At 38.9% G+C, this 288,358-nt stretch overlaps 2 protein-coding genes across 3 annotated transcripts; both read right to left on the bottom strand.

The window, feature by feature from the left end:
* Positions 1-13,522: 13,522 nt before the first annotated feature.
* On the bottom strand, positions 13,523-86,438 carry NXPH4 (neurexophilin 4). Its single transcript, XM_053455718.1, has 2 exons — positions 86,208-86,438; positions 13,523-14,429 (listed from the first exon to the last, which is right to left on the bottom strand). Exons 1-2 carry the CDS (start codon positions 86,259-86,261, stop codon positions 13,701-13,703), a joined length of 783 nt encoding a protein of 260 aa, XP_053311693.1. The 5' UTR covers positions 86,262-86,438; the 3' UTR covers positions 13,523-13,700.
* Positions 86,439-120,300: 33,862 nt separating this feature from the next.
* On the bottom strand, positions 120,301-252,692 carry LRP1 (LDL receptor related protein 1). 2 transcript variants are annotated; one of them, XM_053455716.1, is made up of 89 exons: positions 252,559-252,692; positions 220,091-220,213; positions 207,731-207,868; positions 202,077-202,202; positions 201,190-201,318; positions 198,690-198,953; positions 189,651-189,813; positions 186,530-186,752; positions 185,622-185,811; positions 180,876-181,019; positions 180,124-180,360; positions 179,254-179,434; positions 178,386-178,608; positions 176,392-176,581; positions 176,020-176,145; positions 175,545-175,685; positions 173,176-173,301; positions 172,822-172,938; positions 172,412-172,492; positions 168,947-169,114; positions 168,465-168,647; positions 167,991-168,191; positions 167,400-167,645; positions 164,583-164,780; positions 163,618-163,822; positions 162,405-162,569; positions 161,688-161,932; positions 161,356-161,487; positions 160,681-160,908; positions 160,384-160,558; positions 157,824-157,918; positions 157,217-157,366; positions 156,899-157,039; positions 156,458-156,583; positions 156,007-156,138; positions 155,555-155,689; positions 155,037-155,166; positions 154,732-154,858; positions 153,566-153,717; positions 152,608-152,732; positions 151,711-152,082; positions 151,160-151,349; positions 150,657-150,861; positions 150,147-150,339; positions 149,867-149,989; positions 148,950-149,078; positions 148,547-148,666; positions 147,238-147,351; positions 146,700-146,849; positions 146,155-146,277; positions 145,686-145,802; positions 145,419-145,547; positions 144,408-144,530; positions 144,009-144,149; positions 142,610-142,797; positions 142,097-142,289; positions 141,817-141,902; positions 141,109-141,228; positions 140,389-140,576; positions 140,023-140,228; positions 139,565-139,753; positions 139,047-139,195; positions 138,778-138,871; positions 138,517-138,633; positions 138,014-138,133; positions 136,946-137,068; positions 136,489-136,614; positions 136,176-136,292; positions 134,752-134,858; positions 134,286-134,418; positions 133,987-134,109; positions 133,701-133,823; positions 132,873-133,013; positions 131,961-132,095; positions 131,615-131,734; positions 131,229-131,500; positions 130,768-130,946; positions 130,470-130,576; positions 130,155-130,271; positions 129,619-129,795; positions 127,830-127,970; positions 127,474-127,647; positions 126,450-126,614; positions 125,878-126,046; positions 125,082-125,186; positions 124,657-124,721; positions 123,726-123,819; positions 123,364-123,508; positions 120,301-122,748 (listed from the first exon to the last, which is right to left on the bottom strand). In XM_053455716.1, exons 1-89 carry the CDS (start codon positions 252,647-252,649, stop codon positions 122,608-122,610), a joined length of 13,650 nt encoding a protein of 4,549 aa, XP_053311691.1. In that variant the 5' UTR covers positions 252,650-252,692; the 3' UTR covers positions 120,301-122,607. The 2 variants fall into 2 exon arrangements, with proteins under 2 accessions (XP_053311691.1, XP_053311692.1); XM_053455717.1 differs by having other exon boundaries at positions 133,987-134,106.
* Between the last annotated feature and the right edge of the window lie 35,666 nt (positions 252,693-288,358).

The raw sequence follows: 288,358 nt of genomic DNA, 5'->3' as shown, positions 1-288,358 counted from the left end.
TGTTCTCTAGGTGAGCATATGCTGTGGCCGTGCATCTCTTTGGCTTGTTATTTTGTTAATTGTGTCTTTTCCGGTGTTGTGACCCTTTCATGTCTCCAATTACTAGTAGAGTTCCTACTTCCATCTTAAAGTATCTTTTTATTGTATTTTAAGTAGCATATCCTGGCAAAGGGAGGCTGATATACTTGTTGTACTCTTAAAACATTGTTGGGATTCTCCTGGTATTCAACTTTCAAAATGTTGGTGTCCTCAACACAGTTTGGTCAAGACTGACATGATTGAAAACTATTGAGAGCGTAAGTAAACATGGGAGGTTTTTCCCTAAATCATTTTTCTCTGTGATAATATTTTCAGCACAACAGGTGGAATTGTACTTTTCAGGTCAAAGATACCAACATGTTGGCTTCCTTTCCTGTGATGGAATTAGGAGCACCAAAAGAACTGAAACACGCGTGGGATCTTTGCCAGCAGCCATTAATCAACATCAGGGAGTTACATCCCAACTCTACAGCAGCTGTCTATCTGGCAGGATTCCTCTTCCATTTGGCACAGAAATCTTTTTAAAATCTGGATAATAAATCCAGATTACAATTTATAAAATTAAGATGGCTCTGCATTAAATATAATAACCAGGTGAAATATTAACGCGCCTCACAAATAGTGAAACTTTAGACTGAAGCACAAGGAAGATGAAATGATTTTGATCAGGGTAGTTTTTGAGTAAGATACATGTAGGCCAGGCCGAGCTTCAGCTGAGGGGGAACGTTGTGGAACTGAAGCCTAGCCAAGAGTATGCTAATTAGCGTAGGGCCAGTGAAGGCCCGTCTGACTGAGTCCAGCTCATGATATTTTACGTGAGCGACGAGCCTGAACAGAGACAGACAAAGCCTGCCATATGTTGTTGGTAATCACTGGGCCATCGCATTTGTTTCACAGTCTGTCACTGTGGCTGAGCTGGAGGTGACAAATCATAAAACCGTTTTAAAATGTTTTTCCTTTTACCATTTCAGTTTGTCTCCGGCTCTGCTCTCCCTACTAGAATATTTTAAAGTATTAAAAACTTATAGCCGCTAAGGTAAGAAGTATGATAAAATAAAAGTCTTTCGCTCCGTATAACATTTCCAATATAAAATATTGGTCCAATCTACTAGACAAGCACACCAAGCCCTTGTCATACAGCCTTTTTTGTACTGTAAACAGTAGAATATCTCAGCATTTATCACCTAGAGGAACCCTCTGACTTTGTATGTCTATGCTAGAAATGACTTACTTAGATAAGCAAGACTTCATTAGCACTGGCATAAACTATTAGCTCAGAGAAGATCTCCCATATATGACATGATGACCAGTAATGGCAACATTCATGGCTGACTTTAAATATATATATATATATATATATATATATATATATATATATATATATATATATATATACAAATAAATTGTCCTAGGGCCGAACCAGGGCAGCACCCCCAGCCAACCCCTCCGCAGTTGGCATAATGAATGAATTACCGTAATATGACTTCATATCCCAAGATCAGATCAAAGAGCTCCCCTGTAATTGGCCCATTGTGCAGCAGGGCTGCCCCTTCTTCCCTAAACCTGGATACGTCACTGGTGGTGGGTAAATATTACTCGATAAACAGAATCAATCAGTTGTGATGCTTTTGATGGTTTGAGGCCATTGTGATTACTGCAATGAACAAAAAAACTTGATATAGAAAAAAATGAGTTTTGAAACATTTACTAATTGACTTTACTTAAAGCAGGCATACATACTAGAAAGTGAGCTTTTTTTAAATGTCCCATAGGCACCAATGAGTTAGGTAACAATTTTATAAACAGCTTACACTTTACCTGTAGAAAACGATATACTTTTTCAAGACAAATTAATATATTCATAGATATTTACTTTAGGGCAAATGATGCACTGCAAAGTTACCATTTTACCAGAAAGGGCAGGATCACTCATGGTCAGCAGAGGAGATGATTGGTAGCCTCCAATCCACTACAGAAGAGATTTTCCTGGGATCACTTTAAGCCCTTGAAGGGTTAAAAAGCAGGTCACTTTTCACTAATAGTATATTTTATATTTCAGGGGTTTTGAGAATAAACTAAGCCATGTATGTGTATTAGAAACCATCCTTATTCCTTCGTGCAGCCATCTAAACTTCTTGTTCTCAAGTCTGCTGCAATTTCTTCCCATTAGGTTATTGCTCTCCTGACACTAAGCTGTGCATTTGTGTTACTTGATCCCAGTAGGACTGGGAATTTGTTGAATATGCTGTTTTTGCTTGTATTAATACCTAAAGATATTGTATTTACCTTTCTCTTCGAGACCCCTTAGTAGGTTCCTTGATTGCTGTTTGCGGAGCCTTTAGTTGAAATTGATATCTTTCATTTGGCCGACATAAAAAAGCTGTAAAGTTACAAAGCAAGCTTTCAGGATCTCGGGGGACTGTTCTTCAGATCCTGTTTAACAAATAATGATTATCTTCATAGCATTTTTTTAACAAGGTTATGTTCAATTCATTTTGGCGAGTTTGAGCTGAAACTAATAGTGATCTGCTATTCCTACAGATGTCCCAAACAGCAGTTTGTTGAATATCTGGACAAACACCATCGTCCAAAATACTAGAGCTAAAAAAGTCATAATATATTTCAGAACTGTTGAATAATTTAGAAACAATGCCAAGACTTCAAAGTAAGTAATCAAAATGAAGATTTCAGATGGGTCTGAGATACATTTTTGGTTTCTTTGTGTTGAACATTTTGTTTTTCATATCCACGAGAAAGTAATTATATTTTTTCTTTACATTTGCTTCAGTGTGATTTATGAGATTGTTTTGTACTGTCTTACTGACAGTGAAGTGAAGTATTTGAAATATTATTTATATTACTTGGAATTACAGCTTTGTTTACTTTTAAGGAAGAGTTTTATCCCTAGAGGACCTGCTACAGCCATTACCGGGACTGGGGCGAATCCATTTTTTTATTATTACATTTTAGAATAAGAACAAATATGCCCATACATAATTCTATAGACCAACAAAGAATGTCAAAGAATTAAGTAACTTACAATAAAGATATATGTTTGATAATAATAATGTTGGGCTTTAAAGAAAGTTGGGAAGCAATCAAACCTACCAAGTCACAGCCTCAATCGGTTTAATAAAAACCGATTATCAGTGATAAATGTAAGAAGAAGTTGTATATTATATATATATATATATATATATATATATATATATATATTCAGTGTGATTTATCAGGGAAGGATTTGTGTTAGGTATCTTTCTAGTGTTTCCATTTATGTATTCCACGAAATGTGGAAGAAAGAACCAGGTGCAGAAAGTAGCTTCTAAAGCAGAAGACGAGTGAGAGAAATACTGAATATTTCCATGTTCTCTTTTAAAAAAACAATCTGTTAATTATTTGAAAGCATTGTTGTTGCAAGGTTGTAAAAAGTAGATACCGGGTTGCTTTAAAAGACAAGGGAAATCAAAAGAAAAAAAATAAATAATAAGAAGAATAAAAACAAGACCCCATCCATATTAAAATATGGGATGTAATTTATTAAAAGTAAGGGTGAGAATTGGCAACAGTGGTTAGACTTGGGCACTGCCAACTGTTCATGTTCGTCTTCGTGGGGGGAAAAATCTTCGTATTCCACGAAGATTCATGTGTTCAATTCGAATATTCGTGTATATTCTTCGTGTTTTTTGTAAAAGGGGTTAATAAGGGGTTAATGCGGTACACACTACGCAGCAGCTTTGGCGCCAGGATTTTAAATGTCCGTACGAGCAACTCTATTGGTCGCCGGCAGGGGCCTCCTCTGCCATCAACCAATGAAGTTCGGATGTTCAGTATTCAGGCTGAACAGCGAAAACGCACCCTTCGTGTTCGTTGTCATCTTCGCCCGAATACAAATGCACAAGTCTATATAATAAATGCATCATCTACAACCTGAGCCTCTCTTAACGCATAACCTATATATAATATTTTGGCTCTATTTCTAGGCTATTTCTACAAACTTATAATGGTGACATTCATGGTTTTACTTTTTTAAAAAACAAATGAGTGCACTGTGTGCTTTTGTTCCTAAGATAAGTTTAAGAAGGTACATAACAAGCGATATTGTTATACGTCTCTTGTGTTTGCTATTATAAGGTACTCACCACCAGTTGTTCATGTACAATTCCTAATAAAAATTCAGACATAATTAATTTTGATGTTTTTTTTAAATTTTTTTTAATTAACAGCAGAACTGTACATGTTGATTGGCATAAACCTACCAGAAGGTTATTATTCCTCTAATTAACAGGTAATTAACCACACAATTATATTTTGTGCATCCCTGTGCCATATGTTAATTGCTGCTTTGAAAACAAGTATTTCCTTCAAGTTCTGCAGAGGTAAAGCTTACTGTGACAGCATGTACGTTTTCTTTCTAATTGAGACAATAACTTATTATGTATTGTTTTATATAGCGCTGTCATGTTCCACAGCACTGTACAATGGGAAAATATCAACGTCTCAAAGTATCTGTTAGAGTCTGTATCTCATTAGCAATGTTTTTAATAATAATTAATTTTTTTTAGCACATCATTTCTGTATCTTCTAGTTTCTTCTGAAGACTGACATAACATAACACTAGCTAGAGGGTCAAAAGCTTGATAGTAATCTACATACCTGGAAACTTCTCCACTTCTGGTCAACACAGAATCCTCCAGGTCGCAGGAGCAAGGTCCTGACACGCCCCACTCCCTGCCCATTTTTTAAATGGGGTGTTTCCCGCAATGTCAGTTGCCCATGGACGTCGGCAGGAACACCCATTGTCGGCAGCAGGAATGCTCACTGACGTCTTTAGGACCGCCCCTGATGTCAGCAGCCCCGCCCCCAAGGTCAGTGGGTGGTCCTGGCAGCATCACGCAAGGGTAGGCTCTGGGTAGCTGTGTCCAGAATACTCCTGGTTCCAATATCTCCCCTTCATCTTTCTTTTGTGATTCAAAATAAAACCCTTGAGCTTTAGCTTTGAGTTTACTGTCATATATTGGATAAACAAAAAAAGGTGTTTTGTTGAATCAGAGATGTATAGGCACTCATACTTTGTTTTACAAAAGCATCTTTACCATATATATGTGTGTGTGTAGGTTATCATAACTGACTTCACTACTTCATTCAGATAAATGTACAAAGAATTGTGTGACACATTGTGTGAACCAGTCTTCTAACTACATATATTGTGGGTCGTTATGTAGTTTAGGAGAAGAAAACTCAAAGGAATGGCTTTAAATGCTTGTGAAAGAGTGCATTCAAGGTGGAGCTCCTTAGCAACATTTGTTTAGTGGCTCAGTAAATCCCAATTCTTTCTCTAACCAAGCTTCCTGATAGCAAGTACTCAGGAATATTATACATTCTGCCACAAATTCAACTATAAATAATCACAAATAAATAATCAGCAGTGGTAGGATGGTCCACGGATGTATATATACAATAGTCAAACGCATTCCGCACACAACATGCTTTGTCAAACGCTGCCCAGATGACAAAGCCCATACTGGGACTTATCTGAAAAAGTTGTTTTTTTGAGTCAAAAGACTTACAACGTATACAAGCTTACCTAAAATTTTGGGGTCTGGTGTTTTGAGAGGGAGAACAATATGCAGAGTAGTCATATCCGTAAACATTCAGTACAAAAAAAAAACCTAAGTGCATGCAATACTTACAGGATCTGTATTCAGGCCTGGTCTGATGGTACAGGTGCCTATGATATCTGGGGAGCAGAGTGGTATATTTAGGGGAGCATAAAGCATATCAGGAGGCAGAGTGGCATAACCGGGAGCAGCTTGGCATATCAGGGGAGCAGAGTGGCATATCTAGGGGAGCAGAGTGGCATATCAGGGGAGCAGAGTGGCATATCTAGGGGGGCATAAAGCATATCAGGAGGCAGAGTTGTATATCAGGAGGCAAAGTGGCATATCTGGGGAGCAGATAGGCATATCTGGGGAGCAGAGTGGCATATCTAGGGGCAGAGTGGCATATCAGGGGGGCATAAAGCATATCAGAAGGCAGAGTGGCATATTTATTAATTTTATTAATTAATGGTAATTAAAAGTATGCACTGGTGCTTTTTAGATTGATTGTGATTTTTTGTTACGTGACTCTTTTTTGCTTATGTTTTTTTCTTTATTATTAACAAAATAAACATTTATTATTAATATTAAATGTATAAATTGTATTTATTGTAAATATATAATATTTGTTATTAATACAATGGTAATTAGCATTAATTAATGGTAATTAAAAGTATGCATTTTAGATTATTGATTGAGATTTTTTTATATGACATGCAATTGATAAAACATCAAAAGAGGCATCATAGATTTGTACAAAAATATATATACTTTTTGGAAAAATGTGAAAATGGCATTTACTAATTTGAGTCAAATTGTTTCTTGATGTACATGCCGTTTTCAAAAAAAATGTTTAGTCGCTCTGTAAATATTTTATTAATAGCATTTGTCACATGAAAAAATCTCAATCAATTATCCAAAAAGCACCAGTGCATACTTTTTCCAGACTTATATTGAACACTTTGATTAATTGCTTTTCATATATATGTATGCTAAACAGCTTGAAATTGTTCAAAGTTCCTTTTTACAGTAAAGGTTACTTATTTTTGTGTGACTGCCTGGGTCTGTGTGTGTGAGAGACTGCCTGAGTCTGTGTGTGTGAGAGACTGCCTGAGTCTGTGTGTGTGAGAGACTGCCTGAGTCTGTGTGTGTGTAAGAGACTGCCTGAGTCTGTGTGTGTGTAAGAGACTGCCTGAGTCTGTGTGTGTGTAAGAGACTGCCTGAGTCTGTGTGTGTGTGAGAGACTGCCTGAGTCTGTGTGTGTGTAAGAGACTGCCTGAGTCTGTGTGTGTGTAAGAGACTGCCTGAGTCTATGTGTGAGGTTTTTATTTTTTTGTAAGAAAGCTCGGAAGTGGTTACTAAAAAATGTGAATCCCACTACTGTGCTTGGAAGCCCTCAGGCAGGGCATACGGCTTGGAAACGGCTTGACAGGTAGGTAAGTCTGGGACACGCCAGGGTCTGGTACACAAATCTGTATCGTAAACTTAGCCAAGGTCATACACGGGAGATCAGTACAAAGTACAAAGAGCTATAGCTGCAAGCAGACTAACAGGGACCCAGGCCAAACAATGCAAAGGCCCAGTCTGAAGGACAGAGAAGGTATAAAAGGGAGGGTTGCACCCAGGTAAGCTGATGCAGCTGGCCAGACCATTAGTATACACAGTGCTGTGATCTGACAGGTAACCTCTAGAGGCTACAACGTATATGACACTTATTAAAGGAATACAGAGTCCGGGCTGACAGGGTGGCATCCTAACAGTATGAAATAAAACAAAGAAGAGGAACATACAGACCAGCCCTTAGAAATTCTAATGCAAAACATGTGAAGATTTTGTTTATCGTATGGCCATAAAATGTAACCTCATGGTACATCACATTAGGCAAGTCCTAACACTTACCCTAAACTAAAAAAAAACAGAACACCAAACCTAAAACTGGGGAAACAGAACCAATGTGCTTACCTGTGGCAGGTAGGAAAGGAACAGTAGAACAGGAAACCAAGTGCATGCTACTTCAGCAGCACACAAAACATGGAGCCTCCATGAGAAATGATGGGTTAACACTCCATGATGGATTATTGCTCTCTTTCTGATGGTGGCCCTGGCAATCTTCATTGATACCAAAGTACTTAAATGATATCAATAACAAAAAAATTACATTTTGTTTAACTCACATCTCCAAAGTCCACTATTAGAAAAGTCTAAGGGGAACAATGAAGAATGAAGCCCACAAGCGCCTGCAGAATAGCAGTGGGACAAAGCCATAGTAAAATATCTTTCCTTTTCCCTCTTTCCTTTTCCCTCTTTCCTTAATTTTCCCTCTCCTTTACCGTCCTTACCCTCAGTCTTTGATACTTCAGTCCTACTTTTTTCTTAACCTTTAATGAAGCCATTGATTGCTTTAAATGGCGTTTTAAGTGAATTGTTGCAAAACTCTAGAGCAATTGCTTTCTTGCGCCTGCATGGATGCACATGAACGCTTACCTCAAGCAAGAACGTTAGTTCAGTGTACGGTTGGGTCAAATTATTTTGACCCTAACAGGGCGGCTGCGTTATAAATGAGGCAAAGCTACAAGTTACTAGTGGTCCCCTAGTTGTATTGTAAAAAATCATTATCATGTTCACTAAACGTTAAAGAATTCAATCAAAGCACAGGTAGCCTCTTAATTTCCTGGTACTCTGACCTTGTGAAACAGACCTGAGATATAACGCATTTACAGTGGCAAACAGCAAGTAATTATGGATTATGTGTTAATCTATTTATAGACACATTGCCTAAGGATATTGATGTTTCTTTGGCACACGGTAATGAATTATGACCAGAAATGTGTCTCAAATATCTAGAACAGGTTTACATGCAGGAACTCTTCTCTCTGTTCGAAAAAAAATAATAATAAATCAATTAATTCAATTCACAAAGGAGCCATTTGGCATTGTTTATGCTTCTAATCAATACAGTATTTTATATTCATTGGTTTAGGAAATATAAGAATGTATCTGAAAGCGCATAATACCAGAAAACACATAATATGTGCATGTAAAGAAGGCAGTTAAGCAATACTTAAAATGCCTTCATAATGAAAGAGTGGGATCAATGGTTGGGTTCGGGATAAGTTTGCAGTGAGAAACATGCATCCAAGAAGAGACTTCCTTCTACCTAAGCAGTATCCTACCTACGTCGTAAGCCCTGAGCACAACTTAATGTTAGTTACAAATCATAAATATAACCGTTACGGCAATTGGGTTATTCCATACTAGCACTGCCCTATCACTCTACATACTCTCTTACACCAACATAAACTTTCAACTACAGCCTTCATATGGTAGCCATAACGTAACATTCTTTTTATTGTTTAATTTATTTCTTTTAGAGATGTCTTTTTTATTTTTAAATGTATCATGTTGTAAATGTATTATGTTGTACATCAGAACATAAAATAATAGTCAAAAACAAAATGATGTACCAGTATCCTATTTAATTACCATAAAGAAAACCTGATGTCTGAGAACAACAAGCAAAAAGAAAGTACATATATATTTTGGAAAATGGTGCATATTTAAAAATGTCTATTATATTACCTTCTTGTTTTTAAAAGGCTTACGTCATTTTGTTTTTACGATAATAAAAACGAGTTATAGAGTTATTCACGCCTTGTATCTTAGGAAGATATACATTAATTTTAGGTGCTTTTTCTTAGGCTTTTGCTTTAATACTTAGATGTTACACCTCTTAGCCACTCAGCAATTGTTCAAATCAGTTAACTTGCCGGTATTTAAACAAAAGTTATCCTTTACTGCTGCTCAAAATACATATGTGGTAGTTGACTGTGTGGCCACCAACTGGATAAATGGAGGTGAACACTGCAAGAGTATAAATATCTGTGGTCATACAAATGTCATTTATCAGCCACTGGCTTTAAAGTGCCAGAGCCTCTTTTATTCTCCAGTCCAGCCTTGTCACTGTATTCCACGGAATAATGCTGATCCACTCCAACTCACCCTGATCCCAGGCCACATATAATGTGTGTAATCTACTTTCCAGATTAGTGGATGTTCGGTAGCATGGTACTATGTATAAATTACTTTTCTTATAAGTGAACCAAACCTGCCTTCTCATGAAATGAAACTCAACCAAAACTCAAATAAGCACTTGTCTCCCTCTCTATTTTCTTTATCATCATCAGTAGAAGACTACTTCCATCACAACAGATTAGTGATCGGTTCAAATAAATGTCTGGCAAACCTAAAGGCCCCATGGAAAGAGGAGCTCTATGCTTAATTGGCACAGGGCCCTGATGGTTAAGAAGTCATGCTAAATTTATGATGGCCACACAGGTGCAGAAGAAGAATTTGGAAACAAACTGTGTCTATGTACCGTAACACTTATAATAATAGTGTAAATGTTATGTTAGGAGGTTTTAAATGGGTGATGGATAAGGGGAACAGCCTCCCATCATGTTAATGCTGATTAAGCTTAGAGTCTTAACAGTACAAGCTTCGAAATTCTATGTCCAGAGAAGGTAGCATTGAGTCCCACAGTGACGATATGGAATTATTACTTACTGTTCTTAGAAGCTGTAGTAGTATTTTGCAGCTTACACTAGGAGTCACATGTATACCTTAGACTTCTCAAATCACTGATATTGTACAGTTCTCATTTATGTTTTTTAACCCTTTGGGACACGTAAATGTTTCCTAGTGCTAGTTGTTGATACATTCCCTTGCTTTGTGATTCTGTTTTGCAGGCTTCCATAAGCATCATTAAATGAGCTCTCCGTTATGCTTTTTTAATTACTCCTTGCACTATGGAGGTACTGGTGTTTTTTTCATTAACCTTCCCAAAGGATACACAAAACAAAAACCCCACAATTACGCAAACTCTTGTTTGACGCGATTGCAAAGTTTTTCGTTTATAATTGACAAATGTGGGTTTACTGCCAAATTTTCTCTGTTGTTATCTAATACGTTTTCTGATCTCCTCTCCCTTTTATTTCTTCAGTGGTAAATGTTCTTTAATATCAGTTGCAACAATGAGATATTATGGATATAGTACTGATTAGAAAACCCTTAACCTTAGTCTAAAGTACTAGGTAGAAGTAGGCTGCTGCTAGAACTCGGATATGATCATCCCTGTTACTTTATAAATATTACATGACTAATATAATTTTCCATACCATAAGGACAAGGCTTTAACTTCCGCGAAAATAATGCAATTATTAACTCAAAAAATAGGCAACACAGGCCACTGTACGTCTGTATTTTTATTATTTTTGGTTTCTCATAAAAAAATAGGATGGGTGTATAACACAATCTGTACAAGGAGGAACAGGCAAACCATACAGCTTTAATATCAATGCCAAGTTTCGCTGTCCCAACATTAAGCATAACAGATAAAGGTTTGCAATATGCAAATCAGCGAAGCCCAGTATGCCTTATCATTTTGAACTTCAGAGGTTATGCGATACAGTAAGAAGGATTGCCATCCACTGGTAAATTTATACATAGTCCATAAGAAGTTGAGAATATTGGACAAGCCGATGACGTTTGTAAAGTCGATTCGCCGGGTCTGCCAACACATAAATAAATTATGTTTACCCTCCTTTTTGTATTTTCCAAGAAGTCTATGGTATATGTATGGAAACATGGCCTTCACAAGCCCAGAGATGTGGCAACTCAGAGGCACAATCACAGAGTTCGGTGTTACCTACCCATTTTAACATCGGAAATGTATTTATATATTTTTAAAGTCAGTTATATGAACTGTAAACCCTGTGTATTTTATGCCTTCTCCGGCAGTTGAAGGGTTCAAACTTTGGCGTCACTATGTATACTGAATATGGAGAGTACAGACCTTTTAGACTTCAAAGGAATGGTGATTATGTTAGTACTTTTAACACAAGAACTTTGTTGAAAGCTTGTGGCATACTGATTATTTATAGCTGGTATAAAACACACGTTCAAAGTTCTTAGTGAGTAATCCATCTTTCATGGTTGATGAGGAAAATAGTTCTTTACTATATTATTTATGCCAAAATATCTTCTGAAAGCCACATTTAATGTCCACCCTAACTGTAGTAATGTGTCTACATGAGCTACCCATAGCCTTAATTCACCAAATTACCAAATTTGACACGTTGAGAAGACAAAGTTAATTGATATACAAAAAAATGGATTACACATCAAAGGCTGCCAAGGTATAACACCCCTTTTTATAACAAAGTAATAAAAATATGATTAGACAAAACGCCCTTCAGTTATCATATCCTATTCAACATCACATAATCCAGTTTCTGTTGATCCATAATTTCTGCTTCCTAATCTATTATGGGTAAACAGCTTCCATCGCAAATTAATTTATTTAAATTCAGAAAAAAAATAATTCTGTGATCACTCTTAAAATCATAGTAGAGAATGTTGAATAACAAGACTTTAAACCATGTATTTACATACTACCTAAAAATCATAATGACTTTTGGTGTGTTTTATATAAATATATTGAGTTTTATACTCTTTATATTCATATAATCGGTGATCTCAAAGTGTTTTCATTTTCTTAATAGTATCTAACTGGTAAGTGCTCACCACATCCATAGACCAGGAGACGTTTCCATCTTAAAAAGCGATAAATTATAATGACTTATTCTACTGAATCCCAGCTCACTCATTGTGTCTAGCTTTTCCTTTTTTTAGATCAGCAAGCAGTGTGTAGGATCAATGAGTCCAAAAATGGCCCCATGTAATAAGCACACCAGACCAAAGCTAGTGTGTTGCTCGATGTAACCGAAAACTCCCTGGTGATTTGGCCGGTGTGCCCTAGGGCTGGTCCAGACCCATTCATCACGTCTTTAAAAGATCTGCATTTTTATTACATGTCTTCAAATATCAGATTTACATAAAATCAAATTAACATTGTTATGAAGTCAGACCCATGTTGAAACTATGCGACAAAGTATAAGAAATAAAAGACAGAATCAACAGAACCCTGAGAAATGTATACGTAATAAATCCTGGACTTGAGGTGGACGAGCCAGCTGGTGGCACGGCATGAATTTAGTCCAGCTTGGCTCCTCGCATGTGAGCCCATTTGGACAAGGAAAATCCTCACATATGTTAATACAGCCATACATGAAGTTCAAAACAATGAAAAAGGGGAAAAGTTTTAGCCGGGTTTTGCTGGGTTGCACAGGTATATAGGGGAATGTACAGAGGTATTTAAATTTGCACCAAATATGTATACAATTGTCCTTTGAATGAGCAATTTGTTTCGTCATAATTTACGTATGCAAACAGACAAGGAGTGGCAAGCCTTGGCATCATGTGATGAGCATCAGAACAATGTTTCAAATAGACAGATCCCCTTAAATCCTTGTGTATTGATCACAACGCAAGACAACTGCATCACTGCTTTGTCAGGTCATACCGTGAGATTATTATTATCATAAACCCCAAAATTAATTAAAAGTGTAATATTTCAGGTTTCAATTTAATCCATATGAGCAGTACAGAGCAGGGCGCTTCAAATGTGAACTATGAAATGAAAAGGAAGTGGTATTACTGTGTACAGGAGCAAAAGGTTTGTATGGTCTGTGTAATTCTAGAAATATAGAGTGATAACTTTTTTGTTAAAATTAGGTTTGTTATGGCACATTTTTCAAAACATAGTTTGTGGTTTCAGGTACTGTAAGGAATAATACTATACATGCCATTGTTTTCCGAAATATTTGCTAAAAACAGATTGGCAGAAAGTTCCTTTGGCAATGAGGTGTTCATTTCAGTATTGTTGAGTGTATTCAGAGAGTGTAAAGCTTTTATTTTGCATGTTTGTTATTCAGTGGTAAAGATGGTCTTCATAAGACAAAGGACAGACAAGCAGCTTTTACTCTTACTTTTTTTTTCCAGAAAGTCTAATTTATTGATATGTAGTATAACTTAGTCCCAGATGCACCTGGTCATATAAAGTAAAGTGGTCAACGTAGTATACCCTGGACCTCATGCCTAATGGACCAACTGCATCACCCCCTTCACACGTGAAACCGTTTGCTGACCTCCCTGCCAGTGTGTCCATCAACCAAAGTAGGGATTCTCGTTCTGGAAGTTGTAATCTGGGCACACCTTTTGCACCAACTTGTAGTCAATGCTGTAGAAAGAGATGAAGATGCAGATAACTTTAAAAGGTTTGGCACAAAGCCAAGCAGCGTGACTTTGAGTATGTTCCATATAACATGATTTGGCCGGGTCATAAAGACAAGGCTTATTCTTAAAGGCGCTATTGGTCTTTTCGTATTCCACCCTACAATTAAAAATCTTGGTTTCTCTGGTATCCAAAGTAGACTGCTGAAGGAGGTCGAACTCTACCACCTTTGTAGGAGGTACAATGCTGACAGATACATTGCCTAGACTTGAGGAGTTATACCGGAAATAAACACTGAAAGTCCCATTAATATGGTCCACGATTTTACCAGTAACCAGCAGACTAAACTTGACTGTCTTGATGTTGAAGTAGAAATCTCCCCAACCAAAGATCTTCTTGGTCCTCCCAATCTTCAGAGAAGGTTTACGCTTTGCTCTTTGGCCAACTCCCCCACTCAGCAGTGTCTGGTTTTTGCTCCATTCCCATGGACTAAGAGGATTCTGGATTGGGTGTTTTGCTTTGAATGGATCACTAGAGAGGACCTTATAAGGGTGGATAGAATGAGGCTTTGTTGTGCCATATGGATTACTCTTTACCATTCCAGTTGCCCCCAGGTCAACGTATCCTAACGTTTTTGATATGTGGCCTTCTAAGCAGAGTACCTAGAGAACAAAAAAAATAAGGTTGTTAGTAGTATACAATGAGGACCTCTGATTAATACCTTGATCCATTTACCCTTTTATAATCTAAGTACATACTGTATGTGATAACAAGCAAGTGTGATCTAGTAGGTTACTGCTATTCAAAAACAGTTACCCACCAAAGGTGGAAGTACATCATTCACACAGAACTTAATTGGGACATAATGTGGGAATATTCTGTGTATTGTGAGAACTGAGCCTTCTCATTCTGTACCAGTGTGTCCTATGCATGTTCATGTTATTGTTATTTTGTTTATCTTCATAGAAACATAGAATTTGACAGCAAATAAGAACCATTCAGGCCATCTATAATATGCCTGTTTTTGCTGCTGTAGAGACGTAAACCTTAATCAGTCCTTGGTTCTTTACTTATTGACAAGTGGGAATCAAGACCATATGGGACCCAGGGTCAACAGTGTTGCAAGGAACAACCACTCCCGGCAGCTCAGCAAGACCAACGTCATATCCTTTCTACAGTTCTGGAGCAATATTCACACAAAATATTTTCAAAGCTCAACTCAGCCTTGGACTAGAAACCACATATTAGTTTTATTTCCTGAAATAATATTTAATGACGGCATGGAAGAGATGAGAGACAAAGTTAGGGGGATAATCATACAAAACAAATTTTTGTTCCCACAAAGCTGCATGGAAGTTAGAACAACCAACTAAATATGCAGTTCACATATAACCAAGCATCCATCAGACAAGACATACAAAGATAAGTATAAAGAAAATCTTTGCATGTCATGGTTGTGGAAGCAGAGATGTTGTTTCCTTCCTTGTGCTGCTATACTAATAGCTAGATACACAATGTGCATGCCAACTGCTGATGGGCACCGGGATGTGATGTCATATTCAACTATTCCACATGAGCAAATGATGTGATGGAGAAGTATTTGTGAAGAGGTCTGTGCTAGTTTTTGCACAGGCCTCCTGCCTAAGATGGCTGTTAACGGGCCTGTGTACGAGGTCCATGGCCCTACATATGCCCTGTGTAGGGGACCCATGGCCCTGCATATGCCAAGACAATATAACGACTCTAAACACTTCAACAAACTTATTGTACACTGGCCAGTCTTGTCCAATACATAATGTCACTAACATAAGCAGCAATGTGTAGCACACAATCCTATTGATTAGTCTATTATTGTACATTGAATTATTGTGCATTTAATATTTTTTAGCTGTTTATAATGTCCTTTTAGTCTAGAAATCAATGAAGTAATAGGTGACTAGGGGGTGACAAAGGGATATAGAGAATGGAAACTGAAGCTTTATGTTTACATTCACTGTTATTTAGCGTTAATGCTCACATTCTTAGCGATCGACCTAATGACACTCTGTCTGGTTATGCAAAATGAACGGTTCCTTTATATTTGTGATAGATATGCTTTCAAATTCTTATCCGTCTACACTCACTTTTATAAACTGCCTGTACTTTCTGTTGTTGTTTTGACAGTGTCATTATTTATGGCTAATAGCAGTATTAAGGGTTCTTTTGCCGCTAGAGCCATATCCGATCCTTGTTATGAATTTTGTAGCATACTACATAATTGTTCACTCCGTCCTCGGCTAACCCTCCTTCTTCCCATCTCCTCCTTCCAAAAACCTAATGGGTGGAATAAATTAACGAGGAGTAGTTATAACGCTAAGCAGGTCAGAATGAATGTCTCCATTAAGGTGAGCTTTTGAGAACGTAACAGGTTAACCTTTAGATTAAAAGCTAGCATGTACTAAAGAAATGTTTAATAACTGCACGAGTAAATTGAAGAAAGTTATTGTTTCTCGAGTCAGACTTTGGCTCACGGCAGTGATTCTTGGCAGTGAAAAATGTAAAATTCCTTTTTTTATCTCTCCCCCATGAAATCCCACAGTCCCCAGCAGGCAAATACAGCAACAACTGGCATCTCTCTATATGCCCATAGACAACAATTTGTGCAAATCATGAAGACAGAATGAAGGGATTGGGTTTTCATCTTTTTTTCTTTACCATTTTACGGTTTATTTATGATTATAGCAAACTGTCATAACTGCGCTTCTTCATAAATAAGGACCGAATTCAACAAACAATACTGTTTCGTCCATTTGATTGAAACCAAGGAGTAAAACACGGAACACAGTTGACAGTCAGCCTAGCAAAATCCAGAAAAACAAAAAAGACCCACAAAAATTGCTTTGAAGTGGATTGTTCGGTATAGCGTTCACATAGGCTTGGACATCTAATATTATAGGATTTTCATATACACTATTTATATTGCTACAAATTATAAAGCTGGCATTGAAGTGTTAAATCTGAAATCATATAAGCATTATGTTATTGCTTAACCATCTGAAGAAGAGACCTCCGAGGTCATATACGCTTATGTGATTCTACATTTTTTACTCTATTCCTCTAGTTTATATGGGGTCTTTATTCACTTATTTATACTTTTTCATCTCAATATTTATTGTTAATTTTTTCACATTATTTCACTTAACTGTATAAATTTTATTAACTTTATTTTTAGTTAGTATTTATAGTATATATATATATATATATATATATATATAAAATTGTTGTTGTTTTTCTTTTTTGTTTTTTACTTCATTACATCTTTTTTAAGATATTTTTTTTCTCGTCATAATTTATTCACACACAATAGTGATAATAAATTTCATTTTTATACTTATGTGACTTTTCTTAGTCACCTTTTTAACTATTTATTATTATCTTATACTAAGTCACATAATGTATTATCACACTGATGATTTTTAGCTGTGTAAACTGCTCCCCAATTGTACATACATTTTGTTGATTTAATTACTGGGTTATTTATATGTGTTTAGTGGATCAGACAATTAAGCTTATGATTAAGCACTTTATGCGAAAAAGCGTTAAACGTGTCTGGCTGTTGTCATTTTAAATACTTGATATGGAATAAAGAGATTTATACTACTTTAATTGAGTTTATGTAATACTTTCTTACAGAATTTGAGTGCCGTCTACCCTTTGTGGATTTTCTCGTCTGTTGGCCCAATAAAAGGTATCAGGTGTAAGACCCCATCTTCTATAAGTTTTCCTTATACAGTTATAGAAAGGAGACATGGAATTTGCAAATGAGAATTTATAAAAGTCCACTTTGAAATGCAGATCCCTCAGCTGTGTTTGCATGATTTATTCTACTTAAATGTGATGATAATGTTTTTTTTCTGGCAATCATTATAGATATCCCAAGACAATTTGTTTTACTAGGTCTTTCTTAGCTGTCTCTTTCCATAAATGTTCCAGTGTTCCTGATATCTATGACTATTTTCATAAAATAGTGCTTTCAAGTATAGTGACTGAATATTCAGTGTTCTTATTTATGGAAGAAAAGGTATAAAATACTTGAGGTGCTTTTGCTTCATTGCTCATACAAAGTAGGTTACTAAGTGGAACGACACCTTTAAATACCAAATGAGTTGCTTTTTTTTCCTCTGCTTGTGCCTCTGATCATCTTCCTCTCACACACTGCTAGCGCTGCGAAAATGAAATGACAAGGAAGGAAAATAGACGGCATGAGGGAAAAGGTTACAAGCGCACCTGTCTGATCTGCCTGGGAGACGGCGAGATGTAACGAGGGGACCTGAACGGCGGGTCAGCCGCTCATGAATTTCATGATTCCTGTGCATGGCTCATTATGAGCGATTGATCTGAAAGCTCTTAAATAGTCTCTAGAGAACAATAATAGGACTTGGAGTAATCTTGGGTTAACCCTATATTTGATAGGAGTGGATTAACCTGATAATAGATCTTCCCAATTATTAGCTACACCACTTCTGGTTTTTCATACCCCAAGGCCTTCTAAGTAGCAAAAAGAGTAAGAAGTCATAATTAATGAAATAGCCATTTCGCTGTTGTAGGGGGAAGCAATACACTGCAATATGTTTCACAACTCAATTAACGCTTTCAGTTCCGAATGTTGAACATTGCATTCCCATGGACCAGCTTTGGATCAATGGGCCTACTGCCCTTTCTGGAGTTTGCCACCAAAATGCCCAGCTGACATATTTTTTTATTGACATATGTATGCCCTAGTTGCCACACCGCTGTTATATGCCAATACTATAATAATAGCAATAAAGAAAAAAACAAAAAAAACATTTACACGTCATTACACATTATATTTTAAGCTCACTTAAATGAGGCCCTCATCCAATTTATAGAAATTTAGTTGCTATGTGAAGTGCTCTTTGTTAGGTACCATTTGCTGCAGAATATGTTGGTGCCACATAAGTAGTAATATTTTTGTAATCTGTTAAATATTAATATTTAACTCTTAGCTCAGATAATCATAGGAAGGAACACCAGGTCTGTGTATCCATTTGCACAAACCTGTCACCGACCTGTGAACGTGCATGTCTTAGGTAACCACCATTACAGCACGGAAGAAGAAGAAGGGGGTGCAATACTCCAAAATACTGGACTGCCTGTTTCTAAAATAACTGGTTTATCTAGTGTCATTGATTAGATTTGAAAAGCTGGAATCCAATTGCTATATATAAAGGAATATTTCTAAAGCATAGATCCATACGTCTAAAACCCAGTAATTCATGAAAAGGCTATGTTAATTGGACATTGACAAATCGTTCTGTAGAAGGGTCTTCAGAAACCCTGAAAATGCAAATCCTTCAAGTTTTTTCAGTTACACAAAAACGAACAAAAACCATAGCGAGCTGACATTATGATAAATCTGTGTCACAGTTGCACTGGTCCCTGTCTCCTCACGGCATCCTACAGGGGCCTTTAGGGCCAATGGAGGCCCCAATCAGCTGCTTAATCTGGTTACATTGTACTGGCAGTTCTTTATCTTACAATAAGTAATTTTGTATTCAGTATCTCAGGGTATATAACCTCATGCTCCAGTCGCAGGGAATAGCACGATAAAACATATTTAATGAAGATCTCTAAACATGTTTTGTAGGTCTGTGCACACTTTATTTGTGGATAGCAAGCATATCTGGTGTTATACACCAAGGAACAGTAACCAAGGACCAACACCGTAAAACACAATTGTGCGTTGGGGCATATTTCTTAGTTGGAAATCTTTGTTATTACCGGTTTATATTACCCAGTGTTTCCATAACACTTACCATGTGCTTATGCTAGGCTGCAGCTGTTGTTTGTCCACCATAAAGCATCTGCCACAAAAGGTACTAGACGTTTATATCATCCCAGTGGATGGAAATTAACATTGTATCCATAATATTGACCCAGTAATCCTTTCACTGATTAACATACCGGGAATTTTGTTTGCAAAGCTAAACTTAAGTTTCAAGTTCATTCCACTACAAGCAGGCAGTCCAACTTTTATGGTTTTATTCTTTTATTTTGAACTTGCTAAGGTTCCTTCACATTATGGCCTAGGGAAATCTCCAGGTCCTCTGTTCCTCCTATGCTACTGATCTACCACCTGCCCAACAGTCTGTGTGATTGAGAGAAGCTTGAGAGTCAACCGAGGGTTTTGGCAAGAGCCACACAAACACACAAGTGTTTTTTTTCAAGTGAGCTGGTTGCTAACCTTTTTAAGGGCTTCATCAGAACAATGAGCTTTGCATCAGTACAAAAAGTGAAGATAAACATAGTATTTATTTATCACAACATATATATGTATGTATATTTATATAGGTATCATCTCATGTATTTAAGAAATCAGAAATAATAGATTATAATACATTTCCTTTACTCTGCTGAAGGACAGTGTCTTAAATCAATAAACTATGTAAAAAGTCGCTTTTAAATAAAAGTTTCAAAGAACACTTAGTGGCTTCTGTATTCAAACACTTGCTTGAATGCTTGTTTCTTTCCAAACGGGATGATAATGTATAACTGCTGTTGAGACGTCTGGCTCAAACACCCATCTATGGGGTTTTTGTATGCAAGAGTATTACTTCTAAATGTGCAACTGAGGCAAAGACACAGGTACTTCATTAATCACATTTTTTAGTCAACCCTACTTCCAACAAGAGGCGCGCATGCATATGTGGATATTTGGAAAACACAAGGCAGAGGGACCAATTAATTTTCCGTTATGAGCAGCTGCCAGCAATTTCAGACTTCACCATGATCTCTATCTTAAGCCTATTAACTCTTCTGTGATTGCTGCAAAAGCAATGAATTCTCAGTGTCCATTCATAACACGAGTAGAGTGAATTTAAAGTGACAAAGAAAGCACACGAAACACATTTTGTTCAGTTGTCTCCAGGCAACACACTAGATTTTTTGGCCATCATAACTTATTCCCCCCCCATACTACATATGTCCATCTTTGTTTTTTTCTGAGGTGTGTAGATGCAGTGTATGTTCTTTGGTGAATGCCATGTTGTGTGCCTTTAAGGGCTAGCACCGGGCTGTCCAGAGTTCCTTGAGCCTTTTGGCTTATTTTTGTGTCCCATTTGTGCCCAGGGAGTAATTTAAGTTCTAGATTTGCATTGAGTATCGACTATATGAGGTTCCATATGGTTACTTAAGGTAACTTACTCAAACACACACACACACAAGCTGTGTCTTTGATACAGTCCAACAGCAGGAACAATCTGCAAAAGCAGCCAGTCAGGCTGTGTACTGTGTTTCCCCTCCTTTACCCTGGCATTCCTTACTGTAAATGTAAATTGCAGTACATGATGAAAAAGAATTGAGCAGATTGATTACAGAAATTAGTAAAAGGTAATGTAAAGGCTATATCCATTTTTTTTAAATTAAATAAATAGACCATTAACAAATTTTGGCCTAGTTTCATTGCCCCAATGTGTAAAGGAACCAAGGATAGGAATGGTTTGTGAAGGTCATCATGAAATTGTCCATAGACTCCAGTAAACGTCCACCATGAGCAATCCATAACCACACAACTGCATAGACAGGCAGGGGTTCACAGGTTTGAGGAAACATAGATGACACTTTCACTCAATGGATGAAATCATGCATATAGTTTATTAACCAAATCAAAATACATGCATAACAACTGGCTGGAAGAAGAATGAAGGCTTCAGGGCTAAACGCCAGGCACCATATACCGATCGTTGCTGAAAGGGTCCCACTTTTGTATCTTTAAGTAATAAACAAAAGCCCATGTAATGATGTGTCTACATGATCATAAATCTTGTATATAGCTTAAAAAACATTATGCTCACACTGTTCTCCACATGATGTCAACATTCCAACATTCTAGGTTCAAGGACATGTTTAACTGTGTTCAGTTGGACTAGAACATTCTACAAGAGATCATTTAGATTTAGAGTTCCTGTTATATAGAGAAAAAAAGCTTATTAACCATTTCTGTAACCATGTGCCATTCACCCTTACACCAACGTGCATTCATCACACTATCAACCCTTTTGCGTGGCAATTCTCTCCCCGGCACTACAATATTCCTGAAATTACACAAATACCGTATTGGCTCGAATATAGGCTGCACCCTTAAAGTTTGGTGCTATTTTAAAGAAAAAAATATTTTTTTAGTGGAATGGTAAAATAATATTTTATCTAATGAACAGGAATACATATATTTTAACATTTTTGGTATCTATCAGTTTGTCAGCATATGTTATATACAAACAGAAAACCAATAGCCATTTTAAGGTCTCCCCCCTTATTTATAATGCACCTTATTTATAGATATGCCCACTGATATACCACTGTGCCCCCCAGATATGCTTTATAACCCCTGATATGCCACTCTGCCCCTAATATGCTTTATAACCCCTGATATGCCACTCTGCCCCCTGATATGCTTTATGCCCCCAGATGTGCTACTCTGACCCCCAGATATGCTTTATGCCCTCTAGAAATTCCCAGCTACCCCCCAGAAATGCTTTATGCCCCCTAGAAGTGCCACTCTGCCCCCCCAGATATCCCACTCTGCTTCCTAGAAGTGCCCCCCCGACTTAACAATGCACCCCCAGACTCCCTGGTGTCTAGCAGGGCCGGCCAGTGGATGTCTGTGCGATGCGTGCAAACAGCCTCCGCTGCCCATTTGAGGCTTCTCACCAAAACACTCAGCCGCCTTTGCCCACCCCTAGCGATGCCCCTGCTTTTAGGTTAAAAGATAGAGTTACTGACAAGGCCAAACAATGTGTGGTGGGTGCTAGATGCTGTGTATATATATCATCTTCAGTTATTTTCAGGCAGCAGAACATCCTGTCCTGCAAACAAAATAATTCTCTTGAGACCCTGTCTTCTGCTTCTGGTTTATTTCTATTCTAAAACGCAGAAAATGCTCACGACAGTCTTCTAGCCACTGGCAAGAAAGCTGTTATATCCAGTTTGTTTCACGACAACAGTTTTTATATCAAGGCTTGGAAAAAGCACAATCGATGTAGCACAAAGAAGAGGGATGCAGTGTGTCGTAACACAAGCCATTTTGCAAGACATGGCTGCTCATTTTAATTGAGTGCATCGGAATTAATATGGACTATCAATTAAAGTACATATTAGAAATATGTAATGTTGGTGCTTATTTGGATGAAAACAGGCATATATTTAGCATGCTCCTGATTTCAGATTATGAAATGGGAGGATTAATACCCATTTGGGAACAAATTCTCAAATTGCATTTCAACTTCATGAAGTTACTTTCTTCTTCTGCTGTCACCAAATGTAAAAACCCCTCCAACATTTGCCATATGACCCACTAACCAGAATTTTATTCCTGTAAAAATCATAAAAACTCAGTTTCTGCTTACAACTGCGTGTTTCGTGTATTACAAGGACTTTAACTTTTTTTTCCAAAAAAACCCAAAACTTTCATCATTGGGCTAGGCATTAAAATGTATAAAGCTGGTCACGCAGTCTTTTTACTAGAAAAGGCGGAGGCGAGAGTAGAGTGTACCAGATGAGCCAGCGTCCTTCTGCCGGTGAAACTTCATTTTGTTGCAAAACTGGAAAGCAGCAGATGAGAAGCGAGACAGAGAGCGCCGTGTTCTAGGCAGTCCCTTCCCCCATATCATTGCTGTTTTAACCCCTTTATAAATGTCATGTCGTTGCCATTGATAGCTAGAATTAGGATATTTGCTAGCAAGACATAATGAGACTTGTAGAGAGGTCCAAAAGTTAGCCTATATAAGCTACTTGGCTAAACATGGAATTTTATAGGATAATAATAAAACTATAACTTCCAAGAGTCATGTTAGCACCCCTGCATTGCCTGCACCCACACTTCAGGATTCACGATTTAACAGGCACGTGAACATGGCATGCACAGTCATATGTAATATGTATGTACAACCAATAGATCATTCGTTTCTTCACATTCCTGAGCATAGATTTCCTTTGATTCTGGATTGACTATACGGCAAACAGGCCAAGTGGTCACTGGTCCATAGCCTCTATTCAATGGCAGAGAGCTTGTAGACTTAAGATGTAGGACCTAGCGTGGTTCCTGGACCTTGTCTGTGTGCACACGCGAACAGTCCATGGGTTCTGGAGAGGATATTATACCATCTATATCATTGCTGGAAATCTGGCTGTTGATTAAATTTAATTTTATAGAGAAGAGGAATTTAATAGATGGCAGATGCACTTTAAAAACAGTGCCTGATTTGGGGGAGGATTTAAAGAAAGACAAAAATGTTATCTAAACTCTCAGAACACATTTCAATTCCGATGTACAAACACAATGTGACGAATGTGGGACAATGTGACAAAACACAGATTCTTCACATTTAAGCTAAAGTGGCATTATTTTTTTTTACTCAAGAAAATGATTAAGTAAACCTTACGTTAATATTCATTATGAAGAGCAAGTAAAATGGTTTCCTTTAGATAACCCTATTATATTACTCATTGGTGCTCAGTTTTATCTGTCACACGATCCCTGGTATTAAATGCACAAGACAGTTTGTGACATTACGGGGACCTGCTGTGTCCAAAAAGCTAGCTCAACTTCTTAATGTATCAGGCAGACTGAACTCCCCAAAGCAAGGCTGATGGTAGCAGAACTGTTAATTCAGTGGATACTAATGTATACTTTGACTGGTTATTCAAGTTATTTTCCGCAAGGACCAGCATTACCCCCACCACACAGAATATCAAGTCTACCATCAGGGCTAATATACAGCAAGATCATGCCATGTTGTCCTCTTGGTTTATTTTATGGCAAAACTGGCATGGACTACCATTGAAGAGAATCACTGTCTTTCTCTGCAGCTCACGTAGAGATGTATGTGCTTCCTTAGCATGCATCAGACCTTACTGCCAGTGGGAAATGCGTGAACAAACTAGGAACCTAATTGTGTAATGTGGCCCAAAATGCTTTGTCAGCAATCAGCAATGAACCCCTTCGTAGTTGAAGCATAACATCTGAACCCTTAAGAGATACCCACAAATTACTTGAGCCATGACTGGTGTGATCTCATGGTGGAGGGGTCAAACACAAGGTATGTAATTTTGCTACTTGGTAAATGATTTATCGCAATAGATTTATGGTTAATTTACACATCCATGATTGCAGTCTAAAGGTACATTACTGAAGGGTTTATTGTGGTAGGGCAATGTGATACAATTATACACAACATACATTTTCAATATGGGGAAGGAGAATATCGTAGACGCTGATAAGCAGTCGCTGCTAATAAGAAAACGATTTCCAAGCAATTGTTCCCATCTAGATTGTGAGCTTGCAAGCAGGGCAATCTATACCTAATGTATTAGTTTATCTTAGACTGTTAGTTCTAGCTTTGTCACCTTTGTATGAATGCGTGTATTGTACGAAGTGCTAAGTAAATGGTTGGCGTTATATAAATAAAATATAATACTATTGTTCTAGTATAAATAATAGTCCAGGAAACTAAAGGAAAATCTACTGCCCTCCTCAAAGATACAGCACTGGATGGTGGCCACATGGATCAGGTGCTGGATGGTGATCTACCATATATATAGATATATTAACACAAAAAAGCATGCTAAGAAACATAGGAAGGCAGTAGGAGATCCTCCATATACTAGGTATTTGCCCAGAGTGCCAATTTTTTAGGGTAAACAGTTAGAGGAGGAGATTAACACCAGTCATACCCACTCTCATGATCCACATAGTTTATACTCCACACATTTATTACCACTTTCTTTCAAGTTCTGTCCTACATTAAGTACCCTATTTCTATGTAGTAGCATGGATGGGCCACACTTTAATATCTCACCCTGCAAGCTCAGTGATGCACAGAGTACAGAGGCTCCCCCCTCTTTATCTCTCTGTAAATTGAATGCTGTAAAAATAGTCGGAATACCTTTAAGAAATCAAATCAGGAACAAACAATCAGACACATCCTGCAAAGGACATCATCCTTACCTCTTGGGACTTTATTTTCTGTTAAGTTTATTCCGCTTTCGGAAACCACGCTAAGCATAATGTATTGTAGCCGATGGCAATGAAACTGTTATATTCAGTTTTGTGTTTGTTTTTTTTAGCTTTATATTTTTTGTAACAATACTAGGAATCACTTGGAAAAAAGAGAAAATGAAAGTTATATATTGCAAGTACTTAATATGCAAACTTTTGAAAAAGAAGCTATTTTGCTGACAAGTTCACACTTTGATATCATATTTAGCACCATCACAATTACAGAGTTATTAATGGCCAGTCTAGCAATGTTATAATTATTCCACACGTGTACGATACTATTTGGTATATGCCATCCTGCCTATTCCCAGCAGACCAATAAACATACTATTTAGAGTTAATATTAGTAATAGACGCTTTACTGCATGTATTGCTTTGTGACGGGTAGGATATGCTCTCCTTGATGATCAGTAAGCCCCAGATAGCTAGCTGACTTAGGTGAATATTCTGCTACAGCAAGTGCAGCTCTCCAAACATGATTAAACATGGCTATCCCTAATAAACTCATAGTCTAAGGAATGGTGTGTAGGAAGGGAGTCTAGTCTGCAGCTGGTGAAGCTATTAGAACTCTGTAGTAACTGGCGATGGAGGGTCTGGTCCTCAACAGACTTGGCACTCATCAGGGAACAAGTTAGGTTCCCAATAAAAGGCATTACACATGCAATGTTATAAGGGGTCCTCGGCCACCAACCTTTGTATTTGTGTTGTTATTATGTGGGATATATTTATATAGATATGTATGTGTATGTTACAAATCTGTAATCTGAATATGCTGCAAGTGAAGTGTTGAGTAAACAGCAACCTAAATGAGATTTACTGTACTGTAGCAATTACACAGATAGATACATATTAATACCTCTCTCTCTCTCTTAAATTACCAGCTTTCAAATTGAACCTCCACACTTCTGTATGTATTGGGGAGGGGATCTGTCTTTGCTGCAATCAAACTACCTGGGTCAATCCCACATACACAAAACTTTACGTCTCACAATTTTAGTTTAAATATAATTTTCCTTTAGGAAAACATATATTCGTTGCTTGCATTACCCAATATGGGTGCATATGTCACAATGTCAAACAGAGCATATTTAGGGATGCACAACTCCAGGCCTGCAAACAGGCTAGAGGAATTGTGTGTACTTATTCATTTTTATTTGAAATGCCTATATTTAAACTGAAAAATACAATACTTGTGGCCTGTTTGTGACTCTTAAAGACTGTAGTTTTGCACCCCCTATATATATCTAAAGATCAAAAGCCCATTTAAATATTACTCTGAAATGTACCACTATGACTAGATAGGTATTATTACTAATATTACTCTATCCGATCAATGGCTTTCAGTAATCCAGCACCAAAAGGCTCAATATCGGGTTCCTGTGTAATGCTTTGCTACTGCTCTGATGTCCGAATGGTTAATACACGAAGCTGAAGCATCACAATACTCCATTATTGGAGTCTTTTACAGAGTATAGTTTCTGGGCCCCAGCCTGAGTTGAACAGGTTGTGAGGCTCCTGACAATGTCACAGGACACAGGGCCTGTTTGTTAAACAGCGGTAACGCTGTCTGGTTTGATGTATGAGCTGCTCAACAGATACTTCTACTCACTAGGCCCACCAATAAATCACACATAATGTGTTCCGCTCCTCTCTTCTGCAATCTCCTCTTCCAACTTTATCTGTTTTGCATTGTGCGCCCTTTGTTCTCCCATTTCATGTTTTCCTGTCTCCAAATATCCTTCATCCTTTTCTAGTTTACATTGGTATTCATTATTATACTTTAATTCCCCTCATTATTTTACATCTTCTATTCTCTTGACCTCACTTGTTTGGTCTCTTACATTTACATTTTTTTTTTCTTTCTCTATTTTCAAAACTGCTGAATTTATGCTATTCTTTCCAAGGATATCTTATTCCCTCTGAGTCTAATACTTGCCACGTTCCCTCCTCTGAAATATCTCTTTCATCTAAAAAAAATGGCTCTTTCTATTTAGAACGGATTCAGAGCTAAGCTCTGCTGCCACCTTTCTTACTGCTTTTACGTCTGTCTCTACAATCCATTCTTATTTGAGCTTTTTTATGTGAAAACAATTTCGCATGTCGACAACCGTAACCGCCAAAAACACGCAAGGAACTTGTGTATACCTAAATAGAACTTACCATCATTTGAATTTAATTTATTAATTTTTAGAGTAGTTTTCCTTAGTATCCCTTATGAATCGTCAAACCAGGTTGGATGTTTAACCCCTTAAGGACAATGGGGGGTCCCTAAACCTATTGAAAACAATGCATTTTGAGCCTGTACATGTACGGGCTTTGTCATTAAGGGGTTAAGATTATCAAAAATACCCTAGATAAGTGTTAGTCAGATTCCAACATCTTCTGGATACCCTTCCCTGGACCAATATGGCCACTGCTGCAATGAATTAATGTTACCATAAATTAGTTATTAAATAGTTTAAGCAAAATATTGTTTTGATGAATCAATGGCTAAGTAGTCACTTTATTATTCTGATCAATATATGGTTTGGTGTTAGATGTAGCACTGGCAATACTTGAATAGTTCTAAAACTAGAATTGCCTAGATTGGTAACAATATTTATATAGCCGACAACTGAAGTTTTTCCTAGTAGCATGTACAGAAGATTGTATATTTTATATTATCAAAGACAAGTTTAGCTACGTATTATTTAACTGCCATTTATTCTGTAAATTCACATACAGTATTTCGTTTTCACAATTTAGGGTTTTGGGGTATTTTGTTTATCGATCTTCAGATTGATTTTTCGTAGACATAAGCCACACAGCCATTCCGTTTTGTCCCAAGTAATTCAGAATTCTTGTGGTCATCCAGTCTCATTCTATTTACCTGCCACATTTGTTCTGCCCTTTGTTAAACCATCTGCCTTCTAGTTTTGCTGGTTAAGGTTGCCAGAACCTCTCTTCCCTCTTCTGTTGGCCCTCTGATCTGGGTATACCAGCAGGAGACCGGAGGGCCAGCTGTCGGTCTGCAGACTATGTACAATCACGCTGACCATTACGTGCTGGCAATGAAAACACTGTAAAAAAGGTCTGCCGACAGCACAGCTGCTACCAAAGAAGGACAGTGTTATTTACAGATATATTTTAGTATAATTGACATAATTAATTTATGATGCCAATGTTACAATTACATACCTTTCTAATTTGACATCTTTATAATAGCACTTCTGGGATTTCAATCCTGTCTTGAAGAGCAGATTTAGAAGTCAGTTGTGATTTTCTGATTTGAAGATTTTGAGACACTACTAGAGATTTTTTTTTATTTTAATTTTTTTTGTATTGTACATAAAATTCTACTTTTGAGGACAAGGTGCCTAGAGTAATGAGAACATAGGGCAATATTTCCACATTCACTGGATTTATTATATCCCAATTTTTATAGTGTACACTTATGTTAATAAGTGGTGGACCTTAATCTTTGCTATGTGTAATTCCATTCACTTAAGACTGATATGTTGATCACATCGCATTTTATTTTATAAATTTTTACCTAAAATTCTAATTTGCAAACAAACCATCCAATGTATAGCAGACGTAGTAAATAAAATAATATAAATTTATCCATTTTGATTGGCCTGCATATAATATAGAAGCACACCCATGTATTCTTCGTCTGGCCAGGCTGTGGCTGAAATACAGGGAATGTATCTTGCAGAGACAAATAGGTTGCCAAAGAGAGCCATAAATCTGCTTTGGGAACCAAGCCTTATGACACTTTGCAAGGAGTAGTTCTGTAAGAAATGCTGCAGCCTAGGGAGTTGAAAGTTTCTAGGGGTATTTACGACCTCGTAAACTTCAATGTGTTTCCTTCTCTTCTTAAGGATTAGAGAAATAAAAATAACAACAACAACAGTAAAGGAAATAAAAAGTACTAAGTTGCTTACAACATGATATGCTGACACCACTGCAAGCCTCGCCAGGAGGCATCGTGGGTATCGTTATGCAGAGATATATGCACAGGTGCAAGTTTCCTCTATAGGTCTAATGCAAATGGAAAAAGAGCGTCTTATCTTCCGAACAGCACAGGCTGAGATCCCATGAAATACTTTTAGGCAGAACATGTCAGCTTTGGACCACAAGGGTTAATATGCTCACAGACGTTTTTGGGTTAAACCCTGGAAAAAAGATTTAGAGGAGGCCCTCTCCAATATAAGAGATGAATTCAAATATGCAAGATAAGTAATTCAATACATATAGTTTCTATTTTTAAAATAATTCCATATAGTAGTTATAATTTGGATGCTTGACCCCAAATCTCAGGGCAGATTCTCAGGGTCACATACAGGAGACGTAATTATTATTCTTATTATTATCTTTTATTTATTAAGTGCCGACAAATTATGCAGTATTTTACAAGTGGGGGAGTTAACACATGCATAACAAATATACATTAGTACATATAGACACATCAGGAGATGAGAACCCTGCCCTTGAGCTTGCCATCTAACCTTTGGTATTTTATACAAAGTTCCAGGCAGGAAAGGTGGGCTTTTGAGGGCCCTGCTCGTGAGCTTACAATCTAAAGGTATAGTAAATACATACATGTACGCAGCCCATTATAGGATACTTGTGTTTCCTTCAAGTACTATATATATATAATCTAGAAATAAGACCGTCTAGGCTGGTGACCTCACAAGGGAAATGCTGGTATGGATCAAATGTCAATCTTGGTAAAGTAATCCTGTCTGTATGGCAGGTTTGCTTTAAATCTGATGGTATTTTATAGTCACATGTCACCTAACACTATAATCCAGTATGCACTTGCCACCACTATCTGGCCTTGGGTTGGCCTCGCTGGTCTCATCGTTCATGCTCCCCTAAATACAAATGCAGTGAACTATTCTGTCTACTAAAATGCAACTCAAATAGCGCAATTTTGATATATGGCAATGTAATGGTTAATAGCCCATTACCAAAGTCGGTGTAGTATCAAAAAAAGTTTCTCTAATACGAGTTCACAACCACACTGAATAGAATTCACCTTTTTCTTTTCACCCCATCTGCGAAGAATTTCGATCTCAGCATGTGGGTATCAAACATCTCAGTTTCTAGATGGCTACATCTGCAAAGGGGAAACACGAAAGCGGGGCAATTGAGGATCGACCTGACATTTACTGCCTGGCAGACTCCGCTTAATAAAAACCTGTGCGGGGAAAGTGAACGCAACGACTATACATTCATCCCACACTTGGCATCTGGCCGCACTGTAAGGTTTCAAGAAAAGGCTAATAACAATGCATCTCTTACAACATTAACCTTTTTGCTGCCAAAATGAAAGTGCATTATAGGCATTTATTATAATAAAGACTTTAACTTTTTTGTCCTAGCTGACAAGTCTGAAGTAAAGGCTGCCATATTCCCTGTATCGGTTGCTAATGATGTAGTCAAGGGTTGCCTTTTAATTAATATTTCAAACTCAATCAGCAGTAGGCGAGTTCAGTCTGCAATATCTTATATCTCTTTTATGTCTTTCCTTTTTTTTCTCCCAGTTCATTGCTGTATTTATATGGGTAAAGTTACTAAGGTAAATGTCATTTAACCCTTTTCTGCCCCCAAAACATTGCTTTGCAGGCTTCTGATCTTGTGTATCACAGAAAATGTGCGACATAGGCCATGCTGCTTGGTACTCCAAGTGTTAAAGTGGTATTGATTTTTTAATCAAACTTTAACACATAGACACAGTAGCTGTGGAAAATATTGAAAGTGGCTTCTAGTGGAGCTACCATGAGAACCTGGCCTTTTTCACCTGCTTCAGCTTTTGTGGTGATAAGTAAAAAAATGGTTTTAAAGCATGTGGCAAGCTGTCGAGTAACAGAAATGCTGTTGTTTTTCAGAGATCTTTTCACCCATTTCCTTTTACCCATGTAACAAGTCATGCAGGGGGAGGGATATCGGTCTTAAAGTCAGGGTAGAAGAGCTCCGGAAAGTGGTGGCTTTGGAGCTACATAATTGATACTGGGCAGGGCTGGTCTAGGGATTTAAATCCCACTTTAAGGACAATAGCAATAGATGACGTGCGGGTATGAAGCCAGTGGCAGTACACCAACAAAGCAGTGAAAGTATCAGACCAGTGCTCACCAAACTCTGAATTAAGGACATTTTCTTTTTATGTAGTAAATCATCTTAGTGCCCAAGACAGCTGCCTTGTTTGCCTGTATGGTAGGGTGAGCCCTGGCCATATCCATGGTAAATTCTGAGATTATCTCAGGCATATATACTCGATTATGTGATTAGCCATTGTTTCTCATTCTCTATTGTGTTTTCATAAATGATGATATTATTGATGGACAGTATTATTCTAAGTACCATTATAGGACTAGCATGAATAATTACTTTCTTAATGACCCCAATGAGTTCTTTGATAATGGATTTGGTTTGATATCCTTTCAAAACTTACTTTGTGACACACAATAACAATTGAAAAAGACAACATAAGAATTAATTGCCAAACACATAAATTAATATCTGAAAGCACTATTTGGTCTTTTCCATGCAAATGCCATATGCCAATACTCTTTCAGCTGTCTTTATTATTTGAATGGCAAGTTATGAATAGGCCCTGTGTAGTAAGTAGGGTTCTTTCTGCAAGTGGGCTGTGTATTCAGTGTATTCTTATTACATAACTGGTTGTTCTGCCTTTAAAAAAAGGGAAATGTCAACTTACCTTCTCTACAGAGAATAGAAAAAATAAAATATGCAAAGGAGAGTAAGAATCAAACAGAACAAAAACTAAGAAGAGAGTCAGGAGGCCAGACACGAGTAAATATCAAAAACGAAAAGACAAATCTGAATGTGAATATGGGAAATATGTCATGGGGATGTGCTTCGGAACCCTAGTGCTGTAAGGAAAATTAGAATTATTGAACCAACAAACAAGTGTAAGGATCAGCAAAAATGACAATCTCTACACTTTGTGGAGATGATACAGATGCTGATGCTGTGTCAGTGCAATGACCAATCTCAATCTGAACGAAAAGTTAAAAAAAGAAACACTACAGTAAATCTTGAATTACAAGCAGGAACAACTTCATGTTCTTGATTAACATGCTTTGAAGCTATATCGTATAAAAGAAGATTATATTTTACACAGAAGGATTATTGTTAGTTAAAGCTATATCAGACATTCAAAGCCACCAAAACTGTGAGAGAGTGTGAGTGATATCAGGGCCACCATCAGAAATGTTGAAACCCCTTACAGAACAAATGTCTGGGTCCCCTTACTTTCACAGATGATACCCCCCACCATTTTTTTCAACTCATTTTTTTTGGTAGCAAAGATGACATAGGCAGGCTTTTTAGAGGTGAATATGGCACATGCAGGCTGTTGGGGGGCACTGACAAGCTATTTGGACACAAAGATGGCACAGGCAAGCTGCCTGGGACAAAGATGGTACAAACAAGCTGTTTGTGGGCACAAATGGCACAGACAAGCTGTTTGGTGACACTGACTATCTGTCACGGACACAACGGCAAAGGGGTTCCCCCTTTTTGGAGCACAGGAGGCGCAGGCAAGCTGTATGGGGGAACCAATAGCACAGAGAAGCTGTTTGGTGGCACAGACAAGCTGCTTGGGAATAAAGATTGGACAGACAAGCTGTTTGGGGGCACTGATGGGACAGACAAGCTGTCTGGGGGCACAGATGGGACAGACACGCTGTTTGGGGCAAATATGACACAGACAAGCTATTTGGGGGCCAAGTGGTACAGGCAAGCTGTTTGGGGCACAGATGATACATGCTAGCTGTTTGGGGGCACTGACAAGCTGTTTGGGGCAAGATGGCACAGACAAGCTCAGGGCGAAGATGGTATAGACAAGATGTTTGAGGACAAAGACAATCTGGTTGGGTGCACTCCCAAGCTGTTTGGGGGCAAAGATGGCATGGGCAAACTGGGTACACAAATGGCACAAACAATCTATTTGGGGACAAAGATGGCACTGAAGTCTCATTAGAATTTGTAATACATTGTTTTCATAATGCACATTTTCATTCACCTTGCTGCCACTCTTGGATCACTTCCGGTCCCAACATGGAGATGTCATTGAGGCATTGTATGAGACTAGTGACGCCTCTACCAGTAAGGTCTCCTCCTCCTTCTGCCCCCTCTAATTGGTGGTCCAGTAGTATGGCTGCTGAGATTATAATTATTTTTTTTTAGAATGAGCGGGCACCCCACATCAAGGCCTCTTAAAACTGCACTGAGTGAGAGTTAATTTAATAATCATCATAACATAACGGATGTGTGCGTGGTTTTGGTTGAGATGGGGCAGCATTTCATCCAGGCAGCACATTGCCTGCATATGGGAAAAGGATATTCGGGGCAACTTCCAAGTGTCCAGTACCACAACAAATATCAACTAAACAAGGAATCTTGGAAAAGGTGGGTTTAAGTAAGTTCTAAATTATTGATAAAATAAAAAGTTTGTAGAGTGGATAGGACAAGGGAGAGAGAAGAACACACAAATGAATGAGATAATATTCTAGCATAAGGCTGTGGCCTGCTGTACTGGGTACTGGTGTTAAACTCCATTGAGGTGTATACAGAATCATGACTGCACCAATTCTTCAATGCAATCAGCAACCCCTATTGAGATTAAGAAATATACTTGTCAGATCCCATAATGCAGCTAATGTAAGCCGAAACTTTTGTGCGGCTGGAAGTTTTCCTAGCTCCATTGATGTAATAAGAGCACCTCAATAGGGCATGGGAAGATCGCAGCGTTCCTAACTCTTAGCACCGCTATGGTTAAATCTTTAAACCTTTGAACATAGAAATCCATAAACATTGCAGCTTGCAGAACAGCGTGCCCTATATCTCTGAAAATCAGTAAATCTGAAGTTAAAACACATAGAAACTATCAAATTCCCCTTATTCATTTCTGTATATTTTAATAATTTTTTACTGCAGAAAAAATCAATCATAGCAATCAAAAATAAACAAGTGACAAAGAGACTTAGTGTATCTGAGAGAAGAAAATAGAAATTTACTGTTAGACCCATATTACCTCTGAACATTGATAAAATATATTGCGACATCTCCCAGTGATCTGGCAAACTAGTTTATGTAGCTGTATACAATCATTCAGACATTAGATGCTATAACATAAACTATGCCTTTCTCTAATATAGATATTTTATATCTTTACAATTGTCTCCCTAATTTTCTTTTATGTTCCCAAGGAATTGAGAAGTGACAACTGCAGAGTAAAATTAGATTGACACAGAACTCTGTTAGTTATGCTGGGATGAAATACAAAAAGGCTGACGCTTAAAGAGGCTCATGTTGGGGTATATTCGCTAAAGGGAAGTTTAGCAGCAGAGTTGGGGTTTCAACTCCCACATTTCATTATGAAGGCCCATACCCAATATGATTCTGCTGCAGGAAAAGCTACGCTGGCCCTACATAATGCATAGTTAAAACAGATTTCTTCAAGATCTCCCACTCACTGAAAATGGCATTGAACAGGGCTGGCTTAGCCTTTCTTGCGCATACATTTGCCAGGGGTGGTCCCTCATAATTACTCATTGTAAATTGAGTAAGCTGAAGCCACAACTCTCCTGCCAACAGTCCCTTTAGTGAAGAAACTCAACCATCAGTGTGTATTTATGGGGATGCTGCCCTTGGCCTGACTTGCAGCAGCACCTTCAGCTGCCCCTCACACATACTGACCAGAGGAGGACCTCCTCCTCTGTTAGGTCTTCTTCTTCTATAGCTCTGGGATAATACATGATGTTCCAACAATTTGCCTCAATTCCCATGGAAATTATACTAAGAACGCCAGGATGATTGTAGCGGAAGCTAAAATTAAACATGGGTATGCAAATCAGAGACAAAAAAAACATTTGAGGAAGAAGGTAAATGAGGAGAGATGTATTATGAAACTGTATAGGGTAGAGGATCAGCGGTGGAGAGAATGGATTATAAATACATACTACAAGTAGTGTATATCTCAGTTACTGGAAGTGCTGTAATAACTTACAATTACTTCTGTAAGGCTGAGAGTTGTAGTGAAACAACATCTGGAAAGCTGCAAATTCTCCAAACCTGTTTTGTTCAGCCACAGCTGGCGCCCACACTCTCATTTCATCATTTGATCCAATTCCTTTGTAATTGTTTTATTCCCATTTTCTCACTTTTTATTTTAGTTCTGGAGTCTTTTTTTTTGTTCTGGTTATTTTACTGTTTCTCCTCAAGCATCTTAATGCCATCTCGTGAAGAAAGACATAGATTATAAATAATTGGGCAATCTACTCATACTGAATTGTGGTGCTTTCTTTGAATACATTTAAGACCACATTTAAATGAACGCAAGCAATCTCCATGAATTCCCCTATATAGAAAATATGGATACAACAATATGGACTAACGCCGGCATAATTTATATATCGGATATAATGAATAATGGAAATACTATTCCGTTTAGGGATTTGCAAACTAAATATAACATCCAAAATGGATATTTGTTTTCTTATATGAGGCTGAAAAACTATATATCTAAGAAGTCCCTACTACCACCAAACCATCAAATTAATAGGCTATTAAATAACCTACAGAGAAAAGGACAGCTCTCAAGAATATTGTCTTTAAGAAAAGAATCTAGTGCTAGGGAAAAATATCTCCTCATATTGAAATGGGAAAATTCAATAGGAAATGTATATGACATGGAAGATTGGCTTAAAGGGTTACTAATAGTCGTACGGAATACCCACTGTATATCGCTGGTAGAACTTCATTATAAAATAATGTACCAATGGTACTTAGTCCCAACAAGATTACACAAGATATCTAAAGCAATCTCCAACTCCTGCTGGAGATGTCAGAAGGATGTAGGCGATATGCTACATACATGGTGGGACTGCCCGATGCTTGATTCTTTAAAGGGAAACCTTAATAATATGTTATCTAGGATGTTAAACATAAAACAATTAATTACAGTGGAATCTTTTCTATTTAATATTAATTTTCCGGCAGTGAGCAAGGTACAACAAATCTTAATTTCTCAGCTTTAATGGAAACAATCGGAAATAATAGATTGGAGAGATGTTGTTGCACAGGTTAAATACCAAAACAAGATGGAACAAGGCTTCTTAGTTTCTAGAGGCCAACATAATGTACATGATCAAATATGGAGACCGTGGGAAAATCTCTATAGTGATATGATAGATTAGACGCTCCCCTGTGGGAATTCTTTCGCCTAATACAACCTAATGTCTACCCCAAGCCTACGTGATGTGTGAATGAGTGAGGCATGTATGTACAAGTTGAACATTTTATGTAAAGTTGGTAATAATGATTATAATGAATATTTATCTTCCTATAAATGGTAGAAAGTACAGTAATTATTTTTCTGCTGTAATTTTATGGTATTTACGGAAGAAATTTTTAATAAATATAATAAAAAAAAAAAAGAAAAGAAATGTGGTGCTTTTTCATGATATGTTTTCATATATAGTGGCATGCAAATCCCAAGTACCCCTAAATACATTTACTGTGTTGGGCAACTAATTGTACTAGAGCACAATTCTAGGTATCCACTACTCCTATATTTTTGGACACTAGTCCTTAGTCTTCCACTGTCTATTTTACGCTTTTTTTTTATTAACTACTAAGAATTTAAGATATGGGATCATCTCCTAGCCAAGAGGCTACCATATTCCTTATCAATGCAGAAAGTTGAATGAACGTGTACAAGAGAGAGAGAGATAAATATATGGATATTCTTAAAATATAATTCTCTCCCTTTTAAGAGGCAAACAAGCTGTAATAAAAATGTGTTGTTTTCAGCTGACTAGTATGGACACCAAAACTATGCTTTATTGTCAGTGGTGGCAAAAAGCTCTATTCACATAATATTTGCTATTGCTGTTTAGTAACCCTTAACATTAATAACAATTTATTTTAATCTAATTTGAAGGACACATTTTCCCTGGGGGATTATGACATTAACATCTTCTTAATGATATTATTTTTGTATTCATTTTTTACCTCCATGCCAAGGGCTAGTTTCTTGATATTGTTTGGGAGCTTTGTTTATTTTAATATTAAGCAGAATGAAAACTGATAAATCTTTGAAATTTTCTATGCACCCTGTAAAGTTACAGCAAACTTTCATTTTCACACCTATACTGTCGGAGAGAGACGGCAGGAGGCAGAAAGAGAGCGGTGGTACAGTAAGTAATACAGTTTTTAATGTGCAAGCCTAACTTTTCATATAAATAATTGTGAAAAATAAGGTTTAATGCCGCCATAACACTCTCTCTCACTATGGTAGTAAGCAACAATATTTGGAACAAACGTTTAATATTTTTATTTTCATAGCTGCGGCTTGTCCACTGGCGTTACTACAGGGGTCGACCCTTACCACCCGGACTGCACCGTTCTTAAACTGTTTTGAACTGAACTGGCACGGGAGACAGGAGCGTATCGGGGTCACGTGACGTCATGTGACTCTACGGTGAAACAGAGGCTGTCTGCACAGTGTGTGAGCAGCCGGAAATAAAGCTGCTGGAGCGGTGAAAGGTAAGCGGGGACGGGATGTATGTGTATGTGTAAATGTGTTTGTATATATAAATATGTATGTATATATGTGAGCATGGATGTTTAATTGTGTGTCAGCATGGATGTGTAATGATGTGTTTGTCAACATGGATGTGTAATTTTGTGTGTGTCACTATGAATATGTAATTGTGTGTGTGTGAGCATGGATGTGTAGGTGTGTGTGAGGTATATGTAAGTGGGGTTAAATGGAGTGTTTGCTAGAATGTTGTAAGGGGAAAAAAAGGCACAGACAAGTTGTGAAGTTTGGGGGCCCCGGGCAATTTTCGCACCAGGGCCCTGTAGTTTCTTGTTATGACGTGCAAGACATGCAAGACTTCCGTTGGGACCAAGAAAGATGCTCAGGGGCCGACTGGCTGCCTCTTTTACACTACAGCAAACGCGGGGAGGCAACCTTACAGTGCCATGACAGTCAAGTCAATGTTGCCAACAAATTTTTAGCAAATATTTTGTTGATTTATACATTTAATAATAATTTAGCAATGGGTCCATCCTGTAGTGTTACAGATGTCTTACAGATCACTTCCATATAGTAATTTCCTTTTTTCATTCTGGATAATATGTGGATAAAAATAACAAAATACACAGTATACACAATACACATGCATACGACTTCAAAATGGAAGATGCTGTAAGGTTAAGAAGTAACCGGATAAAATAAAGAAATAAAGCTTCTGATTAATTTCCATCTCTTCTTTCTGTTCTCTCGACTAACCTCTGTAGCCTCTAGAGAGGTGCTAATTAACTTTCCACAGTACCTGCCCTGTTCGACTCCCCACTGCAGCCAGGAGCACAGACCCGATGTGCCTCTGGAATTAGACTTTCTGATTTTGACCTGGAACATTTTTGCAGAGAAGGACTAACTATAGACTCATCAGGTTCACCTTTATTCCCGCAGATACTGCTGCGGCTACTCTAATTGTTTTCAAGGTACATATATTATCAAGCTACATTGTAATTTAGTCTGCAGCATGCAGCTTTCAGATAACTTCTAGTTATCAGACTCACACAATCTGAGTCAGGATTATGTTGCAATTATATTACTTGAAAATAGCAGTATCCTTATATTTGCTTCCCAGAAGTGCAGAAGTGCATCTAAAACCAAATTAAAGTGGCTCTCTTATGTACATATTAATCAATGGCGCATAAAACTGCTTATGTTTGCTTTAACATTTTTTATACACTATACCATTAGTTTTACGTTATTTGTAGGAAATGTTTTTAATTTACATTTGTTGTCTCTCACTGATGTTTTTCATCAGGGTCACAACAGACTTTTGGGGACAATCTGACAAGAGTTGCAGTTTAAGGACATCGGCTTCTTTCTTTCCATCTCAGCTTGTGATATATACGGGTTCTAACAATCAGTGGAACCACACAACTGGTTGACCTCATACTATTTGTTTTATAAATGACTTTGATTTCTCTTGTAACAAAAAAATATAACTGCTTGGTTCTTTCTGATAAGCTGGAGAGCGGGGCAACTTTCATGGAAACAATGACAAGCTTGAAAGTGACCAGAAACCACCCATTTCTGCCCACTGATATCATGCCACATGCATCTTATCCTGAAACATCATGTATAGCGTGACATCATAAGAGGTTATGTGACTTCATCATGACTATTGTGAGTTAGCCATGAAGTTAGTGGAAACTCAGACACAGGAGCAAAGTTTGCCAGAATACCTTACAATTAGTAGGCTGAAATACCTATTACATATACATTAATTAAAAAAATGCCATGTATTGTCAAAATAATAAATAGGCAGTCCGAAAGCTCTGCTGCTGAAATGTTTATTGTTTGTGAGTTTTGGTGTTTATTTGTTTGCTTGTATTATGTGTGTCCTTTATATTGCAATTCTTCTGTAGGGCATCCATGCTATATTCTAGATCTGCTTTAATCAATCTAGAACTTGTCATAATTCTAGCTAGAAAAACATCCTCACATAATGCAGACTTTCCATCATAATTAGAAGATAGTAGACCTCGGATAAAAATGATTACAGAGAACCTCCCCTTTAATTCAGGGCAGTTCTGAAAATTGAATTTTGCACGTCTCTGCCTGAATCAATAGAGCTTTATAAAGTTGGATAGTTAAACGTTTTGTGCGTTACAGAGGACATCCACTGTCTTCAACCTTGAATTTATATAGAATACATACTACACAATACCAATTGTATTTCTTATGATCTCATTTCAGTTTCATATACAAAAAGCAATGCTTCTGAGCTTAATTTCTGCACTACAGGTATATGGAAGCTACTGTCACCCTTTCTGATGGACTATTAAACGGTAATAGAAACATAGATGCCGGATAAGAAGCATTCGGTCCATCTCGTTTGCTTGCTTTTCCTGTTGTAACGATTCAAGCAGTGGGGTTTATTCACTAAACTGAGAGTTGTGGATTTAACTCCCTCACTTCGCTATTCTTTATGAATGGCCAAGAAGGGCTGAGCTTTCCCTGACAATGCATAATTGAATGGATGAGGAAACTGAAGAAATCTCACTCAGATGGACTTGACCTATGAGCAGAATGTAGCCAGTTCACCTCTTCAATACAGGGCATATGGACTGCTCCAAATTAAATTGATTTAAATTTGAATATATAAATCATCCAGTTATAGTTATGGTTTTAGGTTATTATGGTTATTATAGCTCATATTATATTATATATATTATTATTATATATATTATATATATATTATATATATATATGAATAAATAACAAAGAGGCATAGGACGTCATATGGTGAACATTGTTACCAGTATGTAATACCGTTCTCCATGTCCTTTCTGCAGTGTTCGGTTACGCTATTCACCCTTTCTTCCTTTGTCTACCCCCTCCTCTCTTGCTTAAGCATGCAGTAGAAAGATAAAACAGAATTATAAAATACTGGCAGAAATCGTAGCAAAGGAGCCATTATCGATCTTAAAAGTATATCTTTTTCTCCCTGCTCTCTCTTTCAAAGCAGATGCCATCAAGTTGAATGGTTTGAAGTGGGTGACGGTAAAAAGGGAAGAAGAGAAACTAAAGATGTGAATGAAGGGGAACGGACATACAGTCGTGTGAAAAAGAAAGTACACCCTCTTAGAATTCTATGGTTTTACATATCAGGACATAATAACAATTAGCTGTTCCTTAGCAGGTCTAAGAATTACATAAATACAGCCCTAGATGAACAACAACTCATATTACAGCGTCAAGATTTATTTAACAAAAAAGAAGATGAAAATGGAGAAGCCATGTGTGAAAAATTAGAGTACACATTATGATTCCATAGCTTGTAGAACCGCCTTTCGCAGAAATAACTTGAAGCAATTGTTTTCAGAATGACTTTATCAGTCTCCCTTCTTTTTAGTTCAGGTCATTGAGGTTTATGGACATTTGTTTATGCACAGCTCTCCTGCCACAGCATTTGAATCGAGGTCTGGACTTCCACTGGGAACCCCTTGATTCTTTTTCAGCCATTCTGTTGTAGATATGCTTGTGTGTTTGGGGTCATTCTCTGTTGCACGACCCAATCTCGGTAAAGCTTTAGCTATTGGACAGGTGGTCTCACATTTGACTCTAGAATACTATGTTATACAGAGAAGTTCCTGGTTAATGACTGCAACGTTCTCAGGTCCTGTGGCTGCAAAACAGGCCCAAATCATCATCCCTCCACCACCGTGCTTAACAGTTGGTATGCTGTGTTTGGGTTTCACCACATGTGGTGCTGTGCATTATGGCCAAACATCTCCACTTTGGTCTTATTTGTCCAAAGGACATTATACCAAAAATCTTGTTGTTTGTTTAGATGCAACTTTGCAAACCTAAGCTGTGCTTCTGTTCTTTTAAGAGATAAGAGACTTTCTGCTGGCAACTCTTCCATACTTGTTCAATCTTTTTCTAATTGTACTGTCATGAACTTTAACATTTAACATGTTAACTGGGGCCAGTAGATTGTGAAATGTAACTCTTAGGTTTTTGTGATTTCTCTGAGCATTGCACAGTCTGACCTTGGAGTGAATTTGCTGGGACGTCCACTCCTGGGAAGATTGACAATTGTCAATTGAATCTTTCTCACTGAAAAACGATGTACTTTAATTTGTTTGGAAATGGCTTTATAACCCTTCCGAGATTGATGGGCAGCAACAAAAAAAGTGTAGTTCTTATGTTTAGTATCAGATATCAGGCTGGCTAAGCGACTACTGATGTTTGATTCACAAGATGTGTGGATTATTTAATGAGCTGTGTTTAAATTTCCCAATATACTTTTGGGGTGAACCTCCCGGCTGTGTTGTCATTCGATGATATGCTGATGCACAATAAATGAAGCAATTAATAATTGTTGGGAGTAGTTGGATCTTTAATTATATTTCTCCACAAAACCTACTTCCTATGCTTTGTTTTTTGCTGATTGTGGTGAGACTCCGCGGTGTGCCCTGGTGAGAGAGGCGAAGGCTTGTCTGTCGGGGTCTTGATTGCAATATACAGCTGACACTAGGTTGCGTGGAAAACATATTACCACGGAAGGATTTCGTTTTACTGTTCATTGTACCTTGGCTAGCACTGAGCTGAAAGGTATTTTACAGGATGCTTGTACAAGGAATCAAACTTCCAGACTACTTAAAATGCCATACAGTCCTTAACTATGCACAAAATGTCCATGCCCATTTTAAAGCTTACAATATGTTTGTACATCAGGTACAACACTGGCTTTATGATCAAATGGAAAGAGCACCACTGGACCACGGTGTCAACCCATCTGCAACTTCATTCTATTGTCTTGAGCATTTTGATTAGGATATTACATTGATTAGTATATATTAAAAAGCCCTTTTTCAGTCATTTCCTGTGAGTACCCTTTATGTTGGTGTGGAGAATATACTACAATAATTGACTTATTACTTATTAATATTCCCTCTCTTTTATATGTGCCCTATTTAGTAGATAATGGTATTGCTGGCTACATGCAGTAGTGTATTGTTAAGGAGTGGTTCACAGTTCACATACATTTCACATGCTTGGGTCAATTCCTAAATCTAGCGGTTGGAGAAGTGCAGCCATGTTTATTCCATATATGTGATTTCTCATTGAGAAATATTCATAGAATTTATAAACAATAGAAACTAAAGCAAAGCGTTATTTATCTTGGGTTATCCCTTTTAGTACGCAGTTGTATAACTGGCTCCAGGACATTTGACATCGATGGTATTTAGGACGTGATCGCATCTAATGCCTGTATGCGAACAATACTCACATTTGAGAAAAAGTCACATCTATGTTTTTTTGTTTATCACATTAAATGAAAACTTCCCTCATGCAGTAAAAGTTTCAAACCTTATCTCAAAAACAGTGTGCGATGGTATGTCACATTTTTATGTCCCTGCCTTCTAGGACTCATAAATTGATTCATTAAAGAATGTTCTTCTTCAGGAATAAAAGTAAACCTGGAGAGGTTATCCCAAGCTTGTAAAAGCAGAGAAGCATGTAGCATTTCAAAAGGTTACAGATCAACATGTATTTTATGACAAGGGTCTATTAATCTTGATGTGAAGCCCCAGTAACTCAGACTCTACAGGGAAGCAATGGCAATGGAAATCTACAGATATGTTCCACTGTATGACAGATCAAGGATTGCTTCTGACCCTGTTGTTAATTATTCTGAGTCAGGAGCCCCTTCTAACATGACATATCGTGAACAACACACCACAATCATTACACCTATTCCTTTGACAGTGCTTGTTTTACACAAAGCATATCGATGGAGCAGTAAACATCAGGAGATTCCAATCATTTGTGTTACAGTAGTTTTCATTTCTTCTTTTTAATTGGTGTTCCAGTTTTATTTGGAAAGGTGTCAACTCAGTTGGATGGAGATAAATAATGCCTTATAAATGTACTTTGATTCCAAAGTACTGCATGTATTAATGTTACCAGAAATTATGATTATCTTTTATTTATATAGCGCCAACAAATTTACACAGCGCTTCTTACAATACATAAATTCAAGGGGTATGACAAGACGAGAATTGATGGACTAAGACAAACCGATACATTAGGTGGAGAGAGCCCTGCTCACAAGCTTACAATGTTGAGGGAATGGGGTGACAAACATGCGGCAAATGAAGGGTTCACGCAAAATTCAGGCAAGTGTCCCATGTCCAGTATTAAACAGCTACTTAATAAACGAGCTGGGCTGCCGCATGATGTCTCTAATAGCCATAGGGTATGCTATTATTAGGGCCATCTTTAACTTCTTTGTTACAGAGGGGTTGACCATATCCTTTTTGCCATTTTGATCTTTGTCCACCTTGATTACCCTTTTTCATGCTTTTTTGTATAGTCTGTCATTAAGTATAATTTAAATGTAGTATCCTTTATGAAGTCATGATGACATCACTGGAGTTTAATTATTATTTTTTTATTTTATACATTTTTGTTATATTAACTATTTTCATAGTTATATTTAACTATTTTAAGCGTTTTCACTTTGAACTCTACTGCCCTGCATTGCTGATCTCAGTACCTGTACTTGCAGGGGAGCTCATCAGAGGTTTCAGGAGGGTCTGGACAGAGTCTCTGGGAATCTTTTTACATTTAATATTATCTGCATCGGTGTCAAGACTCCCATGTGGGCATTTTCCGTTATTCCAATGTAACCAGCGCCCCCGATCAGTCAGCAAGAAGCTGGTGATGCTGGCTCCTGACTCCAGGCTGTCAAATGAATCCCTGATCTTCCGTGTACCGGCGAGGTAACATCCTCCGCCTCTGGACTGTTGCTACTCTTGGGGGACAGAGCAGCTACCCCTTTTGCTTTGTGGCCCTGTCTATTATGCTAAAAAGATTATTCATTCCTTGTACAAGTGAACGCTGGAGATTATATTGTTACTGTTCTGTGCCTTTTACAACCTTGTTGATAAAGAGTGGATAGTTAATTATATTGGAGATGGGGAGTTGAGAATTTGTTTTGTTGTTTTCGCTACATAGGCACGAACAGCATGACAGGGTGGCCTCAGTCTCTGTATGATCGTTGCTGCAGACAGAACAATTTGGGACTAGAGTATAATGATTAAGGTCAGTGGTGAAAGCTCAGGATCTTGTCTTGGTGAATCATGTTCCGTGAGCAGAGCATCACGTACAGAAAACAAGATAGGGGAATGCTGGCACAGTGATGTAAAGGGATGGGGCCGGAGGGAATAGCAGTTCAGTGCGCACAGATAAGACAGAAAGAAACTTATATGATAGAAGAACATATTATTTATTTCATCTAGAGTTTTGTTTAGGCTATACAAGTTGTTGCTACTCCTAAATAGGTTACTTCTGACCTTGCATCACATAAGTATACTAAAAGTTCCTAACTGTTCTCATGAACTGAATTTGAAAATGGATCATGGTTAACAAGGAATTTAGTATCATGGAACGCAATTACACACTGGGTATTTTATTAATGCTCAAGATCCCTCTTCTATTTGCTCACCAGGGAGATGCAGCAGATGCATTCTACCTGGATTTTGGAAAGGCTTTTAATATCGTCCCGCACAATAGCTTACTAGTTTTCAGTTGGACAAAAGTCTTGAGTGAGGATCATTCCCTGGTTCCATTGCTTTTCATCTATGGTAATGACCTGGTCCAGGATAATGAAAAAAAAAATCGATATTGCTGGCTGACAGAAAATAATGTTAAGTAATCCAATCATTTAAATGTAATTAAGCTGGTGTTAGTTGAGTACCAGTTCATTTAAAACAGAGCTTGGGACTCCGGTTCAGAGCCAGGCAACAAAACTAATTGAAAGAATGGAATCATAACCTCTTGATGCTTGGATGTGCTAGACATGCGCGGCAGTTAAGGCATCTTAAAGGCTGTTCTCTCAATTTAGCCCCATACTGTAAATTGGTGCCTTAAACTGGAATTACCTCACTGCACAGTTGTTTCAGAACCTGCATAAACCATGATTCCGTTCTTCTAGTCCCTAAGCCTCTGATCAAGCACACATATTACGTTAATAGACCATATATAACCAGCAGAAGAAAGTGTCCAACTCAAAATCAGAATTCTGGAAATGGGTATTCCTTTTACATTCATTGGCATGAATCAGTATTTTCTCTGCAGGGCATCATGTTTGAATGCATTTGTTACGTAACCAGTTAAAAGATGTGAGCACTGCATCTTTGTCATTAACCCATTACTGAACCCTTGCAAGCTCTATTAAATCCTGTCTCTCCTGACAACACTCCTGTTGATTTCCTGCGCATCCTTGTTACTTATCCATAGACTGTTTGACATTTGTGCTATTCGCTACCAAGAGGTCTCCTAGTCCTGCTCCGACTATCTCATATATGCTCTGTCTTGAAAGTCATGCCTTCACAGTAGAGGACTGCACTGGGAGGCGGGTCCCACGGGACCCGCCAAAAAACTTGCGGGCGCGGGCAGTCTTGCTGGGGCTGCGGGCGGGAGGTCAGGCACTGTACCTGCGGGTCCCGGTAATTCCGCGCAGTCCCGCAAGGCTGCCTTCTTGCTGCTCCCTTACAGTGTCTCCTAGCTTGCTCCGCCCAGGAACAAAACGGAGTCACGTAATGTGACGTCACTTCCTGTGACTCCGCCTTGTTCCTGGGCGGAGCAAGAGAAGAGACGCCGTGAGGGAACAACTCGATGGCAGCCGCGCGGGACTGCGCGGGAAATCAGGTAAGGAGGCGGGCATGATTGGCCACAAATGTGGCGGGAGCGGGCGGGATTGGCCACAAATGTGGCGGGAGCGGGCGGGAGCGGAACACCCACATTGCGGGAGCGGGCGGGAGCGGGATTAATATCCGTGGGAGCGGGCGGGAGCGGGATTAAAAAAGTAGTCCCGCGCAGGGCTCTACTTCACAGGTTGTGCATGTATAGCACCACAGTCTTAGATTTCCAGTACTATGTGAACTGATTATACAATATGACACAATATGGAGATTTAGGGTTTTTTGGCTGTACCTATGTAACTTTACTAAAAGGGCATTACATGGATCTATGAACTAGGATCTAACATTTTTAGGTGCTGTTACATCTGCTCTGGAAAATATAACACATTTGTAACTTAGAAACATCATTCTTAGTGCAAGTAGGTATATATATATAGTGAGTGTGTATATATGTATATGTACTCTACTGTATGTCTATACTGTATATTGTTAGAATCGGTGTGTATAATAAAATACACACACTGACTCTAACACAACAGTACTTACACACAGTAACATACCGACATACTTATACGCACTAACATACTTACACACACACATAGTATCATACACACACCCACAGTAACATACTCACAGTAGCATACTTACACATACTAACATACACACAAACAGCAACATACTTTCACACACTAACATACTAACATACTTACACTTACACACCCACAACCTACTTTTGTTGGCTCAGGGGGGTCTAGGCCAGTGCAAGTTCTTCTGCTCCCTCAAGGTCCTCACACACTATGTCAGAGCACTAGGAAATGACATCATATCAACATGTTGGGCCTTAGGAAGCAGGGCCCGCAGCACCGGCCTAGCGGTTTGTTGGGGAGGGTTGGTGGAGTTGGTGTTAGGGGCCCACGGGGGCCTGCTTTACCCCAGTGTCACAGTGTACTACCGTGGGGTCACATAATGTATCCAAGTGTATCCTACTGATGGCAGCCCTGATTCCGCATATCCAGCCCAATGCAGGACCCGATCTGAAGCATTTGCCCGGATTGCCAGATGGCCAGTCCAGGTCTGTATATATGAGAATCATATAATAAGTGCAGTCTAGACACCAGAGGGTTAAATGTTTCCTTATAAATTTATGTCATATGAGGGTGTTTACATCACTAATTACTATCACGCAGGAAGTGCAGCCCAAAGATCAGAGGGTTAAATGCTTCCTGATAGCTGCAGGTCACCCTCTGTGGAACTGTTCCAGGATAAAATATAAATTCCTCCATTCCACAGGTACATCAGATCCTCATTAAGAGCTGTGGAAGAGAGCCCAGCGGGACAAGACTGGGGAAAGTTAATTAGCACTTCTAAGGAGATTTTTTTCCAGCCCTCCCTCTGCCAGTATCTGATTCCTCTATTTTCTCTTTCCTCTCATATCTATAATTTTTATGTCTATCTTCTTTTTAACCAAACCATGACTTTTCTTTCATTGTTCTGTTACAGCTCCCTCAAATGTTTCTGTTTCTAGCTTTTTATTTTCTTTCTGGCTTGATAGCTACAAATGTATCATTTAGTTGTGACCACGGGATTTCACTCATGAAATATTAAACTCTTGAATGACTAAAAGAAAAGATATCAAGCAAGTGATCCTATATTTGGCACCCACACTTTAAAATGCAAAAACACCCGCTAAGAATGTAATGTTTGCAAGAATGTTTCTTGCACAACTTTGTAAACTGTTCTATCCAAGCATTTCTCCTTCCTTTCCACACCTGCAGGACTTGTTTTAGTGTTTCGTGATGGTCTAGTGGGGTATTTTGAAGAGGGCACACACACTGACACTCTCCAGAGTCCAGTTAGTTAGCACTGCACTTGAAGGATGCACTGAGCACTGGGGCATGACATCCGCTCCGCAGTGTCAGCACAGACTTGACACACAGATGGAGCTTAGTGCTCTGCAACAGACCCACACAGACCTGCAAGTCTGCAATGCAGCAGCAGGACTGGCTGTCATGACCTCAAGGCTGTTGGCAGGGGTGTAATTAGAAACCACAGTGCCCCATTGCGAAAAATGCCCTGGGCCGACCCAAGTTTACCTATAAACATGTTCCACAGTGCCATATTTGCCTACAAACAGCTTAGCAATACCATCATTGCCCTTAAACAGCTTGGACATGTCTCCTTTGCCCCAGTTATGGTCTGATGATTAGCTGTGCATGACCTGGCTTTCCCTGACTTCCCTCCTGGCTCCTGATTCTTGGCTTTTTCTTCACATTGCTGATCTCGGTATTCCTGACCCCAGCTTGTCTAAGTACTCCTCTTGGTTCCTGACCCCCTCTGGATGACGATTTGGCTTTGTTTGGTTAACACAATAAAGGTGTTTTGCATGTTATGTTTTGTGTCTGTCTGGTTCCTAGTCCCTAAGAAGCCCCTAACAGTTTGTCTGTGCCCAAAACATATTTGAACCACCTGTCCCCAAACAGCTTGTCATTGTCCCCAGTTTGTGCCACCTGGGCCCCTAAACAGCTTGCCTTTGCCACTTAACGACTTGTCTGCTTTCCTGTTCCATTCTTGCCCTAAACAGCCTTCCTGTGCCATCTTTGCCTGCAAACAGCTTCTCTGTGTCCTCTAACAGCTTCTCTGCTCGCTCTTTGTCTGAAACGGGTCAGTTCCCACAAACAGCATGTCTGTGCCCCGACTTACACCACATACCTGCAGGATTGGTGTGTCTCTCTTCCTCCGTTCTATGTGCAGGCTGATTCAGCATGCAGATAGTGGATATAATATACGCATCTGTGTATTTTCTAGTCTCTGATTTCCTTTCATTTGGAGAGACTACAAACTTTGAAGGTTGTTTCCCCCCCCTTTCCTCTGTCACACCTATGACATTTCCAAAGTAAAGTAAGAGCTAACCAAAGCTTAATCCTTTATAGAGCCCCAACATCATTTCATGTTTCATTATCTCTTCATTTAATTTGTAGTGATATGACATAAAATTGAAGGAGTATACTTGTATATGCATGCAAAGCATGTCTGAGGACATTTTACTATTCGGTAGGAACAATTTTAAAAAAAAGATTCTACTACACATTTTCAGTGGTTTTATCATTATAGCCACCAATGTGTCCCTCCTAATTGGACTATTTTGTTTTCAAACCTCTAGAAATACCTCTCCAAAGTATTGTTTGCTGTAAATGTGATCCTTAAATGACCTTCGTGTTTCCTTTAGACAGATCATAGAGAAAATATAATATATATATCAAGAAGCGGGCAGCTTTCCTTTCCTTTAATCTCAGTTTTTCTTCCTTTAACTATCGTTTTATCTTTAAAGTTCAGATTCACACAAACCTACTCATCTCACATCAACAGTGCGTAAGTAACCCATCCTTATTGTATCTTACAGAGGAGACCTACACTACGGCTTGAAATATTAGCTGAGATAACCATGGTCATTTCTGACATGCAGCTTCGGTTCTCTTTCTCTTAATTGGTGTTTAGCCATCTCTCAGCAGGAAATGTAGAGCTCCTACACCTGATTATGAATGGAATTAAATAGTTCAAGCACATTTAGCTTACATTAGCTGGCATTAGCTGTTAAAACACGTCATTTAATAGATATAAGTAGTGGTTTTGTTTACATAGAATTTTTCTCTTTTTAACTAAAAAAAACATTCTCAGTCACAGAGAATATAGAGTATTGGTTTTACTATTACAATATTTCTATCTTACATAAAAGCATAGAATTGGATGGCAGATAAGCTCGTTTTCTTATGTAAAGACTTAGACCTCAACCAGTCCTTGGTCTTGTCTTGGATTCAGGATAGCCATCTGCCTATCCCATGCATGCTTATATTCCATACTTATTAGCATCTCCAATCACTGCTGTTCCTATTACATACCACCTTCTTAGCAAACTAAAACTTCCTTACATTCCATCTAATCTTCTGACCCTCTAGTTTTAGTTTATAGCCTCTTGTTCTAACACTTCTCCTCCTTTGAAACAAAAAACAAACGTCGCCTCCTGTACTTCTATCCTTTTAAGTATGTAAATGTTTGTATCGCATGCCCTCTCTTTCTTCTTTCTTCCAAGCTATATATGAGATTAAGAGAGTGCTCCTAATCTCAGCTCGTGACCTGTATAAAAGACACCTGGGAGCCAGACATCTTGCAAATCAAATGCGTTATTCAGGGTTTGTTGTTGTTATTCTGTCTCTCACTGTTCAAATCAACCTACTATTAAAATTATAGACTGATCACTTCTTTGTCAGTGGGCAAACGTACAAAAGTTACTATGCATATATAAAATGGAGGTAACAGTTTTATTTTAGATTCATCTCCTCTGCTGTATATATTTGATAAGCACCACAGACAATTTATACATAGTCACATGTACTCTTGTGTTGTTATGTTTAAGTATAGAATATTGATCTTTAACACTATAGTCTGTAAAGTTTCTTTAGCTCACTTGCTGCAGTAGAGCAAACTGTCCTGATCCGCAGCTAGAGGTTAATATATATTATAGACTTGGTGGATTATTTAAAGGTAAGCAAACTCCTACAGTGATCCGTGCTGCCATATGACATTTCTGGCAACTCCAAAAGCTCATTATATCTCAATCTCATTAAAGTCAGAGCACCTGATGGGGCTCATTAACTTCTGGTAACTAAACTCCTGTAGGTACCCATCCAAGATTACTAGTACGCCTCAAAGCTCATTAACGCTTGTAGCACAGTGCGCACTCATCACTTATATAAGTCCTTCCATGGGGTGAAAAGTTGTTAATGCAATTAATTACCTCACCCCAGAACGTAGATACATCCTTCCCGAGTACCGTGTAATGAGCACGGCTGACACGTTTCCACTGGCCAGTCCTCCACTGATCGCAGTAAGAGGGAATGGAAGGCATTGTCAGAAATCTGTGATCAATATTTGAACAAAGACACATCATAGAGTGATTTTCTGGCTCTGTGTGCCTCTTGCTTTGATTAGCACTCCTTGTGCTTGTCAGTGTAGCGAGCTCTCCAGAGGCAGACCCCGTCACCCAGCAAGGCGATGAACACTGACTCTGTCGTACTAACATTTGCCACACAATGACTCCAGATTCCCACTTGTTCATGCAAATGTACACTATGAACAATGCAAAAGTGGCATTTAGTTTTTGTGTCACTAAAAGCCAGGACCAATCATATCATTTTCACAATCTTTTTACTGTCCCAAATGGGTTATCCTGTCCTAAGTGCCCTTACTTGGTAACAGAGGAAAGACCCTCGTGGTAGTGCCACCTACCAGCTCAGATCCATAGGCAGCTGTCTAGATTGCCAATATAGTTGGGCTGTGCCTGCTTAGGACAGTGATATAAAATTCAACAAAAGATGCCCTTGCTCTTTTGGGGTATTCTTGCTTTAGATATTCTTAGCTACATGAGTGTGGCTGTATAACCCATATCTACAAGGTGTCTAACAGCATCAGAAACTACCTACATGTTGACATACAGCTGTTTTTTATTAACCTCTTTATAACCAGGGTTGTTACGATGTCTCCGCTACAGGGTCGTGTTAATGCTATGTCTTTTTTTCATAATTAGTGAACCCACACAAATTATATATTATTTTTTCCCCTCAAGCAAGGCTTTCTTTTAAAACCATATTCAGATGTCTAATACAATATTTTGTATGAATTAAAGTTAAACTAAAGTGGAGGGAAAAAAAAAGTTTTTCACAGTTGTATATGTAAGTACATTGTGCATAGCTAGAACCAATGGGGAAAAATACCCCCAAATATATGCAAAATTTGGCATGGTGGGACACTAACTGCAATGGTCACAGATATCAAAACCACACCATAAAACTATATATGTTGCCGAAAAGTAGACAACCTAGGGTTTTTCACTAGGGACATTTTGACATTTTTCTGGCAGTCATATCATCACCAATCTGTATCAAATCTTGCAGTAACACAAACACTAACACACACAGACTAACACACACAAACAGTAACACACATACTTACACACAAACTAGCACACATACATGCCAACACCACTCTCTAGCCCATGCTGCACACAGGTACCTTGAGGCCATGTAATGTCATGTTACTGACCCCACTAAGTCTATCCTCTGCAAGTGGGCTGGCCCAATTTGGACGAACCTGGACTGGCCCTGAGAACTGGAGATAAACACTGCTTCTTAAAGGTTTTTGTCAGTTTTGAGTCCCTTGACTGCATTGACCTTCTACAATTGAACCAAACGATTCTTTCTTCCTTCCATTTTTTAAATGTTTTAACGGATTACAGTGGTGCGCGGGTAAAAAGTCTTTGACATTTTCCTAAATATTTTAATAATCTACTGTAAATCATCAAATGTGCCGTTGTTAGATCTTACCAAATACTGATTCGAGCAACTTTTTACTAGGTTTCTAGCAACAGATATTTGTATCCTATATGGGTTTTTTTTTCAGGAAAAGGTTTACAGAAGTAAACAAAACCATTATTTAGTATTAAAAAGAAAGAGAAGCAATTTGAATCATAACATTTCTGAATGTCCGTCCCTAATAAAGCACCACCTGTCCCCTTCCATAGAACAACCGGAGTATAGGGAGTTGACCAACATATAAATGATGACAATCCATTATCCTATTGCACTGACACATGCCAAGATGATATGAAAAGCCATAATTATAAAGTAAATTATTAATAAGCACCGGGTAATGGAAGAGTTATTAATATTAAAATATGGTTATTCAGACCTGAAGGGCATGTAACATAACATAATGCTATTAAGGGTCATATACAAAGTCCATAAATAACCCCTAAACCAGTACATTAATAAATGCAGACAAACTAAAGCTATACCATACAGTGTTAATTATCAAGAAGAAGCTACATGATATACACCTGATGAGGTATATGCACAGGAAGTTTTCGGAATCAAATGCTCATGTCAAAAATGTTCTTTTTCCATCTACAGCACCATTTACACAGCTGTCAAGTACATTTAGTACCAGATCCAGGTACATGTAACCAGCAGGGCACCCAAAGGGCCCAATATGGATCTATATAATGAAAACCTTGTTAAGCAAATGCTGATATTGTTTAAACATAAGTTATAAATGCAAATCGCGAAAAATGAAGCATATTATGAAGGATAAGAAGGTATGCCAACAAAGAAAAATATATTCTACGATACTAAAGACTAAAAAAACTAAGCAATATAAAGCATAGCAAACAAGAGAAATATACATGATTTGTAAATCTTGCTGTATTTCACGGCATGAAGACTTCCAATAAATGTAGACACTGTCCACTTTGTTTGTAAGATGCATTCAACTGAGCAATAATTACATTACAGTCTCGCTTTGTTTTTCACCATATAGAACAAAAGGCATGGTGTCATGTCTGATATTATTCCCATAAAATATCCCAGAGAATGCTGGAGAACAGATCAAACTTTTTGCCAGAGAAACACAAATATAGAAGGAATGGGGAGGAAACATCAGAAGACATACTGTACATTCAAGAAGACATACATACATACATACAAGGACATGGGGTGTGTATTATAGTGCGGTATTATCGCTGCAACAATCTTAAAATCGGAAATATCCCTAATACCCAAGAACACTTTTAATGATGACAGAGCCTTGGTAAGCCATTCTTTCAAAAAACAACCTCCCCCAACACATTAATAAGGTTTTGGTAGCAGTATAAACTGCTTTGTGTGCCCACTATGTAGGAGGTGAGAGTAGGTTCTCACCCTATTGAGAGTGTGCCTTGACGTGGCGGGTGAGCTTAATTATGCTTTGGCCAATTCATATAACCAAAACCTCTCATTTATATTATGTTTATATATTTGTTGCCAACTTTATTAGGGTAAGAAGCGCAGACAGTTTTTGTTTTTTGTATACATTGTACAGCCAATACACTGTATTTGCAGCATGCTCACACTGTTTGGTAGGCCTCGTATTACACATTTATATTATTTGAGCCTGTGACTAGCTTAGCGCACCGACATTTTTTCTTAAGCCATTCTTTCATACAGGTGTATCTCCTATCTTTTAAAATTCCTTTACTTTCCTGCACTACCAAGTCACAAGTGTTTATGTTTACTTGGTTAGTGCTGGTAGTAATATATCTGATAAGTGGGGCTGGCTGCGCGTATTATATACTGAGAGACAATGACGACATCATTTCCAAAGATGATACAAACACAACGTAGTTTTAAGACCAGTTTTAAGAATAGTTTAATTGTAACAACAAAAGTTACCTTTTTGTTTACTTTCCCTTTTAGTCTATTGATCTGTTAGTACTTAAAACAGATTATAGCATAGCTATTGAGGCGGCCCATATGGCAGCTGCTGTGGGCACTTGATTTAAGCCTGGGAGCAGTGTTTTTGCCCCACATTAGTGATGGCCCTTCAAGTAACAGGAGTTATTCAGCACCTATATTTTTGAATCATGGTCTACAAAGGTGTCTTGACAGGTGTCAGAGTCTGCTGTCCTAAGACAATGTACCGGTAAAAGTACATTTTACAAAAATGCAGTTTCCGTCCCTAACCAATCAGCAGGGCCCACTGCCTTACGATGAGAACTTTGCTTTTGGGGTAAACAAGTGAGAAGAGGGGCTCGGCGATGTTTCTTGTGGACATCCTCAGGTGAAAGGCAGAACCTGCACTGGGAAACCATTGCAATACCATGAAGGACAGAAGGAGTTAATATATGTAAAATTGGCAACATTTGTAATATAACCCATCCATGTGGGAATTTGACCAGTAGAGTCAGGTCTATCGAGGTATGGGAATTTTTACGTATACTCAAATATTTATAAATGTTGTCAGATACCTTAAACTTAAGTTTCTAACAAACAATTTTGGCAGAAGTCTGTTAACGATGCATAGTTCATGCAGGATGTGTGTGGAAAATTATAGTATTTGTCAAAGCTAGGGATTAAATGATTGATGTGCTAATTATACTAAGACATCTTGTGTAAAATAATATAGCGCCAACTTCACATATTAGATTAACTGTTCTGGAGATGGATGCTCTGTTGCCTTCAAATAAACTCTATACTGTATCCGAAATAGTGCTAGTTAATACCTGTTAAGAGGATGAATTTTTTTTTTCACGTTTACTAAATTTAAATGCCGAATTTTTTTAACGTCTTCATTCTTCCTATAATTTATTTTTTAAAGGCTTCTTATTACTTATTATATGAGAATGTTTTTTTCATTGTTATTCCTGTATATTAAAACTAGATTGGCAGGGGGCTTTGTCATGTATTGTTGTGGCATCAACAGTTCCGGGGGTTAAATTTGCACTCAGTTAAAAATGACATCTTGCATGTAGCCTTAATCACCGAAAACAAACATCCTCTCTTCCAAATAAATACCTCTTCTCTTGGAATTAATAAATATGCAAATGTGCTCTGATTTTATTAACACCATGGCAGCTTCTCGCTAATAAATATTTTAGCTTTTCTCCAGCAGCCTGTCCTGTGTTTGGTATAAAAGGGAGAGGCAGGAGCTGTCACTGTTTACCTGTTGTTTTGAAATGAGACTTTAATTTCTTAAGAATTTAGGTAATTGTCGAATCTGCAGGATGTGTCAGAATGTCGCTGATTGTCTATAGCTAACAAGGAGACTAATTAGAAGCAGTGACAAGAATGCTTGCAGAGGTAAGCGCCTGTCTATTGGGAACTTGATCCAGACAATGTAGAAACACAAAATGACAGAACAGTAAAAGAAAGCATTTCTCCAATATACACAATAAGACAAAGTAACATACCTGTGCATGTCACATGCAGTCATAAACTAACATGCATAGCAATAGATGGCAAGAAGCACAGACTAAACTATTCACAGAAACACATAATGTTTCAGCAGATAAGAGCAATTTGGCTCATTTAGTGTGCCCATTTGTTGTTCAATCAGATGGCTTGATTAGGATGCTGGCTAAGAGTATTAGGAGGCAATGTTGTATGCTTCTTGAAAAAAGTGGGTTTTCAGAAAGCTTTTGAAATCTGCGTACGAGGGAGAAAGTCTAACAGAACGGGGTAGGGAATTCAAGAGAATCCTGAATACGGGAGTGGAAAGAGGTAACGCCTGGTAGAAAAGAGACTCGGTTCTTCAAAGGAACAAAGAGGGCAATGTTTTTCAGGTGAAGGCAGCAGAATTTGGTGAGGGACTGGATGTGAGGGATTAAGGAGAATGTGACACCAAGACAGTATTGGTGGTATTGGAAGCCAAAGGAAGGGATGAGTTTCCAAGGGAAGAGATGTAAATGGAGAAGAGTTGAGGCCCTACTGAGCCCTGGGGAACACCAACAGATAGTGGTAGGGTAGACGAACAAGTTCCAGTGAAGGAGACAGTCAAAGAGGTAGGATCTTAGTAGGTCAAAAACAATAAGTAGTGAGAAATTGTCTTTTCTTTTAGAGGTGATGAGGTTGTTAGTAATTTTAGTGAGTGTGGTCTCGGTGGAATCTTGTGGATGAAACCAGATTGTAGAGGGTCAAGCAGAGAGTTTGTGGAGAGAACTAGATGTAGTTAGTTGATTATAAGTTAATCATCCCAGCAGTTTGAAGGCCAAGATGAGAAGGGAAACTGGACAGTAGTTTGAAGGGGATGTGGGATCAATCGAAGGTTTCTTATGAAAGAGAGAGATAATGGCATTTTTAAATGAGGGTGGGAATGCACCACAGGACAGAGAGGGATTAAAGATATTGGTTAGGGTTGGGATAAGGATGCCAGAAAGATATGGTAGGAAATTTGAGTACAGGGTCAACGGGACAGGTGGTGAGGTGGCAGGATGAGAGGATCTCAGAAACTTCAGTAGGGGTGACTGGACTGAAGCAGTTGACGGTGGCTTGTGGTAAGGATGGGGGGGCAGGGTACCATATGATTAACATGATGGGGAAGGATGTTATCCCTGATGGTGTCAATTTTGTTTTTAAAATTGGTGGTGAGTTCTTGGGCAGAGAAGTTGGAAGGTGAGAGAGGTGCTTAAAGATGTAGAAGGGTGTTGTGGAGAACAGCGGTTTAGGGTTATGGGAGGCGCTTAGCGGTATGTGAACACTTTCGGAGAAGACACTTTTCTACTTACCTGCCACACACTACAGATCTATATGTATTTGACTATAAGTAAGAGTGTTTTTTTGGCTGCTTTAAAACATCTGTGACAATTTAACACTCTGACCCTTTTAACTTCACACATTTTGCAAAACATGCTAGTCGTTTCTTAGAGATCCAGTTATCATGGTCACTGCGAGAGACAAGTATATATATCCAAATGTTAGACACTTTTATTGTAAATGTCTTATTTGTTATACGCTCTGGCCATGTTGGGTCATAAAAACATCAAACCATAGTAGTATAAGGAGAAGTATTGGGGCACTACTTGGGTTTAATCTGTGTTCTGATTCTACCCTGAGAACCCACAAAAAAAGAAGACAAGGTAGCACTATTCACAAGCTCCAGCAACAATTATCCTTCCTTGGTGTGCAGTGTATGCCAGGTGGTGGTGGTCCATCAATTATATAACGAGAAATGAGAGAGTTAACAACCATATCAGGGTACACTGCCCCTTTCTTAAGGGATATGCAGGGCCGACCCAAGACAAAATGCCGCCTGGGGCGAAGTTTAAAATGTCGCCCCCTTCCATCATTATCTACCCCCCCCCGTACTTACCTTTCAGCAGCCCTGCGGTGAGTCTCCCTGCTCGGTCTCGGTGCCGGCTTGTAATGCTGAGCGCCGGAAATGACGTCATCTTCCAGCGCTCAACATTACAAGCCGGCACCGAGACCGAGGTGGAGGGCTCGCAGAGGAGAGAGAGAGGGGCGCCGAGCGGGTACTGACAACTTGGTAAGATAAAACCACTCGGCGCCCCCCTCTCTCTCTCTCTCTTCTCGACTTTAAAGAAAATAATAAAAAAAAGGGTTGCCCCACTCGGCTCCATTGTCGGGCCGGCCCTGGGGATATGCACTCCAGAATGAAACATGGCTGAAGCAGCATTGGAAGCCACCAGAACATGCTGTTACCACATTTGGATCCATAGAAAGAAATCCTCGAGAATCACAGTGAATTATAGGTGCAACTATAAATTATAAATTAACCCTGGAAGGTTTCTGACATATTTTTATGTCACCAAATCTCACTTACAACACGTGTTTTACTGATTAAGCCCCAAAATCATAACAGTACAATCATGTAGTACAACAGATGTGAAGCATATGCTATTATAAGAAAGTGCTTATATATTGCATTGCACGCTGTTTAAAAACAAAACAAAACTATGTCATTCGTTTTATGTAATATTTCCATATAAGCATAATATGCATTGCAAAATATAAAATAAACAAATACACAACATATAACACTAACTAAAGGGAATCCAAATGTTATATAGCTCTTGATTGTATGACATTTCCGCATATGTGATATATGACCAAATCAGGGGTGGACTTAAAAAAAAAATGCTAACTTAAGGTTAATTGTTGATGTCACAAGGAATAAGAACCAATTTGTAGGATAAGTAATGATGACAGAAGAGAAGGAGATTTTGCTGTACACTGTAACGGGTGATGGAGCTACACATGCCCCTTTTTAGAGGAATCACAGCTTGAGCAAAGATAAGAATGACAGGCTGTTGCCTTTGCTTGGTGGATAACGGATAGTCTGACTGGGTGACAGATAGCTGTGCTTGTCTCAAAAACAAATGAACATGACAAAAGATACCCATGTTTTGCATTTTGAAAAATGGACAGGAAAATCCATAAATGAAAGTAGCACTTAACGCATCCCTTCCAGACATAACTTGCCCTCAACTGCATCAGCCAGATTCTTTGTAAATCATGCCAAAACAGAAATTTCTGTTTTTTGTCTACTTTTAAATTATTTTCCTACCTGTTGTTACGGGAAAAAAACAAATTTAGTGAGATGGAAATGATTTCAGTTATATATGGGAATTGGATGACAGACATCTTACTATGTGGCACATAAATAGTGAGCTATTGACCAAATGATAATTACCAGTAAGTATGGGACTTTGTTAATCTGCCTAATCACTCTCTTTATGGAGTGACAAGATACAACCCTATGTCTGAGGCTAACAGAGCAACCGTTTAAAATGCTTTCCAACATTTCTAATGGGTTTTGTGGTATAGGGGTACCAGAAGAATTTGTAGGTCCCAAGGCAAGAAACATTTGTGGGGCACTGTGGCCTTAGGAAGGGGCATTGACAACCTTTTCCAACACTTTTCTCCTCATTCAGACCCAGAGAGACCAGTAGGGTGAGGCTCCATTTTAAGCAGGACAGTCCTAATTTTTTGACACTCTCGTTGCGCTTGTGAACTAGGCCAGTTTATAAACATCAGAGGACCTCACTTGACCAGCTATGACCAGCAACAAATGGTTAAGGTCTGTGGAGCACAGACTTCTCAATCACAGCTTTAACATGTCCACCTTGGTATGTATTGAAGCACTGGACCACTAAAGTTTTTGTTTATAAAGCCCTGCCTCTAGCCATGCCCTCAATTTAAAGTATTCCACATCCAATTAAAATGTTGGGGGGGTAACCCTACCAGAGGAAGATAAGGAGAGAGCAAACATGCCTGAAAGGTTCCCGGGTATGTATGTAAATAATACATAAATCCACATTTGTATTTATTTCTTAGGCTATTATAGTATCAATATAGCTCCTTAGAAGCGCTGTTTCAAGAAGTTTTGCGTCAAGTGATAATTAAGTACTTCTGTAGCAGAGTAGTTGGAGACAGCACATTTAATCTGACTTTATGATAGGGCCACCTGTGAATAGTTCCCAAGTGCTTTTTCGGAATTAAGTCTCGGTATTGAGTGAGGACACACAGAGACAGCTGTGTGTTTCTCCAACGTCTACTGTCAGTGATGGAAGTTAGAATCAGACCAGGAACAGCTGCACATTCGATTATCAAAGAATACCACAATTATTGCAGATGAGAGTGAATGATAAATGTTTATAGAAACGTAGTTATTCTATTGACTTTTGTTCAAGCAGCACAGCAATTTCTTTAGTTTCTAAACAAGGGAACTGAGCTTTTACATTCTACTGAATAGGGATGTTCAGGGCAGCTGCAATACAGAAGACGGAGTAGACAATGTAATGATAGGCCTATATCTGTGAAATGCATAACATTTCTGACATTCTGTGCACAGAACTTTCATCAGATTAAGTGACAATCAGTGGATTTCAATGAGCATAAGTAGCAAAAGATAACAGTCTAGGCAAAATAGGCTACAGGAGTAAATTAAAGACGTGCTTCCTGTCATCCTTGTCTGTTTAGGGTCAGGAACTAGGATTAGGGCATTTTCCATGTCTCACCTTATTAATACTCAGAAAGCATTTCAGTTTATTATAATATCGTCTGCTGATATATAACCCTTAGAAACATTCCGCCCAAGGAAATCACTTTTATGGCACTCTGTATGGAAATGTAATTTTCAGGGAGCATGGAGGTGTTTATGAAATCTTATCAGCACGATCATGAACGCCATACACGCCCCAATCTCAAATTCTCATTACAGCCTCAGGAAGTCCATGGCCAGAGCAGATAGCATATATGCATCTTGTGAGGTGGGGGATGTGCCTTCACTTGAGGGAACCATGGTGTCCTCACTGACTGAGGAGGTCAATGAGGACAACTAGCCTGGAGGTTGTCTACAGCAAAATAGCAGGTGTTTAGGTAATGGGATAAATGCAAATGGGCGCATTCCCTTTAAGAACCCATATCTATTACAATTTCAGCATTTGATACCACACACACACAAAAAAGCAACATATGTTTTTTACGGGTTTTATTTCACGTGAGGTTAACTTTTAAAAAGAAACTTATTTTGGGTACTGTCCCATACATTTATAAATGATTAGAGTCCTCAAATTGTGTAATCGTATTCATTAAATGCTTTATTGAAGTAAAACTAAGTATGTATAGGACTACTTCTCCTCCCTAGACATCTTGTAAAAAAGATGACTGACTGCTTAACTCATCACTCTTGTAGCCCAGAATGCGTAATTTGAAAAGATAACAGGAAAAAAAACCTTCCAAATTACATCCTTAAACACACTACATGAAGTTCAATTTATACTGTTCAGATTTAATTAGAAACAGAATACCATCAGCAGGCAATCATCTAATTCTTTCCTGAAGTGTAATAATACTTAAGGTAATGCTGTTCAACTGTATTCTGAATTATATTGTCATCAATGTGCCTGCATAATATTGCTATATTTAGTTTCACGATAGCTTAAAAAATCATCTTTTTTGCCTGTTTCCACCAGCATATATTGCTTTTTGTTTATTTATAGAATTCCAGATCTGCATAGTGTTTTTTTCCCCACTTTGGTTAATTGTTTAACATGTTAGAATAAGGTTCCATGTGTCATGGGATGGCTGGCAACTTCTGGCCCTGGGGGCAGGTACAGCTAAGTACCCCCCCCCGTAACTAATTTACATTCCAGCACATGCACTTACTCACACTCACTATAACATTTACACGCACTCACACTTACACCAAAAAACACTCAATCCAACATATCACATTCTATCCATTACACCTCATTCTTTCACATCGAGCATGCTATTATTCTGCAGTGGTAGAGGTTAATATAGTGAAGGAATTTAAACATACATGGGCTTGGCCTATGATTATCCGGAATGGCAGACATAACCAAGGACTGAATCTTTACTTCAGAAAAATAGACAGATTAGATGGTCAGAATGGCTCCTAATCAAATTCTATGTTTCTAAAGATACATTTTAAATGGCTTGGACTCTGGTAGCTCATCGCAATTCATAGATCCTTAAGGATGACCATAATAAGTGTAGTCTTTTCCATTTTTCTTTTCCAGGATTTCAATGTTATGTGTTTTTAATTAATAAAGGAATTAAACCTTATAAAGATTTTCTCTTTTCTCACATGGATTACAGGAACAGCTGTTTCCCTCCTCTGAGTAATAAATGACTGCATATTTCTGATAAAATGCTTGGCAAGCGTTGTATACTAAGAGGTATAGTTGAAATCACTCTCTCTTTTAATTGTGTTCTTTTAATGAAGGCTACATAATCAACCAGATATTATTTAAAAAAAAACCTCTAAATAGAGGCTAAAAACAAATCATTGTGGAACCTCTGTTATATTCCTCAATAAAGTGTATAAATTGCTTTCCTAGTATGAGAAACATGCTTTTTTGTTAATTCATTTGACAAAATGTGTGATCCTTAATCTATAAATCTTTTGAGCACCAAATACCTTTCAACATTTCAAGTGGCCAAAGAGGGACCATTTGTTTTAGATGTAGTTAGAGGCATGGTTAGGTGCTAAACTTTAGCAAGACTCTTTGTGACTCTTTGTGACCTTTTCGTGGCTGTTTATGTAATGGAATAAGGCATTTAGAACACGAATAATGTAATTAATTTATACAACCCAACTTATACTATTATTTTCGACTGCTTTATACCATACAAATTCTTTGCTTTTAGGGATGTACGATAAACTCATATCAAGGAAGCATTCAAAGTGGCGTCTTTGCATCTTAAAAAGTGCCACTCGTAAAGAATGGTATACATACAAAATGTGTGTTTGGGGATGGGTTGGTGAGTACTATTAAGATAAAAAAATACAAATGTTTCCTACATATACACACTTCCACACTCATGCTAACACAGACACTTACACATACACACCGATGCTACCACACACAGACTTACACACATACTCATGCTAATACTCTAAAAAGGTACACAGAGTAGATGAATGCTAACACACATAGACTTACACATACACACTCATCCAAATACACACACTTACACATACACATTTATTCATACTCATATTCACACTCCCTCTAACACACATACACACTAATTCTAATAAATTTACTTATACATACATGCAGAGCCAGCCTTAAGTGTTCTGGGGCCCTGTGCGGACTACTCCGAGTCCTGCGGTGGGTGCAGGAGGCATCCGTCTTCCCGCTCTGCCGAGGTGCGCGCTTCACAGCTGAGCGCCAGAATAATTCCGGTTGCGGAAAACTTCACGAGCGACAGCTCGGCGCCCCTGCCCGGGACTTAAATTAAAACACCGGGTTTTTTTGTTTTAACTTTATTTAACATCCTCCATGTTAAATAAAGTTAAAAAAAAACAAACAAAAAAACCCCCTATGTTTTAATTTAAGTCCAGGGTAGGCGCCCCTGTTGCCATGGCGCCCTGTGCGGCCGCACAGGTCGCACACCCCTGAGGCTGGCCCTGTATACATGCATTCATACCTGCTCGCTCCTTTTCTAACTCCCTTATCAACTCTCTCATTCTCTCCTTCCCTTCCTGTCTGCCTCCCTCCCTCATTTGCTCCCTTACCCTTTCTCTTACCCACTCATACTGTCACCCTAAGGAAGCTTCACACCAATGACTGATAGGTAGAAGTAGCCACAAAAATGAAAATGTGGTCTCAATGAGAATGTGTGTTTCTTGCTCTGAGCCAGAATTGGAACTACGATGAGCTACATGCGGCAGCAGCAGTACCGAATTACCTCGATCTACTACTTACAAAGTAAGATCAGCGCGCTGCACTAAGGTAGTGAGCCGGGGTAAGGACAGCTCACCAATTCTGGGGTGGCCATCTACCTACACACCCACATCTTTTCTTCAAGGCATTGGCAACAACGACAAACCCACAACAGCCGCCACCATCAACAAGGGAGGTGTGAGTCCTCAGCCTTCTCGAGTTCAATGCCCAAAAATCTCCTCTGAAAATCTGCTAGCTATACCAATATAAACATGTACCCCTTTGCATCTGCCTTGTACATCTAGCTGTGGCAATGGCCAGCCCATAATTATTCTTTAAATAAGATCAATGACTTTTTACATATGCACGGCATTACCCTAACCATTGAATGAGCTTTATTATAATTAAAACAAATTAAAACAAATCTAAGAATGGTAGAAATAGTGATTTAAAAAATATTTTGTAATTGTTTATTGTCAACTTGCCTATTGTAGTGTATATCCTTGAATTCTAGTCTTACAATGACACTACTTTCCTTGAAAATGCCATCACCTCAGATATTTGCTGTGATCTTTTTCATTTTTTTTAAAAAAGAAATAAGCATGCTTTTTCTGCCACCAGATCCAGCTGATATGTGAGATAAAATGTATAACTATCTTTATTGGCCAAAACATTGGTGACTATGCATCATTTTAGTATTGAAACCAATAAAAGTTCATGCATGGCCCATAAAATGTACCTGAAGTTAGGTTAATGTTATATAGACTTTAAGTTGGTTGGTGTCCACTATAGCCCTGTTCATGAGCCAGGTGCATAATTCATGGTGTGTCTGCATGACACATTTTGATGAATATACAGCATTCTTAGTAGCAGTGCTATTAAAATGTCTAATCATCCATTCAAGCACTTACATCCTTTTTGATAAATACCTTTAAATCAACTTTAACCATGTACCGTTCAATGTAACAAACGTAACATCTAACATTCTGTTAGATATGTTATTGAATTATTTATATAGCACCATCATATTCCATATGGCTGTACAATGGGTAAACACGGTATAACAAATAGTGCAACACTTGCACTTGGACAAAAACAAGAAGGAAGGAGAGCCCAAGACCATCTGTATATACAGCATATATATATATATATATATATATATACATATATATATACTGTATTTACAGATGGTCTTATATATATATATATATATATATATATATATATATTTGTTTATTAAGAGTCAACAAATTATGCTGCGCTGTACAATTTAAATGGGGCAGTTAACACATAAATAACAATATTAATTAATGTATACATCTAGCCTTATGGTACTTTTATACAAAAAAAGGAATGGCAGGCTTTTGAGAGCCCCGCGCGTGAGCTTACAATCTAAGGTCATATACTGCACATGCTTCAGTACTCAGCAGCCCCACTCTGTGGGTGTTTGTGGGTGAGCTGTTGTTACGTCTTCTGCTTAACAATAATAGCACTTACAGTGAACTGGGGCAAATGCCTTCAGTCCGACCCATTCTACTGCCCATGTCATTTGATAGAAATGGGAAACGAGCATATTTGTACCAACAGATTTTATTATGAAGTGCTTATTCCACAGAACAAAGCACAGTATAAAAAGGATACAAAATCCTGATAAGGAGGTGTTATCTTGTACCTTGAGCTCACCCTTAAGCACAGATTGCATTTTGATTGCCAGAAATGAGATTTTACTTATAAGTAATTTTATTAAATTGTTTTTCATGAGAACCCTGCTGTTCTGCAGCGCTGTTATTCTGTTCTCACATAAATGCATGTGCGATATATTTAAGAGGAGGAGGAGGAGTGAGATAGAAAATATATATACCGCTCCAATATTTTTTCAACCCAATGTTTTTTGTGAATACACACTTTTTACTTTAATAATTTTATATTATTATTTAGCATTATTACAGCATGTTTTCCTCTCCTTGCTCATGCGGTGTATCTTTCACAGCACATGGCATGCGATCAATGAATGGTCATCTATGGATCTTACCAAGGTCAATTGTACAGTTTTTAAATTAATAAAGGGGACTATCCAATGTGATTTAATATAGCAATATGGAAAGTAGTGCGGGGGATTAACAGTTTATGTAAAGTAAATGTGTTACTTGTGAAGTACGTGTAGTAACAATAACTGTTGGCGGGGCCTAATGATAACCCTACTACTTTCAATGCTTTGTTAATTTCTTAAACACTCAAACCTTTCCTTCCTGCCATGTCCCTTGGCTGGGGGCACCAAGCTTTGTGCTTAAATTATTTAAATTATGTTTTTGTTTTGAGAAGCAACCTAATTTCGGCAAATCTCAACTTAAAAAACAATATAGGATATTATTTCACCCTTTCTTTTTTTTTCTAGGTCTTCCTTCCTCTCTAAAAGCACCCTCCCATCGTTAATATTTTTCTTTAGCGCGCCATTATCTTAGTATGTTTTGTATTAGTGTATGGGCCTCATGGATATTTAACCCCTTAATGACAAAGCCTCTACATGTACGGGCTCAAAATACATTGTTTTCAATTGGTTTAGGGACCGCCCATTGTCCTTAAGGGGTTAAAGAATCCAAAGTTCATGTCTAATTAAAACCAATATGCACATAAAGAAAATGCATACTCCCTGCATCCTATAGCAATAATATAATGAGCACGCGTACAAAGACATGATCCGCCGGCACATTCCATAATAGTTATCCCAAACACGATGTGCATAAAATATTCCCGTTCCAGGCACCAATTACAACATATCTGTTTCGAATGCCTATTAATACGTGCATTGTCTTGGCTGATTCGTGTTTATTAAATGTCCCTATTATGAACATAGGAAGCTGTACCTCATCAGATGTAACGGAACTATATCTTCCAAGATGCTTCCCCAGCCATTGTTCCGCATCTTTGTGCTTTTCCTTGGGTTCTTTTATTCTTTATTGAATATAAAGATCCGGATCAAGTGTATTTAAGGCATAATTGAACCTTGATGCACAGTAGGAAATGAAAGACATAGTACACAGATCAAAAGAATAGTTCATGTTTATAATAGTGGGTTTTTTTACTGGTATTTTATTTTGCATTGTACAATTACTTAATGATGTAACGCTTTGAAATAGAGCAATTATTAAATGATGTTTCGTTTTACAACAGAGCTTATTTGATCTAAGTCTTAATTGGGTAGGAGGGGACGTTGGCAGCCTCCGTGCCTGGACAAAGTGTAAAGTAACCCAGAGACCCAGGGAAGCAGAGCTTCAGCCAAAGACTCTGGGTCAAAACTGGAGAGTTCCCGGGTTTGATAACTTGTTGTTGCCTCTGCTGAAATCCCCTCCTATCTTCTCCTTCTTTCTCATTAGAACCAACAAACTGTTTCACCAAAAGGATGGGGAGGAGGTTTAATTGCACCTCCCCCAACACATTAATAAGGTTTTGGTAGCAGTATAAACTGCTTTGTGTGTCCACTATGTAGGAGGTGAGAGTAGGTTCTCACCCTATTGAGAGCGTGCCTTGACGTGGCGGGTGAGCTTAATTATGCTTTGGCCAATTCATATAACCAAAACCTCTCATTTATATTATGTTTATATATTTGTTGCCAACTTTATTAGGGTGAGAAGCGCAGACAGTTTTTGTTTTTTGTATACATTGTACAGCCAATACACTGTTTCTTGCAGCATGCTTACACCTGTTTGGTAGGCCTCGTATTACACATTTGTATTATTTGAGCCTGTGACTAGCTTAGCGCACCAATATTTTTTCTTTTCCCTGTTCACCAAAAGGATAGACGCTTTAGCAACTACTTAAGGCGGTTGCTCTCAGTGTCTTCAGCTACAATTGGCTTGTGACACTTACATAGTTTGGGGGTATTTTTGTCTCTAAAGAACTTTACATGGATGTATTTCATGTAATAAATGATAAAATGTGAAAGTGATATATTCACATTAATAAGCAGCATAGGGATTCATATTACAAATCTACATAACGTCACCTACCTACCAACACCCATTGCATAGGAGAGTAGGATTGCCAGTATTTACAAGTAAACCACTGTGAATGATGACGGTATATTACATTAATACTCTTCAAAGCATAAGGTCTCTCATTACCCCTAGTGATATCTTACAAGTACGGAATATAATAGCACTTATAATTCCCTCTTTCTGCAGATAAAACCTCTTCAAACGCAGCACTGTGCTGGCTTCCTACGGTGATTTGCTATATTTTTATCCAGCGTATCTAAAATAATGAGACCAGGTTTCTTTCTCGGAGTAGTTTCGGCATACATTATTTGGGTTTTGGTGACCCAGGTGCGATATGTAACTGGTGTAGGGAGGTAGGGTATACGGCTGTTCTCACATGAAAATGATTAAAGTTGACCTTTAATCTAAATGTAGATTTACATTAATTATTACCGTATTTGCTCGATTATTAAACGACCCCCCAAATCTGAATATTAATTTAGGAAAAAAAGAAAAAGCCTGAATATAAGACGACCCTATAGGAAAAAAGTTTTACCAGTAAATGTTAATTTTCTATTTTTCAACCTGCCCCCCAGTTATGCACATCTGCCCCAGAAATGCCTTATATCCCCTATATGCCACTGTGCCCCATGATATGCCTTTTAACCCTCTAAATGCCACTGTGCCCCATGATATGCCTCTCTCTCTCTCTCTCTCTCTCTCTCTCTCTGTCTCTCTCTCTCTCTCTCTCTCTCTCTCTCTCTCTCTCATCTTGATTAAAACAGCAAAAATTGTTTATAAATGAATTTGTGTGAACAGAATATATAATTTGTTTTTCTACAGGGATTTCTTAATAGTTATTGTGATAAAACCCTGCAGCTGAGGGCCATAGATGTCACTTCCAAGGATCATAAGCACTTCTAGGGAAATAAGGCTCAGGAAAACCAATTTTCTTTGAAACTGCGACTTTTATTTACAGTACACATGAACCCCCCCCCCCAAAAAAAAAACTGTATAGTTCTCTGACATATACTCTGTAGGCTGAAAATCCTAAAGATCCACAAAATTAAAGTCTCCCTGCCAGGCCTAGATAAGCCAGGCTCTCCACCCCAACTGTCTCTCTCAATGTGTTCATTGAAGATGTTTAAATGTCCATCACGTGTGGTTGATGGAGTCTTCATAGACAGGACCATGCAGACATCCAGTCTCTTGCAAAAACTGCCCCGTCCTGCTCTCCAAGAACCCCACCGCAGGGACCCATACACAAAATTTACATTGAGAATTTTACATAGAAACCACACAAAACATCTCCCTGGAGCTTAAAAGTCTCACACTATCAATGGCATAAAAAATAATAGTAACCACACTCCCAACTCATGCGCAGAACCAATCAACAATCAAATTTTTTTTTCCCCAAATGATATATATTATTGTAAGTGTATTGTATGTTTTTTGTACAGACAGCTGTAGAGTTAAGGGAGGCAAGTATTCTAAACACTAAATATAATAATTCCCCATTTAAGCCATTTTTTTTTTTCAAGATACACATAGGGACAGATCTGATATGCTAAAACACACACTTAATATACTGTACGTTAGTGCCTAGTTGATGACTATTTATTTATTTTCACCCTGAAGCAACTCAACCAAATTGAGTGTTCCTCTTAGCATCAATAATTCACACTTTCATTCTATGGAAGTATCTTCCGATATCCATGTTTATTATAGGTCTCCCTCCTCTAACAATTAACATATTTAAATGACAAATTCTTAGAAGAACAAGGCACATCCTCAAACAGATATATATTTTTTTGCATTTATCCAAAACCCAAATACGGACCAAAAATATTGGATTTGGACTCAAATCCTACTGTCCCTCTTTCAGGACCTGACAAGTCAAAGCAATACGTATCAGAAATGTGTTTAAAAATTAAATTGTGTAAATACAATACATAATTCCTCTCAGTTACATAGTGGTAACACAAAAAGTCGCACCGCTTAACCATGTCTCTAGCCCTCAATAACAAAAGTGTTCAGCAGAAGGTATCATTAAAGTATCTCTACTGATTGGTATGGGGGAGAGGGGAGGGAGAAGATGTTTCTATTTCTTTGCATATTTGTATTTTGATTCCTTTTTGAGTTTCTTTTGAGAATCCTCTTTTTAGTTTACTGCACTCATATAGCATCGGTTGAGCCGTTAATTAGAAAAATATAAAGACTCATTTTATTGTGAATTAGATTGGGTTATAGGTTTTGGACTTGACAGCGCAGTTAATAGGAACACGATGTAACTGTGAACAGTGAGAACTGATAAATAATAACTTAACATTTTGTGATCGCCTCCATCTAGTGGCTGAAATTAGAATGATATTTTTGGCCTCTACAACTTTTTCATAAGGTATGTAAGTATTGCTTAGCACAGAAAAATAGAGCAGTTATGCGTGGAGAATGGCACCATGTTTATTTTAATCGGGTGAGTATGAGGTGATGTGGGCCACCGATGGCCTACTCTGAAACACAATATCTCTGAAATATGGACTCAAAAATCAGGATCAGGAGGGAGCAGCAAGTACACCTGTATGGGCTCTCTGTCAACCGGGACAGTGAGAAGACATCTGCAGGAAGAAATGGCGTACTTACGTGACGCTGTGGTTAAATGCGAGGCTGCTCACATGTGTATGTGTAAATGTATGAGCATGAATGTGTATGTGTAATGTGTGTGAGATAGAGTATTATTTCCATAAGTGTTCTATTGGGAATCCATCAGGTAGCATCCAGTCCCAACCTGAAGACTTCTCACACTGACCTATCCCTGACCTATCCCTGACCTATAAAACTGCAGCAATTGTTAAACCGAAGTGATAAGTCTCCATGATCCACTGAATTTTAAAGGACTGACTCCCTTCGCTTGTTTGCAGGCTTTAGGGTTTATACACTCATCACATCACAGTAAGTTTATCTGCTTTCTTTTACCAAATCACTTACGATATTATCCTTTTAACACAAATAAGGTTTGCGTAGACATTTTCTTAGTTTGCTGGCACGTTAAAGCCACAATGCTCACGATATGCAGATTACGCATTTAGATGTGCCATTCCGTGTTTCTGTGTTGATTGGGAAATATTCAATATTTTCAAAGTGGTATATCAATGCGATTTGGAAACAGCTGTGAGCATTCATACATGTTTTAAATTAGTGTTAGAAAGGGTTAAGTAAATCCCACCAACATTTGATGAGATCAAAAAGCCAGCTTATGGTCCGCTTGCATGGGTGTTAACACATTTCATTCACATGGCCACATTAAGAACCCAATTGCTTCTAAAGTCGGCTTGTTAATACCAGCTTTGTGATCCCCCCGGGTTAAGCATCAGATGGGCCGGACAGATTTAACTTGGATTACAACCGGCCTTAAAACACTGCAGGGAAATCCCAGATTCCGGCTTGATAGCCGATACTGACACAGTGAGGCAGAGGGCTGCAGATGAAGGAAAACCAGTAAATTGCTTAATCCAAGTCTGATCTGAACACTTCATATAACATGCTTTCATTCTTACCTGAGTATTACAGGAGTTGTAGTGCATTGAAAATGCAAAAGGTATGGGTGCAGTAAATAATACAGTTATGGAAGGATGTTTTAGGGCATAAAAAAACAATCATTAGTTGTCTGGTTTTGTGTGGCTACCAGAATCTGTACATTGGCCAAGTTTTTAAGGGCACATAGAATTGTCACATATCGCTGATCAGCACAGGTAAAGTGCTGTCATACGTGACATTCTATGTAACTGGTTCCCTTCCATGGGTTTACTATATTCCACAATACTGTATGTAAAATTATACCTTTCCTGGAAAACATGGCTAACGTGGTCATCCTAGTGGCACCCAGACTGAGCCATCTATCTCATTTCCAGGCTATTAAAATTCTACGGCGATCAGGGCTTTGGCCAAAAATACACAGTTGAGGCCACAGAAGAAATAATATGAGAATCATGAGTATAGCGTGTACATGGGCTAGTTTGTTGCCAATGCCATATGTACATGTTGGTCACTTGGTCTCACATTGTATATTAGAAATTCACTGATAAAGATTATGCATTATGTATTATCACAATGGCCCCGACATAACAATACGGACATCTGGATATCTGAGTAATAGCTCCTAATTTTTATTTTTTTTTTATTTTATTTTTTCCTATGCAAAAAGATTTAACGGACCAATTTCAAACTCAGGTCATTTTTTCAATTATACACAAATATGTATGCTGAAATGTTAAAAGAAAAAAATTGCAGCAATATAACCCAACTTGGCAAGTGGTTTACAAAAAAAAAGGAAGGAAAAAACAGGCAAAAATGAAAACCAAAAAAAAAAAGAAAGAAAGAAAGAAAGAAGGAAGGTAGAGGACGTTTAGAAATAAGAAGTAATCTAAAATTCAGGCTGTCCAATCAGTTCTAATTAGATGACATGCAGTGGAGGCTTTTAGTCTAAGTTAAAAAGCTAATTGAAATCCTCACTGGGAGGATACTATAAATACGTTCTTATTAGACTTAATACAGATAAACACAGGGCTGTGATAGAACAATATTATATGGGTAATCTGAGGGAATTCAAGATTTAACATAAAACAAAGTATTGGTTGTCACGCACGCACAAACACACACATACTTAAAAATAGCACCTGCCATTCCTGGTTAGAAACCAAAACTTTACTGGGTCTTAAGTACATAAACCCTTGTCACAGTAGCAGAAATTGCCAAAAGCATTGTTTCTAACAAATGTGTTTTCTGAAAGTCAGTGCTGCAGTGTTCTTAATGACTGTTTCCAACAGCTGAACAAAAATCTGCTATGATGTCATCAAAATACAGTGACTTAGATGTACAGTAAACACTGAATTTCAATAACCAGAAAAATAAAACAGATTGAATATTTTAAAATAATCTACTATAACATGCAATTTGTTATAAATAAAGTAGGAGTTATGTTTTAAGCCTAAAATAAAAATAAAATAGTTCCGCTTTGTACATACCCATAGGGGTACATATGCTAATGTATCTTGGCTTACAATTTTTATTGATTGTTCTTAAAAGTGACAATTTATTTTTCAAACACATTCATTATCGCTTTGAAATCAATGGGCCACCAAGTGGGGATAAAACAGGCAAATGGTGAATTCAGAGAGCCCTCCCCATTGTATTACTGCAACGGTAGGCATTTACAAGTAACCAATAAGCATCTTCTCTGTAAATAAATTAAACGTTTTTAAAAAAATCCAACCAGACAATTCTTCATGCATGCAAACAAGTAAAATAAATGCAAGACCTGTGCAAAGCCAACATGCAGCCCCACTACATACTACATAGAAATGTGTTTAGGGGTGATTGCTTTCAAGGAGGGTTAGAGTGCTGCCATGTATGAGACACTGGGCCGGCGTTCTAAGCTCACGTTGTGAACCCTGTACCTTATGACACTCAAAGTGTAATGAATATCTCTTCACAGAAAACAGAATTATAGTGGCAAGAGCTGGCATTGATTCAGTCTTGGCTGGAGTCCCACATTTGGCTTGACCCGGCTCGTCTAGAAGGGAGTATTAGTATTTTAGGCCTATATTGTCCTTTAAGTTTTTTATGTTGCAGGTATATCCTGCTCATTCTGTACCCCTAAGTATAATATACTGTGGACTGCGTCGGCGGGGGGGGGGCGGCGTTTTAAACTTCGCCCCAGGCGGCGTTAAGTCTTCGGCCGGCCCTGCATACTTGGGGCAGAGAGGCAGAGATATCCCCCGGGATATCCCCATGTTTAAAGGGATGGGAAGTGGGCATGGAATAAGCAAGCGTTTGTGGAACCTACAAGTGAGCATGATAAACACTGCCCCCCCTCCCAAAAAACACTTAAGAAATAACCTAGAGCTCCAGAGAAGCAACATTTTTATTTCATCGTAATGAGCTATGAAAGTGAAATGTTTTTCAACAAAAGCTGGTGCAACACCAACAAAACTTGGTATGAATTGGAGAGAAACACATATGTAAATTTTAAACGCTAGGGGCTATTTTTGTGCCTCAAATGCATGATGTTACAAGCAGCTGTTAAAGAGAAGCCTTTGAACAAGGTGAAAGGGCGAGGGAGTATATCTATGTAATGTTAGCGTGAGTGTGTATGTGTAATTGTGTATGTGTTAGCATGAATGCGTATGTGTGTATGTTAGTGTGAGAGTGTTATGTGTTTGTATGAGTGTGTATGTTAGCATTAGTGTGTGTTAGTGTGAGAGTATAAATGTGCGTGCTGTAATATGTTAGTGATAGGGGAGCAAGGGGACTTGCTTTTACCTGCCCCCAGGCCAAAAGGTGCCAGTCCTCACTTGGTGAATGAGTTTATATTTTGATTATTAGACGGGTAATTGTAGCCAAGTGCAAAATCAACAAAGCTATGTCAGGGATGTGAAGTCTCACATGGTTCATGAAGAACAAGAATACACAACCATTAAATTGGTGATATGTGACATTGTGCCAACAATATATCAACAGTTTACCTTACAGAATTCCCTAATTTGCACGCAACGCTGCTGAATATGCAGTTATCGGTTCTGCTAGTTATTCCCGGTGACAATTCATGTGTATGAACCTCACATGTAACAGCATCTGTCACGTATGCTCTGGCGTGTGATGACAAAAGATTCTCAAACACATCAATTTTCATGCATTATGTTGGCTAAAAATAATGGGATATGTGCTCCATGGTACACCGTTCCTCTACATGGATGCGAGGCTGTAGAGCCTAACTAAGATACCAAGTATTATGAGCTCATGTTCAAGAAAGACACATGAAAGAAAACATGATATTATATTTATGGATATGCAAGTGTTGATCATGATCAAAGACAAACGGTACAAGTAAAAAGAAATGCATTTATGGTGATATGCTTTTACACCACGTGCATCAATGCATTATGTAAATACAAAGAACTTTAATATATAAGGGTCAGTATGTAAACATGTTTTGAAATACAAAAACCTTTGGATAGACACCCTCTATGGAAAGCATAATGAATAAGAGAAAGGTCCTAACTACTCCTTTTGTCAATACTAGAATGTTTGTCATTTTATGTTTATATATAATACAAAAGTGTTTAAGGGTCTTGTGCCAAACTGACAAGAGTCCCATCTGATGGCTCGGTTTGCTCACTTGGCCACGGGTCCTCAATGGTGCTCTAGTCAGGATGTGTGGGTACCAGCCGGGCTCTCTACACAGATCATCATGAGATCATCTCGACAAACCATGCTCAAAACCTCCACCAGTTATCCATGAACTCAGCAGGAAAGAAGAATATACCGATAATACGCTATGCAGAAATATTGCTTTTATATTGCCATGCTGATGCCAATATCATTTTATTATCATATACATTTCAATGAACTAGCATGTGTAGAAAAGACTACCGAATATGAATAAGAGAGGATAAGGGAATCTAAAACAAAGAATCCTGAACGAACGGATAAATGCAAAAGATGATTCTTCCTTCTACTCTGCATTTTAAAATGCCACTAATAGCCCTTTCTAGTAAGAATGTATGCAAAGCGATGCTGATTAGACAGTGTACAGACATACAAAGGTAAGGTCAACAATAAAGAATAAAAAAAAGAGCGGATGTGATTTAATGTTATGTCTCATTGGGGTCAACCACTGTTTTCTAGAAAATAATGTTCCGTTTGTATTCTAAGTTTATTGTGGCATTGTTCCTTTGGGGAAAAATTGAAGAAGAAAAAAAAAGAATTTGCTGTTAATAGTGCTTTTTAACATTCTGTGGCACTATTGTTGCAGTGTGTAGCAGAGGACAGATCTTGGTGTTATTACATTTACACAGCCATATATCAATGCCAGAACAACAAAAACACCAATTCTAGAACAATATCAAACTCTAGATGTCCTCTTAAGCCCTGCAAATAACCACTTACACAGTAGATGGAGGTCATTTGACGGGGTGTTGTCTCTTACAGAAGAGGTCAAACTCATTGACAACATGGGGATTATGCTTAATCTAAACACATTCCCACCAGTTTTCTTACCACCTAATTCATAAACATCTGAAAACCCTATATCCTACCATATTGCATGTATTTTATTCATAGAAAGGGTTAACCATGTTTTCATGGTACTTTCTGGGTTAAAAAAAACCCTGCTTCTTAGTTAACTTAGTTATGCATAAAGGTTCTCCGTATAGATGCTACAAAATGTTCTTCAACAGTTGGAATCCAGAAATCTCAACTCAATGACAGCCCTTGGCTTTTGAAGGAACATGACTCCTAGTACTCTCAGCAATAACGTTAACTACTTCCAAGACTGTAACTCCTGCGATACACAGCCAGTTTTTTGGGGGGTTTTTTACCAGGCCATGCAGTAGATCTAAGGAATAATTAGTTAGATATGCCCAGAAATGCACAGTAGCTCATGTTTAGGTTTGAGAGGTGCACTAACGTTCATTAATTACTCTAATCTTTGAGACAAGGACTCAGGGTTGTTGGAAACGTGAGCAGGGAAATAATTTCCTTCGTTCTTTTCGTTACAAGGTATACAAGAGATTTGTTCTATCTACAAAATACATTAGTCAGAGATTAAATGACAGCGTACAAACCATTTGTAACCTCACAGGTCTCTTTTTCATGTAAAATGTTTTTCTCTGGGACCGAACATAAACATAAAAGAGTAATAACTACAGAAGCCAAAACAAATCATTCGATGATCTAAAAAAAAAAAAAAAAGTAGCAGGATTAAATGTGTGATTTGTGTAAAGCACAGCTCCCCGGATAGTATGGGATTTACGATTTAAACAGTTATTTATATATATTACACGGACATTTTTTAAACAGCTTCCGTACAAAAATTGTAGGATTGCTCTGTTAAAGATGATGTGTTATGATCAGAAACATCATAATACGCTACTTGTGATTGGATGCATGATCTTCGTAGAATGTTACTGCACTAGCAACATACTCCGGCTGGTTTATAGTACAAGATAATTATACAGCTTTAATGTAGCCTTGGAATTTTGGCTATTAGCCGTCCTGCCCGCGTAACTGTTAATGTTCCTCCAAACTGAACAAAATGCTTGATCCATGCAAATGCCTTCTTCGTGTTCATTCTGGTTGAGAAGCAATTTACAGTTATGTTGTTTAACTTGTGAACTATGGATTAAAACCCACAGGGCCACCTGACCACGAAGCACGGTAGTCACAGAGAGCTTGACTGCGGGGTGACGTCAATATGGCATGCATAGAAATATACAAACAGCAACCAGGCGATTCCCAATGTAAAGAAAAATTCTAATCAGTTATTTTACAGGATATAACCGGTTTTCGAAAACAGTTCGTATAGGGGTAGCATCCATACTCCTGTACAGTGGATAAAAGCAAACTAAAAATTACCATTTGCAGGAGACCCCCAATGCACAAAGAGTGCCTTTTACTTATGTCTTTAGGTTTATAAACTACAAGTAGAGCCATATAACGCATGATGATATACTCCATTTCCATACCATCACCAAAATCAACGGTCAACATGCCATGGAACACGGGCTGGAGAAGAACAAGGGAAGTGCTTGGTGTTTTTTCTGAAATAAGTTTCACAATGAATGACAATATTGGGGCCAACTTTGAGATGGCTACATATCCAGGAAGGCATAACATCTATATTCCTGCTCTCAGACAGGAATCTGAAGTCTTTCAATCCAGGACTGTCTTGTAAGATTTATTGAAGATTGGGTCTGAGTTTCTGGGTAGACACCTGGTCTTCTGTGAGGACCCTAATGCTTGGACATCACAAGCTTCATAAGCACAAGATTCTTCAGTAGAATGGGTAGTAATTCAGAGCGTATCTTCTAATCATTGGGATTTATATATCTGCCAAATATGTAAATTCACATTTTACTTGATGTGGAGGCCAGTATTACATTAAGACCTTAAACTACACTTGAGCAGTTTCATTGGGACCGAGCACATGGAACACACAACCTTCCTTCCAGACGATGGTATGTCACGGCCTATGTCATAACTGGGGAATGCGAAATCCAGCAAAAACTCACAGAAAAAGACAAAAAAAAGTATGAGGTGTTTTAAAACATTGTTGGCTAACATTCTTGTAACCTGATCGCTCCCAAAGAGGTCTGCAACACCCGGCTCACGTGTCAGCATATAAGGAAGCTTTTGCAGAGAGATAATAGGGAAAGAGAGCTATAACATAGTTATAACGAATGGCATTTATTCATTTTAATGAAGCATTTAACAAATCCATACAATTCATAGACTTGATAAATAGTTATCTTGTTACCTTCACACGATTTATATCATCGTTATTGAATACAAACACCTAACCCTAGCCCCAACGGTGGTGTCAGCCTCACCAGATATTTCAGTTACCTGCTTGACGGGTCTTATCATAAAAGAGAGCCCTCTGAACAAATAAAGGCTATTTCCAAATCTGACATTTTTATTAGACGGCTTTGAGCCACACAGTGTAATACAGCTGCATAGCTGCGAAGGTATTAATGCTGAGATCAAAACGCTGATATACCTTGGGTTTCTCTCTTATCTATGGAACTATATCACCGGGAGAGACGGTGTCTGGCCATCCGTCTATACAATATTGGCTCAGAGCAGAACTCAATAAACAGTGGAGCCTTATTGCACCTTGTTCAATTTATGCTTGCGCACAGGGTTTTCTCACAATTATGCTGATCTAATAATGTCCCTGTTTTTAGCGGACAATCCCCTGATTGCTGTCCCCAGTTTGCATCTGTCCCTGCAATTGCCCCCTCTTAGGTCTAAGGGTAAATTATATTTGTTTTTTCACTCAAAATGCCATTAAGAGGGTATGCCATGGTCGACGGCGTAATACATAAACCCTCACCATTAAATTAAATAAAATTTTATATTTCAAACAAAACAAGTATATTTCCAATTACAATTTCTTTATTATGGATAAATATTTCTTTTTCATTCCATATATTTATAAATCCCTTTTAATACAACCTATTTATTATTTATTTTTGTGTTTATATTTTGATCTCTACTCTACCAGCCAGAATGGCTATTGTTATTGAACATGTGGCTGAATTGTGATAGCTGGCATCTGCAGTAATGCTAATGCCTGTGGCTCGGAAGCTGGGGGTGTAGGGGTATCTGGGTATACCCCTAGTTATCAGGGTTCAAGGAAAATGTATGGCACTTTATTGTTTAATAAATGTTAAGTTATTGTTTGGGGGTCATTGTAATTGGTGGGGTGGCGCCGGGTAATTATTGTTTTCTTTGTATGACTTTATAAAATTAGTTTTAAGCTGTGGACTGATAAACATTTTTCCTTCATATTCTGTGTCTGTGTTTATTGCTGGGTTGTATTGGGGTTTTGGGCTTTATTAAGGGGCACACGGATCGACTATGCGCCTGCATAAATATCATATGAAAATGCATTGGAAGAATATCAAGGTTTAAACTGCTGGATCTGAGCAGGAACCCAGTCAATAAACACTTATTTCAGCGTAATAAATATGTAGCTTGCTTTTTAAGGGATAAAATCCCTACAAATTTTCCCTTTAAATTGCATGCAATTTGGAGAATTTACAAAGAAAGGTTACACTGCTCTGTGTATAATTTAACCCTTTAGTGATCTTCCAGGCTAACTAGTGCAAGCAGATTAACTGGGGAGGGTGGGTAACTTTCAGAACTGGTGGTACAACAAACCAAGTAGGCATCCTGTTAATACATTGGTCCAAGTATATTTGTCATACAACAAATTCCTATCCAACATAAATTCACCAACTGGGGCCTCATAAAAGGAATACATAAAGAATCTAGCCAGGGTGTAAATACAGTCTTAAGTCTACCCCCTGGTGGCTGTCTAAGGAATCACAAGTAAAACACAAAAATAGGGAAAAAATATTCTGGTGGGCAGGGAAGGTGAACAAGGGGGGCAGAGACAAAACTGCCCCATGAACTGCTCTGATTTTTTAAGTTTTTGGGCCACTATCTTAAGCCTTATCTTGTGTTTTACTTGCAATTCTACATAAAACTACCAGAGCATCTAGAGTAGCTAGCACATTAGGCAGCATTTACATGATAACTGGATCCCCTCTATGCTCCTTTTATGGGGTTTCTATTTTGGCAAATGTTTTGGACAGGACTTTCCTTCTGGGCTGAATGTTACAAGCTGTTGGTAGAGTCCCCCAAATCTTCAACATAAAACAGCCCAGAGCAAAGCACAACCCTCTTTACCCTACGCCCGGTGACCTGCATACAAATATATATATAATTTTATGCAGCCATTTCCAAATTCGAGTAGGAATGGGAGGGCAAAGGATTTTAACCGTGCAAGCACAATCCATGCTTTGACATGCTTTGAAAATAAGTGTTTTTTATACATTGGAGTAGGTACCACTGCCTGTAACACTAGTTCTGTACTGGCCCTTTAGGTCTAAAGATCGAAAAATACAATAATCTGGATTCTCGAAACATATACCAGAAATCATATGCAAGTGCATCAGATTCCATTTTCCAAAAGGCCAGAAAATGCCATTAAAATCAGATTAAATATTGAATAAAAGGCGGTTTAATTCATTAAATATCAGAGGGTAAGCAATGTACTCCTGTTTCAAAACAAACAAACAAACCTTTATATTATCTTTTGGAATACAAATGTACCACCACTAACAATAATAAAGGAAAAATATCACCGCAGCATCAAAGGAAATAACTTGTGTGTAACTGTCAGAAAATAGAAAAGAAACTCTGGGGATTATGTACGAAAAGCAATCAGGAGGAGCAGTCCATTGGTTGCTATGTTGATTGCACCAGTTTTACCACTTAGCACCAGATTACCTCTTTTACACGTGTATATATATATACGGTATATAGTATGTGTGTATATATATATATATACGGTATATAGTATGTGTATATATATATATGTATATATGTATATATGTATATATATATATATACATTGGATTGCTTGTTATTGTCTTGTAAATGAGCCATATTGTAGTTACAATATATTTCACAGAGGCGTTGAGTATTTCAGAGTTGTATACATTTATTGTTGTTGTTGTTCTAACGTCCTTATTTCCAATCACATCACTGCTTGCCCTGGGGAGGGTCAGGAAGCCTCCTCAACGCTGCTGATCTACGGCTGGCCACGGGGGTCACATAACCTCCTTAGCAGCATCCTGAGAGAGGGCACCCAGACCATGTTTTAGGAGGAGGAGAAGGCATTCATTTTATTACCCATACATGAATGATTAGAAGTGTTAATAGAACCTTTACTGCATGTAATAAATGGAGGGCAATACAACAGGTACTGCAAAATGTGTGCATTGAATAGATTGCAAGCTCATCTGGCCTGAGTTTACTTTTTAGGCATCTAGTCAGGAGAGGGGTAAAGACCTTTAGTGCAAGAGTTAAAAGCATGTATAGAAATGCACGCATGATGGCCAAGCCGTGATGGTAGGGGCTGTACATAAAAAAAATTCGGCCTAGGATGCCACAAATATGTGCCGCACAATAATGCCCCTATGGCTGTAGAACCTGCTGTTCCGTTTTTCCAGTCCCAGTCCGGCCCTGCACATGTACAGTGATAATTCAAGACCACAAGGAGCCTTATCACATTACTGACGTTATAAGATTATGTTGTGTACAGAACAGATGACAGGGACTCTCAGCATACAAACCAAGCCAATCTATGCGCGCATGGTGCAAGTAAATGATATTCGCAGTGACCCCAACAATGAAAATGGTTTCATCAGCACTTATCAGGATTGTGTATGCGCAGACAGGGAACATTTGTCACTGAATATCAGGGATCTTGATTGTATCAAGCGAGCGCGCACAAGCAGTGTTTCATTTCAAGGATTGGCAAAGTCCCCCTGGGTCACAACATTGTCTCGACAATAAAGGATCGCATCGCTACATGCGATGGGGTGATTGTGTCTATATTTTATATATATTATATATTTTAGTTTCTTATGGGGCGGGTAGTAAAGTAGGAGTGTATCCCGTAAGGGTAGATTTCCTCTATCCTGCCCCCCATACACCTGGGCAGAGATACATTTCCGTGGACATTACGTATACTGTTTTTTATTACAATGTAATTATTGTTTTTATTGTATTTCTATTATTAATGTTCACTTCATGAAAGTGAGAAATGCGTGTTAAACTGTCTCCGCAAGTGATTTCACAATTTCAATTTGTACTGGGGTGGGCAGTAAAGTGTAAAATGGGACCGACTCGTGTGTTATATCCTGGTGCCTTTAATATGTTTATTATTTGCACGTTATATTTACTACTGAACCAATTACTCAAGGCTGCTAAGTTTTGCACTTGTGTTTGACTTTCTTGAACACATTCTGGGAAGGCCAACCAAGCTACGCTAGGTAAATTGGTAGTCTATAACAACTCTAATCACCCTCAGCTAGCCGGGTTTACATCCTGGTGTCTGACATGGAGAAAGTAGCGTTTCCAGATGCTTGTAAATGATAAGCCAGCGGCCACCGTAACCTACAGTAAATAAAGCCTCGCTTGATCTCCATTTGCTGAACATTTGTTTTCTCGTATGAAACAAGGTACCTTTTATGAGAGGCCTTTTTTTTGCACATGGCCGTTATCAGTCCATGGTTTCCATGTAATATTCTTTATAGGCTCTCTTTCTTTTGTTTTAGCACAAAGCAGTTGGCCAAGTGACGACTAAGTACTGGACTCATAGAAATGACTGTAAATATTGAACCATGAACCCCTACTCATACCTTTACATGAATAATAGATGGGGGGGATCAGGTAATGGGGTAACGCGCACACACAATACCAATACGAGGCTCCTTCTCCAGTACGGACCCATCCAGTTTTTGCAAATAATCCTTTGGCAAATAAATGAACCCAGCTACGAACAATGGAAAAAGTGAAATGGTAACATGATGAAATAATAAATAAAAGGAAATACGAGAAAAAGAAAAACATGCTCCATTAGCGTGCTTGTCACACACATATTTGTTGAGAAAGGACCGGAGGTGGTCCGAAACGTTGGCCGTGCTGATTCAAATAAATTGGTGTTAAACGCACTTTACTACAAAGACCCGTGAGTGCCCATTTTTCTTTGGTTACATACATACATATATATATATATATATTTAATAAAATGACTATCTTTAATATTTCATATTTCATTAATTATCCATTTAGGTATGAATCCAATATTGTGTGTGCATTGAATATATATATATATATATATATATATATATATATATATCTTAACAGTATGTATGTTAATAACTGTTACCTGTTATTTTTTTTGCACTACAATAACATGAGGTCAATAATGTATATTTGCTGCAGATACGCTATTGCTATTTTGAAAATATACTATTCATACAAAAGCATAAACTTTATACTTTAAATGCAGGGGTTGAAACGTAACATATTACTCTGATGAGTGCCGTGTCTAAAGATTTTGTAATATAACCAAATGTTTTACACGGGTTCTATATAAGTTATGAATTAAACACTATAAGACATTTAATCCTTTGAACCTTAAAATGTGTCCTTTTTTATAGCATACGAGTATTTCCTATCGCATGTGTGTCCGTACAATAAAGACATAAAAAACCCCCCAAATCTTTGCATTTCTGAATGAATTCCTTTTTTTTTCTTCAGCTCTTTGATTTCCTGCGTTTGTGTGCACCTTAGCCGGTACTGTGAAGGTGGCTTCCATTAACCCAGGATAAACTGTCGCTGCTAGCACAGGTTATATGCGCTGCCTATCACAATGGGGATAAGTGAAATACAAACTGTGGATATGCGCAGCAGAGGAAAACCCTTTAATGTATCATTTATGTCGGATGGGAATATAAATTATTTTCATGACAATTCCGGTAAATATGTATAGGGGCAGAGCAGGAGTTTAATATCATGAGAGTACCCCATACCTCTGCTTTATATAAAACCATCGGATGGATACGCTAATCCCTGCTGATCTGATCATGTCATAGCAGAATGCAAACCTTTTCCGAAGAATAGTTGAGCCTCGATTTATAAGACGCGATTGCGTAATATGCTTTGCATAGTTTGATCATTAAAATGATGGTTCTGGCTTTAAATATATCCCAAAATATCAGATTTAATATGCAGACCTAGTCTTTAGAGATACAGAGGCACCTGCTGGCTTTATAGTACAGAAAAAAAAATATTCATTTTTCAGAATAGGTGTCTGAAAGACAAGCGTACTTAAAAGAATCAACCAACTCAAGAGGGATCATTTGTAAAGGCTGAAGAGTGATGACACACTAGTTCTAATTAACACTTGGTATTGTTATCTGTGTCATGAAAGCTACGGTGTTATTCTTCAATGCAAGTAACAGCGGTATTAAAAAAACTAGTGTTTTAGAATACTACCTGTATTATATGCCACCCTGCTATTCACAGTATTATAACATTAGAAGGAAATTAATTATACATATAAAGTTACTTTGAGACAGAAAAGGCGAAAGTGGGTTTTCCTCACACGTCAGGGGCGTTTGTGTACTGTGCATTACATGCAGTGAGGACTGTCATGTGGGCCAGTGGTCTGATCTACTCCATTGCCATACTAAAGGGTTAAAACGTGCCCAATCAGCATGCATGCCCTGTATTCTGTGATACCCAGCTCCTGGCAGGAATTCGGCACTCATAGTAAGACACAGGAAATGTTCTGAACTCTTGGATCACAAAGGGTTACACAACTTTTTTTTCTCTGTTATTGAGAAATATTCACAAAGGGTGATCTCATACACTTTATTTGTAAATAAATGTTAAAATGATATGATAAGCTGGAGTAACCATCACATCATATTTCAAAATATAGTCTGTGTGTCTATATCTCTCTCTGTCTGTCTCTATCGATGACCCACACATATATATATATATATATATATATATATATATATATATATAATGTAATATACCACCTTATTCACTTTATATATATATATATATATATATATATATACACACACATATGTGTGTGTGTGTGTGTATGTTTTCTAGTTGTACTTACATGGGTAGGCAGTACCTCGTTGTAAAGGCAGAACTTCTGCCAGCTTATATGTGCAGATGAAGAGAATGAATCTCCTGGCTCATGTTCACAGCAGATATATCAGTTAATGCTTGGATAGGATACAAGTTAGATGATCACAGCAGGAGTTGTACTCGCTGGGCATCTCTGGCTGTGATCAGATGGTTTGAGAATTTGCACACCTGATACATTCTAAATATTTGGAATACATTCTAAAAATACTTTCTATGAAGATGGTGTGTGGATTCCTATTTTGACCCGGTACACAAGTCTTCTCCTCAGCTCATCTACCCTGAACTGGTGTGTTTAGTCTGTGAGTTAGGATCAGCAGCTCACACACAAGGGCTTCTAGCCATTAGTTACTCCACCTGCTTCATTCGTGACTGCTTTCTTCTGCTGTAACAAGTTTTCTTTCTAGATCTGATTTTTTTCCTCCATACATTTAGAATTTAAAAAAAAAACATTCTTGGCTGCTTCTACAGCATTTATCCCCATTCTTAGTTTTAACCCCCTATTTTTTTAGGAAAATGGATTTATTGATCACTTTGCTTCCCTTACCTTTTGTAGAATCCACTGGCAGAAAATGACAAATGCCCAGTAGACGAGATCCATCCTCTTAAGGATCTGCACTCAACGTAAAGACAAGAATAGGAAGCAAGTGGGAACTTCCTAGCTTAGGGAACGGTGCCCTGTCCAGAGAGATTGGATGGCTGGAATGAAATCTTCCCCCATTGATTAAGGTTCAGAAGAATCCGAGCCACTGTCTATGGTGAAAGTGGGAATAAGACAGGAGGAGAGAAGAGTCAGACACGGGATGTGGTGGGAGGAGAAGGAGAGCAGGGTGGGACAAGGGTAGGTGTGATGGTATTAGGAGTCTCCACTGGCTTTGAGTATGCAGAAGTGTGATGTGGTGCAGGAGAAAGTGTAAGCAGCCAGTTTCAAGGTCCATTGCCAGCCCCCAGTTCCTCCAGTGGTGGGGAGGAAAAAACCCCCTCCTTCCATCATTTTCTATTCCACCAATCCGGATCTGGATGTCTCTGGATAACACCCCTCCCTATCCCTCCAATTCACCGCGAAGCATCGCTCGGTGCAGTCTCTTGATGGGTGTTTGGAAGCTGCTGTGTCTCGGGCAAAAAATCGTCCAGACTTTGGTAGAAGTCTCCGCATTCCGCATTCCCGTCTCAGACGTTCGGCTGTCGGTCGCTGCCACCGGCCAGATGTTCCGGATCCCCCCTGTAATCGGGATTCGGTGTAGAGTAAAAGCAGGTACATAGCAGAGGGGTTTATTAGTAAAAGGCTGATGTTAGGGATGTGGAATAATCCCCGACGAGCCTCTCCTCTGACTCAAGCAGCAGTCAGCGATTTATGAAGTCATTATCTTGTGGACTCATTATATAGGGTTTACATTTGGCTGTATATATATATATACACACACCATGATCATTACATCTCCCCTATACAATGTACAATATCACTACCAGGTATTTGGGAAAACATCGCACAACCCCAGGTGAGAGAAGGGCATTTACAGATGCAATGTATGCATTAATAGCTGAATAGCTGCTGGCCTGGGCATGAGTAAAGTTGCTTTGCACCTGTCAGTGCCTCCCTGAACACCATTGCCTGTTGATCCAGGATCTTTGGATAGCTGCTCCCTGCACTATGGAAAATGACACTCAGTGCCACAACAGAAATGACTTCGGTTTAGATCACTAGTTGTTGCGGGTCGCAGCTCCCATCACGCTCAGCCAGGCTTAAGTCCTGCTGCGATAGGATGATCAGCATCTGGAAAGCCAGCGGTTACCCGCCTACCCACCCCTGCGAGGAGCAATGATCACCAGGGCGCGTTCATTTAACGCGTGGTGCTGAAGGACAGCGACAACGATTGTGAATGATAAGATCCGCTCCCCACGGCGTTTATGGGGTTAACTGAATCCACAATGCTTCTTAATCCGATCCTCTTTATACCGGTAGGGAATCCAGATGTCAGTCACTACCGCACCCACCATTCATCCATCCCCACAGGGGGTTAATACACAGCAAGATCATCAGATCACTGTACAAAAAAACAACAAAAATGAAGATTTTCTATCTATGAAGTGCTGTTTAGTGATCCCAGCCCTGATTAAACCATTCATTCTGGAACCTTAGCATCATATTTAGTGGTGAGAAAATCCATATTTCTAAATGGGATCACTGCACACCCTCACACACACTACTTTAGTCTATTAAACAAGCAATCTACAACTTTCTCCAAGGAGCCTTTTTTGATTTTTTGGTTGCCACAAACCAATTCAATTCATAATAAACTTACAATTGCCCAAATTGCCATCTATAACACAGAAAGGGGGGCTGTCCTCATAACATTGACTTTCCTCCTGATGAATACACTTTGGAAGTAATTATGGAAGCAAATGAGACAATTTCACCTCACATAAAGAAGTCACATTGATTACAGAACTCAAATCAAGACTGAAAGATGAGGGGACAATCTTAGATCTCCTTAATTTTAGTTATCACAGTAATCAAATTGTCATTGATTGAAAAGCCCCCTCTTACTCCTGACCACCATGATCAGGGGGGACAAAATGAAAATATTATGGATTGCTAACATGTCACAATGTGAAATCCAATCCTTGGAAGGGTATTGAGAGATCACCCTGGGCTCATAAAAGCACAAATGGGATAAAGAACAGTTTAGTTACTAAAAAAGCTTTTTCCCATATTCCCTTTACATTGGGGAAGTTACATGCCAGTGAAATAACAGCTATTGATTAGAAATCAAAGGGTTAAATGCATCTGCCTTCTGTTATTTTTACATCCATGTGGACACCTTTCTTGAGCAAATAGATATCTGATTTTTTTTTGTAAACATTTGCCCTTTAACTGATCACAGCTAGTTAATTATTTATAAGGAAATGGGAATTCAAAAGTGTTTTCCCCTAAAGGCATAATGTGTCTTTCTGATTTTATTGCAGAAATAACACATTGTATGGAGATATTTTATGGGATACAATAGCAGAAATCACATATGCCTGGGAGTGTAGATTTTAATGAAAGGTAACCTCATAGGAGCTCAATTATAATATTTGGATTATTCACCAGTGCTTAAGCAGGACGTCTTCTGGAATCTGGATCATGAATGCAAAAGGGCTTTGCTAAATTAACCCCATCAGTGCTTTGGAATGCTAGTTAAATTATAATTATGAAATAAGGGCCATAAGAACATTTTGATTTCACATAAATGCTGCTATACTGTACATTCCTAAAGATTTAAGGGGGGGTGATTTATACAGGTGTCACAGGTGCGAAAATAGGGGAAATAAATAGAACATTTGTGATATATATATATACATACACACACATATATTTCAAGGATGTACAGCAAAACATTAAATTTGCTTGTAGATTAAGTTTACTCAAATAGGTCCTGTTTGAACTTCTTAATGTAAATGTTGTAGAAAGAAAACAGGATTTGTCCAACAGACCCAGAGAAATAATTACCCTTTGGCAAGTTGGTGATACCCTTCAATGAGCCGACATATTCTGTAAACAAGATGTAGAATCGCATAGCGCCGGGGACCTCATGGGTAATTATTTATATTAGTGACAATGCAAGAGGTGATGTCATAAAATAAATAATGAATAGTTGGAAATATGTCTTATTCTTCTGAGCTTATTAATGATCTTTAGTAGCTTCCCAAAAAATAATAAAAATACAAGTAAAGACTAACTAGGGCAGATTAATCAGAGATCCCTCCCCACCCCCCCCTCTCTCTCTCTCTTCCCCCTCTATGTTGTAGGCACATGTAAATGTACAGTCATTTATGTCCCACATGTGCATGTCTTAGATATGTCCATATTGGCAGAAGTGTATTTTATTTGGGTTGCTGTGAAAATCAGAAACAAATTACGAGTTCCAAGTCTTTAAAGTAAATGTGCATCTGCAAATGGGTAATCCTGTCTGCTAAATTCAACGTAATAATCGGCAGTTATGGCACTCCAGATGGAGTTTCGGAGCTCTGGATCCAATGAACCTATTTTTTAATCCCTAAGCTTTCTTGTAAGAGATTAAACACAAGGATCTACTACGCTAGTGACATTATGTTTCGTATTGGATCATTGATTTCATGCTTGTAACTTATTTTTAACCGTACCCTTCTGATCCACTATCCACTTCCCTCACAGCACTGGCAACATCTCTCTGTAATTCCTCTGAAGTCGTATTGATTTTCCACTTTTGTTTTTATCTACACATTTGAAAATTAGAAGATGCTAAGATCTCTGCGAACTCAGGAGCGAGGCATTGCTACTCAAAGCTTGTAAGATGTAAAAGGGAGATTTTTACATATTTTTGAAGCAGGATTTGGTGGAACATATTGTCATGCACACCTATCAAAGATCAATTCATTATTTTGACTGGGAGAAATATGGCTCAGTTATTACTTAGCCATATGGTTTCTAGCACACTAGGCAAACAAGGTATCTGGTGCTACCTTCCCGCACACACTGAATGGAGATTGCAAGCCAGATTTTCTCATCCAACATCAATGCCTGACCACACACATGCTCTACTGGATGAATGGGCAAAAATTCCCACAGAAAAACTCCAAAATCTTGTGGAAAGCCTCCACAGATTACTGGAAGCTGTTGTAGCTTCAAAGGGAGGACCAACTGCATATCAATGTCTATGTGTTTAGAATGCAATGCCATAAAAGTCCCTGTTGGTGTAATGGCCAGGTGTCCCAATACTTTTGTCCATATAGTGTGACCGTGTCTCTTACCCATCATTATGGTTCATCATATCTGTGATAGGCTTTTCAAATTCATTCTATGATGTGGTCCAACTCAATCACTGGAGTGCCCAAAGAGCGGCTTATAAGTAGGAGTGCCTGAAACAGTGGTTTTAGGTGATTCTAGATATTTGTCCATTATAAATGTAGGTTCCCACAGTCCTAAATGCCAGCTTTATGGTCGCAGAATTATGTGTGTTATACCTATTCTAGTGGTACAAAGTGATAAATGAGTTCTAAATACGTACATTATATTTTACATTATAATAGTTTTGTTTAGTTTGTGTTTGTATAACCCTCATTTCATAAAATAAATATTTGGATGACTACCAATAGAATAGATAAGGGAGGGATAAGGAAATAATGGGAAATACCTTTACAATGTATCAGTTCTATAATAGGGAAAAAGCTCTTGTCCAATTGGAAACACAGAATCCAAATGCCTTTCGCAAAAGTTTCTCCCAACCTGCTTCAAAAGTCCGTGGCTTCTGTTGTATCACACCATTACTTTAATTAGTGTCGAACCTCCAACTAACCTTCTGTAAAGTGTGCGTCCATTAAAAAGTTGAGAATAGCCCTGATGGAACTTGAAGATGTGGACTTTCAGATGCAATTAGTGGAAGGCTGTCTACACAGAGATACAGGGATTTGCATATGATTAAACCTGTCCAATGGAATTTAATGCCTGAATAATCTCTATAGGCATGACAACTGGGGAACAGTTTTCCTCTTGAAGAAGAAATTGTTTTGTTGCCTAATGCCAATTCAAAGTGGCCCTTCCATGTAACTAAACACTATAACAATCAGTATGGCATAAAATTATTGCAAATTTAAATTTTTTGGAATCGGTTTAGATGTTTGTAAAAATGCATTTTCATGTACTGTAAAATGAAGCATATAATACTGACATTTCCTTCCATTTTTGTATAGTCAGGGAGTGGATATAACACAGAGGTAAATAATGCATCCTCTGTATTACCTTCTCCTGCAAATGAAGTTTTAAATTAAGTTTGTGTATTCTTTAGAAGACATGTTGAGCCACGTTATGTACTTCACATCCTTGACATAAGTTTTCAATTCTTAACTAGATGTACAGTCGTGTGAAAAAGAAAGTACACCCTCTTTGTATGGTTTTTACATATCCGGACATAATAACAATCATCTGTTCCTTAGCTAATTGTAAAAATTAGATAAATACAACCTCAGATGAACAACAAAAGATGATATATTATACTGTGTCATGATTTATTAATCAAAAAATAAAGCCAAAATGGAGAAGCCATGTGTGAAAAACCAAGCCAAGTGTGACCACCTCTACAAAAGCCAAAGTTTTAGCAGTTTGCTGGTCTGGAACATTCAGAGGAAAGAATCAGCAATGATCTTAGAGATGCAATTGCTGCCCATCAATCTGGGAAGGGTTACGCCATTTCCACGCAATTTAAAGTCCATCATTCTACAGTGAAAAAGATTATTAAAAAGTGGAAAACATTCAAGACAGTTGTCAGTCTTCCCAGGAGTGGACATCCCTGTAAGTTCACCCCAAGTTTAGAACGTGCAATGCTCAGAAAAATTGCAAAAAAGTTACATCCCAGACTTTACAGGCCTACTACGGTAGTTAGTCTTTGCTTTTTTTAAAAAAATATATTTTTTGGTAGCTAATTTTAAAGATCATTAATTAGCTCAGAAGAATAACAAATCTATAACTACTCATTATTTATTTTATGACACCATGTCTTGCATTGTCACTAATTTAAATAATTACCCCTCCAGCACTATGCGATTGTACATCGTGTTTACTGGATACAGCTAAAGCTTGGCAAAATTGAATCGTGCAACAGACAATGACCCAAAACACACTAACAAATTTACAACAGATTGGCTAAAAAAGAAAAGAATCAAGGTGTTCCAATGGCCCAAACAAAGTCCAGATTGAAATGCTGTGGCGAGACCTTAAGAGAGCTGTGTATAAACAAATGTCTGCAAATCTCAATGAAGAGTAGCAGCGTTGTAAAGAGTGGGCCAAAATTCCTCCACAACTATGTGAGAGACTGATGAAGTCATAAAGTCATAAAAAATTATTACTTCACGTTATTGCTGTTAAAGGTGTCTCTACAAGCTATTGAATCATAAGGTGTACTTAGTTTTTCACACATGGCTTCTCCATTTCGGCTTTATTTTTGTTGAATAAATCATGACACAGTATAATATGTCATCTGTTGTTCATCTGAAGTTTTATTTACCTCATTTGTAGACCTACTAAGGTACTTATGATTGTTATTATGATCCTGATATGTAAAACCGTAGAATTCAAAGAGGGTGTGCTTTCTTTTTCACACGTATCACACATTTATAACATAAAACCAAGGCTGAATTAGGCATGTCTTTGATACTCCAGCAACTACAGACACAATATCAAAGATCACAATACTGAAGCTAATCCAACACTAACAAAAAAAAAACTTCTAAATTTGCCTGGAAGACTTTTACGGCATTTGACAGATGTTAATGCATTTTCTTCCAGATAATGTTATTCCCTGTCATTAAATAACTTGTACCAATCTAGTATAATGTCAGGGTGTGCCTCCTATTTAATCAGGACACTGCATTGTTGTCTCTATTAGGGCTTTTCATATAAATAGCCATTGGGAAAAGTTCTCTTTTTATACCATCTGTTCACCAAAACAAACAGAAAAAGGGAATAGAAGCTGATTTCCTTTTTTTTTACTACTCAGCAGACTATAGCGCTATTAACATATATTGTAGACCTTTACACATAGTGGCCAAAATTACATCTTCCCCACCATACATCAAAGATCCCAGGCTGTTGTTGCCTGCCCTGATCCTAATTTCCTACCAAATGGCATCATATCATACTTTTGTATTATATAATAATATTTTTTTATGGATAGAGCATTGCTCAGAATTTTTTTTCTTAAAAAAATAAAACAAGAATAAAAAATAGAAATAATCAAAAGCAACGTCTTGCAATATCTGTGCAGCTTCTGCCTTCTTAAACGACAACTTGTGCCTTGAATTGTAATCGAATTTTCCATTTTCGTGATACAATACATGATATATTTTTTCAATAAAGTGATTTTGGCAATGTCGTAAACTGAAGAAACAGTAGTTACAAATATTGGACAGAAAATGGCATTCGGGTAAAAACACTGTTTATGTTGACGAGAACAAAACATGAGTATTTCTTAAGAGGAACTTATAACCTACAAAAGGAGAGCCCATTGTGATTATCAAAAGCCTCCAATGTACAGCACTTTGTTATAAGAGTTCTCTTTTACACAGGGAGAAATCAGAATTGCGAGGATCACTGCTGTTTTAACATTACTTAATGAAAGACTCGCCTGTTAGGCATTCTTAGCAACAGAATGTCCTTATAATGAAACCTTACATTTTTAGCTGTTCTTCCAAGAGTAATGTTCTTATCGTATAAATTACTTTCACAGAAGGTAGATGATAGAAAGTGAATGTTATAACTTGAACAGCTCCCATAGGTTGCTTCACAGTGGAACCACCGGTTGTTCATGCAGGCGTATTATTCTTATGCCTGAAATTACTTCCCTAAAAAAAAAAGTCTCGGGCTGGGGAGGTAAGATGTTTTTATGAGGATCCTGTCTTGAGAAGATTTATCAGGACTGTTGCATTTTCTACAGGGCACGCAGACAAATGAATAACAAATGCAAAATTACTGTTGCTGGCTGGAAACACTGAAAGTGAAAGATTCGATGAGTCTTTATCATTGAGACAAGGTCAGAACTGGCTATTAGTTTTGCGAGGGGTGAGCTGGGCTTTCTTCTCTCAATTCAGACACCGCTGGATTTCTGTTTTAGCCTACTTTCTGGTAGTATGGGGACATGGATCAAGCAGATGAACCATTGCTGAAGACGAGGAATATATATCTCATGGTAGAAGTTTCAAATCAATATCGTGTTTCTAAAGTCGGGTTAACACTTCACCTTCAGCAATGTTGCAGATCACAATAAAAATCTAAGGGATTCAACAATTAAAAGAAGGACAGAAAATCATAGTCTAAAACTAGAGGGTGAGATGCTTTCATCTAAACTCTGCTTGCCTTTCTAAGGATGGAAGGAGGAGACATTTTTCCATAGATTCCCTACCTATTTACCCCAAATATCAAAAAGCTATTACATTGATTCAAAAAAAAGGAAAATAAATAAATATTTGTAGGTTGTTTAGCTGAAATTAAACAATTGGGCTAAAAGCTGTTGAAGGGACAGTTTTATTTTGACATGCCACATTAGTTTGATTTTACTATATTAATAAGACCGATGTACATAAAACAGCCATTGTGTTTGCTTTGTTTTATGGTAAACATCATTCTGTATGCAGTGTGTGAATTTCAGTTGTTCCCATATTTAATAACGGACGCTGTGTTGTCTTAGCTATGCATATCGCACAGGCAAGGGAGGGCCCGTGTTTGGGCTTGCAAAGGATCATCTATCTTTTTTCTCTCTGCTGACACAAAATAGGAAATTATGCAGACATTTTCTGTATAACATATTTTTTTTCTACTTGGTTCCTTACGCCTGGAACATATATTATATTCCCCATCGGTGACATCTGATAGATTGACAGCAGTGTAGAGTGAAACCGTGTACAGTACACAAAAGGCATGCGGATTGGGGGTAACTTAGCATGGCAGAACATTTTCCCAGAACCCACAGCTGGTGTCCTGCTATTCCATGTCTCGAGGGTCGCAAACAGGCCCTTAATTCTGTATAGCTTTGCATGAACACTATAGCTTTTTTAAGCTGTTATAAAAGACGTTGTACTGTACATATTAAGAAAGAAGATTAACCCTTTGAGTGCTATAAAAAAAAATATTTTTCAGGACAAATTAAGCTATTCATGGACCCCTAGTTTAGAGCAATTTGTGCATTCCAACATGACATAATAGTAAAAATACAAAAATTGCACTTCTGGTGCACGCACTTTTGAGGGCCATGACCCTTGTCATTGAGTTGGAATCCACAAAAGCTCATCGCTCCATTGTAGCTTTTAGCAATCACAGAGAAGGGGTCCTGCAGTACCGCCACATATGAAATAGGTGCTTGGCTCCTGGGGTCCACTTTGGCAGTAACTTATCACATATGTGATTGGCACTGAAATAATTGAATTAATTATTAAAATAACTCTTATCAACTACCTTATTTATTTAACTACAGTGCATCACTCGTTTTAATGCAATACAAAGCTTTTCCACCACCTGGAACCCAGTGCTGTACTTATGGGGGTCACTGCCTGATGCCACCTTGATGTGACATTCAGCCCAGGGGACAAGTCTAAGAAAGTGACCCAAAGCCATTTTATCCTGCCCAGTTTTGTCCAAAACACATTTAAAGATAAAAAGAGGACTGCATATACAATTAAAACAAACAAAAAAACCTTGGTATAACGGCCCAAAATCATCAAATCACAGCAGTCCAGGAGACAATTGCCTCCCGTCCTCTTACAATGTCTCTGTTCTGTGCTCCAGAGTCATTCTCCATCTCTAAATGATATGCAGCAATGGGAAGAATTATGTGCAGGCTGTGTTGGCTGGCCAGAGACCTCCATGGTGAAAGGGTTTACAAAGTCTGCCCAAACCCATTTACAAGGGTTTACAAGGTCTCCCCAATCAGGCCATGCAGCAGAGGTACACCAGGAAGCCTGAACAGCCAATAAGGAGACCTGCCACAGTAATCCTGCAGATCGACTGCCACCTTAAGCTTGTGATTAGGCAGTAAAAGCCAAAAGAAAACACATATGTTTCATACACGAGCATGTGCTGAAATTCAGACTCAGACTGAAGACTTCAAACTTCAGATTGAGACTTAGGTACCCCTAAGACAGAAGCCTAAATTTCTTTATCATTGTTGCATTTTTAGGTTGATCTTTCTATTCTGATTTTCAAACGACATGTTCTCAAAACGAAATAAATTATTTAATGTTTAGAATCATTGCGAATATAGACACTGGTTAATGTGGAGAAGATATTGGCACCCTGTGAATTTAAATATCCTCTGTCATTCACTATAGCTCATATCTAATATTTAAGATGGTGTTGTTGGCAGGAGGGTAACCAGGCATGAGTATAACAATGTACACTGAATCAGAAGACTCTTAAACGCATGCAGTTCCTACAACACATGTATATATGTTCTACAAATTCTCTGTGTTTCCCCACAACGGCAGACTGGTTTGCTGTATCGCATTGATCCTTGGTCTTCAGTATCCTGGAAGAGCTGAACAGGCTGATGTTATATGGAGTGACTCTTAAAACAATAGACATAATAGTTACCAGAAGCTCTTGAACAAACAACCTTAACAGGTTAACAGGAACAGAAGACATCATGGTACACAATGTTTTCTCAGTAGTTAAAGTGAGCTCCAACATCTACTGCTCTCAGATATCAAATCTGGTGACCTCTTGATCTACAGGCTCACCTCCCATGTCAGAGTCTTCTAGTATGTGCTGAGCAGACCCTGTGAAAGTAAGCCAACATGGTTTTTAGAAAATAATCCAGGGGCATACTTTATGCAATTATATGTTACGTAATCGCTAAATTTGGTGTTATTTTCCACCCATATGTCTTAACCTTACTTAACCTTAATTTTCCACGGTATGGGTACATTTCTTTATGGTTATTATTCAATTAAAATGAATTGTTCTTTTATTACAATGATGATGTTGACCAGTTGATAAACCAAAAACCTTTGTAGCACTAAGGCAATGATCTGAGGCCGGAAAGATCCAAAAGGTGCTTGTTAACCATACCCATAGCAGATACTTAATCCACAATATAATCTGAAAAAAACATGCACATGAACATGCACACAATACACAATATACCAGTTTAATCCTTGGAATGCCAATATAATCTTTTATAACAAAAAAGCAACCATGCTACGGCTGCACTACCTAAACATCGCTGACTATAATTTTACTTAAATTGCTAATTTAACGATTGTGAATATTTACGATGTGGAAAAAAACATGACTTTAATTATAAGATGATTTTCCTAAAATGCACATTTACGATTATATAGTATTCAAAACATTTAACCTCTACAACAATATCTACAAAATTGAGGGCTTATTAATGCATTGTTGAAACTCGCTTTGATATAGTTCTTTGATCTGATTTGACGTACAGTTGCTTTTATCTGACTAGATGCACATTGGTTTTGACATCAAATCGGTGAAGACATGGCTACGATTAAACATAACGTCCTCTAAATGTTTACACGCCATTGAATGTTTAGAAATCATTTTGTGAGTTTATGTACTTGGAGTTTAATAGATATACCTGGGAATTTTCTAATCGGCTTATTTAACCATGTCTACTCCTCCTCATGCTTTCCTCCCACTCCCCACCCACTAAAGACTCTTTGGGGCTAATCCCCCACTGTGCTCAGCAAGCCCTGCTTCTACACATAGCTAATTGTGTTAACAATTAAGGTTTCGATAAATCATTGAATCAAGGCCCCCAAGTCCATCGAAGGATCTTGTCTGCGCCATTGAAAATGACTTCACTACAGGAACATCAACACCGTCTACTGCAGTAAAGCCAGTTTCCTAATTTTGTATCTGATTTTCATTAAAATTCGTATCCGAAGATCTAATAAAAGGATTAAAACATTGTCTCTGTTGCTGAAAAAGAATATATTTTTGCAAATCTTTGAAGTTATAATTATGTGGTGAAGTGATTGTGCTGCTGTCCTAGTTTGCATATGAGTATTTAGTGTCTGAAAAAAGAGGCAGGGACCTGCAGCAATTATAGGGGTTTCTTTTGTATTAAAATAAAATTTTGACAAGCATAGTGTAAAGATGGAGAAAAAAATGTTTACTGCTTTGTTCAGCAGAAGATTTATAATTTATCTCGGTGCGTATCACAATATATTTTTTGTGTTTTGTTTGTTAACGACTGTATGATTTGAAGGCTCTCTTCAGTTATCCCTCTGTCAACCATCATGTCGTTTCCATCCCGGTGAAAGGCAACCACAAGCTTTGATGTACCAGCATGCTTCATCCGACACTTACAGCCTTTTTTTAATGTGATTTGAGCATTTCACAATGACACTGAAGCTCGAGTGCTCTACTGAAGTTTTCGCTATAGAATAAAAAGTATTTCATTTAAGAGAAAGCAAACTTAGCCGTGCACTATTGCAGTGCTTTGTAATTGAATTGCTGAGGTAATACGGTAAAGGACTGCACCCAAGGCCAGATTAAGGAGCTTCGGACCCTGGAGCAATCCAGGACCCCTTCTCTGGGTTTCCTGTCTTTAGTAAGTTCTTTTCTCCCCCCTTATTTTGTCTCTGCTCTTGCTTTTGCAGCAATTGTCCTCCATTTTTGACCAGGCCCGGTGAGAAGTAATGTCACTTAGAAGTCAGGATAGAGTTAGACAAAAAGTAAGATTTTCTTCAAGCAGGAGTCACTTAGAATATTAAAACATTTTCTTATTGTAGCTTCCACAGAAATGCTGAAACCTGTGGTAAGTAGTATAGAAACAGAAAATATAAGATAACACTAGTTACTTTCTGAAATGTTTTGTACACAGAAATCTTTTTGTAAACCTGCTGTGTATGTCCACAAATCTGTCTCGGTGTGGTAATCTCTAGCTTTGTCAAGGTGAGAAATTTAATTTTTTCTCTAATAATATCATATTTTCTATCCACATTTTTCTACAGCAAACATAAAATTTGATGGAAAGATCTGAAATAACCAGTTATTTCAATGGCCAATGGTATTCACCCAGTTTTGGATTTCCCCGCCATAACTCTAGAAGTTAAAGAAAGCCATCTGAGGCATCAATAACCTCTCTGGCTTTAACAAAAACAACCTTCTGATTACATACCAAATGTTTCCCCATGGAACAGGCAGCATTACACTGTGCACAGGCAGCATTGCGTCTTTACTGTGTATGTATAAGACACCAACAGCCTGAATGCTTGTAAATGACCCAGTATCTGTACTGTGGAGCCTATGGCTCAATGCTGCAGGGTCACACAGAGTGCAAGCCTTCTTCTATGGTTTTTTCTACAGTGGCCTGGACTATAGCTGGTCAGTGCTGGTTTACAAGACCTGAAGACTTTGCTTTTTGGTGGCCGATTTGAGTTGACCCAGTGCCAACCACCTTCACCAACATAGTTAATGTACGACATTTCAGACTTTTAACTAAACTTAAGCAGATGTGCTTTTCCCCTTTATCCTGGGGTTCCTCTTGTCTGCTCTTGCCTACTATATGAGATGTTCATGAAAACTCAGTTGAGTCTGGTCAGTCAAGTAATTTCTTTAGCTTGACTTCTTAGTGATCCAATTAATTAGATCTTTTCTGTCCCATTGAGGATTTTATGCATTCCTCTTTTAGTAAATGATTTGTGTTGGACAGAAGCACTAATAAAAGTGACTAATAAAAGTGTTTTGGGCCATCATATTTTTGCATCCAAGGGATGAGCTTAAAGATACCAAAGCACTGTGCTTCTAATGCTACATGCTAAACGTTGTTAGAGGGGAGCATAGGTGGCTCCAATATTAAAAAAAGAAAAGAAAAAAAACAGTATTTAGGCAGGATTTTATCCAAGCGAAAAACACTATCCAGGCAATGTTTGCTGCTAATTTATTCTACCAATGAATGATAAATCTACCCCTCAAATTTCTGGTTTTAAAAAATGTAGAACACTAATTGTTTCTCTATTGTTTGTGTAATCTTCATTTCTTTAAACTATTCAATATCATTGATGATGTTTATAGATGTGTGAATCACTCCTAAACCAATTAGCTGGTTCAGTTCAAACCACAGCAAGTTAATCTTAATTGTAGGATTTCAAACTTATAAATTTAGTGAAATCTCATATGTATAATTAAATAAACGATGTAGATGCAATTAGAAATTCTTTGTTCAATAATATTTCAAATGCAGCCCTTGAGAATTAAAACGGACCTGTCACATACACATTTTACTCAGACTAAATGTGTCTAGTTAAGTTCCCAAAATGTGTTCTTCTTTTCTTTTTTTAGTTTTATTTAGATTAACCAGCCTAGTCATGTTAGACAGGTGTAAATATAAACCCAAAATATGGATGGCTTCAAACCAAAGGGAGAAATGATGAGAAACAATAAGAAAAGACAGTTTTGTCATATCCAACATTGTAGCGGTGACAGAAATAGATTTGTGTTACATGTATATGGAAAGCTAAACCACTCATTGGTTTGTAATTCAGTTGTGTAATGTAATATGGTGGTGAACCTTCCCATCAGGCATTGTGGACAGACAAATAATTCCAGATATTAAATTATATGTGTATGCGAGCTACAACATTACAACCCGCTTAACCCATTAAACGTGTGCTATATCATTTTCAGCATCCACTACTACTGCTGCTTGTATTGCCAGATTTACATGCCAGGTGCATAATAGATGGTTGGGTGTTAATGAAGGGCCCAAATCTTTTGTTTTTAAATTATTTAAATTAAGGGACCTGAAGACGTTTTGTTAAAGCAATGTAAAAGTTAAGAGGTGACTGATATAATCATGACACGGAGTTGGAGGCCAGGTGATGTTCATGTGACTGTAAGCTCTGTGGGCCAAGAGACCTCCTTTCCTAAGGCATTTGAACCTAATGTGGTCTGATCAAAGTATCTGTATGACTACAGTAAAACGGGTCAGGAGGCCTAATGAGACACTCTCAATAAGCATGTGCAGAAAGTGCTCCCATTACTGTCAATGGGAGTGCTTGCCTGCCGCTGATTGATTTAATCCCATACAGAGAGTCCTTAAGCCCCATGTGCCTCCCACACACACCTTTCTTGGTGTTGGTGTGACAGATCCTTTCTTCTAGTGTATGACCACAACCTGCAAAACTGTAATATATCAAGCAGCCACCAGAGCATGTATCATACCCAGGGGCATAACTAGAAGCCTCAGGTCCCCAGTATGAGAATCTGTTAAGGCCCCCCCACCCCAACCCAATCTACCACCTTCTCACACCATCTACCCCCTTCACATACTATCTACCCCTCTCCTCCTTCTCAGGCTATCTATCCCCTCTCCCTCCCTTCTAACTATCTACTCCCTATCTCCCTTCTCAGGCTATATACCCCCTCTCCCTCCCTTCACAGGCTATCTACCCCCCTCTCCCTCCCTTCTCAGGCTATCTACCCCCCCTCTCCCTCCCTTCTCAGGCTATCTACCCTCTCTCTCTCTACCCCCCTTCTCACTATCTACCCTCTCCCTACCCCCTTCTCACTATCTACCCTCTCCCCCTTCTCACTATCTACCCTCTCCCTACCCCTTCTCACTATCTACCCTCTCCCTACTCCCTTCTCACTATCTACCCTCTCCCTACCCCCTTCTCACTATCTACTCTCTCCCTAGCCCCCCTTCTCACTATGTACCCTCTCCCTACCCCCCTTTGTAGGTCACTTACCGGGCAGTCCTGTGGTGGGGGCGCAAGGCCTCTGTCTCACTGCTCTGCCGAGGTGCGCACGGCTTCACTGCTGAGTGCCGGCAGTCGTGACTCCTGTGACCCCCGGTAGTTCCGCCACTGATCATACCATCAATAAGCCAAAACGTGGGGGTTTAACTTTCCTCAAAGCCTCTGTGGGAATTATCGTATGCCCTACCAGGCACAAAAAACAGCCTTTTTGTAATGACTTCCACAATAACATTTTTTAATATTTCACCCATCTCTACTAGTTATAGCCATAAAATACATTTTTTAAAAAGAGGAAGAAAAATGAAAAGAAAGAAAAAAAAACAATTAGCAATGTTCAACACGGCGGTAAAATGAAGTGAATCCTACTCCATGGGTAAAAATATTTTTAGCTTCGCTTCACTCTTCTTTTGACCTTGGGCAAGTCAATTTATCTTCCTGAGCTTCAGGCACCAAAAATTAGATTGTAACATAAGGATTCATTTTGCCTGAAAACATTGCCTGGGCTATATAAGAAATAATATCATTAAATGATTGGGAAATAAAGAGCTACATAAAATTAGATTCTGAAGTCTGTTATGAGCTTCCCCAATGAGCCCCAAGCTAATCTCTCATTGACTTACGTGGCAGTGTCACGGCAGTAGTAAGGCAACTGGTTGCCTTAAGCTTATTGGATCATGCTTAATAGAGAAACAGAGACATTTCACCATCCTTGGCATGCTAAGTGGCCCAGGGGACTAAGGACAGAGAGATATCCTGACAAATAAGGGTGAGATTTGGTAATTAATATATCTTTCGTTAAAAGAACCGACCGTAGTGTACATAAAATGTAAACATGTTAGACTCTATAAAAAAGTGCAGAGTGCCAATGCTAAAATCCATCCTCCAAAGACCATTCAACCTACCCAGTAAAATGTAGCACAATATATAATGTATTAAGTTGAATGGTCACAGCTTAACTGGTGTACAACACGAAGCTAACAACATTTAGCCAATGCTTGTGCTGTGTGCAGGATTGGAGCTGCAGGCAGCTCTAATAGAATAGATTTCTAGAGCCCTGGCATCAGAATGTTTTACTGTACAGGTCAGCCACATCTCCCCATGCCTTAGATTCAGACTTATGTTTTATTGCTAACACTTAAAGGTGTTGGCCAGGATACGCCTCAGCTGTAAGTGTAACTTTAAACTTTAACCAAGAAAAGTACGCTTCCCTTCCCATAAGTCCAAGGAATAGCTTAAGGAGAGCTATCAACCGGTGTAACACTACTGGAGCCTATATAGGCAACAATGTTGTTGCAAAAAGGCGATGCATGTTGGTGATTGCCCTTGAAGCAAAAACAGTAAAATCTAGACGCATATCCTTTGACAGCAGATAAGAACCCATTTATCAGCCCATATATAACCCATTTATCAGCCCATATAGTTTGCTCATTATTTTACTGTTGTAAAGACTCAAATCTTAATTAGTCCGTGTCTTATATTCAGGGCAGCCATATGCCTATTCCATGTTTGTTGAATTCCATTACTGTATTAACCTCTACCACTTATGGTGAAAAGCTTATCTACCCCTTCTCCTGCACTTTGTTAAAAATATTGAAGCAATAATAGTCCACCATATTGATGCACGGTGATGGAGAGCTTGAGGTGGTTAGATGCAACAGTGGAAGAAGGAAGGGGTCCTTAATGCTCAAATCCAAAATTAGCCATAGTTCCAAATTGAATTGTATGTTAGTGTACCATCAGGTGTCCATGAAGTAAACACAGTTGCTGGCATATAAAACAGAAACATAATACACAAAAAGTGGAGCTAGAAACTGCCAGGCCATTAGGGCGACAGAGATGGGACATGTAGTTGAGGACCATACCTGCATACGTACCCTGACCGCTTTCTGTTCTGTCACTGGGTCGTGCGTGGAGATGATTATGGGTGAGTTTGTACGCATTGCACACCCACAGAGCAGCAATATTTGTAGTGCCCCCTACAAAGTGGCGTCTTGTCATCTCTTCAGTGACAGGGGCACTTGTGTATAACACAATAACTTCTCCTTCCTTCCTTATCAAAGAAGAGGAACAGAGAAGACAAACTGTCTATTTTGGATGAACGTGGTTAAATGTCCTCTAACTAAAATCCCAATTTTAACAAAGATGTGCAGTTTCTTATAAACGTGCAATGTAAGGCATGGCCTCTTTATAATACAAAGATGTAAAACGGTTGCCTAGCATCAAAAAGCTCTGTCTATTTTTTTAATGAATACAGTGTACACGAAGAACTATATTTAATAAATGTAATAGATAATACTATATATATATATATATATATATATATATAGCATATATATATCCAACTAAGTATAAAACACCAAAATATCCTGATTGCCATGTAGAAAAGAGCAAAAATACATATTTAATGTTTTTTTTAAAAAATAGAACGCTAATGTTTTCAATATAGCAAATATAAAGACGCCACTGTCTCGGACATGTGCTGGTTTTGCCTTTAAACAAATAGCTCTTGGAATTGGAGAAAGCAGGCTTATCCCATTCACTTTAATACGATACAACCCCTATGTCAAATATCCCTATGCCTCAGTCAAGGGAGTTTATTACATATAAGACACACAATTATATACGTAGCCTTAGGAAAAATCTGTGTGAATAAAACATGTGGGATGTTTGCAAAAATCTCATTACACAGCGGTACCTGGATTATATTTTTTATCTGCTTTTGTATTATTAGAAGATTTAATTTGCCAATAATTAGTATTTGGAAGCCTGGCATTTTCGTGGAACGGTAATAATAATAAACCATACTTATTATTTATCGGTTACCACGTGCAGTTTTTTTTTACATAATAACTCGATGCAAGGATTTTAATTACAGTTGCAGGTAAAATGATAAATGACTCTTCTGTAAGCGACGAGGCAGCTTTTGATCACTGTACAAGCACCAGGATTTCATACAATCAGGAGGCATTATATTAAGGCGTCCCTGTTCTCGTAATAACGGACATTTAATAGAAAGGATGTAGAGATAACAGCTTAAACACAGGTTAGTGAGTCATCAAAACAGACGCTGGGATTGAGGCGTTGCTGATGCAATATTTTTAAATGCCCATTATCATGGAAATTTTATGTAGCACAGAGATGCTTGGTTCATAAAATACAATGTTTTTAGTTATATCACATAGCTCTTCTCTCTTCCTATGGAACACTTAGGTGTCTCCAAACAAAGAAAGTGTTCTCTCTATCAAACAATTTGAATTTTTCTCTTTCCCCATACTTCGAAACTTTAATCAACAGATTTTCTTTTTGGGCCTAACGCAGTCCTCTATGGCGTTTGTTCAGTAGAGTGAGAGCTGTGGTTTTAACTCCTTGACTTCACTTTACATTATCAAGGGACAACCCCAGCGAGCTTCTGCTATAGTAATCTTCTGCGAGCTTGGCTGGTCCTGTATAATGTATTAATGTTGAATCAATGAAATATCTTAGAAGTCTCGTCATCCGTTGAATTAAGCATTATACAGGACCAGCTCAGCCCTTCTTGCTGGAGAAACTTGACAGCATTTGTCCCTCCTAATGCATAGTGAACCAAGGGAGTTGAAACCACAAATCTCCTGTAAGTCATACATCAGAACTCTCCATCATGATATCTACAGAGGGAAGAGATAATATTGTGAAAACTGTACTTCTCCCATAAACTTGGTCATCTTAAGCAGCAGATGACACCTACCGCCTATGGTGATTGATCCACTAGTACCTTTGGTCCTGTAAATTAATGAAAACTTCTCCCACTTGCTTAAGAAAAGTTTCTAACTTTAATTATGTAAACTGGTTACAGTTGTACAATACCTGGAGTATTGTAGACCATAGTCAAAATAGTAATTCAGAAGGGTAAGAAACCCTACCCAATGTTTTGTATATACTATGGGCAAGTTAGAAAAGGGTATTCTATGCAGCCTAGACTTCTTATGTCGTGTAGTTCCTTTAAATAATACTCTAAGTCAGTGGTTCTCAACTCATGGGTCGCAACCCAAAAGTGGATCGTGACCCTGTCTTCAGTGGGTCGCGGAGGGTCAGGGCCGCACTGGAGGCATACTGGGAAAATTTCACTTTCCTGGGGCTGCCTTACACATTCTAGCGGCAATCCGCGAGCCGCAGGCTGTCAGGACCGTGGCCGCAACAATCAGGGCCATCAGGCAGCCTCCGGTCCAGCATGTACTTTAGTATTACCCCCGACCGCAAAGCAAGTTTCCAGATTGGTTTGCAGTCGCTGTCTGTTCCTAGTGGAAGCTGAATAAAGTTTTTCTCTGATTGATCCTCCCCTCTTCCTGCTGCAGCCCGCGGGCAGCCTTTCCACTCCCTCATCTTTTCTGAGCTTATTTTTGGGTCACGACTTAATGACCAAAGACAAATGTGGGTCCTGAGGATACACGGGTTGAGAACCACTGCTCTAAGTCAATGTTTAAGACAAGTTCTCACTGACGATATACTTTTTTTTAAAAAACAGCCAAGAGATGACCATAATAAAACAACAAGAACCAGACAATCAAGATTCCACTAATGAATTCACCAGTATATCACTTTGGGTATAGCAAGGGAATTATATGTCTCTTTTTCAGATCACAGTCAGCCATTATTGCTTTTTATTTTAATGGTACAGTTATTTACCATAACAACCCTTCCCTGGTGTGATTTAACCCCGAAGGCAATGTAACAAAGCGTCATAATATTTATGTCAGAATAATTTATTCAGCTCATTTTAAAACAAATGCGTGGGGCTCTGAACTTTATGTGTCACAGCGCCAAGATAAGGGAGTTGTAGAACTTGGTCTATATTTTGGATGATCGGTTTTAGGGAGCTAGTTTTTAATCAGAAGAATAATCCTAATGATCTGCCAATTAACCACTTAACTGGCATAAAAACGAAAATCCTTTGCTCTATTGCACAGAAGAAGTTAAACCCCATACTGACTCAGAAAACCAATGTCGTGGATTATTTATTGAAACTCTATCACATTTAGTAGTTTGCTTCTTTTGCGTATTTTAGTCTCCTCAATTCTGCCCGATTGTGATGATCCCTGTCACAAACTGAATATAAATTCCAGGATAATTATGCAAAATTGTGCTAGAACCATACAACATTAAGTACGCTTTCGCTAGCACGATTTTGAATTTCTGAGGGCATTTGGCTTTAGGGTATGGTGCCTGATTGAAGCAAATATCTTCTTGGTAAATGTTTATGATCACAAGACACAGAGGAAAGAGGGGGTGTGCATATATTCCGTGGTACGCGGAGGTACATCATTCTAACACGGCTAATTTGTGCTGTTCAGTGGAATATAATAAAAGCACGTTGACAATCTCTATAGGAGTACTGGGGAGATAGAGGTCTTTGTGTAACAAAGGGTGAGCACAGCTATACAGCTAAGATTTTCAGATACCAGAACATTTAAATCTTGAAACTGCTGGGATCTAAAATAGGACTGCAGAACACAGAACATTTGTCTCAGCTGGTCGTCAAAATGTAATGTTGCTTAATTGTAATAAGGACCATATCATTATCTTTAAGGCCAAAATCTTTCTACCCTTTTAATAAACGTGTAACTATTTAATTTAGCCCACAAGGCATACTCTGTGCAAGAAATAAGAATAGTATATTAAGAGAGGTTTGGTGGTTACTTGAAAAATGATGGCTCGTGCAATCAAGAAAACAAAATAGCACTAATTTTAATGGTACTTTAAGTACTTATGTGGATCATCAAACCTATACTTATGAATGTCGGCAAATGTGTAATTGATCATGATGCTAGAATTTCTAATACATAAAATGCACTGTAAAAGGTGCAAGGATGCGTTCAGTGGCAACAAAATTTCCACCGGAACCGTAGTGCCAAATAAGAGTCCATTTGATTGCACCTTCACCCTTAATTAACATGTACAACCATATAATCCTTGTAGTAGCCCATAGTCGGTCTACCCTTTGACTTGACTTGTGGCTGATAATCTTATCTTGGTCTTGCATGGCATCTTTTACTTTTTCTAAAGGTTTAAAATGATCTCATTCAGTTCAGACATGTGAGTACCAAAATTTTGTTGGGAGATGCGCCATAGCCAAACAAGTTCCATCTCATGCTGCTGCCCTCTTGATGAGTCCAACTAAAGCCCACACCAGCTCATTCAGTTATATCTAGAGATAATGTTCTTGAAGACAGATAATGACCAATGGAGCCCATCTGACCAATCTATTTCTATGTCATAAAACCCCAAACTTTACTTAGTCCTTAGCTTTGTCATATGCTTGGGATATCGTCATGGCTTTCATATAGTATGTCTAAATCTCTCATTCTGGCTTTGGACTGTGACTTCTTTCCCCCCGCAGTTTTCTTTGCAATATGCTTCATACCAGCAGTTTCATTACCCCCTTCTGCATTTAAATATATTTTTATTATCTCGTCTTTCATCTAACCTTAGATTTTACATGTTGGTTTTTTAAAAATAATTTTGTGATATAAACCTTGTGCAATTTTAGTCACCATTCTTGGGTCAAAAGTTCAGCTGAGATCCAATAAGATTGCACTGATCCAGATCCATGGAAGGCTATTTCCCTCTTCCCATAAAACATAAACACACAAAAACATAGCCTGTGAAGCAAAAACAAACGAGTAGATCTGACTTTGGTCTCCTTTATTCAACAATAGTGTAAAGAAATATAAAAACATTTATCATGGCTTTATATTTTCTGGACCAGTGGCGACATCGTATTAGAGCCCTCTACTTGTGCCACACGACTACAGGCTATAATTAATGTGGCCTGGAAAAAAGTCCTCATATGGTAAGTTGGATATGGTCGGGTTTGAGTATTCAGTGGTAACAAACCTAAGCCATATTTAGGAACAGCTTCACTCGTATAATGCTACGTAATAATAATTCCTTGTTAAGATGTTATCATGCATGGATTTGGGGCACAGCAGGGTAATTCCAACACCCCTCCCCCCAGAAAGATGGCAGTTTGCTAGTGGAGTATGGGATAAAGGGTTAAGTTCTGGACCCAGGACTTACTTCTTTATTCCTACTTCACTAGCACAGTGTCATCTTTCTCGAGGGGCGATGTTGGAATTAACCTGTTGCCCCCTAGATCCACACATGATGACATCTTAACATCTAAATACAGCACAAGGAATTAGTGAGAGTATGAGTGTCTGGTTGTGTTAGTATGAGTGTCTGGATGTGTGTTAGTGTGAGTGCCTTTGTATGTTAGCGTGAGTGTCTAGTTATATGTATTAATGTGAGTGCCTGGGTGTTAGTGTGAGTGTATGGGTGTGTGTGTTAATGTGAGTGCCCCTTCTGATGTTATATAAAACAAGGTACTCTCTACCTCCCTGTGGCAGATATTATCTTAGAAAAAAATAGCGAATATATGCAAAATGGGTGTAAACATTTCTTTTAAACAAAAATATGAGTTTGCACTCATCCCTATTTGGGAGTACTTGGTGTAAACAACTAAATGGTCAAGTTAACTTATGAAAAAAGGTCAAATTCTGTAAAAACATGTGTGTTTATTGTAAATTCCACCAGAAGTTGAAATGTGTCAAAGTTTAGGTTACATAGAAAATCAAATCAATTAAATACACTTTTTGTCTCTGAGGTGACAACGCATGGATTCACTTGGATCTAGGAGAAAATAAATCCTGCCATTCAGCTTCAGAAGAAAGTTTGAATTTATTAATTATAGGGACAAAGCTTTGTGAGACACATCTAAGGACATCTTTATGTATTATTCATGTTTTTAACAGTAAAAAGGAAAGGACAGGAAAAAACTAGCTAAAATTTAATTCTTCCTATAAAAAAATGTTCAGTTCGTCTATCAATTGTAGTTTTCTCATACCCTTTGAATGTATCGACTGTAAGAAGTGCTGCTTAAATTGTTTGCGCTATATAAATAAAAGATAATAATAATATCAGTGTATGAGAAAAAAAACACGTTTTGTATCCTTTTTCATGACACTTTGACCTCTCGCTGTCGGAGACACAGCAAACCCAAGTCACAAAAGGCTATATGCGGTGGGAGCGTGAAGCAGGGTGAAATGGAGCTCCTCTTTATTGTAAAGCGTTTGCTGTCTAGCAGCTTATGGATTGGAGCTCAATTGACCCAAATAAGTGTTGAGCCTTTCCATGATGGACAGCTCGCCCATACACATGATGGGATCTGCCGCTGCCGTCCTGCAGGAATAATGTTACACATCTTACCTGGCAATACTTCTTCTGGGGGGGGGTAACTTTAACTCATTAACTGCCAAAGCAAGCAACACGCAGTCCCACAGACCGCACAATTGGCTCCTTCAGAGCCGCAGGGGTTAAGCAAACTATTAAGGTCATTTTGTGCAGATTACAAAGCCATGCTGGAGAGCAGTGACGCCTCATAAATCAGATTTTACCCAGCAAAACAGGATAATTTGAGGTTTGTTTGTATGTCTTTTTTTGCCTCCTTAAACCAATTTCCCTTCGAGATGTTTAGATGTAATTTGATTTGAGTTTTATTGTCAGGAGTTAAGTGGTTTATTCTCTCTAAGGGCTGATAGGGAGGGGAAGCTCTCAACACACTCACAGCGAGATTTTACTTAGTTAGGATCCATTATTGTATTTGTACAACACCTTAAGAGGTTCAAATAGAGATGGACAGGCCTTTCATTTATTGTAGCTTATTTTACACATTTATTTATCATTATTTTACTTAAAAATCAGCAAGATGGACGCAGAATACCCTTCTGGTAAGTAAATATGTTACTTGGTTATTCCTTAGAAGGGGCCGAACCTGAGGACTTTCTCCTGCAAGAAAGGGCAATTGACCCTGCATAATGCATAACATGAGATTACTTTTAAGGAACAGATCCATGCATTATAAAGGACTAAGTAGTATGTCTTTAAGGAAAATCTCCCTGGTTGGTCTCTCATAATACATAATTAAATGCCTCGTCTACAACAATATTATTCCTCCTCATTGTGTCATTGCTTCCCTATTGCCTCAGGCAGCCTTTGAATGGAAACTTCAGGACATTATATTCGTTTGGTGATTATGTTTTCAATCTACCCTGACCACAAAACAAAAAGAACGAGCTTTAGATACCATGAAACCCGTGAAAGCAGTAATAACCCTTTGCATTGTGCACCCCCCACACTACCTTATTGTATAGACACACTAGTGTACATGATAAAAGTTCCCCGTCTTATATGTATATGAAAAAAGGGAGGTACGCTATTAAAACTTGTGGCCCACTGTCTTCAAACACCTGCGAATACAGTTTTTTTAAGCCAATGATAGTTTAATATGTATGAAATATTTAGTCTGTCTCTTGAAATACTAGTGTTAAATTGAAATTTTCTTCCAGCATTCCTTCTCCCACTGCTAAAATCTCTTTGCATTTACCTGATGGGGGTTGTAATAACCTTTCAATAGGACTTTTACATACCTCGCTTCCATTCATCATTTTCGATTATTAGATTCACAAGTCCATGGCTTTCCATGACTCCCTCTCAGTAGCGTCATTTTATCATATTCTACTCCCTGCATAAACATACAGTGGCCCCCTAAATGTTTGAGAGAAATGTGTTCTCAGGAAAGGAAGGTCATATCTTCTAAGTAACCCCCTTTCAGACCCCAATCCTTCTTTCCTATATTCTTAGAATGTTTGTTGGATAACTAAATACAAAGTAACAGTGTAAATTACATTCGTCTGGAACACTGGTAGCCACCAATGGGACACAAAGTTTCAATTAGGGATTCGGCACTAGCCATATTCCAAACCATATACGCTAATACAACATGTTAAAATGTTTTTTTTTTTCTCACTACTTAGTGAAGGTGCTGCGTAGATTTCAACCCTATCGGCTATTTCATGCATTCATCAATTCATCTCATTCTATTTAAAATAATTCCTGTTTTTTTCCCTTAAAGCTTCCACGCAGCATTGGGTTTTTATTCCCTAAATGGAGAGTTGTGATTTCAACTCACTTCGCTATTCATCATGAAGGGCCAACACTGGCAAGTTTCTCCAGTTGAGCTGGTCCTGTATAAGACATAGTTTAATGGGTCAAGAGACTTTGGGGAATTATCCCTGATTTAACTATGCATTATACAGGGCCCACCAAGTTCTTCCTGCAATGGGGTTGGGTCTTCACAATGGATAGGGAAGGGAAAGTGTTAAAATCCAATCTTTTCTCACAACTCTTCCTTTAGTAAATGAACCACACTCCAGTCTCTTGGCAGAAAACTCTTTTTGCACCAGATATTAAACACTTGTTAAGGTCTATATAGCGCACCACATTCCTCTGTCCTTCACAGGTCAAATACAAGGGTAACCCAATCGAAATGCTTGCTAGTTTATTTAGATGAAAATGGTGTAAGAAACACCTCATATCCTGAGATAGTGGTTGGTGCCATCTTGGTCAGTATCTCCAAGGCTCCGTTGTTTTTTGTGTTTTTCGTCCTTTGTTTCAGTCCGAGCTTAAAGTGCAACTCTCATGGCAACCAGCCTCATGTCTCATCTTGGTGTTTCCGATAACAAGAAAGATGGGCTGGATGGCAAATTGAGGGACCCAAAATAATGTTAACAGCACAAATTAAGATTATATATTTTACCAACATACACACAAAGGCCATTCCCTCTATATATACTTTACTGTGACATGGAATCTTATCCCTAGTTGTGACACTCAAACTAGTGACAAATAGCTGATGGATAGGAGAGGGTTCTCTGATGTCGTAAAGCTACACAGTGACAGAGGATTTCAATCACATTCCCTGCCTTTTATAAAATAAAACCTTAACTTTTGCCAGCGCTTTCCTGTAAGCAAGCTTTGTAAGACCTGTATTGATTAATAACAGGTCTTCCTGCTCTCAGGCTAGAGAGGCAATTTACACTTCCCAGGGCAGTAAATGTATAGGTTTTATGCAAAGAGAAATCCGTGGATCATGCACCTGCGGACAGCGACCACTCCAAACCTCCAGGTTCATTTTCTGTGATCTTTGCCAGCAGTCATTCAATTACAGAGCTGCACTTCAAGCTAAGCCTCACACTTCTCTTTGCGTCTCCTCAGCCTTAACTGTGCCTGCAACCAAATGACTGTCTACATCATCTTTATGGAAAGGCATCTGAAGGATGATGTTTCTTGCTAACAAAAGGTCCCTCTGAGGTTTTAAAGGTGCTGTTCCACCTACCCTGCTGAACTTAACACCCTTTAACCAAAGGAAGCATTAGAAACAACATTCCAACTCCAGTTGAATGTCAAGAAATGTAATTTGCTAGAAATAATTCTTTAATCATGTCTAATTTTGCCTCATTCATAATGAACGCCGTGACACAAAAGCAGATACTTGGAGGGTGTTGCTATAGAAACTACAAAAAAAACTTCTTAACACTTTCATATTGTTTTTATGTGATTAAACTTTCAGAAGAAAGAATAAAAATAAGAGACGTGCTAAGGTTTATTCACTTAACATGCTAGAGAGTTAATGTTTGGTGTAAGTGGTGGAACAGTACCCGTAACATTCATGCTCAAAACAATTCAATCAGTAGTTCTGTTGATTTTTTTGGTAGTACTAATTGTTAATTAATTAAGCAATGTGTCTACTGACTGAAAATATATAAAAAATATTCTAGACTAAAATTAAAATTAGAATGATGGGATAGAGGGAGAACCAACACCAGTGCATTAAACTGATACCTGGGAACTCTCTGGGTTTCAACTGGAGTCTCTCAGTGAAGCACCGGTTTTCCTGTCAGCTTTTGTAGCAGTTTATACATACATTACTTTAATACTTATGCTTATGTCATTCATTCTAGACACCAAACATTCTGTAAGCCCAGGAAAGGAAAGCTCGATTTGGCAATGCGCTAAAATAGCTTCAACACACAGATACTAGGGGCGGTGTGTCTCTGGGAAGCAGCGTGTGTGTTTGTGTATGTTCGTGTAAGTGTGTGGCTGGGTTTGTTAGGGGAAGTGTGTGTGTGTGTGTGTATGTGTGTCTGGGTATGTTAATATGGTTCTGTATGTTAATATAAGTGTGTGTGTGTTTGGATATGTTATTGCATGTATTTGTTTATGTTAGTGTGAGTTTCTCTGCGTGTGTTAGTGTGAGTGTTCATGTGTATGTATTTTTGATAGTGTGGGTGTCTGGGTTACTGTGAGTTCCCCTCCCATGGTAAGGCTCTGGATACCTTCCAATATTTCAAATGAGCAGAGGGACACTTTGGTTTTATGAGATATGGCTAGAGTTATGATTACGGGGCAAACAGTTACCTCAGCCTATTATGTGGTTTTATAATGTAATTATGTAATATACCGTATATATATTTTTTTTACAGGTGTCTTTGTGACTATGATATTAAGAAGAGTGTATTTTATATTTACACTTTGTAATCTGATTCACTCTCTCCCTTACTTTACTTCTCACCGCTCACCAAATTTCTGGCCTGGTCCTCCAAGTCTATCTGCCTCACTGTACTGCGTGCCAATGACCAGGGACGCAGTGTGTGAGAAAGAAAGGACTGCGCAGGCGGATAATAGAAGAAACTGTTTCAGAACAAGATCACCAATATGTGGGACAAACCTCAAAAAACGGAACTATCTTAAATAAATCGGGACTATTGGGAGCTGTGAATTTAGAAGGTATGCCTAAAACAAGGAAGGAATGGTATACATTTTTTTTGATGTATGCGCTCAACTCAAAGTTATTGTAGTTTGCAATCCAGGTCAAAGATTCAGAAATTTGTTTCTGGTTTTAAAAACCTCAGGAGGCATAGAACTCTGAAGTTTTAGAATTTTACATTGCTGCCAATTCTTCATCAATTTCCTAATGATGTTATAGAGGTAATGCAGCAGCAGTTAAAGTGTTGCAGCGCCATCTGGCGGCTAAAGAACTGCATTGCATTTAGATCCCACTGTCCTGTATTATTGTTAATTAAAAACGGTATATATATATTTTTCAAATATATTTTTGAAAGCAACATTAAATGCCAAATTAAAAAATAATATGTCATATATGTATATATTCTGGCGCTTTCGCACCATAAAAGTGTGGCACACTAAAATAAATATTTTTTTAAAAAACTCACCCTTTATAAGTAGTTGCTGGGCGGTAACATGTAACGGAAAAAACAGAAATACAAATATAATGCATAATAGTGCATATATATCTTAATAAAATACTGACCACTTATTATTAACCCTTTTGGTCACTTATCATTGATTAGTCTAGCAATCAATAGCCAGTGACCTAATCTGACCATCAAACCTATCACTAACACTATAACCAGTGCCGGCCCAAGGCATAATGCCGCCTGGGGCGAAGTTTAAAGTGCCGCCCCCCCCATTATCTACCCTTCCTCTCTCTCCCTATTATCTACCCTATCCCCCCCTTTGTACTTACCTTTCAGCAGTCTTGCGGCGAGTCTCCCTGCTCAGTCTCGGTGCCGGCTTGTAATGATGAGCGCCGGAAATGACGTCATCTTCCGGCGCTAAGCATTACAAGCCGGCACCGAGCTAGAGGGCTCGCAGAGGAGAGGGGTGCCGAGTGGGTAAGCGAAAACCACTCGGCGCCCCTCTCTCTTCTCCGCTTTAAAAAAAAAAAGGCTTGGGGCCGCCCCTTCAAAAGTGCCGCCTGGAGCAATTGCCCCACTCGGCTCCATTGTAGGGCCCTGACTATAACTGTTATAACTGTAACTGTAACCCAACCCTAACATCTAACCTAACACTTTACACTATCCCCTAACTCTTAACCCTTAAGTACGGTATATTCAGTAAAAAAAAAAACCCAATATATTATTTGTGGTGGTAAATTAGTTAATTAGTGGGGAATAAAGACATAGCAAAAGCATGAAAGTTTTTCTTTTTGGAAATCATTATAAAATAACCTTAAGGGGTTAATTTTGCTATTCCTCTAAACCAGTGGTTCTCAACCTTCCTAATGCCGTGACCCTTAAATACAGTTCCTCATGTTGTGGTGACCCCCAACCATAAAATTATGTAATTATATATTGTGAAATATGTGTTTTCCGATGGTCTTAAGCGACCCCTTCTGAAAGGGTCGTTCGACCCCCAAATAGGTAGCGACCCACAGGTTGAGAACCGCTGCTCTAAACTAACACCCACATATTAAGTTCATCCGAGGTGCTATTCTACCTCCAGGACAGTAGATGGAGCAGACACTTTGCAGTAGCGTAATGAGCATGTTTGGCCAGAGGTAAAGACAAGAACGTGCCAATACGAATTAAACCCTGTGTGTTGTCTGCTGTTATTTTAGGGGTTTCTTGCGACAGACACAAGTTTCCTGTAGGTTTGGGGTAGTTAACACATGGAAGCTGGTGAGAAACTAAATACCAGTTGGCAAATGCACTAATGCAACCTAAATGTGCACAAAACACACACTACACTAACATACCATTCACTGCAGTAGAGTTGACTTGAAAAAAAGAAATCAGCACAGCCATTAAGAAGTCACAAACCATTAGTTGCTACAAAGACTAGATTTATAAAACGGTGTCATTCTGCAACCATAGGAGAGAAAAACAAAAACATTTTTTTATTTTAATTTTCTTTTTTTTTTTTTTATGAGTTATGCACCGTTCAGGCGATCAGGGCATTTTTTTGTGGCGGGGGGTCTCTATTAGATGGTCTGCTGTTTATACGACATCACAGAAAATATATGTTTGAAGTTCCGCACAATAATCTGTGTCATAGTTAATGTGTCTGTCAGGCTGTCGTTAGATAGCCCAAGTTTGCTGAGGATCAGACACCTTGCTCGAGTGCTGAGATTTAGCATGGAAGACGTTTTATGCTATTCTCCAGGGCCGGCCAAAGACAAAATGCCGCCTGGGGCGAAGTTTAAAATGCCGGCTCCCCCCCATTATCTACCCTTCCTCTCTCTGCCCCCCCCATTATCTACCCTTCCTCTCCCTGCCGCCCCCCCATTATATACCCTTCCTCTCCCCCCCCCCTTTCAGCAGTCCTGCGGTGAGTCTCCCTGCTCGGTCTCGGTGCCGGCTTGTAATGCTGAGCGCCGGAGATGAAGTCATCTTCCAGCACTCAACATTACAAGCCAGCACCCAGACCGAGCTAGAGGGCTCGCAGAGGAGAGAGAGAGGGGCGCTGAGCGGGTACTGACAACTTGGTAAGATAAAACCACTCGGTGCCCTCTCTCTCTCTCTCTCTCTTCTCGGCTTTAAAAAAAAAAAGGAGCGGTTGCCCCACTCGGCTCCGTTGTCGGGCCGGCCCTGCTATTCTCTGTCACAAAGGCCCATTGTTATGAGGACAGATATATTGTTCTTCATCAAAGATGTTAATTAACCTTTCATGCAGACTATACAAAACTAATGTTCAGGAATAATTCTTTGAAAACCATATATTTTTACTGTTGGACCCTTAAATTTGAAGAATCCTTATTCTCAATCCAGAGAAAAAGAGACATGATATTATATAACATTATTTTCTATTTGTTCTGAAGGGCCATTTAATAAACTTGAAAAAATTGCAATTAAGGGCAAAGCCTTTAAAACTTTTTATCCGGTTATAAGCTGTCCCATTTATACCATCTGTTAGCATTCAGTATTTATAGATGATTTCCACATGGCGAAAGTGCCCATGTTTTGTTACACACTAGTGTATTGTGTAACTCGTTAAAACCTATGTATTTTTCATTTTAAGATCTGCAGGGTTTTCATGTTGAATGCATATCGGAATCTGTTTTGGATTTGAATGCGTGCAAATTACCTGTAGATCTCAGTCGAATCCATCTTTCTAAATCATTATTACTGCATTTCTAGGACGTGTATATAGATGCAGGCTGCACCATGTAATCTCCAGATTTGTCAGCGGCACACACTGAAATGTAAACGGTTAAAAGTATATTCTATTCTAATAATATGAGAAAGTGGACGCTGAAAGCAGTTGCAAAACTGCAAAGCTGTATTAAGTTCAAACTAAATACAGCCGTCTCAGTGTGGACTATAATATACTTCTTAAATAAATGGTTACACGCCATAGGAAGTCTTAGTTGTCTTAGCATTACGGTCTATTTTACCTATAGAGTGCCAAATGTGTTGGGTAGGAGTATGTAGGGCAACAAAAATGTAGCTGTAGACAACTCACTGCTTCTAACTATTCCAGGACCAAAGGAGATGAAAACCTTTGAATGAATTTGTCTCTTATGCAAACTATTCCCAGTAAATATTTGGATGGAGTGATTGTTCTGTGTGAAATGATGTCCTACCGGGGTGCAATAGTTGTCTTCCTCATGGTTTTTATCGAGCTTCGGTGCAGGTTCATTCTGAGGTGCAGCTTAAGCCCCGTTTCCCCAATGTAGCACCCTTTGTCACACGCTGAACATTGTATCATGTACACCACGTTTGCAGATGTACATGACTATGAATCGTTGATGATGTATGTTTTGTTGTTGTGACTGGCTGTGTTGCATATATGTTGGCAAAGTTTGCAGCGGGATTTGTTGCATGGTACAGTTCCATTCTGTGTATGCTCCTATTCTGGGGCCAGTTTGCTGCAGACCAATCTTTTCCTCAGGTTTGGTGGTCGTTTAATTGCCAGTATCGGGGGCTGAGGAAATATATTTTTCAGTATGGGGTCCTCTGAGAGTACTGGCTTTAGGTATTTAATAATCTATTTCCTCAAGAGTTGGGTTGCAGGTAACTACCAGAAGGATCCTGCTCGTGTTTTCCTTTTTTTGTACTCTGGAAGCCTTTCCCGTGGTGTTCTTAGAGCAGATTTAATTTTTCAGATATAGTTTTTTCCCTGTAGCCCTTCCTCTGAATAGACTGTGCCAGCGCGCCTAGGTGTTCATCTCGGTCCTCTGTGTCAGAGAAAATACGGTGGTATCCGATAGCCTGGCTGTAGCTGACGCCTTGTTTTGTGCGATTGGGATGAAAGCTTTTATTGTGAAGGTAGCGGAACCGGTCCGTGGGTTCTCTCTACACAGAAGCGCGGAGTGAGCCAGTGGTGACCGTTATGGCGCAGTCTAGGAAGCTCATGTTTTGGGAAATTCATTTTGAGTTTTATTGATGGGTGGAATGAAAGATTCATGGAATTTTGAAAGGTTTTCTTCTCCTTCTGTCCATATTATGAAAATAATAATCAATATAACATAATATTTATATGGTTTGTGGGGGTATATATATATATATATATAAATATATATATATATTATATATATAAAAATATATAACAAAAAAAAACACCACTTAAAAGCAACCGTCTTAGCTTCCTGTCCTCAGGATCTGCATGATTATTTTTTAAGAACAATAAAACATTTAAAATAACTAACCTCTCTGACAAGAACCTAAAGATTTCCTTAGGTGTTAGAATCAAAGCAGATGGGTTGCATGAGTGTCTTAATGATGATTTGGTGCCAGTTATTTCTCAAATTTGGGAGCACTGAAAACATATCTTTGCTTTCTTTAAAAGTCTTCTTTAACGACACTTTCTATTTTGCACACTTGGTAAGAATGTAAATTCTTTTTGAAAAGCAATTTGAAAAGGTAACTAATATGTGTATGTATGTTTTTCTTGTAATAATCAAGAAAGGATTTATGTTGATCCGATATGCAGACATTCTAATACGATCAGAAACACCAATAAACTATATCAGAAATAAAAGCTAACACGCAATTCAGTATAATTTTTCATTTTATTTATAACAATATTCTGTGTTATTTAAGATGTAAAGTAATCCAGCAAAAATTATTAAAACTCTTTGTAACCCTGCCTTCCCTCAATTCAGCCCAATAAAAGATTATGAATTGAGTGCTTTCCAGACAGATTTAAAAAACAAAACAAAAAATGTATTAACTTTAGGTACCGTAAGCACATATGAGAAAACCAAAGTAAGAGGAATGATTTCCTGCTCATTATTTTAAATGAAAAATACCCACACAACAGAAGGATATAAAAATACTTGTTAGAACGGTTTATACAGGCCAGATTTGGAGGGGTGTGTTAGGTGTAATTCTAGATTGTGCTCCAATCTTTCTATAACTGAAAGCATACCCGTTGTGATTATCATCGTTGACCCGTGCGCTTATCAATGTTGATGTCATAACCCCACACCTGACCACAAACCTCAAGAATGGAAAATTAAAAAGATCTCGGATGACAAAGCAAGAGCAGTATTTATACAGAGAAATTCTAGTGCAATTTTGTGTTAGAAATAGTTATTCTCCCCGATACAATGGCCGCAAAATATCCTACGCTACTGTGATTTTGCACACCTATAATGTTGTCCGTGTCTATTATGTTTGCACATGATCTTGGATATGATGAACAAGTACTAGAATCTGGTCAATGTCTTAGCACAGGATAGGACAGAAAGCGTTCCCTTGGACTCATCTGTTCTTAAATTCATCAAATGTAGAATGGATTTATTTCTTTAACAACTTTCTTACTTCACACCTCGGCAATAGTGCAGTATATGACCCTGTTGTATGACTTCAATATGGAGTAACATGTCTGGGGTTATCTTCACGCACACTAAAAACATGTATAGGATATTCACATCATAACTTTAGATTGACTCTAGGAACTAAACTTTGTTTCTGGACTATTACATTTTTATAGTGAACGGTTATGAATTCTTGAATAACCACCCTACGTACACTAGAAAGGCAACCAGATATTCCTTACTCCGTTGATCGTGTGCAAATAAACAAATGTGTATTTTACAGATATCTCATCTCAGAAACAGCCCACAACAGTTTCTTTACCCGAGCTCCCACAGGCCATACAATCAAAGATGTGTTTTTCTAGAAAGGTAGCAGCTGCTGAAATGTTATCAGTCTAAACATTCCAAAATGAGAAGGTCACCATATTATTATTATTATTATTTTTGCCTCATTCACAGTTTTCTTCTAGAAGCCCCATAATTTCTGTGAGTGCAAGAGCAGCGAGAAAAAAGCGGGAAAAGTACCATACCCTCCTCAGCTCGTCAATCTCAAGCAAGGAATTAAAAAAGAAAAATACAACATACTGCTATGTGTGCAATAACGATAAAGGTTAATACAAACAATATTTTATTATGAATGTGCAAACTCCTGTGAAGCCCTCGGGAAAAAAAAATATAAAAGCAGTAAACTATTACTGTTAAAGCAAGTATTAAAAAGGGGAAAAAACAGGAAAGGCATTGGAAAAGCAGTCGTCATGGAAAGCGTGTTTCAATGGGCCAAAAGGGGGCTTCTTCAAAGAAAGTTACCCCTTTAAGATAAGATAGTGGCCAGTTAGACAACATACATCCTTATTGAGGCAAGAAAGCAGTGCTGCAAAACCATGTAAGTTTATGAATAATAATAATACTGATTTCATCCATAATAATAGCATTCTATAAGAAGTGATCTACGTGATTGTTTGTGGTTTACTAGGCAAAAAGTGTTGCTCATCTGACTTCAAAAAGCAATACAAAAGGCATTTTTAGTGACAATCGTTAAGTGAACCTACGAAAAGGTGGAGACATTTTTGCTCTTTTAAGACAGCAATAAAACTATAAAACAATTGTTTTAAAAAGTGTACTTATATACAGGTATGTATTTTGTAGCACTGCTTCTTCCACAAATTCAAAAATGGCAGATAGTACAGACTGTCTGGGGGGGATGTCTTATAAGTGCCCTAGAAGTCATACCGCCGACAACCTCATAACTTTATTTATGAATCGAGGAAAAGTAATCGAAAAAGACAAACGGCTAGATCATACTGTAGCAGGATAGTGACTATAAAGCCCTAGTTATATCTCATGGCTTTAGTGTATTCTTTCATGTTATGACTCCTACTAGGTTGAGTCTTCTTCCAGTCTACAAGGAGGGCACAATATCTGCTTTCTAGACTCCAGACAAAATAAGACCTTTTAAAAGCAGCTTCTTCATGGCTGTGCAGGAGTTCCCGGTAACCTGAAAAGTGTATTTATTAAAATAACCAAATACAATCGTTGAACCTAAGCAGTGTGGATAGGATACAAACAATATCGCTTCCCATTTCATTGTTGTGAAAGTGACATTGCACAAAACCCTCTCAGCACTCGAGAACATTCTCTTCAAATGTTCCTTCCTGAAAAACACTGCCCCATTTCCATCATCTCAAAAAAATAAAAACAATTTAAAGAATGATTTGCCGCGTTCCATAGCTAAAAGATGAAGCAAATAAACAAAATAAGGTGAAAATGAAATACATAAAGAGAGCTGGCAAGTCATCCTCTTCTTACGTTGTATGTACCGTCCAGGTGATTTTCAAAATGGATAAAATATATCGTAACAGTCTTGGTTAGAAGGCCAGCCCTTGATAATGATTAAAATTGCCCTCTCATCACTTGTGGGTTCTTTAGCTTTTTTTTTAAAAACAACCTGCCTCCTTTGTATCTTCCACCAGTTCCTAGTCTTCGACGCCTATTCTGGCTGACGAGATCTGCTTTCCACTTTTGTGCAAACTACAGAGTCCCATTACAGGCAGCGTCCGAGCAGGGATGGGTGCGGAACTGAGGGGAATGTAGACAGTTTCCAGAAATAAATGGCAAAGGGAAAAAAAATATATTTATAATACTGAGATCAAATATAAAAGTAGTCCTTCATTTATACACTTTATACACCACTAGGTTGTGTGTGTGTTTTCTCCATATTTTTTTAAAAAGTTTTTAGCTATTTTTTTTCTTTTTCTTTTCTATTAAAATCTCAACCCTATGCCAAAGGGTCGGAGAAGTCGTCATCTCCTCCGCGAGACAGCAGCTCCCTCTTTTCATCTGTACTGGCTAGCGAGTTTCGGCTGTTGTGAGCGCCCATGTACAGGGTGGCGTAGACCGGGTTAGTGAAGTTTGTAGGCTGAGAAGTAGAAAAACAAAAACAAAATACATATCATGAAGCTAGACCAAAATTTATATATTAATATTAATCATTGCATGTAACTTAACAAAAAAAAAGTATTACAGCAGTAATAATAATGGCCGTAAGTGACACTACTACTGAAGTGAAATACTTTTTTTGTCCAATTTCTGATGTGTTGTGAACAATAAACAGAAGTTTAGAACGAATATTGCCAATAAAATAACACCTTCATTTAGTTCAGACTTGTGACTACAGTATACAGGTTCTCACATTTAGTCAGGTGAAACCTATTTTTAAAGACCTTGATGCCCAACCAGATTCACCTATAGAGCAACGGACATGTCTTCATTCCGTCTTACAACTTACGTGCATCCTAAATAACTACCTTAGCATCAATACCAAGAGGTAATACCAAGAGGTAAGTGATCAGGTCGGTGTATATAAAAGATGGAAAGCACTTCCTCAGTGTATATAAAAGATGGAAAGCACTTCCTCAGTGTATATAAAAGACAGAAAGCACTTCCTCAGTGTATATAAAAGACAGAAAGCACTTCCTTTGGGATATTAACTAAGAAGTATCAAATTTTAAGTGGATAGGGTGAGTTTTGTTACCTTGTCTGGATCCAAAGTGAAGTCTGCGTCCAGCAACTCTCCCACGTCATCATCAGGCTCTCCCTCGTACATTTTATAGGTTGGATTGCCAATCTCCACATTCATGGCTCCATTAGTCATACGTTGATGTTGGAAGCCTTTAGCTCTGTGGATATAATGTATGTATATCAAAAAACAATCTCTCCTTATCATCAGGACAACATAAAGAATTGAATGCAAAGATTTGGTCTGTATGATGAGGTCACAACACACTAAAAAAGAAGGTATTTGCTTCCTATGTTGACGGAGTAAGACAGCTCCCCACTTTTTTTTTTTTTTAATCATAAAATGCACCCATCGTGTATGTGGTGGAATATTCTTACCCGCTCATCCTATGTCTGTACCAGAAGAAAATTCCAACACCAACAAGGACAAGCAGGAGGATTATTATGATGGGAATAACAATGGAGGCAGTACCTGGGGATAAAAAAAAACGAATTTTCAACCAAAAATTGCAATAGCTCATTAAAATGTTACATAATCCCTAAGCACTGGGCAGTCACACATTCATTCACTTAAGAGTGTGCATGAGAGTTCAGTTTCATCTTGCCGACTTCACTTTACATTATGTAAGGCCATATAAAAACCACAACAATATTGTAATGAATCCATGTGCTTTTTATGAAATTGGTTATTTTTAGTTGATCAAAGCATGTCGTAGATTTCATTCTCCTGATAATGGACAGCATTATAGACCAACACAAACCACATTTATAAGTAATATATTTATTTATAATTAAAACATGTGAGAGCATTGTACCAAAATAAGAGATTGTTAGATGCTATGTATGGTAATTATACTTTCAATATAGAATTTCAATATGGAGTTATGTTTTCCCGTGCAAATAGCATACAGAATATATAATACACTCTGTAAATTGCTTTATATGGTAGCTTCCTGCTGTACATTTTTTAGATTAAACTTGGAATCGGGATTAAGTCTAGAACTGATTGTAGTGTATTGTGATCAGAATCCTGTCAACCAAGCTGCAATCAAAGTAGAACTGATTCAAGCAAGATGAAATGTAAAAGGCTAGTGTCTGATTTATCCGAGCACCATGGCCAATCAACCTGTATAGCCTAAAGTTGTGTAAGGACTCCAAGTCAACTCAAATAATAATGTATCCTAAATGGAAATGCCATACAAGCAAAGGAAACATCTTTCCTCGGAACGCATTTTCACTTTTTTCCTCTTCATGCACCTTTTTCATCCTCCATATGAAAACTTCATACAGACATCAAGAATATACTTACTACTGCTTTGCTGCTTCATGCCGACAGATGTTTCACACACAGAGCCCGTCCTTTCTGGAGGACATCTAGAAATGGAGAAAAGCAAAGGTTTTTTTTTTTCTTCATAGAAACAATCTGCCTAGTTTGCCAGCACCAAAGAAACAGAAGTGAAGATCCATTACTGTAATACATCTGAGGTTCTAAGGCATATGTTTCTGTACAGTTTCATGAGATGTTTTGTACAATAATGTATACACAACCATGCAATACCCACAAAGCTTATGTTGCCCCACCACTTTATGGCAGGGAAATAACACGTTTCAGTAAAGATTTCTGGCCACTAGAAGAGGTATTTTAGTGCCCCCATCTCCATTTCAAGCCACCTATATTAAGTGTTGTAACACCCATCATTCCCACCATCATCACCAAGATCTGTTAGTTCTTACTGGCACTCTGGCATCTCCGTCAGTCGGTTAATAGTGCAGGTCCCTCCATTCAAACAATAGTTGTCGCATGTCAGGCAAGATTTTCCAATCCGTCCATCTGTACACCTGCAAAAGGAAATTAACATTTAATTACGGAATTCCACCTGAACTCTGTAATGCAGGCTCCAGGCAGAGAATAGCCAGTTAAATGAATCAGTGCACTATTGCTCTTAATAAATACTTGTAGCTAATGTCCACTACTTGTGGGACGACAATGTGAGAATTCCACACTCCCTGCCAAAAAACACTAAATGTAAGCATTACATTTTTGGCACAGCTACAGTGGACTGATACCCTAGCCCTGGTGGCCAGAAGATACCGCTGAAGGTTTGTCTAACAGCACATTACCATTAAATTCGGAGAGGCTTAGCATGTTGGGAATGTTTACTTCAACACAAAGAAGACAACTTTAGGGCATGTCTTTAATTCCCTCTCACCTTCTATTAAAATAATTTAGTAATAATTACAAAAAAGCAATGGCTTGGTCCTGCAACCGTATGTATAATGCAGCTGGAGAATGATCAAGACACAGACTAAATGAGCAATTCAATTAGACTCCCTGAATGCGGAAAGAGAGGCATAATTCATTTGTTTATACTATCACATTGCTAGACGTTAAAGAACAGTGTAGGTCAATGCCACGTACAAACTTGTTTAAAACTCTATACAGTCCTACGCTCTACACAGTGGTTTGGTCGAGGTGCAATTGCAAAGTCATTTCAATTTTTTGCTGAAAAATGCACGCGATGATACATACACACAGATCACATTGCCGTTTAGTGTACTGCATTTGCCATCTTTGCAGCGGGTACATCGGTCAACTTCGCAGCGGGGGCCCTCAAATCCTGGCGTACAGCGGCACTGCTTGGTTCCGTTGGCTGTCAGCTGGCAGGTTCCTCCGTTCTGGCAGTAATCCGAACACTTCCCTACAACAGGACAGAAGTGGGGTTGGGATCAAAACGCAGCAACAGCTACTCTCAGGTGGGTCTTTATCACACAAATTCTTGTACCGATAAATTATCCTTCCAAATGTTGGTAAACAAATCTAGGAATCCTCTAGGTCAGCCATTTGTTATCACAGTAGGTCACCTTGGCATTGTTATTTTTATTGAGTGCAGCAAAAACACAGGCTTGGGTTTCGAGATTTGCAGTTGTTAGGCTTATTGGCACTTTGTTTTAGCAATGATTGTAAATCTGTTGGGTTTTACCCATTTTGAGACCCCTCCCCCTTAAAATGCCCGACAGCAGCTAGATTTACTGATAAGACACATAGAACACGCCTGATATACGACATGCGGATATGGATGGCGATGTTAACTCTGTCCTTACGATATTGACACTTGTCTCCGATGTAGTCTCCCAAGCAGCGACAGTTGGGCTGGTTGCCTAGATTCACGGAGCACGTGGCGTTGTTTTGACAGTAGTCGGCAGTACACACTTGCTGCAGGCATTTAGGACCAGTAAACCCAGTGGGACAGCGACAGGTTGGCATGCCTGGTGGGAATGAAATGTAAACGAGCGAGCTTTAATAGGCTAGTAAGTCTGGAGAACGGTACAGCCATCATAACGTTGTAATAATCAGGCAACTATTTTCCTATGCAAATATTTGCACGTTTCATTACTTCTGCAATCTGTCTGTATTACCGATGGTGATAAATATTATATTTGGATTTCACTGTGGTTCTGGATTTGAAAAGCTATAACAATTCCCTTTGTTGAATTTACGATGTCTTTCCTTATTCGTTTGAATGACCTACATATTAAAGAAGTAACCAAGATGATGAAAACTGCTTAAACCGAATGCGATTCTGAAACCGGTCGATCACAGAGAAGCAGCACATTCTTTGCATTTGAGAAATTAAAGCAATTTATAACATCGCAAATCTGTTCTAAATCTGTCAGCACAATACCTTATTTTATTTCTATGATATTAATCTTTTTCCTCGCCTTTCTAAGCAGTATCACCTGAATACGGAATTTAATGAAAATCGAGAAAGGGCAAAACCAATGGCACTTTCTTCTGTGGCAAAACAAGATGATAATGATGCCCAATGCTGGGGGGGGGAAAGGAATTTAATCCAACTAGATTTTCATAAATATAAGATTTCACCAGACCCCGGTGAGACTAGATAGATAAAGCCACCTTTTCACTCCTAAAAATAGGAGAACACACAAGAACATTCAAAGAAATGACAAATGGTTAGCTTTCTATAATGCCACATTTTATAGAAAGATAAACCGTTAAAGAGTCTAGTCTAGTCTTTTTTGCTTCCTCTAGAAGTTCATAACTAGGTATAAATATTTTGCTAAACACAATTCTAGATTTATTTGCTTGCACCTTTGACTTAATTACCTGATAGAGATGGCGCACAGATTCCTCCGTTCTTGCAGTAGTCTTTACACTGGTCAATTTCACACCTTTCCCCATCGTAACTGGGCAAGCAACGACACTTTGGTTGCTTCCTTGCATTAAGAAAGCACTGGCCTCCGTTTAGACACTCTAAAGCGCAGCTGTCTGGGGTGGGGGCTGTAAAGATAAAAAAATTTAGTTTTTAAAGACTAATATTTCAATATTTTTTTTATTTTTTTTTTTACTTATTTTAAAAGATACCATAATACCAATTCTAGGCCTATAGGACCAGTCTCATCCAATAGGATAACACACGCAATGGTTAAAACCACGAATCTGTACGTCACTTTGTTACTTACCATCTGGTGACAGTGTAGGCGATGGTATAAGCATGCAGGTCCCATTGTCAAGCCTCCTGCCATTGGGACATGTACACACTGGCCCACTTGGACTCAGCAAGCAGAGCCACTCACATTTCTTACGATCACATGGGTTGGTCACTGAGAAAGAGCAATAAGAGAATATTAAATGCAACTGAGTCACATACAAAACGATCTGAAAACATATAAGCTAGCCTGACATTCATTCAATGTTTCCACGACCATGTCTGAGGTTGCATGGTTATCTTCTTTAAAATTCCAAGGCAGCATTTCAAAGACCACAAACATAAAGTGATAAGGACAGTGTTATAGTTCTCCGATCAGAACCTTTACCAGGCCATTTATTTTTTCACAATGCAGTTCTTGCTGCTCACAAAACAAAGCCAATTAATCTCAGGATTTTCCATGTCTTTCCTTTAGGTAGTTTTCCTGCTCTCTTTTGCCAGATGTATTTCTTTTTTCAAACAATAGAATTATTCAGTTTAAGACAGAGGGTAATGTGATTATCGGGACACCCCAGTGGGTGTAATCTAGCCGGGGAAAACGTATCAGAATACAAAGCAGTAGCTAGTTGAACGAGTACGTAGCGTTATAGATTCACATAATACGGAATGGAAATAGTCAATATTTAGCCAGTTTTTATAAATGTACATTTTAAATTATTATTCTTAAGTTTTTGTAAGTCGTTCTCAAATTTAAATCGGCCTACTAATTTTATCTAGATATACTGTATATCTGTATGCATATACAATTCAGACAGGAGTGGACAAAAGTGGTAAGTGAAGTTCCGAGGGGGGTCTGTCCTAGGCCCATTGTTGTTTAATGTCTCTCTTAAACTTGCAGTGGGTACTAAAAGCCACATATTGGTCTTTACAGATGCCCCAAAATTAGGTAAGGTAATTCTGTCTGAAATAAATGTTACTTCCCTGCGAACAAGGTGGCAGGTGAGTTTAATGTTGACATATGCAAAGTTACGCATTTTGGGAAAATAAATAAATGTACAAATTATACCTTAAATGTTTTTTTTTTAAGGGAAATAGTTAAACGAGGAGGGCTTAGGAATAATTGTATAATTGTAGACAATAAACTTAGCAACAGTGTTTAATGTTAGCTGCTGCAAAGGCCAGAAAGATATGGTCATGTTTATATATATAAAAAAAAAAAATTATTGACTCTCAAAGAAAAGTAATTTTGCCTCTGTATAAGTCATTGGTAATACTCCACCTCGAATACGCAGTGCAAATCTGGGCACCTGTTCAAAGGTGGGCTACAAAGTTAATACGAGGAACCGAACACCTTGGCTAGAGAATTTGTTTACAATGAAAAAAAAAAATAGGACTGTGCTAAGAACAAGATCATCCGTTCAGAAAGAAATCAAAGAAAGCAATTTTCACTTAGGGCAATGAAATGGGTTATTTACAGACTGAACATGAAATATGTGGCATTCACTACCCGCAGACATTGTGATACATACATTTAAATGTGGACTAGCTCTTTTTTTCTTGCAATAAAGATTATATAGGGGTATAATTGGTTATAAGGACAGGGATAGTTATAGCTTGTTGATCCAGCGAGATAGCACATTGCCATGTTGTTTTTTTGTTTTTTTTTTAAACTTGTTTCAGTGAGTGGTTTTTGCCGTCTTCTGGATCAACAGCAAGGTTGAACTTTTTTCAGCCTACAATACTATATACTCAAAGCATGGCACTTTCCATGGCACCACCACATAGACGATGTCACTAAATAACTTGCGTCTGCTCCCTCTTACCGTCAGGCTGTTTGTACTGATGGTACAGAACCACGTCCGTAACATGGTTTATCCCCCAAGTCAAATTTGTTACGGGGCCATGCCCAAATTTGTGCACTTTGAAGATGAGATTGTGCACATATGTCACTCCGTAGATGTAATCCTCAAAAATGTCGATGCTGAAGGGATGTGTGAGACCTGTGATTGGAAAGGTAGACATCATGTTTACAAACAGGCGGTACAAACTTTTCATTTTGTTACTGGTTTCATTTTATTCCCCTTCTTTTTTTATGAAAAAACAACATTTGAATCTAATGCTCCTTTTAGTTTAATCAAGCTTCTCATTCAATGCAGAAGTTTTGCATAGCTTTTTCAGCAATCAGGTTATAAGATTACAATAAACAAAAACTTTAGATTAATATACATAATTAATACAGCATGCCTTCACACACGAACCTTGCAAATTACAGAGGCAGCGTAAGAGGTTGGGGGAGAATCAATTTCACATTCAACATTGCAAATAAATTACATGTACATTGAACAGTGAACATTGTTACCTTTCTTGTTATTAATGGCCACCACACGATCAGTTCCATTAAGGCGAATGCTTCCAATGACTGATAATTTTGCATCTGCCCAGTACAGGCGTTCATTGTGATAATCCACGGCTAACCCTATAACACAGGAGCCAAAAATAATGAACAAATGACCAAAGAAAAGCATTTTCTAAAAAAAGTCTACACTATTAATTGAACATCTGCTTAACTACAAGTCCTACTTTATCTTCACTGATTCAGGATGATAGAGGATATAAATCCCCGGTCGGGATACATGAAATATTCTGCAAGTGCTAATCCCAGGTTCAAGCATACCTGTGGGCCACTGGATATCATCTTCTATCAATGTCTCTCTCATGGTGCCATCCATAGCTGCTGTTTCGATCTTAGGATGATTGCCCCAGTCAGACCAGTACATGGTTCTGAAGTAAACAGAAAATATTTTATTATTCTGGCTAATCACAGAAATGCCAATATTATTGTTCCATGTTCCCTATGCTTTGCCAAGTACAATATGTACAAATATATTGTCTTCATGCGCACTCAGCGTTATCAAATAAATGCTTGAGTTTATGTAATATTTAGCATTCAATACTAAAAAAAAAAGTCGTACCCTCTGAGAGGATCTACCACTATAGCATGAGGTTCATCAATCATGCCAGAGATCAAGGTCTTCCTATGTTCACCCTTCATCTGAGCCACCTCGATGACATCTCGACCAGAGTCAGTCCAATAAATGTTCCCAGCTACCCAATCAACGGCTATGCCTCTGGGCATCTTCAGACCGGGGATCTGTAGAATGAATCAAGTAAATCATATTGGCTCAGACATGGTTAACACTTTATGTTAACATTATCAACTTTTGATGGGGGTTTTGGCTCCTGACAAACCCTGTTATCAAAACCAGATGGGGTCGTTGGTTTGCAGCCATTTGCACATTTTATTGAAGGGAATAACCGAACAGCAAATAATGGCTAGTTACTAGAACACCCAATAAACCGGCAAAGTGTTTTTAAGGTGTTCACTGTGCTTCATGATGATGTGTTTAAGACTGGTATATTTTCCACTACTCACATTGAGGTCTGTGACGCCATCATCGATCTGTCTCTTGTTGCGGTTAGAGTTGGTGGAGGATGACGTTCCATGAAGTTCGCGATAGGAGATCTTGCCAGTATGCCAGTTACTCCAGTAAATCTTATTCCCCTTCACATACACATCCATTGCATCAATACGTATGGTCTCATCTCCTCTGAAAGCCTGCTCATATGCAGAGTTGGGGTTGAACGGATACAAGCTTCGGATTTCATTATCGTCAGCAATGTAGAGGACCTGGTTAGAACCAGAACCTGAAAAAAAATACAATACAGGCTGTGAATGGCATCTTGGCTTTATAGCCAGCCTTGCATTGTCTGTCACCACACACCAGCGATACTACAGAAATGGCAGGCAGCACCACTTACCATCTGCTTTGCATGAATGATTGGACTTGACAAAGCTTTTTGCACAAGTGCACATGTAGGAGCCCTTAGTGTTGTTGCAGACTTGTGAACATGTGCCAAATGCCAGGCATTCGTTGGTATCTAAAGAGGGGGGAAAAGTAAAAGATTATCTGGTGTACCAACTTAGTACACCTCAGAGTCTCACCATAACTTACATGTTTATCAGAAGCTACCAAATGTATAGATCAAAGGTTTTAATGGGTTATAACTACCTCTTATTGGAGATTATTATGCTGGTTTATATACAAGTCAATTGGGTTACACCAGAAAACCTTTTGGCCTGTGGTTAAAGAAAAGAAAACTATACCTCTGCATGCATTGGTTCCTGGTATCTTCTGGAAACCATCTTTACAAACACAATACACTGTGTTCGTTGTCTGGACACACTTCATTTCTTCTCCACAAATGGTGCTATTGGACTGACAACCATGTTTGGTAAAGTCTGCAAACAAAAAAACATTTCATGCAGTCACATGATAAAACAGTGGCGAAAGATATACTACACTTTTGCTGCTTCTTTAAATAAACTACAAACACCAACAGAGAATAATACGCCAACTATCCTAAATCATTCCGTGCCTGGGCCCACCCTGCTTTGCTACAATTTAAGTTGTAGATGGCCAATCCAGCTTTGATGGGTGCGAGTGATCAAAATTCAAAAAGATGTCTTTAGTAGAGAATACTAGAAGACATAGTTCGTACTTTTAACATGTGATCAGAGGCTTAGATTCTAGTGTATGGTCTGGTGTACACTCCAGGACCGATAATGTTAAATGACTTCTTACAAAAACCACACCCAGTTCTCATACAAATAACAAGAACACTTTGTTTTCACCCAATATCCAATCTGCGTTTCTTTTTGAAACATATCTTTCTCTCTTCCACGGAACATCCTACTATCAAACCCTGGACCTTGTGTTGCAAGGTTTCCTGGTTATTCACCATCTTACCCTGCATCATTTCCAGAAGTTGCTGATATTATCCCCATCAGCTTATCTGTAATGTTCTATTTTGTGTTAAGCTATACTAAGTGCATATTCTCTGAAATAAATGAAATAGCCATTCTTATATCAACATAATGCTAATACTATAATTCACACACAGCGTGGGCATCACTGAGAAGGCAGTATGATAAGGTGTTAGTGTGTATGTCTTGTAACACCACTCTTTGAGCTCAATGTCCTGACTAAGCCAGTGTACAAGCAGTGCTTATACTAACCGTGATAGCAGGTTTCCTCGTCTGACCCATCCCCACAGTCGTCAAACAAGTCACAGCGCAGAGACGAGTCGATGCACTTCTTGTTTTTACACTGGAACTCCTTCTTTGCCATATCACAGCTCTTCGGCTTTTTCTCATAATCTAACACGGGGAGACACAAAGAATGTTCAACACCAAGTCAACACTGAAGCACATAGAGAGATACAGAAAAATATTTACATTTGTCAAGAGAAGCAAACATCTGCCAAAGCCGAATATCTATCTATCTATCTATACAGACAGCTGTATATAAGGATCTATAAAAGATTTTAATTCCTTAAGAATACTCTGTTTTGTTAACCAGCATTATCAACAAAATAACAATACAATGGAGAGAAACACTTGAGGCATAAAAGGTCCCACATGTTCTTTAAAGTAGCAGGTTGACTAAAACTACCACCATCTTGAGACAGAGGAACGTTTTAGTTCATCACCAGCTAAAATGATGCAGGTTGTAAAATTCTGCCCGCTAAGGAACACTCCTCTGGTGTTCTTACACTAAATATCACATTACTCTCAAGCTTTCGTCTTCATTTCTTGGAGATGTAAAATGACTTTGGGTCCCAGGTTGGCTACCAATGCCATAGAACAAATGTCATTCATTTTGAAATTTGCCGTTATGGAGTCCTACAGCTACACCCTGTTCAAATAGTGCCCTGAAAAAGGGAAGATTAAAAATCTTCCGCTCACACGATGCTGGATACAAGGAGAGCCAAGGAACGGGTTTCTATTATATAAATCGTTTTGTGCACTTATTCTGCAAGTGCTATGACATCCAGTATTTCTTACCGCAGTTCTCTTCATCTGTTCCATCTCCACAATTATCAATTCCATCACAGACACGTTCCATCCGCAGGCACACGCGGTCATTCCTGCAGCGGAACTGTCTATAGGGGGGGCAGACGAATTTCACTAACAGGACATAAAAGATGTCTAGTGAGTAACAGGGAAGGCACGGTAGATTAAACACAATTTGTTGTCTTCAAACATACACATTGACATTTATTTCAAGGCATGTTGGTCCACTTTATCACACCAACACAAATGCCCTATAACCGACTAACAATAAACTCACAGCATTCCTCTGGTCTCTCGTCAGAATTGTCCCCACAGTCATCTTCTCCATCACATTTCCAAGCCAGTGGTTTGCAGAGAGTGTTATTACACTGGAACTCATCCAGAGGGCATGTCCGAACTACTGGAAAGAAGACGTTTTTAATGACGGGACTATTTCGACGGATTATGTGAGCGGATATTACCCCAAGTTACAGTAGTTCAAGATAAAGCGGCCAGATTTCTCTTTCAACCAGGTATCTTTAAGACATCCTCTGATGAGCAAAATGCCTGCCCTTGCAGCACAGGGTTTACACTTACCACTGTTATTGCAGTTTTCTTCATCACTGCCATCCATACAATCTGCATCGGCATCGCAGCGCCAGCGGTGTGGAATACAGTGACCATTACTGCACTGGAACTGGTCTAACTCACAGCGCAACTTACAGTCTTTCTGTTAGAGAGGGAAGAGAGACCGAGCATGGTTCATTATGTGACAATGCCTATACTACAGATAGACATCATAACATGTCTTTAATGCTTAACACTCCGAAAGGCTCCAAGACACTGAAATGCAACATTCAATCAACACCAAGAACAGACTTGTGTCTTTTATGTACCATACAAAGCCATGATTAGGAACAGAGCTCTTAATTGACATACTTTACACGGAGTGCAAGCAACAGGGTCAGCAAAAGATAAAGTAACATCTCAATTTTGTGGTTTAAAGAAGAGACCCCCCCCAGTGTATGCTACTGTACCACCTCCTCATCGTGTGTAGCCTCACCTCATCGGAGCCATCAATGCAGTCATGGTCTCCATCACACTTCCAACGACCAGCAATGCACCGCCCGTTGGCACATGAAAATTCACTTTCCGAACACGGACGAGGAGCTAAAATTAAAAGAAACGCATATGCTTTTTAGATATACATATACACACAAACCAACACAAAGCTAAACATAAATTACAAAAACCAGACAAGAGCTCTCTCCAAGCCGAATGGACCCAATTGTTCATCAGTCAGGGACTCTTTCTTAATTTCTTAACGCTCTAATTATGGGTGATGCCTACATAAAGTTAAATAAAGTTTTACTATGTATCATCTTAACTAAGCTTGGACTTTTCTTTATTGCATTATACAGATGGCCTTGGCAACGAACAATATATGTATTGAAACAAAAATGTCAAATTGGCTATCGTAGCAAGGGACAAAAAAATGGGTCAAAATCTCTTTCCTAGATTTTGAAACATATATGACAGGGAAGAAGGTCTGCACAGGCAACATCTGGGTCAATTTAGCAGTCCCCTTAGCTCGTTGGATAAAATAAAGAGTCAAAGGCCACATGCAGTGACAAATTCCGAGTCCGTCTGGCCTGACCTAGTACTTCGGTTAAGTTTCAAGTTAAACGGAAAATAAAATAACTGAACATCAACAATTTCTATAGAAATGCAACAGTTGTCAGGAGGGGTCCCTATCCCTGGTCACTCTGTAGGCGCATGTTGAGTTTGTAACCTTATGGTCCGTCCCGGGTATTAAGGAGGCATGCTAGGGACATACCACAGGGGAGAAAAAAGAGAAGGGGCAAGAAACGCACAAGTAGGGAAGGCTAAAGAGGGAGCAGAATGGTTAGTTGATGTTAAATGTAAAGATTATTCGGCACCTACCTCTGGATGCCCCCAGGGACGACAGTGTTAAAATGGAGAAAAACATAACATGAGGTGAAATGGTATCAACACGAGTACACAACATGTGAGAACAAGAGGTGAGCTTCTGTGCAACACGCGACACCCCAGACATATGACATGGGAGATGAACACGATCGAGGAGGTTACAGCCGGTGAAGATTCCTATGTAGATCTAGCTTCAAAATCTCACCCCATGGAAAGCAGGGATTTTCAGGGTGATCTAACTCTCCAGCGTGTCTCCATTTACTTAACCCCCCACAGCCCAATTAATGTCACATAATGGAAGGAAAAGGAGGAGCTTAGATGGAGAGTGGCGTAATATGAAGGAGGGCCTGGTGTGCTTGATGAGTGTAAGATCAAGCAAGCATAGCGCTCATTTGATCTAATTCTGTTTACATTCATACTTTCTGCTAGAGAGAAACTTATGGGGGTTTTAAAATAAATGTATGATAAAATAATCACGATGGCTACTGATGACACAAACAGATTTAGCACACCAAGAGGAAGCCGAGATGCACGTACTGCAAGTCTCTTCATCGGAGTTGTCACCGCAGTCATTGTCATAATCACACTGCCAGCGGCCAGGGACACATCGGTTGTTCTTACAGCGGAACTGGTAAGGTTCACACGTCCTCTCGTCTGAAATAAGCAAACATATTTAGCTGGCTGGGCACATTGTTATGAATAATATAGACATCCTAACTACACCAAGGGCAGTTTAAACTCAGTATTATCATCCTTCGATCGGTATCAATTATTTAGCGACCGATTTAATGAGAAGACAATAAACAGATATAAGGATGTTAAAATACAGATTTAAGTAGGATCCCCTTACCACACTCTTCTTTCGGTTCATCAGAGCTGTCACCACAGTCATCCTCCCCATCACATTTCCAGCGAGCGGGGATGCAGCGGCCAGAATCTTTGCATCTGAATTCATCCACTCCACAGGTCATCTGAGCTGAAGAGCGAAGCAGAAAGAGAATGCTACCCAAAATCTGCACATGGGGCAAACCGCTCTTGTACGCTGTTACACATGGGGGAGGCAACTAAATGGCACCCGATAACAACTGCTTAATGCAAATGTATCAAAGCCTGATACATGTATCAAAGCCAACATGTATTCACCAAAAGATATAAGACATAAAAGATTCACTTAGAGAAGGAGCCGTTGTTCTTACTATAGACCTCATGTTGGACAGGGGTCAACTTTAAAGTAAAATAACCTCACATACCCACCCACACACACACACATTGCCAATGGACAAATGGCCACAGTCAATTATTCTTACTGCAGTTATCTGGCTCATCGGATGCGTCCACGCAGTCGTTATCCCTGTCGCACACCCAGACACGGGGGATACAACGCTTGTTAATGGCACACTGGAACTGGTTGGGGGCACAAGTGACTTCAGCTGTAAAAGGGCAAAATCAAACATTAGATTCTGGAAAAGTCAACCATCTTTACTGTAAACTAACATAATAACAGACCCAAGAAGGGCATAAGACTGCACGTGGCTACATAACATTTTCAGCTGCCAATTTCTATCGCTAACAAAAAAAATCCCTCCACACTAAACGTCGTGTGCTTCGTTATTGCTGCGAACGATCAAAGGGGAACAGCAGCAAACGGGAGCCGTGATAGCAGAAAGGAAATTCTGAGAAAGTCATTGTGCGAAGCTATCCTTAAAATATAATTATATACGCCCTGAGAGAACAAAGAACAATATTTAATAGAGTGAAACAAAATCAAATAGACTCTGCTTTAAAGCAATAAGAGAAAGCAAGTAAGTAATGTAAGCATCCCCTAACATATTCAATAAAACCACAGAATACAATTCAGATGCAGACGCACTTCACAACCCACGGGGCTTATATCCGTATGCTGGTAATAAACGTAAGAAGCCATGGAGAATACACCTCTCTGTGTGGACTGAAGGTCACAGGGACCATAGGCGCCAGAGGCAATAGATATCAATACTGTCTTTGTTTGATTAACACTATATCACAAGCGAAGGTAAAACTAGCAGGATGCATTTCCTGGCTGTTGGTTAACTATAAATACCATGACCATAAGCCAAGTATTGAAACAGAACTTGGGAATTCTATTTCATAATAAAAGCGCCAACGCATCTTGATATGCACACAGTACTAGGACTTCAATTAACCAGATGTGGCTTTAATAACTGGTGGAAAAAGCTATATTCTTTAGTCGCCTTAACATTTTAAGCATAATTTCATTTTTCTCATGAATAGTGAATCCACCTTATAGTCCAAGTGATTATTAAGCCCAATAATGGTTATATTAGCAAAGGAGCTTTTAGATGAGCACCTTTCCCTTTTACAACTAATACACTCACGGCAATCCTTCTCGTCTTCTCCATCCCCACAGTTGTCTTGTCCATTGCAGCGGAAAATGCCAGGGATGCAGCGATTGGTATTGGTGCATTTGAACTGGCTGGGAAGGCACACGTGGATGTCTGTACAAAGAAACAGCAGGTGAGAAACAGAAGACACCGACCTTCTAAAAACAGATAGCGAACCGTTTTCAAAGACAATACATTCATCAACACCAACAGCTATGGTTACTTTCTGAAAAGCACCAATGCCAGGTAGAGGATAAATATTACTGCTTCCTAAAGCATTGCCATGATATGAACAAATCCTAAGTCTAAGGAGCACAAACTTTTTGTAGGTGGTACTTTTAATTCACACGATTTGGCCGGAATTTATGCCAACACAATTGAGAATTCTGAACAATGTGTTGTTTACAATGTTACATTTAAACTGTACACGCCTATTACACAATGCCGAGACATTATCAGATCACTTGTTACACAAAAAACTAGTAGCTGCGGCTTACCGCAGTTGGCTTCATCCGAGTTGTCCTGGCAGTCATTGTCTCCATCACAGATAAAAGCAGGATTGGTGCAGATTCCAGTGGAGCATTGGAACTGACCAGGCCGGCACTTGAATTCCGCTGCAGGGAGAAGAAAAAAAAAAACATCACAACATGTTTATGCTTTTTTACGTTTTTCACCAATATTTAACATGATCGAGTATGAAGGCAAGAAAGCAAATAACCGTAGACCAGACAATGAGGGATAGGAGTTATGGGACTTACGACAGTCAGCAGGCTCATCAGATCGGTCTCCGCAATCATCCTCCGTGTCACACTTCCACCAGAACGGGATACATTTGTCATTTTTGCAGACAAACTAACAAGGAAGAAAAAATACAAAAGGGACCAAGTCATGTACATGATTTTCAATTTGGATGTATAATTATATCTTGCTCCAACCAAATAAGATGTGTTTAGTGCCAGAGAGGAGGTAGCATGTTGCAGACCCAGGCACTGTTACAAGTAAACTGTATTTGCCCCAGCTTACGTACTTGGCTAGCGGTGCAGTTAGACACGCATGTTTTCCCGTCTGCTCCAAGGTAGAAGTTTGTTGGACATGCGCACTTATATCCTCCACCAGGAGCAAGAAGGCACAGATTGCTGCAGCCGCCATTGTTCTTTTTGCAGGGATGATTAGGAACTGAAACAGAAGAGGCACTTTATTACACAAGTGCATTATAACCATGAGTGTGTGCATCCACATCTAAACTGCAATGTTATACACACATATATATATTTACCATTTTGTAACCCAACCAAAATTAATATTACACGTATAATTAACAAGCCGCACGCTAAAGCCTCACTCCTCAACTATGATGTGAATTCAGTACATACTCTAGAACCGAAGCCTGATGATGTACAACTGAGCTTTAGACTAATTGTTTGTTATTATTTATTGTTTTATATAGCACCATCAAATTGCGCGGCTGCTGTAAAATGGGATGGATACGACTGTTATAGAAGTGGCCAGATGATACAATAGTTTTTACGAAACCTGTAAACTCACCGTCTGGCTGGCGGTACAGGTGGTAGATATGGATGTCCATTGGCCGGTGGAGGGTGCTGATCAGCATGGTTTTGTTTGATCCATTGGTTTTGTGAGCTCTGTTTATAGACTTGGTCTCCCAATCTGTCCAGTATATGTAATCCTCAAACAGAGTCAGAGCAAAAATGTGCGGGATATCCTGACTAAGCACTGTAGGGAGAAACAAGAAGGTTAATAAACCCGGGTGCATACGTTCCATTGCATCCAGCTTCATTCATACCACACTTATTCTTTTGGATTTTCAAGGAACCTGAACATCTTTATTAAAATGCTCTGTTTTACTACTCCCATTTTTGATGCCTCTCTCCCCAATTTTCCCAAGATCCCGATGACCACAGGAACAGTATAATAACTGTAAATAACCTGTATATTTGCGTTAATATAAATGACTGTACATTGCATTTAGACGTGCCGCGTACCTATGTGCCGATTGTTGCCATCAAGGTCTGCAAACTGAATGTAGTCCTCTCTGGCATCTGCCCAGTATATTCTACCGTTGACATAATCCAGTGTTAGGCCATTGGGCCACGTGATCTTGGTGTCCACAATGACGCTGCGGTTGGTGCCATCCATGCCAATCTTACCAATGAGAGAGTTGTCTCCCCAGTCAGTCCAGTACAGGTAACTGAAGAAAAGGATTAAAAACAAAAACAATCAACTATCGAATAGAAGTCTCAATCTCGCCAACGTCAAATGGCCACCGTATGCAACCTGAGCAGAATGGCCATCTATCTGTAGGTACAGTGGAAGGAGATTTAACATTTTATGGCCGGCAGGACACTCACCCATGCTGTACATCAACCACCAGTGCACGTGGTTCCCTCAGGCCAGAGTTAACCAGTACGGTGCGATACGCCCCATTTAGTTTAGAAACTTCAATGGTGTCTCTGCCTTTGTCGCACCAGTACAGGTTACCACCAACCCAGTCGACAGCCAGGCCATCTGGATTACTGAGCCCAGTGCGATGCAGAACCTGCACAAGAAATAACATTCAGTATTCAACATAAAATGAACTGTCAAATGCAATATATAGTCCATACGTTGTTTTTTAAAACATAAGTTTATTTTAAAACAAAAGCCCTTAAACCAGGAATAACAAGATTTCTATAAACATAAGGCCACAGGATATTAAGTATCTCACTGCCAACTGATCTTTTCATGTTCTATAATGATATGATTATAATATGTATATAACACCACATTTAATGGAATGATAAAATGCACAACTAGTCTTTAAAACTGTTGTATGTTCTTTAAGATTTACAGCTTAGACTTTACTAGTCCATAAGCAGCACAGAGTTGCCCTTACTACCGAGCCTAGCAAGATCTGAAAAGGGGTGTGAATCCAGAAACATCAAAGAATAAATTACATGAATAAATACCGATGTGGAAGTCATTGACATAGCTTTTCAAAAGATTCAAAATATTTTCCCCTTGGGGGAAAAATTCAAGTTCAGGTGCTATTTGTAAGGTTAGTACATAGAATAAAAGATCCGGCCATTTACCTGTACGTTGCTGCCGTTGATGTGCATGCGGCGTATCATGCTGCCCTGAGTGGTGACATCAGTCCAGTAAATCATCTCCTCACGGTAATCAAAGTCCAAAGCTACTGCATTATTCAGGCCCTGCGGGAAAACACAGGCAAGCATTTTATTTCTGTATATTTTATGGAGACTGTAAACACACACAAAAAATGTAGTCTCTGCATTTTCAGCCATCCAACACCACACATCCCTGGTGATGCATTAAAAAACCAAGCTAGAATGACATGTGTACCTATTGTAACGCATTAAATCCTGCAGAAAATACCAGCTTGAGTACTGGTCCAAGGAAATATTATTTTTGTGACAATGGATAAAAAAAAAAAAAAAAAAAAAAAAAGACATGTTCTTCTACAAATTGCAATCTCTCTTTTTTCATATTGAACTGGGTTAAGGCTTCTATCAATATTTCTCAAGGGGGGAAATAGTAAAAAGATAGACCTTCTGGAATACAGGATTTTATCTATTAGTATTTGGCAGGCGTCAGCTTTCATTAACATATAAAGTATCTCTAAAACATTACCTTGACACACAAGCTATAGGTGTTAGCATATGAATATTATTATGCTTGATAAAGTTATTTGACGGTAACAGTTCTCCTTTAAGGTATTTACATACACGGTAGATTACTTGAATTATTGTCTAGAACACCATTAAGCGATAAAGGCTCACCTGTTTAAGCAACGTGTAATTCGTGCCTCCAAGACTCAGCTTCCTCAAATAGTACCGGTTTGCAAATATTAAGAATGGCTCTTCATCTTAGTAACAGGGGAAACAAATAAAAAACACAATAAGACAGCTACTTAAAACTCTGCAAGGTGGGCATGAACAAAACTTAACAGAATAATGCCAAGAGCACACATTTTTATATTGTTGTTTATTATGATAATGATAGACAAACTTTACTGGCATTACCAAACGTAATACTAATATGATAAGTAGATCATCTCACCTGCAGCTGAACCAGTGACTTTACAGCTGTTGGGATTATCGCCACGGATCTCATAGCCTTCCACACATAGGCAGCGGTAGCTTCCAAGCATGTTGACGCACCTTTGGCTGCAGGGGTAAGTTGTTGTGCACTCGTCAATGTCAACACATGTCTTGCCATCGTCCTTCAACCGGAAGCCAGGACGGCATCTGCACTGCATGGGGCAAAAGAAAAAAAAAATCTCATTTCAGAAGCAATGGTTACCATCAGATGTGATCTCCCAAGGGAATATATATTCGGCTTCTCCAGTAGGTATATTTATGCCAACCCTGTCCTATATTATCAGCAACCCGAAACAATATCCTACTATTCACCATACCAGTTCTCCAAGCACAGAGACGGAGAAAAGGTTTCTCTCTTTATTCACAGATAACAAGGCATATAACTCACTTGTCAGGAGAGTAAGGCGAACGTAACAAGATGAAAGTGTCAAAAGATGACAGATCCATCCCAAACCTCCCTCCTCCTTTGTACCTTGTATCCGATTTTCAGGTCCTCGCATTCCTGGCTGCAGCCGCTCAGTCGCTTATTCAGACATTCATTGACAAAACAGTTGAGTTCATCAGAACCATCCTCGCAATCGGAATTGTTGTCACACACAAGCTGATCTGGGATACACTTTCCGTTCTTACATTGGAAGAAGGTGTCATTGCATTTGCCCTCTGAAACGGCAACATCGACAACAAAGTTTAAAAATGAGCGTGGTAGGTTAGAATCATCTAGAAACGTTACGGTTATGTAAAAGTTTGGAGCTCAGGAGAGATTTTTTCAGTAATATCCGTAATAGGCTGGAAAAGGAAATTAAATAATATGGTCCACTGACTTGGCAGCTAAATTTGTTGTCAGGCCTGTAAAATCTATTTTAGGGCTGAATTGTTGAATTTAACACAGAAAAAGTCCATAAGGGAGTCTGCAGTTACAGATAAGATGAACCCTGCATATTGCACTTTTATTCTTACGGTATAATAGACAGGGTCGCAACAAATGAACGAATACTGAGAGCAGTAAAACGCCTGCAATATGAAGGCATCGTGTTAAGTAAAACACACATAAATCAGGGTTCCGAGCACTAGTGATAAGAAGTGGGATCATTCATCTTTCATCTGGACAATTGCTCAATAAACGGGAACCATGAATCAGAGACCTACACTACAGGTTAGTGATGCATTTTAAATTACTATTCATGATGGGATTTGCTGCAAATTTCCTTTTATACAAGGCTTACACAAAAACACAAAGTCTTCCAGAAACATGATGAAATTTGGACCACTTATGCAAAAAAATTCTACTTTTATGCTGTGATGACATCATAATGAGTTTGTGTTAAAAAGTGCCTTTAAAAATATGCGTACCATAATGCCTCGTCACAGACTGGTTTATATTATATATATAGATTCAGTACCAAAGCAGATTCTTGTGGTTGATTTAATGACCTGTATGTTTCATCTATGTGGTTTGTCTGTCTTTGGCTGTAAAAATGTTAACAAATGCTGATATTACTAAAGGCCCAAAAGACCATCAGTTGTTACTAAATTAAATGCTGCGTTCTGCACTTTCAGCCGCAAGAGATGGAAAAGGCCCAAAGTACAAGCTTTTTTGCAGTAAAAAACAAAACTCATTGGGATAGATGAGAAGAGGATTATATGTAACGTAACTTGTATAACTGGACATAGATGTTGCCTGTCTGACATAAAAAAGAAAAAAAAGGATCTTTGGAGAACCTTAAACAGCAAAAGTAATGATTAGGATCTATTGCTACCAGGAACAGTGACACCCCCCTAATATTATATATATATATATATATATATATATATTTAGTAATATGATGTCTGTTATTTCATTGACATCTCTATGTTAAAACCACCCATCTCACCTGTACCCAAGCAACGAGGATTTTTTGGTGCTTCATCTGAGTTATCATGGCAGTCAAACTCTCCATCGCATTCCCATTGCTTGTTCAACAGACACCTGCCATTGGCACAACGAAACTCATCTGGACCACATGTCGGATACTCTGTGGGGGAAACAGGGGGTTTATTAGGCCACTGTGCACTTTGTATACATAATACCAGGGATAGCCAATGCATATATCATATTTAAAACACATTGAAATAACATATAAACTGAAAATGAATTGAGAGACTGAGTGATCATTAGCACCTTATCAGCTATAACGCTTACACTGAGCATTATTACACAGAGCCCATACAGGACAGCCTGTTGTCCATTGCCCTCATTAGGGTAGCAATCTTCTGTTAGATGAGAAACTCACCACATTCTGGAGACTCGTCGGACCCGTCGCTGCAGTCCGTATCATGGTCGCACACAAATTGCTTGGGAATACATTGACGGTTCTGGCACATAAATTCTTTGGAGTCACAAGTATTGTTGAAAACTAAAGCGAGAAAGAAAGTCCAAAAGAGTCAAGTCTTAGAACTGCAGAATAACTTAAAAACAGCCCAATCTCTACAGGTGGGAATAGAAGCCGGCAGAGCAAAGCAGGACTTTACACACAGATGGCTCTGCCCTAGAAAAGTAACAGTTTATATTAGGCTAGGTTGATATTTGAAACAAACAGAATATTTAATCATGATAATTGCCAGTTCAAAAGATGCAAGCTCCATCGGTGTAGATTCCTGGCTTTGATGTTAAAATCAAACAAAATGAATGTTTCACTAGATCCAATCTATTATTAATTTATTAATTAAAGTAATTTCTACTTCGGGGAACTCAAGTCCCCAATTGTGCAGGTGTTCAGCATATCCTACGAATCATTATAATAACTTTAATAGACCGATACTAGTGTTAGGAAATACTTGGCTGGGAAGCACTACTGTAGTCAAAAAGAGAGAAGATCCTCAGCAATATTTTGTGCCAGCAGAGATATCTTTGTGGTACTCCGAATGACCACCTAGAATGGTTGCCCCGCCTATGCCCACTGTACCAAATATAAATGGCGAGCATGAGCAACAGCCAGAACCCCAAAATATTTTATCGCTGTTCAAACTCTGCCCTCTATTTTAAGTTCCATAGCAATGCATCATCACAGACTCTTGCCACATCTCATATTTACGCTATTAATATTATGCTTTGACGTACTAAAATAACAAACGTCTCTCTGAAAAGCATAACCAACTTTGGTCATAAATTGATTTTTACATCCGAAGAACACCAGCATAAATAAATATAGATGGATGCTGAAACAGTTAATTGCTTCCCTTTAATTGAACATTTCACCTACTAGATCTCAAAAACCCAGCCCAGTCCCTTAGGTCTTACTCACCACAACCAGCATGAACGCTCTCATCTGATCCATCTTGGCAGTCTTTGTCCCCATCACACAGCCAGCGCCGTGGAACACACAAGTGGGTGCTGGGACACTGGTATGATTCTGGACTACAAGTGGTATGTTCTACAGGAGAAAAAAAAAGTGTCCAACTTTTCATGCGTCTGTGTAATTCTTACCTTAAAAGGCCAGCTAAGGACCATCAAAGCTGTATCCTCCCAATGGCCACATAATGCCAGTCTTCTACCCCTGTTTTTGACTTACTACAGCGGCTGTCTTCATCTGATTTATCTCCACAGTCATCAGAGCCATCACAAACCCAGTGCTTGGAGATGCATCGATGGTTACTGCACTCAAACTGCATGGAAGTGCAGAACTTGTCTGTGAAAACAGAACAAACATAACCAGTTACATTATAGAGAGAAAACCGACATTCAACAACATATCATGTAGACTGAATGCATGTGCTTTTCATACAAACCACGCAGTCCATGTATCAGAGATTGAATGTGCTTTGAAGGCACAGTACGATCTCAGAAGCTTGAATGGTTGCTTCTGTGCTTTGACACTTCTTTAAACCATACATTGCAGGTACCCACACAAAGACAATTAATATCAAATATGTAAAAACGAGAAACGTGGGAAGGTTTTGGCAGATTTTGGCAAGTTTCAGGAATCTATATGCAAGGGTTAAGACATGATTTAGCCAGTGTTGGACACTACTGAAACATACCACAGTGAGTCTCATCTTCACCATTTTCACAGTCATTCTCCTTGTCACAGGTCCAGCTCATAGGGATGCAGCGTCCACTCTGGCAGGCAAAGTAATTCACTGGGCACTTAGGTTTACGAACCCCTGCAAGATAACCAGACTGGATAGAATAAGAACTGAACAGGCATTTATAGGGTCCAACAAGAAGCTGTACACTGCAACAACTGGGAATTTTATAGAGCTCCATAGGTATACCAGCAACCTGCATCTTATAAGTAGGTTGGTTAAAAACTAAAGCATACCTGACCCCGAGAACAAATACATTTGAGTATGCGTGTTAACAAAAAAATATAGCTGGGTAAAATTGCTGACCCTCCTAACATGGTCCGCACTATGGCACCCTGGCAACATTCATCTGTAATGAAGATCGCTACTATGCAATTTAACGCAATACGTGCTCTTTTAGTTGATGATATAGCACAAAGTACTATTGGCAAACGATATACTGCTACCATGATTGGCTACAGCAAAGGTCAGCATACCCACCATGCAAGGTAGATTCTCACCTGGACAGCTGGTTTCATCTGAGAAGTCCCCACAATCATTTGAGCCATCGCAGACCCAACTTGGCGCATAACAAAGAGAAGTCCGCTCACACTTCTGGAAGGTCAGGCCCTTCACCCCAAGCTTAAAATACTTGCTGCAGTCAGTGATGTCTATAGGCAAATAGGGGCATCAGGAAAGAGATGGGAGAACATGATTCGTTTAGATTAAAAAGGTAGCTTTTTTCCTCTTCCTGCATTCTTTCCTTAAATACACACCCATGCACTTTAGTAGGTTGCGCATTAATGTTTCAATTCATTAACATCAAGAAATATAAAATTACGTATGCACATTTACAGTATTTAACGTTGTCGGTTCTCCGCACAGGGTCTACAGTAGGTTATGGGATTGTTTTATTTTCATGAAACCCTGTGCAAATCTTCTTCTTATAAATAGAGTGCCGCCCACGTTACGAGTTACTCATTCTAGCCAAGCTACTCCCAACATCAGTCTTTTACTTCCAACAATGGGTGGCCATGCTGGTCTACAGGACAAACTTACTGCAGTGCATTTCATCGGACGCATCCTCACAGTCCACAAGCTGGTTACAGCGGCTCGAGTTTCCAATACAGGTCCCGTCCCGGCAACGAAACTCCTCGGGAGCACAGCTTGTCTCTGAAAACAGGGAGAGAAGGGAAATATGTTTGCCATACACTAATAAATCCAAAATAAGTTGTTGAGGGCGAAATAGCATAAGAGATAAATTATACCAAGTACATGTTTCTCATACAATTTTTTTTTATGGCAAGCTCAGTATGATATAGCTTAGATAATGCTTGACATTACTTGACATCCAACATTACTGAAACAGGAGCTAAGAAAAAACTTCCAAACCATGTGTTTCTAAAAAAATGTCTTCAATGGCACATCAACATATGTCTAGACCATTTAGGTTAAAGCCGCAGATCCCGACACCTTTCTAAAACATAGTTAGGCCTAAGCAGTATAGAGCAGTCATGGCGAAAGTTTTTGGGCCCGAGTGCCCAATTCTCTCCATCAAAGTTGCAGACCTTAAAGTACCAACACTGCATCTTAAGTGGAGCAGAAGTTTTTTCGGTACAAAATTACTATACACAATAGTGTGCATCAATTTACCCATATAAATTATGCTTGGTTTTTTAAGCATAGAAACATAGACTGCAGATAATAACTAACTATTTGGCACATCTATCTGCCCAAACAGAAAAACACATGAAAAGAGGGTCTATTCGTCTAATTCACACAGTTCATCCACACATTCATTCTCTCACTCTTTATTTCTATATTTTTACTATCCTTCTCATTATCTATCCCTCCCCTCCCTTTGTAGTTCTCATACCCTGCTGAAGTCCTGCGATTGGAGCACAATGCCTCTTTCCTGCTGCTGTGCTACGGTGCGACCAAGATAGAGGCCTCACGCCCCCACCGCTGCAGTCATGGCAGCACCAAGGCAGGTCGCGGCAGGTCGCGGAGGAAACAGGAGGGCGCCGATCGGTTGCTGAAAACTTTTTCAGGCTCGACCACTCAGCTCCCCTCTCTCTCCTCCCACAAACCCTGGCCCTGTCAGTCAGCAACCTGGTCGCGTGCCACAACTGAAGGCTTTACGTGCCCGTTTGGATATCCTAGCAGAGTCTAGTAGAGTACCAGCAATGGTGGGGGGGGGGGACGACATAATTTTCAGGCTACATACTAAGTGTTCATATGCTGACAGCTATCTCATTCTCATATGCCAAAACTAGTAGGATAAACGTGATGAAGCAATGCATAAACACCAATAATGCTGGACGTATCAAGCAACAGCGCAGGATATTCATGCAGCCAAGACACTCACTGTTACAGGATATCTCATCAGAATTGTCTCCACAGTCATCGAGTCCATTGCACCAGTAAGACCTGGAGATACACCTGCCATTGGCACAGTGCAAGAAGCCTTTCTTGCAGCGGCGGTTGCCTGTGGACAAATTTGTGTGAAAAATAATGAAAATATAACCAAGTAAAGTGTTAGCTCACAAACACACTGATGAACCATTCTGATGAATAATTATTTCATCATATGTATACGTATTTCCACGCTTAACACTACAGCTACATAACCTATTACAGAAATGAAATATTTGCTTCTAATCATTTTACTGTGACTGGTGGTTCCCTCTACAGATGAGTTAGATAACAAAAGAACCAAAGATTCTTCTAATGTTTTCCTTAAATGTCCAGGATCATGGCTGATGTCTTACTGCAGTATGTTTGCTTCTCATCTGCTTTGTCCTTGCAGTGGGCCACACCATCGCACGTCAGGCTATAGTTAATACAGTCACCATTCCCACACTCAAATTCATCATGTGGGTTGCAGGTGGAGTTCAGACCTGGTAAATAAGATAAAACCGTAAAAGAAGAATTAGAACATGGGCTGAGAAGAATGCTGAGGTTAAGATTTGTTTGGACAGCTGTAACACATCTTTTTAAATCAATCTTGTAAGTTGCATTCTGGAACATTAAGCACATTCCACTAGAATTCAAGGACAAGAGGTGATAAAAAAAAATCTAGGAAGCTAAAGGCAGGAAATGATTCTCACTCTAGGGCATCTGTATTATTCTGACCTCTCAGAGTACTTATGCAAAAGGGAAGAACCGCAGGTACAGCCTCTCCCCCATTCCTCCCATGGGGAGAGGGTGTGCATGAAATGCTCTGGGAGGCCTGGTTCAGGGAGAAATGGACAAAGAAAGAAGACACGGGGGAAGTAGAAGAAGAAAGAAGAACACGAAGAGGCAAAAGAAGAAGTGGAGCTGCAGGAGACATTGAGATAGAGGGAATTTGGGAAACTGTTACAAAATAAATTACTGCAATGACCCCATAGTTCCTTAGACACAAAGCATAGAATTTTCTTACAAGCGAGCTACTGAGCCGGGGATCAAAAAAGAAAGCATTTGGAACAGTATTGGTGGTATAAATGCAGTTTTTCAATCAGCCTAGGGCATCACCATCAGTGGTGGCCACCTGCGAAGGAGCAGATATCTGTTCTTCATTACCTGCTTCATCAAGTCCCATGCTCTAAGCAGGTTACTGGGAAGTTATGTGTTATCTAAGTACCATGAGCAGCAAGTAACAGAGGTCTGCTGGAAGAGGCACAATCACCTGCACCATTGGACATACCTCTACAAGTAAAATCTTCCTGCAGAATGCGATCTCCCCGGCATGAGCAGTTTACCTTTCCATCAGCAGTAAGGAGACACAAGTCTTGACAAATCGAGTTGTTTCTACAAGGGGATAATTCACCTACACCAGAAAAACATAAAAAGCCATGTTAACTGCAGCAATGCTGAAATAAAACAAATAATGCTAAAGAGACGCACTGGTCATACAGCTTTTTATATCAATCACATCTTACAATAAAAAATACAGCACATGCCATGCTCCATTACAGAATACTTACAGCTGTTTGTATCATTTGCCACAGCGATGATGCCCATGGGCTGCTGCGGGATATCACCTCTGAGAAGCTTTAGATCTGAGCCAACATATTTGTTGGCCCTCTGAACCGAACGACGTACCCAGTCTGTCCAAAATATATAGTCCCCATAAACAGCCAGACCAAAGGGATGGACGGGATCAGTCTTCAAAATAGCCTAATAAAGAGAAGGCAAAAATGTAAAGATGCAAGTAAGAAGGTGAAAAAGGAGGAGATGCAAAACAATTGTAAAGTTATGAACTTATCAGCGCAAGTTTACTGGAAAGTGCCCTACCAAAACATCTTGAGAAGGCATTAATAAAATACAAATAAAATATAGGCTGCTTTGATATGATCAATCTAGTTCGCTACCCTTCATTTTCCAAGCAATTACACACCTGCATGGCCTTACTACCGAGAGCAGACTAATAATGTGTAGGGGTATATATTATGCCCATATCATAAATAGATGAATAGCACCCAAAGACCACTTACATATCTCTCAGAGCCATCATACTCGCATCGCTCAATTTTGTCGAGGGTTGCATCAGAAAAATAAAGCTTTTCTGCCCGATGGTCAATGGCTAGGCCATTGGGAGTTCGGATGTCCTTGTCTATGATGATCACCACATTCCCTCCTGAGAGAGAGGCCCGCATAATACTGGGGTGCTGCTCATTCCAGTTGGTCCAGAACATAAGACTGGAGAAAACAAAAAGATATTGAAAGAACACTGCAAGCAAAAAAATACTTGGTGGTCTTTTCTAATCAAGCCTTAAAAATCCACTTGGAAATCAGTGTCTAAAATGTTGTCTTGGATATTGGTATGTTATTAGGAAAAAAGGTCGCTTACAGATTTTAAAAAAAATACACGCAGCGTCTAAAAGATTTGTACACGTTATGGATGCTGGGTTTAGCGGAAAAGCTTTAGCAAACGGCTAAAGCAGAGAGCCTACAGCAGTTACCACCTGAGACCAAGTGAAATAGGAAAATCTCTTACTTTTGACATTCATCCAAAACAAAGGCACGTGGATGATCATCCCCAGACATGGTTACAACGGTCTCTCTTTCAAAGGCCCCGACTTGGCTTTGATCCACTGTGTGTCTTGTGATGGTGGAAGTTGTATAACTTGTCCAGTATAAGGTATCCCAGCCACGGTGATAGGCAAGACCCTCAACTGAGCCCACATCTGTCAGAAGAACAGCAAAGGCAGTAAGTTTGGATGAATTTGATTAGCACAACACTACTGACGAAACATAGTATTTTCAATAATACTCAGACTGAATTAAGTACCACAACTTGACATTTTTCTACAAAACTCAAAGAAAAACTACAACTACAGCCACAAATTATATCATGAAGTTTAGTGGCAAAGCACAGATTCTATGAATATTCTTCTCACTGTGAAGCTTCTCTAGATTGTGAGCAATCAGAAAATATAAAAACTTCCATTAAAACAGGAGGTATCTGAATCTACGCCAGAATTAATCAAGTTTTGCATTGATAAATATAGTCTATAATGTATAAGAAAATCAGAAGCAATGTCTTACTTTCAACTATTGTCTTGCGTCCTGTGCCATCATGGTTGATCTGCTGGATGTTCCCAAAGTGGATATCACTGTAAAAGATGCGTGTTCCTCCCTTGTCGCTGTCTCTGTAGTCGAAGGCCAAAGCTATGACGTTCTTCATGTGCTCCTGGTCTTCAAATGGTTTGACAGGTGCGTTGAGGCTACTCTCATCCGAAAGATGGATGCTTTTTAGGATGGTTCGTTCAGAATACAGCAGGTAGCCATCGTATTCTCTGCAGTCTAACCCATTTTCTGCAAGCATGCCATGAGCACAGGCACATACACGTTGGTCGCCTCCTCGGTACAAGCAGAGCTGTTGACAACCACCATTATTGTTGGCACAGACATTAGTTCCTGCAGGAAGCAAAAGAACAGTTAGGTGGAGGTGAGTACACACAATGGAACTAATATCTACTTTCTCCACAAAGAGATGCATACTATGGAATGCCTCTAATTTGTAAAGCTACTCTGTGTTGAATTTAAGTTTAAAAAGCTTTCCTTTGTGTGTCAAATGATTAGTTAGCTGGCAAGCAAGAATTTAATTATAGCCTTTTTACCCCAAACCACATAAATCTGTTCTGATGGTTCAAGTTATTTTAAAAGCTAATAAATGGAAAATAAAACCATTTTTTTGTTTCCTGATTGCTGCTTAAAATGTGGATTAACTAAGTATATTATTTTTAAAAAGTGCATAAGTAAATATCTGTAAATCAGGGTTTTTTGAATAGTTGGTTGTGCAAAATAAACACTACTCCTAAAAAATGGGCTTTTGTAGTTGATTTAAGTTAGTATCATTTCTGGGGGTTAAAATCACAGGTACTGTTAGAATGAATTTGGGTGAATTATGGATGTGCGTAATACAGTCTGCATTGCATTTACCCTTTTGCCTGTCTTTGTTGAACACTTTGATGTCTTTGAGCTGAACTCCTATCCCGGTTCTCAGTGACACAGATTCAGTGGCGTTGTCCTTGTGTCCTCTCTTGATGGATCCATTTGCGTGAGTTCTGAAAGCCAAAGCGAAAAAGGCTTACAATCTCAACTAATCCATACCCAAGTAGGCTTGACATTACATTGTATCTAAAGAGAAAGCCTCATGAAAAATATTTACTGTATTGCATTACAGCATACTGTAACATAGTGCATCACTAAGGCAATGGGGGTTTTGTTCCACATTGCCCTCATAAACTTTGTCTACAGTTGTAGCCTCCAGACAGTTATGTGATATGTTGGTTTCATTCCAAACGTCACACTTACATGATGGTTAATGGTAACGCTAATAAAGTCTGCCTATGCTAGTAAAATCCATTTCGCTATAGACATTCATAATCAGGGGGTTAATCTGGGTGTTTAAGACATTTTATTGGTTACCTCAAGGCTGTGATAACTGTAGATTAAGCCAATAAAACAGATCTAACCACATACAAAATACAATTATACAATGGAAAACAAACAAAACCCAGAAACACTGTTTTTCACACTATTTAACTGATACCTGTTCTAATATTTCCGAGCTTAATAAGGGACGATATGAACTTTGTGGGAACAGTTTGGGGAAGACCCTTTTCTATTCCAGCATGACTATGCCCCAGTGAAAATACAAGGCCCATGAAGATATATATACTTATATATTTCTGATACATTTTTTTACCCCTTTAACACTTTATGATATAATTGTTAAGCAAACACAAGCCAGCAGGGAGAAAGAATGAGAGGTGTTGAAATTAAACAAACTCTTTATCAGAATCACTGTATCACAAACCATCTTACACTGAATGCCATTTCTAACCACCCCCCCCAAAAAAAATGTTCAACAATAAAACATCAGGGTTATATATACCTGTCACTCCAGTAAATATAATCTTCAAAGACAGAGACCGAGAACATGTCCATGTTGTTGCTGGACAGCACCACCTCCCTGTTGTTCCCGGTTTCCAGATCCATCCTTTCTATTTTATCAGTGCGGGCATCGCACCAGTACAACTTCCCATCCTGCACAAAGAACAACACAGCATTGTGGACACAAATCACTGGATACTTTTATTCTGAATTATTTACACCATACAACACAACATGGCACGCTGCCTCCATGCGATCTGACATACTGTGACTCTCATTTGAAAAAGGTTCATGGCGATTCTACTCAACTCAGAGGTTAGAAACATTACCAGTCTTTTTTCTTCCAGCTGCTGTTATATCATATACCTACAGCTAAAATTAACATTACATACCTTAATTATTAAGGTATAGGTATGTACAACACAAAAGGCTGGTATCACAAGTAGCTGGTGACAAAGTTATACGTTTGACATCCAGCAAGGGTATAGTTATTAAGGTGCAGCACTATTAAATATATTATATATATGTATATATACACACACACACACAATTTTTTTTAAATAAATATTATTTTAAAAAATAAATCAAGGCAAATATATCAAAACTGATTTTTGTACTAATTGTACAATAAGTATGTAGCATGCACTGTCAGAGATCCCAGAATGCATTGCACATAGACTAATAGCAAACTCATGTGTTATTGTGAGCTGTGCAATTGCATGTACTGTTTGTTAGGCATTGATCGCGTTCTTATAACACAACTGGGGCAGATCTAGCGAGGCAGAAATTTCACAAACTGACTTGTGGCAAAGTTGGCATCCTATGACAGTGCCACGTTTAAAGCCACTGAGCTCTTCAGTATGACCCATTCTACTGCTAATGTTTGTCTATGGCGATGGATCCCTGTGTGCTCTATTTTATACACCTGTCGTAATAAGTGGTTGAAACATCTAATTAGGACAGGTGTCCACATACTTTTGGTTATTTAGTGTATTTTGTTATCTGCTTAGAAACAGGGCTCTAATTTTCTGTGATGTTCAGCTCTGGGTATATATCAAATCCTTTGAACAGATGGCAACGCCCCAAAGTTATAGAGGAAATCCTCCCTTGGGAGGATCTGAAGGTGAGAAAAAGATGCTTTTCTGAGTGTGACGTAAATGGGCCTACCTCATAATCTATAGAGATTCCATTAGGCCAACTGATGCTGTTCTCTACTAGGATATATCTCTCGCTACCGTCCAGACGAGACCTCTCAATACGTGGGTGCTGGCCCCATTCTGTCCAAAACAGATACCTGCCAGCAGACAACATACAGTAAGAGACAGACATGGCAAGAAATAATTGATAAAAGTACTTGTGGCAAAGGAAATATTATTGTTAATGGAATGGATAGTACAGACAAAAAGGTTAAGTTAAAGTTCAGGTAAATGCACACCCAATGACTGTCTAAGTTTAGGTGATGCCAGTCTTACCCCTTCTCTGGATGAACAGTAATGGCCCTTGGCTTGTCCAGTCCATGAGAGATTACAACATAGCGGAAGGAGCCATTCAAACGGGCAACTTCTATCACATCAAATCCTTGATCTGTCCAGTAGATGTTACCTGTGGAGAGCAAGTAATTAAGAAGTTCAATGCAATCAGAATGGCAGCAATGTAACTGCAGTGTATTCTAAACCACCATTCCAAATTCAATTTTTTCCCCCGGAGAACACATGCGTATGCAAAAGTACACCACAATGGTAGAATAACACCTAATTGGGTGTTAGAGTGAGTGTATGCTTTGCATGTATGTTACTGCATAGCATAAGAGCATGCTTAAGTGTTGTATGTGATAGCATATGGTCAGCATGAGTCTATGTGTATAAGTGTATGCTGTTAGTGTGAGTGTGAGTGTGTGTATTTCAGTTGGGGGGGGGTTGATACTGCACTCAGGCACCATTAACCCTAGGTTCACCCCTGCATTATACTGGTGATTGTATCCATAGAGTACCTGCTATCCAATCTACAGCAATGCCCTCCACTCTGCCGATGCCATTTGTAATCACATCTTCACGCCATGTCTGGTCACGCTTGGCTCGGCTGATGGTGCTCAGTCCCATGTCTACCCAGTAGATTGTATCATTTTCTGTAAAAAGAAAAACAAAAGAAAAATCTAAGCAATCCTCTGGCCTCCACTTATGTTATCGCTAGCTCACATAATAAGATGTATTAAAATGACTTGGTTAATATTCACGCATGTCAAAGTAATCAATTTATGTGGCAAACAATTAGTGACAAGTATGCATTCCTTGTGGTTAAAACATCCGTTTAACTAAGGCTATAAAATCTAAACCATTACACGTGTAAAATGGAAAGTCAATGTATTATATGTATTCAATGAAACACATGGGCCTTTAATATGCATGCTAACATGCTAACATTTTCACTGGATCTACCCCTGACCTGCATGGAAGTCCATTCCAACCGCCAGTGAAGTACCAGACACAGGAACCAAAGCATCCGATTTATCAAGGGGATCCAAGGGAATCCCACGTATTCCCTCGTGCACAGAATACAGCAGGAAGGAACCAACACCTGCAAACGCAGAAATTAATCAGTCAGAACAGAGAATAGATTGTGTATATGTGTATATATACACACACACACACACACACACACACACACACACACACACACAATATATGCACAGCAGGCGTATAGTACATTATAGAGCTAATATAGTATTTATAGATTAGGTACCAGTGTCTTCAACAAGTCTCTGGACAACAATGAAAAGGGCAGTTAAAATACACATTTCATGAACGTACTAGGTAAAGGAGAACATAAAATGCAATATCTAGGTAATATATATATAAGTCATTAGCCAATTAATCAATCAGTAAGCCACACTTACCCTCACAGGTCTGCTGCCCACTCTTCAGGCTATACCCAGCAGTGCACATACAAGTTCGCGTAGTCTCGGAAGTAGGGAGGCAAAGCTGAGAACAATCTCCATTATTCACAGAACAGTTGTTGGTTCCTAAAGGATTAAGAGTATTGTCAATAAAACACACATCCATTTAATGCAGTAGTAGGAATCCCCTCAGATTTCATTCATAACATAAGCTCGGTTTATAGTGACATCTCCTGCATGGGTAAAAGGTTGGTGTAGGGGGTTAGGCAATGGAGGGCTAAACGGTAAACACATGCAGGCGAGAACTTGACAATCTAAAATGATATCTCCGTTTTCATATGCAGAAAAGTGGATACAATGCCTGGGTTGTTGGCTTTAAAAAGGGCCATATTATTGGGTCTAAAAAAAATAAGATGACAAAATAAGAAGTGTTCCACTCACCCTTTTGTATTTCTTCATCATAGACTTTCATGTGCATCACCTGGTTGGTGTTCTGCCGCAAGACTCGCGGATCTGAGCCATCCTTCTTGTTGCATGTACCCATCTTGTCAGATGCATGATCTGCCCACCATAACTTGTCACCTGCAAAAAAAGGTGATTAGTCTTAAATTCTTGCCAATGGTGAATTTTGTAATATATATATATATATATATATATATATATATATATATATATATATATATATATATATATATATATATATATATATATATATATATATATATATATATACACACACACAATATAGAAGCATTTTACCCATAATGGCCAATGCTGTTGCTTTTCCAAGGTACGCTTTCATGGTACCTAAGATCTCCAGCCCGGTTCCATTTAAATTACATCTATTTATGGTGCCAACACCAGAGCTAATCCAATACAGCTTCTTGTCAACAAAATCAATGGACAACCCTGCAGAACAAATGAGAATATAAGGTTAAACATAACAAATACTCACTTTGATAGTGTTTCTGTTCCAGTAAAGGGGCATAAAAACACATCTCCTACATGGTAAAGCAATGGAGGACTAAGGGGCAGATTCATATGGGGACAACATGAAAAGCTGGACCATGTGCTTAAGAAAGCCTTAAGAGTGAACATCTGTTTAGTTTGCTGTAGTATTTGGATGATTCTGTAAGTCAATGGATCCTAAGAAACTTCCTTGTGCTGTGCAACGCAACATCAAGGGTCAGTTTAAAAAACATTTCCCCAACCAGCCCAATGGCAGCTGCAGTGAACCAGAGAGGCCAACTCCATAATAAGGCAATATGCCACCTGGTAAAGCCGCCCAGGATCTACCCTCTCCCTAAGCAGCCAAGCATAGTGTTAGCTGAGTGTTAGCCGAGTGTGGGGAATCTAATTCTCTTACCAACCGGTCCTTTCTGATTGCTAAACAGGACCCTCTGTTCAGCGCCATCCGTATTTGCAATGCTAATATTATCACCATCTGTCCAGTAGAGTTTCCTGCAAGAAACATCAAAATAGAAGGGGTTGTGATAAAATACACACAGAGAGCCAAGCGACTAATGAGCAAACCATGCCACTGGAAAGGTCTATAAGGTCTATGCAATGTCGGGCTATAAACATAACTAGTGGCCAGTCAGACTCATTCTAGCCAATGGATGACATTTTTTTACATTTGCAATCATTAAATATGTGCTTTGAATCCAGAAAAACAATTATTTTCCAAGATACAGGCTTTAGTGAAAAATTTTACTGGTTCTCAAGTGATCATGCAGAAGTAAACCTCTTTGGTATATTTTTCAGCTTATATTAAATTGGGCGTCTTTGAACACAGTAATAAAGCAAGTTTATACCCATGTTATAATATACAAACTATATGATAAACTGGCAAAAAACTGAAGCCAAAAAGTGTATTTTTGGTTTGGTCTACTGGCTCCCACAACATTAGAAGACATTCAATAGAAGACAGCTGAACATCGTGTCTACTGAAGGCATACAACTCCCTGCTCTGGAACATTTTAGCCATGCTATACACATACTTTAGCTTCAGTGATGAGTTTTAGACATTTACGAAGGATCATTAAAAGCAGTAGTCAATAAATTAAGGCTCCAGCTTCATGGGAAGTGAAAGCTAAAAGACGTATTAACTCTAGAGGCCACAAAATGCCCTTTACTAATATTATTCTCTGGTACGATTCATGTTAAAGTATATTGTCAGCTAGCGATGCATGTTCTTTTGCACTGATAGGGTAAAAATTCAAACCACCCTCTGGAATTCACACCACAATGAACACAGATCCAGGAAATATCACGTACCAATGTTTATATTACAGAATTTCATCTGTAAAATATGCACTGAAACCCTAGTTGATCACTTAATGTTCTTCTGTGTCTAGTTGGAATCGGCCCCATGCAGCAAAGTTAAACTATCGAGTAAACCACACTTTGGACATCACGGCACTCTTACTCATCACAACTATAAGCCACGGACTAGATCAGCATGACGGCAACAGCTCATGGGTTGCCTGAGCTCACTCACGCCAGCTCCTGCTATCTCAGCTAAAATACTTTTTGTATTATACAAGCACTTTTTCAACACTCTGAGGTTATAGCGGAACTAAGGACAATGCTCAGTAATAAATAAGAAACCCCAGAACCATGGCTTAGTTCACTAGAACGAGAAATGTTATGGTGAGAGGCACATAGCGGCAACGTTTTGCTTAGAACTGGTGGCCTGCGCATTTCCGGTCACTACTATACTTCACAGGCGCTAGAGCCAATTGGAACACCATGAGCTATGGATTTAGGCTGCTTTGTGGAACTGGCTTCTCTAATTAATGTATCGGTTTCTTCATACTCAAAGTTTCTGTACCCTGTAAATGGGCATTAGCACACATATGTTTGAATGGAAATTGGACAAACTTTAATGTCATAAATAGTTTTTTTTTTTATTATATAGTTAATTTGCCAGTTGAAAGGGTTTATCATTCAGTTATTAAGTGTTTGGGTGGGATTGCGGTAAAAGTTTTTTTTTTAAACGTATGTTGTACGTGCGGATACACTGTTGGACAGCAGCTCAGCGTCCGCGTGACATTGCCGCAGTGTCTGATCCACCATTTCCACATCGTGATTTCCCGTAATGAACCCAAAGCTCCTCACCCCCAGACAGATGGCTCTGCTTATTTCCACATTACTGGAAACTGCTGAAGTCCACCCCCACAGTTAGGCCACAGGCCAAGACCAGACACATTCATGCTTAAGGACTTTCAGTGCATTTCATAACATCAACCTCTAGCGCAAAGGGTCACAAAGATTTTGGAAAAAGTCTGATTCAGAAAAAAACAAAAATAGCCTAGCAAAAAAAATAACCACATAAGGGATTAATAATTTACTTAAAAGCAAGTCTTTTAAATTTAGAAATCCACCATTCCAACAGCGGGATTTAAATAAATAATTTCCAAAAATCAACCCCATTAATCCTCAAATCTTATTCTGCATTCAGTCTGTGAAGGAGAGCTGTGTAATAACTATTGCATTATTGGTGGGAGTTGTGCATTAGTTGGTATAACACTCTCCATGCATGGTGTTTTGTAATACACTTTAAATATATGTGGATCTGCACAGAAGTATCCAACAGACATTGAGGGCTGCTATTCCAGGTTCCAAGTGTTCTCTTACACTTAGAACTCAAAATAAAACGACAAGCCATGAGCCTTCTCCCATATTAACCATGCTATGTATGGTGGGTAAGAATCTGCAGATCTCTTTGGCTTTGTTAATTTCCCGTTGATGGCACTTGGGCATGGTCAGAAGGCTAGAATCCCCTGCAGACTTCAACCTGACTGTGCCTCTATGGGTGAATCCACTGAGAAGAATAAACATTGTTCTCTTTAACAATGCATGACAAAGAAAAAAAAGCCATGATTAGGTATTGAAGTAGCAACACAGTCCTGGCAATCACTTACCCTTGAAGTGGATTCACTACTAGGCAGTGGGGTTTATCCAACCCTTGGATTACTGCATTCTTGAAGGACCCATCCAGACGAGCAACATTAATCTGTTTCTTATTGGCATCATAACTTGTCCAAAAGAGATTTCGGGACACCCAGTCAACTGCCAGCCCATGCGCATTGGGTAAATCTGCAAAAATAAAAGTAGTCATTCAGATATCATAGCAACCAAGAATTGTTACAGTGGTCTGTTAGTATGACATGTTCTATAATGCAAGTGGCCCTTTAATTTTGGTGACTTTGAGTGATTACCGGCTGACACGACAGTCTCCACTCCTGTGCCATTGATAAAGGCCCGCTTGATGGTCTGAGTGCGAACATCTGACCAGTAAATGCGTTGTTCCAAGGCATCATAGTCTACAACTGTGACATTGTCAATGTCAGGAACGGTGAAGGAGATGATGTAGTTGTAATATGGGTTGTCGATATCCACACCACGAATTTCCATTTGACGGGCATACAGCAGAAAATGTTTAAATTCTGGAGGAAAGAAAGAAGAGACACTCAGCACAGACACCCATACTCATACGGATCATGTAATGTGTTAAAGTGAGCCTAAGAATGCAAAACATTGAAACCTTACAGATAAGAGGCAAAACATGATAAAGAATGTGAACATACAGATAGTCATTAGGTTTATAGTTCTACTCCCTTGGAAGCAACAATAGTCTGTATACCGCCATACATATGCTTCCATTTTGCCGAAAATGTCCAAGAATGCATCTAAACACCCAGGAGGATCATTGTGCATCAGCAAAATACCTATCATTTCCTGGTAATAATATATGATTTATATTGATATATATATACACATATATATACACACACACATATATAGCTATATAAGATCTTTTGCACCAGTTGCATCACCATGAGGTCCCCTCTATAGGCACATTATGTTACCTTCACGGTAACCAGGGCACTTACCCAGACATGTCCTCTTGTCTGGAGACAGCTTCATCAAATGTGGGCAGGCACAGGAGAACGTCTGATTGTAATTGATAAGGCACAGGTGGCTGCAGGGTCCTCTTCCATCATTGGCCGCACAGGGGTTGGGAGCTTGAGAGAAAACCATAACATATGAGAAAACATGTGTAAGATTTTGCAGCAAATACCAATTTGTAGTTCGGGTCAGACACTGGTAAGATGCCTGGGGTTAATGGACTTCCAACTCTTGCATTAGGACCGACAGTGATGTAATGAGCTCTCATATTATCGGTATAATTATATATTACACACACATCTGTCCACAATATTACCTTGTGGCTGCCGAGAAGGATGATACACCTGAAGATCAAAAGGTTGAGTGTTGGTACGCTGGACAACAGTGACGTTGTGACCTGTCCACTTATTAGATTTTGCCAAGGTGTTGGTCCTCCAGTCTGTCCAATAAACTTCTCCTCCATAAAGAGTGACAGCAAAAGGGTGAGATAGGTATTCATTGCCCTTCAGTACTTCAATATGCCCAGAACCATCATATTTTGCAGAGTATATTGCATCTGACCTGAGAAGAGAACAAAAGGATGTTAACACCACAACAAATAGACAGAGGCTACTCAAATGAAACGAGAAGTCGATAGACGCAAATTGGTAGCTAGATATGGATTGGGGGACATAGAAACGGACGGTTGTCATTTAAAAGACTGTTCGTGGAGATTTAAAATTATATTATAAAGCCAATTCTTAAAAGCATCATAAGAAAATGAACAATATCCACGATTACAAAACACATAACCAATATCAACAAGTTAAATACTGGAACCAATGAAGATATTACTATTTCCTAAATAGTGTTCAGAGAGCTTCAAAATCAGCAGTAGAAATAAAAAGCTGGTTGGATTCACTGGAGATGGAATACTTCTCCTGAACCTGCTTGGCAGTCACAGTTTACTTTTATAAAATTTGGCAAACCATTTGAAAGCAGTCTTTTTGAACTCTCTATTTGACAGCTGTACATGCAGTTTTCTAAAACGCACCTGGCATCTATCCACAAAATCCGTTCCTCCAGGTAGTCCACGGTGAGACCGTTTGGCCATCCCCCAGATCCTGTTTCTTTATGAATGGTCCTCCGTCCCTCTCCACTCATTGAGGCAGCTTCGATGCGAGGCATGCTGGAATCCCAGTCAGTCCAAAAAAGGATCCTACGAGCAGCAATACAAGGAAAAGTTGCTGACAGAAACGCATAACTTCTGTTTTGAACATTTATGTAATGTTCTTGTAATAGTGAACCAACAAGACTATCCTCAAGACTGGCAAAAAGAAAGGCTTTAAAAAGAAGTCTGACCTAAAAACCTTGTAGGTTTACCAGACCGTAAGAATCATTGTTACAGATCTACAAGTGTCTTGCTTTTTTATACTTATTGACATATATATAAAACTAGTACCTTGCTTGGTCCGTTCACATACCCCACAGGGACAATCAAATATATATTCACATACAACAGATCAATCCCCTACTTTATACATAGAAAACATTGACTATTAATACTTTAAATGCCAAAAACTTAAATTTTCTTTGAAACAACAACTGCTTAGAATTATTTTCTTGTTTACTTCATTCTCATAGTTAAAATGTCGAGAAACTTGAATGTCTGGCAATTTACTTTTATTCAGAAAACTAAAAGCTCGTTCATTTCTAGTTCATTAGATTTACAGGAACCTCTGGATATCAGGTACAGTCTAAGCAGCACACGCCAGAGCTTTGACACTGGAAAAATATCAGACAAGCCAACTCTTTTCAGAAATTCGAATGGCTTAACCGCTGACATCTGCTGTAGAAAATAATCTACATTTGTCGGAAAAAAAAGGAAAAACATAATGTCCTTCCTAAACAGCATAAACAATTCTTACTATATATGGAAGAATTAAGGATCGCTGTAGCCTATGACATTTGTTTCTAAAATATCATTACAATGGCAACCTAACATTACCTAGGAATTACCTGCAAGAACAGTTTGTGCAAACTACCAGCAACAGCAGGCAAAACTATGAGTGTCTAAGTCTAGCAAGCTGCAACACAACATTTACTGATGAGAGCTTACCTAATGTATCAGTTTGTATCATTCAGTCAATTTTACTTTTATCATACCTTTATATATGTACTGTAAGAAAGTGATACTTAAAGGGTAATAATAATAATAATAAAGATCTAATTTTTAGAAACCAACAAAGTTGAAGTGTTCCACAAACCCATTTCGTGGATCTAGAGCGATGGCACGTGGGTGTTCAATGTCTCCAGCTAACAGTGTTGTCCGCATTGAGCCATTCAGCTTGGCCACCTCTATCTGGTCAAGATTACTCTCCACCCAATAGATGTTTCCAGCAATCCAGTCTACAGCTAAACCCTCTGGCGTTGCTAATCCATGCTGGATGATCACTTCAAAGCTGGTAAGAGCTGTGGAAAGGCAAATATCACAATTACATGGGGAAATCAATGTCTTTGGTGATGGCATCAACATCTCTTTCGTTCAAATGCAAATAGATAAAAAAAAATTACATACTTCTTGACCTTAAACACGACAGGCTTAACACAAACTGAGTTGCCAAAACCAGTTGGCATATGGAGTATCCTACAGTGCAATAAAATACGGCCTCAGAGCTCTGTAAGAGTCTGCAGACCTGTCTGTGTAGGGTTATGGGAGAATTTGCATTTTGTTTCCCCTTATCCGCCTCCTTGTAATTGCCATTAGACTATAATTAGCATTAACGGCAAACTCGGAATGCTAATTAACTCTTGTATCATGATGAATGTTTTCCGGCAAGAAAGGGTATCATTAAGCAGCGCTTGATGTGAAATCCAGACCAGACGCTTCTCTAGGCGGGGAGTTGAATTGCGGTAATAGACACAGACGCGTCATTATCAGCACTCATCGAGAAGTTCTTTTTTCAGCATCACCCTTCATGATAACACTTTCTACTCCTCCAACCACAAAGCGGCCCGCAAAACACTGAGCAGTGTAGCACAGGTTTTTTAATAAGAACAGGTTATGGTTTTATTGAAAACCGTAGAAAAGCATTCTAGAAAAGTATTAGTAGATCTTTAAACACTGAGGTGATGCAGTCTCTGGAAAGGGTATTAATGGGGGCAATTTCCCCAAGTCTTATTCCATTTAAAAACAAAAGGCAATATTTATTCTCCATAAGTTATCACTTACCTCCGCTTTCAGACAACTTCCCACGATAGATTTTGTCTTCTACCACGTCTGTCCAATAGAGGGTGCTCTGGTTCAAGTGGAAGTCCAAGGCAATTGTGTTCCTTAGGCCCGGCACCAGGACACTATAATCCCCCTTGTGTAGATCTATGCGACGGATTTCATGACGGTTCGAAAATATGATGAACGGTTTAAAAGGATCTGAAAATACATAACAGGGGCGAAGACATAAAAGAGTGACTGCGTTGCAAAAAAACATGTAAGTGGACCATAGCCAGCAAGCAACAATGAATATAAATTATGAAAAGACAATTAAATCAAATTGTATGATCCACATCCAACAGTGCCTTGTTCCTGGAAAACAATAGTACTATTGAGGAAAAATAAAACGATTTGGTCCTTTCCGCCCTATTTTTTGTTAAATGCATATTGAAGACCTACTGGCATTGATGTCAGCGTGCGTTTATTGTATACTAGTTGGTCCCTGCCTCTTTAGATACTGAGGTTAGAAAATGAGACTTTTGCCCCTTTTAACACCTCCCCTTGGTTGCCTCTAGTGAAAGCAGGAAGCATACTTGAGTACACTTCCAGCACATGCTCAGTAGCATCCCCATTCTACCAATAAAATCCACCAAAGTGCAAAATCTATTCCAAGATGCATTAAAAACAATAACTTTGGGTAATAGCCTGTAACAAATTACAACTACAATGTTTCTAGTATCTAAAGATACATATATTCTCAATATACCTTCTTTTTAAATAGAGTATACCTATATATGTGAATCTAATCGCAGTACTTCAGAGACATGCCACTGTATAAAACAGATACAAAACAACAAAATAAGCCCCGAAAGCTTGAAATATTAGTGATCTCATAGAATACAAACACCTCAGGGCCTATAGCACCACATAAAAAGGTGTTTCTGGTAAAGGAGGTCTGCTGATGCGTCAAATTTTTTTTAAAGCGCTACTGAGAGACCACAGCTGGAAAAGGTCAGGAAAGGTACATATTGGGCCAGCTGTTTCACTGCATGCCAATTTTCTCAGTTCCAAATTTCTGCTACAAAGGGGGTGCTTTAAAACACAGGACTAACTATAGCATCTCTATCCCAGCTATTCACACCAATTTCACCAATACCGCTATCCATAACAAGCAGGTTCAGGAACAGGAAGTGAATTAAGCAGGGCCCTCCTCACCTGTTGTCTCTGTTAGTCAATATTTAAATGTTACATACTACTTGTTATGTCCTGTCTACCCATTGTACAGCGCTATATAAAACAATAAATAATAATAATTAAGTCTCTGAACACTGCTTGTGATTCATCGGGTTTATGTGGGCAAAGTTGCTGGTTAGTATAATTTACTAACACAGCTCTGACAACGTAAGCAGTGCTCTACATATACCATCGGTTTTGACGACTGACTGAGAAACAGATCCAAGGAAAAAAGAGCCATCCTCAGAGCTCTTGAATTTCTACATTGTGCACAAAAGTTTGGCAGGACCTTGAGGTAAATGCATCAGCGAAGAATATTGTATAACTTGAATGGGGTGGTGTGGCCTTGCCTGACAATTCAGATTGTGACGGACAATAATAATAACGTACCTACTAAAATATCTTCTACCATCTGACATGCTTTATACAGTACCATTTATTTACATTTTGTTTACAAAATCACAACTGTAAAAACACAGACGAACAAAACAGATGAACAACCGGAGAACACATGGAGATCATTTAAATATTATTTAAAATCCTATAAGAATTAAACAAGCCTGGAATTGAAGGGCATGTCAACATCGTTTTGTGCATTATTTGTAAAAATCCTGCTGTTTTAATGATATTCTATTTTTAGCATGGACTAAATTGTTGATGTTTAAAGGGCTTTCCACAAAACAGATGTGACCATCAAAGTTCTGTTTCAATGGAATTCTGCATTAAAACAGAAGTGAAAATGTACAAAAAGTTTGGTAATATAAGTCTTATAATAATCAGGTTGGAGTTTATTTAGGACATAAACGAGTTAACCCAGTCAAAGACAAGGAGAAAACCGTACAGAAAATGTTCTACACATCTTCTGTGTAAGCAGAAAGGCCAGATCTTGGCGTCCGCTCAGGAGCACAATGGCACTATTATGAAGGCCTGTTAATATGCTGACTGCACCTCTCTGAGAGGGGCAAAATCTGGACGAAGGGCTCGGTCACTGTTTCCTTTGGCACACGTCAGTTAGTACCAACCCAGCAGGTCATGGAAACAGGATATCCCTTTGTTTGTAGATAAATTAATGGGCCAAAACTTGCAACTGGATTGGGGGGCACAACGGGGATCTGAAGGAACAGCATAAACAAAAAAAGGAGGGTTACTGGGTAACTTCAGATGCTATTAAAAGCACTCAATACTTATAAATGGGTCTTCACCATCACAGTGATGCACAAAAACTATCCTTGTTAAAGCCATTAATACTAAGAGCCAACTTAGTCACTGAGAAAACATTTAGTTTTAAAGCTGTTAAGGACTACAATTTCCAGCAACTAGCACAGAATTGGAACTGACAATTATAGTATAACTGAACTATTTTACCAAATCTACAAATAGCTTGTGTATTTTGTTTGTAAGTTGGAGGCACCTGGTTCTATCTCAGTGATATGGCTTTAGAGGGCAATCAGGCCCAATGGGTAGCAGCACACAGCCCTTCCTTGGACCGGTCACCCTAAGCCTTGGCTAGAATACAAAGCTGCATTTCAGAAGAAAGGGTTATTTAGAAAGAGAGAATTATGCAGGGGCATATAATTATCTATTTCTGGGATTCAGGTTGCCCACCTAGACTTCTGCAACTCTCATTGTCTGGTTCCAGCATCCAGCCTTCATAGCAGGAGCACTTGACGGTGTTCTTTTCCTGTTCACATCGCTGGCTGCACCGGAGATGTTTGGCACAGAAGCTCTGAATCTGGCATGTCTTGTTGTCAGGCCCTGGTTCCATACCCAAAGGACAAGAACACACAATGCCCTCTCCTGGAGCCACTGTGCAGTTATGGCTACAGCCACCATTGTTCAGCGAGCACTGATCTATTGGTCAACAAGGAGAAGAAGACACTCAGCTTACACATTAAAAATACTATTTCTTCATTAAATTTTATCATTGCATGGAAAATAAGTATTTGCTATAGAGCTGTGAGCAATTTTACATTAGTACCATTGACGTTACCTTCTAATTTCTAAAATCTTGGGATCTTAATCATCAACTTCAACTGAACCTCACCAAAAGCAGACTACTAACATGCACTCAAGGAAAAGAGATGCCTTGGTTAAGGATACCAGTACCAGTAGGACTTGAGCTTTTCAGGTGAGAATTAAGTATTTCACTAGCCCCCAAACCTGTAAGGTGTGTTTGTTTGTGCTCTGTTCACATACCACACAGATCTCCTTCATCAGAAAAGTCACCGCAGTCATCTTTTCCATCACACAACTTCTCTGGGGGAAGGCAGATGGATGTGTTTTTAGCACAAGTGTGGGACGGGGGCTTGCAGACTAGCATCTCACAGTTCTCTTCATCTGAGTTGTCCTCACAGTCATTATCGCCATCACAAACCCAGGCTTTACTGATGCACCTTGCTGCAGAGAGGAGTGATTGCAGATTGTTAAAGTACTCTCGAGTCACCACCCTGAGTAAATCAGAACACTTCAGGAATATCAGTTCAAAATCAAGATACAGTCAGTTACAATACATTTTAAATTTGCTATTAAGCATCTTATAAGGGGTTAAGTATTGTTATACGGGATTCCAAGGATTCTTTATGTTCTACTTGTTTTGAACCACAAAGTATTTTATTTAACCCTTCTCTCCGCTGAGGAAAAGCACTGTGTATATTTTAGCCAGACTCTCACCAGAATCCTTGCAGCCAAACTTGACGCTAGGGTCGCACGCATGTGTCACACCATCGCAGTTCTTCTCATCACTGGTGTCCATGCAGTCCGTGTCTCCATCGCAGCGCCAACGGTTAGGAATGCAGAGCCCATCCAGGCGGCACTGGAACTCATCTGTGTGGCATCCACCAGGCGGGCGAGTTGCTGTTTGGAGATGCATAGATCCAATTAGCAGGCTCTTATGAACCTGGGTGTGATGTACCAAACAGCTATCACACAGAGCAAGTAACTGAAACTACTTTCACTGGGTCCTCCCAAAACGGGTTTCACCAAGGCCTAGTTTAGTTCTGAAAGGGATAGACTAGTTGAGTCATTGTGTGGTAAAATCACAAAGATTCTCTTGTTTGCAGCTTCAAGGGTGGACTTATGCTGTTTGGCTATATACATATTAGTACACACCCCGAACCTCCTACTGAGGAAGGGGGGATACATTCCATTACTACCTTGATTGGTGCAGTTGGCATGTGTCTCGTCGCTGTAGTCCCCGCAATCATTGTCTCCATCACAAGTCCAGTGTTCTGGGATACAGCGCCCACTGTTGCACTTAAACTGGGTACTAGAACAGGAGTGACTGCAGCCATCCTCATCACTGTTATCCCCACAGTCATTATCTGGAGACAGAACGTTATGGTTATTTAAGTGAACAGATGAGAACCAGAGGTGAAGAATCAGCTGAAAGAAGGGGAATGAAGCAAAAGTATTAATCCCAACATAGCCGCAAATTAGTAAGGTTTATCAAAATGTGCCAAAAAGCATATAGAATACATTGTAAGGTTTCAGTCATGTTGACAGTGGACCCTGAATTATCTCATCTATATTAGATTGTTGTTCTGTCTTCTACCAAAGTGGACATCATTGTCTTATCCAGGTACAACACATATAAGCTAGTTCAGTTGTGGGCCCTAAATACCAGCTTACTTCACACACACACACTGCTTTCATAAAACTTCTATACGGGGTTTGTTAGGGCAATGTCAAAAATACTCGTTGGCATCTTCACGCAGCTTCCCAAATCTAACTTCTTAAACGTATTAAATACTTTTAACCCCTTAAGGACAATGGGCGGTCCCTAAACCCATTGAAAACAATGCATTTTGAGCCCGTACATATACTGGCTTTGTCATTAAGGGGTTAAAGGAACAATTCGAATAATACAAAAAGAGTAGAGTACAGTTATTAAATCCTACAACTACCCTATCCCCGCCAGAGACTGGACACTGATAAAGGTCTATAATTCATAATGATGGATGGCATTTGATGGCAAAATCAAGATAACTAGTTTCCTAGTCCTCTCCTCTTCTTTTAAGATATGTAAGAAGATGGGGGAGTTGAAGAGGTATACATTAACAGTGAGAAATATCTCTGTGAATCCTAGCAACAGGCAGCTAAGATTGCAGCAGTATGCATTAGAATTGTATAATACACTTATTTTAACCTTAAAGTATAACAGATTTATTAAATATACTGAACATGGAACTGTAGTATTTGGGGAAGTGGCAGATCCTCTAAAAACAAGAACACCATGTGTATTTTATTGCTGAAGCTTTAGTTCAATATAGAATATCCTAAATGTTTGTCCTTCCATAGACATATATACACGGATGTACATTTAATTAGGTTTGCTTCCTAAGCATGAATGAAAGACTATGTAATTAGCCCCCAAAACATGGAAAAAAATTACATAAAGCATTGAAAAAGCAGAACAAATACAATTGAGATTAGGAAAGCCAGAATCATGAGCAAGTATTCGGAGAAGAGGATGCAGAGAAGAATCAATTCCAAATATCAGAGCTGTAAGCAGCATCATTCCTTCAATGCAAGAAGATCTGAAACACAATGAGATCTACCATTGTGCTCTCATTGAGGGTCTTAACCTGATGTCTGCCACACAGATTGTGTTACGTGACAATATCAGGTTAAAATGCATAGAAGAAAGAAATTTGCCTTCCCTGCTAATCTCCAAAGGGTATACTAGTAGCAAACACTTAAGTACCCCAGCTCTACTGTACATAGGATATAGACACAGAAACTGCATAGATCATTACATGCACCATCCCTCGACAGAACAATGCTGGTCTTACGGAGCCTCGGAATCATCTAGCACTAGTGGGCACACAATCAGCCCTTAATAACGTCCATTAAGAAATACTCTCAATACTTGAGGCTATGCATTTTAATTTTGCTAAAATAAACATATACTGCTGAAACTTAAATAGGTTTGCCATATAAGCCATTTTTTCCAGGGTACACGTACATTTTACTTCTTACAGACAGTAAAGTGCTTCCCTGCACTAAGCGAGGATGTATAAACTTAACGCTTTAGATGCCAGGGGCTGGGACACACTTGTTGCCCAGAGGACAGCATAGTTACCATATTATACTTTTGCTAGGTTTTATTTTTGTCTTTCTTTTAGAACAAGTTAAGCTACTCATATAGAGTAACTAAGACTAAATGCATCCATCACATAATGGCAAATATAAACTAATAATTACAAAAATATATTCAATAGATGTAGTTGTACATGCATGTATATTACACATGCAGCCCATGTAAGTGCCAGTACACAATATAATGAAGTGTAAGCACACATGAAGGGCTTAATAGTGCCAACAACATAAATTAAGAAAAAAAAGAAAGAAAGAAAAAAAAAAAACATAAAATGCCCACAAACGAGACTTTTTTGCACCCATGGGGCACCTCCTTCTGACTGCTACAACAACCAAGTTGTAGACCACAAAAGCTAGGTGGAAAAAGGCATTCACATAAATCCATGTGTTTATTTTATTAAGGAGTGTTTGTACAGAGCGGGGAACACTTGTGACAACACAACTACCGACGCCTGTCCATTAGCAGGGATGAGCCATATTTCCAGCATGCTGGCAAGCTGATCTCATAACAGATAAAATGAAGTCACGCTGTAACTTTAATTGAATGCTGTCAGTTGTCATGGGAGCAAGCAGCAGTATTAGGCTCCCTGCTCCATGCACAGATCACTGCCAACCAGCTTTCCTTTCTTTGAAACTCTATGGTTTAAAAAAAAAAATCCTTCTGTGAGTGTATAGATCTCTGGAAACAATGGCTTATACAAGAACCCCATTTTAAAAATATATGCGCTAACTGAAAGCAAGCACTAATAAGTAATTGGATGGTTGTCCCTGTGGTACCCTCGACCGTACAATTTTAGTGGTCTGTTACTCTATTGCTTTTTCTCTCCCTGCATTAGAGGACAGTGCACGCTGATCTATGCACTAACCGACAGGTTTTGGACAGTTCATTTCGTCAGAGCCATCCTGACAATCCTTTTCTGAAACACAGAGAAACCAACAAAAACAAGACATTCGGGACATTAAAGGCACAGGAAAAGTGACGATACATGACACAAGCAACACAAGACCAACATTGTAGGAAGTGGACAATATTTAGATTTTCCCCTTGTTTTCAGGGGTCAGGAGTAATTATCTTTAAGACTCTTGTGGCATCTTATGTCAGCACAGAAGCCCTTTAAACTGAGGTCTCAGGGTCTCCAAAGAGATGGGCTTTGTAGCTTGCAGATATACTATGAAAGGCACAGAGAAGTCAAGGGAATTCAATATATTTGGTATATTTATAATAGATGGCTGCTCCTTTTTGGACGTTTGAGAGAACTGCAGTTATTTCATAAAGCTTGAATTTCTTAAAGCTTTACATCCAGTTTCCTGTATAAGAACTCACAATGCATTGATAATTATTATTTTTTTTCATTATAATTTTTTTTTTTTTTTATAAAAGGTTTTCTTTTCACACTCTGCTTCAACATTCATAATAATTGATATCTTCTGCAAAATAATAATGAGCAGTTCATGAAGTAAAAACAACCCAGTGATAACACACATCTTACAACATATGCATAGTTACTTAGAATTCCTACCATTATCGCAACGCCAGTTAATGTTGATGCATCGTCCGCTGTCACAAGTGAACTGGGTCAGGGGGAAGCAAGTTGGGTAAGCTGTAAAAATTGGAAAAAGTCATTAAACCAGTGTAGCACACACACACCAACATTTTCAAATCTGTCTCCTATTATGTATAACTTTGGCAAGGATTAAAACAGACCCAAATTCAAGTGTTTGGTCTATTATTTTTAAATGGATAATACAGAACATAGGCATGTATGAATCCACAATTTGTTCTCTATAGGCTAGGAGAAGTTTAGTGGGTAGCTGCAAGAAAATAGAAAATATCTCTGTCCTTGAAAATAAAATGGCTTCTGAGTTTATTTTAAACATTTAACAGCACCCGTTATTATTGACAAAGAGATTGATCTCGCTTTCAACTCACCGCACGATGAGGATTCATCTGACCGGTCACCACAGTCATCGTCCAGATCACAAGTCCAAGAACTCGGGATGCAGCGGCCACTGGAACAGGAGAACTGATTCGGAGGACACGTACGAGCTGTAAACGGAAATAAAGAGTGCAAATCCTGTAACCCTATGTGTGAGCTTAGTGCAAAGCAATGAAAGAAAGGTACTCCTACAAGTGAACAAATTGTGACAGGAAAACAAATAAAAATAAACAGAGCACACAAAAGGTTAGCATGTCAAAGACACAGGAACTCACAAGGCAAAACAGTACAGAATGGAAACATGAGAATATGGGACATTGTAAGAATATGCAGTGAGATGGTTTCACCTGAACAGGTTGAGTTTGATTCATCTTCACCATTACCACAGTCATTATCTCCATCACAAAGCCAGCGGTTAGGGATGCAGCGATTGTTCTCACATTTGAAGCGGTCTGATGGACAGGTATGCTGATCTGACAATGAAAAGACAAAACCTCATCTCAAATACATCTCTGATAAATGTACAAGCTCCATAGTTTATCGGAACAATACAGCGATAAGAAAAAGTAAGTGAACCCTTTGGAATTACCTGGTTTTCTGCACTAATTGTTCATAAAATGTAATCTAATCTACATCTGATCACAGGTATAGACAAACACAATGTGCTTATGCTAATAACACACAAACAATAATAATATTTCATGTCTTTATTGAACACACCCATTAAACATTCACAATGCTGGACGAACCTCATTTGGTAGCACAAAACTCAAACAAGCGCTTCCGGTAGCAGCAGATAAGATGTGCACAATGTTGAGGAGGCATTTTGGACCATTCTTCCTCAGAGAATTGCTCAACCTCAGCCATATTATTAGAGAGTCTATTATTAACAGCTCTATTGAGGTCATTCACAGCATCTTTAATGGGTTAAGGTCTGGGCTCTGACTGGGCCACTGCAAAAAGCCGATTTTTTTTAAGCCATTCTGTAGTAGAGTTACTTTGATGTTTAGGGTCATTGTCCTGCTGCATTATACAACTTCCACTGAGCTTCAGCTGTCGGACATTATCCTGTATGATACCTTGATAAACTTGGGAATTCATTGTCCCCTCATCGATGGCAACTGTCCTGGTTCCGCGGCAGCAAAGTAGCCCTAAATCATGATTCTCCCTCCACCAACTTCACCATTGAGATGATGTTTTCATGTGGGTATGTGGTGCCCTTTTTATACCATACATGGTGCTGTGTGTTTTTCCCCGACCAATTTAACCTTAGTTTTATCAGTCCACAATACATTTCCCAGTAGTGTTGCAGGGTGTCCAGGCGCTCTTCAACCCTGCTGCAATAGTTTTGTTTTTTTTTTGTTTTTTTTTTAATCAGCATTTTCCTCAGTGGTGTCCTGCCATGGACTCCATGTCTTTTCAATGTTTTGCGTATGGTAGACTCATGTTAACCAGTTCCAATGATTCCTTCAAACCTTTAGCTGTTACTATACATGTCTCTTTCACATGACACATCCTTTGTTGTGCCATCAGTCATCTCGGCTGGGCACCCATTTATGGGGAGGATAGCCGCAATACAAAATTGTCTCCCGTTTATAAACAATTTGCCTAACTGTGGACTGACCAATGTTTAAACACTTTGTAAACATTTCCAACAAATTAACAATTCTTGATTCTAGGTCTTCTGAGATTTTCTTTTTGTGAGGAATGGTTCACATCAGCACATGTTTCTTGGGAATAGCAAACTCAAAATGTTTGAGTGCCCCCCCCAAGTAGCTCTAAAACATACCTTCAATCCTCTTTCATTAGACTCCAAGTTTGCTAACTCCTGACTCCAATTAGCATTTGCTGAAGTGATTAGCCTAGAAGTTCACATACTTTTTACAATCCACACTGTGAATGTTTGAATGATGTATTTAATATAGACAAGAACATATATTTGTGTGTTATTAGTTAAACAGATTGTGTTGATTCATTATTGTAACTGATGCAGATAAAGATCATATCAAATTTTAAGACAAATCCCAAAGGGTTCACTTTTTCTTGGCTGTAATAATAATAATAATAATAATAATAATAATAATAATAATACCTGGATTAGTAACCATCATCATAACCAATTATGAAAATATGTTACGTTTTTAAATTTTTTAAAGAAAGATCCATGCTCACCGACAGGTTAGATAATGCACTTATATCATAGAGCGGTAAAAGATTGCTAAAAGGGATAGTAGTTTTTAAAAAGTTCATCACAGCTCATCTTTGAAAAGATCTTCCTAATAGAAGCTTCACTCTTGGAAACATATGGGTGTCCAAGGTGAGAACCAGATTTTAAAATATAAATGTAAATGGCAAAATGATCTTGAAAAGGTTATTTAAGCAAAGAACCTACTTTTAATTCAGGTCTCTATTTCTGCAGCCAAAGACATAGGTCACTCACAAGGCTCTAATTTTTTTATATAAAAAAATCTAATTGTGTTCCCTATAAAGTAAATGCAATGTCAATTTTATAACTCCCTCTCTCACCAGCGACAGCATGTCTTGAAGTAATTTTAAAGCACTAGATAATTTTCTATTTTTTTTTATAAGATCAGCAGTGGCATTGAAGATTTATTAGTCATTATTGTTTAATTAAATTTCTGTGAAATCAAAAACAAACAAACATGATGCACAGGATCCTGATCTTTGAAGGTTCCCTCGACTGAACTGAACTTACGACACAATTCTGGTGCTTCATCACTGTTATCCAAACAGTCATTGTCTCCATCACACTTCCATCGCAACTGAATACAACGGCTGTTCTTACAGGCAAACTCCCCTGGCTGACACTGGGGTGGAGGAACGTAAGATGGGTTGGCTTAAAATAGAAGAAATAAAACACGTTAATCAGAATAGTAAACAAATAACCTGGGAGCCTAGAGGGGACAGGATGAAAAACATCATACTTTTACAAGAAATAAAAAGTTTAGTGTTGCAACATCATTGAAATTTGGAGGTTTGGTTCAATAAGCTCAGCCCTCCAACCATTCACTTCACATACAAAAAAAACTTTTTGAAAACATTTTTGCATCAACTATAATTCCACCATGCATCTAAACCATAGAAAATAAAACAACTGCAAACATTCGAAGACATGGCGCCCGCAGTAACTGAGCATGGGATTGTGATGTAGCATGCTGGGTATTCCCTACCTTTGCAAGTGACACCATCATCATCCAGAATTTGGTCCTCTGCGCAAGCGCACCGTCTGCTTCCAGGCACAGCAAGACAGAGGCTGCTACACCCTCCATTGTTCACTCGGCATGCGTTGGAACCCACTAACAGAATTAAAAGACAGTTTAAAAAACCATTCAAATATTTACAGCCAGTAGGATACATATACACAAGAAGGCTGTAAGTATACAATTCTACTCTAAAAATACTCACTGACCAGCATTAACCTAGATATAGATGGGGAGGTGTCACACAGGAGCACATTCAAGGACAGAGCAAATGCTAGGGCACACATTATGTGATGATAAAACATGTATTTGTTTCTCTTTAAGGAGTCATGAAAGTCCCACCTTGTTGCTGCTGGGCATCATACATTCTGATTTCAAAGATGGGTGGTCTCTCATTCCGTAAAAGTGTGACTGTTTTGAAAACCTGGTCCAGTCGAAAGATGCTCCCACTGCGGTACTCTGTCCAGAAGAGAAAGTTACCGTAGTGGCAGAGACCGAATGCATGGTTTAACTCGTGACCTTCATACACTGCCTATGGAGGAGAAAAGAAACAGGTGTCTAGTCCTTAAGGAAAGTCTCTTTTGTGAATTTTTCTCATGCTCTAGACACAGATTTTCACACAAAACTTTGTTTGATTCCCCTCTGGACTAGCAATACCTACAAGGTAAATGCTTTACCCTCCTTGCTTCCATACAGGTACTACTCTTAAGTAGGCAATGGTGAGTCCACAAAGAGACACTCCAGCCACCGTATGCACTTTAATGCATATGATATCTGCATGCCACTTTCCATGCTGCCCCTTTTGCATATACATTTGCCCCTTTCTTCACTCCCCAGCTAAACACCCCGGTGGAGGTGTGTTCAGCTGCACATCTCCATACATGTGATATACTCCCCTCCAGTGCTGGCTACAGGAACACTAGCATTATCTTCTTTTATTTATATAGCACCAACAATTTACGCAGCGCAGGCGTATGCCAACACTAGAATTGATAGACTAAAACAAACCGATACATTCGGTGGAGAGAGGGCAAACATAAGGCACAGAGAAAGGGTGAGAGGTAGTGTGGTGGTTATATCAGTGACAGGAAAGTTCTAGCAACGGAGATGGTGCGGTTTCTCTGAAGAAGTGGGTTTTGAGAAGTTTCTTGAATGTTGGGAGGGAGGGTGAATGCTGAAGGTTCGGTGGAAGTTATTATGTATGGAGGAGTAGTGTTATGGAGGGGCTTATATGTTTAGAGTATTACAAGGATTTTAAATGTAACTTAAGTTAATGGGGAGCCAGTGGAGGATTTCTCGGAGTGGGCAAGCAAAAGAAGAGCGGCGTGTAAGGAAGATAAGCCTATAACACTAAGCTTGTAACACTACGGTTCAGACCCCTGTGCAAATATGTGTAATATGCTCCCACTGATTTAAAGAATAGTTGGAGCATGGAGGAGGAGAAGATTAAGAGCCCATATTAAAGAACTCACAGAGGGTAGGGGTTACTCACAGAGTACTATAAAATGCACTCTTCTAAAGTAGGGGTGTCAGGGAGACTAAACTGTACTGTACTGCATAGGAAAGGCAGTCTGCTTTTGAGTCACTGTGTTTTTTTAAAACATACTATATATGCATTTCCTTTTATGCAACAATTCACAGTACTCTCATTTTAACTGTAATACTGGAATAAAAGTACAAAATATAGTTCAATAGTTATTAGATTGCTAGATTAAACAGAAATACATCACACTGAAAACCTGACTGTTCTTCAAAGAGTATTGGCCATTCCAGGCTTATAGACTTTATAACCTGGCATGTTATTATGGGGCTGTCGAAGGACACTGTTAAAATTCACAGCGAGTGGTCTCTTGAACTCCAGTAAGCAGGTTATCACAGCAGCTTGAGAAATAGAGATGGACTTCCAGTGTTATACGGTCAACAGCCTTCAAGGATAAAACTGTTCCTATAAGTCTTTGAAGTGTGCCCACTAAGCCTGCTCCTTCAAGAGGCTGCTTATTAATGTGACGCATTTCACAAACCTACTGACAATTAAAGTAACAGTCATATCTCAAAATACACCTCTGGAAATGCAATGGTTTTGTACTGTAAGTAATATAAATGCATAACTAGTGAAGAGAAATACATACAATCTCAAATATATCATGCAGAAAGAAGTACCAGATAACTATATTGTCTAAACTTACTACAAAAAAAATAAATAAATAAAAAAAAAAAACGGGGAGTATCTTATAAGTAATTCTTTGGACATAATTTAGAGCCATCAGCTTATTGACAATAATTCTGTCATGGGGCGAAGAGGAAGAACAGCAAAAGGCGCTGTTTTTTTTTCTAACCTTTCTGTTGGTCCCGTTGAGATACACCATTTCAATGCGGTCATAGAAGGCATCTACCCAATATAAGACCTTATTGGGAATGTCGATACTTAGCCCATTAGGCCACAAAACAGCTTTGGATGTGACAAAGACACTGCGGTTAGAACCATCCATCCAGGCTCGCTCAATTCTTCCTCGCTTGCTTTCCTTTGGATCTTCCTCCCAATCTGTCCAGTACATCCACCTTCAAATACAATTACAAATCATTCTCTATGCGTTATATTTATGTCTCTTTTTGGAAGCAAGGAAAATGTATAGTCTTGTCATTACTGTTGATTAAAATGATGTACCTCCAGCTGTTCACTCAAGTTTTGCTTGTAATATTGGTAAGTCATTATCATTCTGTTTTGTTGCTTTGCCAAATTCATACTTGGCTGATGATATACTGGTTTATTGGAGTACATAAATATGCCCAAAAGAATGTTTCCTCAAAATAAAAGGAAGAATAAAATGTGCCCCACTAAATACCATAAAGAATGTTAGTGAAAATCGATTAAAAAAATGTAAAAAACCTGCCAAATTCTCTATTAGGACAGCAGTTAACATGCTGTTTAACAGTAGCGTAATTCATTATATTTAACCACAGCGAGCCTGATGCAAAGCCCGAAAAGTGCTCCTATCACCTAAACAACCTGACAATTCAATCGGTTGCTATAAAGAAGAGACCATTTGTTTCAAACCTGTATCAGAATAACTCTTTATAAATAATCCTCCGTGAACTGAAGAAAGCCACCCAGTATCAGAGTTATGAACCCCTGGACTTATAACACCTACTATATACAATCGTACAGTAAGCAGCTCATGAAGTATTTTATTATGGGACACTTACCCGTTCAATGGGTCCACCACAATGGCTCTGGGATGTGTCATCTTCCCCTCAATTAAAGTTTTTCTGGTTTGGGAAGCTTTCTCCAGTCGTGCCACACTGATGGTCTTCTTTGGACCATCATCTGTCCAGTACAAGTTATTCCCCATCCAGTCCACAGCAATACCTTCCACATTATGGATACCTTAAACACACAAAGTCACACAGTAGTGGATTAACAAAAATAAATCATTTTATTGGCCTAGTTTATCTTTAGCACCAGTACGCATCTTTATATTTATATCCCCTATAAACCTTGGACACCAAGGATTGACCTCAGTGCCACAGAAACTGAAACAGCTATAATCAGCCTGACATTTCTTCAGTGTGAGCACAAAAAAATATCTGAAAGGAACAAGATTTGGAAAAAAAAAGTGTTAGCGGAATGGCTAAGGCTTTTGAGGATCTAAGCACTTAAACTATGTAAAACTATTAATATTTGAAACATACATCAAAGCAGATTATTGGTTCCAGAATATCAACTGGATGTAACAGGTATTTTGTTGTCCAGAAATGAGCTTGACCATTTATTTGAATAACATTATTTCTTTACTTCGGAGTCAGAGAAGCAAATAGAGTTTGCTTCACCAAGACCATAAATTATTGGTGGGAGGACCACACAAGCTTAACTGAATAATATCTGAATAGTAAATACATATCTTTTATGGATTAATATTTTACAAGACCGTTATAGGCATATGACACAGGGGTTGTGACTTTATTTGGAGAATTAATTAAAAAAGTGAAATAAATTTTGAAATTTTTATGAATTACCAATATCATACTTTCAAAAGTGAATGAAAACTCCTAAACATGCCACCAAGCCTTCCTCACCTTCTTTGAGGATAGTTTCTCGCTCTGTGCCATCGATTTTTTGGCGACCAATGAGGAAGCTGGTGGTGTCGGCAAAATATATGAAACCGTACTCTGCATGAAAGTCCAGAGCCCTGGGATTCATTAGGTTTTCAATGGGAATCATATGCTCATCGGGGATATTTGCGCCAATGTCCATCCCTCTGATGATACCAGGTCGTCCTCTGCCATACACCAGGAACAGCTCATGCTCTGGTTCTGGAGGGGAAAGGCATTCAATTAATTGTCTAGTAGAAATTTAGTTACACAATTTTTCAACACGTTAAGGCATATAGCAAAATTAAATAAACAGGAAAACATTTAGTGATATTTTTTGTAATTTCAAAAAATAATTGAAACAGAATAGTTTAGAAATGCCAAGAAATGTTTAGCATTACATATTTGTTTTCTAAGTATTTAGTCGTGGCAGTATATATATATATATATATATATATAGGATACTCGTGATTCAAAACGCTCCACAGTCCATTTCTGATGGCCATTACTGATCAAGCTGGCCACACTGTGCGGTAGAGGCAATTTTAACTTGTAAGGAATCTACAAGGTTATAATATTTTGAACTGTTGGGCATTTTAAATAAATTAAAGGGTTTTCAAAAGTATGATTTTTTTTTTTTTTTTTTTTTTTTAAAAAGAGACAGAGACGGTTAAAACAGGGAGAACTTAAAATGTAAATGAAAAAAAAAAAAAAGAAAAAAAAAAGTTTATTCTTACTTTTGCATGACTTCCCATCACTGCCCAAACTGAAGCCAGATCGGCAGCGGCACGTTTTAGTTTTGTGATTGCTGCTGAGAAGACATATGTCTGAGCATCCACCGGGCTTCTTGTACTGGTCTGGTTCACAGGCATGGCTCCTTACTGCAAATGAAAAGATTAGGATAACAATCGTTAATCATCTTTAGAAGGTTAAAGGTACTCACATTCAGAGGGCTAATGGAGTCCATGCATGGGCGTAGGAACCCCTAAAATTCTGGGGGGGATAGCAGTTTTACTGGTAGGGTATATTCTTGTTCAGTAAACTGGGAATTGTTCATGGCAAATTTTATATAAATGTATGTGTGTGTGTATGTACAATTTCCTCACAAAAAAAGTATCATGTTCAGTTTTCACAGAGAAGCTCTTTATTAAACAAACAGGTCAAAGAAAATTAACCAAATGTTTGGCCTATATTTCAGTTATTTCACTTAGAACAACTGGTAATAATACTTTAAGTAATGCACAATTGCCAAAATTTTAACAAAAGATCCTACAGAAACACAATGATGCAATTAACCCTTTCCGCATTTGTGGTCTGGGAGCAGACAACACTTAAATACTCTTATAGAAATATTTTATTAACTGCAGGCAGAGTAAGACCCTACAACCAACGCACTGTAGTGGTTATGGTGCAAAGTAGCTGTTTTGCACACTGGGGCACAGTCATGATCCCCAAAACTGTTCCCACAAAGTTAGAAGCATAGTGTTGTCCAAAATGTCTTGGTTTATCACCTTCAGCTCACAAACGCTCTACTGGATGAATGGGAGAAAATTCCCACAGAAACTCACAAAAAAAGACAAATCTTACAACCACAGATGGACCCCACTGGACACGGCCACAGAGACTACTATGATGTATTGAAGGAACCATCTAAGACTCCTAACGCGTCATGCACACAAGAACATATCCACTTGAATAACATACACACGCATGCACACACTTACGTACACACACACAATGGGTTAAACATGTGTTACAGGGAATCATAATCTTCCCTTTAAGTACGACATGCCTGCTCATACACACACATATGCACTGCTCTTACGCATGCCTGCCCACAAAAACACACGTATACGCTGCAATTGCCTGCACATACACACTTGCCAGTACTCACACTTATGCACTACCCTTATACACGCCTGCCCAAACATACATAATCTGCTCACAAACACACACACGCCTCCCCATAAATATACACTGCCCTTGCACATACTTACACAGACGTATACACTATAAGACAAATACACTCCTTATATACACACATATACACTGCCCATACAGACGTACATATACACTGCCCATACAGACGTACACATATACACTGCCCATACACACGTACACATATACACTGCCCATACACACATATACACTGCCCATACAGACATACACATTTACACTGCCTATACAGACGTACACATATACACTGCCCATACAGACGTACACATATACACTGCCCATACAGACGTACACATATACACTGCCTATACAGACATACACATATACACTGCCTATACAGACGTACACATATACACTGCCCATACAGACATACACATATACACTGCCTATACAGACGTACACATATACACTGCCCATACAGACGTACACATATACACTGCCTATACAGACGTACACATATACACTGCCTATACAGACGTACACATATACACTGCCCATACAGACATACACATATACACTGCCCATACAGACGTACACATATACACTGCCCATACAGACGTACACATATACACTGCCCATACAGACGTACACATATACACTGCCCATACACACATACACTGCCCATACACACATACACTGCCCATACACAAATACACATATACACTGCCCATATACACATACACATATACACTGCCCATACACACGTAAACATATACACTGCCCATACACACGTAAACATATACACTGCCCATACACACGTAAACATACACACTGCCCATACACACGTACACATATACACTGCCCATACAGATATACACATTTACACTGCCTATACACACGTATACATATACATATACACTGCCCATACAGACATACACATATACACTGCCTATACAGACGTACACATATACACTGCCCATACAGACATACACATATACACTGCCTATACACACGTATACATATACATATACACTGCCCATACACACACATATACACTGCCCATACAGACGTACACATATACACTGCCCATACAGACATACACATATACACTGCCCATACACACATACACTGTCTATACAGACATACACATATACACTGCCCATACAGACATACACATATACACTGCCCATACAGACATACACATATACACTGCCCATACAGACGTACACATATACACTGCCCATACAGACGTACACATATACACTGCCCATACAGACGTACACATATACACTGCCCATACAGACGTATGCACATACACGCACATATACACAGCTGCCCTATATACATATGCCTGCCCAAGTGCCCATACACATGCCTTACCATATGTATATACACACACAAATCTACCATCAGACCCCCCCACCTTTGTTCTCCACATCAGACCCCCTCCCACCTTTATTCTCCACATCAGACCCCCCCAACCCACCTTTGTTCTCCACATCAGACCCCCCCACAACCTTTGTTCTCCACATCAGACCCCCTCCCACCCACCTTCATTCTCCACATCAGACCCCCCTAACCCACCTTTGTTTTCCACATCAGACCCCCCCACAACCTTCGTTTTCTACATCAGACCCCCCCACAACCTTTGTTCTCCACATCAGACCCCCCAATAATCAACCAACCACCCACCCACCTTGGTTCTCCACAAATCTTACCTTTTCTTCCTTCTTCCTCCTTTCTGCTTTCTCTTCCTTCTTCCTCCTTCCTCCTTCCTGCTTCCTGCTTCCTCCTTTCTGATTTCTGTTCTAACTTTCCTTCTGTTTGCCGCTCGCAGTCTGTGCAGTGCGGCTGCGCACAGCTGTTTCTGCTGAGCGCCGGGGCTGGATATAATCGTCATATCCCGTCGCCCGGCGCTCAGTTACAGACAGCTGGTGAGTGTGACCTTAATGCAGCTGCAGGACTGGTTGGGGAGATCACGGATTTCCCTAACCAGTCCTGCAGGCTGCAGCTGCCGATCGGGCAGCTGTGAGCACCCTCACAGCTGCACCCGAGTGCACTCACCCTGGGGGGGATTTCTATATTATCGGTCCCCCCCGCATGATTTCCTGGGGGGGATCCGCCCCCCCCGTCCCCTACGCCAGTGAGTCCATGCCTCAAGGCTGTTTTGGCAGCAAAGAGGGGACCTGCACAATATTAGGCAGGTGATCGTTATGTAATGGCCAGTGCCATTATTGTTTTTTATTTTCGAGTATACATAGTCATTTCTATCACTTTCAGTGGGATAATTGTGTAGAATGTCTCCTTCACATTTAAATACACTCTGAAAATAACATGAATAAAAAAAAGACCATACACTTTATATCTGGGATGCATTGTGTGGAATACCCATTTTACAAAGAGGCATTTCCGTCGCTACATAATTATTCCAATCAAAGAATGCAATAATTAAATCAGATTTAGATCAACCCAAGGGACAAAAATAAAATAAGACTTATCGTGGAGAGGCATAATAATATTAATAATAAATACAAATGCTAAAGTTATGCTAACGGCCTAGAACAAATGTGACTTTAATTAGCTACATTAGCATTAATAAAAGCAGCCAAGCTGGATTTCATGGATTTCCTTGTCATTCTGTTATTGTACAAGTCGTGGCCAGAGAGGATTACAGTGCATGGCTGGTTTATTCCAGACATCGAGGTGATGACCATAGATAATCGCTACTAATACCATAGTTATTTGAGGAGGCACCTACAGACTCTTACTGACGGGACTTGTGCTTTACAACTGAAAAGGTTTCTTGACATCGCATAGAGGCATGTGGCAAATCTGGCTCTAGTTTTACAGGACAAAACAGATTTATTATTATTATATTAATCCTCAGAAATTAAGAAATCCTCATAACACCTGTGACAGCTTTTGGTGAAAGGGTTTTTTTGCCTAAGCTACATAAAAGAAGTTTTACTACCAGACAGCTAATTTATAGACTGTAATGTCAGTACGCATGCTTAAGAATCATATCATGTGAAAAGTCTTCAGCTAGTAGTTAGTAAATTAAACACATTTGTCGACCCTTACGAAAAATTACTGCAGTTTTTTCTGAAGTAATACTGCAGTTTTTTGGACATGAAAAAACTGCAATACTGCACTTTTACTGCAGTATTACTGCACATTTACTGCACTTTTTTTTATATTGCAAACCTACAGTTTTACTTCAGTGTGCTGTAGCTTTATTGCATTTGTACTTCCGTACAAAAATAACTGCAGTACAACTGCAGTACAGTGAAGTACAAATGCAGTAAAACTGCAATAAATGTGCAGTAATACTACAGTAAAAGTGCAATATTGCAGTTTTTTCATGTCCAAAAAACTGCAGTATTACTGCAGTATTTTTTTGTAAGGGTCATCTACCAGATTTTGCCCTGTTAGTGGTAATGATCAAAAAAAAAAAAAAAACACAACTCTGGACATGGTTTGAGCTTCCCTCCACATTTAACTATGGAGAGGGCTATATTCATATTGACATAGAACATTAGGATTGAAGGAGGGAAACTGAATCTCTTGTACCTCAACCCCATACATACCGGTTGGTTGTCTGCGCTGGTGGTATATATGGAGGGCTCCCCCTTTGTCGACCCTGGTCACCACTTGATATTCTGTGCTGTTGAATCTATTGACCCGTATAACACTGGTTTTCTGCTGGGCATTGGCATGGTCTGTATTTGTAGCATACAAGTAGTTCTCAAAAACTGTCAAGCCGTACAGGTGCTCGATCTGAGATGAAAAACACATACAATCAAGTGAATCCCACCATATGAAAATAATCTTTTCTGGAAGAGACAGAAAATGTTTTTTTCTGGATAGACATTACTTACAACAAGGTCAATGGGTGCACTTTACATGCTCAAGCACCCTTCAGTGAGCACTGTCATCAGAGCTCATAGCTCAGGTACATTAATTCAACATCTAATGAGATCCAGTTTCACCACATGTGAAATAATGAAGATAATTATCTACAACTGGGCGAGACGGCAGGTAGTTCTTAAACTGTCGCTGCCCCCCACGATTTTTAGTCAGTTTTAGAACAATCAGTGCTAGGTTGAAAACCATGGGATCTCAGCTGTTAAAAAGCAGAAGTAATACCGTGCCTAAGGCGCCACTGCTTGTGTTTTTAAATGGCAATACAAGGAAGCTCTCCCACGGTTGATTATCAATCTATTCCCAGCCAGCTGCAAACTTAGAGTACAATAGTTCAGCAACTGTTGGAGAACTTCCTGAAGACTATCCCTCAAACCACCAGGGCAAGCTTTAATGCAAACAAATATGAACAAATTACTCACACGGCAAGCTAATAACTCAGCATATACATTAAAAACAGGGAGGCACAGGAGTAGAACTGTGGCAGAAGCCCCAAAGTTTTACTAAAATTGCTGTAAACCAAATTATTTAGGAATTATGTAAGAGATACATGTTGTTATAAACAAGCACTTACTAGGAGACCCTGAATTATGGTGTGTCTGTTTTTGCCTTCATAGTCAACCACCTCAATGTAATCCAAATAAGCATCAGCCCAATACACCAGCCTGTTCACAAGGTCCAAGGTAATGCCATGCGGAAAAACTATTTTGCTGTCAACCAGTTTGGTTCTGTCATGACCATCCATGTCGCACCTTTCCACTTTAGGGATCTGACCATAATCTGTGAAAAATAACTTTCTAGAAAAAAGAAAAAACGTTAATGTCATGAGTGTCACGGCACTGTACATCAAATTACCCAGGTCTAGCATATTCAAACTGTGTTCTAATTATACAGAGAACTGAAATCCAAGCTTTTCCAAACAAAAATGGCATTTTCCTAAAGTCAGGTTCTGTGCCACATTAACAAAGCATAACTAGTCTGTTAAATCAGATCTCTTGAATGCTTAAAAATAACACAAACATTTACAAAACTTTTCCAGTTTTTTTTTTTTTTTTTTTAATGAAAACAACTGGAATATTTTTGTTCTGGACGCATCTGAGCACTTAATGGTGGTAAACATGATGTTTGTAATGCTGCATTTAATTATTAAAAAGATAATCATATCCACCTGTTCAGTACTTAGTCACGTGAAAAAGAAAGTACACCCTCTTTGAATTCTATAGTTTTACATAACAGGATACAAAAACAATTTGTTCCTTGGCACGTCTAAAATGAGGGAAATACAACCTCAGATGAACAACACATGACATATCATACCGTGTCATGATTCACTCAACAAAAATAAAGCCAAAATGGAGAAGCCATGTACACCTTATGATTCAATAGCGTGTAGAGTCACCTTTAGCAGGAATAACTCAAAGTAATCAGTCTCTCACAGTGACGTGGAGGAAATTTGGCCCACAACGTTGCTTCACTTCACTGAGGTTTGCGGACATTTGCTTATGTAAAGCTCTCTCAAGGTCCAGCCACAGCATTTTAATCTGACCCTTTGGTATACAGAGGGGTCGACTCAATGACTGCAAGGTTCCCAGTTCCTGTGGCTGTAAAACAAACCCAAATCAGCACCCCTCCATCACTGTGCTTGACAGTTGGTTTGCTTCTCTAAGATCATTACTGATGTCATTTCCTCCTTGGCAACACCCCTGAATGCTCCAGACCAGCAAACTACTTAAACGTTGGCTTCTATAGGAGGTGGTCACACTTGCTGATGATCAATTAATCACCTGCATTTGATTAGCAGCACCTGTCTACTATTGTGTACTTCATTTTTCACCATTTTGGCTTTATTTTTGTTGAAAAAATCATGACAGCCCCTACACATCACACTGCCCAGCAAAAGCTGGTATATTTAAGCAGCCCCTGATTTATAAACCCCCTCATTAAAAAAAAAAAATTTTTATGAAAAATGTAAACAAATTGATTTGACACTGCTAAATGCTCTTCAGGCGGGTACCCGACGGAAACCTAAAAAAAAAACAGGGATTGTTTCCTTTGCATGGTTTTAAATCCCATCCTAAAACTGAGGGGTAGGGGTTCAGTGAATAGAAAGCTAGGGATCATCAAATGTTCATGCATCATGGGAGGCAAATTAAAACAGCAAAAAAAGCGGTTTGAGGAATGATCTTCGGTTGCCCTAAGAGTACAGACGGTAGGGTTGTTCCTCAAATGTTGCAAACGCAGTCTTATTTTGCAATTGTTAATCCAGGAAAAAAGTATTACAAAACCCTCCAGATGTTTTTAGTATAAAATTGACCGATGGGGTGTCACATTAAATTATATACGTCCAGCTAAATACTCATAACGCTGATATTGCATCACTTCCGAAAAGTTGCTATTTAACAAAACAAAACCCAAATTATCAGCAAAAACGGAAAAATTATTAATTCACAGCTGCTAAAACTGAGCCACTTCTCAACTCATAATCATGAAGTTTAAAAAGGGGAAGGCGAAAAGAGTGATACAATAACCGAACTGGGGGTTTCGCACACACACACACAGATCTGCCCAAGGAGTCACTTTGATTTCTTATATTAACATCCACGTACAATATTACTAGGTGTTGCTTATTGTACTGGGCCATATTAGAGAGCGATTTATTTTTTTGCATTACTGAAGCCTTGCCTGGTTTTTAATGTTACGCAGGTGGACAGACTATAACTGACAATTGCAGAAAAAGGACAAACGTTAATGTAATGCAGAAATGCTTATTCTATTTTTTTGCATTAAATTACAGAGATCAGAATTCCGCATATGGTTTAACTTTTGCAATATGTACTTTTTACTCTTTTTTTCTCCACAGTTAAGAAATACGAAAGACAAACTAAAGTTGCAGGGTTTTTGTTAGTTCTTTTTGAGGAAGAAGACAGCTAAATATATCTGGTTATATTACCGGGCAACAGTAGATGAGTAACATATAGCAGGCTAAAGAGAAAACACACTTTATGGGCAATAAATATTATGTTCTAAAACAAACTCAGAGATGCTGTGTTTCATTTTAACCCAGGAGGAAGAGACACTAACATCAATGACGAAAAACAGGATGTGAAAGAAAGGTGAAAGCCCATTTATTTAGCAAGTATATTGATAAGTTACCCTTCATATATCACACCCATCCATACAGAGGTTGCCTAAACCAAGAAACAACCTAACAGGGCATAGTTAACTCAAAAGGGAGGAATAATCATACAGAGCTTTTAGAATCCATAGTCACAGGAGCAGCAAAAGCGATTTGAAATGTAAAGAGAAATGAGGTCCTCCTAGGGCTTTCATGATCATTCGTGATAAGAAAATAGAAATACGCAAAGAATTTAGCTGGTGAAGTTTGTATCAAACGACTCCGAAAAAGTATCACGTCATAAGGAGTATGAAACGTTCATAGAGACAGATGCAGTAGCACGCCTGCAAAAAAGATCTGTGTCTACAATCTACGCTGTCACCCAACTCACGTGGATAAATTAATTAACAGACTTACAGAAAATGTGGCTTTTCTTTATTGACTGCAAACGACCTAGTTTGCTATAAAGAAATGTATGTTTCTCTTAGTTAACTTGTCTGCTGGGAATCCATTGCCCAGGTATGACGTCACGTTCAGCTCTGAATCCAGAACAATTAATACTCAAAATGCCACTTCTTACCCCATGGTCGGATCTAAGGCAATGCCTTTGGGATTGTAGAGTTCTCTGTCAAGAAGTGTTACGCAGGTGTCTCCATTTCTATTGCAGACAAAGATCCGGTCATCAATGTCATCAACAAAGTAGAAGTTTCCGGTTAGCCAGTCGATAGCCATTTGTTCCACATCTTTAAAAGATAACAAAAATAAATAAATAACATTTTTTTTAAAAAAGAAATGAAGGTCAGTTTCTGAAATGCAACAAAGGTACATTAGACTACATTTTTAGATTCAGGCATTAGAAAAACTAAACTAGATTTATTATTCTAGCTAAATTATTCTGTGCAGCTACATGGCAAGCAAGAAACCCCAAAAATACCCAGCCATTCAATTAACGGGAGGAGAGCCATGTACAGTGCAAGGGTTGAATATCCCGCAGATGCTGTAAGGATTCATATTTCACAAATCGCCAAAAAATAAAAATGCAGTGTAATTTACAAGAGGTGTTTCTCCCATTACATTAAAGTGATTTCCTTGGCAGATAATAAATACAGTGCTTGACAACTATCGCTCCTGGAAACCTATGACTAAGCGCTAATTACACCGCGAAACGCGTTGGGTGTTTATCACCATGTGTCCGCTCTGGGCTGTGCGCACTTGCTGCTGTATACTAAGCGGTGGATTATAAATCTACATTAAAATAGCAATATTTCCATACTGTAGAGTTTGAACCTTTATTTAGCAGCTCCCGCGGAGATCTCCAACTTCCTGCTGTTTGCGTTATATACTACTGGAATTGTATTTATTTTAATACCGGGAGATAGTGTCACGCTGATAAGCTTAGTGTCGAACGTGTATGGTCAGCAAATGAAGAAAATACAGAATAGATTGCAAGATGTCTGTATAACACTTCAAGACTAAGAAAAGCGATTTTGGTTTGGATCTTATGTCATGGGTGGGAATCTGCTGTCAGACTCAGCAGGAAGTGCAAAAGTGCAACGCAAAATTGCTTTTCCAGTCTGCTGATAAAGAGCCGACCCGCATTCTAATAGAATATTGTGCAAGAAAAACCATGGCTGGAGTCTATCAGGCAGACTGAGCGTATGCGCATAGGGGTATAATCAAGCCCGTCTAATACCCGACCCAGAGCACAGGGAAAGGGTTGAGGGCAAAAAGCCCGTTTACAGGCAAATCAGGCTATGACAACGGGGATCAAATGAGAAGAACGCACTGCAAGGTGCACAACACAGCCACAAGATCACTCTGATTGAATCACAGAAAGAGGGTAACATTCCCACCATGAAGCTAAAGGAAGCCGACACTTCATTGCTGAAATAGAGGTCTCTAAGCGAACATATGCATGAAACGCACAAGGCTGCCCAAGCACTGTCAGGGTTTCCTCTGATGCACGTCTGTGTATTTTTGTAAGCACAATAAGGTTTCCACTGGATCTGGATTTATCACGGGAGTGTCATTCTCTTTTGCACAACACCAGAATTGCAATTTTAACACACGCACTAGACTATGAACGCCAGTAAGTTTCTCCTGCATAGTTAACTTCCCTGAACGATGCATTACAAGGGGTGAAATCAGTAATTTTTTGGGGGACAAACGTGCCAGGGATGGCCCTTTATAATACATATTGAGGTATTCAATAGACCAGTATTTTCATGAAGTTGGCCACACAGAGGTGTACCCAAAAGGCCCATTTATTGGTTACAAATTCACAACAACTAGAATCTCACTTTTACATGGAAACGGCAAACTAAATGCGAAAACTTTATGCCTTGTTTGTTCTGGAAAAAAAAAAAAATTGCGTCGTAACATGTAAGCTTGAACATAAGTAACTGAGCCATTGTGACAAAACAGAATAACAGGAAGCAGTATTGAATAGGACAAGGAAATAAACGCACGATTGGGTTTATGGTGCAGACGGACAATTTTTCAAGGCTTGAGGTGGAGGGAGAAAAATCCCATTTAGGATATCTGCATATATCAATAGATTTATACATTTTCACCCAATGCCTGGTTTCTCTGACACATTGTGTTTTCTCTGTGCATATTTTACAGTTAGGTCACACTGGGGGGACATTAACTGCAGATAATAAATTGTAGACCATAAGCGCACAAGAGCTGGGTCCTCTTCACCTTCTCTAGCGGTCTTATATCACCAAATTGTATATGCCAGTGTTAATGTTATGGTTAATTTTCACTGTCCCACTATTGGGACTAATGTAATTATAATGTTATTTATATGGACTAGCTCTCCTAAGAAGAAGAAACTGTTTATTTAGAAAGTTGTTGTTTTTTTTTTCTTATATAAGGCAAAACTGCCTGATCCCTCACTCAAGTCTAGAACGCACTATGATATATTTTCAGAGACCTAAAAATGAGACGTTTCAGAGAAGAAAAAAACAAAACCGTATTGTAACTTTCTCACTAGGTCCTTAAACAATCTTTCTTTTTTTTCCAAAATTGACTTTTTCCATTTCCTACATACTGTGTAATTTTCTCCTTTATTTTCAGCATAGCCGGCTGAAAGGATAAATTAGCTTAAGGATAGGAAAACGAGAGCACCAATGCTTTTGCTCCCTGCGGCCTTAACTAGCACGATGTGCAAAAGAAAAGAAAAACACCAAAAAATAAAACAGCTGTAACAAAACGATGAGAATTAGGCAGAATGAGCCACATCAATACTGAAGCTCGCCAAAGCAGCTTCTCTGTCCCACCCAGGCTGACTCAGAGGCACGAGATTACAGATGAAGCTCCAAATCGACAAAAGAACATCCAAGCGTTTTATCAGAAATACGGCTACGGCTTCTAATATGTGTGCCAGGAAAACAAAACAGTTTAACACTGTTCAAAATTTGCTAGAAAATCACCAGAATCAAGAAACTTTTATAAAAAAAAAGTGTGCAAAAAAAAAAAAAATAACAATTATATATATAAATCTGAATAGAATTTATATTTAGCTTAGCACAAGAAGGGATTTATCAATACCGGTAATATAAAAAAAGTTGGGGGTCAGCAGTCAACTTTCAGAAGCCCTGCTTACCCCGACTACATCCACATTGGTACCGTGCTCTGAACATCTTTCAAAATCAAGATGTGGATTGTGAGAGCATCAGAAACTTCACAAAAAAAAAAGATAAAAACAATAAGCATCCAAAAACCAGAATTCTGCATTAAAAGGAAGATCTCAGGATCTCTGTTTACTTGTTTAATGAAACTGTTGAAAGCCAAACAGAACGGTTCCAACCTTATAAAGCTTACAAACCAAACATTTATCGTCCAGAGGTTATAAGTTTACGTTCTGCAAAAGCACAAACTCTACATTCTAAAAGCTCCAGGCCCCTAACAAACGGGGACTCTATTAAGAACTCACTTTGCGTGTTTATCTAAAGGGATCATTTGGTGTAACAATGTATACGTTGAAAGGGTAATTTCAGTATGGGGGGCAGCCAGCTTGTATCCATATGTGGCTCCTGAATCGACTCAATAGGGAAACAGGAAATTAGCGACTGGGTGGGCCAAGTGATTCCTATCTAGAATCACTTTCAACACTCTTTAAAGAGTTAAACAGAATTTTCAATGCACCTATTTCTTCAGGCATACATATATATTTAAACACTACTAACAAAGAGCCATTAGCCTTGCTCCCAACTGTATATAATAATAAATATATATATATATATTTTCTTAATAAAAACATCTAACACAGCAGTAGAAAAAACTATGTTCTTCATTTATTTTCCTTTAATAAGATCAGAACCATTACTTATTCCCTACAAAATTCTGGGGTATACTTCATTAGTTGCTATGGTGATGGGCGCTCACACACACACCCCATGGAATTCTGTCTGCTGTAAAGTATACATTTTTTTTTAATCCGAACAAAGTGACAAGGTTTCGTTAGCACAATAGACTAATGCCATACAAAAATCCCAGGGACGTCATGTCAGCGTTTTTAACCATGCATCATTAAATCAACATCATTTTTAATAAGGCGATAATCTGTCTTGGATCATAAAGGCATTAACATAATGTTACTGCCAAGTCATATTATTGTGATTGCCATTTTAATTGTAGCCTTTATTGACTGTAAGAACAACAGTGATGGCAGGGTGGCAATCTTTGATAAACGATTTTGACAGACATCCCCTAAACAAATGCAGAGCACTTTATTATTAAGGGGTTAGAGAGGGTATGCATCTCACGTGTGGGATTTTATCACGGCAAAAAACCATCGCGAACACGAAGGTGACTGAGGAGCGACGATAGACGGTAATAAACAGATTTAGTTCACTAGCTAACTGCAACTCGGCTGAATGTCACTTGACAAAGACACGCAACTGTTGAGGGAGATTAACTTGGCCTTAGCAAAAAACCCTAAAAGGTTCAAAAGCTACAGACGTCCCATCAATAGGAGCGACATTTGGCCAAGGCTGGTATTAATATACGGTCGGTGTTGTAACAGCACGGCCCAGGAACCGTCTTTTTGCAGCTAGTGAAGCTGCATATGGTAATTTAGACCGTACAAACTTTAGTGCAACCACAGGAAAACTTGAGAAATGTGATGACCCAACAACTTAACCAATGTGGGAAAGAGTCCCTTCTATCACCCACCGTTGGTTAGTAAATACCCAAAGTGATAACTGCGAGACTATCGCAAATATTTGCCTACATGAACCTAAAGGGAAGACGCAGGGTTTAGCGAATAAACCCCAGATGTGATGGCATCTGATGTCAGATAGAACTGACCATTCAGCATTCCCTGAAAATAATGAATATGACAGAATTTAATACGAGCAAATCATTTTTGGAAAGGGTTTGGCATTTAACAATACTAGGAATGGTGTTTCTGGTGTTTAATTTAGTTATAAAAGTGTAGGTGACACTATACATTATAATACATCCAGGAAACTATTAATATTAGTGTATACACGCCAGGTTACTCTGACATTTTTGAATAATTAGAAAGTACAAAGAGAAGTTTGAAGTCTTAATGCTCTGCGAAAAAAAGTAATTAAGGTTGTCTTTAAAACTAGACATTTTTTGTTTGTATGTATTTATTGCGACTACAGTAAACTTAGCACAGATTGGCAACAACTGCAGTTTTCTAGAGGGTCTGCGTTGGAGGGAGGGGGGCGTTTTATGGATTTTCATCTGAGCTTTGTGCCTACTTTGGTAATTTCTTGGTGACCCTGGGTAACTAATCTCTGTTAAACCGGTACGTCCATAGGGGTTTCTTAATTTCTTGAAGGGGTTAACCTTAGTCAGCCGAGTCAGTAATATGGCTAGAGCCACATTACCAGGTCAAAATGCCATCTGCTAGTGGTCTACAGCTTTCACACATATTGTCGTCAGCCACTTTATGGGAGACGTCATAGGACAAGAGTTGTCCTTAAACCCATTTAAGGACAAATGTATTGTGAGCCCGTACATGTACGGGCTTTGTCATGAAGGGGTTAATAACAACCCTAGCGAGATGTTTTGGTATGTTTACTATATGTACCAAAGACGCTTATTTAACTTGATTCTGGAGCAAACGTGTGAAAAGTGGTCATCAAGGAATTTTCCTACAGAATGGGCCATTTGGTTGGTTGCTATGGCAACCCCTTCTGAAACGTTGCATCAGATTACCTTATTGTTTGTAACCTCGATGGCATGTATTTAACGTAAACACTGCAATAACCGAAGACACAGCCGGAATCTACAAAATGTACGTGAAATATATTTTTGGAAATGGAACCTGGTTTTACCAAGAACCAACCAAAGCCCTTTACCCTTTGTCTATTATTTTATTACCCTGCTCCAGCACAGCTCAGGTTAATATGTTCCAGTCTCTGGACATACAATGCAGGGTTTTCAGTATTAAGCTGCTTTTCTACCCAAAACAGATTACTGGGTCTGAAGGTGGGGAAAACAGGAGCATGGTGATTATCAGCAGATTTCAGAAGCATGGAGAGACTCCAAGGAGTCTCTAATTACTTCTATAATTAGGCGTCTGCCTAGGCAGTAGTATTCTAGATAACATGCTCAACATATGCACACAAACACAGCCCATGGCGGATACTTAGCCATGGAAGTCTTTGAACGTGGATATGTCTTTTGTTCTTAACCCTACAATCACTGGGGGGGAAATGTGCAGAATTAAGAAATAATGTAATACACATGGCAAAAAAAAAAAAAAGAGGACAGGGCAAAGAAGAATAACCTGAAGGTTAAATCAAGACTCGGAGATCTCTTCACAAGAAGTAAAGAGACATGTCTTTGTATGTTCAGAATAATAAATAAGCAAGCATTATTTGGGGATACATCATATTTACCAAAACCTTCAGTTTCAGAAAGGAAGCCACTCGCTTATTCACTAAATTATGTTAAATAGGTTTCAAGGGTAGAATGGTCAGATGGATCCCTTAAAAGAAGATTCTTATGTAAAATGTATATAATTGCAGTAAGATGTTTGCATTGGGTGCTGCCCTAGGCCTGATCCATGTTAGCGACCCAGCTGCTCCAGTCTGCAGCCACGGTCTTTATTATTGAGCGGCTGGATATGACATCATACGCCACAGTGTGCCAAAAAATGGGTGGAATCTCTAGTTTATTTGCTTTTCCTTTTAGACAACAGAGCGCACAGCCCCTGAAGTCTCCGTGGATCAGAAATACTATATCAAAATTATATACCAAATTACAATTCCTTCGCTGTCTATCTCTCTGACAAGCAAGCAACATTTCTGCAAGAAACCCTGCTTGATTTCTTACCCGCACGCTCCGTCTGCTCCCAGTGAATTGCCCCGTTGCTGCGGGGTACAGCCATTGACTATGTACTATCCCCAGCCATGGAAAAAAAAGGGCCAGTAAAACATGCTATGGGAGTTAGACAGATAGAAGCGACAAAACTCATTTAGGATAGTTGGGACAATGATTGGTATAGAGCTTAAGATGCCAGACAGACAGGAAACTGAAATTTAAGGAGCGGTCAAAATGTAATAACGATTATGGAAAAAACTTAATGGGTTTTCCATAATTGTAATAAAAACAAGTTGCCTGAACCTTGCACACTATCGTTTAAGCAGTTTGTCTAGTCAACTTAAACTAATCACCTGGCTATGCACTTTCACTGGAAAGCGGTATAATGTGCAATGTCATGAAGATTCTAATAACTACATTGTTTCTTAACCTTTTTATGTCTTGCATATACCTTTTTAAAGAATGCTACAAGGGCTGGGTGTTTTCCTTACAGGGCTGGATGAAGCAGAATAATAAAGCAGCCCTTTACCACGGAAGCCATCCCGTAACAGGGCATGATTTAAATAATAATCAGATTTAAAGCGTGTGCTTGCACGACAAAGTAAACCCTTTATACCCCAGAGTTTAAGACCATTTTTATCCCGGAAAGAATCTGATTTGGAAATTCCTGGAGCTAAGCACCATGATGGGCTGGGTTATTGGAGTAAACACTCACGCAGTCTTTAATGAGTAGATCAGCTTAACAGTGATCCAATTGCCAATAAAAAAAGGGCACAGATTAGCAAGAAGAGGAAAGGTAACAATGGTTAAAAAAAAAAAAAAAAAAAAAAAAAGGTCATTGAACTTCATGGAAGAAAAAAATTAAAATATTAATTTTAAAAAAATCCGTCATCTGCACTTCTTTACAACGGAGGGATGTAAAATTTATACAAATAACTTTTTTTGATAATTACATAGTATTATTCAGGTCACCGTATTCATAAATGAATGTAATCCAGCTGTATAGCCAGTGACTTTGCTTTCTGATGTTTGCCTGTTAATTTAACAGGGACCATAGCACACAGAGATTGGCGGCACCAGCGTATGCCATGCATGTGAGCCAAGGTGGCCATATCAACCATGTTCTCCAGGACATGTATATATCAGACATATTTTTGACAGCACAGGTAACGGTGTTGCATTGCAGTATGTGGGATGTATAGTCATGGAAAGGGAACCAGTTAATTGATATATTCCCAAAAGACACCTAATATGTGCTGTTCAGTGTATGTAAAGAAGGTGTGTTGGCATATAATGTATAATGTATTCTTCCATTACCTTTTCTCATCACAAAGCTTACATTCCATTCTAATGCTAATAATCAAGTTTAATAATTGATTATTACAAAAAAAGGAAGAGTTGCAAAAATAAATTTAAAAAACAAACACAGTGCAGCTATCCGCTTATTACCCCTCCATCCAAAAAAACGAGCAAAGTAAAAAGATAGAGTGCATAACTTCCCCTTTCAAGTTCCTGCTGCTGCCAAAAAAAAAATATAACCGACGCCAAAAGCAGAAAAAAAAACACAGGGTAACAAGCAAGTTTGTCTCCAATTACAAAAATATGACGTGCAAGAATTTCGACATCAGGAGTAAAAGAAAAGTATCCGAGACAGAGTTACCACATCCTATCCCAAACAGCTAGACTTTACCAAACGTTTCTCTAATGGCCGTCTTCCTCTGTATGTTCCCTGTTTTGGCTACCCTCACGTGTAAAAGGCTGAAATGTAGTCAAAGTGACTAAGCTTCATCCTAACTTGCTTCCCTCCCTCTGGAAGTATATACAGCTGCTGTCCTGTCTGTACAGATTGTCTCCTTGGTCTGCCAGCAGAACTCAAGCCCATGACACATCAGGACTGGCATCCCCGTTTTCTGAAAGGAAGCCCAGCTGGGGTGGGGGGGGACCCCAAGGCTCATGCGCTAAAAAAAACCCACTAAGAATTGGAGCATCTTCCTATTAAACTTGGCGTATGCTAATATCATAGTGAATGCTGATCACTGTACATCCACAATGAAATAGAACTGTGCTTTACAGGATGACCAGTCACATTCCAATCAGAAAATGCCCCGGAGTATATATTACTTCTGAAAACTGGAAATACCTTTCTTACTGTTATAGTAAGTCATGGGAAAAAATCATCACTGCTATATGTTGAACATGTCAAGCAGTCAGCTCAATTCAGAGATGTCTCTCCTAAATGTTTGTTTAAATATAACATCCCCGTCAACTCTAAACTCTAGTGAAAATGAAAGCATGATTTATTTGAACTTACGATGCAGGCTCAGTGAGATGTTGATGGTGCGAGTGTCCGTAAAGCCCTTCAGGTTCGGGATCTTGGCACAGTTGAGAGTTGTTTGGGAAGGACTGTCCCCCATGTGGATCCAGCAAACAGTCTCCTCGGCGTAATTAAAATCCATGGCTGTGGTCTGCTTCGTACTGCTCGGCACGATTGTTGCCACTGGAGCTCCACTTAAGTAAGTGGCCAGAATATTTTGCGTACTGGCAATCAGCAAAACTGTGGGTCTGTCAACTGGCTCTATTTGGCAGAACAATATACACAGAAAAAACAATTGATTATTCCTTAAATAAAATATACATTTTAACTTGTTTTAAAGGTTGTACGGAGCCTAATCCAATTTGTAATAAACGATGAACGTGATTCTGCATACAGAAACCATTCCGTTACAGAAGACTACGAGATTGTAAGCTTGCGAGCAGGGCTCTCTACACCTAATGCATCGGTTTGTCAAATAGAAGAAGATGTGTAAGAAACGCTGCAAAAATTGTTGGTGCTGTATAAATATAAGATAATAATAATAATGATGTTTTGCTGCAGTGGTTATAAGTCCCAGCAAATATCCTTGGATCATATACCATATACTGCTGGCATCCATTAAATAATATATCTAATAATTTTCTTAAAGGGACCTATGCAGTACCACCAACAAAGAACGGATATTAAAGTGCCATGTGAGTGCTTTATTACATTTCTTAACTTTTTAACTAATAGTTATATCAACTTTAAGAGAAGCATCCATGGTCCATTATTTTCACCGCTTTTCGCTGCCAAACAATGGAAAAAAAGCGCTGCCACTGAAATCAATGGGCGCACATTGCGTGCATGAGCACGGGGGTCTTGAATTCTCAATGGAGGTGGAGGGGCAGATGCTTGGTGGGGAGGGGGATCTGCTAATCACATACACTAAAGTGCAGCAATGACTGGAGTGTCCTTTTAATGAAATTAAACACCTGCAAAATATTAGCCCTTTACTAGTCCATCACAAGATTAAGCTGTAGTAACTGTGATAACACGTGGTAGGTTATAATAAGGGTTTTTATGTAGACAAAAATTAATCACATTCTTAACTACATATGTACACTCTAGCTGGATCTCTATTAGGAGTGCAGGCCAGGATCTCTGGTACATTAAAGAAAAGCACAATCCAGAGACTCCGACGTTTAGACCTTTCCGTAGAAGGTATCAAATACATGCAATAGTTGTGGGGAATAGCTGCGCACTAACTACATTTAAAGGGACAGAAATGATGAGCTGTGATTGGATTATTAAGGGACTGTTATCTCATTCCCTGTAGCGCAGTCCCCTTCCTTGCTCCTCTCCTGACCATTGCATGGCAGTTAAGACCTTCAAGATGTAAAATAACAAGGTTTAAAGACGGTAACTCGTTAAGAAGGGAAAGGAAGAACGATCCTGCAGATAATGAGAACAGAAAGTTAAATTGGCTGCTCCCAGAAGGTGGGTTTCTAACACATGACTTCTGTAACCATAAATATATAGGTTTATTTTATAGACTGGGTTGTCAAGTGTGACATTTGGATTAAGTGGCCACTGGATACATGTCTTTCCTTTCAAAAAAGAGATTTGGCTCTGTTGACACCCTTAACTCTAGCGGCCACTCGCCAGGTGATTTGGTGATGTGGCAATAACTACGCAGACTGCTACTATAGTAACAAAGCTATGGTTTTAGTAACAATCAGTAGTGGAATGCATGAATACCACAGTGGGTGTTTAGGGAGACAGAATGCATCTAATGCATGTGTTACCCTCCTGCATACAGTTAGTTTTCATAGATTCTTTATGGGACAACATATACAGCACTAAACACATAGGGTAACTTGCTGATGAATGGCGTTTATCGATTAAAATAATTATCACAAGCCTATCTTAAGTGCATGCCGTTGGAGCAGATTTTTAATATCCTTAATTATTCTTCCTCCATAACTTACCTTATCATCATAAACACAATTATGCAAAAAGCATTGTTGGTGACACTTCCTCTTTAAGGAATACTTTAACCATTTTAGTGTTATTTGGGATGCATTCAGTGATATATTCTGGCCTAGGCAGACTAGGCCCAGGCAGTAGGTAGGTCCAGGAGGGCAGCAGATGCCCCTGGTACAAAATTGTGCAGTAGATTGCCCTCTTAGGAGATCAAAGCCCCAGTGTCCCGCCACACAGTGGGCCAGTAACAAGGAAGAGCTTTGATCTCCACAACTGGCCTACCTCCCCATGGAGGCTGTGTCGGCCTAGCAAAGCCTCCATATACTTTATTAAAAGGTGTTGCATATCCCAATACTCTGTATCTTTAAGGCGTTGCATGCCTTTTATTTTACTGGAGACACCGACCATGGAAGTGGAGGGGACTGGGGTGCTGCCCCAATGCAGCCAACAAAGGTAATTACAAAACCGGCTGCATTTTGTTACCCATCGTTGAGTTAGAAAGGTAAAGTACTACCACCCAGACACTACGTACCATTCTTGGCTTTGCAAGACTTGTTGTCCGGCTGTAAGAGATAGCCCTCCACACACTTACACGAATATGACCCTTCTGTGTTTAGGCAGGTCTGGCTGCAAGTACCGTAGAGTGTGCATTCATCAAAGTCTAAAGAGAGAGGGAAAATGGTCAGCAAGGTAATCAGCAAAATAGTCAGTAGTCAACATGAATGCCCCTATTACAGTGAAATTACTAGCCAAAATAAAACAGACATTGAGTCTACTGACTGGGCCCTGTTCGGCACGACTGGACGCGAAGCTATGCATGAAGATAGGTCACACGCTTCTTCATTTCATGAATGCATACAGAGGGCCTCGTCGCTCTTGCTAGTTTTAGGTATGCGTCACATGAGAAAAACAGCCCTTTTTTACGCAATATGTCAATAACGGCATCAGCAGAAAAGTGTTCCTTCTGTATTCACAGAATAAGCACGTCATCCAGAAAGCTGTCCATTACTCTTGGCTTTTTCACATCCTAATAAATTCATTGCCGACCATGGGATGTGTAACGACGCTCAACCGTTTTGGATCAATAAATCTCAGGGTCCCACAGCACCTTGCATTTTCCATGCGATCCGTTTCCCATGACTCATTTATTTCAACATTTGCCCCTAATACTAAGACATTGCACAACTCTCCGTTAGAGCATGGACAGTTTGTCAACCCACATCACATGCACTTAAGTAATTTGAGTTTTATTATTGGTTTTCTTTTAAATATAGAACGAGATTGTCAGCACCCAACCCTTCCTCAATATAATTGATTTGTTATGCAGTTTTGTCTGTCTCAGGATTTCATATACCTCAATGCTGAATCACCCCCTTCACTTCTGATGATTCTACAAAAGTAAAGGAAAAAAATATTGACCTTTGCAAGACTTGCCATCTTCAGCTAGTTGGAAGGATGAGTTACAATAACACACGGGACCGGTCACAGTTTTTGCGCAGTGATGTTGACATCCAGATACCTCGGCAGTACAGTTGTGCGCATACTCTAGAAAGAGAAAGGAAAAGGCAAAATCAAGACATGGGCACATGCAGAATACGTGGCTTATCTGAAGCATACGCCTTAATCATTTCTTTAAGCAGTGACATTTTGTCAATTAGAAAGAAGAAGTGGAAAATATTTGGTACAGACAATTGGATACTTTTGCTGCATCTTTTTGGTGGAATGATCAAGTCTGTTCGCACAATAAAAACACCATTAACTAAAAGGGCAGCATGGTGAAAATGGTATAATGAGGAGTAACAGATCTGTATTGGAAACATATATGTGCACAATGTAAAGCGGTGCGGCATCTACTTACAGAATGAAGGACGCTTGGAACATTTTTCACTATGGGGATTAGCAGCCACTGGTCTGCATAGCAATACCTAGGGTTATACCCCTATATGCACTCCGTCTCCGCTTCAGACTAACCTTATGGGGGTACCATGAGATTCCAAATCTAAAGTGTCAAAGGTTGCCTGTACCAGGTGTAGATGATCACCATATTCACTTCACTAGTATGTACATTAGGACACAGTCTGCAGTATATGGTGAATTCATAAATGGCCTTGGAAAGGTACATGTTAGACACACGGAATAAATCCATCTATCTCTTAATGCCTGTGTTAACAGTGTTCTCTTGTCCTAAGCAGTTAAATTGCTATGAGCTTGCAAAGGAGAAAAGGGTTTCATCATGTCTAGAGTTCGGTATACACAGAATCTAAATCTCCTCGGGGTCCGCGAGGCTGGCATTCACCATGCATAGCAGTTAATTGGACAGATTAATTATTATGTGTGATGATCCCATAAAGTGTGACCGCTTTACAGCTACATAACTACTACACACAAAAGCCCAGCAGATAATGCCATTCACAAAGTCATATGCCGCCAAAGCCTGGCCGCAGAGGTTTATGGGATAGTCGCTCACAAGTTTAAAATATACATATTCTACACAACAATGGCTTTTTTGCAGTCAGCCAAGATGTTTTTAGTGTAATGTTCAAATTAATCAAGACCTAGGATTTTTAAAAACGTAAACCCTAGGATGTAGAGGCTACAACGGCTTCCATGTTTTATATCAGGGCTCCATACAACTCTAGTCCATACAAATAGGCCATACATTGTACTTCAACCGAAGTACAGGCATCTTGATTAAAAATTAATCAAACTACTACTATTCCGGCTGAGATATACGGAATTCCTGGCTTGTTTTGTGGCCATCCAGTACTGGAGTTGTGTAGTCCTGGATTATATTCTAAAATCCACATGGCTGCTCGCTACATCCATTTCTTCGGTTGCCCATGTTGGTTCAAAAGAAGAAATGCTGTAGGAGAGTAGTAAAAGGAAATATGGCCCTGTTACCGGGTACTGGTCAACCTGGGCTACCGATTAAACCCCTTGACAATGCAGTGTGCCCTGGCATGGGTCACAGTAAACTCAGTACTGCTACTATTCACTACAGCCTTCTACAACTATGAAGTGAGTGTATATGAATGAATACGCTTATCATAATGCATGCCAATAAGTGACAATGAGCCCCTAGGTGGCCCTTTGGTAATGGTGGCAGGGACTCTGCCATGCTTGGCCATTCCCTTCTCGTAGATGTCCTCATTTGGACAGCTAAAACGATGGGGATATGATAATGTGTGACTCCAGTGTGTCCCGTTTTAATGGAGCCCCTTTTAAAGAACAGCCTTATTTCTGGGGCCCAAACTCCTTTTCTGGAAGCTTAAAAAAATCTTCATTGTGTGAATTTAATTTTCTTCTCCTAAATGTCTTACTCCATCAAATTAAACATCTTGAACAGATCTCCATTGCCTGACCATACCTCCAAATACACCACAATTAAACAGCATAAGGTGGACAAGTGACTCAGTACTGGGTCAAGAGTATGTGATACAACCCGAGGTGCAAACATAATTCATCCATAAAGGGCAAAGGGTTAATAAAAAAGTTCTTGGTGCAAGCGGGATAAGAGAACATGACTATGGAAGGTGGTTTGTCACAATGCGCACATTTTGGTTCCCTTTCCTCTAGATAAACGCAAATAAAGTGCAGTGTGTGTTTGATTAGAGGCTACTGACCTTTTGTGAACCCCAGCTATAAAATAACCAAGCCAATATTTAGGTTAACCACACACATTAACCCTTCACCCCGTAGAGTTATGTACCATTTTTGTTTTGATCTGTTTTATTGCCACATTTCAAGTTTCCACTCAGCTCCACATACTTCTTTATACATTTCTTTTGGCATTTGAGGCGGCTGAATTTCCAAACCTACAGGGCTGCTCCAGTCAACTAAACAGATGTCAAGTCTCCCAACTGCAGGGGATTTTGCCCCAAAACCCAGCTGTGCTAAATGAGCTAGAATAAATGGTCTATTCAGCCGGGGAGACCTCCAAGCACCAATTTAAACACAGTCCAGCGTTTTAGAATTTCTATAGGCGCCCTCAATCCTATTGAACATCGGGTTACCTATGTTTAAAACAAATGGAATGTCTGCAGATTGTATTTTTTCCAGCCCTACAGCAGAATTAAAAAAAAAAATTAAAAAAAATATATAATGGCAAATCTTTTTAATAATAATAACAAATAAAGCTTGCATTCCAAAACTCAAAATAAATGTTTCCTGCGTATAACAAGTTTCTAAATAATCGGCATTGTGCAATGTTTTAGTGCGTTAGTCGTTGGTTACATGCCACGAAAACAATAAATGAAGCCGTAATCCCATTTTTTAATGCTTCACAAGCCTCAACACTGATACAAAAGATACAGGTTAATAAGAGGCAAACCCCAAAAGACCGACGGCAGGAGAATAGATTTTTAAATGTCATACGTGGATCCCCTCCATCTAAAAAAGGTATCAACCCGATTATAAAATATTTGGAATGTTTTTTTGTTTTTAGATATGTATAAAGCTAAAAAGGTACTGTTGCAATTGCTCTGTTAAATAAAGGCTTAAACCGCAAAGTGGTCTGTGGCATACTACGCAGGGGTCAACAAATTTGGTTTGTATCTAGGAGCCAACCAAAAAGGTCAGAAGCTTTTTTTTTTTTTTTTCTTTGTCAATCATGCTTTTTTTTTCATATATTACCCAACCAGGCGCCAGGGTTTGTTGAGCCTTGCCATTTAGTAACATACATTTACACACTTTAACGCCATTCAGTAACAGTCACACACTAACACACTACAGTAACACACACTTGCTAACATTAATGCATACAGAACCTAACACCATACACACCCCAATGCTAAATGCTGATATACACACTTGTGCTATTGCCACACTGTAACAAACACCGTACACGTTAGTACCACACTGTATATACATGCAAACACACACACAGGTTAACACTACACACATACAAAATTACACACTAACACTATGGAGACATACACACTGCAGTGTTTGACACCATGCAACGGGTTAATAGATTCTTGGTTGCTATAGGAACAGGTCAAGTTTTTGAACTGGATATTCCAAATCTTCACAGGAGCTGAAGCTCACATAAGCAACATTTAAAAGTTCAGCCATCACTGGACCATACCAACATCTTTCACTGTTATTAGCTACTGTAGCCTAATGACACACCTGCCTGCTCATGAATGGTATCCTAGCTCTTCAGGCATTTCTCACCATGAATGAGACAATTGCAACTTGTAAGAGAGATGTTGTATCCCCACAATGCTGAAGAACTTGGAACTCTACCCCTTGCTCAATGGGACATCATTAAATACCAGCAATATACTATGTGCTTGGAGTACACAAAGTCTCCATTGTGGGATCCCGGGCAGCTGAGTGCTTCTTGCACTTGTACTGTGTCAAATCAATTTAAAAAGGAGAGCCCTGATGAATCCTGATGAGCGTGCATGGCCAGGAATAATTTCCAATTCTTTGATTCGGTTTCCTCTATGCTCACTCCACCATAAAAAAAAGGAAAGGCATGATCTTGTGCAGGAAGAGCAGTTGGCAGCGACCCACAACAATTAAAATAGGAATAACTGGTTGTCTCAAGGCGTGCGTAAAATTCTGAGCATGTAACCGGCTCAGGGGGGTTCAGACATGCCTGCGGTTAAAGGCTAAAGATTCATTCGTATAATGCTGTGTGGATTAAGTGTTTATTTTATTGTGAATGCATAGCAAGCAATGTTCTTAAGAAAAACACTAGAATGTTCTAATAATTCAGGAGCAGGCACTAAAAGTTGTGCAATTCCAATTGCACATTCACACACAATTATTTTAGGCCAACTGAGTGTGTGTTCAGATTATATTTATGTTTAACTAACGTCTGAATGTACACAATTTATTAGTTTTGGGAAGTGTATAAAAAGTTTAAAAACGAGAAGAGAATGATTGGCAAAGCTGCTTTAGCTTGGAGAAATGGTACTTTAAAGCCAAAAAGACAAACGTGCGGCCACACACTGCAAATATGTAAGGAGCATAGCATGCGGCCATGTGTATCTAGCCATGAAGGATGAGTACATATGTAAAGGATGGGGTCGGCTGCACGAGCATCAATAAAAAGGTATGTGGCAGGAATTTTTCCAGTTGCCAAAGGCTACTACGGCCTGACCCTACATCTTCGCTCATTCTTCTCAGACACCTACCATTGATGCTCAAGCCACAAAAACTAGAGTACCCAAAGGGTTTTCCAAAAAAACAAGGACTGAATAGATGAAAATACAGCAAAGACAAGGAACCCATGACAAGGTTTAACATGAATAACTCCTTAAGTAATTTTGAACTTGCCTACAAGAGTAATTAACACAAGTTATGAATCCACTTCCTCACAAGCTCTGGGATGTCAAGTCACTTGTGCCAAACAATGAAACAGAAGCGCTGTCCAAAACCACAGAAACCACAGATAAAATAAATCAATGGGAACAAAGAAACGTGTTTAAGATTCACCCTGTCAGCAAGACCTGGAAATCTGCTACAGCCATATGGTACGCCATAAAACAGACACTTATTTCGCAGCCACGGAATAACAGAACCGTGCTCACAAACCGGTGGAGAAAAAAACTAATTAACGTGAAATTCTATTTGACTAATAAGGATCATTCAAGCAGCAGCAATAAAGAATGTGACAGCAATAATTAGATTAGTATAAGAAAAAATATATACTTTTCTGTGATACATGTGTGGATCTGCACATTTTTATTCAAGAGGTCACTACTATACCAGAATCCAAATTCTTAAATATTTTATACTTAATATATAGGAATTTCAAAATGTGCTCAGCTGAATCATATTAAAAATGGTCTCGGCTGGTCTTAGGATAGTATTATTACTATGTGATACGGATTGCCCAAGATGTGTTAATGAATGCAGAGTCTCTAGGGACACCAAGGAAAGATTGGCAAAGCAAGCAAGGGGACAGATACCCTCTGAGCTATTCTCACTTACACATTCTGGGTCAATTCTGTAACTATTACAGCAAAGCATCTTTAAACTGTCGCAAGTAGGTTTCCACCATGCAATGCCTTTCCTTCATCACTCTCCTGTAACCAAGAAGTCATGTGTTGTCAACTTACCCCTGCAGAATGGCCCCTCATCTGACCCATCTGAACAGTCATGGTGGCTATCGCACAGCTTGCTCATTGGTATACAAAGCTCCGTTCCTAAGCAGTTGTGTTCGTTGGGTTGGCATTTTGAAATCTTGCTCTGTGGACCTTATGAATAGAAAAGAAAGAGAAGGTAAGCATTTTTTTCTGTAATACATACATTATCTTGGGGAACAGATACAATCTCCTACCAAGCCTGCAACCTGCATCGGGGCCAATCCACTACCATAATACAGTTCGAGAATTTAGACACACTAAGGATAGGCATATTGCCATCCTAAATCAAAAAGGAGATGAAGGACTGATTAAGGTTTGGGTCTTTAGAGCAGGAAAAAGAGGCAGACTAGAGGGGCCAAATGGCTCTTATCTGCCATCTAGTTCTATGTTTCTAAATTAGCGGGATGGCACAGACAACAGTAATATGGTAACATTTTGGCGATTGTACACAAATCACCTGAATAAGTCCCCTGGCCAAGTAAAGACCCTGCAAGCATTATTGAACCGTGCATGCTCACAGTTGCCTCTGTTTCGTGAATTAAGTCGGGGGTCCCTTAGTTGGAACCCTATCTATATACTTTTAGAACAACTGGTAGCAGGAGAGTGAAAACATAACACAACCTACCATGGCTGGTAAGGTTTCACCGCTGGCACTACCATTCTTGCAATTGACTCCCCTTTTGATCTCTTTGGATATACACTCTTGTGAGAATGTCAGTAGAGATATTGGGTGGATATATATACGGCTGGTAATACATGACTTACAGCACCTAACAATTCATCATAGATTTGTCCAGCCCTGGACCAATTAATGAATAAGCTATCTTCCAAGCAGAAACACTATTCTGCAGATGGGGGGGCGCACACCTCAAATCAGTTACCTAGCAATCAAAAGCAGGCCCTTAACACCACATTAAATCAGCCTCATCACAAGGGCCATTCTGAACTATGATAGGAGATATGACATACGTAGCTTGCCTCCAATAATGCATATGTCATACAACCCAAGAAATAGATTGTTTTTTAAAATTAAATGAGATATGTAGAAGAGACAGCGAGGCAGGGGAGAGAGCATCTTAGCTTTCCCATCTGTCCTGCAGCTCTCCAGGCCTAGCAACACTCCGACAGCAAGGAATGTGTTCCAGGAAAAGGCTGACAGACTGAAATGTCCTCTGTCTGACAAGCGTGTATATAGGATAGCCATTAATTCATGTGTGCACACGTGCGCGTGTTTGCACTGCTTGCTATCCCGGGTCATGATGTTGGTGTATGCTCTTCCTCATGCCCTTTCATCTACATAGTTATTCTATGAACTGGAGTTTATTAACGTGTAGAATGGAATGACAAACAACATTTATTTGTTAATATAAATATAGGCCATTTGCTTGTTTACTTTTTTTCATTTTAGGGAAGCAAATCCCATCAAGAAGCATTCACTGACTACGTAACTACACAAGTCTTTTAGAATCCACCCACACACACACACAAAATGTGCAATTCTACATTACTTGGATCAAAAAATTAACCTCTTGGTGCAGAATCTGCTGGCGATACATCATACATGTGCCTATTGCATGAACGCAGCCTAAGCACAGGAAGTAAGAATTAAACAAGGACAAGACAGAACGTTAAGCAAAACGGGAAGGTGCTAACGGGAAGGTGCTACCGGAAAGCAGCGCATGGTTATCCCAGCTGCACAGCGAACAGCTACTTAGCATAGTTTCCAGACAACATCCCCCAACCCCTTCCATGTTCTCAGCTCTCACTCCTCCTTTCGCTCCGATGCCTCAGACACCAAAACAGAAAGAATGACAGTGCTCCCACCCCAACAGAGGCCCCACAGCGCATGCTGGTGGGTTCTCATTTGCAGGCTGTGCTAGCTCTGACAGGGGTAACGGATGATTATGATGCATTATTTTGACAAATATCTGGAAAGGGATTGGATTTTGAATGAGTGACTTTAAGCTATATTGTGTTCTGCATCTACATTCCATGCGATGAAGTTAGTCTGATTACAAATAGTGTGCGTAGTCACAATGAGATATCAAAAAAAAAGAGTTTTGGGGACAAAGGTGCCATTTGAAATGGGCCTCTATACTGGCCTCAGAAAGGATGGCAAAGACTTCTTACCACAACAGTCAAGAGTTTCTCTGTATGAATGAAGGACAGCCTGGGGAAAGAGGAACTAGGATTGGAAGAGGAGAAGAAAAGGTATAAAATAACATTTTGGTATATCAGTGGATGAAATATGGACCTACAACACAAAGCTTTGTAAGTGAATGAAGGCGTCTTAAACTCTGTTGGTGTTATCAGAGCAATGGAAGTGAAAGTTCAAAAATCATGAAATTCTGATAAAGACCATATGTATTTGAATGTTTCGGCATACTAAAGACTAAAGAAAAATCCCTTAGTAGCTCTACTACCTCAAAACAGTTATGAGTGTCCAGTGACAAACACAACGATGTGAGAACAGGTAGAGAGGATGCCCCTGGGGCCACATACATTAGAGAAGCACCATATGTTAAACAAACTACAATCAATCTGTTGGGAAAATAGAGGCCACACTAATTGCCAATAAAGTCGTTACTTGACAGCAAGACAAAACCAATGTTAACAGCAACTTACTCGCTAAAAATCAAGTACTGGTACTATCAAGTTTGAATATTTGAATCATTTGTCATCAAAGCGCAACAAACTGGTCCATCTGATTTACAGTCTTACCACTTCAAGGTCAACTTTCCACCCACCTAGGACTTGAGTTAGTTTTGTTGTGTTTAACCACTTGACAGCTGGCCATTAGCCACATTGTTAAGGGTATATAAAGTGTAGCAATGCGCATCAAGTCAAACTGTGCAGATTTGAAACAGAGGATTTAGCTGCAAGTTGACTTTATCTACTGCCCAAGTTGTTCCATTAGAGAAAACTAACGCCTTAGGCAACTTGGCTAAGACCTCCAACTTGACCTTTAGTTAATAAACCCCAATAGAGTACAACATCTCAATAAATCCTTTGATGGTCACAAGCTTATAACACCCCTCATGTTATGCGTGTCATGCTTAGAGCTACAAATCCAACCCAATACATTCTGTAACTTTAGCTTATCATTTCCAAAGCAGACAAGCAGGCCACTCGGCTAAAGCTAAAAAATACAAACCACGGAACTCAGTATGGCGTCTGCTAAACAGTTCTTAAGCCCCTGCTTCTAACACTGTAAGCCCAGAGGGCAGACAGATAAGGACTTCCAATTTAATAATGCAAAGTTTTATAATTTGTCTAAACAGTAGCTTTTATTTACCTTAAAATTCAATTTAGTGCTGAGATCCTCGAGGAAAAGGGCTGGAGGGATACATTGTGAGTCGTGTAAGCACTAGCTCTGTAGCTTTTTACAATCATTTTGTTATACAAAGAAGGAAAGCATTACTAAATTTAACAGAAACAGCTCACAACATACAGTACAAGAAAATAAAACGAGACAGTTGCCCTTCCCAGGTAGTGAAGCGTCAAGAATAATATAGAGATTAAAATGAACATCACTAACCCTTGGGGAGTCCTTATACTTTCTACTCTGTGCTAAGGTTGTATGTTGAAACAAGCTAGTAGGTTCTAGTGTATTGGAGGTCCAAAGCAAAGCATAAAAACATACAATTTAAACGGCAGATAAGAACTATTTGGCCCACCTTATCTGCCTATTTTCCTGATGTAAAGACTCAGACCTTAATAAGTACTTGCCTTAGATTCAAGATTTAAGGGGGACATTTTCTGTTTTAAGATGCAGTTCCCCCTAATCTGATAAATTCATCACCTTTTTTATCTAAATTCAGCACTAAAAAAAAAAAAAAAAAAAAAAAAAACAATTTCTAAAGTTACTTAGTTATGATGCAAAGTTTTGCCATAGAAAATAAAAAACCTTCAAGTGTTTTTTTTTAAAATGTGATTAACCAGATCAAAGAATAAAATGCTAGTTTGTGCAGCATAACAGAGAAGACATCACCTCTAATTTTAACCTTAATTACAGACAGACCAGTAACAAAAAAAAAAATTCCCTGGGCATGGACATGTACCGTTATTAACAAACTGACAATCAGACTTAACCCCTGCCTCTCTATCCCACAAGCAAAATGCCTTGCTACCCACTAACCAACCCCCCGCCCCCCCCCCAAAAGAAGTTATATGCTTTGGTACTTAATTCCATTATAGGAATTGTTTAAAATGAAAGCACTTCTTACATCTTACTACCTATCCTCATGTGTATAAATAATAATCTAATAATAATAAAAAGAATAAAATGATGCAGCCTTTATTTAAAATAGCTGGCTATGAAAAATGTGCATATGTCTCCTCTCTGTTCTATAGGAGCCCTATATTGTAGCGGGGGCCCCCGCATACCTCACTGGGCTGATTATATAGTTCAACCACTCATTCCAAAGGGCAAGTAAAACTCCCTTACCCTAGGAAATGTTGGGAATATGCATTATATCTCTTTTGCAAAGGTCCTCAACATATCGAAGGCACCCAAATGCCCCAAAAAGTGCGGCCCATTCACCCTGCGTGGTAGTTACTGCAGATGTGCACATTCAGTGCGTAATAATGAAAATAAATCAGAACAGCTGCTGTTTGACAAGAGTCCTTGAAAATCCGATTTTATTTTACAATCTCCAAGACAGAGAAGCACTGAGGAATTTGACGAAGCCGCATAATTAGGATGAAAAACAGAGAGCACATAAAGTGACTTTTATTGGCAGTGACAGATTTCATAATGGGCAATTTATTTTACGATTAAATAAATAAGTTCCTGCAGAGGTTTAAAACGAATGGCCGTTTGGCTAAAACCAGCAACGTCAGCATGGTAAGCATGTTTACAGAATCCCCCCCCCCCAAAGGTGATGAATCCCAAATGCTCTAACTGCCAAAACGGACCTTTCTATTAACAGTTTCACTTATAGATGGCAGGTTACCAGGGACAGATTAACAATGGGGTAAAGGGGCATTTGGCCTAGGGCCCCTGTTTGCAAGGGCCACCATGGCTGCCCATAGTAGAAATGGAGGGAGAGAGCAAATACATCGTCCACAGTCTTCATTCCAGTTCTCATATTCTCTATTACCACTTTTGCCTTTTCCTACCTGCGTATTGTTAAATTGTTAAATCCACCAACAACAACAACAACAACAACCCCACTGCAACAATTTGAGGTCATTATTCTTAACAAAGCAAGTGGTGTATATAGAAGTGTAGTGTGTCTGTGTATAATATAATTTTTCATCAAAGGTAATCTACCACTGTCTTCTACTCACAGAACGCCATCTTTATCGGGCCTTATCTGGCGAATGCGGAGAACACATATACACAAGCAGCATAGAAGTTTTAAAAAAATTAAAACAAAGCGACAGGTTTTGAGAATTAAATCCATAAGGTAACTGTTACAGTTTATTCGATACAATTGTATGCTTGCTTTAATACATATACATATATATATATATATACATACATATATATATATACATACATACATATATATATATACATACATATATATATATACATACATATATATATATATATATATACATACATATATATATATATACACATACATATATATATACACATACATATATATATATACATATATATATATATACACATACATATATATATACACATACATATATATATATATACACATACATATATATATATATATATACACACACACATACATATACACACACATACATATATACATATATATATATATATATATATAAAAAGGAACAGCACTACTCAAACATCTTCACTTGCTACGAATAGCTCTTCCTACACAAACCGTTTATCTTCCTTCTTTCATTTATCTGTTCATGTATTTATGGTTCTTTGCCGAGCACAAAACTGCTCCAGCCCCATTATTTTTTCTATATATTTTTCCCCAAACATTTTACTATGCAAAATCTCCCTCTGTCTCTTTTTTTTTTTTTATTAATAATTCCACTTGAAAGAAGACGAGAGGTTTTTCCTGGTTTGTCTTTTCTTTATGTTTTTTTTTGTGCCTCTTTTTCAAAATAAATATTTTAACAGAATATTTTTAAAGTAGAGCATTCAGTATACATGAAGTGTGCTACAGGAGGTAATGATACTGAAAGTGTTTTTGTATGTGACATTATCCCATTTATAGCAAAACACACGACACAAAGCCATCTCCAAACTGTGACAAAGTCAAGAAACCACTAGAACAGACTCGCTTACAGTAAATGAGAAAAGAGGTAAAAAAAAAAAACAAAACACAAAAAGTCACTATTGACTTTGTGTAATTAATGATTTCCAACATTTCTAAGAAGAAGCCCAAAGGCATTATTTGCTCTTCTGCTCTTTGTTTAGATAATGTGTTTTTATGGTTTAAACCCATCCTGTTACTGGCTTTTAAAAAAAATCCATAATTTCAAAAGTTTACACAGTGACAGATGAGGATTTCTGCATAGTCAACTCGTACACTTACAAGATGTCCTGCCAAACATTTCCGTACACGGAGTGGGTGACCCTGTTTATATTCAGAGATCATTTGCACAGTCAAAAGATGAAAAGTGCAACTTTTACCAGACTGATAAAGAATGACCCCAAACCTAAAGTCCTTGGGAGGCCATTTCTAAATGAGCTCATTTCCCAGGGTTGCTTAGGCCATTACTACATGTTTAGGAAAGGAACCCAAATTATTGCCATTACTGCAAATGTGTCTATTCTGCATGGCCAAATTTACCAATAGCCTTAATTTGTGATCAAAATCCTTAACGTCAAGCTCAATTTTATATTTTTGCTTTGTCTAGGTGGCATTAAAAATTAGTAAATTACATTTCTATTTGTTAGTCAAAAATAATGTGTTCCACGGGTCAAAAAAACAAACAAAAAAAAACTACATAGTAAAATAAAATTACTTCTGTAAAAATGAAAATTTCGGCAATCAAAACAAATAGGGATGATGCTCTGGGTGTTATACGTAATTCTAGCAAAGATCATCATCTGATAATATTATCGTATCTTGTTCTACTTTGGTTCTTCCGAAACCTTTCTGTGACCCAAATTAGGTACAAACTGGATTCTAGAACATACAAAAACCACGTAGAGGCTCAAAACTGCCTCAGAGTTCATGGATTCATTTTACCGAAATGGTTCCAGTAACATCACACGCGTGTAAGGAGGAAGAGACTCGTGTGAACATGTCCCACATCGGTAGTAACCAGTGAATACAGAGGCGAGGTAAAAATGATTTCTGTCAGTAGGTATCACAAGCGACTGGATAGTTGTGATCTGTGTTTGCCGGGATTCATAATTAACCTAAAAAAAAACGTTTTAAAAAGTGACTTCTTCAAACTTTGTAACTTGATCAAGAAGGCGTAACGTTACTAGTGCCTCTTTTTTGTTTTGATGGAGCACACCAGTTTTTACTGTTATTCATTTATATAGCGCATCCGCAGCAATTGTGATTTATTATTGTACCTTTGTTATGTGTGTGTTAATTTGTTATGTGTGTGTTAATTTCCCCATTTAAATTGTACAGCTCTGCGTTATTTGTTGGCGATTAATAAATAAAAGAGAATAAAAATAACTCATTTGTGCCACTGATTTGATTGGAATTATTTGATTGTTCTACCATAAAGTCTTTGTACTTGCTCAATTGTTCCCTTTTCCCTTACACATCTTCAAACCGTGGTCTGCTCTATTGTGGCATCACAAAATATTCCACGGAAAATAGCTGGACCATTCTCTTACTTCATATGCAGCATGGTTTCAGGGTCCTGCCCTCTGTTCTCAACTTTGGCACACTCTTCCATTCCCAAAGAAGATGATGTTCCGATTTATTTGTATTGGAGAAGTCTCTGCAGATGCTTTATTCCAACAATATCTTGGCACACAACTGGGCCTTTAAAAATGTGTTATTTTTTCATAATGACATTCATTTTAGATCTTCTATTACAGTTACCATGCTAAGTTGTTGTGAAAAGCAGAGCCCCACAGGATTCTAAAATGAAACACACTCTGGAGGAGTTTGGCTCTGTATTTACATATAAAAACATTGCACAAATGCGCCATGATGTACATAACCCCAGCAATCCTTTCGAAGTTCATTTCTAGCACGTATGCTACTCCACGTATGGAGCTGGCCCAAGAAGAGGTCACATCTGGTGGCACAGATTTTGGTGGTCCTGCTCAGTCCACATTTACGCAAAGACAATGTCACAACTTGGTGTCCCTTTCTTCCCTATCAAGTGGAGAAGAGGAAAGATTGTATACCCCCAGAGCAGAAGCACATGACTGTTCTTTAAATCTTTGAATTGCCAGATATTTGTGATGTACTTCAATAATAAAAATTTAAAAAAAAAAAAAGGCATATCACATACAATTTGGAGATTCCTTAAACTCTGTTAAGTAATGCTGGTCCTTGACTAACACTTCCCTGGTGTGCCTGTTCAGGAGGGGCAGTACCCCTTTGGGAACCAAATCTCTCTGCCCCTTTTTTGTGCCTTAATGTCTCTCTTCTCTAGAAGCTAAATATGTTTCCCAGGTATGAGTTTATTACAATGTTCTATACCCCAAAAAGTCACGATTAAATGTATAGAAATAAACCGGTTTAAACAGTGGAATAAAAAACATTATTATTCTCCTGTATCTCTTATTCCCTTACATAAATCAATGAGTCACATAGTCAGTGGTAAATCTTTACCCATTATTGGTCATGCCCCTTATCTCACACCAAAATGAAAAAGTGTTCTCTTTTGGCCATTTCAAATACAAATGGCTTCCCATTAATTGGTCAACCTGGGGTCAATATCGACCTGAATAACTTAAGAGTATCCAGTTATACTTAAAAGGACCAGAAGAGCATTTTTCTCTCACCCGAAGGCAAGAAAAACACAAGAAGATTTAGACTATTGATACATTTGTCTATTGATACTGAAAGAGTTAATCCTGCTTACTTGCTGATGGAAACACATGGAACCTCGTGACAGAATGTAATCATCTTTCATGGGACTACATAAATAAAAATCCATATTCTATATAGAAATCCATCAAGGCTTTCTAGAGAGAGAAAGCATTCTTCGTATGCTATTCAGTAAGCTGAGACTCTGCTTGCAATCCCACCGTATTGATTAAATATCATACAAGATCAACTCGGTCCATCTTGGTGATTAACTCACTGGGTTTGGCCCTTCATGGTGCAAGGTGCATGGTGTAAGGTTGGTCAGTTGGAAAGCGAAGCCACCTCCATATGTAACTAAAATATTTACAGAAGTCCCAAAATTACATTTTATCACTATTATGATTAATTAACACTACTAAGTAATTAGCTCTCCTCCTGTTTCTTTTTTTTTAAAATCAGAAAATATTCAGCAGAACCTTGCAAATGCTCAGTTCTAACAACGTGCACAAACTTCCAACATGCGCCGCAGTGTGGAGTTCCTCGTAACTGAACTTTCTAAGAAATAAGAGCAAACAGAGATGGGGAGACCGAACATGCACAAAGCATTTTATTAGATAGCAGACTGTTGCAACACAAATATCATTTATCATGCTGTGACATGGTTTCCTCTGAAGCACAATTATTCCCAGTATCTTGCTGGTCCCCCCCACCCCACCCCACCCCACAGTTAAAGGGCAGCGTAATCAATCAGCCAGAAAATGATTTCTTACGGGTTTTGGAAAAGGTTATTTGAAATGTGTTTGTGAGTTGCCCATAGGGAGATGGGGCATTTTTTCACCTTCACTAGAAGGGGAGGGGTACAATGGGGAGGTCTCTCCTTTGTTTTTAGGTGACTTTATGGCTTATGAGGACATCGTATAACCGAGTAGGTCCACTTACCTCATTTGTTAAAAATGAATACAAATATTTTATTTGGACGGGCTAATATATATATATACATACATACATACATACATACATGCCCTATAATGAAGCACAGGTGTGAGATATACAAACAACGCATTCTGGGGGAGACGAGAATATCATGATTGGAAGCAGGAAAGATCTCGGTCTAAGGAGTGGATCCTAGGTAGATATGGGAGAAGACAGTACAAAGAAAGACCAAGACAGACAGACCGACTGATGGAGATGCGCTAAGATTATTAGTACACAAACATCAATGTATTTTAAAATATACTAAGAATAAAAAGAGACATCAATATCCTGGAAGAGAAGAGTCCTCATCACAACCCATGAGGCACAAACTAGGTGAAACGTGTCAGTGGAAGCCCACCAAAGGCAGTCATTTCAGCTTCATACATAGAGCATATTCTGTGTAAGTAATTCATACAATGTATACGTGTGCGCCTCAGCAAGGGAGAGTGTTTTACATGTGTTCTCACATGTGTATACGTGTGCATATATGCATGTGCGTCAGCAGCTACCAGGGATCTGGCCACCGGTAGAAGAAGAAAAAAAATTCCATTTGCTATTATCAGCAACAAAATATAATGTGTTTACTTAACTAATGTACGTGCGTAATAATAATAATAAAAAAATTATAATCTAAAAGCCTTTTATTTATTTTCAAGTTTAGACAAGCTGGTTTGAAACACAAATTCAGCAACTCAGAAACAAACATGTCTGCACCACAGAGTTACGACCAACGTTTGTGGTACGGCCTTAAAAATGAATATCTTTTTCTTGTGGGCCTTTTGTTTTGTTTTGTTTTTTTATTTTAGATTTGAACGGGAACAATTTGCCTGCGTACCCAAGGTCCTGATGCTTTTTTACAGCTCAAAGCTCAAAAACCAAATTGCACAATGAGAGAGAAAAAAAAAAAGCTAGAAAAGGCTAACAAAGAAAGCCGCTAGCTGGTCTACTCCCATCCTCCTAACAAACATTGCAAGAAAATGAATATTCTACCATGCGCAGCACATTTCAGAAATCAGTATAAAAACAAAAGGGAGGGGGTCATACTGGGCAGCTCCCAGAGCTTGATGTAATTTAAGGAAGTTCTACTTTACTGGGAAGCTGGTGGATAAGTGGAACAGCTTCTCAGCAGAAGTGGTAGAAATGAATACAGTAAGGGAATTTAAATGTGCATGGGATAGGCACAAAGCCGTCATGGATCTAAGAGAAGACCAAGGACTGAGTGAGGTTTGAGTCTTTAAGAATAGGACACGATGGGCAGACCAGATGGGCTGCATGGCTCCGGTTTGCCATTAAATTCTACGTTTGATAGACAGTAAGACGACCTGGGCTGTATGTAAAGTGACAGAGCTGTATGTTGTCAAACACACTTGTATAGGGGAACTGGGTGATCTAATTACACAGAACATCAGATTTTACATTAACTTTGATTATATGATGGCAACTTGTCAGTCATGGAAGTTTCCAGCGCGTTTCCAATCACTGTACAAGAGACTGATGTGTATTTGTTTGCTGCTTCTTTATTATGTATTTATTATTGACACAGCCAGCAGTTCCTGGCCTGCCTGCCTCTCGACACGTAGCACACTGGCGCTTTGTGTTCTCCTCTAACTCAAGGCTGGAGGGGCCCCAGCGCTAGCGCCAAACATCAGAATAAAATGAATGAGACACTGTGACATATTTTCTCGGGACATGAGCTTTGGCCAGGGACAGCCACCACTTTTCCAGGACTCTTAATGATGAGTTTCTCGTCGGTAGGGAGGGAGCAGAATATGTTACAGACTGCGAGACACACACACACAGTGACGTATCCCGGCCTGGCTTCTTGGGCGATCCAGCCACCCAGTGTCCCAGTAACAACGGATATCTTTTATCCCCCAAACCAGCTCAGCACAGCCTCCATTTAAGAGACAGCGCACCGTATATAACTTCATGTCCTTGTGAGCTGCCTGATCAAACAGGGAGAAGAGGACTTGGGCGTGCTGCCCTGGGTTGGGTAACAGGGTAAATATACCACTCCACACATACACTTATTCACAATCTAGGGATCCCCTAGATACAATATCGGAAACCAAAACAAAAGATGTATCAACGTTTTTCAACCTCCCCCCCCCCCATTTGATCTCTAAAACATTTAATTTGTGTTACCAATACAGCAATGTCCTTGGGAAATATACCTCACAACTGTCCCATTCCTAAAGGACAGTCACGTTTGGGGCTACGTACTGTGGGTAGATTAAAGTTAAAGCGTCAGTAAGTCTTAATAGCAATGATCTAGTCCCAGAAATAAGTGTTCCTCGTTTCTTGTTTTTGCCAAGCTCTTTCCCAACCCAAACTAGTATTATTATTTATTGTAATGTAGTGCCATCATATTCCGTAGCACTGTACAATGGGTATCTGCTTAAGATACGTTAGTTACAGAATATGCATTTCTAGGTTAATTCTTACTTACATATATCAGGGGCTTCATCGCTGCCATCGGGACAGTCCTTCTCTCCATCGCACCTCCAACCTTTCGATATACATGTTACCTGGTCCTTGCAGGCAAAGTGTTTGGGGCTACAGGTCTTGGGAGCTGAAATACAAAAAATAGCACATCATCATCTAAATTTAACTGCAAATAAAGAAACAGATCAAAGAGTGTGAAGAAACCCAACATCTTGCTGTGAACAGTAATGAGGCGCCTCTGATACATTCCTGTATCTGTTCAGCAGACTTTGATCCATATCTGTACACATAATCTTTTCCAAACTTCAAATAGCTTTCCCAACAGCCATCTGCTACTATAATGACATTCCCATCCTTTTGTGTTTTTCTACTATCTTTCTTTATCCCCCCCCAAAAAAGAAAACCCACTGTACAAATCCCCCCCCAATATTTTTTATTTCTCAAAATATGTCTATATATATATATATATATATACACACACACACACATGTATATATATATATATACACACATATTTACACACACACACATACATACACACACACACACCCCTTTCGCTGCCCAGATAGGTGCTCAGGTTTCTAATCACATGTAGTAATTAAAATTTCATTTTTTGTGTAGGAGAGTTTTGCTTTCACACTAGGGAGGTTTATTTTTTTTCATAATTATATTTATAGAAATAATGTAATATCCCAAAAGGAACTAGTCTATCGGCATGATGTGCATTAGGGATTATCAATGTTAAGAAATAAACACCTCAACTATATCCCTTTTTTATATTTTAATCTATGGATTTATAACTTACATCACTAGAGCTGTAAGTGATTATATAGAAAAATCAACAATTTAACGGTGGAAAGGAAGTATGTTTTTCAGTGGCAAGCTCATAGGCGTTGTTTCACTTAAAGCTGCTAAAGTTCATTACCTACCATTCTTTTTTCTTATAATTTAATCACATAAAACAAATCTTCTAATTTGCGGCAGCAACCCATTACTGTCTCTTTGCGAATCGCATGGTAATTATGCATTTTACATGAATAGAGAATTATTTCTCAGAAATGTTTGGGCAATTAAAAGTACTAGGAATAGTCTTTATAATACTAGTTACAAAAGTATTAACATTGGCACAATAGATGGAACATCACCTTTAAAATGCGTGCTTCTGTAATCTCCCAAACCATTCCTATTTTATTCTTTATATGAACTGCTAGGCCATTAGAAGTTGGAGTAAAATATTTATGGCATCTGAGCATTGACATTTGGTACTGGCCAAAGATTACATCTGGGAAGCGGTAAATTTGTCATTTGGCTTCGGTAATGATTTATTGTACCCGTATTGATTTTCTGTAAAATCCACCTTTAATAAATTAAGGCCATCTCTCCATTACACATCACTAACGTTTTTCATGGAAACAACATTGTCATAGGGTCATAAAGAATACGATTTCCAAGAATAGCTATCCACGATCGTGAGCATGTGAAGAATAATCATTCAAAGCCCTTTAGGTCATTTTAAGAGGGTGTCGCTTAAAAAGGACAACTGATAAAATATTTCCAAAAAATGACCAAGATTATTATGACTATATCTACGTTCAGCAGAAGGACCTCCCCGAGGACATGTTTCCAACACACAAATACACGGCCCCGTGGATGTACAGCATATATACAGTTAGGTCCGGAAATATTTGGACACCGACAACTTGAAATGAAACAACCGAGGTACAACTAAAATGCAAACTTTCAGCTTTAATTCAAGAGGTTGAACAAAAATATTGTGTGAAAAGGAATTGCAACCATATTTTAGGAGCTCAAGTGTAATTGGACAAATCAACACAATCCTAAAAAAAACTTTCATTTTTAATACTTTGTCGAGAATCCCTTTCAGGCAATGATGTTTGAAGTCTGGAATGCACCAAAAGCTGTGTCTCCTTTGTGGTGCTGTGCCAGGCCTTTTCTGCAGCTATTTTCAGTTGTTTGTGGGTCTTTCTGTCTTCAGCAAATGAAATGCATGCTGAATCAGATTGAGATCAGGTGATTGACTCTGTCATTGCAGTTTTTCTACTTCTTTGCCTTAAAATACTCCTGGGTTGCTTTTGCAGTATTTTTTGGGTCATTGTCCATCTGCAAAGCATCATCCAATCAACTTTTCTGAATTAGGCTGAATCTGAGCAGACTATATATCCCTATACACAGAATTAACCCAGTGCCATAGGAAGCCATGCATGTCCATGCCATCACACTGCCTCCACCGTGCTTTAAAGATGATGAGGTATGCTTCGGATCATGAGCCGTTCCAAGCCTTCTCCATTATTTTTTCTTCCCATCATTCTGGGATTTTTTTTTTGGCAAAGTCTAATCTGGCCTTTCTGTACTTGAAGTTTACGAATGGTTTGCACCTTGTGGTGAACCCTCTTTATTTGCTCTTGAGAAGTCTTCTCTTTATGGCAGACTTTAATAATGATAGGCCTACCTCCTGAAGAGCGTCCTTCACTTGGCTGGATGTTGCGAAGGGGTTTTTCTTTACCATGTAAAGTTTCCTCTGATCATCCACTACTGTTGTCTTCCGTGGACGTCCAGGCCTTTTTGCGCTTTTTCTCAGAATGTATCAAACTGTTGATTTGGCCACTCCTAATGTTCCTGCTATCTCTGTGATGGATTGTTTTCTTTTTTTGCAGCCTAAGGATGGCCTGTTTCACTTAAATTGAGAGCTCCTCTGACCGCATGTTTTGGATTCACAGCAACAGCTTCCAAATGTGAATTTCACATTTTGAATCAACTACAGACAACTACATGCTTAACTGATGAAGAAATACCCCACATCTGTCCATGAAACAGCTTTTGGGTCAATTGTCCAATTACTTCTGGTCCCTTGAAAAAGAGGGGGCTACAAATTAAAATGAAAGAGCCATAATTTCTAAACCCTTCCTCTAATTTGGATGTGTATACGCTCAAATTAAAGCTGAGAAACCTAATATATATATATATATACATACAAACACATACATATATATTATACACACACACAAACACATACTGTGAAATTGAACTGGCATTCCTCAACAAAAGAACTATACCAATCTGTCTTACATACCCGGTATATTTAAATCCCCTAGCCCTTTGTTCTTCATCAGCTGCCCTGCTGTGTCAGTGCCTCTACTAGCTTTACATACTCTTCAAAATAACATTTATTCTCTTGTTTCTTATCTACAGAGGGACCACCCTACATGTACGCTTCTGTCTCTTAATACTCCCTTAAATACTCTCTTAAATACTCTCTTCGGCTTTTCTTAGCCATTACCATTTACAGTACATCTCCAGGTTTCTGCCCATGATGTACTTGTTCTGTGGTGTTCTCTTTTGGCATTTTTTTAAAAAAAGCCACAATCTGTATTCAGAAAGAATGTATCGTGCCTCCCAAGATCTCCACATCACCGGCGCTTCAATCAAATCATCACCACCGAAGTCCCTCCCAGCCTCCCAACAAACTAAGCCCAGAAGAGAGGGGACCTCTTCTCTCTCGGTACTAGTACGTCTTATGTGCGTTATGTTATTGCTAATTTTTATACAGTCCATTGTTAATCTTCACTATGCCATATTGTAATAGTGCTGTAAAATGGGGTGTGCTATATAAATAAAGCATACACGGCTAAAGGGCTGTGCTATGTTCCTTCTGTAGACTTAAGAACTGCAGGTTCTATACAAATAATGGAGCGATTCCCTGGGTAACCCACTGATAATCACTGCACTATGTGAGGCAACCGTCCAACCACAAACAAATTCTAGACCAAATCATTCATAACACTCAGACGGGAGCCCATCCCTCTCTGGCCACACAGCTCTCCTTTAATGACACTATTTACTTAACGAAGCAATGTTGACTTGATCTTGCGCTTTGCTGTTCTACAGTTGATGAACATGTCCATTGTAATTTAAGAAAAAACATAAATAGGTTCTGTACATAAAAGTCTTCTAAATACAGTATTGCAAGCAACTATACACATCCATATTGGAGATATTACATACACAAGGACTACACATACATACATGTACACAGGAAGAAACTGCTTAAAAGACTGATTTTTATGCAGTTACTACATCAGTTAGGTGGCTTTGTAGTAAAGTTGCTAATTTGGGACATGGCGTATAACCCAACATTTTCCTATAACCGCGGGCTCTGACTGTAAATACTGTATGATTTTAGTCTTGCAATAAAGTGTTGCCAGCTTAACATCCCCTAAATTCTACATCACAGTTTATACCGTGCAGTCAGTCCGGCTTGCTTGATTTGGACAGGAGGAAGCCCGGAAAATGTTCTTTTGGGAAGTATTCAAATCCCTCTGCTTTCCTTTGAAGCATAAAGGGTTAAAGGACTACACATCCACCTCTACTTTTATGGTCTGTACTTTCCCAACCCTGAGCAGTCTCAGATGTCTTATTAACGCACAAAAATAACTTTTTTGTAAACCCTACTGTAATTTCAGCGACGTTTTTAAAGTACTCGTGCAGTACGCAGTTGTGCATACCAGCCTATACCATGTAAGAGTACAGCATACACACAGATGACCCTTTTATGGAATCTATTATTTTTTTTAAAAAAAAATCTGTCTTAATTTAACCAAGAATGTAATTTGACAAATCTTAAGTCCTCTCGATTCTGGTCTGCTAAAGCTTTGAAAAAGCCTCATTCCCTTGGTGCTTCCTGGCTGGAGCTAGGGCGGACGTGACTGAAATGATAGGGCTTTGTTTAACATTTCGGTCACACGCTTCAAACTGCAAACGCATTTGTGATGGACAAGAAGAAAGGCGTTCGCTCAACAAAGTGCAATAGACCAAAAGACTCATCTTGTCCAGGAGAATCAGAATAACAAAAATAAAAAGAACGGATAGCAGTGCCAAAGGGAACAAAGAACTTGGCAAAACCACTGCTGCTCCTTCACCCCCTGCTTAGATTTAAATGCTTTCTTATTATTCCTAATATAATAAGGCAGTGCTGGAGTAGATATCGGCCTACTAAACAGATCCTTTCAGCACAGCACTGCTGTAAAACGGAACCCTAAAAAAAAAAGTGTCCGAACAGTGCGGCCGGCTGCAATTACACAGCAACACATTTCAGTCCCTCTCTCACTAGTAGGCATCATCCCCTGGCCGGGAGAACATTGCAGAGCAGAGGGAATCCGGTGTGTGGGATATGGCTCCTAAAAACTGAGTAACTAAGTGTATTTACCAAAAGACAGGGCACGGCTGCTTAATGGTTAATCAGTCTATGGCTTAGTGGCCTTTAGAAGCCCAAGGCAATCAGTATTACATACCTCCCAGTTTTAAACCGGCCAGGTCAGACACTCAATTTTTAGAAAGTTTTTAAAAAGATGTGTGAGTTTAGATTTTTTGTGACTGTATATATTATATACACACACACACATATATATACACACACACACACACACACACACACACACATACAATAAGGATATGTATATAAAGAACATCCTTGTCGTACACTGGGTATACCAGTAAAGGTATCCAATATAAAAAGCCACGGCCTTCTGTTATTTGCTGAAACATGTAGAGTTGGGGGGGGGGTTACAACACTTACGACAATTACAAGAAAATCCTTCGTTATGGGAAACGAGAGAACAAATATTATATTATAATATATGTAAGGGGTAAAAGGCAGGCCCGTATTCTGCAGCACAAGGCAACACCTATAAATAAATGTATAAATGCAGATTATTATGGTACACAACAATCTTCCCTATGAAGTTCTGTGTTGAGAGCAGATTTTGGATCTATAGGTGCTATGAAGGAAAAGAAAAACAAATAAAAAAAAAAAACAGGAACAGATGGAATATTAAAATTGTAGCATCTATTTTGATATTCAATGAATTATGCATAGCGTCTGATGCTCAAGCAGTAACTTTTGAAAGTGTGAGAATAACGTCTTTTAAATAAAAAAAAAATAATAATAATAAATGGCCAAAATAAAATAAAGACTCTTAGGTGAACATCCTCAACCAGCAGACTTCAAAACTGTGGCATCAGAGAAGGTCTGGATAAAGGAGTCTACTTTGAAGCATCTATGGAAGTCTGCAGAGACTGCCATGGGAACATATGAAGCCTTAGGGCTTTTATAATAAAACCCCATATAAAATAAACAACATCTCAAATAGGATGTTTGGCAAGCTGCTTCTAAATGTGTTATGCATCTTTGCAGGGGAATTTTAGAAGAACGGAATATTCTAGGACACAAATTGGAAAGTGGAATGAATTATGTTTTAGGACAAGTTAAAGCACTATGTATATAAGCCACTCCATTCTCAGGTTTCATTTTATAGAAAACAGAAAAGAAATGACACATGAAGTTGTGTTCACTAAATTCTTGAGTTTGACAGTTTCAGTAATTCTGGTGCCTGCATAATACGTCAGTTTCAGGGCAAGATCAAGACACCAGGATCCAAGACCAGGCCAAGGGCTACTAAAGATAAGTGCAACAACATTCTAACAAAGGCAAAAAAAAGTCAACCAGGAGCAAGATTCATATAATATAATATATATATATATATACACACATATACACACACACACACACACATTCTGTTGGGGACAAATGGGGCAGTTTGAAGAATAATTGGATCTGCCCCATTCACAGCTCTGCAGTGTATATTGTTACTTACAAATAACTATTAGTTATCAAGAGGGGAAGGTTACTGAAGATTACAATTAGCCAAAACCATTTTTTTTTCTTCTTCTATAAAAACAGTGTACTAAAAAGGGTTACATTGACTTGGTATCAAGGACAGCTAACATGCAGTCTGGTAAACCAGCGTGGCCATGGGTAAGCAGGGGACAAACCGGTCTTTCTACAGACACGAACAGCAATTATATGAACATGGCATACATTCATTCTAATGTTCAGATCTGCAGCTCATGTCTGCCGTGGCCACTTTAAGTCCATGGGATCAACTAACTTAACTGTAAAAAGTGTAGACAATCTGATGCATAATCCCTCAATGGCTCAAACAACATTCTACTCCAAATCAGCTCACATGATGAACTATTTTGAGTATTACTTGTTTCTCTGAAGCAGTGAATTTGTATCACTATTAATGGACTCCAGGAAGACTCTGATCGTGGCCTGTCGACCCATGAGACATCAGAAATTAATGGGAAGTGTGTGTTTCTGTGGTTTTCATAAACCCTCCCATCTTTCTTTAATTAGAGAAATCTCTGGCAGATCACAGAGATATAGATACAGTGCTTTTTTAAGAACTGTGTTTCTAATCTGTATGGATGGAAGATTTTTTTCTATGCATTTAAATTCAAGAAACGTGCAAGTTCTATTATCTCTACACGTGTACACGTTCAGATGTTTTTCTTTAAGAAAAAATAATATTAAGCATGCTACGTCCAAATGTGCCATTAGATTTGCCAGGTCACCACTATACTAGTGCCAATGGACCGAAAGTGTATGAACTAAATGAAAAATATGTCTGAATCATTTTTGGTCCATCTGCACATGTCTAGTGGTTACCTAGTAGAGCTAATGGCACATTTGGATGTAGGACAATTTTCCTGTCTTTTCAGTTTGGACAAAATTCAGAATTTTTTTTTACACATGGAAACAAGATTTGTTGTCACCCATCCTCATTCACATGTCTTAATGTCTCCCCTATCTTCACTGCTGACCCCTTCTCGGTCCCTGTCTCCTTGCCCCACTTCTTCTTGCCTCTGTGAGCCAGGCCTCCCAGGGCACTTCCTGCCCCTCTCTTTCTCCTCAAATCTGTCTTCATTATTCTAGCATCTCAGAATACTTTTGTGAAAGGGCGAAACCACAAGGACTACCTCCTCCAGTTCCTCCAAATCAGGGGATAGGGTGTGCCCATAGGCTCACCCCTTTTGTGGAAGTGCTCCAGAAGGCCTGGTTCACGGAGAAGAGGACGAAGAAACGAGACACAGGAAGATGTGAATGAAGAAAGACAGAAGAAGAAACAGAGAAAGAGGAAAGGAGACAGGGACACAGAAGCAGCCAGAGGAGAAGGTAGAGATACATGGTCTGAGAGTATGAGAGTGTGCGAGTGAAAAAAAATTTCTGAGATTGCTGCCTCGTTCTCGTTTGGGTACCGCTTCATTTTCAGACATTTGTACAAATTGGTGAAAACGGCAAATTTCCTTGAAATTTAAAATTTGTCCGAACGCACAGGCCTAATCACAACTATTGCTTATTTAAAGTATCTTTTAAAAACGTAATAAATTAAAGTATATATAAATAAAAGTACGCAATCAGGTGTCTTTGTTATAGTTTCAATTCTTTATTATTGTAGAAATGTGGACAGCTTACACTCTTTTGATGAATATCATTAATAGACATATTGATGAAATTTAGTTTTCCTGTTACTTGCATATTTTAAAAAAAATACAAAAAAAAAAAAAAAAACACTCAGGGCCAGGATATGAAAATTCTACAGACTGGACAGATTCCACTACAATTTTCCATCGCCCCTATCCTGCACGAGAGATGCTATAGAGTCGTAGCGGTAATATGAAAGGGCTAAGTGTGTTAAGAACCACATATTGGCAGAAACATTTTTCAAGATTGCAGCTTTTTGAAAAGACTTAAGAGCAACATTGCATATCTTCGCACCTAACCACCAGACTGAGAAGCTATGTATGTCCAGTCCAGCAGCCATTTCATGTGACCGACCTTCAGTCAGCATTAAAGTGGAAGTCCCATAAGAAAAAACAAGCTCTGAAAAACAATGTGGTCTTAGCTCATTCACATACCTCTGGAACGGATTCATAGTGTACTAGCGTTGTTGATAAAGATAAAAAAGGGGAAAAAAATAAGTGGCAGCTTTTTCCTGTGTTTGACAGGGCAATAATACAAGTACAATATGGTATATGCATGTACTAGAAAAGTGTACCGGGATTGGTATAAAGACACATAAGTACACCGTACTAGGGTATTAATCTTCCCAAGCCGACCTATAACGCAACAAGGTTTTATGTGATCACAAATGCATCTAATATAGGTCTAGGGCCTCACAGCAGAGGAGTCCCTGCGGCCTCCCTTTAGAAATGAAGATGTCCCTGCTCTCAGCATATGAAAAACAAGCTTCTCCAGTCATCCTTACACAAAACAGCACTCAAACAATGCTAGAAAGATTTTTGCTCACTAGCAGAAACCTGCAGATTAACTTTAAACATATCTTCTCTACAACCACTTAGCAGTCAAGCATGGCAGGAAAAAAGAAGCTGATTAGGCAGACAGCCTTATCATCCCTGTCACATTTCCTCTCTCTATATGTGATAGCATACCATAGCCATAAGTAATTGCCATACCTGGCAACCTTCTAAATGGCCTATCCTGAAACTGTGTAACGACTCAAACGTGTTAACCAAATGGCTCTAATGCTGATGGGCATGGAAACCTTGACTTGTCATTATTTAAGGATATACTTAATTGAGTGACCAACATTCAAGCAGGGATATCAGCCATAAAAATATTAATTAAGATTTTGCCTCTTCACTCTAAGATCCAGAGGTTGGGGCAAAAACATTGAGACTCATTGAGACTCTGGGCCAAACTCCAAGAGTTCTCAGTTATGGTTATTGCTGGCTCATAATTTTACTTAACTCTTATATTTAAAGAATACATATAAAAAAAAAAAACGCCGGATGTCGCTCATTGAAAGGTGTGAAAACCCACCGATATGTTGCGAAAAGCCATCCCAAAAACTATTGTCTCTATGCCATCTGCTACGACAAGTGGACAAATAAAGACAGCAAATGCAACGTGTTACATCTCATACACTGAGCCGATAATTCCACTTGTAAAATCTATATACATATCCATTTTCTTACTAGGAACACCTTCTTTAAACCCTGTTACTTGAGTCCTATATGCAGAGTATTCACATTTCACATTAACGTAGCCATCCCATTACGCAAATCGCTATCTGCCCCCTACAAAAGCACCAACACCACCTATCACTCAAGGGGCCGAACAGTTGCATGTCCCTGGCCAACGTGACTGGTGACTTTTTATAGAGTATACCGCAAATGCTCAGAGCGGATAACAGTACACTAAACACTCTTCACTTTACGCAAGAACAGGAAAAAAAAGTTACTACGCACTTTAATTTGCCGGTGTTTAAACGCTACATACTATATTACATATTGTAATGACAGATTAAATTTAATGTGCATCAAACTTTTTTGTACAGGGCCAACAATTAAAGGGCTTAAATTAACAGTCGCAAAGACAATAAAAAGTTTACTGCAGTTCCATTAGACAAAGGATCTGTTGTGGACATTAAAACGTGTCAGGACTGCATGCCACTGCAGTGAAATCATACGGAGCGCTGCGGCAATGACAGCAATCTGGTGGGGAGACAGAGAACGTGCATTGCCAAGTCTGGAGAACCGGACACAACGCACTGATTTAACATGTAAGGAACTGGCCTATATGTCTCTAGAAAGCTCATGTTTTTATCGACAGATAAGTTTGCCCACCAAAAGCCACTACATAGAAACATAGAACTTGTTGGCAGAAGAGACCCATTTGGCCCCTCAAGTTTAACCATTTTTCCTGATGTAAGGCTCAAATCTTAAGTCCTTGGTCTCATTATAGATTCCAGATAGTGTTATGCCTACTCCATGCATAGTTAAATACCCTAACTGTATTGGCTTCTTACATTTATGCTAGGAGACCATTACCACTTATCTAACACACTCTCAGTAAACTAAAAACTTCCTAGTCAATATCCTTCTGGAGATGGGGTCTCCATTACTGCGCACTATACTCTAAGTGAGGTCTCACCAGACCTGAGTAAAGGGGTTTACCACCTCGCTTCCTGATACTAATGCCTCTAGTATACCAAGCACTTGTCTAGCACTTAATACGACACGGCTACAGAGTTGATCTACTACCAGACGCAATCGGAACACGTCTACATTCTTGCAGAACAAAACAGAACACAGAATAAAACGTCCTATCAAAGCAAAAAAAAGTCTACTTCTTGGACCAAACGTAGGCAGCAAAATAAAGATAAACCCCTTTACTACGGGTGCTATAGAATACTGCATGATTCCATTATTATGTGGAATTTATCCTACTCTGATTCCAGGAACATCATGGACTAGTAAAGTGAAACTTTCAGGAGTTCAAAGAGTTTTACTAGTTCCAGACTTCAAAGGTTCACAGGGTAGGGTCAGTGCAGAAACTATAAAATGTTAATTTTAAAACCAAAGACAAAGGTTCACCTACACGGAAGCTACACGGAGATATTTTTGCTGGAACTGTGTAATTTATGGCTTGTATGAGTGAGAATATTCACTTCGGCTGTAATTTTCAATACCATGTAAATGGTTTATATTCCATACTGAAATGCTATGCACTTCAGCCAGAAGTCTTTTAGATACGACTGCAATAAATACAAACATCTGCTGAGGCAATCTCGATGTCCCCAGCCCGTCTACCACAACCACCAGCCAAAAAGTGAAGGGAACAGCAACTCTATGTTGCTTCTACTTCTTTGTGCCCCAGGTTTCCCACGAACCCCCTGCTTAATCAAGAAACATATACAATCCCAGTTTAAAGGGACACTTCAGCCATCATATGTCGAGGGCAGCTTAGTCCAACGACAACACCAGAGCCCATGCACAGAAAAAAAGTTCCACTTTTTTATTTTTTTTTTATAAAAAAAGTTACAATGCATTTTTTGAAGACACGGCCAGGGCCATTATAGTGTCCCTTTCAAGATAACTCTACTTTTAACCTGGCATTTTACTGTAACCTATAAAGAGCGCTAGAAAGACGATTGTGCTTTTCTTTTATGGTTGTCCCGTTCCCTGTAATCAGGCGAGCTAAAGAAAACAGCATTGACAATAAACAAGTCTTTCAAATCGCTCTAACTTTAAAAACAGATGTTATTTAGAAAAAAGCTGGAGGAAAAACAAAAACAAAAAAATTCCATCAGTTTTTGCTGTTTTCTCCCATATTGTACTTCTCAAACCACGAACAGGGCAACAACAAGGAAAAACAAGTCTGCTTTGCACACAACTGTAAGATTTAACCTCTACTGCATCGGGGAGGGGGGCCCAATTCTTTGCATGTAAGGCACAAAGACGCAGGAGTATTGGTGGAGAACCTCATGGCGCAAAACTAGAAATGGTAATAAAGGGGTTCTTATCAAACACATTAGCTTTGAACCACATCTACTAGATGCGGAGCTTGTGAAACATTTACATTTCTTGCCAAGACACACGTGGGAAGCAAATATTGACATTTTGGAGACATATATGTACTTTCCACATGGATATTTATTTTCGTGATTAAACATTTGAATTTATTGTTTGGTCCATAAATGCCCGTATTAATGATATTATTTCTGTTTCACGGATACTGCAAATAATGTGCTATTTGCCATTTTCTTAGAGTATGGTCAGTTTACAGCCATTGATATAAACCCAAAACGTACTGTAATGGAATAGTTTGGGGGTGCGGTTTTTAGAGGTATATTATTCAAATCACAATGTAAACATAATAATCTATGCGTCTTTGAAGCTGCCCGAAATACAACGGCAGCTTTCACTCTTGGTAGTATATATATCTGAAGCCCGTAACATCCACATACATCTGAACTTCTGAAATGCATCATCAGTTAATAATTTGCCACACGGAGAGAAATAACAGAATGGGGAGGAATAATTATGCAGCTCTTGCAGAAAGGAAGTTAACACAGCTTGTCCCATGGTATAAACACAAGATGATCTATTCAATGCACTTGTGTAACAGTGTGACATGGGTATGTAACAGGAAATACACGTCTATGCCTTCTGAAGAAACTACTACATTACATATTCCCAGTTGACGAGAATGGAAGAAATGGTATAATGTCTACTAAACTCAGACATCTCTGAATAATATACAGGCCAGTGGCACTTCATCCACTGAGATATCCTGTTACAAATTCAACTGAAAAATACGGAACTCGATGTCCTACATACCAAAAAACAAAACAAAGGTGGTTGGACTGAATCCAAAGGACATTATCATGAAGCGAAATGGCCAATGTGAGCTGGTAGCCAAACAGGACAGCCAGTATTATGAAAAGAAGAAAGCTAAACCATGGGTGATATGGAGTTATTACACTAAATTAAGTTACCACATGTCAGAAGGCAAGCTCTAGTCATTCTTATACAATGACTATAAACATACTCAAAGCTCCTGGCATTTACTACATTTTGTAGTTCCGTTCACCCAGTATCATATATATGTATATATTAGAAAACCACTAAAACTATTTGTGTACCAAGGGAGAAGCCATCTTCCTGTTCTCTGTATGATTATTTCTCCCCGTTGAGTTAACTCTTACCCATCACTAAATGATGTTGGTTGTTGGTTCAGGCAGCTTTTTTTTTTGAAGGGTAGGGGTCAGAAGAATTTGCAAAACCTCAACACATAGCCAGGTCACCCTCAACCATGTGACAGAGCTTTAATTTAAATATCAACGTCCACAAGTAGGTAAAAAACTATCCAACCCATTATGCAAAACAAAGTCATTGAACACAGTAGAATTTAGGACAATGTTCTGGACTTCTTTACTTCCTCTACTCACTCAGATTCCTGTTTGTTTATTTTTTTCACCAAAAGTTACCAAGACCCCAAAAAAACATTCTGGATTACAATGCCCACACACGAGATTTAAATGTATTATGTTGAGCTTTAGAAACCTATGACATGTAATCCTTTCCAGGGACTGTACTATATGAAGTATACAGTGTGATTCCGCTTTCATTACTAAATCGTACAAAACACTACATGTATTGCAGCACCTTTAAAAAGCACAATACACAATAAAAATGTTTTTATTGGGCCAATCTAGGGAATGATGTAGGGTCGCACAAGCTTTCAGGACCACAAACTACTTAAAAAATTACATTGAATATCAGCCAACCCAAAGGAAATGCATATTAAAGTACTTTTTTTATTTTTTTTTTTTTACACTAAAAATGTATGTTAATATGTATTCTTTAAAATGTGAAAATAATTGTCTTAAGGAGAGAATGCAGCAGAATGCCTTCCGAATGGACCAATGACTCAAGGGGAAGGGTTCGTCATGGGGGACGCCACATACATTTAAAGGGACCACTCAACTATGGATTGAAGTAGATACGATCGCCAGAGTGTCCATTTAACATAAAGCAAATCGCCGGTCATTATTACTGTCCCAAAAGTAAGTAAGGCCAATGGATTGTAGAGAGAGAGTCTTGCAAATACTCCCAGGATTATGAAGCATCCAAAAGAGATATTTTGTTCCATTTGCGGATGGATTTAATTAGGTTTTATGCATTGTTTTCCTTTACATGCCTGCAATGTGAAATTGGGCAATGAAGCACTCGCTGCTGAACAAGCAGCAAGGCAGGTCCTTCCCAAACAACAATCCTTCAATAAGTCAGTCTTCCTCTTGCTTGGTTTGTGAGGCTGCAAATCATATTATGAGTGAACTGGACTTTGTATGCCACACCGTGCCATTTTAATCTGTTCAATTGAGCACTAAAGCACTTATCAAGTTTAAACACTGATTTGTTGCGGTAACTTTTTTTTATGACCACAAAAAGCCTGATTATGTGGCTAGTGATCTCTTGTCATTTAACTAGTCCTAAAACCCTTTTTTCATACAAATAAATGTAAAAAATATTTAGCCCATCTGAAAATCTTGTTCATTCACTGAAATTATTCATGCACTCTACGTGGTCAGCTATGTAGGGGGTTAAAATAAAACACTTTAATCAGATCGAAAATACGTTGTGAAATTAAGAGCATCCTATAGATGGAACAAAAAAGGGCTTCCAGGATTAAAACCACAAAGCGCAGAATCCTAGTGTCCACCCAAAGCTAAAGACATAGACCTATTACAACTAACCATCAACATCACAAGATTTCTAACTTGCCTGATACGATAATGAACACATTACACATTTGTTTAAGGAATGAGCCCAAAACGCTTACACATTACTTCCAGTGCACCTGCATAGGAGAGGTTATTCGATACAGTGATAAACCAACCAAGGGAAACATTACACACGCAACAATCGAAATGTTAAACAATCTGTTTCATTTGGATCAGAAAACTGTAACCAAACACCAGCCTTCATGTTCAGGGCAGTGAACGCAAAGAATGTATAAAAATGTTACAACTGGATTCAAGTTCATTAACTAAGAAAAGAACCACTCCAACTCTTGGACTTCTTTCTCATTTTCCTTCTCCCTATGCATCCTCTGGGGCACTTGAAACCATTAGTGTTCAGTCCAATATACATCTATAATAGGCTGCTGCTACACCCTCAATGTGCGTGTTACAGAGCATTAGCAGGAAGAGTACTTAAGTATGCTTCCTGTTTACATTTGCTCTTTTCAGTAAAGGCTCCAAGGGGAGGAGTTAAATGAGACAGAAGTAACACTTCCCGACTCAAGTAACTGATTCGATGCTCTAACATGCATTGGAGTAGATTAAAAAAGAATATAGATTAAAGATGGGGAGTAGGCTTAACAGATGTGGAAAACACATTGCCATGCATTTTACAAATACTACAAAGCCAAAGCTATTGGTCCCTTATTGTTCTGGCAGCCATAAAATCTACAGGGCTGTCTACAAAATATTAAAAACTGAGCCAGAAGTGACATTTTTAGAGCAACCTAAAGAGCGTAGAACTGCAGCAAAATATCCCAAGTGGATTATTAACAGGTTGCTCATTTTCAAAGTGCCCAGGAAATCGGAGCATGACTACCTAAAGTAGGTATCTAAAGCATTGGAAAATAAATGAGGCTGTGTCAATCCTAAGCACAATCTCTTTGTGTCAGTGAGTATATAAATAAATCACTAATAGTCTTAATGTCAGAAACGAAAAGTAAATAATGCATGCCATTAGAAGAACCAATATTTAACACTTCTGACTTTTGATCGCTTAAAAGTAATAAAAGAAACTCTCAGTGCCGTTCAAAGACTTGTAATGCTATTTTCAGCAGACAGTGTCATTCAGCAGTATAGTTAACCCATTATCATACAGAGACCTTTGAGCTTCTTGCTCTAAACCCAGCTCTATCTAGGAAAAGAGAAAAAAAGGTTTTCATTCGGATATTACATATACAGGGCCCAATGTGCCAGCAAACAAGACAATCCGACGTACAGAGAGAAATCTTTAACCAAGCCTCCGTGTACCTCTCCCACTCTCTCCCTGCCTGCACAAGGGACCTTGGGACGCTTGCCAATGGCATTTTAGAAAGCAGGTCTCCAAGTTCCATGTAGAATTCAATCTACACCTAAAACACTGAAAAGCAGCGGCTGCCGACAGGGATGTCATAGAATCTGTGAAGTCAGTGAAATGCAATATAGCACACGAAAACATACACACAAGCCGATTAAAGGTGCTGTTCCTTTTGGACAAAATATTAACGTGATTCCCCTGGTAGCTTAAAGAGGTATTTGCTGTTTCTATGGCAGCAACCTATCAGTAGCTGCTTTAGGGTCACATAAGTGTTATATGAACGAGGAAAAGTTTGACATGATTAAAGCATTATTTTGGAAAAAAAGGAAGAAGAAGAATTGGGTATACTTGAAATTATTGTTTTTGACACTACATTCAGCTCCTTGATAACACAATCAGGGTGGCATAGTATTTCACTTATATGCATGACAATATAGAACTGTAAAGGGCTCCTGCTAAAGTCTTAGAATAACCAATACCAGTAACAACAAACATGGTGGGCCATATTCTTAATGTGTGGTAACTAGTGAATATGGAGCAGGGACAATCCATTAGGACTGTCCCACATTTACAATTATTCCTTGTACACATCCTAAATGTTAAAATGGTATCGTTTTCACGGCATAAAGCGGTACGGAATTTCCCAAAAACACAAATAGGCCATACCAGGATCAGCCAAGTCAATGGGATGGGAATATAACAACACTATACCTCAGACTAACAATAAGTAATGGCTACCCCATTCCCCCCAAAAAAAGAGAATACTACCGTGGCTAGTGGCAGTCACAAACACAAGGGAAAAGGATCTAGCGGCTGGACTATTGGTGTCTTATGGATCCAATACAAGGAGGACAGGGAGCATATACAGCCCATAAAAATGAATAAAAGCACAACCGGCTCATCACCAGTCATACCAACGAGGCCGTATAAACTGCTTCCCTCGGGTGCCAATTGTTGACTGGGTTAAAAGGAGGTCACGGGAGTTGAAATGCATATTTATTTTCTGGAGAGGCTATATTAAGGGAAGCATGCGATTCTCACAGTCACCCTCTGTTCTGAGGGGACTTGCGAAGGAGAATGAAAAGTGTTGCCTCCCTCGACTTCTTTCAGCAAACTGTGACAAAACACGGCCGTGCTGCCCCACCAGGCATGCTGCTGCCAGATTTCGCTGGGAGGCTATATCTTTCTCAGAGAATTAGCTGCTCACATTGCAAACCAGATGCTTTGACTCCATTCGGCAGACAGAACGTGGAGCTGCAGTGTCAGTACCCAGACATGACAGGAAGGCTTTCTGACCGGCCACAAATCACACTCTGCACCTAACAGGGATCGCGTCACTAGAAGGCCAGCCAAGGCAATCATCTCCTTCTCTACAACAGGAGTGGACTTTCAATCTTCTCCAATCAGGAGATACCTGGAAACCTCCACCTTCTCCTAAGGGAAAAACGCTATCAGGCTTCCTGCTTGTCTCCATATAATTACTGCCTTTTTGTACGCCTGGCCTCTTATCAATTAAATGTACTTCTGTATCTGCCCGCCAGTTTACTTGGTGCCTTGCTGCTGCGACTATCCTGCACACACTAAGTAATAGCAGACTTCTAAAGAGAAGGGAGGGGGAACTCAACTGCCCTGTTTAGGAGTAGGGCAATCATCTCTAAATATAGAGCCAGATCCTGTCCACTTTACTACTGGCACTAAACCACTTCCCTGGGCTGAAAGCTCTTTGTAATCAGAGAGAGAGAAAGGGAAAAAAAATAAAAAAAAAAAAAAAATCACATCCATATGGATCTCCTTCACCTATAATAAGATTCAGAATGGGCTAGATGCACAGCACGGCCTTTGTAGGGTATGGCGCTTTCACACCACCGCACAAATTTTAGAATGTTTTAAAAATATTTTTAATGTTTAGGTATACCCCGTTTTCTAATAATAATAAAAGCATTTTTGATAATTCAACCAGGGAAAGCGAAGGAATGTAAAAGGGCTTGCTTGGCACATATTCCTACAATAGCAACAGAGAATGAGTGAAGTGTGCTTTTTTCCCCCCAACATATGCGTATCATACGTGATTCTGTACAGTCGCAGCTTTAAATACTGGTTATGAACTATGCTGCAACTATGTGAAGCATGTAACATATCCTACCCCATAGGAGGATTAGAACAGACAACTCGTTTAGCCCCATTAGGCATCTCTGGAACACACCATACGATTTCTTTTTCTAAACGGATAAGAGCTTTTAGGTTTTTAGATGTCGTATAAGGAATGTTTTACTTTACTGGGAGGGTGGTAGATAAACGGAACTGTTGCCCAGCAGAAGTATTCAAGACAGAGTAACCTAGAGCAGTCAGGTAGCATACTGCGTTTTTTGTTTGTTTTTTTTTTAATTTTGGAGGGTTTTGGCAAGAAGTACTCTAATCCAATTTATTCATAATGCAGTGCCATTAGATTTTAATAATATTTAAGTAAAGAACCTTCTAGGAATTTTAGTGTTAATCTGCGCTAAGAATGTCTGCGTTAATCAACTCAGCCCCTGGTTGCGTTGATGGATTCCTTTCACAGTTGGGAGTCTCCATCATCCATTTGTTTATGACTACATTTGGCCTCAGGATATTAAATACAATACATGGCTATGAAAAAAAAGGGAAAGTCTGGTAAAACCGGGGCAGTCCCCAGGACCTTGCCACTGACAACTGCCCCACTTTAACCACAAAAGCATTTTACAAAGCAAGTGCACACAAGTAGAGATATATATATATATATATATATATATATATATATACACATATATATATATATACATATATATATATATATATATATATACATACAAACAATATAATAATTTATACACATGATCAATCTATTTTACTAAAACATCTAAATGATGCAGTATAAATGAAAGTATATACAAAATGAAACTATAATAAAAGTAATACCCATGACAGCAAAGTATGTCTTGAGTAAAGCACATTGTCATAGAAAATAATAAGGAATACGTATCTCACTCCCAACACAACTGCAAAGGGAGGTCTAAGCAGCTGCCCAATATCTGTTTACACGATAGCAGTACCTCTTGTGTTATGGCATCGGTCGGTCCTGGTTATGTGTATTATAACTGATGTGACTTCTATTATAAAGGAACAAATTCAAATGCAGATAGCAGCATCAAACAATGGAAGTTGATATATGTGGCAAAGGGTGGCAGATCAAGCGTACAATTTAATTTTCCAGTCCTGATGTTGTCATCGTCCCCAATGTTGCTTCCCTCGTACAATCACAGTGGCTACCAAGTAAGATAAAAAAGGGGATCAAGATCCTCTAAAAAGGACGTCCAGATGGCTGTTCTCATAATATAAAACACAAGGTGGGTGCATTTTACGTATCATTTGCTTGTTTTAAGAGGTAAACATCATTACATCATTGTATCCATTACGAAATTAAATATTCAACAAAGATTATGGTTTATCCAAAAGTGATTACATTACAGAATACAGAAGGATTTCTCTCTTTCAGGAAAGTGTAAATTTAATATTCTGCAAGACTCTGTAAAGTCATCTTGTTATACTGTATAGTCAATAAATTAGATGTCAATGATGCCTACCAGTGGGAGGGTAGTAATCCCTGAACTTTATTTCACTGCAGGAGGGCTTTCCATTCTTATATTGTTTCAAGCCAAAGTACTCTTTTCAGGATTTTCACGATTATCCTCCACATTAATATCGTTTTATGATTAATGACAGCCTTTGCATGACCATGAAATACTGTGCCGTAGAGAGCAATGCAGGTTAACATTGAAAAGAAAAACAAATGGTTTTAATTTCATTTTCCTCCAATAAACACCCTTTATCTGCAAATCTGAAGGCTGCCATTTTTGACAGCCATATGATATTTTGTCTGACTTGCCAGGTTGAAGCACCACACTGAGCTTATTATTTAAGGGAAAGCCAACGGTGTCCGTTCCTCTGCCGAAGCGCAAGAGACACAAGACATTTAAGGAAAGGGTTTGATCGGATTTTACTGAGAGAACTCTCTTGACAGCTATGGAATAACAGGAAAAGGATGACCTGTGTCATGGATCGCAGGGGTTACGAAATAAGGATCATAGTCTACAGCGCAGAACAAATAGCCCTGGGTAAGACAAAGTTCTCTGTTATGACACTATTTATCTTGGCTATGATGTCCACACGGACTCTCAATTCATTGCCTGGACCTTTTAAGTTTTTATCAGTAGTTTCCTTACCATTTGAATATATCCACCACCCTCATCTCAAACACTTTAGGTGTCAAGAAGGGGAAGGGCCAGAACACAGACCACCATTGATTCTACAGCTCCCTGAGTCCATCAGGGGAGAACAGCCCAGCCAGACCAAGATCCCCATTGCCCACAAAAGCAGATAGCGGTGACGTTATACAGGGCAGTGCCTGAAAATCAGGACCGTCTTGTGAAAACCGTGACGCTTACAAAAGTATGCGTTTGTGGCCCTGAAGCTTTTGCTGGCAATAAAACAGATACTCCCAACATGCCAAAGCATGCCTAATACACATATATGTTTCTCCTTTTGTCTTATTTCATAAGATATAAGTAAAAACAAGCCAAATGCTAGCAGAATATATATTTCTACAGCAGAAATTATACTGCAGCAAGGAAATCCATGAACAAACCCATAACATCAGAACACAGACCATGTTGTCCTGAACCACTGTGCAGAACTACAGCTTACGATGCCACTTTTAATCATTTTAATGTTCAATTCTGGTAGTACAATGGTACAGTGGTACATAATTGATACAATGTCAAATCAATATATAATTTAATGGACGATGAGAATTTGAAGAGAGCTTCACATTTAACTATACATTATACAGGACCAGCCAAGCAGAAGTTCAATAGTGATGGATCTCCACAATGGCTGCGCACTCCCCTTATCCACATCAACTATCCCTTCATTGAATAAACCCAACGTTTTTAAATGAACAGTACAATGGAATCTATCCTGAAAGTTAAAAACATAGAAGTTTGTTCCTGAATAATCAAAGATGCCTGAATTTCAGTGACAGGAAAGTCCTAGCATAACAGAACCCTTGTTTCTTCTGCCATATACCACATTACATCTGGAATCTCGGCAAAATCAGCACTAGGGAAACCACACAAATACCATTACCAATAGGCGGAGAAGGAAAATACAAGGTCCAGCCAAAAACAATTCACTTTTCAAGCTAAAATACAATTAAAATTCTCTCTTTTTTTTTGACTTGCACTTCCCAGATTCTGTGGTTTGAGAAGTTAAATATCACCACAAAGGCATGAGCCCCACTTGAGCATTCAGGCGAGATCCTGCCACAGAATAGGAATGAACCAAATCACAAAATTAATTCCTCTACTCTTCAAATCTTTTTCTTTCCCCACTTCAGCTTCCATCCCCCATGGAATATCATTTAGCATGATGGAATTTCCTCTGCATTCCTTTTAGAGTTTCCACCCATTTCATACGCGGAACTGAACTACAACACGTGCCATCTGTGGTCAGCAGAAGGAGCTAGATAGAATACACTCCTCCTGAGACAGGCTGAAGAATTAACTGCCTTCTTGAAGAACGTTTCTAAAAAAGCAGCAAACGTCTATTACGCAGTTGTCTAAAAAGTATTCAATTTACTGAAAAAATGTACATGGACATCAAATCATTAACTTCTATGTATAAATGGCACCCAAGGAGATACTTCTCTTGGGTGGTGAATAGAAACTTATTGGGAGAACAGCTCAGGCTAGCTGAGCATACTGGGATTTGTAATTTAAATACAACTACTCGGCCACTAGCTACAAATTACACTTGGAATTCTGAACTAATTTTAATGAACAGCAAGACTGACAGTTTTACTAATCAGTTAGGTCAGGTGCTCACAATATGTAGCCCACGGGCTAACTACATGTCAAGACATTGTTTTTTTTCCAGCAGGCAATAATGTTAAAAGATACAGATAAATTAATTCAGCAAAGACAACAACATTAAAAAAATAGCTCACATCTGTATTCCAAATTTAGTTCCATCAGATAAAGACAATCCAACATGGCGGAAGAGACAATATATATATAATAATATAAACAGGGGTTTGGAGCTAGATCAGGAAAAAAAAATAAAAAAAAAAATAAAAAAAAAATAAAATAAAAATCTACCTGGATCAAAATGATACAGAACCCTAAATTCAATATTTTCTTCCTCGCTCTAATAAATATATCCAATACACTTTTGCATATTAAGGCGTCTGTCACCTTGATATTAGATCTTAAGCTACAAAGGCTATTAGAGTAAGGTAAATTAAGACAATGTACTATGAGCAGGTGTTAAAAGAAATTCAATAATAGGCATATCTAAAATTACTTAATTTGGGAAAAATAAACCCAAAATAAAATTTGGCATGGTTTATCTGAACACAGATAGATGATGCATTTTAAAGAGTAACTCTAAAGTTACTAAAAAAAAACCTAAATAAAAATAAATAACTAACTTATTTTAATAGGTCTGGAAGTAGGAAATTATAAACTGTACAGTATCTCCCCTTAAAAAGAATATAACTACTAAAGACACAAAAAAATAATCACTACAAAATAAAACACTGAATGGAATATATGGCTGTACAATTTTATTTATAGACAACCCGTCATATAAAAATGACAAATTTGGATCAAGCACATGAAACAGTGTGAAAGTCTGTTACAAAATGTTCATCTCTCTCAAGCAGCGAAGTAGGAATGTCTCCGCAGTTAAAAAACCTGTGCAAGTGGGAAACGGAGAGCCTTTGCTTGACAGATGGCTATTTCAGGCAATAAGCGAATAATTGATTTCCGGACAGAGCTCGTACCCTGGCTAATGCCAAGACTGGTGTAGTCATGTCTCACTTCACCTATGAAACCAGACAAGAGATGGGACTGCTTGCTGTGCATTCACTTCCCAGCCTGGCAAAAATAAAGACTTGCTTGCTTCTCTGTACACGCCAGCATGAATGAACAAGGATTGCGAAGGTGGGGTTATGGTAGTCTACATTCTTTAACTTTTTACATTTTTTCCATTATTAGCAACATCTTGGCAGAAAGGACGCAGAGACTGAAAAACAGTGACCCATATGAAACACATTGTACCTGGACTTCTCCGTACAAAATAGCTTGTGACGCCAAGTGTTTTGGATTTGGGGGAATATAGTCACGACAGGATTTTCAAAAGGGGTTTCTGAGTCAGAGCTTGGGTAGAACAAGATTTTATGACGCATATTGAAGTCATCAGTTATGGATACCTTGCGCCCAAGCATTCTAGCAGGGTAGGGCTGGGGCAAGCCATACAAGCGGCCCAGTAATAAAGCAGTACAGGGACATATTTAGTAGACATGTAAGAACCACAGACAGGATCCATTCGTTGCATAAATGTCCATATATTCAGGGGGGGGAAACTGTTACGGTAAAAACTAAAGTGGAACGCATAACAAAACTGAATTTACTATCTTCAACTGTCTGAAATATTTATTTTGACAAATTTAGTATCCGGATAACCTGTCATGTTTTAGTCAAGAGGAAGGCATTTTCCAGCTCTGTATTCTGTAGCAGATGTGCAGGCCAATTGCCTGAGGAAGCTATTGAATTGAATATTTCCTTATAAAAACAATAAACGTACTGCTAAATGACTTAAACAAAGCCATACCTCTGAGATGGGTAATCTCTTGTGTTTCCTGAAAGCTAGGCTTCCCCGGCAGGTTTCCCAACAAGGAATTTGTATGGCCATGTAGAGTGTAGAGTGTACTTACAATAAGATAAGGCTCTATAATTCTTTTTTTTATGATTACCAAGTTAATAGAGGAAGGATTTTGACGTAAGGTTCTAATCCATGACATCAGAAGGCATCCACTGATTCTATTTATTCTTTTATTTTATAAATAGGTGGGCTTTGTTAGAAGACAATGCTATCGAGCGTAATTCAATAACTCGTTCATGACAATTCTAATAAAGTTTTTGAAGAAAAGAAAAAAAGCCTATGGAATTGATTGTTAAGGTAATATGATGTGACGCCTTATGGCCTAGCAAACACACAAAGAAGTTTGGACCCACCATTACATTTTTGGAAGAATACAGTACACCCATATTAGGTGAATATAAACTGATACAAAAATGTATGATTAAAAAAATAATAATAATAAATAAAAAAAATCTAGGAGCCATAGCAGCCCAACTCTTGTCAGCAATTCTAATTTGGTGGCAAAAAATTGAGATGCACAGTGGCTTCTTTTAAAGCTACAGTTCATGAGTTTGCAACGAAAGGCTCATATTGTCGTATAAACTGCCACTCACAATGCATACGTCAGAAGCCTCATCCTGAGCTTCTCAAAAACGATTCTCTGGTCCAACCAGGGCAGAAAGTTCGAGAGTTTTGCAGTGACAATAATGTTAATACAAATCTCAGGCTAGTTAACCGTTAAAAATTTCACCACTAGAAGTAGCAGATCCGGCCCTTTAAGAAGGGGGGGGGGGACAAAACAGGAAAAGAGAATTAACATCTGGAGGATCCCTAGCTGGAATTTTCCAGGGCAAAGACTTCCTCCCGGGATATCTAATATGTTCAGAGTGTTTAAGATGCCTATACACCGCAAATAAAGAAATTTATTGACGCTGGAAAATTATTTTTTAAAGGTTTTTTCCTTCTCTAATTTAGATTGTAGCTTTTTTAGGACTCTGCTCACAAGAGAGCCATCAAATATGGGGAAAAAAATTAGTATGCTTAATAAATTAAAATATACATACAGTTAATGTTTTTATATCCACATTTATCAAATTAACCCCTTAATGACAAAGCCCGTACATGTACGGGCTCAAAATACATTGTTTTCAATGGGTTTAGGGACCGCCCATTGTCCTTAAGGGGTTAAAAGCATTGGTTGGAATGTCACTCAAACGTAAATACTGAAACTCAACATAAATATTGAAGGCTGGCCACAATTTCTGCAGGTAGCACCATACATATATTTTTTTTTATCGATCTACTGAAGGTGCAAAATAAAGAAGAGAGATTAGCATTTCTATTAGGAAGATTACGAATACAGACACTATTTGTGTAACTATGTCAAGTCTAACATACTGATGAGCACAGTTAAAAAAAATAGTTTACAGATTGTTTATACCTCTATACCAATGATTAGAAGAGGTCTACTCATCCATGGAATCGGTGTGGCGTGCTGCATGCACACAATACAACATTCCCAGTCTTAAAACACATTGGTGTTTATTCGCTAAATGGAGATCTGTGGTTTCAAACTCTCTCACTTCACTATTAGTTACGAAGCTCTAAAAGCTGGCCTGTACAAAATATAAATGAATATGTAAGCAGGCTGAAGAGATTTAACTATACGTTATATAGGGCCAGCCAAGCTCTTCCACCAACAGAAACTCTCTTGGGCCATTTTTTTCCAGAATGTATAATGAAGTAAAGCTTCTGAAAGACTCACTTTGGTGAATAAATCCTATTGTGAGTTAGTGTGTAAGCATGTCATAAAACATCCTATTTGGCAAAACTAAAAATGTTAAAAAAAAAAAAAAAGATGAAGTTGTATATGTACATACCACGCACATCACGCTCTCCCTACAAGCAACTATGCTCTCTAAATATATATATTTTTTACGATGAATAAAAGAGAAACTCTTATTCAGGACTATCCATCCCTATTAGTTTGACTTTCAGGATTCTATCTTCATTTCATTTGTTTTATGTAAAGTAACATTTTATCCCGATGTCCCCTGTATCTTTCTGTAGCAAAATAAAAACTACTGAAGTAAAAGAGTTAATGTATGTACTATAAGATCTTGCTTCTATTACTCTTAGACATAATTTATAGCATCTATTTGATACAATAGTTGACAGATGTGCAGATTAGAAACCCATATTATTTTTCTTAGGTCCCATAAAGGGGAATTATACGAAGATAAACCGGGAGCCAGCAGTATCATTTTTGAGGTTGTGGTTTCCTGGCTCCTGGAGTTTGTCAAACCCTTGAATGATTACACAAATCTGGTGACTTCTCGAGCAAGAGGCCACTATAATAGAGTAAGTCACGCGAAATAAGGATCTACCCTGATTGCTTCGAGAGTCAAAAAATTACAAAATGGTAAACAAAATAAAAAAAGCTTCAGAAATGCAACCATTAGTTATGGTTTCCCTTAAATACTGCCTAGTGAACCACATGGTTAGCATGGCTTTGGGTTTGAAACCTGGCCTAGCATCCAGCCTAAAAGCACCAATTATTACTATTGGTTAGGTGTTTTGCTTGCTGCAGATATCGCATATAATAAAGTTAACACCTTACTTTAAAAGATGCCTTGTATTTGAAAAAAATAAACAAGAGCGACACTCCTAACAGTAAAATGGCACAAAAAGCTAAAGCCAATGTCAACCTATAGGACATGCTCGACCTTTTCCAAATTCACATTTATGTGAAAGGGTGATACATACTTGTAGGTAAGAAATAAACATACATGTCTTATAACCCAGGGATGAACAAGCGTTAAAAAAAAATCATACCAAAGGAAACTCGGCTGTCTTCTGATTATAAACTCCAATAGAACTGTGAGCAGAGATGGAGGGCTGTGTACGCAATGACTGTCAATAGTGCTTAGTCACAGACGAGTGAAAATTACATAGGTGACCTTGAATACACTGTTATCCATCACCGACACAGGAATCTCAATTTGTTTCCCCAGCAAAGGGGGGATGTAATCTGTTCAAAAACAGAGGGGTCACAATCAAAGACACCATTTTGTAGTAAAAGCTACATAGGTTGCCTGGAAACAGAGACTAAAGAGATGCATTTGTAATGTATGCAGGGCTATAAAGGTGTACATGAAATTTTATTACAATGAAGGCATTTATGTTTTAACCAGATGAAGGCCAGAAGAGCAAACATAACAATAAGCAGAACATAAGAACCCAGTCCTCAAACCCACTCTCCACTTGGTAATTGCTCCTTGCATCCAAGCCAGAACACTTTAAATGTAGAAGTATCAGTCTTTACTGCTAGTATCCACTTTCCATAGTCAAGAAGAATCCCGAGCTTCTCAAATACTTCAAGGTGTCTGCTTACTGTGCAGCTGGAAGACTTGATCACGAAGTGAACCAGCTCTGTGGAACTCAATTTGTCTTAATCTGTCTTAAATGATAGGAAGGGGCTGTATTTTTTATTTTTTTTAGGAGATGTTCAATTCCATTCTAGAGACTATTTGAGGAGGAGGAGGAGGGCTGAAATTCATTGATATTTAGCCACCTGAAAAGAGTTAATGAATCCACAGAAAAAGCTTCATGGTAGACAATGCTTAATTTCAACAAACCATACACACTATAATAGATAATCAGAGGCCTAATGCACGTAACTAGGTTTGATTCTGGATGAGTTTGGTTGACCTCAGAGCTACGCAGTTAACCGATTAGATGATGCCGTGGAAGTTTTTTACTTTAGAACAAAACAATATTCATTTTTCTTAACGTGTCTATTAAATATATAGCTGTATTAGCTCAAGGAAAAATTAAGACTTTAGTTGAGGTTGCTTGGATGGACTTTCATATTAACAGAGACCTCCAAGGTCCTGAAAGCTTATATAACTTTTAGACATTATATCTAATAGGTTTAAACACCAATCCTACAAAAAGACACCTAGAAGGTGTGTAGTACTGGATAATTCAGTATCTGCTTTTATTTGACACCCTAGTGTTTCAATCTGTGGTAAATGGACCACTACAGGGAACTTCTGAAGCCAATGTCTGATTAAATTGATTAGTTTTGTATTAGGAAGGGAAGAGTTCAGTGGTGCTTACTGTAAAAATGGGCGATATTATATGAACAGAAAAATATGTTACTAAGAGCATTGAAGAGGGGACAAAATGTGAAAATGACTGTTCTAGCTCATCACTTGTAGTGGGAAGAAGCTCAGAGATAAATGAGCAAATGAATCAGCAGCCAGGCACAACACACGTGTTCATGTTTTCTCTGCAGTCTTAAGACCCTTCTACAGCTTGCAAACTTAATTTACCCTTAGTCAAACAGTATCAAGTACTGGCAAACAATGTCTGTATGTCAAACACAAAGCACAGGTGGTAAGCCACATCTTTAGTGTGACCACCAGGGCAGTTCCAACATTCGGCGAGGGAAAGAAACAGATCTGTCAACAATACAATTACCGTATAATTAATGCATCCTAACAAATGGCTTTTCTTCCTTAAAAATGTCTACCAGTGTTCTGGCAAACACAAGAGTCAAAGGTTTTATTGATGGGAACTCCATGTAAGATGGTTAATGTATTCCACAGATCTATGAGCGCAGTACACCTAACCATTCATGGTGCTGGAGTAAGAGTACAGTTTGTAGAAGTCATAGGCATGGTTGAGGCCACAATTTTATACAATATACACTGGTAAACAGTGAACTGGAGTACAGTATTCCCAGAGCTACTCAAACAAGAAGTAAGCTCATCTACAAGAATGTTATATCAAAAGTCTGAGAATTACTGCAAATAATATAGCAGTGTCATCCAACACACAGCTAGTAGCTATACAGAAATACACAAACTATTATTTCCCCCTTTATGAAAGACTACCTTTATGTGCTTTGGGATAAGCATGTGTAGGTGATGAGCAGGTTTCTATCAGCTAGCAGTCAATCCCAAATGGAGAAGACTACGGGCAACTCTCTAGATGTCGAAACAGAACTTTCATAATTCTCAGCCAAAAGGTACTGAATAAGGTCATAAAACACATTAGACGCGATTTAAAACACATATTTTGCAGAGATTCCAGTACTTTTTACAGCAAATGATGACTGTATTTTTTGTTTTTTTGGATTTAAAAAAACAAGATGACACGTTTCATTTTCCACTTCCCCGTCTGCTTGTGAACTCTGCCTTGAGATGCTCAATAACAGACGCCGCGTTAATTTGATTTCATTCTGAGCTCATCTTGCTTAAACTTCCATTGACTTGGCAAGAGTATATTCTTTCAAAAAAATCAAAGGACAGCTTGTATATTACAGCATAGGTATCTGAATGTTGATTGATACATTGGTATGTGAATGATCAAGAACATTTAACCATTTTACGCCTGAAATATATGTGTGTGTGTGTTAATGTATTGGTTTACTTAGTCTGTTAATACTAGTCTTGTTATACCCCTTGAATATGTATTGTAAGAAGTGCTGCGCAAATTGTTGGCGCTATATATATAAAAGATAATAATGTAAATAACTAAATGTGAAATTCAGATGTGTGAATTACCGAAAAAAATAAAAATAAATTAAAATTTGCTTTTTTAACTACTTTTGTATTCATGTGCCGTGAAACCTAAATGTTTATTAAACTTCAGGTGTTCCTGTGGCAACCTGTCAGCTCACGTAAAAGGAGAGAGAAGAAAGCGTAGTAAGGCTGGTGTAGGTTTATTCACCGACTGGTGATAGGCGCCAACTGGAAAATAGTGCAAAGGATATGAGGAAAGCTTCCTAAAATAACCACTTACATTGTTAACTTATGGCTTGCTGATTTGAATACATTTTGTTTTTATCCTGGGCTGGTAACCATGCTGCCAACTCTAAGGAGTAAAGTCATAATAAAGGCTTAAAGTAAGTTATCTTAAGTGTTCTCAATTACAAACTCACTTCTCCAACACCCATAGAGGTTGCAGAGAATCAGAGAGGCATCTCACACCAATTCAGACCAATTCTGCACCAGAAATGTCATGTTGTGTTTTGAAACGTAGCTTTTGCTTCACAGCCAACATCTTCTTTGACAAGTTCCATGATTTTCTACCAAATATCACTAATACATTAAACTAGGCAGTCCCAAAAGTCCACCTAGCGTACCCTAAGGAGTACATATAGCACAGGCTAACACATAAAAGACTACATACTGTAAACAGCGCTTGTTTATTTGGGAATCGCTTTCACTTTGCACTTCAAGGTTCAATCAAAGTTGGTTTCTACAAGTCCCAACATATCAGAACACAAGCGAGTTTTGTATATTAACAATTCAATCCATCGTGCCTCGAACGCACCGATTTAATTATTACACAAATTTGACATAACCGTACAGTCCTTTAGCGTCCGAGGTCACAACAAGGCTTCACTCAATTGCTGCTAACCCTTAGTGAGCAAACCTAGAATTCCTCGTCTTGGGATTGCTCAGAACGTTGGCGCTTACTGGGATCTGTTCTGGAATCCTCAACAACTTACTGACCTTATTGATGGTTACGTTACTAAAATTGTGTTCTAAAAAAAGAAACATGGACAGAGTATTTATTTTGCTTCCCATAAAACAACACTGTTTATGGCTGTAACAAAAGAAAAAACAACAAACACAATCCTAACTTAAAAGGGTGTCTTTCCAATACTATATAGTCTGGGTATGGAATCGGAGAAGACATATGTTGTGTAGCTCCAGAGCTAGGTATTCCATATGATTCACTTTATAAAACTTTGGATGAATCAAGTGCGGATACTACTTTAATAGGAAACTATTAGATTGTATTAGCAAACCTTGGTTTAAAAATAGAATCTATGGGCAAAAAAATGTTACCCAAATTGAGAAAATGTAACACAACCTCCCTGAAATCAAGTTTCAGATTGTGCAGGGGCTGCGCTCACATCTGGTTTTCAAACAAGTCCTTCTCCCATGAAGCTCTGGTTCAGTCCCTGCCTGCGTTGAATGCCATGTCACGCACTGGAGGCGCACTGCAGCCTTGCTGTGTGTGGAGGAAGCTGCTGATGTGGTTGCAGATGAGGTCTGGAAATTGCATTGGAGATGCCTTCACAATGTCTGCCTTGTATTTGCAGGGAAGGCTGGAGGCCCTCACTTCTTTGCAAATAAACAATTCCCATCAATTAGAAAATTATAAACGCAAACGCACGCCTTCATGGCTGCCTGTCAGGCCACATAACTCATATGCGACACATAGAATTCAAAATATGGAAGGAAAGAATTAAAATGCTACAGTTCTCCAAGCTGCGCCGCAGAACAGAGATACTTTAGATCTCGTCAAGACCCAGGCCCAGCATAAGCTTTCTTATAAGCATCATCGGCGTAAATAATTTTTCATATGTCCAATATCTCCCAGCATTTAAGAATGCTTCCCCACCGCTACCTCCTCAACCATCAGGTAAACAAATACTCCACGAACCCACAATATTAGGGTGTGATACAAGATGCAACTTATTATATTTTGCAAAGGGGGTGGGGGGGCCTACTGCTGATCTTAAGATATCATGGCATAAGGACACACAGGTAATACATCTGAACGGCTGAGAAAGTTGCCTACGGGTAACAGAAAGTACCCCCATCAACTGTATTGTGCGGTATGACCCACGAATGGCCACTAATATGCAGAATAAAAAATAGGTGGATGGCTCGTATTCTATATAGGTTGCCAATTTTTTTTTTTATTCATTAATAATACATGGCATTGGACTTCTAGGTCTTGCGATCAAGGTATATATTTATGGAATCTGCTATGGCTTTGATTGAAGAGCTGATCCTTTGTCAGTAAAACATATCACCCATCCCCCCCCTCCTTTCAAAAGAGGCACCCATCTAAGCAAATGACATCCCATTGTTAGAGCAAACAGGACAATAGACATCACCGCTTTAAACTGTTATCAGAGACTTGGGCTAATTAACCAGACCTCATCTCAGATGTGCCTTTAACCCCTCAGCTGCTGGAGGGGCCTACAGCAGAACATTGCAACAGCCCTTCCCATCTTCACCTCCAGCATCCCAGGGTTAACCCCTTAAGCACCGAACTGCTTAAGTAATAGGAGGGTTAGGGGGGGGATACATACATATACGTGTGAGAACGTTTAACTTTAAAATGCTGCAAATCCTAGAAGATGCCAGCTGGCCGAGAGATAATTGTTTAGATATTTCCATGAATTTAATACAAACGGTTGGATTGACTACGGGATCTGGTTACACCATATAGCCAAATACAACCTAGCTTGTCTTCTATACTATAAGCTCATGTATAGATCAAAAGATCAAAGCCAGGGCTGGCTAGCCATGTATGTTGCATCCATATTAAACTGCACATTTTGCTGTGTGCAAGGCCTGCAGGGATAGGTGCAATCATAGGAGACACAACCCCACCCCCCACTTTATTCCCCCGAAGGGGTTAATCGGACGCATAGAACAGGGTAACACTCACCATCGCTGACAGAGGTCGCAGGGACGGCCAGGAAACAATACAGAAATCCCAATGCGATCACAACTGGAACATCTGTCCGAGGAGACGGCATTGTGTGCTGGGGCAACTAACGGGTTAAAAGGATGGTGGCGAGGGGGTGCCTTTTTTCCCCACCGTGTCCCTCGCCTGCCAGGCTCCCTGTAGATATGTGGCCACCAGCAGATCAATGAAATATCCAACCCCTTCCCCCCTCAAAAAAAATAAAAAAAAAATAGAGGGAAGGTGATGGGGCTGGAAATATGGTGCAAAACGTAGCCCAGGTCTATAGTCCAGCAGCGGGGAGAGGTGCAGGGAGGGGGCCGTTGGTGGACAGGGGCTGCAGGTGAGAGGGCATGCAGTCTCTGCTCTTCCACTTCTCTCCCAGCCGTCTTTCAGGGTGTCCCCCCTGCTCATGAGGGGCTGAGGAATCCAGCAGTGTTATTAATGAGAGGGGGGAATGGCTGAGGAGAGTATGTGTGGGAGAGATGGAGGGAGGGGAGTGCTAGGGGGAGGGCTTGGAACAGTCTCTCCTCCTCCAGCTCTGGGTAATCTGGATCAGGGTGTTGTGTGAGTGGCAATAGACTGCACTGATTTTCCCTGTTGGTGACTCCCCTTTGGACACAGAGAAGTGCCTGGTATAAGCAGTGCTGTGTGGGCTTCTAGTCTATATGAAACAGTTAAATGCTTAAAAGCATTTAACTAAGTACAGGAGAAATGAAGTCATAAACTAAAATCAGAGGATCATATGCTTAGATGTAAGGAAGTTTTATTTTAATGAAAAGGTGGTAGATAAGTGGAACAGTCTCCCGGCATGAGTGTTTATACATGCATGGGATAAGCTAATGGCTATACTGAATCTAGGACAAAACCAAGGACTGATTAAGGTCTGAGTCTTCAAAGCAGGAAAGAATGGGCAGGTTAGGTGGGCCAAGTGGGTCTTATCTGCTGTCAAATTCTATGTACACTATATGGACAAAAGTATTGGGACGCCTGACCATTACACCAACGGGGACTTTTATGACATTGCATTCTCAATACATAGACATTAAAATGTAGTTGGTCCTCACTTCACAGCTATAATAGCTTCCACTCTACTGAAAAGGCTTTCCACAAGATTGTGAATGCAGAAAAACGGAATGTTGCAGAATCTTGTAATACCTTTTTTATTGGACTAACAGTATTTAAAATAATAGACGAGCTTTCGGGAGTCCTCCCTTTATCAAGTCAAAAGCATTTCTGACCAAGCAAGTGAAAAACACAGTTTAAAGCTTGCTTGGTCAGAAATGCTTTTGACTTGATAAAGGGAGGACTCCCGAAAGCTCGTCTATTATTTTAAATACTGTTAGTCCAATAAAAAAGGTATTACAAGATTCTGCAACATTCCGTTTTTTTGCATTCTTATACACTGGACTAATACGGCTACCCCAAACTACAGCACAAGATTGTGGAGAGTTTCTGTGGGAATTGTTTCCCATTCATTCAGTAGAGCATTTGCGAGGTCAGGCACTGACGTTGGACAAGAAGGCCTGGCTCGCAATCAGTGTTCCAATTAATCCCCAATGTGTTCAGTGCTGTTGAGGTCTGTGGAGTTCTACCACACCAAACCGGAGAAGGTCTGGCTTGCAATCTCCATTCCAGTTCTTCCCAAAGGTGTTCGATGGGGTTGAGGTCGGGGCTCTGTGCGCCGGTCTATGTGGACCTTGGACCTTTATGGACCTTGTTTTCTTCACTGGGGGACAGTCATGCTGGGAATAGAAAAGGGCCTTTCCCAAACTGTTCCCACATAGTTGGAAGCATAGCATTGTCCAAAGTGTCTTGGTATGCACACTTTTAAAAATATTTATGTACAATTCATACCATGGGGCACCATATTTTAACATTACCATAATTTTAAAGGCACAGTGTCTTTTAAAATACTGCGAGAGTCTTGTAAAATGATGCGTTCTCAAGGAAGTCATCTTGATTCATAATACAATGGCAGGTGTCACCTTAAACTGGGTTATTCTTATGAAACCTTTGTACTATTGCATTTGAGGATACATAAAGCAACGGCAGTCACAATGTAACCTCCAGATTAAAATGTATGTGGTTTTTTAAATTATTCCATATTTTGTAAAAAAAAAAATTAAGCTGTACCATAGTTACAGACGCCATAGACCCAGCAGGTTGACACCCTTGTCGCTAGCCTGTAAATTTTGACAGATTTTAGTATTATAAATTTTCATAAGCATACATTTCCATTGTATCTCTCCACCTATGACCCTTGGCCTAGCCCACTCTGTCCCATCCAGCTACATTTTGATACAATATATCCTGGAAAATAATGGTGGTCACACAAAATATTCACAATTTGGGCCCAATTTGGACATTTCCACTTAGAGGTGTACTCACTTTTGTTGCCAATGTGTTAAACATTAATGGCTGTGTGTTGAGTTATTTTGAGTGTACAGGCTGTACACTCACTACTTTACATTGTGTAAGGATCTGAGCGACTTTGACAAGGGCCGAATTGTGATGGCCAGATGACTGGGTCAGAGCATCTCCAAAACTGCAGCTCTTGTGGACTGTTCCCCGTCTGCAGTGGTCAGTACCTATCGCAAGTGGTCCAAGGAATGAAAAGCAGTGAATCAGCAGCAGGTTCATGAGTACAAGGCTCAGTGATGCACGTAAGGGGGCGAAGGCTGGCCTGTGTGGTCGAATCCAACAGACAAGCTACTGTAGCTCAAATTGTTGAAAAACTTAATGTTGGTTTTGTTGAAATGTGTCAGAAAACACAGTGCACCAAAGTTTGTTGTGTATGGGGCTGCATCGCTGCAGACCAGTCAGGGTGCCCCCTGTCCACTGCCAAAAGCACCTACAATGAGCACGGGAGCATAAGAACTGGACCACGGAGCAATGGACGAAGTCTTTCACGTGGATGGCCGGGTGCGTGTGCGTCGCTTACCTGGAGAACACATGGCACCAGGATGCACTATGGGAAGAAGGCAAGGCGGCGGAGGCAGTGTAATGCTTTAGCAGTGTTCTGCTGGGAAACCTTGGATCCTGCCATTCATGTGGATGTTATTTTGACACATACTACCTACCTAAGCATTGTTGCAGACCATGTACACCTTTTCATGGACACAGTATTCTCTGATGACATTGGCTTCTTTCAGCAAAATAACGTGCCCTGCAACTTACAGGACTTAAAGAATCTGCTGCTAACATCTTGGTGCCAGATACCACAGCACATCTTCAGAGTGGAGTCTAGTGGAGTCCATGCCTCGATGGGTCAGGGCTGTTTTGGAGACAAAAGGGGGACCTACACAATATTAGGCAGGTTGTCATAATTTTATGGCTTAGCGGTGTATGTATATATATATATATATATATATATATATATATATATATATATATATATATATATATATTGTGACAGTGTGAACCCCAGGGAGATGATTAGCATGGTGTCTGAGTACAGCTGCTATGCAGATTATACATATGGGTCCCTGGGGTGGAGCAATTGGAGAGCAGGGTGGGCCAATGCTCCATTTCCCCATTTTGTGGAAACTCCATGCCGGGTTTTCCATGAGGCAAGAAGTCCACAGGATCCGGTCCGGGATTTCTATGAGGCTGACATCAGGCACAGGTGCTGGACATTAAAAACCCCTGGAGCCTGATACTCAGGGAGACTGTTGGGGGAAGAGGAAGCTCCCTCTTCCCCCAACAGTCTCCCTGAGTATCAGGCTCCAGGGGTTTTTAATGTCCAGCACCTGTGCCTGATGTCAGCCTCATAGAAATCCCGGACCGGATCCTGTGGACTTCTTGCCTCATGGAAAACCCGGCATGGAGTTTCCACAAAATGGGGAAATGGAGCATTGGCCCACCCTGCTCTCCAATTGCTCCACCCCAGGGACCCATATGTATAATCTGCATAGCAGCTGTACTCAGACACCATGCTAATCATCTCCCTGGGGTTCACACTGTCACAATATATATATATAGATATATGTAGTAGAAGCATTAGTAAACACTCATCCACATCTACCAGACAAGGCTTGTGTTTCCCCCAGAAATCCCATGGTGCTTCCACAACCACACGGAATTCTGGGTAGGCAAATGCAAATAACGTCAACAATGATCACTTTTTGCCTCTCTATATCCACTTTATACATGGATCCCTTGAAGGGAAATGCCCGCTGTACAAGACAGCCTTTAGACCAGGGGCATCCAACATGCGGCCCGCGAGACCTCGAGGTGCGGCCCGCGTAAGATCGGCAGCCAGGGCAACCGATTTTACGCGAGCCGCACCTCAAGCCCTTCTACTTACTTGTGGGAGGGTCTTCTGGACTGCACAGAGGAAGCGGAGTTCACGTGACATCCTACTTCCTCTGTGCTTTAGCAGAGAAGGCAGAGGGAGGCCGCGCCCCCTGCTGAAGTCTGTAAGCGGCATCGAGGAGCTGCAGTGCAGGTAAGGGGGTGGGGAGGGTGTTTGAATGAGTTTGTGTGATTGAGGGAATGAATCTGTGAATGAATGATTATATGAATAAATGAGTGTGTGTGTGATAGCATGGATGTGTAAGTGCTGGAACCTAGGCATGATGGGACTGTGATTGCTGTTAGCAATCACACTCCTATCATGCCAAGTCAGCCAGTACATGCTGAAACCTGGCCAGCTGCCCCCCTTGTGTATTGATGCTGCCAGCAGTATGGGGTCTGCACTTACAGCCACCCTGTACCAGCATGTACTGGCTGACTTGGCATGATAGGAGTGTGATTGCTAACAGCAATCACAGTCCCATAATGCCTAGGTTCCAGCATTTACTGGATGGATGTGTAAGTGCTGGAACCTAGGCATGATGGGACTGTGACTACTGTTAGCAATCACACTCCTATCATGCCAAGTCAGCCAGTACATGCTGAAACCTAGCTAGCTGCCCCCCTTGTGTATTGATGCTGCCAGCAGTATGGGGTCTGCACATCACTTACAGCCACCCTGTACCAGCGTGTATTGGCTGACTTGGCATGATAGGAGTGTGATTGCTAACAGCAATCACAGTCCCATCATGCCTAGGTTCCAGCATTTACTGGATGGATGTGTAAGTGCTGGAACCTAGGCATGATGGGACTGTGACTACTGTTAGCAATCACACTCCTATCATGCCAAGTCAGCCAGTACATGCTGAAACCTAGCTAGCTGCCCCCCTTGTGTAGTGATGCTGCCAGCAGTATGGGGTCGGCACATCACTTACAGCCACCCTGTACCAGCATGTACTGGCTGACTTGGCATGATAGGAGTGTGATTGCTAACAGCAATCACAGCGAGCACAGTCCCATCATGCCTTGGTACCAGCATTTACTGGTTGCCTGGGTTGCCAGCATTTACTGGTTGCCAAGTCATATTGCTAATTTTGTCCAGTTGTGTGTTACCTACTTTTATTAAAAATGTGAGTTTTTATTATTATCTTTAAAGGTGGGGGTCATTTTCGGTTTTGGCTAAGTGAACCCTGAATGTTTTGGTCCAGAATTTTCATTTTAGTTCATCCCTAGAATAAATCTAGGGAATCCTGAATTTGTCGTCGCAAAACTTTCTAGGCCCAGAAATCAGTGAGAGGAAGAGTAAAGGTTTTGTGTCATTTTACTTTATTTTAATCTGCATATTTTATTAAAGGCCATATTTTTTGTCACAGTGAAAAATTAGTGCGGCCCGCGCACGTATACAATTCTGATGAAGTGGCCCACTGCAGAAAAAACTTGGACACCCCTGCTTTAGACAAAACGCGGGTAAGAGGTGCAATAGCCAGATCACCACTCATGGACAGCTTACTATTTGAGGCTTGGGGAAGCACAAGAAAAAAAATAATATATATATATATATATATATATATATATATATATAAGTGAGGGTCCTTACCACTACTTACAGATGGCTTCAGCATTTTGTGTTAAACTAACTCTCTATTTGTTTGCACAAATTAAGGCAGCAATATACTTACCATCTGTTTACATTTTGCATTGAGAAGATTTTTTTCAGTGAATGTTTAAAGGGACAGTTTAGTGTCACTGACACCCTCGCTAAAGAAGAATGCATCTGTGAGTACTTTACTACAGTGAAGGAAAAAAAATTTTTGATCCCCTGTTGATTTTGTACATTTGCCCGCTGACAAAGCCAGGATCAGTCTATAATTTAAATAGTAGGTTGCCAATGAACATCTGAATGATTCAGAGGAGAACAGGGTGAAAGTGTTGTGGTCAGATGAGACCAAAATCAAGCTATTTGGCATCAACTCAACTCGCCATGTTTGGAGGAGGAGGAATGCTGCCTATGACCCCAAGAACACCATCCCCACTGTCAAACATGGAGGTGGAAACATTATGCTTTGGGGGTGTTTTTCTGCTAAGGAAACAGGACAACTTCACCGCATCAAAGGGACAATAAATGGGGCCATGTACTGTCAAATCTTGGGTGAGAACCTCCTTTCCTCAGCCAGGGCATTGAAAGTGGGTCATGGATGGCTATTCCAGCATGGCAAAACACACGACCAAGGCAACAAAGGAGTGGCACAAGAAGAAGAACATTAAGGTCCTGGAGTGGCCTAGTCAGTCTTCAGACCTTAATCCCATAGAAAATCTGTGGAGGGAGCTGAAGGTTCCAGTTGCCAAACGTCAGCCTCTAAACCTTAATGACTCGGAGAGGATCTGCAAAGAGGAGCTGGACAAAATCCCTCCTGAGATGTGTGCAAACCTGGTGGCCAACTACAAGACCTTTGTGATTGCCAACAAGGGTTTTGCCACCAAGTACTAAGTCATGTTTTGCAAAGGGGTCAAATACTTATTTCACTGAGTAAAATCAATGTATAACTTATTTGTAATGCGTTATTCTGGATTTATTTGTTGAGCTGTCTCTTGCTATTCAAATAAACCTACCATTAAAATTATAGACTGATCATGTCTTTGTCAGTGGACAAACGTACAAAATCAGCAGGGGATCAAATACTTTTTTCCTTCACTGTATCTGTCTTACTCTTAGGAAGTATTGTCCTCCTTTAACATACACTTTCAAATTAACTTGTATTATAAATATTTCTTTGCTACTTTCTCTCGTGGAAGTTAGGATCCCTTAGTCTTTCCTAACCACTATATTACACTGTGCAGAATGCCCACATTATCTGTCTATATACTTTGTAGTTTATCTATACTAGTTATTGGAGACATATAGACTGTTTTATCACCAGACATGTTTTTGTAATGAATGATTGTCAAAAATTATAATTATAAATACCAGTATATGTTATGTCACCTTCTGTTATTAAAGCTAGTATTCCAGACAGATTTCATGAAATTGCAAGAATGAGTCCCTACCCAAAGGAAGATCAGTTTAAAATATTAGGTAGGTATTGTAATCATGCATATACTAAATAGCCAGATTAGATATAGAGCCATTACTTGAATTACTAGAGTTGCCATTGGTAATGTTTTTTACAGTATTACTAGTAACAAATAATAATGTAAGTACTTATAGGAAAGAAGATTTTCTTTCAATTTTGATTTATAAACCATGTTATTCTGGCTTCTTTTCCACACAATAAATCTAAAACCATTTTAATAATCGTTCTATTTCTCTCCCAAGTCCCATGTATGCTTATATTATTTCTGGATCTGCATAATAAGTACATCTGTCTTCTGACGCACAAGGGAAGTAATATGTCATTCTTTCTAAACGGTGGCTGCCAATATCTCTGCTACAAGTGCAATACTACAGATTTTTTTGTTCAGCAAAATTGTTTATTTGCAATAAAATAAATAAATGCAGCAGAATATCAATGGTATGCAATGGAGAGATATATCCTACACACAGTATCTCATGTTTTAATGATGTGATAATGGCCATTTACAGCATACATGTAATAGATAATGTGTTTCCATATTCTGTGCAACTGAAAAATAGCCTTTGCTCTGTATGGCCAGTCACGGCGTTGCAAACATACTTTGGTACATACTCTACTCCAAAATGTTCAATGCACACAAACGAGTTCCATAAAGCACACACTCATCAGAAGGAATTCCATGGGATTACAAAAGATCCCATTATGGTGGAAATTATTTCTTAAAGGGGATGCTCACATGTATCAGAGTAAAAAATAATTTTTCAAAAATATTGAAATGTTTTTTTAAAAAAAAAACATCATCATCATAGTTTGGTTAATGTTACAATGGCCGATTGTTAATCACTCAGTTGAACACTCTACTCAGTTGTCGTAAAGAATCAGTTCAGTGTGGAGTTTCAGCAACAAAAGTCACTCAAAATATGACATGCCTGAGAACAATGATAGCCTCCAGGTATACAGATATAGGAGGTTTGATGGAACTAAATGTATACATGTATACATCACTGTATTGTATGCTCAAGGAGGTAATAGTTTTTCCATGGGATTTCCCTTTAAGACCTGTCTATGTATTAAATGTGGTGTTGAGGTCTGTGCAGGTCACTCAAGTTCTCCTACACCAAACTCGTCACAGGAACAGGAAAACAGGGCGGGACTGGCCCACCAGGATACCCAGAAATTTCCCAGTGGGCCGGTAGGTCCGTGGGCCGGGCGGCTGGCATACCGACATTCAAAACAGCCGCTGAGTGGCTGCGAGCGGGATTGAAAGCTTAAAAGGGGTGGGACGAAGAGCTGAGACACGGCCATTGGGCAGCGTGGTGTGTGGACGCCGGACCCTTTAATTTCATTAGGCGCCGGTGGCTGGAGCAGCCGGTCAGCTGCTGTTTTGAATGTCGGTCTGCCGAATGTCATCACTATGCGCCGGCTATTGCTGCATCATTTACCGGCGTGCAGTGATTAGGGAGCACGGAAGCTGAGGTCTGAAGTGACAGACCTCATGCTCCCTAATGTTGGGGCGGTTAGAGGGGGATTGTGATCTCCCAACCAGCCCTGCTCACCAGACACCTCCTACCCAGACCAGCGCTTATGGTGTCTGGGTGTGCACTGCCAACGGGGGCGCCCGATGAGCAGGGCTGGTTGGGGAGAGCAGAATCATGCAGCTGCCTCAGTACGGCCCTGACGACCAGCCCAGGGGAGGTGGCCTCTCTGCTCGCCCCTCCCCTATAGATATGCTACTGTTTTTTTAGGGGCTTTCTGAATGCTGGGCCCCTGGGCAACTGCCCAGTGTGCCCAATGCGTTTGGAAGGCAATCCTTGATCTCCCCAACCAGTCCTGGAGGCTGCAGCTGCTGATCGGGACATATCATTAGTGTGGGTGCATGAAAAAGGAGAATCATGGCTAAAGAAACAGAATAAAAATGGTGAAAACTTCTCAGGTGTTTGGCACAAAACACCCTTAGTAAAGAAGGGGTTAAACAACTGGTGCCATTTGTAAGTTACCCAGTTTATTTTCCCTTTGCCCTAATGTGTTATGTATGAAGCTTTTTTTATATGTTTTATGTATGTGAAATAAAGAAGACACAATTTTATGATCAAGGTTAAAGTGATTAACCTCACAAATTCCTAAAATCCCAGGGTTAGTTTGCCTAATTTTATTTTTATTTACAATAAAGTTATCTAAAGAATTGTGCAAATTTGAAAGTTTGCTCACTTCTGTATTTTGTAGTAGCTGTTGCAACCCTGCTTTTGTTCTTGTTTGCATACACTGGGACTGATCCTGTGTTGTTATGTTTATAACGGAGAGCCTTTAACAAATAACTTTGTAAGATAGATGCTTGGAGCTTGGCATGCACAAAAGAAAGCTATGTGATATAAGTGAGATCACCTCTGGAAGTAACATCCACCCAAAACCCATTAAGGATTTTGATGCCCAAAGGCTATTTGAAATTGAAAGGATATAATTAGAGAACCGAATAAACATGTTTATTCCACATACATTATATCAGAATGAGTCAGGTAAAGTTTATTAAAGATGACATAGCGCCTTCGGGCTCATAGTCTGTAGGAATTTCACACTGGCTTGTCCATAAACACAAATGTGTTTCCTCTTAACTCACAGGTGTTATACCTAACAGCATCCTATCTGCCATGCTTAAAGGCCTGTTCAAATAAAATGCATTTTATTTAGATGACAGTGCTATACTACTTCCATTTCTGTGTTCTGTACAACTAGATTCTCAGTCCTCTGGCAGGAGTAGGCAACGAAGTGCTTTGTAGCAGACATTTTAATAAATGCTCCATATGCCTCAATGACTTCCAAAACCTGTGTCACGCTCCATACCTCCCAAGTGTCCCAGCTTTTGCATGACAGCCTAATTTTCGGGCACTGTTCTGCTGTCCCACTGAGCTGCCCGGCTGTCCCACTTTTACACGTATTTGGAATCATGGGCCAGTTGGGGAGATTATATGATCTCCCCTGCAGAGCCCAGTCAGCAGTAACATCAATGGAGGTCTGTACTGTCCACTGAAGCTTGCCTCATGATGGTCTGCAGCTACATGCCACAAATTGGCTCTTTGGGTATGGTGGGTAGGAAAATGTGCCTCTGATTCTTTCTACTCTGGCAGCACCCACAACCTGAAAACCTGAAATGAAGTGGCATACACTGGCCGAGGCTGACTAGGGCAGCAAGTTCCTGGGGGACTATCAAAGGTTCTGGTGTGCCACAATAAAAATGGGTTCGTTGGAGTGGTCAGAGATCTCTTTTGTAAATGGCTCAGTTATATTATGGAGGTCTGTACCTATCTGGCTTAGCCTTATTAGTATCCTTATTTAACACCACACAGGACAAAAGGGCAATGGCTGTGAAAGTGGTAAATTGGGGTGCTTCCCTTGGCAGGCTGTTATACAGTCACAATACATCACTGGTAATATCAAAACACAACACATGAATCTGAGATGTAACTCTTGGGTTTTTTGCAATTTCTCAGAACATTGCATGGTCTAACCTTAGGGTCCATTTGCTGGGACGTCCACTCCTGGGAAGATTGGCAACTGTCTTGAATGTTTTCTACTTCTGAATAATCTTTCACAATGTAGAATGATTGACTTTAAATTGTTTGGAAATGGCCTTATATCCCTTCCCAGATTGATGGGCAGCAACATTTGCTTCTCTAAGATTATTGCTGATGTCTTTGCCATTTTGTTAACCCACACCTGAATGCTCCAGACCAGCAAACTGCTAAAACTTCCCCTTTTATAGAGGTGATCAATTAATCAAGGGCATTTGATTAGCAGCATGCATCTGCTACTTAGCATCTTAATGCCCATGGAAGCAGTAAAGGTACTCAGTTTTTCACACATGACTTCTCCATTTTGGCTTTATTTTTGTTGAATAAATAATGACATGGTATAATATGTCATGTGTTTTTCACCTGAGGTTGTATTTATCCAATTTTTGAGACCTGCTAAGAAGCAGATGATCATTCAAGGGGTATGACAAGACGTGAATTGACAGACTTAGACAAACCGATACATTAGGTGGAGAGTTTAATGGGCTACGGTACTCAGATCTACAGTACTCCCTGCTTGAAAGAGCAGGGAGAATGGGCCCAGTAAACTAGTTGTGGGTGTAACCCCAAGGGCAAGCCTTCACACACAATCCTTTTAACACATTCTCTACCGATTAGAGCTTAACTTATTTCGGTTTCAGGATTTTCATCTACTTGCACATATGTATGTGTCAAATAGGCCTCTGTTAGGGACCAGGAACCAGGTCTACCTGGTCCAGCCTGGAAAAAACATTTGGTGAACATAGCCCTTGTGTAATGTTCGGGACCAGGAACCAGACAGACACAAAATGTATAGTGCAAAACACCTTTTATTGTAAAAAGCAAGCAAACAAAGCCAAATCGTAATCCAGGAGTGTATATCAAAAGACAAGCTGAGACAGGAACCAACGGACATAGTCAGACGAGCCAGGAGTACGGAGATCAGCAAAGTCAGGGTACAAATGCCTGGAGCCAGAAGGGTAGTCAAAGCAAACCAGGTCATACTCGGGAACGCCTCGGGAACCACCCGGGAACAACGGTGTGAACTTGGTAGCAAGAAGCAAAACACAAGGGCAAATGAATACTGAAGACTGCAGGCCTATATAAGCCAGAGCAAGGTGGAGCTTCAAAGAACCGCCCACAGTCCATAGTGAAAAGGCAGAGAGCTCACAACACTAAAGAAATCTGCTGTGAAACCTCTTAATGTAATATCTTTTTGTCATGAGGCCATACTGTAACTTTAATGTCAAGGGTGATTAAAATTTGTAGATTTAGTTTTACATTTATAGATTTAGTTTTAACCCCTTAACGACAAAGCTGTTTCTTACTCACAGTACACTTTGGGACAAAGGCTCTTTTAACATTTCCCAGTGTTGCTGTTTAGCTGTAATTTTCTTCTCTCGTTTTGTGCACCCACACACATTATATATTGGGGGTTTTCAGAACAAGCATGGCTTTCTTTAAATACCATTATTTTTATCATATCATCTAATTTACTATAAAAATGATAAAATATGGTGATTTTGTGTTAAAAAAGGACTTTTTCTCACTTTTATTTGGAACATGTTTTACTCATCTACACAAACTAATGAAAAAAACTGCTAAATATATTCTACTATTTACCCCTTCAAACCATATATTTTCGAAAAAGTAGACACCCCAGTGTATTTCAAATGCTGGTATTTTAACCCTTTCCATGCACTAATTGTACCACCAGCCTTTGTCAAACTTTATAGTAGTAATTTTTTTTGGTATTTTTTTCACACATATTGTACTTCAGGTATGAATTTGCTGATGGCTTCCTAAGCTCTGTTTTAGCCCTCCCGTGAAAAAAAATGGCTGCCGCCAAACCGTCCATTTTTTAGGGGGAGGGCTTTCTCCCATGATCCACGGCCAACCTCACTTGTGAGGCTTCCGTGGATGCTGCAAAGCTACGTATATGAGCTTTGTCATGAAGAGGTTAAATGTGATCTTTAACCTATTTTTAAACCCAGAAAAAATGTGTCTGCTTTCATATCTCAAAGGTTAAGTCTTTGATTAATATCCAAACGTCTGCTATGGTTATGATGCCTAATTTCGAGCCTGTCCTTTTCTGACATGCACTTAAGTGGATTGAATAAAGTGTTTAGTAATTACTAAAGTTACTTTAATGCCATGGCTCTGCCTACTCTTATACAGGAGTCTGAAAAGCTTTATTTTTTACTGGAGTTGTTATGCACTACTTGTAATGTCTTGTCTATCAATTCTACAGCACTGCAGGGAGTGATGGACTATACAAAACAATAAATAATAATAATAACTCAAGGACAGAGGCAGCTTCCATGACGTGTGAAAAGATTTATTTTTATATCTATAAATTTTTGTCTTGCCTGGTTACTTGAGGACATTCAGCTGTGGGAAAAAACACCTTCTTTTGCATAAGACCTCCATCAGCCCCTTCATGTCTTCATGAATATGATTCCTGGACATGATAATGTCTGGAGCTTTTCAGTCCCAGGTTGAATTGTGGTGCGACTGCCTATGTGTAAATAAAAGGTAGCAGAACGGTAGAAAGCCACTGTAGTCATGGAGCGCTACACAGTGTGTGTGTATATATATATATATATATATATATATAAATATATATATATATCAATATATATATACCGGTGTGTATACATATATATATATATATATATATATATACCTTATATATATATATATATATATATATACACATACATATACCGTATTTGCTCGATTATAAGACGACCCTGATTATAAAACGACCCCCCAAATCTTAATATTAATTTAGGAAAAAAAGAAAAAGCCTGAATATAAGACGACCCTATAGGAAAAAAGTTTTACCAGTAAATGTTAATTCATTTAAACACTTTTTTTAATAAAAGCTATGCTTGAGAAAAATATTTTGGTTTTATTTCCTTCTATTTTCCAACCTGCCCCCCAGTTATGCACATCTGCCCCAGAAATGCCTTATACCCCCTATATGCCACTGTGCCCCATGATATGCCTTTTAACCCTCTAAATGTCACAGTGCCCCATGATATGCCTTTTAACCCTATATGCCAATGTGCCCCATGAAATGCCTTTTAACCCTATATGCCACTCTGGCACTTAGAGGGTTAAAAGGCATATTATGGGGAAGAGTAGCATATAGGGAGGTTTAAGGCATTTCAGGAGGCAGAGTGGCATTAAAGGGGTTAAAAGGCATTTCACAGAGCACTCTGCCTCCAGAAATGCCTTATACCCCCCATTTAACACTCCCTCTCCCTCCTCCAAACTTACCAGTGCTTCTGAGTTGGGGGGCGCATAACACAGGAGGGTCCAGGTCCCCTGCATCTGAACCCCAGGTGCTTAGTCCGGGCAGCATGTAGAGCTCCACACGAATCGCGTAGAGCTCTACACGCTGCCCGGACTAAGCACCGGGGACTCAGAAGCACCGGTAAGTTGGAGGGGGCATAACACAGGAGGATGCAGGTCCCCTGCATCCTCCTGTGTTATGCCCCCCCCCTCCAACTTACCGGTGCTTCTGAGTCCCCAGTGCTTAGTCCGGGCAGCGTGTAGAGCTCTACGCGATTGTATCGTGTAGAGCTCTACGCGATTGTATCGTGTAGAGCTCTACGCGATTGTATCGCGTAGAGCTCTACACGCAGCCCGGACTAAGCACCGGGGACTCAGATGCACCGGTAAATTGGGTCGGGGGTTAACACAGGAGGATCCAGGTCCCCTGCATCTGGGTCCCCAGTGCTTAGTCCCAGTGCTCAGCCCGGACTAAGCACCGGGGACTCAGAAGCACCGGTAAGTTGGGGGGGGGGGTTAACACAGGAGGATCCAGGTCCTCTGCATCGCTGCGGGGGATCTGGATCTTAGTCTCATAATCAGACCTATTTGAGGTCTGATTATAAGACGAGGGGTATTTTTCAGAGCATTTGCTCTGGAAAAAACCTCGTCTTATAATCGAGCAAATACGGTAATATATGTGTGTGTATATATATATATATATATATATATATATATATATATATATATATATATATATATATATATATATATATATATATATATACACACACAATTATTCTGGAAGGGGCTACTATATGCTATATATTTCCATGTAGCTATATTTCCATGTGCTGTTTTTAAATTGAAGGCTTTTTATATTTTAAGACATCCTTTGATATGCCCCTTCAAAACAATAAATATCAAAATAAAATAATAGGAGACAAGTTTCTATATTTCCAACAGTTTTACATTTCAACCTTCCTTTCTTCAGACATATTTTTAATGTTCATCTGAAATTCTATATTTTTAAATTATTAGTACTTCGATGTCTGTAATCAAGCTCTATATTATGTTTAAAAAAATTAATAAATTAAAAATTAAAAAATTATGTTTCACGCACTTTCCACACCCAATAAACACAATTGTAATATTCATAATATTAACAATTGAATAATCCTGGCTATTATTTATAGAAAAAATAAGTTAAATTTAAATTATGTTGCTGTTAGAATTAACAATCACTGCCTATATTTTCACCTAAAAAAATAATTTATCTGCTTATTATTAGTGGAAGATCATTTCCACTGTAGATATGTTTAGCCATTATGATCTACAGTACTCCTCAACATAGAAAACTAATATTTTGAAATAGAACTCAAGTGGAAAGTTAAAAAATAAACAGAATAAATGTATTCTCTTTGAAGGCCTCTTGAGTAATAAATAGCACTTCATACAAACTAATCTCTCTGTAAAAATATTTTCTCTACAGTAAGTACAGTGTTTTTGGCTAAAAATGTAAAAAAATGGAATTGGAAGGACAAATCTTTTTGAATGTTGAATTTCCCTTCACAAATTAATTTTAGAACCAAAAACCCTGCATCAAAATGCCATAATTATTGTCATTCTAAAAATGATGTTTTTAATTGGATATCATCCTTAATTCAATTTGCATATACTATTTATTCATTTGAAATAAAATCTGGAACTGTCAATGACTTAGAACACTTCTTTTTTTATATAGGCCATTTATTTCATTAATTTCCCTACACCTGTAATGCCTTCTGTCACAATGATAACCTCATTTACATTTCCTTATTCTTATCATATTATCACATCTCTTTGCATAGCATCCATATCTCTATCTGCGTTACATTTACGTTACACACCAATTACTGCAAATGAACAGAAAGATACTATAGAGCCGCACAGGCCAGGGAGATAGTCAGGCCAAGAGGCCCAGTAACCCAGCAGACTTCAAAAATATGGCAGCTCAGTACTTCATTTTAATAAAACTTCAAATTATTTACTTTTATTGTTTTGTAAACCCAGGCTTTATGAAATAATAATGCTAAACAAGTGTTACAAGACATTTTTGTACCATATTCTGTTATGTTACTTTTAATGACTTGTTTGTCTACAATAAAGTAATTCAGTACTGTCTTCTGATTTACTGGGAAACCCTGTAAGCTAATCTATATAAATTTCTTGTCCTAATTAATTATGTGCTTATTAAAACAAATCACAATGATTTAACCCCTAGGCATTATTACACCCTGACATAACCACAGTAGACCACATTAAGCAAACATTCATGTGGCTTTGTGGATGCTGTGACAGCAGTAACGTTTTGGTAAATTGTCAGTAATGGGTAGTGGCAATTCCTCTGCTGCATAACTGGGGTAGATTACCCTATTGGGTGATCAGGCTTCCTGGTGCCCTACTTCTCCTTGGACCAGTTGGGGGGACTCAAAGATCTCCCTTATAACCCGCCCATATACACTATGGAGCACTATGCCTTGCTAGCACAACCTCCATAGTGACCTTACTCTGTGCCACCCATGAAAGTGAAATGGTAGGGGTGGCTGAAGTGCTGCCACCCTCATAAAATGATTTATTCAACAAAAATAAAGCTACACTTTGTGTGCTGATTCAAAGGAATAACAGTGTCTTGTGCAATCTTTAGTCTCAGAGAAGAAATAATAACTCACAGTAACATTATATGCATTTAAATATGTTTATTCTAACTGTACAGCATTTGCAGTCACATCATACTTTGGAGGTGCATTCTTATCCTAAATTCTGGCATTCTGTTTTCCCTCTGTTCCAGTGTACGTAAGCGTTTTTTGAAATACTACCAACAAACCAGATAACATTTGAAGTACATTTAGGTTGGCTTGCCGAGCCTGTATTTCTATGCTTCTTTGATTAATTTTGACACTGTTATGTGTTCTCTTGCCAATGTGTTTTTGTGAATTGGTGCTTCGTGTTCCAGGTTAGGTGTAACTTCTGACCTGCTGTATATAGTGAAAACCTACACAGCCTACTGCTAGGTTAACGCCTCTTTATTTAAACAAGGTAATACTGTAGTTGCTACTTTCACCTTCTTGTGGAGCTCACTCAGACTGCAAAAAAGGTTGCTGTGCTGCTTTAAAATATACGGTTTGGTATTTTAATCCATAATAGCATAATATGTTTATATCATATGTGTCAATTTGCTTTCTGGTAGGGACCAGTGGTACTGAATACCTAGTCTTCATTATTAAGGTATCTGTCCCTTATTAGAAACTCTAGTTGAGGACCTCAGCAAGGTAAGTGATGAGGAGAAAAGGGAGAGATAGATAATGAGAAAGTGGATTGGTAGATTGATAGAAGACATATTGAGATAAAGAGAAGGAGAGATAGAAAATGGATAATGAGAAAATGAAAAAAGGAAGAAAAGGTAGGCAAAAAGAGAAAAACAGATGAGATAAAGAGAAATGGGAGAGGTGAGAAAGAAAAAAAGGAGAGATAAAGAGAATGAGCAGGAGAGAAAAAAACAGAAATAGGAGAAATAAACAGAAAGGGGGGATATTGGGAGAAAAGGTTGAGAGCAGGCAGAAAAGGGAAAAGAGAAAGGGGTGAGACAGAGGATGATTAAGAGACAGGTGTAGAGATGAAGAGATAAAGAAACAGAAGAGGAGAGATATTGAGAAGGGCTGATCAAACGGAAAGAGAGAAATAAAGAGAACTGAAAGAGGTGGGAAGAAAATGGAGAGATAAAGTGAAAGAAGAGAGATAACGAGAAAGGGAGGGTGATAAATAGAAAGAGGAGGAGAGATAAAGAGAAGGGGGAGTTAAAGAGAAAGGGGAGGGATAAAGGGGGTAATGGGGAAAAAGGAGAGATGGGCAGAAAGTAGATAGATAATGAGAGGGAGGAGACATGTGTATGGGCAGACATGTATAACAGGACCACACTAGGGTGATTCTGAATGGCAGTTTTAGGTTTTTAAATCCTGTGCTGAGCTGCACCCCCCCCCCCCCCCCGTTTCATATCATTGGTGCCCCCTAGTGCAGATTCTTCAGCAGCACAACTAAGGACTAAGCTGTAGGCAAAACAGAGACCATGCTCCAGCTTGGCTGCCAGACTGCACCTTTCAGAAAAGTCACACCATGGGGGAAGCATAAAAAATGTGTTAGATGGGGAAATTGTGCGTCTTGACAGATCTGTGTTTGTGCTTGACACTAAACCTAAATTAAACCTGGCTCTAAAAATCTGAGTAAAATCAGTGTATTATATTGGTTAAAGTCCAAAAAGGTTATTCATGCCTTTAGAAGTTTTTATCAAATTTCCCCTTTGTTTAATAAAACCTCATATAGCGTATGCATGAATAAACACTGCACAATGGCAGAGATGCAAGAATTCTGTCACACCACACCCAGGGCTGGATTAAAGTTATCAGGGCCCTCAGGCTAGGGCCGCAATATGAATTACACGTTGCTAAAAAAGCATATTGAATACCAACGCAGGTTCATTTACATTCATTAAAGAATTTGATAATTAGGGCCAGATTAGAAATAAAAACAGACCTAGAAAAAATTGTATACCAACCCTATATTACATGGAATGAGCCTTGTATACATGCCAGATCTCTATGAAACATTTAAGGAGGCTCTCCCGATCAGATTTCTTTCCAGACCATGTATTTTGAAAGCAAAATTCAAAGCTAGCCAAAAATAAGTAGTACCATATTCAGTATTTTTTTATATATATATATTTCCAGCTTCGGTGCTTAAAGAGGAACTCCAACCAATTTTGTTATTACTAGAATCAGATTAAAAACAGTTCTAGTTTTGGAATAATATAATGTTTTCACACAACTTCATATTAGTAATTTGTATGTGTAGTTCTACCAACCTGCTAGACATACACCCCGAGTCCTTATCATGCTGTCTTGTGGTTAACAATAAAATGGCTGGATTTTATTCACCTAGACACTGACACTTTGACTTGGGAAAGTATCTGGAGGAAACCATTTCACTGGACATTCATTTGCATTGCCATAAGGAATCAGCTGAGTTGTGTTTGAGCAGGGAAAGTGAGCCAAAATATACAGACAACAATGGCGACCTGCAGGCATACCTCCAACCATAGGCTACCCTCTCTCCCTCTTCTGGGAGTGTGGCTTTATGAAGGGATGGGGCTAGCATATCAAGGTGTGGGCTAGCTGCACATACGGGCAGGGCTACCCTTTAATGAGTGGGGAAGGAAATGGACAGAGAGAGTGTGTGTGTGACTAAACACAACTCTCTGCCAGGAGAAAGAAGAAACTAACTCAGAGAAAACTCTGGGAAAGTTAGCCTTCACTCCGAGACTCAGCATCAAATCTGGAGAGCTCCTGGTTACCCCCCCCCATAGAAACCATTTTTTCATCAATGCAAATCCACCTTACTGTATACAACGTTATTAAAGTTTAAAAATTATATATTTTCCATTAGACTTTCTCTTTCATGCTCTGTAGGATTAGTCATCAAATAATAAAATAATATCTATGTGTGTTTTACTGAATTAATTTATAATGATTATTTTATACATAGAAAATTACTATGTTCTCCTCATTTACATCAAAATACACATGACCAGGTATGTAACTTTCTGGAACTGAAAGCGTTAAAAATGATATAAACCAACATTAACTACACAATAATGAAACTGCTCTAGTTCCAAATCCTCTCAAATATTTCTGTAATCTACCATTCTGTAATCTACCAATTAAAATTAAACAGTTTTCACCTGTGCCAGTTTGCTTTTAACCTGATCAAACTGTGCAATGAAATATGAAGGTGCATTATAATTAAAATTAATAATGATGATCATTAGAAAACATACAGGAAAATATAGACTACATTTAAAATTGCTGAAACAATTTTATGAAGCAATAAAAATGTCTTTTTATTGTTTCTGGAAATTATTCTAACAATTCCAAGCCTAAAATGATTCTATCATTTTATTTTTACATGTATGTATGAACTTTGGAATACGCATTTTTTATATTTATTACTTAAAATTACTAATATTAAATACACAATCCTACAGGAAAAATATTTTACATATAATGTTGAATTAATATCCAACTTTAAGCCTTCTTAGATTATTCTGTTAATGTTTATAACAAAATGTCTGGCCATTGTATTATATATATATATATATATATATATATATATATACCGTATTTGCTCGATTATAAGACGACCCTGATTATAAGACGACCCCCCAAAATCTGAATATTAACTTAGGAAAAAAAGAAAAAGCCTGAATATAAGACGACCCTAAAGGAAAAAAGTTTTACCAGTAAATGTTAATTCATGTAAACTATTTTTTTTAATAAAAGCTATGATTGAGAAAAATATTTTTTTTGTTTTTATTTCTTGTATTTTCCAACCTGTCCCCCAGTTACACACATCTGCCCCCAGGCTTGCCACACCAATATGGCACTGTGGCCCATGATATGCCTTTTAACCCTCTATATGCCACTGTGCCCCATGGTATGCCTTTTGACCCCCTATGTGCCACTCTGCCTCCAGAAATGCCTTATACCCCTATATCCCATTCTGGCATTTAGGGGGTTAAAATGCATATTATGGGGCAGAGTGGCATATAGGGAGGTATAAGGCATTCCAGGAGGCAGAGTGGCATTAAGGGAGTTAAAAGGCATTATATAGAGCACTCTGCCTCCAGAAATACCTTATACCCCTATATGCCACTCTGGCATTTAGGGGGTTAAAAGGCATATTATGGGGCAGAGTGGCATATAGGGAGGTATAAGGCATTTCAGGAGGCAGAGTGCACTATTAAATGCCCCCTTAACGCCACTCTGCCTCCTGAAATGCCTTATACCTCCCTATATGCCACTCTGCCCCATAATATGCCTTTTAACCCCCTAAGTGCCAGAGTGGCATATAGGGGTGTAAGGCATTCCAGAAATGCCCTACACACACACACACACACACACACACACACACACACACACACACACACACACACTTACTTACTTACTTACCGGTGCTTCCAATTTCCTGCTGTATTGCCGGGGCAGCGGGTTGACGTCTCATTCCGCGGCAGCCGGAAGGAGGTGGAGTTGGCAGCGGGGGTTTGTATGCGTCCGTCGCAAATACCTTCCCCGGCTGTCAGAGATCAGGAACTCTGGAACTCTGACAGTCGGGGAAGGTATTTGCGACGGACGCATACAAACCCCCGCTGCCAACTTCACCTCCGGAAGCACCGGTAAGTGTGTGGGGAGGGGGGAGGCGACGACAGGAGGATCCAGGTCCCCTGCAGCGGTGCGGGGGATCTGGATCTTAGTCTCCTAATCAGACCTCTATTTGAGGTCTGATTAGAAGACGACCCCGATTATAAGACGAGGGGTATTTTTCAGAGCATTTGCTCTGAAAAAAACCTCGTCTTATAATCGAGCAAATACGGTATATACAGTGGATATAAAAAGTCTACACACCACTGTTAAGATGCCAGGTTCTTGTGATGTTAAAGAATGAGACAAAGATAAATCATGTCAGAACTTTTCCCACCGTTAATGTGACCTATAACATGAACAATTCAATTGCAAAACAAGCTGAAATCTTTGAGGGAGGAAAACGAAAAAAACCTCACAATAACCTGGTTGCATAAGTGTGCACACCTTCTTATAACACAGACTTAACCAATCACATTCAAACTCATTAGTCATTACACACCTGCCATCATTTAAAGTGACTGATTAAATAAAGTTCAGCTGTTCTAGTAGGATTTTCCTGACATTTGCTTAGTTGCATCTCAGAGCAAAAGCCATGGTCCGCAGAGAGCTTCCAAAGCATCAGAGGGATCTCATTGTTGAAAGATTTCAGTCAGGAGAAGGGTACAAAAGAATTTCTAAAGCATTAGATATACCATGGAACACAGTGAAGACAGTCATCATCAAGTGGAGACAATATGGCACAACAGAGACATTACCAAAAACTGGACGTCGCCCCAAAATTGATGAAAAGACGAGAAGAAAACTGGTCAGGGAGGCTTTCAAGAGACCTACTGCAACATTAAAGGAACCGCAGGAATTTCTTGCAAGTAATAGCTGTGCGCTGCATGTGGCAACAATCTCCCGTATTCTTCAAATGAATGGGCTATGGGGTAGGGTGGCAAGACGGAAGCCTTTTCTTACAAAGAAAAACATCCAAGCCCAGCTGAAGTTTGAAAACCAAACATCAAGTCCTTCAAATGCATACCCACAGTGAAGCATGGTGGTGGCACAAAACTTTCAGGCGTCCATTAGGAAGATGAAGATGAAGAGGAAGTTCACCTTTCAGCATGACAACGACCCAAAGCATACATCCAAATCCACAAAAGCATGCCTTCACCAGAAGAAGATTAATGTTTTGGAATGGCCCAGCCAGATCCCAGACCTGAATCCAATTGAACATCTGTGGAACGATCTGAAGAGGGCTGTGCACAGGAGATGTCATGGCAATCTGACAGATTTGGAACAATTTTGCAAAGAATAGTGGGCAAATATTGCCATGTCAAGATGTGCCATGCTAATAGACTCCTACCCAAAAAGACTGATTGCTGTAATAAAATCAAAAGGTGCTTCAACAAAGTATTAGTTTAAGGGTGTGCACACTTATGCAACCAGGTTATTGTAAGTTTTTTTTAATTGTTTTCCTCAAAGATTTCAGTTTGTTTTGCAAATGAATTGTACATAGGTCACATTAAAGGTGGAAAAAGTTCTCACATGATTTATCTTTGTCTCATTCTTTAACATCACAAGAACCTGGCATTTTAACAGGGGTATGTAGACTTTTTATATCCACTGTATACAGCGTCTGTCATTAATATTGACACCCTTGATAAATATGAGCAAAGAATGTTGTGAAAAATTGTCTTTATTGTTTAACCGTGTACCAAGGGTGCCAATATTAGTGGAGGGCACTGTATATTTATATATTAAATAAAATAACCAAGGATCATCCGCAAGTGTAATTAAATATGAGATAATAACTGGCAAAGCTTCCAAGAACTGGGATGTTTAACAGTGTTATTATTTTCACGTTTTAGGAATTTGGAGTTTAGGAATTTTGACGTTGTTTATTGTGTTTAACATTTATTTTTGCACTCCAGTTCTGCTGAGAATCCTAAAATGTGCTCTGTTCTAGGAAGCCAGAGGACTGATTCTTACATGGCGTCATATGGTGTTACAAGAGCATATAACAAAAACATAAGACAAAATCACCTACCATGTGATAAGGTAGAAGGACTGATCTTTATGTATGATAAGCGAGACTTGGGAGGTCTAAAGGGGGAGGACTTTGCAGTAGAGTTTTCAGGTTGACTGACCCTGTATAATGCATACTTAAATAAGGGAGATTCCACCTTACACATTAAATTATGTATTATATAGGGCTAGTAAGGGAGTTGAAACCACAACAGTCCTGTAAACTCACTCTTTGATGCACTTAATCATTGCCTTCATTGGGTAACAAGAATTTCCACATCTCATATATTTATAGTTCTTATTCAAGAATGTTATTTTGTGATTCAACTCCTTAAGGACCAAGGTTTTTTTACATTACAGGGCAGCAGCAATTTTCGTATTTTTACTATGTCTCTGTTCAACCGTAATGTCCCTCTTGTGCACCCACACAAATTATATATTGTTATTTCCAACAGAAGTAAGGCTTTCTTTTTTTGAAATCATATTCATAAATGTCAAACATTATTTTTTATGATTAAAAAAAAGGATGAAAAAACACATTTTTCACAGTTTTGCATGTACATAAATTACGTACAGCTAGAGCCAATGGGGAAAAAATACCCAAAATATAATTAACTTGCCCTGATTTGGAAACCACCTAAATGCCTAGGAATTTCATCTAGACTGGTTCCAGTAGTCAAGACAGAAGATGATGTATCTAATAACAGGAGCGTTTGCTGCCTTTTTATGATGGCCATAAAGACTCTTTGCAGATCGTGGGGAGGCTATTTGGGCAGTCAATTGTTTTATTTGCTCAACTTTCCCTTTTACTAGAAGGTAAGAAACATAAGGATAGTAGTTTCTGAGATTACGTTTCCCTGAACCCAATTAAGTATAGGTTTAAGGGTTAAGCATTGAAGAATAAAAGGCAAAAGAAGAATCTTCCTATTCAGTCTACAACACTGCACCCATAAGAAAGAGCATATCCAGAAATATAAGGTAGTGCAGTTAGAATTGATACCTTTGTTATTTTTTTTTTTAAGTTCAATTAAGGCTAATGTCTCTGTGCTAGATTAGACTATATATTAGAATATATTTATATGACACTTAAATATGAATTCAGAAACCCATACTTTCTTTTAAGTTGAACAGCTTGCAGTATTTGCTCATCCAGATGGTCTGTCTATAAACGATAAAGGCTAAGGAGCTATAGTACAAAAAATGATATGTTAAGTTATTTCAAGTATATTTAACATCTTTGTGCAACCTTACCAACATTGCAACATTACTAATAGAACTCATATTAAGTGATGATTCAAAACATGTAATCATTTTCAGGTGTAAAAATATATGTGTCTACATAGAGAACAGTTATGAATATTTTGCATATTTTGGCCTAGGCATAGCCCTAGGAGGCAGGTTTAGGGGGCAGGAGCTCCTCTGCCGCATAACAGGGAGCCAGTTTCCCATTGGAAGATCAGGCTCTCTGTAGTACCAGTTAAAAAGGAGATCTCCCCAGGCGACCCATCAACACTATGGAGGGCTGTGCTGAGTCAGTATGCCCTCCATAGTTTCCTTCTGCCCAGCGCCACGTGAAGTGCCAGCATATGACATCATATCCTGACACCCAGAATAATGAAAGGTTAAGCCTAGGGCCTATGCCTAAGGAGAACTTCCTCAGAGATTTTAGGTTAGCTTTACTTTAATGAAAAGGGCACACTAATGCCACTAGGGCAGGGGGTGAGTATGGCTGGAGTCAGATCTACCCAGTGTCCCTAGGCACAACGCTGGCAGCTCTACAGCGCAGGGTAAGAAAAAAGTAAAATACGGTTGAGCACAAATTAACTTGGAATAAATGAAGCTTTATCATAATTACACAAAGTATATGGAAGTGGGGTAGCATAGGTGGAAGGGACAACATACAGAACCATGTGGTTAGATTATGATGATTGAGTTTGTGTCCTGAGAATTACCTCAATGAACACTAAATATTCTAAAATAATCATTACTTTTATTATTTATTGTTTTATATGGCTCTGTATAATGGGTATCATCGCATGTAATTGTTAATAAATATTGATAGTTTGCTTAACAAAATAAATACATTGATAAATACTTTTAGGATTGGCTACAGAAAAATGCATATCACAATCCATATTATATAGTCCTTCACAAACATATACACCAGAAGTAGCCATCCTGTTAGCTCTTAATGCCCTACAACCGCCATGACACCATATAAACGATTACCATAAGACAAGCTGGATACAACAAAATGTATTTTTGTTATTATTATTATTTATTGTTTTATATAGCGCCATCAAATTCCGTCACGCTGTACAAAGGGTAGACAGGACAAAACATGTAGTATATGACATAAGAACTTAGCTTACAGAAACAACAGGTGAGGTGGGCCCTGCTCAAGGGAGCTTACAATCTAGAGCCACATTATGAAAATACACAATGGTTAGGTTTTATTGTCATGGAAGATACTTTACTCTGGCGCACCACCAGAGGTTTTTACTCGCTGTAGCCATTTCTGGCACCGTTCAGACCCTGAACCTTCCCAGACTATGTATGTTACAGCTACAATAACTATTCATTCAGAACACTGTTATTTCATGATAACCAAATAGTTGCTGTGACTTAGTTATACCACATCCTATGTTTGCTGCCAAAATGTCAGATTTCTGGGAAAAATGGAAAATATCAGATTGTAGATTACAATGAAATTTTTTTGGAAAAGGGGCAGCCAAACAAAATAGACCATCTTATTTGCAAACAAACACATTGAAGCCTGTCCCAAGTTTAAAAAAAAATGGTAATTAACATTGCCTTTTTTATTAGAACCGTTTCTGAAACATATGCTCTCTTAAAATACAGTTATGTATTGATTAGTGCAGGGGCGTCCAACCTGCGGCCCTCCAGCTGCTGCAGGACTACATCTCCCATACTCCTCAGCCAGCCCCTTAGCTGAAAGCGCATTATGGGAGATGTAGTCCTGCAGCAGCTGGAGGGCCGCAGGTTGGACGCCCCTGGATTAGTGGGTGATCTTTAATCATGCTGCAGGCAGCAGAGTTCTTGAGGTTGATATCGCTTTGTGCCATAATGATATATATATAAAAATTAATTTTTCTTAGTATATGTGAGATGCACTTTGTGTGATTGAGTGCCTTTTCCTCCACAGATTTACTTTTTGGTGTGACTGTCCCATTTGGGAAAATGTAATTGAAAATTCCTTTGTAGATTGGACAAGCTGCCGTTTTGCAGGTTTTTACCTCGTTTTCTTGCCGATTATGTCTTTATAAATAACCCACAACAGGTCTTGACAATAAATCAAGTATTTTCATGTGCCCCTCGGGGACTGTAGTTTGACACCCCTGAATTATGCTAAAACGTTTTGACACTTTGCTAACAATAAGGAAGCCCAGCAACTACTTCCTGCTGCTGAAAAATGCTTCTAAACGTTTGCTAGTTTGCTTCTACCTTCCTAATGATGCATGGCAGCAAATGAGGAATTAGAGGAAAGCATAGAGAAAATACAATTCATATGACATGATTTGTAAAATGTTGGTTTCACAGAAATTCACCCTTGAAAAAAGCTTTTGACTTTGTTATAGTTAAATCAGTAAACTCTTTGGGAATCTAGTTACTAAACTTGTGTCATCAATATGCCATTATTGTCATCAATAATTCCCTTTGAAATGTAAAAATATTCCTCTTGTTATTTTGTTTTCTTTTTTAAACAGGGTGGATTGCGGGTTTCTGGAAATATTATTTTAATATTTTTATCTTCTGTGTAACCCTGTGATCACCTGTAACACACACTTTTTGCACAACGTATGAAAAGAAACTTGAAAAGGTGTGGTCCTAATGGCCACCCTGAATGTATTTGACAAGCATATCTCTTTTCTTTATTATCTTTTTATATTTATGTTTGCATACCTCCTAAGTACCACTTTAGAAGGGACAGCCCCTCTTTGGGACCAAATCCCTCTTCTCCTAACGTCCCTAGTTACTCAGACTGTTTGCTGGATATGCGTTTATCATATTGCTCTACAGCCCTACTATCAGTGACTCCAAATGACTGGAGGTGCTGCCCTGGGTCAGGCCTGGGGCAGTGCCCAAGGTAAATACATCACTGCCTCCTAGCCTCATTGATGTGGATAGAAACAGCAAAAAAGCCATTCATAAATCAAATTGTGTAAATAAAACGCATTATTCCTTTTCTAACTCATTTGCTCAGTTACACAGCTAGCTATCATTAGGTCACAAGTCACAACAAATCTTTGGGAAAACCATAGACACTCTACTAACAACAATGCCTACAACAAAAGCGTTCTTCTTTGGCCATTTCACATTTTGGGAGGTATGTGCTGGAACACACACACTCTAAATTGAATGCATTTTATATAAACAATGAAAAACAATCTGCAAATGTGAAACCATATATTCTTAGTCTGTAAAAGCATTTGAAATGTCTGCTGATCACATGAACCCCCAAGTGTCCTATAGCAACATACTGAAATGATGAACTAAGCAACGGATCACAATGTTCCAGAATATCATACACCGAGTGAGTGCGAGGTGCCTCATGCTTCCTCTGGAGAGCACTGCTGAAATAACTTGGAGTGAGATCAGACAGAACTATGAGGTTAGAACTGTGAGGAAGCAGGATTGAGTTCTAGCAAAGTCCTGAGAATGACCTAACTGAACACAGTAGGTTTATAAACTAAATATCAAATGCAACGCTTAATGAATATGCAGTTGTTAAACTATCCATACTTATATTGGGAAGCCCAGTCTGCCAGGTGTCATCAGTCCCTCATTGGCTGAAAATACCGTCTAAGGCAGGTCGATGGAAGGAGCATATGGAACAGAATTCTAAGGTGTACTTGTGGGAGGATTATAAGGTGATGGGTGGACATAGACAGAGCAATGTGTGGAACAATGGGGTGGACATAGAGCAGGCTGATATGGGGGCAGGCTGTTGAGCTTTACTCAATTTTGACATTTGGTACCTTAATTTTTTAAGATTCTACCAGAACTTTGAGACACCTTTCCTTGATTTAACATCCTTTGCCCCCAGATTTGTCTGTAACAATGCTTGTGATTAAACTGTGCCCCTATAAACCTTGCAAAAACCTTTACACGTGTTTTGCCATTCTAAACATTTACCTGTGTGTGTGTCATTGTTTGGAAATGAAATAAAAGAACCTAATTTATTTTATCTAAAGCCAAAACATAATGCAGTAGGGTGATTAGAAGGGCTTGGTTGCTGTCATTCTATTATACATACAGGTGTTATTGCTTTAATGTAATGTCAGTACCAATAAAACGTAATTGCCGGCTATTAAGGGATTATGAGTGAGCTTTAAAGTTCTTCTATTTATTGTAGGGGGCTTGGGGCTTACACCTCTTCTTTCCAGACCTGAACATTGTAACACAGGCTATTCAAACCGAAATCCGTTACCACATCTGTTTCTCGTGAACTTTTCAGAAACATGGGGCTTCTCAGGCAGTGGAGAATGCCAGGAATGTAAGCCTGCCCTCTGGGGTACAGCATGGAGGTCAGGTCCCCTTCAACAGCCTCATAATAATTAAACCCACCTAAGAGTTGTTAAGGAGTATCAACGCAGGCATCCATTCATGAATATTCTAGCAACAACATAGGCTAATGTTCATAATCTTTATGTGCCATGATAATCACGATGCTGAGTTTTGAAGTCTGCGCTACAGTTCACATAACTATATTAATATATTTAAACTATTTATAGCCTATGTTTTTGATTCCCATCACCAGTGATGCATTTACCTTCTACGCTGCCCTTGGCCTAACCACCGGTAGTGCCCCCAGCAGGGATATGCAAAGTGTCTGTACACAGTGTGTGTGTGTGGCAAGGTTTATGAAGGTCCATAGAACATCAGACCCCAGTAAATGTCCACCATGAGCAATGTTGGTGCCTAACCCTCGCCCCCAGCAGCCCCCTCCTCGATGGAGTCTGTACTGCCTTTAGAAGTTCACGTGACGTCTACTTTCTAATCCAGAATATGGGGGCTATTCTGAATCGGCACATCGTCCATAGTGTAAACGGGTTGGTTGAGGAAATTGACTAGGGGAATACAGACAGGCAGATTGCCCGAAAAGATGGTCTGCCCTCTGGTTTGGCAGAAGGGAGACTGGCCAGCTCGGGCCAGAATACATCACTGCACATGAAAGGTGGTTCACTCCTAGCCTTCCCAGATGTCCTGATCTGGACACCTTAAGTGTTAGGGGAACCACACACACAAAAAAATATTTGCCACACTGACCGTAGATTAGGGGAAGACTGAGAGTCAGTGCAGTCTTTCCTCTTTCTAACCCTACTGTGACATTGAGAGGTCCTCTCCCCCCTCTCATCCCCAGAGTACCTTTGTCCTCTCACTCACTAAACCACACCTCTCTTTTACTAACTCCCTGTAGTTCAGGTATAGATCAAATAAACAACACATGGAAACAGCATGTGCATGTGTAGATCAACTGAATAAGACATGAAAACTCTTTATTTTCAGGTATACATAAATAATGTATGAAAACATAGCACAGCAGATATAGATCAACAGAACAACACAAAAACCCAGGTATAGATAAACCCCCTAAATTACAGGCATAGATTTTGAGCACACCCCAAAGCCCAGTCTTGGCATCAACATTGCCAATATAGAACCTGACCAGCACCCAAATTACACACATAGGACGTGCCATCTTTGTCCCCAAACAGCACAGCATAAATCTTTGTCCCCAAACAGCCCACCCTGTGCCATCTTTGTCCCATAAACACGTTATCTGTGCCCCCTTTTGCCCCATAAACACCCTGCCTGTGCCACCTTGGTCCCCAAGGCTTAAACACCCTGCTTGTGCCATGTTTGCCTTTCCAAAAATCAATTATACATCTATGATACAAACAGACACTTTTATAGTCACTCACTAATTCACACTTTCATTTATTCTCTCACTCTTTCACACACATTATTTACACATATTCATTAATGCAGTCTTACAAATGTATTAATTCTCTCACTCATTCACACAATTCATACACACTTTAATTAATTCTCTAACTCATTCACACAATTCATACACACATTAATTCATTCATTTCTCACTCATTCTGACTCTATTTCAATATTCCTATTATTCTCCTTTCTCACTATCTACCCTGCTCCCTCTTTTCTCACTATCTACCCCCTCTCCCCCTTCTCACTATCTAGCCCCTCTCCCCCTCTTCTCACTATCTACGCCCTCTCCCCCTTCTCACTATCTACTCCCTCTCCCCTTTCTCACTATCTACTCCCTCTCCCCCTTCTCACTATCTACCTCCTGCCCCCCCTTCTCACTATCTACCTTCTCCCCTCCTTTGTAGTTCACTTACCTTGCAGATGTCCTGTGGTGGGAGCACGAGGCCTCTGTCTCGTTGCTCTGTCGCGGTACGAGCTGCTTCACTGCTGAGCGCTAGAATGACGTCATATTCTGGCGCTCAGCATGAAATGCTGCACCACGACAAAAACAGAGGCCTTGCGGAGGAGACTGAGGGGCGCTGGGCGGTTGCTGAAAACTTATTCCTGAGCAACCGCTTGGCGCCCCTCTCTCTCCTCCGCGTCAGTGCTTCCTTGTGGCTGAAAAAAAATGGCGTTTCAATTTTTTTTGTTCAATTGGACAGCATGATGTAGGGGGGCACGGCCCCCTCTGCCCCCCGCTAATGCCATTGCCTGTGTTTTCATGAATAGTTGAGGTGCTTGGCCTTGTTGCCAATTTTGTTACCACAAGTCTTCCATGAAGACCACTTCTGACCAGACTTCTCTGGACAGTAGATGTGTGTGTTCCAGGGTCCCACTGTTTTCTGCCAATGTTGAGCTGATGACACTGCAGGACATCTTTTGATTGCGAAGGGAAGTGAGCATGATGTGTGTGACAGAATGACCTGTCATACAGGGGCCCAAGGTACTCAGAGATGGCTCCAGCCTGACTGCCAAACAGGCAGGAACTCCATTGTGTAAAGTAATCCCATTAACAGGATGGCTACCAGGGGGATATTCAGTAGCTAAAGGGGATTAAAGGTTGGGTTGTCTACATGTATCTGTTAATTTATGTTAATGAAGGTCTGTGGCTATATCAGTCTATGTTTTACATCAATAAACTGTTCATTCCTGCTGTACTCAGTTCAAGGTAGTTGTGTCTACTTATTGGGTACACATAGCAGGGTTCCAAGGTGCGCATGCTGACTGGTGCTGGAAGTGATTCCGGGGACAACAGGAGGATACTGGGTGATCTCTGGGAGTTACTACAGCTCTCTTGGTGAACCCGTTACAATGTGTATATGATCTGCTGCACTAACTTGGCTGACTACTGCGCCTACAGTCTTTGTGCTTCTTCAAAAGATCTTGTACAGAATATCTGGAAACCCCTGTCTGCCTAGAAATGTCACCTTTCTGATGCAATATGGTCATGTCTTGCCATAGTGTATGCCTTTTGTCATAATCCTGTCTTCAGCAACTTCACCAGGTTAGTGAGTTTGGCTGTTGCTCATCCGGTTTTATTTCTTCTACACAGCTGTTTCTGTTTCAGTTAACAATAGTGTTTCAACCTACATATTAAATTGATGATCATTAGTACCTGTTTGGCATAATTGTTTAATCATACACTTGACTTTATACCTACAAAATCCCCGACCTTGTGCAAGCATACCTAGAAGAATCGATTCTGTTTTAAAGGCAAAGGGTTGGACAATCCATTCCAAAACCATGTAGTCCCCCTGAGCCCGCAATCTGCTTTCCCATTCATTCCAAAGGTGTTCGATGGGGTCAAAGTCAGGCCATGCCATCTTGGTATTCCCAAGGCCTAGCTCCGCTCACCTTTAAAACCCTTCATAAAACATATCCATTGCGCATATATCTGGAAGTGGAGGTGGTTTAGTTCTCAGCAAAGAAAATGTATCTTACAAGCTCAGCACACCTGCAGTACACACACAAATATCCAGTACTTTTAACCATATAATGGAGAGAAATCTTACTACCTATTCATTCTTGGTCTTTAACCCATAGATGTTAAACAGGTAGCGCACCTTACTACTACTACTAATTCCCTTAATTCTAATTTAATATTTGCACATTGTATTTAATATTTGCACTTATATTGGAGATGTTTGGGAACCACCTGTCGGCTACAGAGGTGTTTAGGCTTCTCAGTGGCGAGCATGGCATATATGATAATACACTGGGAGAACTCACAGCCAGGATAAATGTATTTATATATATATAAATATTACAATAGAATATAATCTTTTTTAAGGGTAATAATACAACACTTACTCACATTGGGATATGTTGTAAACTTGCTTAGATTATGCCAAGATAAAAAAAACTCGAGTGTCAGTAGGGGCTTGCACCTCTTACTTTTCTGTAGACCATATTGCTTTATTCACATATGGATAAAACCTTACTTTATTCACAAATGGATAAAATGTGTCATTCTCTGAATGGAAGTTAACCTTGGCTGTCATATGTTACTCTGTACTATGTATCCCCACCAATGACAAAGTGACATATTCTGAAATAATGTATGCCCAACAGGCATGCGATGTGCTTTTTACACATCTTTTAGAAGTTTCTGCTTTCCTACACCAGACCACCAAAGTCATTGTTTGTTTCTGCGCTGGACTTCTAGAGCTAAACTATTTCTGTGTTTAGCTAGATACTGTGGCATTTAAAGCACCCCAGAAACCATCTCTTGTAACGTACATGCAACTTAACTGCTTTGCAATGTCTTGAGGCCTTTTTGGAAAGCAGTCACTGAGTTAATGTTAGATGAATGATTTGAACCAGATGTTTACAGAGAAAACTTCAACTCATTACTGGGATCTACGGAGGCAAAGAGGACGTTCTTCAGTTTTCTTGCTGAATGCTTAAAGTGACAGTGCAGGAAAATGCACATTTTTTAATTTTTTTTTAACATTTTCTTATTTATACAATTGCTTTTTTTATGCTGGGTAGTTATTGAGTAACACACATTTACATGAAATGGTAGAAGATGTCGCTATAATAAATGTCTGCAACCTGTCATGTGTTCTATAATCTCACCCTTTGAAAAATCTCCAAACGTTTTTTCACGCAGCACTCAGCAACTTACAATTAGTTGTTTTTGGGGTAATTTCTTGCAATACACATGGTCATGAGCCAGATTTTGGTTGCATGAAGAATAGTATGAGGGCATTATTATAAAAGTTTAAATTCTACAGAAAATGCAAAGACTTAGGATGTATATACCTGATATATAAATTTTGCTTAGTGCGAATGTTCTTGAAAGTAGTAATTTAAAGATTGCTGGGAATAAGGGGGAAACATGGAAAGTGGTTCTCTCCATTCTTTTTCAAAAATATATCCTTTTCATTTCCGTATTAATATGTACAGGTTACAATCACAACATCTGTTCTAGCTAAATTATTTGTAAATAGCACAGATTATTATGGCTTATTCATCAAACAATGAGGGGGAGGTAAATAAAAATGAGATGAATGATCTCATGTCACCACATTATCTATGCATTTTGCAGGTACCACCCAGGCCTTCTCATAAAAGAAACTCTAGATTTGGCCCTTCATAATGCATAGTCAATGCAGTGGAATTTGATTGTTAAATTCATGACAAATGATATTTAAGGGCTGTGCATATATAATAATAATAATAATATATATATATATATATATATATATATATATATATATATATATATATATATATTATAGGAGACAAGTGGAGTTTGAATGATACCTTTATTGGCTAACTGAGTAAATATAGATTGCAAGCTTCCAAGACCTCTCAGGTCCCTTCATCAGGCATGTTATACAAAAATGTGGAAAAAAAATGATATGGCTAACACGGTACCAACTCTCATAAATATATATTATAAAAATGTATACATATATATACATATATATATATATATATATATATATATATATATATATATATGTACTGTTGGTCCACCTTTGGAATCCCTTGCTATTTTGTACCATACCTAAATTTAATGGGAAAACCTGTTAAAAGGAGCTGAACTCAATTGTAACTCATCACAAACTTGTATATGAAAAGTTCCTCTTGAGCTCAGCTGACGTTGAGTTCAGTCTCAAGAGAAGTTCAATCTGGCTGACCTATGACTGACCTATCCACACTTTGTATACGCAGATTTCCCCAAGAAATCTGTATATAAAAATAGAATTACTACAGAGATTTGTTGTATCCTAGTTCAGTCCAAGTTACCAATTTATTGCCCCATTCCACGGTCCCAAATCTCTTACTTTGACAAAGTTGTCGCCAATTGACTATATCTTTGAGAAGAACAAAACAGAGAGCCCATGGATTACTTTAAGCCAAGGTCAGTATGGGATACATAGTTTTTTTTTTCCAGGCAACTAGGATTATTTAAAACCAAATAAAAAAAACTGCCTGGAATGAAAAGGGGTTAAGGGAAAAACCACATGATGTCCTTTAGTTTCTCTCCCCTCCTCCTTTTGTCCCAGAAACATATGGGTCTCCTTTTGCTGTGTTTGTTAAGCAATCCTCTCACCGTAGGTCAGACCAGAGCAAAAACTGCCTGGATGTCTCCCAGATGTGAATTCTTTGTAGGATGAGAGCGACTGCACCCCTCCCCAATTTCCTGTGTCTGTCAGATGGTAAAAGGCTGTGTTCACTTTATTTTTTAAGTCATATTATAACACCCAAAGAAAATGTGAAATAGGAATAGGCAGACCGTACAAAAGATAAAACATCCCCGGAAACAGAAATTAAGAGAGGCATATTTTAATGTTTGGCACAACCGTGTATTCTAAGTTAATATATGTGCACATTTATACATGTGTGTGTGTGTGTGTGGCATGAAGCACGGAAAGAATGACTTCAAAGAATGCTTGAGATCAATAAAAAGAGAAGGGAAACCACAGGGGAAACATTTACAGTTACTAAAACCCTGTAAGCAGGAAAGGTTGAACTCAAAAAACATCTTATAACTTACCGCCCGTGGGCAGAAAAGGTTAAAATATATACATTTCTATCTGACCATAAAACAAACGGTATCTATCTCCTTTAGCACTGACAGTATTATGGAACATTTTATCATTTATTAATGGGGTCCTTTAATTAACCTTCAACCGAATCAACCGAAGAGTTTGCACAGGAATTAAGACAATACAGTTGTATTGCATGGGCACCAGAAATACCAATACATGCTGACGAGTGCCATGAAGGACGAAACAGCTGTCCATGAGTGGTGATCTGGCTATTGTACCTCTTCCCGAGTTTTGTCTAAAGGCTGTCTTGTACAGCGGGCAATTACTTT

This window comes from Spea bombifrons, chromosome 2, assembly GCF_027358695.1.
Source record: "Spea bombifrons isolate aSpeBom1 chromosome 2, aSpeBom1.2.pri, whole genome shotgun sequence".
Lineage (NCBI taxonomy): Eukaryota > Metazoa > Chordata > Amphibia > Anura > Pelobatidae > Spea > Spea bombifrons.
This window is presented reverse-complemented; position numbering and strand designations above follow the sequence as displayed.

Coding starts and splice junctions, on each gene's coding strand:
- NXPH4 (XM_053455718.1), bottom strand. CDS start 86,261: ATGGATCTCGTCTACTGGGCATTTGTCATTTTCTGCCAGTGGATTCTA. Junction 14,430..86,207: donor GCCAGTGGATTCTACAAAAG/GTAAGGGAAGCA, acceptor TTTGTTCTCTAG/GTACTCTGCTTAGAAGGCCA.
- LRP1 (XM_053455716.1), bottom strand. CDS start 252,649: ATGCCGTCTCCTCGGACAGATGTTCCAGTTGTGATCGCATTGGGATTT. Junction 176,146..176,391: donor TGATGCCCAGCAGCAACAAG/GTGGGACTTTCA, acceptor TAATTCTGTTAG/TGGGTTCCAACGCATGCCGA. Junction 122,749..123,363: donor TCACTTTGGATCCAGACAAG/GTAACAAAACTC, acceptor TCTACTTCTCAG/CCTACAAACTTCACTAACCC.